We start from the raw sequence: 288,358 nt of genomic DNA on the forward strand, positions 1-288,358 counted from the left end.
TGCCTCTACCATCGTGTGCTGCTGCTTGCAGTCTGGCTTCAGCAGCCAGAGACTGTGGTCATATGTGTGTGAGTTGTATATGCTCGAGTATGTGTGCATATGTTGTCTATTTTTGATGAAGGCCTTGTTGCCTGAAAGCTTGCTTTCTGACAGTCTTTTTGTTGTGCCTATCTGCAACTCAGCATCGCTGCTATGTGGTAAGTAGCAGCTATCCTTTTCGTAATATTATTACATTACATTCTGGATTTTCCATTGTTTGATTTTGCCTGATGACTTTTCTTCTAACCGGTAATTTAGTGCTGTTTTGCTTTGTTAATATTTTCTGAAGCATTACTATACTCAGTGACTGTCCTTCTTTATCTCCTTTCATGTGTTTCTCTTGTTGCCTTGTAAACCACAATGCAGGCTCTACTTACAAGCCACACTATATCAACCATCTTGGTAGTGCACAGTAGACGGCTACAAGACCCCGCTGATTGTTGGTGCAGCATCTCGTGTCCCACATTACTCCTGCCAAAATCATTAATCTTACACCTTCAAATTGATCACTCTTCCTGCACCACTCTCACTTATTTTCATGTGTTATTTCCCATGCCTCCTGTGCCACACAAACTTGTATCTCATCTTGGAACCCACCCCCTTCACCCCCACCTTCCACCCCATTCCTGCTCTTCTCTATTCCAATTTGCATCTACTAACTTCACCTAACCTAGTCGCATCTGCCATCGCCCATCGCCCTTCTTCCGACTTATCCACCCCCAGAGTTGCGATCCACCTGACAGTCTTTTTATTTACTTTTTCTTTGATCTCAGTGTGTCTTCATTCCAATTTCAGGTGGTTTTTGCCTTTCACTATCGGCCTAGTCCCTCAGATTTCACCTTATTTCACCAGGATTCATCCGTTTTATTCTTTTTGTGATTTTTTTCCCCCATGTGTTTGGGTGTATTTTTGTGAATTCTTTTGGATGTAATTCTACATTATCTATGTATTTTTACATGTTTTATCCATCACCATATATCCTTGCTCCTTCCATCTGCATCAGTACAGAAAAGTTTCTTTATTCCTAGCAAGAATCCAGTCCCACATACTGTTCCTGTGTTGTATCTTGAAGCATGGAATCCCCCCAAATGGCCTTACCATCAAATTACCTATCTCAGACTGCCACCATTGCTTCCACAGTGACCTCCATCTGTTCAGATTATTCCAGTCCTTGATCCTCACCAACATAGTCCTCCAAAGTCATATTAATCAGGGCCCAAACCTCCTTGTAATACTTTCTTTCCATCTGCAAAATTCCCCTGCTATGCAATCCCAAATTCCCAGACCACACCCCTCTGTGGGTCCAGGGGTTAGAATAGGCCCGAGGTATTCCTGCCTGCCGTAATAGGCGACTAAAAGGAGTATCACACGTTTTGGCCCTATAAGTTCAGGTCCCATTTTATGGTTTAACCTGCCACTTTCCAAATTCTACAGAAGTGCAGCACATATGGGGAAGCACGCCTTACATGGTGCACAAGTTACCCATAGTCCCCTTAGTTTCGAACTCCTGAACCTCTTCTCGTCACGGGTTTGCATCTCCACCTGCAATTCAACTACAAGGGTTGGAACTTAAATAGTGGCAACTATTTATTCACAACCGATACAAAAGAGTTAAATGTTCGCAACTGTTACTGTCCTTCAAAGTAGTCACCAGCATTGTGTAGAACCCGTTACCAGCAATGTGGAAGGCGTAGTATACTGTTAGCAGAGCCTGTTCTGTTGATGGTGCGAATGGGGTGGTCTACTGCCTATCAGATCAAAGTCACAAGGACTTAAGTCTGAGGAGTATGGTGGATGATACAGTACTTCCCAGTCCCATCGACCGAACAGAGCAGCTACAGTGTGCACTGTATGTGCCCGTGCATGCAAAATGATGGGTGGGTTGTGCATAAAGTGTCGCTGCTTCTTTCACAAAGCTGGTCACAGGTGATGCTCCAAAAACAAACAGTAATATTGTGCATTGATGGTCTGCCATGGAGGAATGTAATGCATTAGGATAACATCACAGTCGTACATGAGAATCGCCATGACTTTCACCATACTAGGGCTCTGACGCACTTTCAACTTTTGCAGCAATCCATAGTGATGCCATTCATTGGATTAGCGTTTCAGTTTAGGTTCGTACAATGTGGCTCATGTCTCATTCAGTGTTATGATATGGCGTAAGAAAGCCTCTCCTTCGCGCTCATAGCGTGTCTGAGCAGCATCATAACGCATCCCTTTCTGCATTACCATCAAGTCGTGTGGAACCCATCATGATGCAATTTTTCGCACGCCCAGGTGCTCCTTCAAGATGCGAAGCACGGTTGTATGCGCTAATCCGGTTTCGTGGTTGAGCTCACAAATCGTATGGTGCCGATCACTGTCCACTAATGCAGCAACAGCATGTGCGTCTTCTTCAGAGATGCTAGGATGACCTGCCCGATGCATGTCTGCCACAGTTTGCCGAACTTCATTTAAGGCCGTTACCCAACGTGCCACTGTTCTGTATGCCAATGCCAGTTCCCCACACGCCTCTTGAAGACCTTGATGACACTGTTGTGCTGTACGACCTCTGGCACATTCAATCTTGATGTAACTCCATTGTTCCTGTTTCGAAAACACAGTGACACCGTTACATTAGACCGCTCACTCACAAGTGACTGTGTTTCCGTCTTTTGTGCGCGTGCTGGTGAAGTGAGCCGGGCGAGTCCATTTGCTCGGAGGTAAGGTAAGTATATCAAGGATGTGTTCTGTTAGCAACAATAGTAGATTCCATTGCATAGTGTCTCCATAGCAGTGTTGCCAGTTCCAACCCACATATTTGGGGAAGGACACTTTCCGGGGTACATCATCTTCTTCCATTATCTCCTGTCCTCTTTCACCCCTTGACATTATTGGATTTCTGTGTACCCAATATACAGCATGGTAGCCAGTCTCTTGTGGTGGGGCCATCATGTACCCATTTGGTGGTAGCCCCCTGACATCACAGGGACAACACCGCTGATGCCTGAGCTGTAAACTCCCCACATATGCCAAGGAGTAGATTCCTGTCTTCCTCAGGCATCAGGACTCTCCCGGCAATGGCCATCATGCTAGGTAGCCTTTGCTGTGGCTAAGTGGTGCCTGTGGGGAGAGCCCCTGATCAGAGTGTATGGCATCAGGGCGGATGACCCGCAATGAAGCGGACTAAGTCATCTTTTGCTGGGGACCAAATGGCCCCATCAATCTGTAAGGAAGGAAATGTTGATTTCAGTGCTAACAGGTATGACCCTAAAATGTTCCCTTCCCTATCAAGACCTTGAGAGGAACATAGGGCTTCAGAGAGACAGGATCTGTAATCGCCATGTTACTTAGTGTGCAGCAGAACTGATGGGTCCTCCTTTCTGGAAACTAAGCCTCTGTTTTTTGTTGAGCACCTGAAGGATAAGTTTGAGGAAGTGACAGTGCTGTCCAAAATGCGCAATGAGTCGGTTTTGATTCGGACAGCATCCACAATCCAGTCCCGAGCATTATTCGCCTGTGACAAGCTGGGTGATATTCTTGTTTTGGTCAGTCGCCACAAAAGCCTCAGTATGGTCCAGGGAATTATTTTCCATCATGACCTCCTATTACAGTCTGATGATGAGCTACAAGCCAATTTAGAACAGCGGGGTGTTCATTTTGTCCGGCGCGTTTACAGGGGAGCCACCAGTGCCTTCATCTTGGCCTATAAGGGAGATCCATTACCTGAAAAGGCCAAGGTGATGGTGTACCGATGTGATGTCAAACCCTGTGTCCCTCCCCCTATGTCATGCTTTAAGTGCTGGACATTCAGGCCCATGTCTTCCCGTTGCCATTCCAGCGCCACATGTAGAGACTGCGGACATTCACCACACCTGAAAATTCTATGTGCAGCTCCTCCCACATGTGTGAACTGTGAACAGCATCACTCCCTTTGCTTAGCGGACTGCCCAGTACTCCAAAAGGAGCACAAAATTATGGAGTACAAGACCCTGGACAGGTTGTCTTACTGCAAGGCTAAACTCAAATATGAAAGACTGTTCCCATGATTTCTTCTTACGCTGTCACCACAACAGCATCGCCATCGGTGATGCTGTTATGCCCATCATCTCAGGTTACTCCAGTGGGCCCTCAGGGCTGCCCATCTTCCTCATTGGTTGGGGGCACATCTTCTTCTGTTGCTCTCAAAGCTTCTACTTTGGGAGCATCGCCCCCCAAAATGCCGGGGGCATCAGTCCCCTCCCTCCCAGCCAGAGACGGAACGGCCGCCTCGGGCCCCTCTTATGCGGAAGGGGTCCGTTGGGACTCTACCTTCCATGGTCCCCCTTCCCCCATGGCCCCCAGTGGTCACCAGCTGGTGGTTGAAAGAGCCACTTGCTGCTGGTTGAAGGGCATCAAGGTCTTCCTCTGTCCCTGGGGCGACTTCCGAGAAGCCCTCCCAGCAAGCCCCTAAGGAGTAGCAAGAGGGCAAAATTTGAAAGAAACGAGAGCCTCCAGTGCCTCCAACACCAGCACTCCCACATGGCTCTGCGTCCGAGGACAAGGTGGAGATTATTCTGGCGTCCCCTGAGGACCTAGATCTTGCCGACACAGCAGATGCCATTGTACTGGGTGCCATCACTCAACCAGTGGCAACAGTTGATGCTGAGGCCTAATTTGCCTCCTGGGTCCCTCCATGCCACCCCAGACAATAGAAAGCGTAATTCTCCAGTGGGACTACGGCAGTTTTTTCTCCCACTTGGCTGTGTTACGTCAACTTGTAAGCAGTATCCCAGCTTTTCGCTTTGTCCTTCAAGAGACCTGCTTTCCCACAATGCAGATCCCCACCCTCCTTGACTATCAGGGGTACTACAAAAATTGTCCCGCCTGTGACAGACTGTAGGGTGGGGTATATATTTTCGTCCTTACCTCTGTCTGCAGTGAACCTGTGCCCCTTCAAACACCTTTAGAAGCTGTGGCTGAGGACAACACAGGAAATTACCGTCTGTAACGTCTACTTCCCTACAGATGGTGAATCACCACCCCATGTTTTGGGTGCACTCATTTCACAGCTTCCCCCACCTTTTCTCGTTCTGGGAGATTTTGACGCTAATAACCCTTTGTGGGGTGGAGCCAAGGTTAATGGCCGTGGCAAAGATGTTGAGGACCTACTCACTCACCTCGACCTTTGCCTCCTCAGTACAGGTGCTCCACACATTTCAGTGTGGCATATGGCACATATTCAGCCATTGATCTCTTGGTTTGCAGTCCTGGCCTTCTCCCATCTATCCACTGGAGAGCATGTGATGACTTGTGTCGTAGTGACCACTTTCCCATCTTCCTGTCACTCCCCTGTCATCATACCCATGGCCACCTACTCAGATGGGCTTTAGCCAAGGCAGATTGGGAAGCCTTCACCACTGCTGTCACCATTGAGTCTCCCCCACATGGTGCCATCAATGTGGCAGTTGAGCAGGTCACTGCAATGATCGTTTCTGCAGTGGAAATCACGATCCCTTGTTCCTTAGGGTGCCCCCAGTGAAAAAGACAGTACTGTGGTGGTCACGGGAAATTGCTAAGGCCATTAAAGAGATTAGGCAGTCTCTACAGTGACGTAAGAGGCACTCTTCCCTGAAGCATGTAATAGCTTTTAAACAGCTCTGTGCCCATGTTCACCAGCTTATAAAAAGACGGAAAAAGGAGTGTTGGGAGAGGTATGTCTTGACCATTGGGTGCCATACTTCACCTTCCCAAGTCTGGACAAAGATCAGGCGTGGTTTTGAGTACCAGACCCCAACAGGTGTCCCTGACATTGACATCAGTGGCGTGTTATCTACTGACGCAAATTCGATTGACAAGCACTTTGCTGAGCACTGTGCTCGAGCATCTGTGTTGGAGAATTATCCCCCAGCATTTCACACCTTCAAATGGCTGATGGAAAGGAAAGTCCTCTCGTTCAGTACATGCCACAGTAAACCATAAAACGCCCCATTTACAGAGTGGGAGCTCCTCAGTGGCCTTGCACATAGCCCCAACACAGCTCCCGGGCTGGGTTGGAACTACAGCCAGATGATTAAATATCTCTCGTCCGACTACAAGCGACACCTCCTCGTCACCTTCATCTGTATCTGGTGCGATGGTGCCTCTCCATTACAATAGAGGGAGAGCACCATCATTCCGGTGCTCAAACCTGGTAAAAACCCACTTGATGTGGATAACTATTGGCCCACCAGCCTCACCAGCATTCTTTGTAAGCTGCTGGAATGTATCGTATGTCGGTGGTTGTGTTGAGTCCTGGAATCACGTGTCCTACTGGCTCCGCGCCAAAGCGGTTCCCGCCAGGGTCGCTCTACCACTGATAATCTTGTGTCCCGCAAGTCTGCCATCCAAACAGCCTTTTCCAGACATCAACACCTGGTTGCCGTCTTTTTTGATTTACAGAAAGCTTACAACATGACCTGGCAATATCATACCCTTGCCTTATTATATGAGTGGGGTCTCCAGGGCCCACTTCAGAGTTTTATCCAAAATTTCCTATTGCTCCGTACTTTCTGTGTCCAAGTTGGTGCCTCCCATAGTTCCCCCCATATCCAGGAGAATGGGGGTTCTTCAGGGCACTCTATTGAGTTTATCTCTATTTTTAGTGGTCATTAATGATCTAGCAGCAGCTGTAGGGCTGTCTGTCTCACCTTCTCTGTATGCAGATGACTTATGCATCTCGTACTGCTCCACTAGTACTGGTGTTGCTGAGCGGCACTTACAGGGAGTCATCCACGAGGCGCAGTCATAGTCTCTGGCCCACAGCTTCCAGTTTTCAGCCGCAAAGTCGTGTGTCACATCACTTATGTCAGCATCGTACCATTCATCCGCAACCAGAACTTTTCCTTAATGACAATCCACTCACTGTAGTGGAGACATGCCAATTCTTAGGACTGGTTTTCGGTACCCGATTGACTTGGTTTCCTCACCTTTGTCAGCTTAAGCAGAAGTGCTGGCAGCATTTCAATGCCCTTCGCTGCCTGAGCAACACCAACTAGGGTGCATATTGCTCTACGCTGCTGCAGCTCTACGTAGCCCTTGTTCAATACCATCTTGACTCTGGGAGTCTGGTTTATGGTTCGGCGTCACCCTCAGCCCTGCATTTACCACGGTGGCGTTCAACTAGCGATGGGAGCTTTTAGGATGAGTTGGGTGACCAGTGTCCTGGTGGAGTCCCTCCATTGAAGGTTAGGCGTGCACAACTGCTGGCCAGTTACATTGCATCCGAATTACTGTCTCCTTTTCCCACCCACGGTGGTTCATGTCCCACATCAGTGATCCAGGTCAGTGCTTACAATCACAGTTCGTACCCGATCCCTCCTGTGTGAACTAGAGTCCTTTCCTTTACCACCTCCCCTCTGGGTCCATCCGCGTACACCTCCATGTTGTATACTGAGGCTGCAACTTTGTCTGAACCTTTCGCATGACCCTAAGGACACAGTTCCTCCCACTGCTCTCCACTTTCACTTCCTCTCGACTCTTGCCATGTCCCGGGCCTTTGAAGTAGTTTACACCAAGGGCTCGTTGACTGATGCTTATATTGGTTTTGCCTGTGTTCACAGCAGGTATGTTGAATAGCACTTCTTAGAGATGGCTGCAGTGTTTTCACTGAAGAACTGGTGGCCATATCTCATGCTCTTGAGCACATCCGCTCATGCCCTGGCAAGTTGTTTCTTCTCTGTACTGACTCCTTGAGCAGCCTCCTAGCTATCGACCAGTGCTACCCTCACCATCCCTTGGTAGCGACCTCCCAAGAGTCCCTATATGCCCTGGAATGGTCCAGTCATTCAGTGGTTTTTGTCTGGACCCCGGGACACTTCGGAATCTCGGGCAACAAACTTGCTGATAGGCTAGCAATTCAGGCTAAGTGGAAACCGTTTTTGGAGATGGGCATCTCTGAACCTGACCTGCTGTATTATGCTAAGGTTTTTCGGCTATGGGAGACGGAATGGCATAACAGTACATCCAACAAACTGCATGTCATTAAGGAAGCTACAAATGTGTGCGCCTCTCGCAGAGACTCTGTGGTTCTCTGCTAGTTCCGCATTGGCCATATGTGGCTAACACATGGTTAGCTCCTCCGTTGCTTGGACCCACCTCGGTGTCACTGTAGCTCCCCTATGACTGTTGTCCACATCTTGCTGGACTGCCCAATTTTAGCCACTCTGCGGCGGACTTTTAACCTCCCCAGCACCCTACCTTTGGTATTGGGTGACAGTGGCTCAACAGCAGATTTAGTTTTACGTTTTATTCGTGAGTTTTTTTTTATCATACCCTCTAAGGTGGGCATTTGGCCTTTACCCTCCCTCCATTTGAATCTGTCCCCCTTTCTTTACATTTATTTGTCTTGGTGTTCGTCTTGTCCCTTCAAGTGTTCACCTCTCCTTACCTTTTGAGGTGGACATTTTAGTGTCTTGTGGAGTGCCTGGCTCATCCTCTTTTATTCTTGTGATCAGCCAGCCCAGACCTTCTGCTCCATGGTTAATACTTTCTTCTACTTTTCTTTGTGGTGTACATTTCCCCATTTTTTGTTCGTTCCATTCGTTTTCTTTTTAGGTGTGGTTCCGCATTCCTTTTCCCCCCTTTTACTTTCCCAAACGTACTTTGGGTGTTGTTTTAACCCGAGCCTTGTTTATGTCAGGAGAAAGGGACTGATGACCCTGTAGTTTGGTCCTTTATACCCCAAACCCAAACCCTGGATCCCATATCACACATTGAAACTCTTGTCCTCCAGGAACTAGAGCAACTTGCACAGCACCACCTTGAAAAATTCTCCTCCCTGTTCACTTCCTACTCCGGCCTTGGGCTGCCACCCTCCACCACCTCTACAACCACCTCCAAACCAGCCCCCATGCCCCCCTCATAGCTGACAAACCCAATCTTGCAGACCTACTGCATTTACCCCATCCTCAGAAACTCCCTTCCACCTCCATACAGAATCCAGAACCCAAACAGACTCAAAGCACAGTCATGAACCTTTCCTCCAAGAGCCTTAGCCCTGCAGAAGTATCCGTTCTTTCCAAGGGTCTCACCTTTTGCCCCACACCCAGATTCAGTCATGCAGGATTTCTTAAAGAACTTCTCTCATTCAGTTTCTGCAGTGGAAATACATTTTTGCCACCAACCCTACCAATCAGACTCAACCAGAGACCAATGTTGAACCCTGCCTGACTCAGTTCACTCCTCCATCCAACTGTGATCCAGCCCCACTGCCCCCAAATCACCCCGTGTTAACTTTCTGGAATTTCTTAACCTCGAACGTTGCCATACAATCATTCCCCAAACCCCTCAATGTGCAAACTAACCTTACATCTGCAAAAAGAACTGCAATCCACCACCTAAAAACTGATCCTGACCTTATAATCCTACCTGCTGACAAAGTCTCCACCACTGTTGTTTTGAATCAGAAGGATCACGTGGCAGAAGGATTCTGCTAGCTGTCAGATTGTTCCACCAACAGACCCTGCCACAGTGACCCTATTTCAGAAATCCAATGTGATCTCCAGTCTCTCCTCAAATCCTTAGGCCCATCCCAGAACCTCTCACCAGTGTCCATCTCTCTCCTCACCCATGACACTACCTGCACTCCTACATTCTACATGCTTCCTAAAGTCCATGAACACAACCACTCAGTATGCCACATTTTGTGGCCAGTTACTGTGCCCCCACTGAGAGAATCTCTCCTCTCCTGGATCAACACCTTCAGCTAATTACCTGCAACCTACCCTCCTATGTAAAAGATACCAACCATTTCTTCACCAAATCTCCACAGTTGCTGTTGCTTTACCACATTGTGTACTGCTCATAATATCGATGCCATCTCCCTTTACACTAACATCCCTAATGCTCATGGCTTTACCACTATTGAACACTACGTTTCCCAATGACCAATGGATTCCAAACTAACAGCCTCATCCCTAGTCACCATGATCATCTATACACCTATATCCTCACCCAAAACTACATCTCTTTTGAAGGCATTACCTACAAACAAATCATGGGTGCGGCTGTGGGCACCCGCATGACACCATCCTATGCCAGCTTATACATTGGTCATCTAGAGGAATCCTTCCTTAACACCCAGAATCCCAAACCCCTCACCTGGTTCGTTTTCATTGATGACATCTTCGTGATCCCGATTGAGGGTGAGGAACACTATCCACATTCCTCCAGAACCTCACCGCCTTCTACCCCATTTGCTTCACCTGATCCTGCTCAACCCAGCAAGTCACCTTCCTTGTTGTTGACCACCACCTCAAATATGGCTACATCAGTACCTCTGCCCATATAAAACCCACCAACCACCAGCAATACCTCCACTTTGACAGCTGCCACCCATTAAATACCAAGAAGTCTCTTCTGTACAGCCTAGCCACACATGTCCATCGCATTTGTAGTGACAGGCCGTCTCTCTCGAAGTATACTGAGGGTCTCACTGAGGCCTTCACAGACCGTAATTACACTCCCAACCTTGTACAAAAACATATCTCCCATGCCTTATCTTTCCAGTCACGCACCACCACCCAAAGTCCCACAGTCTGGCATTCATGACTCAGTATCACTAAGGACTGGAGCAACTGAATCACATTTTTTGCCAGAATTTTGGCTACCACCCTTCGTGCCCTGAAATGATAAATATCCAACCCAATATCCTTCACACCCTTTCCACAGTGGTATTCTGCCACCCACTGAGCCTACACAATATCCTCATCCATCCCTACACAGTCCCTGCTCCCAACCCCTTGCCTCATGGCTCATATCCCTGCAATAGAGCTAGATGCAAGACCTGACATGTACATCCTCCTACCATCACCTATTCCAGCCCGGTCACAGGCATCACCTATCCCATCAAAGGCAGTGCTACCTATGAAACCAGTCATGTGGTGTACAAACCATGCTGCATTCTGCGTGAACGTGACAACCAAGGAGCTGTGTTCGCATGAATGGACACCAACAAACTGTGGCCAAGAAACAGCTGAGTATGCTGCCCGACATGACATTCTTAATTTCAATGTCTGCTTCATAACCTGTGCCATCTGTATCCATCCCACCAACACCAGCTTTTCCTAATTATGCAGGTGGGAACTCTCCCTGCAATATATCCTATGTTCCTGGCCTCAACCTTCATTAGTCATTGTCCTTACGTATCTAGCCCCTTCCCCCTTCCCATTCCCGCACTACACAGCCCTCTATTCCACCAGTACACCCTCAATCATTTTACTTCTCTCCTTTCTGTGGTCTAAGGATTGGTTTATTATAATGGGACAGGTGGCAGTGAAATGACGTAATACATACCCTCAATTGCAAACAGGAAATAGCAAAGAAAGTTCTTCTGGAAAAGAGAAACCTGTTAACTTTGAATATATATGTAAATGTTTTTTCTGATGTTACCAGTGAAAACCCCAACTTCCAATTTTTTAAAGAATGAAACACATGTCATATCTCCTGAACTGTATGCTGTACAGTGATACTATTTTTGTGAGTACATTCAGTAGTATCCTCATACTGTAGGCAAAATGCATTGAGATTAGAGTTAACAGTAGAGAAATAATAAATTAGAACATCGTGGCTGATGCTGCAGTTTTACTGCAAGAACAGTGAAAATATAGCAAATGATAAACTTTTACCCGTCCATCATTTTATGGAGTGTGACATTGAGAACAAGATTCAAGAAGGTGTGAAATTATGTGTAAAGTATGCTGGATGGTGCTAAATGCTCTCATTCTCAAATACAGAATAAATATAGTCTGGGTAATTTCTGTACAGTTAGTTACATACCCTCAAGACACGTACACAGTTTCTAACTGTAAATTTGACTCATAGAATTAAAGCTTTAACATAAGATTTTGACTCGTAATGGGCGGATTATGCTAGTATTTTAAATTTTTTAATTCACTCAGTAACTGTGTGAAAAAGAAAATAAAATCTTTATTATCTCTGGAGTCCAATAGATAGGCAACCTAGCAGTGGGATTGTGCCCAAGGTTAGCTGTTTACTAGTGTAAGGACTTGACCAGAATGTAGCCTTGAACACAAGTGAAATGTGAATAATAAACAGTTTAGATAAGAAGAGAATAGATTCTTTTGAAATGTGGTATTACAGAAGGGAGTTGAAAATTAAATGGGTAGTTTGGATAAGTGATGAGGTGGTACTGAATAAAATTGGAAAACAACTTTACCATAAAATTTGACTAGAAGAAGGGAACGGTTGATTGGACGCATACTGAGGCATAAAAGATTTGTCAGTTTGGTCATGGAGGGAATTGTGAGGCAAAAATTTCAGAGAGAGACCAAGAGTTGAACACAATAAGCAGGTTCAAATGCACGTATTGCAAGTTGCATTAGTTATGGAGAGATGAAGAGACTTGCATAGGATAGGCAAACATTTAAAATGAAACGTTTCTCATTATGACATAAACTGCTTATAAATTTAAGTTCAAAAATTGCAGTCTTTTCATTAACTTATGCAGATTGTTGCAAAAGAAATGTTTTGGAGCAAGAAAGAATTTTATAACAGTCGATACAGATCTTGATGAATTGGAGATGTCTGATGGACTATCACGTTATCACATCCTTTTCATTTGGTACAGATGCAGAAAGTATTGGATGATTCTCTTGGAAGATGTTGCATTCCTGCATAATTAGAAATAATGTTCTGACAACCAAAATTTTACAGAATTCCTCATTTGTTGATTGATTCTTCACTTCTGCTTCTCCACTGCAAAGCTTTTGAGCACAGACACACTGTGCCAGACTGAGCAAAAACACTCTAAAACTCTCCCATGTGGTCACAGCTGCAGCTACTTTCATGATCTTATAATAATCAAAGCAGTGTTTACTTACACTACTGGCCATTAAAATTGCTACATCATGAAGATGACGTGCTACAGACGCGAAATTTAACCGACAGGAAGAAGATGCTGTGATATGCAAATGATTAGCTTTACAGAGCATTCGCACATCGTTGGCGCCGGTGGCGACACCTACAACGCGCTGCCATGAGGAAAATTTCCAACCAATTTCTCATCACAAACAGCAGTTGACCGGCGTTGCCTGGTGAAACGTTGTTGTGATGCCTCGTGTAAGGAGGAGAAATGCGTACCATCATGTTTTTGACATCTATAAAGGTCGGATTGTAACCTATTGCGATTGTGGTTTATCTTATTGCGACATTGCTGCTCACATTGGTCGAGATCCAATGACTGTTAGCAGAATATGGAATCAGTGGGTTCAGGAGGGTAATATGGAACACCGTGCTGGATCCCAATGGCCTCGTATCACTAGCAATCGAGATGACAGGCATCTTATCTGCATGGCTGTAATGGATCGTGCAGCCATGTCTCGATCCCTGAGTCAACAGATGGGGACGTTTGCAAGACAACAACCATCTGCACGAACAGTCCAACAATGTTTGCAGCAGCATGGACTATCAGCTTGGACACCGTGGCTGCGGTTACCCTTGATGCTGCATCACAGACAGGAGTGCCTGCGATGGTGTACTCAACGACGAACTTGGGTGCACGAATGCACTCTGTCTTCAGGCCACAAGTGGCCCATTAGGACCATCCAACCGCCTCAGTGGAGGATGCGGATAGGATGGGCATGTGGTCAGCACACCGCTCTCCTGGTCGTTATGATGGTTTTCTTCGACCGGAGCCGCTACTATTCGGTCGAGTAGCTCCTCAGTTGGCATCACGAGGCTGAGTGCACCCCGAAAAATGGCAACAGCACATGGCGGCTGGATGGTCACCCATACAAGTGCCGGCCACGCCCGACAGCGCTTAACATCAGTGAACTCACGGGAACCGGTGTATCCACTGCGGCAAGGCCATTGCTGGGTGCACGAATGGCAAAACGTCATTTTTTCGGATGAATCCAGGTTCTGTTTACAGCATCATGATGGTCGCATCCGTGTTTGGCAACGTCGCAGTGAACGCACATTGGAAGCGTGTATTCGTCATCGCCATACTGGCGTATCACCCGGCGTGATGGTATGGGGTGCCATTGGTTACACGTCTCGGTCACCTCTTGTTTGCATTGACGGCACTTTGAACAGTGGACGTTACATTTCAGATGTGTTATGACCCGTGGCTCTACCCTTCATTCGATCCCTTCGAAACCCTACATTTCAGCAGGATAATGCACGACCGCATGTTGCAGGTCCTGTACAGGCCTTTCTGGATACAGAAAATGTTCGACTGCTGCCCTGACCAGCACATTCTCCAGATCTCTCACCAATTGAAAACGTCTGGTCAATGGTGGCCGAGCAACTGGCTCGTCACAATACGCCAGTCACTACTCGTGATGAACTGTGGTATGGTGTTGAAGCTGCATTGTGAGCTGTACCTGTACACACCATCCAAGCTCTGTTTGACTCAATGCCCAGGCGTATCAAGGCCGTTATTACTGCCAGAAGTGGTTGTTTTTGGTACTGATTTTTCAGGATCTATGCACCCAAATTGCGTGAAAATGTAATCACATGTCAGTTCTAGTATAATATATTTGTCCAATGAATACCCGTTTATCATCTGCATTTCTTCTTGGTGTAGCAATTTTAATGGCCAGTAGTGTATTTGTTAAGACTCACAGTATAATCCAAATCATTTCCTTACAGGATTCACATTACAATTTGCTTGGCATCTTAGACTAACCCAATTACATTGATTATTTTTATCGACATTTTCTTTTCTGATGAAATTTCCAGAATTATCACATTTAACTTAATTCAGTATTTTTTCTATTTCACTTTGGCGGTCAGCATTTGTCCAGAAGAATTAAAATGGTAATTAGTATGATCATCTTTCCAGTAAGTGTAATTCTTCAGAATCTTAAGTCTTTATGTGAATTATGTAATTTTCAGAATACAACATGTTATGTGTATCTATTGTTATTTGATTTGCAGTTATTTCATTTAAAACTGAATGTAAGTAAAAGAAAACTTATAGAGGGAGCTTATTCCGAATACCAGCAAACTGTGTTACCAAATGGCTAATGTGGAGCACACAGTCAGTTGCATTTTCCTATGTAGCTACCTGGTGCAAAAAAAAATTTGGTTTTCAGTATTTCATATAATTATCGACCAAACTTAAACTGCTGTCATTATTTTTTGTTAAACTTTTTTACTTTGTTAGAAACTGTGTAAGATATATACACGTAAGTAGCGTAGCTCACTGTGCACACATTGCCCAGATTATATTCATCCATTACTTAAGAATAAGACGACTTATGAGTTACAACAAATTTTACTCATGACTTCAAACCTTTTTTTCTCACTGACACACTGAACAAAATGATGGAAGGAGAAAGAAAAAAAAGTTTATCACTTATTACATTTTCTCCTGTTTGTGCAGTAAAACTTCAGCGTCAGGTATAATGTTTTAATTTATTAATTCTTCACTACTGATTGTATTCACAACACGTTTTGCAGACAGTATGCACATATGCCATTGAATGTACCTATGAAATTATATCCTTTTACAACACATATTTCTTGAGGTATGACATCATAATCATTAGGTACATCAAAAACTACTTTTTTCTTGGAAGGAATTGCAAATTACCCATTGTTTGATAATGAGAGCACTTAATACTTCCAACAAACTTTAACCGTGATTGTACTTTTTCATTAACCAAGGGGGGATAATCTGAAACTAATAAAACAATCATAATTAGGGTTTTGCATCTTCAGTGATAATGGTTTTACATGCTTAACATTAAATATTTAATACATTAATTCATTTGTAAAGTATTCAGATGTTTGAAGCTGTTTTATATGTGGAAGTTCGATTTCTTAAAGAATTATGGTTGGCATTTTACTGATGTAAACTATGAAATGAAATGCTATCAGAATTGAAAAATTAACTATGGAAAAAGAAATATCCAAGTATACTGTGATGTATGTTAGTTGCGGGTATCACAATGTTGGCTAAGTGAATCTGTCTGTTACATTAGAAGAGTTGCATCAAGCCAGTCTTCGGACAGAAGATGACAGTGGCAACAATGACGGCAAGAGTAATAACAATAACAACAAAATAAACAAACAAAACCAAATATTAGGGGATATAGGTTGTTAAGTGTTGACAGGTACACAGGAGTTTTATTTATCTGTTTGTATTCAGTCCATTAAAATAGAGACAGGGAGTTAAACTGCAGGTAAATTGTCTGGATACTGCGTAACTCTGTAAAGAGATGTTTACCTTCAACATGTTTCAGTAGAGCGAATGGTTCATTATAACTCTCTTATATGAATGGTATTTGAAGTCTGCCTTGACAGTTAATACTGTATTGCTGTCTTTTTATCCACTTTGCTGAAATGGGTACCACATACTGCAGATTTCATAAGTTATAGTTTTCCTGAAGAAGAAAATCAAACAGATTTGTGAATTACTGCACGCTGTCAAAGAGTGTTGCTCATGTAAAGTGTTGAAAAACAACAACACACATAGAAAACTTGGATATTTTGTCATGTGAGATGGTGCTGGATTCAATTACAAGAAAAGAATTCAAATTACCTTATGTCTGTACAAGTTTAGGTTTTCCAAGGTTTCCATAATTGCTGGGTGAACCTTGAAATAGGGCACACATGATTTTCTTAACTGTTTGTGTAACCATTCAAAGTTTGTAATTCATCTCCACTGATCTTGTTGGCAATGCTATTTTAAACCTTAATCTTCCTTCATTTTTACAAAATCCCTGAGATAAAAGATTATGTTTTATGTCATTGTAAATTAGACATTAGTTATTACTGTTGGTGAGTAAAACATCATTAACAAGTTTATCCTACAATTAATTATGTACAGATTCAATTTGTTTAAATAAAAATAATTCATATTTTTAGGTGCTCTGCCTCCGAACAGGATACAGAAGTGTTCCACTGAAAAATGGCTATAGTGAAGATCTTGAGCTAGCATCATTGCTAGTTCATATCAGTATAACAAATCCAATGGTAAGTCGAAAGCAGTTTTATGTGCTAACACATTAATTTCTCCTTCTTAGTATTTCAGGCATACGTCATGATGATTGTTGAAACTTTAATGTGCAAATATTTTTATTTTTTCTTCAGGGGATTAGGGAAGGTAGGAAACAGGAGAAAGAAAATGTAAGCTACAGAGTTTCAGATGGTGGAACATTATATGTTTTTGAGTGTGTAGAGATCGTAGGTCGACAAAGTGGGGTACAAGAAAGGCACAGAGCTTTAGTTTACAATTGTCAAAGCAAAAACAGTTGATGGAAGGCAAGTACTAGGGAAATTGCCCTGCTCAGTGCCAGTGATGTGTTTAGATGCTTTAATGCTGATGGTAGCTATGTGGTTCGTGTCAAACAAAAACCAAAAGCCTTTGGTGCTCTGGGAGAGGCATCAAGGGGGGAAACAACACATGATGAGCGAGGCTAGCCCTTTTGAGGAGATATCAACAAAACTAAAATCAAGTAGTGGGATGAACATGCTTAACAATGTCTTATTGTGAAATGAAAAGGGGGAAAGATACCACATTCTGTATACACAGTGGAGTAAAGATGATTGAAGGAACCTTTTAATTCAGTGAAGCAGCTCTATAATAGAGCCTTCCTTAAAGACAAAGCAACTGCAGATAAATCTAGTAGATTTTATGGCTAAAGCAATTTCTAAACTTCAAAATAAGAAGAAAACTTGTAAGGTCCCACCTTTTGAATTTGGCTGTCTCTTGCCAACAAGAGCAACCGTCAATCAGTTAAGGTGAACTGAGCAAATGCATGACCCTGAATTACAGTAGCTTGTTTGGTACATTGTACTGCTGTGTTGCAAGTGCTTACGTATGTGCCCTACGTCTGTTCAAGCTGAAAATAAAACAAGTTTTATGCATGATCATAGGGTTGAATAAGTGTTAAATCAGCCACATTTACAACTAATATATGCCTGTTAGCCAGGAAAATCAGTGATGGTAACCAATAAAAAAAATGTATTGAGCACTACAGCTGATTGACACTGATATCAATGATTTTTAAAGTTGTGGTTTCCAGTGATCATTGAAACTGTGTGATTGAAATTAAAAGTAAATATTTATTCATATAATTTGTATTAAAACTTGCAATTCATGGCATCACACTGTTTCAAATAACAGATGTGGGTCAAGTGGAGCGCTAGCAAACACTGCAAGTGCAGCAGACTTGCATATATGTGCTAGACAATTCCTCGAAACTACTATCTATCTATCTATCTATGTTAATGACACATTACTAGAAAGTTCTGACACACCTGTACTTTCACTGAAGTCAAACAGTTCATACATCAAAATACAGTTCAAAGTCTCATGGCATTAGCCTACTTTCTGCGTATGATGTTTGAAAGCATTTAAACTATGCCAGTGCCTATGACTGAAAGCCCACACACATTTCTATGTTCTGATGGCTGCTCAGTGACTATCACATGCAAAAACTTAAGTATCAGCTCATAACCAAATTCTCTCACCTAACAAGAGCTGAATAATTCAAAGTATTGAACGTATATCCAGACTGTGAATCAAAAATATATTAGAGTGTGAAACCAGATCCTACGTAGCCAAGGGAGAAAGTATGACATACAACAAGTGTTCTGTCACTCGGCCTTATATACTCTCGCATTACACCAGACCCCATCGTAACCATCAAAATCTAAGAAGATATCCCACAGTACAAATTTACAATAAATTATGCCTACTGTTAATGTATTGAAAGGTATGCCTCTCTTTGCTGGTCATTTTGTAATCCCACACATCATTCAAAGTCTGCTGGTTCATTAACAAACAATAATAAAATATATTTTGAACACACATGCTCATCATTTTTACAATAAATTTTTAAATATATCGAGTGCTTCTTTTGTTCTGTTCAATGGTGTGGTCAGAATTGATACTGGGGTACATTAGGAGAGTGGGATTGGTTTGCACTGCACAGTGCTTTATTCATACAAGGTGGGGCAGATAAAAGTAACCCGGAGAACAGAGTTCCTGGTTACAAAGAAACACAGTAAAGGGAAGGAAATACAGTACTAACCAGACTATAGCAGATGTTTAAAGTGACCACCATTCATCTCTTGGCATTTTTGGGCCCTGATCAGCAAGTTACTGAAGGCAGATTTCAAGCTGAACTGCTGGAATTGCTAGAATCTCATCTGAAATGTTCTGCTGCAGTTCTTGAAGACTATGACAGTAGTTGTGATACATCTTAGATTTATGGGCTCCCCACACAAAGTAATAAAACATTGACAGATCAGGTGACCTGGGTGGCCATCTAGGACCACAACCAGAGTGACCTCTGCTGACAGCTCTTTTCACGTGAGAAGATTGTGTAAATATGCTCAGAGGTTTGTGGCTATATGGCAAGTTGCCTCACCCTGTTGTAAGTAATTGTAGCTCTTCCTCCTTCATTAATACTGCTACAAATGGTTTCAAAATGTTGGCAATGTAATGCACCAAAGTCATCACGTAATGAAAGACGATGGAAACAATAATGCAACATGCAGACACTACACACCAAACCCTGACATAATCATGCAATGATTTTTCATGGTAGTGATATGAATTCTCTGCTGCCCAGAACCTTTGATTGTGTGAATTGACATAACCATTCAAGTGAAACCAGGTTTCGTCAGAATAAAAGAACAGATCCATGCACAAATCATTCATTTTTATCTCGGCAAACAGTCACTAGCAAAACTGGAGTCACTGAAGAGCATCTGCTGGTTTTAATTCATGAACAACAGACGCTCAGTAGAGATGCCTGTACAGGTCCAGGTGGAGTGTTCATTTGCACGATCAACGTGATATGCGAGTCTCTTGCGACAGGTGTCGAGTTGATTTGGTAAGACTTTGAAGCATTTTCTGGTGAACTGCATCCTTTTTTTTTTTCTGGTGTGTGGGCACATTTCGGAATGTTTTTTGACTTGTTCAAAACAGATCCTGTCTGACACCGTTTTTAGACTAAGCATTGCTTTTGTTGTCACGTAACTTTCCACAATGAACACAAACTGCTCCATCGTGAGTACCGTTGTCCCTTTTGCACTAGTCCACTCACACTGACACAGACCACACTATGCTCTGAACTGGTGTGGATCACGTGATGGGTGTACACATGGTGTATGCACATCACAGGTGTGGTTATATGCATACATTCACATCCAACTGTATCCACTCGTTCAGGCCACTTTTATTTTCTCTGTCCTGTATTACCTGTATGTATGAAGGATTCAGCATTCTGTCATATTTCCATAATTGGATTAATGAAAATGCACATCAATGTACACTGGTGTGCAAAACTTAAAAATGAAAGTAACTTACATTGAAATATAACTCTTAAATAACATAGCTCCATGAAACTTGGACTATACACAGAAAGAACTGCTATGGTCTTGTACGGAAAGTAACTGAAAGAAATACACACTGAGACAAACAGAAATTCAAAGGCAATTATTACACTGAAGTTGCTGTGATTTGTGGTGGTCCCATAGCCGTCAAAACCATGGGACATGGTTCATAATAGGGCATGTGTCAATACCGGTGAGATTTTAAACTGGAAAAAGGATGGTTTGGAGCTCCTAAAACAACTTAGTTCAGCCACATTTGCACTTCAAATATTCAGCAGACACAAATCAGTAAGCTGACATATTTTGCAAATTTTCATTCAGTAATATTTTATGCCATGGGAGACTTGTTTACGGACGTGGTCTGGGGGATAGTGCCTGTCTGTGAAGGCCTTGGTGAGAACCTCAGCATACTGAGCAAGGGAGTTTTTGTTGCTGCAGATAAGCCATCCCCAGGTAGACAGACCATATGGGAGATATTTTTTTGCTTGAAAGTGATTACAGCTGTCAAAATGCAGCTACTGTTAGTGGCTGGTGGGTTTAATGTGGACAGAGGTATGGATGGAGCCATCAGAGAGTATGAGGTCAATTTCTAGGAGGAGGACCAACTGAAGCGGATGGTAGAGAAGGTGTTGAGATTGTGAAAGAACGAAGATAGGGTGTCTTGGCCCTGAGTCCAGATCATGAAGATGCCATCAGTGAATCTGAACCTCTTTATCGCCCACAAAAAGGTTGGCATAAGAGGGTGCCATGCACGTGTCCATCAATGTCCGGCAGATTTTTTTATATACCTTCCCTTCAAATGAGAAGTAGTTGTGGTTTAGCATAAAGTAAGGTGCATGAGGAATGAAGTAGTGGTTTTGGAGCTGAAAATCAATTATGACATTGAAATAAACCATTTTAAAAGCCTTTGTGGTTGGTTGTGTTGTTCACCAACAATTTGCAAAATGTCATCCTATTTTAGCACACACACTTATTCTCTTGATCAAGGCGGCAGAAGCAAATAAGGGTTTCTTTTTATTGCCCCCCCCCCCCCCCTCCCGAATTTCCTACAAAAACGTCAAGCCACTATAGCACATTTCAATGTAAGTTCACTAGGAAAAACAGAAGGGCAACTGAAACTACGCAGTATTTCACAGCAAATTTGTTCTATTAAATCTCTTAAAATTTGAATTTCTGACACTATCCATGAAAACAGACTTTGGACATAAAGGCATACTTTGAGAAGAATATAGCAAACACTTAACTAATGTGTGAAGCAAAGGAGGAAGCCGTAGGAGGCAGGAGAGGAGGAAAGGGGGAGAATTGAGAAAGGGGTGGGCTGGGAGGGTGAGAGGGAGACAGAGAAGGAGATGGCGGAGGGGACAGAGAGGGAGAGGCGGAGGAGACACCGGGCGGAGGGGGGAGGAGACACCGGGCGGAGGGGGGGAGGAGAGCCTCTCTCCCCTCTGCCACTCCCCCCCCTCCGCCACTCCCCCCCCCTCCGCCACTCCCCCCCCCCTCCGCCACTCCCCCCCCCTCCGCCACTCCCCCCCCCCTCCGCCACTCCCCCCCCCCGCCACTCCCCCCCCCTCCGCCACCCCCCCCCCCCCCACCCCCCCACCCCCCACCCCCCCACCCCCCGCCACTCCCGCCACTCTCCCCCTCTCCTCTGCAACATATTGATTACATATACAGGTGCAATTTGTGGTCAAACACAACAGCGGTTCACCTGATTTGTTTCTTCGTTTGTTGTCATCAGTGTCAACATACTGCTTTGCTACACTGGCTGAAAAATGGGGTTTGTAATTCCGACACTCACTACTGTAAATAATGTAGACAACAGGCACACAGTTGCGTTTAACAGTTCTTTAATTTCACTGTTCGCAACCCCCCAATAATACACAGTTATTTTGCCAGTGCACTATTGTTTAACTGTCAATAAGCCTCATTAATAGTTTGCAGGCAGACCTCCACATACTGCTACGATAGTTTACTATTGAACATCTACGAGCAGTAAGAACCTAACCACAAAGTTCACAGTTCTTGAAGAATAGAAAGGTACGTTTGGAGCAGACACTGTCATTGTTTTAACACACGGCCTAATTATGTAACACTTATTTCACTGTTAAGTTGATACATTGTCATTCTAACCAACACACGTTCCTCATCTGAAACTCGGCCATGGACAGACTGTCTCGTGACCAAAAATCGGGCCCTTATATATCCTCACAATAGTAGGTACTGAAACTACACATTGCTTGGAGTGAAATTTATAGAAATTACTATTAAAACGTACTTCATTAAATTAACCGAATACATTGAAAGATTGGTTCTTTTTAACAGTTTCTTCCACTAAGGTGTTCGGCCGAATTATTTGTTTAAATCATGAAATTAACAGATATCATTATGCAAACAATACTCTTAAAATATTTGTTAATTATTTGGAATTAATTAAGGGGTGGTTTTGCTAACATGTTTCCGACTAGAGCCAAATAGATGCTTTAAGAATACTAGCATTTTGTCTTCCAAATATTTACAATTATTACAGAATTTATATTTCTTTATACTCATCCATCTATGTGAGCAAGGGTGTGAATGGGACATTCAAAGGAGCTACAACCATCTTGACACTGTTCCCCACAGATGGGTACATCATGATGTGTTTCTCCAAGAAGGTCATTCATCCATGGCATAATAGCCTCAAATATTTTAGTAAGCGTGGCTTTTCCAGCCTTGAAAGTTAAAATTTTGAAAATGAACCAGTGCTCTTTACCATAAGCTTTTATAGGGATGTAAATTAAATCTTGTTTCAACCTATTAGTAGACTTTCATCATTGTTTGTAGCATGACAATGGGTGTTTAGCACTGAAAGATAGTTGTAAACTTGACGGTGTGAACATTGGCACCAGAAAATTGCAAAAAAAGTCAGCTTTGGCACTGATACGAATGAAATGCAACATGCTATTTTACCCAGTTATATTTAGAATATTATTATTTGAAAAAAATCTTGCCTTTATTGTAGCCACATTTGAAGAAGACATGAAAGCTTTTTTTCCAAATAAAATACCCTGTTCTAGCTACTACATTACGTGGATTTTTAACAGGGATATTTTTGCTAGTCACCAATGTAACTGAATGCTCGATCTGTAGGTTTTCTGTATAAAAGGTCAGAGATTTGATTTCATGTCAGTTTGCAACAGTTTAAGATGAATGCCAACAAGAATCACTTGTGGAGGCGAGGTATGGTAAAATTGTCAGTAACATATTCTGTTACTCCATCCATAGAGAATGTGTCTGACTTTTGCAAAATGATGAGTTAATTCGATGCCAGTATAGTAGGAGGATGAATATTATCAAAAGCTCATTATCCAGCACTACAGCAGCACAAACATTGAGGTTTCTTTTGATTATATTGCTGAATGCTGATAGATTTAATTGTGCTCTGATACAGTGATGGACTACTCAAAAGTAACTCTTGTAAAAGGTTTGATATCAGAAGACCTCAGTTTTTGAAAAAAAATCGTTAATCATAATGTCTGCCATGTTGTATTATTGTTTAGGCCATCGCTTCCTGAACTTCATCTTGACAGTGCATTGCAATGCTGTAAAAGCATTTGAAACACACAATCTTCATCACCAAGCATATTGAATGAATGGCATGTTGTATTGTCGTTAGTTAAATGTATTATCCTGTAATTATTGCATGAAGTAAAACTGATCTACACTCTGTTCAGTACTTTTACCACCTAAAAAATAAACATAATATGGGGATTTGAACCCATGACATACTGGTCATTATCACTCCATCCACTCTCTTTATGAAAGTAGTAAAGTGCTCAACCATCATCACAGTTGCTTTCACTTTTTTTTTTACTAAGGCATAGTGACGTATAACCATTATGGACAGATGTAGAGAGACTGAACTTCTTCACTTCCTTTTGGGATCATCTTACCCAAATGGGAACATCATTCTGGAGTAAGTTATCATGTTGTACATTGCCCTGAATTTGGTGGCAGTATTCTGCTGCAACGACTGACAGTCTAACATGAAGAGTTATGGGTGTCATCACCCCATTTCTTCTATAACATCCGATAACAGTGCATGATTTGAGGTTAGATACCTCACCTGCATCAGTTAAGAGTTAATCCACTTTATTCGTTAGCCATGCCTTATCGTCAACAGGCTGTTCACAACAGTGTCGTTGCTCTTGTAGAGGAAGTGAGTTTGGCTATGTTGGAGGTTGGGACACAATATGGCATTTCTGAGCATGCTTGCACAACAATGTATAAAGCAATGTCAAGATGTTGGAGAATCCAGTAGGTACGTGACAACTGAGTGTTGGCTTGGAAAACCACCATTCCTGGTTAATGAGCTTGTAAACACATCAAGGTAAAATCCTTTTTTAAACACTGTGCATTTGAAACATACTGATCTGTTTCCCACTTCAGTTGACAGGTCGCGGCACCAACTTCAGAAGATTGGTCTATAAAGCAAACGTGTGGCCATCAAGAGGAAGCCTTGTGACGATCACTGATTCTACCAATTGCAGTTTGTTGGGGAAATAGTAATGATGACTGGTGGAACATATTTTTCACTGCAAATTATGGTCCAGTATGAATATATAGGCCCTATGGTGTCAGTTTTGACCTGTAACATATCCTCAAGTTACCTCTTCGTGGCTGGATACCTGTGGCAGTTTGGGGATGGATGTTTTCCTGTAGACTGGTGATGCTTCAAAGGATAGATGTTGACTTTGTGCTGCCTAATATACCCAAATTAGGGGTAATGTTATGTTCCCATCAGTGTGACAACTAGGGATTCAGCTGTTTCCAACAGGATCAGTATCCAATACATTATCAACTATGCTGCAGGAGAGGTGTGCAGAACAGAATGAGATTTCTCTTCTCAACTAGCCTTCTCCTGTACCTGACCTCAACCCTGTTGAAAACATGTGGGTACAGATGAAATGGGCCATACAATAAATGACCTGACCACAAGCTAGGAACATGCGTTGACCTATGGAATATTGTTGTAGATGCCTAGGAGGAGGTGGCAGAAAATGGAGATGTTTTAATTAGTTCACAGGGTGGGCAGAATACTGAGTGGTAAAAAAATTACATGCTGTGCCCTTTTTGCGGCAAAAAAAAAAAAAAAAAAAAAAAAAAAAGAAAAAAGAAAAAAAAAATTTTTAGAACTATTAACTGTTGTATATGTGGAAGAGACCTAGAGACATCAGGTGGTTTCAGATTTATTGTATCATGTTAAGACAGAGATTTAGAAACCAGGTTTTAAATTTTAAAACATTTCCAGGAGCAGATGTTGATTCTGACCATAATTTATTGTTCATGAACTGTAAATTAAAACTGAAGAAATTGAATATAAAGGTAGGAAATTAAGGAGATGGGACCTGTATAAGCTGAAAGAACCAGAGGTTGCTGAGAGTTTCAGAGAGGGCATTAGGCAATGGTTGACTAGAACAGGGGAAAAGAATATAGTAGAAAATGAATGGTTAGCTGCAAGAGATGAAATAGTGAAGGCAGCAGAGGATCAAATAGGTAAAAAGACGATATCTAGTAGGAATCTGTGGATAACACAAGAGATATTGAATTTAATTAATGAATGGAGAAAATATAAAAATGCAGCAAATGAAGCAGGTGAAAGTGAATACAGACGTTTAAAAAATGAAATTGACAGGAAGTGCAAAATAGCTAAGCAGAAATGGCTAAAGGACAAATGCAAGGATTTAGAAGCATATTTCTTTCTGGGAAAGATAGACACCGCCTACAGGAAAATTAAAGAGGCCTTTGCAGAAAGAAGCAGCTGTATGAATATCAAGAGCTGAGATGGGAAACTAGTCCTGAGCAAAGAAGGAAAAGCTGAACGGTGGAAGGAGTATATAGGGCGTATGTACAAGGGAGATAAACATGGAGGCAATATTATAGAAAGGGAAGTGAACATAGATGAAGATGAGATCGGACATATGATACTGCGAGAAGAATCTGACAGAGCTCTGAAAGACCTAAGTCTAAACAAGGCACTGGGAGTAGACGATATTCCATCAGAACTACAGATAGCCTTGGGGGAGTCAGCCATAACAAAAATCTTCCATCTGATATGCAAGATGTATGAGTCAGGCAAAATAACTTCAGACTTCAAGAAAAATGTACTAATCGCAATTCCGATTGCTGACCGGTGAAAATGACTGAACTATCAATTTAATAAGTAATGATTGCAAAATACACAGGTGTCTAAAATTAAAGCAGCAAACCACTGTTTCTCTGTCCTGTGTCTGATGTATGGTATAATTACACAAACCGTCAACAGATGTCCATACAAGCGTGTTCTGCATAGAAGATGGCATCCGATCAATGGGCAACAACTTCAATCCAATGATGACATCAGGTCACCTACCGAAGGGGGTAGTGTTTTCTGGACAGTCCTACAACCTCAATCACACAGTCACAGATGGTGCAGTATGGCACAGGGGAAACGCATAACAGATTCTGTGGTGGGTGGGGTGATAGGAAGAATGGAAGCAGGACAGTCACAAACACATGTGGCCCGATGGCGTAATGTCCCTCAGAAGTGGCGTCAGTTTATAGAGACCAAAACTCTATCCTGAAGATAGGAGCAGGGCTGATCATAGGAGCAGGGCTGACCATGTGTGAGATCAGAAAGAGAGGATCGTTTTTTGGCTGTCAGGGCATGACAGTACTGCTTTACTACTGCATGGCAACTGACATCTGACCTATCAGCATCCATTGGGCGTGTTTTATCAAGGCAAACAGTGTACAGAGGGCTTTGGCAGAGTGGCCTTTATTGTTGAAGACCTGCTGTAAATGTAATTCTGATGCATCTTCACTGAAACGAACATCTAAAGTGGACTTGTCAACATGCCATCTGGACGATCGAATGGTGGACCAATGTTCTTTTCACAGACAAGATCTGATTTGGTCTAGAGTGATTCTCAATGGATTCGCATCTGGAGGGAATGTGGAACACAATTTTGCAACCCAAACATTGTGGAAAGAGACGGAAATTGTGGAGAATCCCTAATGGTGTGGGCAGGAATTATGGTAAGCACTCGAACACCTCTACATGAAATTGTATGGGTGAATTGGCATGGTTTAACTGCTGTCGGGTATCGTGACAAGATCTCGGCACCTCATGTGTGGTTTTTGCTAGTGCTGTGGGCCCAGACTTTGTACTGATGGATGATAATGCTCGACCTTGTAGAACAAGAGTGGTTCATGTTTTCTTGCAAATGGAGGGTATTGCACGCATGGTGTGGCCTGCTCACTCTTTTGATTTGAATCCCACAGAACATGTCTGTGATTCACTAGGGAGACAAGGTGCATCATGTCAACATCCACCAAGCACTCTCCAAGACTTGTGAGCACATCTGCAGGAAGAATGGTCATTATTGCCTCAATATTATATTGATGACATCATTCACAGAATGCCCCACCGTTATCAGGCCTGTATTGGTGCAAGAGGTGGTCACACTCTGTACCAAGCACATTAACCAGTTGTTGGAATGTGTGGGCAAATCCTTTAAGTTGGGAAAAACAAATAACTTTTTTTTTACCATTATGTATGTTGCAGTTGTTTACATTCTGTATTCTTCACATTGTTTCTACTTTACTATCAACTGTGTATACTGTTTTGTGGCAGTATAAATGCAACCTTGCAAAATTTCCGTTTGTTGCTCTAATTTTGGACACCAATGTTCTAACACAAATTCTGTACAGAAGAAAGGGAAAACTGATAGAAACCGACCTTGGGGAAGATCAGTTTGGTTTCTGGAGAATCCAAGGAACAGTTGAGGCAATACTCACCCTCCAATTTATCTTAGAAGAAAGATTAAAGAAAGACAAAACTATGTTTATAGCATTTGTATACTTAGAGAAGGAATACTCTGTTTGAAATTCTGACTGTAGCAGAAGTAAAAAATCGTAGAGAAAAAGGCTGTTTACAACTTGTACAGAAACCGGATGGCAGTAATAAGAGTTGAGGGGCATGAAAGGGAAGCAGTGGTTGAGAAAGGAGTGAGATGGAGTTGTGGCTTATCCCCAATGTTATTCAATCCGTACACTGATCAAGCAGTAAAAGAAACCAAGAAAAATTTGTAGTAGGAATTAAAGTTCAGGGAAAAGAAATAAAAACTTTGAGGTTTCTTGATGATATTGTAAGTGCAGAGGCAGCAAAGGACTTGGAAGAGCAGTTGAATGGAATGGATATTGTCTTAAAAGGAGGGTACAAGATGAACATAAACAAAAGCAAAACAAGGATGATGGCATTTTGTGGAATTAAATCAGGTGATGCTAATGGAATTAGACTAGGAAATGAGACACTTAAATTAGTAGATGAGTTTTCATATTTGGCAGCAAAATAACTGATGATGGCCAAAGTAGAGGGGATATAAAATGTAGACTAGCAATGGCAAGAAAAGCATTTCTGATGAAGAGCAATTTGTTAACAACAGACATAGATTTAAGTGTTAGGAAGTCTTTTCTGAAAGTACACTCCTGGAAATGGAAAAAAGAACACATTGACACCGGTGTGTCAGACCCACCATACTTGCTCCGGACACTGCGAGAGGGCTTTACAAGCAATGATCACACGCACGGCACAGCGGACACACCAGGAACTGCGGTGTTGGCCGTCGAATGGCGCTAGCTGCGCAGCATTTGTGCACCGCCGCCGTCAGTGTCAGCCAGTTTGCCGTGGCATACGGAGCTCCATCGCAGTCTTTAACACTGGTAGCATGCCGCGACAGCGTGGACGTGAACCGTATGTGCAGTTGACGGACTTTGAGCGAGGGCGTATAGTGGGCATGCGGGAGGCCGGGTGGACATACCGCCGAATTGCTCAACACGTGGGGCGTGAGGTCTCCACAGTACATCGATGTTGTCGCCAGTGGTCGGCGGAAGGTGCACGTGCCCGTCGACCTGGGACCGGACCGCAGCGACGCACGGATGCACGCCAAGACCGTAGGATCCTACGCAGTGCCGTAGGGGACCGCACCGCCACTTCCCAGCAAATTAGGGACACTGTTGCTCCTGGGGTATCGGCGAGGACCATTCGCAACCGTCTCCATGAAGCTGGGCTACGGTCCCGCACACCATTAGGCCGTCTTCCGCTCACGCCCCAACATCGTGCAGCCCGCCTCCAGTGGTGTCGCGACAGGCGTGAATGGACGGACGAATGGAGACGTGTCGTCTTCAGCGATGAGGGTCGCTTCTGCCTTGGTGCCAACGATGGTCGTATGCGTATTTGGCGCCGTGCAGGTGAGCGCCACAATCAGGACTGCATACGACCGAGGCACACAGGGCCAACACCCGGCATCATGGTGTGGGGAGCGATCTCCTACACTGGCCGCACACCACTGGTGATCGTCGAGGGGACACTGAATAGTGCACGGTACATCCAAACCGTCATCGAACCCATCATTCTACCATTCCTAGACCGGCAAGGGAACTTGCTGTTCCAACAGGACAATGCACGTCCGCATGTATCCCGTGCCACCCAACGTGCTCTAGAAGGTGTAAGTCAACTACCCTGGCCAGCAAGATCTCCGGATCTGTCCCCCATTGAGCATGTTTGGGACTGGATGAAGCGTCGTCTCACGCGGTCTGCACGTCCAGCATGAACGCTGGTCCAACTGAGGCGCCAGGTGGAAATGGCATGGCAAGCCGTTCCACAGGACTACATCCAGCATCTCTACGATCGTCTCCATGGGAGAATAGCAGCCTGCATTGCTGCGAAAGGTGGATATACACTGTACTAGTGCCGACATTGTGCATGCTCTGTTGCCTGTGTCTATGTGCCTGTGGTTCTGTCAGTGTGATCATGTGATGTATCTGACCCCAGGAATGTGTCAATAAAGTTTCCCCTTCCTGGGACAATGAATTCACGGTGTTCTTATTTCAATTTCCAGGAGTGTATTTATCTGATGTGTGGTCATGTATGGAAGTGAAACATGATGATAAACAGTTTTATACAAAAGAGAATAAAGGCTTTCGAAATGTGGTGCTACAGAAGAATGTTGAAGATTAGATGGGTGGATCATGTAACTAATAATGAGGTACTGAACAGAACTGTGGAGACAAGAAATTTGTGGCAAAACTTGACCAAAAGAAGGGCCCAGTTGATAGGACATATGCTTCAGACATAAAGGGATCACCAGTTTAGTATGGAGGGAAATGTGGGGGTAAAAATCATAGAGGGAGACCAAGATATGAATACAGTAAGCAGATTCAAAAGGATGAATGTTGCAATAGTTATTGAGAGATGAAGAGGTTTGCACAGGATAGAATAGCATGGAGAGCTGCATCAATCCAGTCTTTGGACTGAAGACCACTACATCATGAACTGTTCATTCTGTTAATTTTGTATTTCCTATACATTAAAGAAATTAATGCAGTAAAATGAAAAATCATTGGTGAAAGTGGGGGTTTGATAAAAATCCTACTTCGTTCTAATGCTTAGCAGTCGGTCAACTATGCTATTGAACTATGAAACCAGTGTACTAAGAACAGTGATACTCAGGTATTTCTTACTCAATGTCACAACTTCATGTGATTTTTCTAAGCCTGAAATCCTAATAATGACATGGAGGAGATTTTCTTGTGTGGTTTTGGAAAGAGTTTGTTTTATGCTGATTGTCAATAAGCCATAACTCACTCTATTATAACTTCAGAAGAGTATCTGTGAACTTTGAAAAGTACATAGAAGTTGTGAATCGTGCCTGGCTAACTCAGTTGATAAGAGCATTGCCTATAAAAGATTATGTTGCCTGTTAGAGTCCCAGTCTGGCACACAATCTTAATCTACCAAGAAGCTTTACTCACCAACTTGTTTCCACCTATTATGTCTATTATGTTATTGACATAGATTTAAAATTGTTCATATAAATCCATTTTGTGATCTTCATTTTATGTCCATAGCCTTTAAAGTTGACCACTGTTTCTCATTTTGATTAATTTTGTGATAAGCATTGCTGTGCTCACTATAATGTTCAAGAAAAATCTATCCCTGTTTGGCCTACCTGTAGCACAAACAGTTTTATTTACACTTGATTATTTATCTTGTCATTGTTTTCTCTTCTGAAAGCAATGTTGATGTTGTGTGACCTGAGTGTTACTGCAGTTAGAGAGCTTTCAAAAAACTGTATGCAGACATTGCATTTATTTTCTGTGTTTTTTTTATTGCAAGTAGATTTTTATTGATTTCTTCCTGTATGAGGGTTTCCAAATGTGTCTGTGTGTAAATTGCTAGCCATTATTTGTTTGATTATGTTGTGTTCTGTGTGGTTCTCATTTCTACTAAGTGGTTCTATTTAGTTCTCTATATGGATCATGCTTGTGTGTTGTTAGGTAGCAAGACAAACAGTGTATTGTAGTACTCTTGTTGCTTTCTTGTAGAGTTTAAGATGTTCTTGTTGTTTCCTTTGCTAAATTTCAGTTCTAGCAAATTAATTCTAGTGTTGTCTTCATATTGTATGCAAAATATTATATTTTATCTTGTTTATTAAGCTTATGCAGCTTTTTGCTACTATTACTTACATTAACTTTACAAGAGGCCATGTATCTTGCTTGTAGGCAATTATTTTGCCTGCGTTTGACAGATTATTTTTAGTAATTAAAGGTGATAAATAGAAAATGTGTAGTTTTGTGGGAGAGATGTGGGGTGCCTTAAAATAGTAATCACATTTGTAGTCAGATTACTATTTATGGTTAAATTTCTTGCCAGTTTTCCTGCTTTTTAGAAAATAACCAGCTAACTAATGTTGATAAACCAATTTTATAAAAATACGTTGTTAGTCAAGTTTATGTTATAATGATGGTTCTCTAAGTTCATTGCAGTATGTTGTATTGTTTCATCTTTCAGGAAAGCAGGGAAGTGCTTCCAAGTACTGCCTTTTCTTGTGTAACTGCCGTAGGAGACAGTGAAGACTGAAATGCCAAGTTGATGTGGATTTTCTGCAATGAGAAGGTGAACAAAGGTGACTTTCTACAACTTGAGTGTGAAATAAGTGATTTGAAAACCAATGTGCATTTAATGAACAAAAGGATCATTCATAACTGAACTCTTATGATGTTGAATATTTGCAGATCTACTCTTTGTTAACTTTGGTGTTCATTTTTGTCATTGTTGTATTTCAGTATTGCACCTACTTGTAGGTCTGCTTTTTAAGAAATGTAATACCATACACAAAAGTTCGGGCAACTGTATGCAGAAGTTTGCTGTTTTAGAAAAAGGTAGTAGTTGTGGCCTTATTGATGGTTCATTGTATAGGTGTATTTGCTCATGTATTTATGAATGATACAGTTTACAACATTCTTCCAAAGTTTTTTCACAAACAACCTGCTGAAAAGGTGTTTCATTGTATCTGTACCTGACTAGTTCGTTTTATATGATACGGAATATGAAAGATTCTGTTACAAAAAGGATGATACTAGATGCCAATAAGGTTCAATGGAGAGCCTTCTTTTTAATCATAAAGTTATGTGCTTGTTTAATATTTTTCAAAAGCAGGATATGTTTTTATCTTTATTGTACAGTAATGTGTGCTTGTGTGCAAAATGTAACTGGTTCCTTAAGCTTTTAGAAGAGCCACATGTCAATAGTTAGTTTTAAATAATATGTGTCTGTATCATACACGCAACAGTATTTTTGTCAGGCCAATAACTTATAATAAATTGCATTCACTAATGAGTGGCTTAATTTTTAAATGATCTGATTATTATAGTAAAGGAATAAACATAGAGGGGAAAACCCTAGAGGAAGAAGAATATGACAGTTTTAAAAAATGCATGATCTAGTGGTTGACACACTAGTGTTTGTGTGCACAAGATGTGCCAAGTAATGATACGAACTGTAAGATGATTATTAGTGTGAAAGAAGGCAGGGGAATAACACTTTCATGGAAATATTAACTGATAAAGTGCTTTAGGTCTCATATTCATGGTCTAGTTTGTTAGATGAGAATCTCTTCCGGATTCATAATATGTATTTTGTTACGATGAAGTTAGCAACAATGTTTCTTCTCATGCTGTTTTTTATTTCTAAGTGTGCATTTGCAATACTTAATGTGTGCAGTTATTATTTGATCATATTTTATTCTGTAAGAGTTGATGCCATTTTTCCTAAGAAAAAGTGCTTAATTGAAATATTATGTGTTTCTTTTCATGCATTTCATGATAAGACTTGTTTTCTGTTAGTGAGAAGTGCTTGAATTCACTGTGTGTGTGTGTGTGTGTGTGTGTGTGTGTGTGTGTGTGTGTGTGTGTGTGTGTGAGAGAGAGAGAGGGGGGGGGGGGGTGAAGCAGTGCGTATGGTGGACCATTAAATCTTTATAGTTCGGAAGCATTGTTATGAGGCAATTTCTGTTGTCTTCATGCTAGAAAATAGTTGTTGGTGTTCCGGACTATTACTTCTTTGTCAGTTACACTATTATTGTGAATGAGGATTAACTGATACTCACCACCTAGAGGAGGCTGTTCAACAAACCTGCTCTAAGTGATGAATGGAATCTGTCCTCGTTTTCCATTGTTCAATTAAATTATTGTTGGCTTATAGTACACATAAATTTATTTATGTTAATTGATTAAATTTGTATAAATTATTGGAATGTGAATTGCATCTGCAAAAAAATTTATATTTATATCTTGACTTAAATATCAACAGTATGACAGGGCACTGCTATTTATTTGTAGAGGAGAACACTGACACAAAAAATTATCTGTGAAACTGCAGATATTGTTAATTTAATTATATGTCATACCACTTGTTATGAAAATGACACTACCTCATCACAAAATGTATCAAAGACAATCAAAGCATGGTATAATAAATGTGGAGACTGGACTACTTTCAATAGAACTAAAGACTACCAGACTTTCAATTGGAACATAATTGTGAACAGTACATGATTCTGATAATGTGTCAGTACAGTATGCTGTAATGTTGATGTTAAGAAATGTACATGCCTATGATTAGTAACTTATGAGTATCATGTGAAATGCTGATGTTTACACTGCCTCCTCTTTGGTTGGTGTAGTTACACTGTTCTATTGGTGTGTGTGAAGCAGGGCATTAGTTATAACGTTTATTATTAAGGCTGCAACAAGTCACAAGTATGGTTTACAAAATTTAACTTGACCGATTACCGTTGTGGATATATTATAAGGGGCGTTCAAAAAGAAACTAGCTGGAAGCATAATTACAGAAACCAGTACCTGTATGTTAGAAGTATTGACCCTGGCTGTTGACACTTGTCCCCCTGTGCCACAAGGCAGTGAATGGCTGTCTCATAAAATTCCCCGGGCTGCAATGTTAACCAGTTCACTGGATGTCGTCATCCAAAGTGAATCGTTTGCCTCTCAGAGCCTTTTTAAGGGGACCAAAAATGGTATAATTACAGGGAGAGAGGTCCGGACTGCAGGATTGCTGTGACTGTGTTGGCCGTATCAGTCTTTGCATTGTCGTGGAGTAGAATGACCCCACAGGTGAGATCGCCTGGTTGTTTTGATTTGATTGCTTTGTGAAGGGTGGTCAAGGTTTGCGAGTACTGCTGGGAATTCACTGTTGTGTCGTGCTGCAGGAAGTGAATCAGAAGGGGTCATCTTGGTGAAAGAAGAATGTCAGCATAACCTTTTCTGCACTCATGTGGATGATTGATACATGCTGCTGCTAGCTCTGTATAGTCATGTGACGTACACGCGTGCCCTCTAGCGAAGGGTTGTGAACTTCCACGCTCTGGTCAGAACCACACCTCGTTACACACACCACGATATTACCAGTTTGTGCATTCCAGACTCCAACTCATTTATTTTTGAACGCCCCTTATATAAGGCCATCTTTAGGTGTGGTGCACTAAGATAAATAGATTTCCATTCACATTTGGTAAATTTACAAGAGGTTCTTTCATTTTGACCTTCACAGAAAGAGTCATGAAATGATTTTTTTAAGTTAATAAGACATGAAACTGAGCAAACACTTGCACAGTGGATGTTTCTTTGCCACAAATATCATGTTTTATTACCTTAAAAATCATTTCTTGATGGTTCTGTGAAGGTCAAAATGAAAAATCTCTGATAAGCTTACAGTTGCGAACTAAAAACTCTGTTGATTGTAGCGCACCACACCAGTAACAAATGCATAACAAGAAAGCAAAGAAAGCTGTAACACCCATCTGAAGATAGATTTGTAATCAATCAGAAACCAGTAATATTGTTAAATGAACTATTTTAAACTATACTTGTGACTGGTTGCTGCTTAAATTACAAACCTTACGATTTTACTACAGCCATGTTTACATTCGATGCGATAGCAGCAAGGCATTAAGTATGCTAGGTTGTAGATATGACCCCCCCCCCACCGCATGCACACACACTCACAAAACCACACACATTCTCCATTCATAGCAGTTATGCCAAAATCCCAAAATTGAGAAATGGAAGTGAAATTGTTTGAAAGAAATAATATTGTATTTATGTACATACTGAGCATGGAAAGAAAAACTTTGTATTTATTTTTGTTAGTTTTTAGTTGTGGAGGAGGCAGCTCATAATTCCATTATGTGAGTATTTTGATTAAGAAGTTGTATGCAAAAGTAATGCAATAAAATCAGCAAAGTATCATTGGCAGTGCAGCATGAATTATAGTCATAAACAACAGAGAACTTAAAACTCTGCCTCATGTATTTTATTTTCAAACTGATTCATTGTATGTTGAATTCCATGCCATTCAGAATAGTAATATGGAGTGCCACAGATGTAGTCAAGGGAAATTCCATATTTTTATGACCAGTGAGTTAAGGCAGACTATAGAATTGAAATGTGATTCGTATGAAGTTTTGGAGAACCAGTGCTGTAAAATAAGCATGTTGTATGTTCATTGTTTTTATTTATTCGAGGTGCCTAAAAATGTAACATAATGATCCAGGTGACAAAGTAGAGTGTTGGAGACCTGTTAAATTTGCCAGTGTGAAAGAATTTTCTTCTTGTCATATCAACCATTGTTGCTAGTCAAAGTGCTCACCAAGTTTAACAGTGCAACAACTCAGAATGTAGACTCTGTTTAACTTCCTATCTGACTGTCTCATTTTACATTATGTCTCTCTCTAAATGATGTAAAGTGGATTGTTCTGATGTCTTTCTCCAAATGATATAAAGTGATTGTTCTAATAGTGCCTTAAAGAGAATTATCTCAGCCTTTGGTGATTTGAGACAAAGTTTCAGTCTCTAGTATTCATTTTTCAAAGGGAGGCTAAGCTATCCAAATTTGTATTTTAACGTCTCTGCGTGTAATGGATAAAGCTGCTGCCTTGTTCAGTTATTCCATTTGGTTATGTACAAGTTAATTTATGTACTCTTTCTTTTGTTAGTACTTTCTCATGTCATACCTTAATTTTCTCAACCTGTAGGTATATCTTTATCTTTTGATATGTTAGACTTTTGTTTCAAATATTATGTTGTGTTTCCCTGCCATTCTTTGGAGATAAATTATGTACTTGAATATGTAAAGAGTTAAATGATAACAGTGTTTGAATGTGGTCAAGAATATACTCAATATAGCTCCAGAAATTTTAAAATATTTTCTTTGCTATTTTTGTAAGCAGGAAAAATGTAAAATTAAATTACTGTAAAATATACATTTTAAAAAATACAGTACAATGGTGTTTCAGAAAGTAACCTCAGTAAAATAATTAAAATATGCTACTCAACCACAAATACAAAAAATAATATTTCACTTCTTAGGCTCTCATCTCACATCCTGCTTTCTTGATCAGGACACTTTCCATCTTGTTGATCAACATTTTGATTTCATAATGGAAAAAAAAGAAAGAAAATCTATGTAGTTATGTGCTGCTGCTCCTGATGTGTTCATCATATACTGTTCTTCGTTCTATTTAGATCATCAATGTCAAGCCCTGGTGACGGCCTCTCACTATTAGTTACTGCTTCTTCAGTAACGTACACTGTCAAGTGCTACATCTTGCTTCTTGTCATTCTTATAATGCTTCTAAAGTGATCCACCCCTGCTCAAAAGAGAAAGATAATTATAGGAAAATATTTGAGTCTAGCAGTAATATGTCACAATTCCTGCAGTTCTATTGCTAGGCTCTTCATGATAATACTTTTTTTATCAAAACATAATAAGGTATTGCTAAAACAAGGTAAAATTGACATATAAGTTATATTTATATAAACAGAATCCTACAAATTTGTTGTGAATACAGCCTGTGATGTTTGATAGCCTTTATGAAATATGTATATGTGGGTGTGAGACTGCATTTAGTACAAAGCTTCATCCATCTTCATGAATAATGGTATGTCATTGCTGGTACTTGAACACTGACAGAAAATTATTTCATCTGTCGACATTTACGTACTGTAAGCCCCCCATTGGCTTGTAGCATTCTCCCATACTTTTCTGCCTCTACAATAATTGCGTAACTTCAGCATCCTTGTATGAATTGTAACCTTTTAAAGCAGAAATAAGTATGTCTGCATAAATTTTATATTTGGTGCCCTCCTGAATGCATAGGCTGTCTTAATATTGAACTGTGCATCTGCTTTCCTTAAGAATATTTTTTTTTTTTCTGACAAAGCAGTTCATCAGTCCAGAATATTTGTTTTGTGAAGAACTGGAAAGCTGCAGTCACTTTCTGAAACATCCTTCAAATGTTTTCATGTCATTCATGCTGTATAAGATGACCCAGAATCATAATAATGTTAGCCAACATGGTCTATAGTGGAAAAGAATAAATCACAGTAATAAGTCATTAATGTGATATATCTGTGCATTTTAACTGTTGAAGTTTTCACTTTTACAAATTTTATTGCTGAGAAAGCCGAACAATGAACTATTGTACAGTTGCATTTAATCATAGTGTTCAGTGTATTGCTATGTTTTAAGTTGTAATTTACAATTTTATTGTGTATTATATACATATGCCACTATTTGAGGGTTCAGTTTTATAGGATTTTGATACTCAAGTCGGCATTCCCAGTCATCCATCTTTTTATTTTTTTATAAATGAATAAAGATGAATAGAAGGGTATGAGTAGCAAAATTTAGAGCTGTTCTCAAGCCTACAACAAGACTCAAAAGAATTTTTACTAGTTGCCTTTCATTCTTACAGTATAAGAGGTATTTCACTATAGCATGAGAATTTTAAACTCCATGTCTTCATTATCCTAGAATGACTGCTTGATGATACTTCAAAAGACCACTGACACTTGGCTTACAGCAGTTGGCAGCTATGGTTAGCTACCGGTTGCTGTAAGCATCTCAGGCATTGCTACGGACAAACTGCCATATTACATCGAAAGAATCTTGAACAATAGAAACTCAGCAGTAAACACACAACATAAAAAATAATAGTTTGCACCTAAATGCAAACTTACTTTTTTATTAGTAGTTGACATAATATTTCTTTTCTTTGCATTTCGTGTGTGGACATAATTCTGATGTTTATCGTTCCACCAACTCACAACTGTTTGTTTTTACGAAATAAGAATAAAGGAAAATGTCATCAAGGAATAATTAGATGGGGTTATTCATTGAGAAAACTGTATTAAGATAGTGACAGCAGCAGCCCAGCAGCTGTAGTGCAAAAATAATAAACTAAGCCCTGATAAACTTCTCACCTGTCTTGTTAGCTTTCCATATCTTCTGCGTTAATTTATTCAACTCTGCTGTAGCATCAAGTGTAGGATTTGTAATCTACAGAAATGTGCAACAGTGTCTAGTTTCTAAACACAATGCTGATCACATTGATGGGCATAGATTTTCACTAATGTTGAATGATACCCTTTCTATCTATCTTTCATTCATAATATAGATTTTGTTTTTGAATTTATTATTTTTATTTTTATTTATGTATTTATGGAATGTACACTATGAAGACTGTTGTGAAATAATATCTAAATTATAACATTGCATTATGTGATATAATGTGCAAAGATTGTTATTGTGTAAGATCTTTATTGAAACACACACACTTTTAATCTTCAAATATACTTTTATTGTCATGTCAGCTTAGACGCTATTGGTGTTCTTGCCTGCATGTCAAGGCATTCTTGATTTGCATTACAATAAAATTATGATCTGTGTTATTCATCTTCATTATGTCAGCCATATTCTCCATGTCATTGTGTTTTACTTGTAACTTCATGCAATCTGTGTATCCAGGCATACATTTTGTAAGTTAAATTTGTATATGTTGCAGTCAAATACAGGTGTGTTTTATACAATAGAATGTAAATGGTTTATAAATTGTTTCTTCATTACATTTATTTAGGAGGCGTGTAACTGCAGATTATTTTTTCCTGTTGTTGTCTTTATATTTTCACATTTCATATCCTTCTGTCTCTCAGATTCACATGTTAAAAGAAGGAACCATTTCAGTATAAGAAACTTTCATAGAAATTTACTACTCTTCCATTAAGATTCTTTGAGTGAGGCAGTGTAGAGCTTGATATGAACACAACTAGAATTTCTACCAGTTTGAAAGTTGCAATGTGGGCTCAACCACTCCGTTTACAGTGCAAAAATGCTAATTATTACATGTTTCAAGGCTAATTTTGTGTACATCATGAATAAGACAGAGTTGCTGATAATTTCTAGCCAGAATGTTAAATGCCCCAAAGATATTGTGAATTTAAACCTGACTACTATTTCTCATTATGGTATTTAAAAAGAATTCTTGACACTAATTACACTTAAGAAGTCTCATTATTCATACTGTGTTGGACTTTGACTGCTACAAGAGAGATAAACCATCTCATTGTGAGTAAAAAGTCTGGAATTTCTTTTAATGAAAATTCTCACTTAATGCCAACATTTTGTGTTTTTAATTTCCTCTAGCTTAATTTGCCCACCTTTATCAACTAATGCAACTCTTAAGGAACAGAACCGTTATTATTAAACTAGGTTCATGTATAAATAAAGGCAGAAAGTGCATAAAAGCTAGGGAAAGGTATACCTTCAAATTTCTGTTTTTGAAACATTGTATAGCACATCATGTGTACAGAGCTTAGTGTTCATACACAAAACCAAGCAGCATAAGTACTGATGCATGAAAATATGTTTGCAATAATTGTTAAAACTTTTGTTATTATTAATACCACCTCTTTGTTCACTTCAGAGGAGAAGAAATACAGAAGAAAAGCAAGCTTTAAGAGAAATGATGGACTCCTGAAACCACCTCTGAGACTTACAGTGATTGCTGTGTAACTGACCAAAAAGAATATAAAGTATAACTGAGTAATAGATTACTTTTTATCAGATAGCATTGCCACTGAGCACTAAAAGGCCTATAGCATACACCTAAGCTTTCAAAGTCTACCCCCCCCCCCCCCCCCACACACACACACACACACACACACACACAGGAATTGCAGGAACAAGAAGGAAAGACCAAAGTGCAAGAGAGACAGCTGTTAGACAAATGTAGAAGTAGAGAATAGTGAACTATCCTCATACATTTATTATATTCTATCTTGTCTATGATTTCACATTAATGGGTCTGATAGGCAAAGGTGCAAACAAGTCTGTCCATATCTCCTCAATCTGGGCTCCTTCTGAATAGCAGCTACTTCTCAGCAGTTGATTTCATCAGCTACTTTTTTCATCACCATCAATGAGCTTTCTGTGTCAATTGTTGCATACACATTGTCTGCTACTGTGATTACACAATTAATGTTAGTTCTCTCACATATCACTACATCTATCTTCACTGCTACTGGAAGTTGTGCTAACCACACATGCCGTAACATCACGTCAGAGATTTGAGTCATTTAATCCCCAAAATTTTTGCTATGCAATACGTGTTGTATGTCTTGTTCCAATGATTTGCACAGACAGCTGATTAGCATTTCTCTCAAGTGTAGATATTGTCATTCTTCAGGTGGCTTCAGTGTTATTGCGGACTTAGAGCAATCATTGGTAACATTGTTCTGTGTAAATGCCAAATTCAACACACAACTCTGGCTTCTCGAGAAGGAACTTCAGAATTTGTATCTCCATTCATGCACTAAGATTTATCTTGTCGTCTTCAGACAAATTGTTTGCCGAATTTGCAGAGTATTTTTTCACTCACAATGATAATTCCATATCTGTGTTTCAATTTTAGGTTGGACTTTGTCGATATTTTTCAAAAAATATTCTTACAGCTGTAACAGTTGCATCAGTTGCATTTTCTTCTGACAACTTGATGTGAAGTCACTGTATTTCCTTGCACATTCTCTTAGGTTTTTGCATTCTTTAGTATTCTTGGTTGCCAATTTTTAGGTACTTTCTGTTATGCCCTATATTACTGATGCAATGAAGCAACACTTTTGAATTTAGCACATTTTTACCAAGCACAATTAACTGACAAACACTCAGTAGTAAAAATTCATGGAACTGTCAAAACTACTCAGTCTACGAGTAAACAATATATGCTACGCATCTGCTGTCCAAAGCACAACCAAATAGACTTTGCACATTATTATGTCACGGGTACTTTCCACAACAATACTGAGCATCAATTGCTACCTCTCTGCTGCTTCTGGATAGCTGAATTTGCAACCACTTGATCAAGAAACCAGTTACTTTTGTTACCTAGGCTATTCCTGGAAAAAAATGAAATAAGATTATCCTAAAATAATTTGATGGTGTAACCTGGTGTTAATTCCTCCTTTCAAGAAGTTATCATCATTGAATGGCAGCATCTTGCAGCAATATTAGATCAGTTAAGAGGATTCAAGGTCTCTTTCAATAACCTGTTCCTAGTGCAGCATATCACGCTGGTGTCCAGTAGTTACAAAATCATGAAGAAAAAAAAAATCAAAATGTGAGCAATAATTCTAAATGAGTTTGCAAACTTATCCAAAAACCTGTATATGAAAGTAGTAGTTTCTACTTTGAATACACATAATTGTAATAATGAAAAACAATGCATTAGACCTACATATTGACACTTTTGTTGTAAAAATAGTGTGGTCTCTGCCTAAATTTTATGGCAATGCCAAATGGGTCTTGTTTTATTGGATAGAATCTTCAGAGGGCTTAAAATAAGTCGTACACAGAATGCAGTCTCGATAATGTTAAATGTGACACAAAATGGGGTTACCAGACTTTGGCAACGATTGTAAGACACAGGAATTGTCGGAGGTGATTACAAGATCAACCAAGAGCAATCACTAAATAAAAGAACCAATATAGAGTCATCATTACACAACAAAATTCAACAATGATCGCAAACTAAAGTTTGCAGAGTGTACTGTTGCCAAGGAAGTTACATTTTTCTACAAACTACAATCGCAGAACAAAATTGTGACACCAAAACATAATTAAAATAGAGTAATGAAATTTAGGTAATACATTTGTCTAGATAACATATATAAGTGATTAACATTGCAAGATCACAGGTTAATGTAAGTGCAAGATAAGCCATTCCAAATTTGAAATTTTGGTACATTAATAACTAGTGTAAACATCAGAACGTTGAATGCAAGCATTCAAATGTGCATGTATTGTATTGCACACGTGTTGGTTGTCAGTTTGTGAGCTGGAGTTCCATGCCTGTTCCACTTGGTCGGGCAATACAGAGTGGTTAATGCTGGTTGTGGATGACACGAGTTGTCATCCATTGATATCTCCTATGTGCTTGAATGGATACAGATCTGGTGATCAAGCAGGCTTATGCAACATGTCCACATTGTGGAGCATGTTGGGCGACAACAGCAGTATGTGGGTGAGCATTATCATGTTGGAAAACATCCTCTGAAATATTGTTCATAAATGGTAGCACAACAGATCGGATTACCAGACAGACATACAGATTTGCAGTCAGGGTGCATGGGATAACCATGAGTTTGTTCCTGCTGTCGTAAGAAATCCCGCCCCAGACCATAACTCCAGGTGTAGGTCTAGTGCAGGGCCGGCCAGAAATTCTGCACGCGTGCGGTGCTCCTGCACGCGTGCAACTTCTGGGTCGCAGCGTGCACGCCGCAGCCGTCAGCGTTCATGTAGTGCATGTTTCTATGCACAGATGTCTCTTTATCCACTTGCTGGGATACTCTGTACCGTCGCATTCTAGTGCTCTTTCCACAGCTTGCAAGCCAACCGTGGGAAGGTATTTCACGTATTAAACATTTAAAATACTGTCACAGTCTACCCATTGAGACGTCTACTTTTATGTTAACAGTTTAATCCAGTAAGACAAGTAATACAGGTAACAACCGTGGGTTTTTATTAAGGCAGCTTGACGGACGGCACGTAAATACGCATAATGTTTTTGATCTAGTATTTAAGAAAGAGAGCACTTAGCGACTTCCAATGAACCTTATTCATGATTTCAAATAACATTAAACTAATGAAAGGTTTCCTATAACTAATTCTCAGTGCCCTCAGTTACACCCACATAATTTAGGTCTCACTGACCTCTTAACAGAATAACCGCACACCTCTCGATGATCACCTGTTATTTCAATACCATTATTGCTATATTTTTCACCAGTTCCATCTGAAATCTGCATAATAACCGACAATTAGATGAATGTTATGTTTTATCGACTTCAGCTGAGCGTAGCCCTTCACACATTAAAAAAAAAAAAAAAAAAAAAAAAAAAAAAAACCCTAAATGTAAGTATACATTGAAAGAATTGGTTTAATGACCAACTTTCCTGATAATAAGGTAACATGGAGCAGAATGAGGCACTACTACACAGTTAGTAAACAATAATTTTTAATTATGAAAGGAATAAATCCAAACACGTTTATCACTGGTCATGAAAAATGATAATACAGTTGATGTGTCTCATCCATTTTTCTTAAGGACATTTAATTTTGCTTGCCGTTCTTCACTGTTGAGTAGACTACACTCGTCTTTGTGATGTGTATTGTAGTGTCTTTCAATTGAAAACTTACGCTGGCCACCTATTATTCGGCGGCACAGCAAACACTGTGAGTTTTCACAAACGGCTACAAAAAAGAATTGCAGTTCCCGCCCTTTGCTTTTTCACAGTACCTGCCGTTTCTCAGTACTTCTCTGTTAAGGTTACGGTTACCAAGGGTAAACGAGACTGGTTATGTTGCGCTCCAGCTTGTACCACATAAACAGGGAAGTTGAGCGGCCGCCGTTCATTTAGGACACACGTCTAATAACAGATGTCGCTGTCGCACACGTGCGCACATGTGCAGCACTTCCGCATGTCTGCACACTGTGCAGCGTTTGGCCGGCCCTGGTCTAGTGTGTCTAGCAAGCAGCCCTCAGTTGGCCGCCTCCTAAACAACACACAACCATCACTGGCAGCAAATCAGAACCAGCTTTCATTAGAAAACACAACAGACCTGCTCTCCAATCAGTTATCACTTGATACCACTGAAGTCACAATTGGCGATGGTGTGGGGTCAGTGGAATGCGTGCTACAGGGCGTCTTGCTCAGAGCTGTCCTTGAAGTAACCGATTTGTAACATTTTGTTGTGTGACTGTGGTGCCAGCTGCTGCTGCAGATGCAGTATGATGTGCCAGAGCCATGCCCTGAACACGATGGTCTTCCCTCTGGATAGTGTCACGTGGCCGTCTGGAGCCCGGTCTTCTTGCGACCGTACGCTGTTGTGATCACCAATGCCAGCAGTCGTGTACATTGGTTACATTCCTGCCTCTAAGGCATTCTTGACTAACGTCAGTCACTGCATCCAATCTGAAAGGTAACTAACACTCACAACCATTGCAGTGTGTATTTGAAGCAAACCTGATTTGCATCCTCATAGTGGTGCAACTAGTGTCAGTCGGCCAACAGTAAGAAATTTGGATAGATATCATTTTTCAGATGTAGGAACGTGGCTACCAATTTTTGTTTGTTTGCCACAACTCCTTCTTCGTGTTGGGATTTTTTTCTGTCAATATAGGTATCGGAGTCTCGCAGCTTTAAGTCTTTCTGTCTGGTATCTGACAGTGTGCATCTGGCTATGAGAGTGCAGAGTATAATGCAGTTGTGCAACATCGAGACTGGATCACGAAGAAGTGATGGATTGTGTTCTGCAAAGATGGCCCCTGCTCCAGTTTTCAGAATAGTTCTACTTGAAAGTGGTAGCCTTTAAAATCACTAAGAATATCACGGGAAGACCTGTGGTGCGATCCAGGTGTGAGAAGGCACAATATTGGATATGCCTACAAGGCTCCATCCCTCTGTTGGTGATTGGAGCAATACTGTTAATCCCCAGAGGTTCAAGATGAGCAACTGCAAGCACATCAGATATTCTTTCAAAATGCAGTCAGTTTATACTTGTTTCTCATGAACCATAATGCAACATCTGCCAGGTTGCTATAGTGGATGAGTTTATCGCAGATCAGGGTACTGACTTCAAAAGTGATGGTCTGGTCTCAAATTCCACCTTAGGGAATAGAATACACAAACAGTTAAAACACAATGGCATTCAGAACAAAGTTTACATGCTTCACAGAAAGATGATGCTCATGATTTCCCTCCTATAGATTAGCTTGGAGACTGTGTCATCAGGAACTTCAATAAAAACAAAATTTGTCAAATTCTGGAAAAACGGACTCTGTACTGGACAGGATAAACACCAGGGAAAATAAGTTATTCATTGCAAGGATCGACCAATGAAGTCTCTATTTATAACTTCTATTGAGTATTTAGATTATTATTATTACTACTACTACTACTACTACTACTACTACTAATCGTATGGCATATATTAAGAGTTTTTGAATCACAAAAACAGCTATGCTTACACAGAGATTACCAAACTATAACATATCAACACAGCTCTCCAACATAATATAACACAAATGACAATAGCTATAGGGAAATATCAAGGTCTCTTATTTAGTTATTACACCACTCATTACTGTCAGAAAATCTTCAGTTATTTCTGCTTTTGATCATAGCAGATATTTATGTCAAGTGCTCTTTAATACAAAAAGTCCTATCCAGCATGATTCCAAGATATTTTGGATGCATGTTATGAGGAAGTGTATGGACTAATTGGGAATATGAATTACAGGTTATCAGAGACAGTTAAGGACTCTTACACATCTCTGCACAGATCCATCAGGAATGGAATCTATTGCCAATAGAGCTCTTGAACTACCTCGTAGGAAACAGATAACATCATTGTCAATACTGTTTGGCACCTAGTGGTAACTGTATGCCACTGATTTCTTTGTTATTGAGCAAGAGACTTTCTGGTCTTTGTGTATTCCAAAATTTGTATTTTTTGCTTCAGAACTTTTTAAATTGCTCTGTTTGAAACTGATGTATGCTAAATGTGATGTTATTAAGTTTTTGATTATTCTATAACCTGCTCAAAAAACATGCTACCATTTCGTGATTATGTCTAGCTTTTGGGCATTGTGTGTATATTTATAAAAGTTTCTGATGAGGGAAAATACAGTATTTAATTAACTGAAGTCGAACTTCATTCCTGAGATAGTGCATCTCCGTAGTTGAATGGTCAGCATAGATGGCTACCATGTCGAGGTCCTGGGTTCAATTTCCAGTACTGCCAAGGATTTTTCCTTTGGGATCACTGGTATGGGTTGCACTCAGCCTCGTGATGCCAATTACAGAGTAATTAAGGACTAATGGTTCCATGATCTGGAAAGTCGTCAAAACAGCCAGGACAGCAGTGTGCTGACCACATGCCCCTTTCTGCATCTGCATGATGCCTCAAGGCAGATGATGACACGGCAGCCAATAGACATCCTTCGGGGCTTCATAGGGAGTTCATTTATTCTTAAGATAATTAGTATTGATAAATAGCTTGAGCAGTTAGTGGCAACAAGCACCCAAAAGTTGATAGTTGAGTAAGTAGTTTCTTTGATGATGGTTTAGCTGTCTGAAAAGCTAAACAGACACACTGTAAAAGCAAGTTTCAACATTGAAAGTGGACCCCACCCAGAAGGAACGAAGAATATAGGAAGAGACTGTTTCAGAAAAATCAAGCAGGTGAGCAAATGAGCCAAGAGAGTTGACAAAATACTTTGTGTTTGTACCACAGATGTCTTGGTGAGCAGACCACAAGGTGCACATTTCCATGCATGTACCCAAACGGTGTCAGTGGCCAGCAATAGCTGCAGCAAGCTGCAAAACTGTGCAAAATTACCAAATTCAGAAAGAAGAAAGCAACACAAGGTTTGAAAAAGTTAATAGTCATTGAAATAAGGTTCAGCAGGAGACCGTGTTCAAAATTGGTCCAGTAATCAACACCAACTGATCCACATGCACACCGAGCCAATCAAGCTTGCTTACAATGTCACAACAGCACTAAGAGGATCTAGAATAATGTTCAAAGTGTATTTGGTTGTGCTTTGGACAGCACACACACATTAGCATATATTGCTTACTCTTGGACTGAATAGTTTTCACAGTTCTGTAATTTTTCACTATTGAATAGTTGTCAGTTAACTGTTCTCAAAAATACATTGAATTCAAGGGTGTTGCTTCATTGTGTCAGTAATGTAGGGCATAATGGAAAATGCCTACACTCGCTAGCAAAAGACGCACAACTGCGGCTTAACGAGGTGAAACATTGAAATTATGTTAGTAGGGGCATGTGTGGTGGTGCTTTAGAATGATTTGAGAGAATAATGAAAATTATTGTGTTTCTATTAAAAAAATCTCCATGTAATCTCAAAACACATTCTGTTACTTGTAACTTCTTGTACATCCTCTCAAAACATCTTACAGTACTTTGAAGGCAGGCAGAGCTAATTCGAGAGAATCAAAATTATATTCACAGCACCTGCAAATTTTGAAGCTCCACGTATTTTTCTGTTGTTCAGCTGGCAACTGGGGACTGTTTAGAAAATGCAGACTTCATAAACTGAAGTTAGCGAATTGCAGTAGTTGTTAAACACTCGCGTTTTATACTCGGGAACAGAAGGTTTCAAATTGCCACATCTAATGTAAGTTTTGGGTTTTTGGTTTCTATTGATTACTTTGTTAATGCCAGAATGGTTCATCATTGCCAGATTTTCTCCATTGCTCCCCTGATATTTCTGGGACTGACCAGAAACACTGTCTTTGATGACCATAATGTCGTGTGACGAGGGCCTCCCGTCAGGTTGACCGTTCACCAGGTGTAAGCCTATTGATTTGACGCCACTTCGGCGACTTGCGCATCGATGGGGATGAAATGATGATGATTAGGACAACACAACACCCAGTACCTGAGCAGAGAAAATCTCCGACCCAGCCGGAAATCGAACCCGGGCCCTTAGGATTGACAGTCTGTCGCACTGACCACTCAGCTACCGGGTTTGATGACCATGATGATGATATATGGAGCTGAAAGTATAAGTGAGATAATGTACATGGAATTGATCACAAAAGAGGAGGTAAGGGAACCCAGTTTGTTATTCAGTTCTGTCAGCAACTGCAAATCCCACATGTTGGAATGTGAAAGCTGCATTTCCCATGGGTGATGTAACCTGAATGCATCAACCCAAATACATTAAGGGAGAGATGAGACAGGTATGATAACCATAAAAGAAGAATTCATGGTGTTCGAGGATAGGACTGACTACAGGATTCATATCACACTACTGCAAAACTATTAAGTGTTAGCAAAGCTAACAAAACACCTTTCAACTGTGAATTTACTGTAACAACATGGCAAACACATATGAACTTCAGTTTAGAAGGCAGAAAGTGTTAAATATAAACACAAGTGAAAACTCTCAGAACGTAAAGACATGGGACAACCATTTAAAAAATTTTCAGAATGTTCTATGAAGTTCTGTCTATTGTACTTGACAAAATTTGAATTCAAATGTCATTGAAACTATCATCAATAAGTCTATAAATGTGAAAAATTATGACTTCAGTTCTGCTACTAGCCATTTAGAATTATTTTAAACCGTATCCCTGACCCAGTTCTTAACATGTTGACAAATGTGCACTTAGTGATAGATGTTTCAGCTCCAGTCCATGCGAGGTATGTGGCGTTAGGCGTGTCATTCTTCTCTCTCTCTCTCTCTCTCTCTCTCTCTCTCTCTCTCTCTCTCTCTCACACACACACACACACACACACACACACACACACACACACACACACACACACACAGTATATGTTGTACTCAGTTAATTTCCAGGACTGCACCAACACCACAAAGCTCTCCCAGGCTTTCCTCCCCCACAACTACTCCGACATAGCTTACTCACAAACAAATCTCCCACAGTCTCCTCCTTCAACTTCTGTCTAATACGGCTCTCACTTCCAAAACAAACCGATGCGTCCGTTTGTCACCCACTATCACCCATGCCTTGAATGCTCCACCAGGGTATGACCTTCCCAACTCAAGCTCTGAATTGAGATCCATCTCTACCTGATATACTCCCCACAGTTCCCACTGTTGCTCTCCCAACCTGTAACATCCTCATCAAATCATAAAACATTCCTAGACAATTTCACTACACCAAGGATCCTACTCCTGAAATTGTTATTGCCAAAAGAGCTGCCCCGTGTACCCACCACTATCATATCAGAGGCAGAGAAACTAGCAAAACTTCAGCCTTGTTCACCATCTAACATGAGTTCCTACAGAACATGTAATATAGGAATGACCACCATTAAACAAGCTTAGTGCATGAATGGCGTAGGAGAACTGCCTACATTGAAGACACCCAGTACCTAGTTTGTGAACATGCTCTACAGCATGACTCATGGGACCCAAGCACCTGTTACACTACTCAGGGGAAGTTCAGCTTTTTCATTTTCTTCACCCCCCCCCCTCCTCCCCTCCCATTGTTTTTATCCCATTTCCTTTTCCTCCTAGTTCTTAAGTGCACTATTCATTTCGTTTCTCTTCACCTTGATCTATTTTTACTTCTCACTCTGTGCTCATTATCACTGGATGGAAGCTGGCACAATGCTTACCAGCGAAATGTCTTTGACTACTTACTCTGTGATGTCTGTTCTTTCATCTTTGTCTCCCCATTCTCATAAAAGATGGGTGCTCTCATCCTGAGTGACCTTTTCCAACCTATCTATCTTTCCTTGCTAAAGAAGGAACTAATAGTTCTGAAAGCTAGAATAGTTTCATCTGCTTTTATATCTGTCTGTTTAATTCTACATCTACATATGTACTCTGCAAGCCACCGTACAGTGCATGGTGGAGGATACCACATACCACTAATGTTCATTTCCTTTCCTGTTTCAATTGCAAATAGACTGTCTATAAGCCTCCGTCGAGCCTTAATTTCTCTTATCTTATATCATATTCATGATCCTTGCAATAACTGTTTGTTGGCGCCAGCAAAATCATTCTTTTTTTTTTTTTTTTTTTGTCCCAGTTCTGGAGTTATTTCTTTCTCTTTTCAGTCTTTATTTTTAAAATTTTAGTGCTATTTTTTGCCAATTTCTGTGTTACTTTTTTTTAAATTCAACATTTTTTCCAAGTTCTGTGTTATTTTTTTCCAAGCTTGGTTCTATTCTTTTTTCCAAATTTGGCGTTATTTTTTTGCCATGCTTGGTGTTAGTTTTTATCAGGTTCAGTGATTTCTTCCTCAGGTTTGGTGTTTTTTTCCAATTTTGGTGCTATTAATGACGTTACATTGTAGTTCATCAGTCATTTTAAGATTATGCATGAACCTCAGCTTTCAGAAAAAAAGGAGGCAAAATGCAATTTCAGTATTCAATAATTGCCAATTATGAATACTGGTAACATTTCACAATCAGATTTATAAAACTTTTATATGGAAATATGACAAATTTCATGCCATTCCATAAAAATCACCAATTTCTTGGTATTTCACTAAAAACTGCCAATTTCACTTTATTGTTTTTAATAAATGTTCCTGTCCCGACTCATCAAGCTACAGTATAGGCAGAAGAAAGACAGTTAGAGAGACTCTTTGATTTGGTTTGAGCTGTTTTCAAAAGCGATTATGCTGGCATTCATGAATTGGAGGCTCAAGTGTCCAACCAACAGAGCATTTGGTTGGACTGGAGCACATAAGCACCTTCAATGTTAGTCCCAGATATTTGACAACTGTTTTTATACAGAAGTGATACAGACCAAACACAATAATCTCGGGTAGAGCCACTTGCTCAGGAAACATTACTGTAGCTGGTTTTACTGTGGGTATGTTAAGCTTTTTGTAATCCATTGTTTAAGTATGAACATTACTGTAGTCATTTTTAAATTTTATTCTTCTAAAGGCAGACTGTCCACATAGACAAATAATCACCTGTTTTAGAACTTTCATCTTTTTCAGGAATATAAAATATATTGTAGATCTGCACCTTAAATGTTAAAGAAGAGGAGCAGTGAAACAGTACCCTGTGGCTACCCATTACTTGTTATTGTAAGTTCTAAATTATTACTAGAAGCAGCCAGTCAGAGAGAAAAGATAACAGACTTCCTGCAAAAATTATGGGGTATATTTTGTTCTTTATTGTTGTGGTTACCCCAAGACACACTGCTAGAATGTAGGAATTTCTGCTGGAACAGTTTTAGTCGCTGATTGGGTGGTCAAGACATCTCCAGTATAAGTCCTTTTCCAAAAATTTATTTGAATACTGGGGAAAAATTCACACCATTCAAACCAGTATTAACTGGTGTTTGATCAACTTGTAGTATTGTTATTCATTGATGTAATACCACTGTATCAGTTTTCTATCCTGTTCTAAGTTTAGGTTTAATCCTGTGTTTAGTATTATAATGTTATTGTTGTCCTTCATCTGGAAGAAGTGAAAGGATGTTGTAGTAGACATTGTCTGTACAAGAAGCTGCACTTCTACTAAAATTGAAACCTGTCTGTATGGTGAACATTGTGACTGGGTGTACAAGTGGGTGACTACTGTCAGGATGTGTCTTTCCTGTGTTTGGATGGTGACTGGGTGGTGCCCACTTTCTAGCATGTGTTCTATAATGAAAACCATAGGCAGTGTGTAGTAGTAGTTGCTGCTGCAGCAGTGAGACGTCAAGGTTTACTTGAATCTTTTCACTTTCTTCCATGCATTTGACACTGTAGTGTCCTTGGGTAAGCAATTTCAGAAGTTCTCCCTACTTAACTTACCTTGCTCTTCTTACTATCCATTTGTATGTTTTGTAAGTTTCTGTAGTTTTGTAGGGTGATATATTGATTATACACTGAAGTGACAAAAGTCACAGAATAGTGAGATGAAAATACACAGATGGCAGTAGTATTGCATACACAATGTATAAACGGCCAGTGTATTGATGGGGCTGTCATTTGTGCTTGAGAGATTCATGTGCAAAGATTTCCAACGTGATTATGGTCGCATAACAGGAATTAACAGACTGTGAATGCAGAATGGTAGTTGGAGCTAGACACATGGGAATTCCATTTTGGAAATCGTTAGGAGATTCAATATTCTGAGATTCACAGTGTCAAGAGACTGCTGAGAATACCAAATTTCAGACACTACCTCCCAACACTGACAATGCAGTTGTTGATAGCCTTCACTTAATGTCTGAGAGCAGCAGTATTTGTGTAGAGTTGTCAGTGCTAACAGACAAGCAAAAGTGCTTGAAATATCCACAGAAATCAGTGTAGGACATATGATGAATGTATCCGTTAGGACAGTCCAGCAAAATTTGGCATTAGTGGACTATGGTAGCAAATGACCAACACAGGTGTCTTTGCTAACAGCACATCACCTGCAGTGCTTCTCCTGGGCTCGTGACCATAGCAGTTGGAAACTAGATGACTGGAAAACCATGGCCTGGTCAGAGAGACTCAATTTCATTTGGTAAGTGCTGATGGTAGGATTCAAGTGTGTTGCAGACCCCACAAAGCCGTAGACGCAAGCTGCCAACGAGGCAATGTCCAGGCTGGTGGTGGCTCCATAATGGTGTGGGTTGTGTCTGCATGGAATGGACAGGGTCCTGCGGTCCAACTGAACTGATCATTTATTTGAAATGGTAATGTTCAGCTACTTGGAGACCATTTGGAGTCATTCATAGACTTCATGCTCCCAAACATGTCACCCGGTCACAACCAGGTCGAATGGTTTGAAGAACATTGTGGACACTTCGAGTGAATGATCTGGCCACCCACATCGCCCGACATGGATCCCATGAAACATTTATGGGACATAATTGATAGTTCAGTTCATGCACAAAATCCTGCATCAGCAATACTTTCACAATTATGGATAACTAGAGTGGCAGCATGTCTCAATATTTGTGCAGGGGACTTCCAAAAACTTGTTGAGTCACTGCCCTGTCGAACTGATGCACTGTGCCAAGCATAAGGAGGTCTGACATGATATTAGGAAGTATCGTATGACTTTTGTCATCTCAGGGTATCCCTAGAGTCTTTGAGGTATCCCATGAGTTTTATCATCTCAGTGTATCCTTAGAGTCTTTGAGGGTTCTGTGATATTCACTATCCCACCACATGGGACATTTATTTGTAATGCACATTTCTGTTCAAAAACTGCCTCTACAGTGTCTTCGGTACTGCATTGAATTAATTTGGACTAATTGGTTACCAGATCATCCAATTTCTTTTATGAAGGGAGACTCACTTTTAAACTGTCAAGATACTTGCTCTAGTTACCTTTCTTAATTTACCGTTTGTGCACTGGCGAGATCCAGAATTATTCTTCCACTAAACCAGGAAAATGAAAACAGTTAGGGGGTGATCAGTAACAGAGAGCTTTAATTTTACTTCCCAGTTGATTACTTGTGATAATTGTGGCCTCCCTGCAGGAGGGCTGCCATTCAGCAGAACAATGTTTCCACTTTCCAAGGTTGCTGTTAATAAGCACACTGGAAAAAAATGTTAGTCTCACCGAGGGGATATCACACTAAATACCATGTAACATTGTCTCTAGCCCCATTAACAGCCTCAGTTCAGTGATAAAGAGTATCCCCATGTTTCTCCAGGAATACAACACGCAGCTGAAGCCACTCATTTATGACTAGATCTCATAGAGCTAGCAAATTAATGGGATGTTGGCTGCTGTATTTCAGCCACTGTTCTAAACAGTCTTGGATATTTTTCACGGTTTAAGACTGGGTGATTTGTGGGCTATTCAAGGTGTCTGATTGTTCATCAAACTGTGAACATACGTGTACAGCCCTGTGAATACGGTTGTTGCCGCCTTGGAAGTCAAGAGTGCGCACAGCATACTCGTCATTATGACATAGAAGAAAGGCCTCCATTTGGTCACTGAGAATGTTGAAATAAACCACCTGGTTTATGTTCACAGCAACCTGAATGAGTAGGCTCATGTCATAATACAAAAAACACCCTCAAAGCACCAATGAACTACCCCCACCTGAACTACTCTCGGCACACACGGCCTGCTTAAATGCCTCACTGGGCTGCCAATACACTCGACACCTTGCATCACTGCAAAATTCTGACTCACCGAAGCACGGTACATGCCTCCTGTTAGCTACTGTCCAGTTTCTTCGCATTTTGGCCCTCTGAAGATGTGCAGCTTTATGTGTGGCTGTGAGCAATGGCCTGCTGAGAGATACCCAACTCCATATGTCTATTGCATGCAGTTTCCTTCACAGTATTTGTTTATAAACTGTTAAATTGGACATGCAATCACTGACAGTATTCCTGTTGGGTTTGAAACCAACTGTTGTTGGCGAGGGTTGACAGTCATTTCATGGGATTGGTAGTATAGCCAACCAATGGATAGTGTCATATCTACCAAAAGCATGCAGAAAGTTTGCGAAGTAATTCAACCAATATAGTCTGAAGATGTAATTTCTGACTGGAGAGAAACCATAAATGGAATTCCTCCAGGCTCAGTCTTAGGACCACTATTGTTCCTCACATATGTAAACAATTTTCTGTCGAATATACAAGTAGAATTGGTTCTTTTTGAGGATGACACTAGCATTGTAATCAACCAAGTATACACAGAGAAACAGGAGAAATGGTAAATTAAGTTCTTAAAAGAATCATTGACTGGTTTTTTGCGAATGGTCTCACCCTCAGTTTTAAAAAAGACACAACATATTCAGTTCTGCTTGTCTAGGGAGTGCTACACCAAAGATATGCGTAACACTTGATGAGGAAATAATAAATAGGGTGGAAACTTCAAAATTCTTAGGTATCCATATTGATGAGAATTTAAATTGGAAAAAGCACTTTTTGCGACTCCTAAAACAATTTAGTTCAGTTACATTTGCACTTAGAATCATAGCAAATCTTGGAGAGTTGACATATTTTCATTTAATAATGTCATATGGAATAATGTTCTGGGGTAATTCGACTTTAGGAAAGAAAATCTTCATTGCTCAAAACTGTGCTGTAAGGATAATACCGGGTGATCAAAAAGTCAGTATAAATTTGAAAACTTAATAAACCATGGAATAATGTAGATAGAGAGGTAAAAATTGACACACATTCTTGGAACGCTTAATAATGGTTCTTGAGTGGGCTCTCGAGAGCTAGCTGGCATGTATCTTCAAATGTCTACCAATTCATATTTTTCAGCATTCCTATGACACTGTCACATAAGTCAAACAACCATGTCAGCATTTGTGGTGCCTTCTTTGTATATCTTCAATATCCACTGTTAGACCCATTTGGTATGGATCCTGCAAACTATTCTAGTACATGTCACGTAAGAGTTTTGTAACTTTCCTCCTTTGTAGACTGACTGCATCTGTGATCATATAGGTTCATATCCCCACAAAATGTTAAACCCAAGTATACTGACCATCCAAAATATTATGACTACTGGCTTCATAGTATGCTGGTCCACCTTTGGACTGCAATTGAGCAGCAATTTTGTGTGGCATGGATTTGACAAGTCCTTGGTAGGTTTACAGAAGCATGTGGCATCAGACCTCGGGGTACAAGTCATGCCAATTCCCATAAATCACAGTTGCCTGATAGTGTCCCAGGTTCAGATCATGTGGAATTGGTGGTCAAGTTGTCAAAAGTGAGTTAACTATCATGCTCCTCAAACTACTGCAGCATGATTCTGGCCTTGTGACACAGACAGTTATGCTAGTGGAAGATGCCAGCACCATCAGGGAAGACATCGAGCATGTTATGGTGCATTTAATTACAATCACAGGATCCAAGCAGGCCATATGAATGCTCATGATAGCATTATACTACCTCCACTGTCCTGCATACAGGGTGCAGTGCACGTTTTGAGCAACTTCTTGGCTGGATTATCCTGTACACTGACATTAATGACAACCTGGTATAACAAGAAATTTGACTCATCTGACCAGGTGACAAATTTCCATCAATCCACAGTTCAATCTCAGTGATCCTATGCCCACTGCAGCTGTACGTAGCAATGCCATTGAGTCAACAGGTGAACACAGAGGGACCATCTGCTGTGGAGCCACACATTCAAATACATGCCCTGAATGGTATACTATGAAACACATGTGGCTGCACTGCCACCGTACCCTGTCAGCAGATCTGCCACAGAGCTCAACATATCCTGCTTTACAGAGATAGGAAGCCTCTGGCCTCCATGTTCCATAATGAGGCATGAACATCCAACACCTTGCCAGGTACTCATAGTTTCACTGTGTTTCAACCATATTCCATAGATGTTTATAACAGTAAAATTCGAAGGCCTGACTAGCTTGTCCATTCCTGAGGTGATCCTTTCCCAGGTATCAGACCATAACAACCTGCCCTTTGTCAAACTCACTTATATCTATGGATTTACCACTTGTCTCTGCTCTACTTACGAATTTTCCTTATTGCACTACGTGCCCAAAACATCACCAGGCAGCATTTAATCTAGTGGTGGGCAGTGGTCAAAATGTTTTGGCTCAACAGTGTATTGGCTTGAGCTGACTGATTCCATCTGTAAATCATTGATACTATATGAAAACGTATTTAATTGGATAGATCAAATATCTACTCACCAAGCAGTGGCAGAACACACATATAAAAGACTGTTGTGATTGGCAAGCTTTCAGAGCCAGTGGCTCCTTCTTCAGGCAGAAGGCTTGAAGGGAAAGGAAGAAGGGTGAAGGAAAAGGGCTGGAGAGATCTAGAGAGAGGGGCAGATTTCAGGAAAGTCACCCAGAACCGCAGGTCAGGGGAGACTTACCGTACGGGGTGAGAAGGAAAGACGGCATCGGATGAGATTTGAAAACCTGAGAGTTTGAAGGTGGAAGACAGGGTAATATGCGAGACAGAGATTACTACTAAAACATTGTGCACGGGTTAATAAGACTGAAAAGCTAAGTGCATTATTTGTAACAGAGATGGAAGGGGGGGGGGGGGGGGGTGAAAAATAGACTGGAAAGACAATGAAAGATGTAGAAAACTAAAATGGAGTGAAGGAAAGCTGAGATGGAAGAAATTAACATACATCCAGGCCAGGTGGGTGGTGAGAACCAACAACAAGTTGTAGTGCTAGTTCCCGCCTGCGGAGATATGAGAAACTGGTCTCTGGAGGAAGAATCCAGATGGCGCGTGTGGTAAAACACGTGACGAGGTCGCAAATGTCATGTTGTAGAGCATGTTCTGCAACAGGATACTGTGAGTTGCCAGTATACACCCTCTGCCTATGCCCCCATGCATCCTAATTGATAATTTGGTGGTAGTCATGCTGATGTAGAAGTCTGAACAGTGTTTCCATAATAACTGGTATATGGTGTGTCGTTTTGCAGGTGGCTCTCTCATTGATGGTAAATGTTTTGCCAGTTACAGTGCTATTACAGGTGGTGGTAGGAGGGTGCATAGGGGCAAATCTTGCAGTGAGGACAGTCACAGGGGTAGGAGCCATAGGGTAGGGAGATGAGTTAAGAAGGAGCATAGGGTCTGACAAGAATATTGCAGAGATTGGGAGGGTGATGGAAAGCTATTCTAGGTGTGGTGAGCAAAATTTAAGACAGAATGGATCTCATTTCAGAGCATGATTTTAGGAAGTCATGGCCCTTTTGAAGTAGCTGATTGACACATTCCAGACCAGGATAATACTGAGTCACCAATGGGATGCTCTGAAGCTGTTTTGTGGAGGGATCAGCAGTACCAGGATTGGATGTGATGGCCTGGGAAATCTGCTTTTTAACTAGGCTAGTGGGGTAATTACGTGCAGTGAAGGCTGAAATGAGAGTGATGGTGTATTGCTGTAAAGAGTCTGCATCCGAACAAATTCGTTTGCCTTGGATGCCAAGGCTGTATGGGAGGGAAGGTTTGACATGGAAAGGATGGCAACTGTCAAAATGTAGGTACTGTTGTTTGTTGGTAGGTTTAATATGGACAGAAGTGTGTAGCTGGCCTTCAGTTAGGATGAGATCAACATCAAGGAAAGTGGCATGGGATTCAGTATAGGACCATGTGAAATTTAACTGGGAGAAGGTATTCAGAGATTCCAGGAATTTTGGCAGGTCAGCCACACCATGAGTCCATATGGTAAAGATGTCATCAATGTATCGAAACCAAACAAGGGGCTGAAGACTTATTGATCCCAGGAAAGCCCCCTCCAAGTGAACCATGATAAGGTTGGCATAGGAAGGAGCCATCCTGGTTCCCATGGCAGTATCCTGCTCAGTTTGTATGTCTGCCCCTCAAAGGTGAAGTAGTTGTTGGTAAATATAAAATTGATTAAGGTGAGCAGGAAGGATGTCATAGGTTTGGAATCAGGTGGGCACTCTGGTGAAATGTTCAATGGCAGACAGACCCTGTATGTGGGGGATGTTGGTATAGAATCCTCATTTCTGGATGCAATCCTAGCCTACACCAGGCTTTTTTACAGTTTCAAATACAGTAATTTCTTGCTCTTACCCGTCTGCTCTGTGATCTATATGTCTCATCAGCAAATTTCCACTCTACCAGACTTCTCTCCTACAAAATCCTGCAGTTATCTTCCCTTCATGTTTCCTTGAATGGTAGCATCTGCCAAGCCAACTTCAAACTGCAACAACATGCCAAACTTCACCTCAAAAAGCTATCCCACCTTCTCTTAAACTACCTGAATAGTGGTATTTCCCTTCCTGTCCCTCTGCAGCTCCCTAAACAGCCACACCATCAGCCACCACTCCTCTCCTACAAACCAAGATTGGCCAACCTCCTTAACATCCCACAGCCTACACCACTGCCTCCCAGGTCAAGAATAACCCATAATCCCAAGAACTAGTCACAACAGTACAGTGTCCTTAACCTCTGAATTAACCTCTCAATGTCCTTAACCTCTGAATTATTTGTATTATCTAAGGGCCTCACTTTCAGCCCTAAACCTGCATTTGATATTGCTGCTTTGGTGAAGGACTCCCATTGGAAATATCACGTTGCAACCTAAACCCAAAACATTTCCAACAGCAAACCTGAAATTGAACATTGCCCTGAACAGTTCAGACCACTATCCCATGTTGATTCACCACCATTTCCTCAAGATCATCCCTTACAAGCCTTCCAAATAATTCCTCACATCCAGCATCGCTTCACAACCCTTCCTCAGTTCCCTACAGCATGACCTTAACCTGTCCTCTGCAGAACACCAGGCTCTACGTTCCCTGAAAGCCGATGACTCCATCATTATCCTCCCAGCAGACAAAGGATCTACCACTGTAGTACTTGACCGAAAGGGGTATGTTAGTGAAGGTCTACACCAGCTGTCCCACACCTCTACATACAGCATCTGCCATCAAGATCCCACCCCTGTGATTCAAACTGATCTGCAGTCCCTCCTTAAAACCTCAGGCCCCTCACAAGGACTAACACCTGAATCCATAGAACTTCTCACCCCACCCAAACCATGCACCCCCATCTTTTACCTCCTTCCTAAGATCCACAAACCCAATCCTCGTGGCCGCTCTATTGTTGCTGGCTTCAAAGCACCCAAGGAACACATATCTGCCTTAGTTGATCAACACCTGCAACCCATAGACTTTCCCGAAATCTACCACTTTTCCTAGACCTCTCCAGTCCTTTTCCTACACTCTTCTTACTTCCCCTTCAACCCTTCTGCCTGAAAAAGGAGCCACTGGCTCCGACAGCTTACCAACCACAATAGTGTCTTATGTGTGTTCTGCCACTGCTTGGTGTGTAGATTTTTTATCTATTCAATTAAATAATTTGAATATAATAGAGGGAAACATTCCACGTGGGAAAAATATATCTAAAAACAAAGAAGATGTGACTTACCAAACGAAAGCGCTGGCAGGTTGATAGACACACAAACAAACACAAACATACACACAAAATTCTAGCTTTCGCAACCAACGGCTGCTTCATCAGGAAAGAGGGAAGGAGAGGGAAAGACGAAAGGATGTGGGTTTTAAGGGAGAGGGTAAGGAGTCATCCCAATCCCGGGAGCAGGAAGACTTACCTTAGAGGGGAAAAAAGGACAGGTATACACTCGCATACACACACATATCCATCCGCACATACACAGACACAAGCAGACATTTGTAAAGGCAAAGAGTTGGTAAGTCACAATTAAATAATTTAGTGGATATGCTGAGTCACAGATAGGCACAACAGAAAGACTCACAATTAAAGCTTTTGGCCATTAAGGCCTTCATCAATAGACAACAGACAGTCAGACACACACACACATACACACACACACACACACACACACACACACACACACACACACACACCCGTGCGCGCGCGTGCGAATGCAACTTGCACACACAACTGAAGTCTCAGGCAGCTGAAGCCACACTGTGAACAGCAGCACCAGTACATGATAGGAGTGGCGACTGGGTGAGGGTAAGGAGGAGGCTGGGATGGGGAGGGGGAGGGATGTATGGGGGGGGGGGGGGAGGCAGACGGTGAAGTGCTGCAGGTTAGATGGATGACAGGGGAGAGATGGGGAGAAGGGGGGGGGGGGGTTAAGTAGCAGAAATGAAGAGAAATAAAAAGACTGGGTGTGATGGTGGAATGACAGCTGTGTAGTGCAGGAATGGGAACAGGGAAGCGGCTGGATGGGTGAAGACAGTGACTAACGTAGTCTGAGGCCAGGGGGGTTACGGGAACATAGGATGTATTGCAGGGAAAGTTCCCATCTGCACAGTTCAGAAAAGCTGGTGTTGGTGGGAAGGATCCATATGGTACAGGCTGTGAAGCAGTCACTGAAATGAAGGATATCATGTTTGGCAGCGTATTCAGCAACAGGATGATCCACTTGTTTCTTGGCCATAGTCTGTCGGTGGCCATTCATGCGGACAGGCAACTTCTTGGTTGTCATGCCTACATGGAATGCAGCACAGTGGTTGCAGCTTAGCTTGTAGATTACATGACTGGTTTCACAGGTAGCCCTGCTTTTGATGTTAGTGACCGGACTGGAGTAGGTGATGGTGGCAGGATGGGACAGATCTTGCATCTACGTCTATCACAGGGGTATGAGCCATGAGGTACGGGATTGGGAACAGGGGTTGTGTAAGGATGGCCGAGTATATTGTGTAGATTTGGTGGACAGTGGAATACCACTGTGCGAGGGGTGGGAAGGATAGTGGGCAGGACATTTCTCACTTCAGGGCACGATGAGAGGTAATCGTAACCCTGGCGGAGAATGTAATTCAGTTGCTCCAGTCTGGGGTGGTACTGAAATACGAGGAGAACGTTCCTCTGTGACCACACGGTGGGAGGTAGTGGGAGACTGGAAGGATAAGGCATGGGAGAATTGTTTTTGTAAAAGGTTGGGAGGATAATATTGTTACCTTCCATTCTGGATTTTCCACTCTTCAGTTAAATAATTTTATCAATGATTGATTGTTTTCATTGTTATATGTGAAAATGTAGATGTAAATGTAGAGATAGACCCCTTTTACCACATTTCTTGTAACAGATATTAATTATTAATACTTATTCAGCCTCAGCTTGGGTTCCAAACGAATCTCTTCAACAAACACACAACTTTTCAGATCACAAATCAGATTATATAAAATTTAAAACTGAAACATTGCCATTCACTATTTTCTATGACTTGTCAAAGCATTTGACTGTGCAGTTTACAATATTCTTCTAAAGAGGCTCAAATATTTACTATGATACAATGGATTTTGCTGTTAACTGGTTTTGCATTCTATTTAACTAAAATAATGCAGTAACAACACCATGGAAAGGATAGATTACTACTCACCATATAAGAAAGACATAAAAAAAATATTGCTGAAATATTAAATTTTTTGAACAAAGTCCTTCTTCTGCAGTAGAAAACACACAAAATCACAGCTCACATACAAGTGGCCACTCTCACAGATTACTAGATACTCAGCCAAAATTATGCAGTATGTCACATTAAGAAGGTCGCAGCATCATTACAGCATTACCCGACAGACATATAGGGAAGGGAATAGGAAAACTGGTATAACATTATGATCACTGCTTAAATCACCAGTGGTGTCTATGCTGAATTTAATGTACATTGTACCTGTACAGAATCATTTCAGATATATTTTCTTTCAACTTACAGCATTATTGGAGCTTGAAAATCTCTCATAATTTTGGTGACACAGAAGTTAATGAATCAGTAATACAGTTGTTATTAATTTAGTTATGATATTGATTAAGCTACCCATCTTTTGATGGTGTATTAACATTCATAAAAATGTACTCTTAAGTCACTTTCTGTATATGCTATAAATTGAATATCAGAAACATGTTATATATCCACAAGTACATACAGTATATGCAGTTTAGAATAAGCAATGTAATCTCACTATTTTTTTCTCTACCGATTGGGATGAAAACAGGAAGAAACACTATCAAACTAAATGCACAATTACTGCTTGAAACTGCTAAATGAATTTTGTACTATTAATGAACAAACAAGACCTCCATAGATCATGGAGATTTATAAAAACACACAAAAAATGTATTTTCTTTGGTATTATATCTCTGTTCCCCTTCTTCTCTGTTTCATATGCTCTCTGGTTGTCCATTCATTTGTTTTCAACTTTGTTTCCTAAGCTTTTCTGTGGCTGTTATCTATTCTGCAACATGTTCTTTATCTGTCCTCCTTTTACAGGTATCATTCAAATTTACGTAGGATTTTTTACAAGTGTATTGGTGTTGGTAAAATTAGAAAAAGGTCTGTTATTTTTCTTCGATAGAAACACATTTATTTCTAGTGGATAGCTAGCTTCACAATCTTATCATCAAGTCAATTGCAAATGTATTGCTCAATACTGTATTGTCTGAATTTTTGTGCAACTAATGCCTCATTCAAAGGCCAAAAACATGTTGAAACATTATAAGGATAAGTGAGGATTGTAAAGAGATGGTTCAAGAGGGACTTGTTGAAATCCCTGGAGCTGGTTAAACTTGCTGTATACAACCATACATTGTTATGTTGAAGAAGAATGTCAGCAATAAAAGAATGAAGATAATGTGATAACATCTTATTGACTAAAAAGTTGTTAGTGATATACTACGAACTTGGACTGGACAATGATGGGGAAGGAAATATCACTTGATTCCCCTTAACTGATTTTAGATACAGCATAGAAAACCTCAATCAGAATGGCCACATGAAATCTGAACCCCACTATTCCTCAATCCAAGTGCAGTGCCTTAATCATTGTACACCCTGGCTTGGAGAGGTGATAGTACCCTGTGACAGGCAGCTTTTGCATTAACCAATGGTATGAAATAGGTGGTAGCATTCATCACCCTTTAGTCTGGAATAAAATTACTGAGGAGAAGACCTTTCGCATCACCAAAGCCAGTCACTATTGCTGTAATGGCTAACAGATGAGCTAATACCATAACTGAAAACCTCTTTCTCTTTTTCCTCCAGTCCATATTCTCCGGCCTGTTTGCTGGGTACACTTCTTTTCTTAAACTATATTCTGTATTTTTTTAGTCAGATGATTATTTCTTTGTCTCTCACTGAGGAAGCATAAAACCTACTTAATTTACCTCATGCTGTGTGCTCTGAGAATGGTGCGAATACTCAAAATTTAAGCCCACCTCCTATGAGATCTTGACTGTTGTTAAGTATGGGTCATCTTTCACTGTAAGGTGGACTTTGTAAAGTACATTTTACACAAGCAATGCACAGAGCATAGAAACTCAAGCCAATCTCACCTTTCAACCACCACAACAACATCTGCAAACTGTGATTGGACCATAAGCGTCTGCAATATGCTCTGCAGGACTGTGACATATGAGCTCTGCACAGCATCACATGCAGTCACATAGCTATCAATTCTACAGTCCAGTGCAAAGTGATGTGCCACTGGGAAGATGAGGATTACCTTGGTGCAGTACTAGGCTGCTGAAAGTTGAATCTATCACAACCAATTCGAGAATGGTATAGGGAGATTTCCCACATGCATATACTGTATGTTGGTCCTGGGCTACAATTAACGTAACCTACTTAAAGAAAAGTAGCTTTCAAAACACATTTTATTCAGTTTCATTTAAGCCAGATGACATTAATAGAAATCATGAAAGTAATACAACAAATCTAGTAATGTGAATGGATGTGAAGTTTTATAAGAAAACAAAGTGTTTACTGACGGCATCGAACCTGAATAAGCCTCCTTTCAAGTTTTTTTCTCTATTTCAAAAGGTGTTAAATTGTCGTTTCTGTTGATATCTGCTTGAATTATCTGATTATTTTTCCCCTATTTCAGATTTTTAATTTCAGTTTTAGCTTAACATTAGGGGAGTATTAAGAAATTATTTTTGTATTTTCTAGCTTTATTTCATAACTCATTGGATGGCCTGGACTTAATCAAAGGAGGATGTAATTTAAGATCACTGAATCAAAAAGCTGGCATCCACATTCATGTTAAAGATGTATTTTGCATGTCCTGTTGAAATTTCTGGTACCAAAGTAATCTACTTCAAAAATACTAAGTAGATAACTATTAATCTTTTGAGATACAATAAGTTTTGTGCACATCTTCTCAAATTTAGTTCTTGAAGTGTGACACTTCAACAAGTCAGTTGTATCAATAACAACAATTTTGAATCTTGCTCACATCTTAAAAAATTCCTATGAACAGCCATTGTTTGGAGCACAACTCAAATCTATGTGGTTTTTGATATCTTCCTTCATGGGAAGAAGAAAAAAGTGCTGTTCACAATAGAGAGATGCAATTCCTGGTTGCTTATCATTACAACAAATGAAAGATGGTGCAACTGTTCCATCTTCTTACACACTCCTATATATCTTAATGTGAAACTTAGCTGGTGGCTTTTCTCCTCTCCACAGTAGAAATGTCCAGTTTGAATTTGAAATAATCTGACATTTTCTCTCCTACATGAAATATATCTTCTTTTTGTTATTCACTTAATTTGTTACTTACTACCTACAATCCAACCAATTTCACAAGCAATGTCAAGTCATCGTTGTTAGAGTGAAAGTTTTATTACAGTATGCTATTTCATGACAACAATCAAAATTTAATTTATTTTGGCACAGATCTATGGTACGTATAATAAATATTTACAAATGCAAATATTACTAAAATAGTTATTATATACTGATTATGAGCAATTAAAAAACTTTTAATATATGTGTGGAGAGGGGGGGGGGGGGGGAAGAGTAGAGGGGGAGGGGCAGCATGCACATGCTTGCTAAAGCTGAAAGCAGAGTGATAGCTAATGAAATTATCTGATCTTCAAGTATGCCTGTGTACCATACTCCTGCCATGTGGAAGGCTTTTTTTTTTTTTTGTTTAAATATGTAAGTTAATTTTTAAACATGTCATGCAGGTCAACTGGCCTTCTAAAATACTGTTCTAAAAGAATAACTTTTTTCTTCCCTATACTGTACTGGGAATCTTTCCAAGGAAGGAAATATAATGATGGTTTTCTCACTATATCTCCTTTCTTAAAACTCAGTTCTTTTGTATTCCAGGGCAACAAACCCTGAAATATTGTTTTATATACACAGTCCTTATTACTGTATATCCTTAATGCATATCTTGATATAAACGAATAAAGAACTACATTAAAAAGAAAATATGACACCAAGAAGATCATCATATCACTTTGGTCAAGGGTCAGTCCAAAATAGCTATCCTTAACTTCAGCAAACAAGAAGTCTGAGAAATAGTTAGCAGTAAGAAGCCCACAAAAAACTAACGGAGGACCTGTGCAAAGTCCCTGAGCTACTTTAACATAGTTGATCATTGGAGCACGATATATTAAAGTGTAATCACTTGATAACTTGTCTTGTTTTCGAATCTTTTCTTCGAGGTGAGGTGATGCCCATGTTTTCATACCCAGGCGTTGGTCAACACGATATACTGCATGTTCCAAAAGTGGTTCAGCACATATATATTCAGTTTGCAGTTTTCCAGTGCTTTTGCAGCTGGTTCTTACTGTGATGCAATGTCTGATACATAGTGTTTTTAACTGTAATCTAGAAAGTCTTGTGCCTAAATGTGACAGCATTATGATCTTCTTCCACACTGTACTGGCAACTGTAATAAAAAAAACCAGATAGATTATCCAGAGCAAGGAACAGTGTTAAATGGCTATTCCTTATTGTATGTTAACATATAACAGTCGCCATTACCACACCAGAATGAATTTTTAAATCTGCAGCACAATGAGCACTGTTTTGAAACTTCCCGATGTACTAAATTTGTTTTTTAAATTGTGGTTAATGATAATGTTGTGAAAACTGTGCTGGCACAAAGTTTTAGTCATTCTCTATGTTATATTAACAACAATCTACCCTTATATAAATTCACTGAAATACCATCAGACAAATTGGAACACCATAATTATATACCTTACAGAAAGTTGTTCTCACTTAACATATGCTAAACATGAGAACTGTTTACTTATGTAACTGTATTACAATTTTAAATGTATTGATCCAGATTTAGCACACAGCAAAAATTATACAAGTCACTGAACATGTCAAATGAGCATACAGCACTAGCAAAGAGCAAAAATATGTACATGTTGTTAAATCTATATTTAATTTATGTGTTTACATTTAAGGGACTGAAATTCTTGTAGAGTATATAAACAGTGTTTTGTTATAAATGTCTTTAATTTAATTTTAAATATTGCATCTGGAGCAAATATTATTTCTTTCGGCATCTTACAAAATAATACCTCATCAAACTGAAATATGATTTTTCTAGTACATTGATGTCCTGGAAATTGTTAGGTCAATATTTAACTTCCCTCCAGTATAGCACATACACATACCTTTGTTCTGCATTACTGCACTAGTCTTATGTTCCTATTGTACAAAATAGTTTCATGGATAAATGCACATGGAACATCAGCCTCGCTGAAGTGAGGGTTAAAAGACTTTTCTTTTATGATGAAAATAATCCTTCATGATATTTTTTTAATTCTAAATGCATTAATACTGTAAAATGTATTTTGCCAGACTGCATAGTAAAGTAATAAAGGGGATTATACTTCGCAACCAGCGATCATCAGCTATAGTTGACGTTTGGAAGGCTGGATGACATTGCTGGTAGAACAGGTTCAAAGAAAACCCATTCAGTCACACATTCGTTCATCATGGTTTATAGATCCTATCAAGGATCCCCCAGGATACCCACAGTTCTTTTGTGATTTGTGCATGGCACCTATGGGGCCCCAAGCTATTGCAGCCCATCCTTCCTTCCCGGGCTGCTTTTCCTTCCCTGTGCCCCTCCTTTCCCATCCCCGCTCCTTCCCCTCTCTCAGTGTTCTCACTTAAGTTGACCTGGTTATCCACCTGGTTTCCTATATTCCTTGTGGGTTTGTTCCCTTCACCTTTTCTTTTTCATCCTTCCTTTTTTGCATTTTTAGTTCCCCTTTGGGGTTGGATCTCCACTTCTAAATTTTCTCTCTGTAGTGTGAGCCATTTTGGGAAGAACGGACAACACGTGGGATACACTTCTGATACCTGAGCAGCTGTCTCCCCATGTATGCCTACGAGTGCTTGCTTGTCATTTTGGAGCATCGGAACTCCCAGCAATGGCCACTTTGCTAAATGGTCCTTGCTGTCGCTGGGTGTTGCCCACGGGGAGAGCTCCTGTTTGGATGGGTAGTATCAGGGTGGATGCTTTGCGTATGAAATGTATCAAGCTCCAAAAATCTGGCCATTCTCCTATGGCCATTTCTTTCGTTGGTAACGGATTATTGAATGCTGCTTCTCATGACCCTACAGCCTTCCCTAGCCTGGCAAGAGGGCCAGGCTTGCTGGCTTGGTGTGAAACACTTTCCTGACTACCTGGTCTGTACTAGGATGGATGGGGATACGTTCACAATCAAAAAGCTTTTATTTTTTGTGGAAAATAAAGACAAGTTTGGTGGAGTCTCTCAGTAAGATGTGGTCGTGTTCCCTGTTGATCAAAACTACTATTACTCCCCAATCTGCTGTGTGCTTGCTATCATCTTAGCAACGTTCCAGTGTCAATTATACGTCATCAATCTTTGAGTATAGTTGAGGGAGTAATTTTCATAGGGACCTCATCCTTCAAACTGATGTGGAACTTCCAGCCACACTGGAATGGTGGGATGTTCATTTTGTTCAGCATTGCAGAAAGGTAACAAGGACAATCACTCTGATACCAGTGCCTTTATTCCGGCTTTTGAGGGAGATATCCTTCCAGAGAAGGTCAAGGTTATGTATTATTGGTGTGTAATGAAGCTGTACATCTCGCCACGTATGCGGTGCTTTCGATGCTTGCGTTTCAGACACGTGTCTTCTCGATGTATGGCAGACCCTCTATGTGGTGAATGTGGACACCTGCTACATGAGGGAGCCCTTGTGTTCTGCCACTTGTGTGTGTTTATTGTAATGACTGTCACTCTCCATGCTTAGCAGACTGCCCAGCTTATGAAAAAGAAAAGAAGATACAAGAGTGTAAGTCCCTTGATCGTTTGTCTTACAACTGGGGCTCATCAGGAATATGACTGACTTTATCCTGTGTCAATGACTTCTACTTTTGCCTGTGTTATATCCTTTCCCCCTCCTCCTTCTTGCTTATCCCAGCCCCGTTGCACTGTCCTCTTCCTCTGCCCTGCAGTTCCCATGCCCTCCCTTCCAGTTGCCACTACCCCTTTCCATCCACAGAAGTGTCCCCCTTCTTTGGCACCAACCAGTGATGGGGCTCCCTTCCGGGACCCCTCTCCCCAGCGTCTCTGTGGCTGAATGCCTGCTTCACCTCGGCCACAGGACACACTGTCTGTGCACCCCAAGATCTTACGTTCACTTTCTGTTTCAGGTCTTGCAGAAGCTCTCTCTCCCTCCTTGCCCTGCCCTCCTCAATCTATGACAAAGAAGAAGAAGAAACATAAATACCAGGACAAGCACCAACCCACCCTCCATGTGCCCCTGGATGTGCTACCTACCCCCTCACAACCTGAATCTTACCTCTTATGAAACCCCATCCCCATTGATGACAGATGGTGAACTGGTGGCACGACTGTCTCCAACCCATTCGACTCCCATTCGGATACCCATTCCATGCTTATTCAGTGGAAATGTAATGGATACTACCATCACCTCACAGAGTTGCAATCCCTTATAGCCTTTTGCTCAGCATCTTGTGTCATTCTCAAGGAATCTCATTTTACTGAAGCTCACTCACCAACCCTTTGTGGGTTCTGTGCTTTCTGTTGGAACTGGGTCGGCCCTTTGAGGGCTTCCAGTGGCATCTGCACATTGGTCCATACATTGTCAGTACATGGATCCCGCTTTGCACCACACTGGAAGCAGTTGCCGTCCGGGTCCACTTGGACTCTGTGGTCATGGTTTGCAATCTCTATCTCCCTCCTGATAGGTCATCTACATCTGCTTCCCTAACTGCCCTCCTTCATCACCTCCTCCTTGGGGATTTTAATACCTATCACCCTTCATGGAGCAGTCCTTTTTCACCTAGTCAGGGGCTCCTAATTGACCAATTTCTTGCGGACTATGATCTGTGCCTTCTCAATGATGACTCCCCTACTTATTTTAGTGCCGCATATGGCACCTTCTCTGCCACTGATCTTCCACTCTCTTCCCCTCCCTTAGAATGGTCACTACACGATGACCACTGTGATAGTGACCACTCCTCATTGATTCTCGCATTCCCTTCCCACCTCCCAATGGCCAGGTTACCCCGCTGGGCTTTCCATCGTGCTGATTGGCCTCTATATAACTCCCAGGTCGTTTTTCCACCTTCTCTGTGAGGTTGCATTGATGAAGTTGTCCATGATCTGTCTGATACGATAATCCATGCTGCCTGCATTGCCATTCCCCAATGGTGGAACACGGCATCGTGCCTTGCAACATCTTGAGCTGCACCCACCCTCCACCAGTCTTATTAGCTTTAAACGTCTTCATGCCACAGCCCGCTACTTAATCGAACAGGGCAAATGGGTGTGTTGGGAATGCTTTGTCTCCTCTATAGTTCTTCTGTCCCTTCATCATGGTTGTGTGCTACACTCTGCACTCTCCAAGGTTTTCAGCTGCAGTCATCCATTCCACGCCTTGTCCTTCCAGGTGGCCTTTGTACAGATCCCTCAGTTCTCATGGAACACCTTGTCACCCATTTTGTAACAGCATTGGCATCAGCCTTTTCTTAAGCTACCTTCCTCCTCCAGAAACAGTGGGCTGAAGCTTCCTGCTTACGTTCTTCTCCTTTCCAGGTGGAATCCTACAATGAACCTTTTACTGAATGGGAGCTGCTTCTGGTCCTCTCTTCTTCTCATGATTCAGCTTCTGTCCTGATTCATAACCAATTTCTTCAACTCTCCAATCCTCCACAACGACAATATCTCCTCCAGATGTTTATCTGTATTTTTCTCCAAGGCAGCTTCCCTTCTCAGCAGAGAGACAGTATTGTTGTTACTGTCCTTAAGCCTGGCAAGAATCTGTTGTCCTTTGACAGTTACAAGCCAGCCAGCCTGACCAATATCACCTGCAAGTTACTAGAACAGACGGTGGCTTGTCGGCTCAACTGGGGGCCTTGAACCTCAGGACCTTTTATCTCCTTACCAGTGCGGCTTTTGGGAGGGATGGTCTCTCATCAATCATCTGCTTTAATTGGAAACCACAGTTCAGCAGACCTTTCCTCAGCGCCACCATCTTTTCACAGTTTTCTTTGATTTTTGTAAAGCCTACGACACAGCTTAGTGGCATTACATACTCCTCCTCCTTACACTCTTCAGGGCCCTTATGGTCTTCAGGGCCTTCTCCCGATTTCTTTTTTTTCACCAGTTCCTGTCCCACCAGTCATTCAGAGTCAAGGTTGGCACTGTTCTCAGCTCTCTGTGAATCTAGGAGAATGGCATTTCACAGGGTTCCTTATTAAGTGTCCTATAGTTCTTTTTCTCATCACTATTAAGGGACTTGTAGCTTCGGCCAGACCTTTGATAACCCCTGTTCTGCACATGAATGATTTTTTTTTTGCTTATACTAGCTCCCACTCGGTGGCCTCTGCGGAACAACAGCTTCAGGGTGCCATCAGATGCTCTTCCATGTGGACACTCTCACATGGTTCTCAATTCTTTCACCATAAGTTGTGGTTGGTGCACTTCTGTTGTCATACTACAATCCATCCTGGCCCAGAGCTCTACTTCAATGTCCAACACCTGACTGTGGTCCCTCAGTTCCATTTCTTGGGTCTTCTTTTTGACAACAAACTTACTTGGTTGCGCCATATCCATCACCTGAAGGGTGGCTGTTTTTGTAAACTCAATGTCCTTCACTTTCTTGCCCACACCTCTTGGGTCACAGATCGTTCAACCCTTCTCCACCTTTACCGGGCATTGGTTCTGTCTCACCTGGAATATGGTTGCCAAGTTTATGGATCAGCTGACCTTCCACGCAGCTCCTCTTGGACCTGGTTCACCATTGTGGTATCAGTTAAGCCACTGGTGCCTTCAGCACTAGCTCTGTCGATAGTTTTCTGGTTCATGGTAGGAGCCCTCCCCTTTTGATTTTGTGGCCCCAGCATTTTGTTTCCTATGCTGTCTCTACCCACTGTTCCCATGCTCACCCCTCCTATTCTATCTATTCTATTCTTTTCGCGTCTTCAGACTGTCGCCACCCGATGCCCGCCCTCCAGTGGGTTTATCGATTGGGCTCCGCCTCGCTTCTCTCTGCCATGGCTTCCATTTCCCCTCCTTTTTCTCTTCCCCATGTTCTCTCCCAACAACCCTCCCCCCTCTCCATCTTAAGTTAGTTCCTCAGCCTCAGATTCTGATGGATATTTCTGGGATTCGATAGCCTCCATTGCTCCACTGGTGTTCTGAACACTGTTACAAGAGTTTTGGAATTCCATTGTTTTTATACTGATGGCTCTACATCTTCCGATCATGTGGAATAAGGCTTCGTGTCTTCTGTTGGCACAGAACACTGTCTCTTGCCTGCCATGTGTGGGATGTTTACTGCAGAATTGGTGGCCATCTATCGGGCCCTCTGCTTCATTAAGCAGTCCCCAGCCACTGAGACTCAATGAATGGCTTTCAGGCTATCACTTGGATATTTTCCCTCTACCCTTTGTCTCTGCCATCCACAACCTTCTTGCTGATCTTGGTGCTTCTGCTTGTTTAGTTGATTTCCTTTGGATTCCTGTCCATGTTGCTATCCCAAACAATGAACTTGCTGACTGTCTGGTTTGGGGGAGGGGAGGGGGTGCCGCCGTCTAAGCACCCATTCTCCCTCTCCAGGGGAGGAGGGGGGAGGGCATTTGCAGCTTTACATCAGATCCCTTCCTGCTCAGTCATGGGCTGACTTTTGCAAGGCTACCCCCATCTAATAAACTTTGCACAATCAAAGAGACTCCCACCATGTGGTGTTCTTCTCTCTGCCTCTCCCAGCAGGGGTCTACCACCATCTACTGTCTTTATATTGGCCACACTAGGTTGACCCATGGTGGTTTTTTTACTTTGCAATATGCCCCTTCCTTTGTAGTTGTGGAGCTCCCCTCATGGTGACTCATATTTTGCTGGACTGCCCCTGCCTTTTGGCCCTTTCAACTAATTATGCTCTTCCACCTTCCACCCTCACATGGTTACATCTGTTCTCTGTTTTCTTCATGAACGTGGTTTGTCTTCTTAGGTTTAAGTGCTTGAATTTTCCTCTGGAATTTGGGTCCCTCAGTTAGTGTAGGTGTTGGTTAAGAAGGCCTTGATATTACCTACACATCAGCCAGGTTCTGCCAGCCTTTTCCCTTCATTTTGTCTGCTATGCTGTACAATTTTGTTTTCCCTTTTCTTGTGTCTTCTTCCCCTGGCATTGTTCCCGTTATATCATGATGATGGTATGGAGTGGGTTTTGGGACGGATCGGTGGCTGTGCTGGTGCCCCACTTGCAATATTTCTGGGGTGCCCCTGCTCTCTCTGTTTCCACCTATCCCACTTCTATTCTTTCCTTTCTGCTGCCCTGACACCCATTTTCCCTCTTTGGTTGCCTGTTACACCTTCCCCTTGATTGGACTGTACTCTTCGTGTTGTTCCTCCCATGATTTCTGCCATCTTAGATCATGGGATCTAAGATGACATCCTACCCCACCCCCCCTCTCCCCCTCCCAGTCAACCAACCAACCAACCATCCTACCACGGGGCAGAACCTGCCAGTATATGGAACAAGTTTCTTGCCTTTAAAAAGAAGCAAGGAAATTATAAAAACATAATCTGCATACTAAATTAACAATAAAATATCACTACACAGCTTAATGCTACTTCCACTTTTGCCCTATGAATTAAATCGAGTAAGGGGGCACCAATATATACCCTCATAAAGTGGTGTTCCATTGTCCACTCAGTCTATACAACTGTATGTTTTATCCCTATGCTGTTCCCACTCCCAACCCCTTGCCATAGGGGTTATATCCCAGTGGAAGATCCACATGCAAGACCTGCCCAGTTCACCCATCCGGCACATCATACTCCAATCCTGTCACAGGCTTATCCCATCCAATCAGAGGCTGGGCCACCTGTGACATACCAGTTCTCCTACAATTTCTGCACAGAGTTTTAGGTTGGCATGACACCAACCAGCTGGCCACCAGACTGAATGACCACTGATAAACAGCGACCAAGAACAGAGTTGACCACCCAGTGACACAAGATGCAGCAGAGCACAACACACTCAAGTTCAATGGCTGCTTCACAACCCAGGCTATCTGAGCCCTTCCCTCCAGCACCGGGTTTTCTGAACTACAAAGATGGGAGTTATCTTTGCAGCACATCCTTTGTTCCCATAATCCTCCTGGCCTCAATCTTCACTAACCCACTGTCTCCAACACCCTCTACCCTACAGTTTCCCCTCCCTGTGTTCTATCACCCCCTCCCAATCAACACCCTCATCTCTTATCCACTGTGTGCAGCACATCACCAGCTGTGGTACCCGTGCCGCAACCCCACCCGACACACCACCTGACCCCTCTCCCACTGCCTATCTGCAATTCCGGCATTGTGTGTACAAGCAGCACAATGTTAGGGATTCCCAATTCCTTGCTTTACATTAGATGGGATCTTGTTAAATACCTTACCAGAAGAGAATATAACTCTTCTTTGGAGCCTGGATATAGAGGCAAAGATTACATGAAAATAATTTTTATGTCTAGTATAGTGAATGTGTAAATCACAGTTCAGGTGAAATTGATTTTTATCAATGGCAACAAAAACCATTGCTGTTGAGCCATATGAAGCTCACTAGATGTCTCAGCAATGCATGAGTGGAGAAGGTCATTGGCTGCTCACATAACAAAGTTGGAAAGCCGAAGTTTGGAGTGTGCGGCAGATGTCATGCAGAAATCATACAGAAGGGTTTGACATTTAAAGATGAGATCACGATGCGTCTGTGGCTGCAAAGTAGCAGATGGTGGCGTATCATTAGCAGGAAGGGAGAACCAGGGTCAGAGCGCAGTTCAGGTCTGGCAGTAAACAGTAGTGCCTGAGGAAGTCAGCTCTTAAGAAGGGTTCCACCATTTCAGCCAAGAAGAACGTCCAGGGCATAGGTACATGGTTGCCGAGGTCGAGAGTGATGGGGGTAGTGCCAACCACTGGTATCACAGAGTCATTAGCTGTACACAATTCCATGTGTGAAAATGAAAGTGTAGTTGGAATTAGAGACAGTGGAATCGTGCTGACGTCACCTCCGGTGTTGACTAGAAGGTAAGAATTCAGCTGTGCATTATAAACAAGAGGTGAGAGCCATAGGGTTGTAGATGAGGTCTGTGGGCACTATCACGAAGTGCTGATCTGTGGTGACTTGAAGAAGATAAGTGACCTGGTGTGCCGGTATTAGGCCACCAGATCAGTTTGTGTATGAGCAAGCTTGTCTGCGACGTAGCACGTCGGAGCCGCAGTTAGTTTGGAACTTGCACATGCGATGCACACGGGCTGGTGTAGTGCCTGCTCGAGTCATGTTGTTTTCAAGTGCAGACACAGTTCAGTGACTGGGCAGAGTCACACTGGTGGTAGTCTGCACTGTAGGCATTTGTTTATGATCATTGTCCGGGAGACCACACAAAACAGTAGCAGGTGCCAGCTTGACGAGGTTCGGCAAGTCCCAGTGGACACTGGGTAGCTGGCATCTGCATACTAGGAGGCATGCAGTAGTGGCCAGGAGTGTGGGTGGGGTGTCAGATAGGCTCGGCCAGGGACTTGTGTTGTTGGCGATGTAGGTGAAAATGCTGTCAGTTGTAAAGCATGATTAATCAACGAGAGATGCTGTGTGAGCACTAGAAATCTGTCAGCCAAGCGTAGTTTGAAATCTAGTGGAACGTCCTCATATGCTAGCATCGCTGTTTGAATGCTCTCCAGCAGTTTTAATAGCCACAAAGTCCACAGGCTCATATTAATTTGCAGGCAAAGCTTGTGCCATTGCGCGTAAGGAATATTACGACCAAGTGAGGTTTCGCTTCTCAATAGATGAAGTAGTTGCTCTGGTAAGCAGTATGGTGTTGAAGCAGAGTGCCTTGACAATCTCATACTTGCTTGTTTGTGTGTGCACATTGAGCAGACAGCCACTAATGTGATCAGCGTTATCAGCAAGGTGGGTGAGAAGTACTGCAAAATTTTTCTTATCCTCAATGACACCTGCAGGCTGCATTATGCACTCACAAAGTGCGAACCACAATGCAGGTGAGCCAATGTTCAATAGAGGGAGTTTCAGCTCAGGATATGCAGAATGGAAAGGGCCATGGTTAAGTGAGGCTGGCACCATCATGAGATGGGTGTTGCCCGGCACGGTAGACGTGTCACAAACAGAGGCATCGCAGAGCGGCGCATTGTAAAGTGGTGAAGAGAGATGTGGCACAGTATGTGTGGCAGGTGCGGTAGTGTTGGGGAGCGGCGAGTCGTAAGGCAGTGAGGAGACATGCAACACAGAAGGTGCAGAAGTGTCAGGATGGAGTGTGTCATGATCAGACAAAAGGTATGTGTGGCACATTAGACACAAGCCGAGCATGAAGCTGGCCGTGACCGACAGTATGTCGTGCGTAGTGCCAGTCCATCGGTGCTGCCGGATACTGTAAGCACATGGTGTGCTCACAAGGTAATGAATCTGGTAAGGCAGTTGTGCTGAATCTGGGCATTACACATGCATGGAGGAGATGCAGTGAGTGTGTGTCGTGCATAGTGGTGGCAGCTGCAAGCAAATGTGGGACAGGTGGCGGAGACGTGATGTTGCTCAGGTGACTTGGTGGCAGAAATGATGTGGATGACAGGGGTGGATAATGACATAATCCAGTCAGATAGTTCGCTTTTATGTCAAGGAAGATCACTAGAATCCTATTGTCTGTCCGGGAGGCGGTAAATAGTTGAAAATGGTTTGAGGATCATTTAGCAAGGGCCATTATTGACCAACTATTGTGGCACTCTGTTGGGTGCCTGTATAGTTTTGAAAACACTTGGAATGTTGATGCATGTAGATTCACTGGCACTAAAGCAGTGTTCATGGGAATAAGTGTAATTATTTCCCATGTAGAAGCTTGGAGCACTATGTATACTGACAAATGGGGTGACTGGAAGCCATTGTTCACCCGGAATCACATTTGTTGTTGTAGTTGAACTGCTAGGCAAGTAGTCATCTGACATTGTTACAGTGCTGTCACTGGTAATGTCACACCAAGAATTCGGCCCACGTTGCTGGGCTGTTCGGTGTGAAGTGGTGCGAGTCTGGTGTGGTAGACGTGGAAACAATGGAAGCATTGTCATCGGTTCACAACACACTGCCAAATCGGACAATTCGCCCAGGTTTTGGCAAAGCTGTACCAAACTGAGGCATGGAAAGTTCATGGAATTCACAGGTGTTGAAGAAGAGGTGAGAATGACATCCCTTGGAGCAGAAAACGGTTGAGCTGGAGGTAGCTGCACGGTTGAAATTTCGGGAACACCAATGAAGGGAGTATGGCTCTCGGGACACATATAACAACAACTGACAGGTTGTATGATTCCATACAAATATATTTTATTGTCCTACAAGGTATAAAGCATATTGTCACAAGCATAGATCAGAGTGAACTAACTGCAGGTCCAGAGGGGTTAGTTGAGCTACCTCAGGGCAGTGATATTGTTCTGGGTGACTCCACAGAGTTATGTCCCCCCAGATCTTACAAAATCCAAAGAAATTCTGGTCATACATAAACTCTATTAGTGGCACCAAAGTTAGTATGCAGACACTCACAAACAAGACATAAATTGAAATTGAGGGTAAAAAAGCAAAATGGTAGAGGCCGAAGTCAGTTTGCAAATGTTCCTGTACAACAACAAAAAGTAAAATTCAGGAGTATTGCTCCAATTTAATTTTCATACCACTTCACAGATTAGTGAAACATACACTGGTGTCCAAAATTACAGCAGCAAAAGAAAGTTTTGAAAGGCTGCGTTTATTTTGCCACAACACAGTATAAACAGGTGATAGTAAAGTAGGAACAATGTAAATAATACAGAATGCAAACAATTGCAACATGCGTAGTGACAGACAAAAATGTTCTTCATTTTTTCCAACTTAACAGATTTGCACATACATTCTGACAAGTGGTTAATGTGCTCAGTATGGGGTGTGACCACATCTGGCAGTAATACAGGCCTGACGACAACAGGGTATGCTGTGAACCATGTCATCAGTCTTATGTCGAAGCAGTAATGCTCATTCTTCTTTCAGAGCTGCTTGTAGTCTTGAAGAGTGGTTAGTGTATGTTGACACGATGCAAGCCATCTCCCTAGTGCATCCCAGACATGCTCTATGGGATTCAAATCAGGAGAGTGAGTACACCATGCCATGTGTGCAATATCTTCCATTTCCAAGAAAACATCAACCACCGCACTCTATGAGATCGAGTACTATCGTCCAACAATATGACATCTGGGCCCACAGCACCTTGCAACAACTGTAGACAAGGTCCCAAGATCTTGTCACAATATCTGACACCAGTTAAACCTTGCCAGTTCACCAATACAATATCATGAAGAGGGGTTCGAGTAGTAAACATAATCCCTGCTCACACCATTAGGATCCTCCTCGATCTCAGTCTCTTTCCCTCCAGATGAGAATCCATTGAGAATCACTCTCCAGACTAAATCAGGACTCATATATGAAAACAACATTGGTCCACTGTTGGACTGTCCAGGTGGCATGTTGATGATTCCACTCTAAGATATTCCCTTCAGTGAAGACGCATCAGAGGTGCACATACAGGAGGCCTCTGACAGTAAAGGCCACTCTGTCGAAGCCTTCTGTACACTGTTTGCCTCAGTACAACACATCCACTGGATTCTGAGAGCTCACATGCCAGTTGCCGTGCAGTACTAAGACAGTAAAGTCGTGACCTTAGAGCCAAATAATGGTCCTCTCTTCTGAAATCACACGTGGTTAGTTCTGCCCTGTTCTTCAAGATGGAGTTTTGATGTCTATAAACCGTCACTACATCTGAGAAACAAGAACAATTCATATTATGCCATTGAGCCAAATCAGTTTGCGACAGTTCTGCTTCCTTTCTTTCTATGGCCATCCACCGCAGAAATTCTGGTAGGCATCTTCTCTGTACTATACTGCACCATCTGTGCCTGTGCACGCAACGATGGTGGATCTGGGGCTACCTGGCAAACACTACCTCGTTTCATAAGTGCCCTGACGTCGTCATAGGCATTCTTCTTCTTCGTTGATCTATTATGGATCGTGGGACGATGGCTGACATTAACTTCTTGATGCAATAATTTACCAACAGCCATATGTATTGTAGAAATTTATTTTATTTTATGAACTTCTATGTGCTACCAGTTTTGACATTACACTGATGCCATCGTCAGGCCCCACTCATCATAGTCATAAAATCGCTATACACAGAAGGAGCCATATAACTGGATCCGTGAACGAAATCGTCTGTGTCGCCTGGCCACCAAGAGCTGTTGCAGGACAGGTTCTGCTTCTTGATGGGAGCTACAGACCTCAATGAATGAATGGCTGAATGGGGCTTTCTTTAAGCCTACTTTATCAGCACCATTGTCCAGTCTTCCAAATGTCAACTACAAATCATGATCAGTGGTTGTGAAGCTACAAAACAATCATTCTCGGCACCAGTCTGTTGCAGAATATAGTCTGAATATGATACTGGATACAAGTTGATGCTTGAAGAATTGTTCCATGAAGAAGGGCTGCAAAATCTCCATTCAGACTGTTGACAGATATTTCGGCTCCCAATAGTGTCATATACTACCTCTACTGGAAACATCCATAAAATGCCATTTGCATGGAAAAAACTTTCATGAAATTTATTTCTGACATTACTGGAATCAAGTATGAAGATATTAGATATTAGTCATTAGGTATGAAGATATTACCTATTAATGACACATGAAAATTTGTACCAAACCAGGACCTGAACCCAGATTTCCCACTTGTCATGAGCAGTCGCCTTATCCATCTGGCTATCTGAGCACACTTCCAGGACCACCTGAACTTCCATATGTCTCATTGCAACTTTACTTGTATTCCTGCTACAGGGTTTCAAGGACCCAAACATATTCAACATCAGAAATTGTGATCAGCATATAGCCCATCGAAGCTTGTGATACTTATTTTTACCAGTGTCTGAAGAAATAGACATTGGTGATGATGTTGCAGCTGTGCTAGCAAAAGTGGTAGTGGTTACTGCTTGTGACACGTGGAAAATCCATGTTTGAGTCCCGGTTTGGAACAAATATTCATGTGTCACCAATAGGTTATGCCTTTGTACCTAATGGAGCTAATGTCAGAAAGATTTTGCAACTTAAAATAAATTTCATAAATTTAGTACAGCTGCCAGGTAGTCACCATGGTCTGTTTATTCAGGCACTGTTAAAAGTAAGAAAGAAAAGGAAAAAAAAAACTTTTATTGCTACTTCCAACTAAATAAGGTTGCCGCATATGGAGTCATATGTTCAAACCAAGATGAAAAATTGTTGTTTGAACCTCAAGTCAGGTCACAATTAAGCAACAGCTGATAGTTCGTTTAAAGGCTTTCCCTTATATACCTAGTGAAAACAATACTTTTGTAAATACCCTTAAATAAGCAGCCTTTTCTTGGTTTTAAAAAAGTTATTATAAGCACTTCTCTCTTCACTAGGAAGCTAAATAACAATCTTCTGCTATTCTTTTATTGAATAAATATAGTAAGAGTTATTTTAATTGTGTAATTAATAGATGTCACATGTCATATTGTATCACATCAGGTGCTGGAGCTGAGTCTCACAAACAACAAAAATGGAGACGTGGCAGTAACACACTCTCGTTACAGATGTTCAGGCTTACCAATTCAGTGAGTGCAATTTTAGAGATCTAAACCAGGAGAAGTCATCTGTGCAAATTCATGCAGAGCACATTGCATGTACGCACAGTACAGTGAGACTTTTGCTCAACAAACACCTCAGCTTCCTGAAATCCATCACCCCAATTCTTATTTGTTCACTGATGACATGAACCACTTGACAGATACTGCAAAATTCCCCAACACACTCCTTTTACTGTCATTGACACAAAGTCAAAGTTGTAGCTCCTGCCTTCTGAAGCACTGTAAGGTTTTCTTCTCTTGGACTATGCTTACACATTTGCAGTGCTGGGTTCCTGTCCCTGATTGCAGAGCACAACTGCTTGCTACATGGGGGATGCATTTTCTCCTATGATACTCAGATAACGCAAGTATTTACAAATCAGTAGCATAAGGGACTGTGTATGTGTTGTAATCCACTGAAATGTTTCTTCTTTCTTTTCCTAATTTCATGATAAGTGTTGATACGTAAAACAATTCTTTAGTCAATCTGCAGCATTTTTGTAGGTTAATTCTTCAAAGTACTTGAAATATATTTCTTGGTCATCATATCTTGTGCTGAAAGTGTCCTGGTAATCGGTGCACCTTTAACTGTGGATCGGCTCTTCTCAGTGGACTGCTTCTCCCTTTGTGTCAAAAGGAGCTGAATGTGATTTCTGTTGTTCCATGTATCAGCTGGAATAACACAAGGTAGTTTGAACTTGATGCACTGCCTACAATATACAACGCTGGATTACAACAGATTGACTACATCTGCATGTATTCCACTGAGAACGAGAAAGTCTGCTATCATAGTCCATCAAGCCAATAACAATTTTAAAAAATATATTTGAACATCATTTTGTCTCTTGCAAAGCATTTCTTTGACTTCATGGAGATCACATTCTCTCTGTGCCCTTCACCTGCAGCACCACAGAGCAGCTGACTTCACCCATCAGACCCACCTCACCAATAGCACAGGATCGATACAACTCCAATCCACACAGATCATAAAATACTTCCCAAAAGTGGGATGCTTTCTAACTACCTTAACTCATGAACATCTTTCATCCACCAAAGGAGAGCAGGGAAGTGGGACATCTCACTGAAAGAATGACGAGTAATACTTCACCACCAAGTTTTGAACACTACCATAACGTAAAAAAAACAGCCTGGCTGTGTACAATCCAGTTTTCACTGCTCATTAACCACCTATGTGGACTTCTACTGGGTATAATTCCCTCCAGTACATGGAACCAAGTGGAACAGTGCTCACTGGAATGTATATCACTGATTTTCTGCTGTGTAGTATCTAGAGTTGGCAAGCATAGGGAGAGATGTATGACAGAAATTGGCCCTGCAAGCCATTCTGAAGTCCATTATTTCTCCCATTTTTAGACTGAAAATGTTTTCTGACAGTGGCTGGATGCCTATGACTCATTTGACTCAGAATGCAGATGGTAAGGGGGCCCCACAGAACATTGTACAAATTTATCTCTCTGTGTAAAACAAAAGCATGTGGAATTATCTTGAGAGTCGGTAAGATGATTCTGAGGTGAATAGCATGCAGTAGAAGAAGAATAGGTAGCTTTGAGAGATGAAATAGTGAAGGTACTGAAAGACCTAACTCGAAACAAGGGCCTGGGACCAGACAACATTCCCAGCATTCCCTCAGAACTACTGATACCCTTGGGAGAGCCAGTCATGGCAAAACTCTTCCATCTGGTAAGCAAGATGTATGAGACAGGCGAAATACCCTGACTTCAAGAATATAATTCCAATCCCAAAGAGAGCAGGTGTTGACAGGTGTGAAAATTACCGGACTATCAGTTTAATAAGTCACAGTTGCAAAATACAGATGAATGGAAAAACTGGTAGAAGCCAACCTTGGGAAAGATCAGTTTGGATTCCATAGAAATACTGGAACACGTGAGGCAATACTGACCCTACGACTTATCTTAGAAGATAGGTTAAGGAAAGGCAAAGCTACGTTCTAGCACCTGTAGACTTAGAGAAAGCTTTTGGCAATGTTCACTGGAATACTCTCTTTCAGATTCTGAAGGTGACAGTGGTAAAATAGACATTGTGAAAGGCTATTTACCTTTTGTACAGAAACCAGATGGCAGTCATAAGAGACAAGGGGGCATGAAAGGGATGCAGTGGTTGAGAAGGGAGTGAGACAGGGTTGTAGCCTATCCCTGAAGTTATTCAATCTGTATCCTGAGCAAGCAGTAAAGGAAACAAAAGAAAAATTTGGAGTAGGAATTAAAATCCATGGTGAAGAAACAAACCTTTTGAGGTTAGGCGACGACATTGTGATTCCAGCAGAGACAGCAAAGGACCTGGAAGACCAGCTGAACAGAATGGACAGTGTCTTGAAAGGAGGATATAAGATGAACAACAACAAAAGCAAAATGAGGATAATGGAACATAGTCAAATTAAATCAGGTGATGCTGAGGGCATTAGGTTAGGAAATGAGACACTGAAAGTAGTAAATGAGTTTTATTATTTGGGAAGTAAAATAAATGATGATGGTCCTAGTACAGAGGATATAAAATGTACACTGGCAATGGCAAAGAAAGCATTTCTGGCAAAGAGAAATTTGTTAACATCAAGTATAGATTTAAGTGTCAAGGAGTCTTTTCTGAAAGTATTTGTATGGAATGTAGCCATGTACGGATGTGAAACATGGATGATAAACAGTTTGGCAAGAAGAGAATAAAAGCTTTCAAAATGTGGTGCTACAGAAAAATGCTCAATATTAGATAAGTAGATCGTGTAACTAATGAGGAGGTACTGAAAAGAACTGGGAAGAAGAGGAATTTGTGGCACAACCTGACAAGAAGAAGGGGTCAGTTGGTAGGACACGTTCTTAGGTACCAAGGGATCGTCAATTTAGTACTGGCGGGAAGCGTGGAGAGTGAAAATCATAGAGGGAGACCAAGAGATGAATACGCTAAGCAGATTCAGAAGGATGTAAGTTGCAGTAGTTATTCGGATATGAAGAGGCTTGCACAGGATAGAGTAGTATGGGGAGCTGCATCAAACCAGTTTATGGATTGAAGATCACAATAAACAACATGCAGAGGATATTGGTATTGAAAATGATACTTATACTACAGCAGCAACCACAGTACTGGCATAGTCATAAATTCACTTGCTAACCTAATCATTCCATCCTTTGCATACTCATCAATGGGACAGTTACACTGATGCAAAAAGAAATCGTGACACCAAGAGGGAGTTGTGTGACATAAACAAAATGTGGTATGAGTGTTCCTACCTCTGAACAATTATGTCAATTCAAATTTTGCACCAGTTGCACAATGTTAGCAACAATGACTTTCAGGTGACAAAGATGCCATTGTCTACATCTCAGTAAGTTTGGACAATTTCATGTAATAGGGCTATGAGAAGCTGGATGTTCCTTCTGTGACATTGCAGAAAGACTTCGCACAAATGCAGCCACTGTAGGTGACAGCTGGTGGCGGTGGTCACGAGAATGTATGGTTGCAAGAAGATCGGGCTCCAGATGGCCATGTGTCACTACCAAGAGAGAAGACCATTGTGTTTAGTGTATGGCTCTGATGCATCATCTGCATCTACAGCAGCAATTTGAGCAGCACTTGACACCACAGTAACAAAATGAACTATGTAACTAGTGTCTGTTCTGTCGGACATATTTCTGTGTTTGATCCTGCTGCCTTTCTCCTTTCTGAGCATGTTACAATTAGGTTACTTCAAGGACACCTATGAGCCTAACACTCTGTAGTGTTGTTTCCACTAACCTCAAACCACCGCCATCTGTGACATCAGTGGTATCAATCAAGAGCTCAATGGAAGACAGTGTGCAGGTCTATTGTGTTTTCTCATGAAAGCTGGTTCTACCATAGTACCAGTTGATTGTGCTGGACACACTGGACCTACATTCGGAGATGTGGTCTGAGTTACAATTTTTTGTGACAGTAGGAGCACTCTTGTGGTTATTCCATACACGCTGATGGCAAATTTGTATGTTAACCTGGTGATTTGACCAGTTGTGCACCATTTGTGAACAGCATTCCAGCAGGTATTTTCCAACAGGATAACACTCACTTCCATACCGCTGTTGTAACCCATCATGCTCTACAAAGTACTGACATGTCCCTTGCCCTGCTCGATCATCAGATCTTTCTCCAATCGAGGACATACGGGACATCATCGGACAACAACTCCAGCATCATCCACAAACAGCATTACCGTCCCTATATTGACCAACCAAGTGCAACTGGCACGGAACTCCATTTCACAAATTGACATCTGGCATGTCTATAACACAATTCACGCATGTTTGCATTCAACATGCTGGCAGTTACACTAGTTATCAATGTATCAGCATTTCACATTTGCAATGGCTTACATTAGTCTGCGATCTTGCAATGTTAAACACTTAAATACATTAACTAGAATCTGGTCTCAGTAGCCAGAGCAGTGGTCGTGTGTGTGTGTGTGTGTGAGAGTGAGAGAGAGAGAGAGAGAGAGAGAGAGAGAGAGAGAGATGTGTTTGCATGATTGCATGAATGGGTATGTGTATGTTGTCTAATTTGGAAGGAGGCCTTTTGGCCGAAAGCTTACTTGTTTAACATTCTGTTTGTTGTGCCCATCCGCAACTCAACATCTCCACCATATGGTGAATAGCCACCTATCCTGTCCATAATATTGTCATTATTCCATCCTGGGTATTCCATTGTTTGATTTTACCTAGACAAACGTATTCCAAAATTGCATTACTCTACATTCATTACTTTTTGGTGTTACAATTTCTTTCTGTCAATGTATTTCTGTGCATATAATATCTTCACAGCAGAGGTATCAGTATTTCTGAACTAAGTATCCTAGATATATGTACATATGAGCCTTCCTTCCACTAAGATCTTTAAAAGTCTTTGTATAATTTTAATCCATTCTGACTGTACTGAGAGATGGGAGCCTTGCTAAGAATGGGGTACTTCCCTGAACTTTTCACTCTGATGGGAGAAAGCAGATCAGCAAAGGGAGAGGGACTACATAGGCTTTCTAACAATACTACATTCTCTGTGGCAGAATCTTCTCTATCAAGATTAAAAGCAGCTTAGCAGTCATTGACTTATGAATTCATACATTTCTTTTTTTGTTTTGTGTCCACAGATTTCTCTATTATGATAGGAAGATGCTGAGAATGTGAGTGAAGATACCTTATTGTGGTTAGTCAGAATATTAACTTGGGCTCGTGAGTTTTTATTCAAGTCTCATTATCTGCCAATTCAGTTCACAGAAAACAGCGCCAGTGCAGGAGTATACCCTGCGGACACCTGTATTGATTAGTCCGATATGAAACCTGGGTTCATTACAGAAAACAATAAGAATGCCATAAGCTCTGATACCTGTACAGTCTTAAAAGTTTCCTGTTCCTCTGAGCAAGACCACAAGACTGCATTTCACACAGGCTGTCTTTTCCATCCAAAATGCTTAAAGAGTACAGCCTGCCACATTGAACATTTTGTTGGATTTCTGAGATATAGATGGATATTTGGGCTTCTAGAACCACCCAGAATGTAATGAACCATCATAAGTGCTTTGTAATGTTCATAGCTTACATCACTACTACATGCTACTATTCTTCCTGATGTTCTTCTGCATTTTCTTTAGAAGGTCATGGCTTGACATAACACACTTACTATAGGGAAGGACTTTGAGGATTTCGACAGTTATTGGACAAGTATCTTCAATACTTGACTGGATGTCATCATCTCAATCACTCTCGATATGATATAATATTTTATTCAACTTTCAGTATTTCTTTCATAATATTGGCTTCATTAAAGTTTGCAATGGGGGTCAAGTTTTATACAATGATCAGTTATACACAGAAAATAACTAGTTTATTTAAGAACTAAAAGATTTTCTTCACCACTTAGGAAAAACATAAATCATAATCATTAGTTTCTAGGAATTCTTTAGCCAAGTTTGTAAAATGTTCTAATATTTATGTAATGATTCTGTACAAGCTTATTGAAAAATTTTATGTTCAAGTGTTTGTAGTTATTATGGATTGTAGTAAATCTTGAGGAAGGCATATCGAACATGTGACTATTTCTGGTACTGTGTACATGCACATTACATCTCGTGGTTTCTGCGTGACTCTCTGGATGGTAATCCAACATCTGACTGTCATCTTCTGGCATCTGAAAAAATATTTAACTCCTGGGGAACTGCCCCAGAGCAGTATTCTATATGCAGATGGGAACAGATGAAAGCAAAATTTAACTGTAGTAACAACTGTTTGATCACACTGTTCCTTAATGTATCCAGTTTGCTGTGCAGATAATTAGGAAGTTCTTCTCAAAGACAAGTGTTGGTTCAATGAACAGTCCAAAGTAGTTTTACTGTTTTATTTTCATTTTAGTTATCTTTATATTAAAAATTATTTAACTTGTTTTTGTATGATTTATGCTCAGCTGATTTGACTAATACCAGTGACTAGTCATTTGCATAATTTCTCTATTGTTAGCTAGTAAATTCTGTAATTTCTCAACTGTGGTGATTAGTGTCATGTCATCAGCATACAGTATATTTTTACATCTACATAAGTCAGAAAGTCATTAATGTGGACAAAAAACAGGAAAGGCCCAACAACAAAGCCTTGTGGTACTTTTTATTAGGAGCATTGCTTATTTCTGCTTATTTGCATATGCAAGCTGTAACCTATTACTTAAATAAGATTTGAATAGTCTGAGTGTTTTATCTTCAATCCCACAATATTGTAGCTCTTTGATTACTATAAATATGTAAGGAAGGGATAGATTACTACTTAACATGACGACGACACATTAAAATGCAGAAAGGTACAGTTAAAAAGACACATACACATTAGCTTTTGGACACAGCCTCCATCAGAAAAAGAAACACACACTATTCATTCACATAAGCAAGTATGCCTCACACATGCTGCGGCAGCTTGTACCAGACTGTCACTCTAGTCAGAACTGCAGGAGTTGGTGGTAATGTGTGCGTGTGGTGTGCTTGCTTGTTCGAATGAATGGCATGTGTTTCTCTTTCTTTTTCTAGTGAAGGTTGTGGCCGAAAGCTAATCTGTAAGTGTCTTTTAACTACGCCTGCTGCAATTTAATGTGTCATCTTTACAGTAAGTAGCCATCTACCTTTCCCTTATGTTGTAGACATGGGAGTTTCCATTTTTTTATGATTATGTCGTGTAACACTGAATCAAATGCTTTGCTTAAATCAATGAGCATTCCAGACAGATAGCCTTCTTTCATACCCTTCATAAATATTATTCATCAAAGGTTCAATTGCTTTTACAGTTGATAGGTCCGACCTGAAGCTCAACTACTGTTGATTTAAAATTTTGTTGCTTCAAAAAACCTGTATATCTGTTGGTGCATACAATATTCTGTTACTCCGGATATGATTTGTACTACTGAAATAGGTCTGTAGTTATTTGGGAGATTTTGATCACCTCTCTATTCACATGTAATGAACCTGAACTTAAGATATTCTGTGAAAATTGCTTTAGTTAGTACTCAGACTGTGAGAGAACTGGCGTTTAGATATACTTTGCTATACTCTTTATGATGAAATTACCAAGTCGAAAATAGTCTTCTGTTTTGGAATTGCTTAGTTTATATATCGATTGTGAATGTCATTTAAAAGTGATTAGGGTACAAGCAAATTTCTCACTTGTTTTGCACGACTGAGCAGGGCTTCTGTGTTGGAGATGGAATTATTGAGTGGAGTTGTGATGCTGACACTATTATCAAAATATTCATTGAGCATATCACAGTCAACAGGTATACTGTTTTCTTTATTGATATTAATTTCACTTTTAATGACACTCCAGGCTGATTTAAATTTATTTTTTGAATTTAAAATAATCTCATCATTTCTATTCCACTTGGCATTTTTTTTTTAAATTTTGGATCTGTAGAGTTTCTCATATTTACATAGCTTTCTATGTTCCAGTCAAATTTATGATACTTGCCCTTTTGGACTGAGAAATATGCCTAGTATCCTGAGTTTCTTAAGTTTTGGAGTGTAGCAGTTGTTCATATGATGACGCATATCTGCTTCATTAGCACTATTTTTTGGTTACAGCAGGGCACATCTTTTCTACTCTCTACTTAAACTCTGTTAGGAAAACAGAAAAGCATTTACCAATCATTTTATTACCATCCATTATATGAGACCAATTCCTTTCCTTTAACTGATCTATCATATTGTTTACATTGTATTTTTGTAGAAGTCTAAGTGTCACTTGTCTTTCTGTAGTATTGAGAGCTGAATTTTCCATTTTAAGCCACATTCTTGCATCGTCTAGTATTCCTAATTCTGTAACATCAGTCTCTGCGTACATCACTAGTTATGTTATCAAGACATGTATTCAGTCTGGCGGCCTTTTTTTTTCAGACAGTAATAGTTCAATGGTTTCAGAGTATTAACTATATGAATCATGTTTTTTCTCTTTGCCCTTATATCTAAAATTAAATTTTATGCTGGCTATATTTGGAGAACTGCAATTTTAAAGTATTAATTTTTCCCATAAATACTATATCATCTGTGCCTAGAGTTCAATAAACTGAAACAATTACATGAAGCATTTATTACAAATCTGTCAAAGTTTCAGTGAATATATTTCGGCAAATAGTTTTGCACCAACTGGTTCATTCTCAAGCCTGACCTACTGAGACTGCACTGAAAGTACCTCATCTTAATGAAGACCATATAATGTAACTAATGCACGCATCACACATTGATGGCAGATAAATGTCACAATATAGCGATGTTCACTATAAAAGACCGAATCAGTTTGATTCTTTCATTGAAACCAAGCTGCAGTGGCAATACAATGTAGTCGAATCAGCAGGATGGGAGAACGTAGCTGTACCGCTCCATTACTCTGAAGGAGGGCTGTTATGAAAACTAGCAACATTTTCAGACTTGTTTATGTGTGTATTGATGAGTCAGCATCTCAACTACTCGGACCTTGTTACCTTTATTTCCTAAATTTAAACCTTTTTTTCACACTGATGCCCTAACAAATAAAAACTAATAAAAATATTTAAGCAAACACACTGACTAATTCAGATCAGGTATCTCAGTACGGACATAATTTATTTTCACCTGTACGACTTGAATCAAAAAACTGCTAGGGTCCCCTCCTCACACAAGACTATCTGAGCAGGAAGGGCAATTTGGCCACACGCTTATGTAGCAAGTATCTCGGATTACTGTAGGCCATCCAAACTGATAAGCCTTGGGTGGGAAGGCAGCCAAAGATTTCTTACAGTCATTCTTCGGAGTCTCTGGTTGGAAGCCTTCGAGACTCCTGTCAGTGATTTTTATTATCCATGGTAGGCAATGAGAAACTCAAAATTCCATTCTATTTAATTTTACAGGGCAAGCAAAAACGATTTCCTAAAAAATATATAGAGTGATAGAGATAATACTGCTTCATTTGTAACTACATGGTAGAAGTGACCGTAGGAGGATACAAGATGACTTGGACAGGATTTGTGATTGGTGTAAAGAATGGCAGCTAACTCTAAATATAGATAAATGTAAATTAATCAGATGAATAGGAAAAAGAATCCTGTAATGTTTGAATACTCCATTAGTAGTGTAGCGCTTGACACAGTCACGTCGATTAAATATTTGGGCGTAACATTGCAGAGTGATATGAAGTGGGACAAGCGTGTAATGGCAATTGTGGGGAAGGTGGATAGTCGTCTTCGGTTCATTGGTAGAATTTTGGGAAGATGTGGTTCATCTGTAAAGGAGACCACTTACAAAACACTAATACGACCTATTCTTGAGTACTGCTCGAGTGTTTGGGATCCCTACCAGGTTGGATTGAGGGTGGACATAGAAGAAATTCAGAGATAGGCTGCTAGATTTGTTACTGGTAGGTTTGATCATTGGCGTACCCAGCGAAGGGCAGGGGGGGCAGTTTTTTTTACTAGTTTACTGTTTTATTTAATAAGAAATGCTGCATGTTTTCTTGGATTGTACAAGTGCATTCTTGTATTTCAAATGTTTATTAAAAGCAGTTTTTCACTAGTTTACTGTTTTATTTAATATGAAGTGCTGTATGTTGTCTCGAGTCCTTGTTTCCTGAGACTAGTATGAGCTGCCCCCCCCCCCCCCCCCCCAGTTCAGATTCGCCCTTGGGTTTGATCATCATGCAAGTGTTACGGAAATGCTTCAGGAACTAGGGTGGGAGTCTCTGGAAGAAAGGAGGCGTTCTTTTCGTGAATCGCTACTGAGGAAATTTAGAGAACCAGCATTTGAGGCTGACTGCAGTACAATTTTACTGCCGCCAACTTACATTTCGCGGAAAGACCACAAAGGTAAGAGAGATTAGGGCTCGTACAATGGCATATAGGCAGTCATTTTTCCCTTGTTCTGTTTGGGAGTGGAACAGGGAGAGAAGATGCTAGTTGTGGTACGAGGTACCCTCCGCCACGCACCATATGGTGGATTGCGGAGTATGTACGTAGATGTAGAAGCCTAGTTATTGACAGACTAGAGAAATACCAGCACTTTCAAATCTCTCTTTGTTAATGGTGTTACTGGTTACTGAAATTACTTGACCATCTTTATGTCTTCCTTCCATTTCCTTTTCGCTCAACTCAACACATAACACATACGAAACCAGAAGCGACTTTCGACCCCCCCCCCCCCCCCCCGCTGCACCACCCCACGGAATAAAACTACAAAAAGTGCTTGAACACTTATTCAGTGTTAGCTATACTTACGGCCTGCTCACATGTTTAACAATTACTCTTGAACCGAACATTACGGTAACTTTATGGGAGTCGCCAGAAGAAAACCTATGAATGCACAAGAATCGCGGCATTATTCTGCGGCGACGAGCGCACAGGTGATCTGCTTTACTCTTTCATTTTTATTAGTATTCTTTGCATTGACTTGAGTTTTGAGTTGATTGGTGTTCGAGCTTGAGAAAAAATAAGAAGTTATTGCTTGATTACTACATTGCATCTCTTCAGCATACGAAGATAAGCTGTAGTTGACCAAAACTTTACTGCATATGTCTGCCAATAAATGTAAACACCATATCCAGTATAACGCAGAACGACAACTCTGAATAAAACGCTCGAAGGAGAAACAACCATTCGTGATGTTCTACATTTCTCAGCTGATTATCTGGCGTGTCTTAACTGAACGAATCAGGGCGCGGAGACTGGTTATGAGAAGCTCTTACTGACCTTAGAAGAAATGACAAATAGTCTAGCAGTGTAACGGAAAGCCAATATCAAAGGGAAAAAAAGACTACCAGAATAATGACAAGAATTGAGCGAGTAATGTAACCCACAACCTGAGACAGTTTGATAATGCTTCAGTCGCACACACACACCACCCCCATAGCATTCGATAATGCATTACAAGGACTTCGAAGGTATATATATATATATACACACACACACACACACGTGGTACATTAACTAATCTTTCACTAGCACGATAAGCTTCCTTTACGGAAATCCAATGTAAAACAAAGCAACGATTTCTCCTGAATTCCAGAGTCCTTCCACCACATTTTAAGAAACTAACACAGTATCGTAATACAAAATTTCTGTCGTTTTGTGCCAGTCTCGTTTTGTCGAGCAGTGTGATCAAACATGCTTATGTCACTGCAATCACGTCTTTATTCTTTCAAATTACAAATGTGAAACAACAGAACTTACTTCCACAGACGGTTCAAGTCATGGTCGTTCCTTCTTGCAAAACATGTCGACCATCTTTGAAGCAATTATTTTAACCATCGTTCCTATAGTTTATTGAGTTTCAGCGCGATTTATAAATAAATATTTGTGTTTAGGGACTTGAGATATGTGTATTCGCTTTTTGAATCGATAAGTAAATAAGCACACGGCTACATCGCTTCTGGAAAATAAAAAAAGTGTCGTAAAATGGACGAGCAACTGAAGACACATGAGTAAGCTCCGAATTACAAGCTTGTGCCAAGGGGTGGTCTGAGTTATTTGGAAAATGTTTATGCTATTGTCAGTGTATATTTCCTGTCGCCCTTCACATTTGAATACATTCCGGATCTGTGATTGTTGGCGAAGTTCATTAAGGCGTAATATGAGCCAACTACCTTAATTCAACTCCCTTCCCACTCTTGTCTTTCCTCACAGTGACAAGAGCTAAACCGACTGCCGGGGCCTGCTTGTTTGTCACATAGCGACAGATTTATCAAAATATGTTTCTTCTCAAAGAAAATATTACCAGCACCACTTAAGAGCGCATCTTAAGATCAATGTTTGAGAAACGTGACTTGGTAAATGTCAATTTAGATGCAGTGGTGTTTACAATGCAGCGACTTCCACAATAATTTCGAAAATGTGCGCAAAACCCGAACATTATTGCCTAAAGTGGAACAATTATCAAGATCATCTGGCAGAAGTGTTCTTACATTTACTGCAAGCTCAATCACTGGTTGATGTCACGTTGTGTGCTGAAGGGCAGAAGATATATGCACACAGGATTGTTCTTTCGGCCTGCAGCCCATATTTTCATGTAAGATATTAGCCCCTACATTAGGTCCACATATAAGTTCGTTGACCGTGAAAGCTCACTGAATTGTACTGTTTTTCATTAGGAGCTTCTCTCAGGAGTGGAAGATGCCCATCCGATCATAATCCTCAGCGAAATGTGTGTGGAAGACATCCAGTCAGTCATAGAATTCGTTTACAGAGGAGAATTAAGTGTGACTGCTGAGCGCTTCAGTTCAGTTTTGAAAGTAGCAGAAGAATTAAGAATTAGAGGGCTTATGGAAGTAAGTATGTTTATTTTATTCTGTATCCTGTTATTTATTATAAGATCTGTTTAAATTTACGCTCATTGTAACTTGTTTTATTTACTATACTGTACATCATAACAACATGTTTATTTCCGTTTATGAGGTTAAGTTTCAGATAATTCCAGGGGTGAATTACTTTAGGCAGAGTGGTTCCTCTGTTCATGTTAACTCATTCAAATCATTTAAACACATCCTTGTATGGTAGTAGCACTTCAGTTGACCAAAAACAGCACTATTTCTGCTGATGAGTCCACTGCAATGTAGCAGTTTCACTGGGTGCTGCAGGAAATAAAGGAATGGTTGAAAGTTAGGTGACTTATGGTTGTGGGCAGCATGGACTTCTTTTTAGTCACTGTCAACTCGAAACTGCAAAATCACAATGTATATAGCAGCTCTGTAGTGGCCTTTGGGAAGACTGTGTATACTGTGTTTTTTTATTTTACTTTATTTTAAAATGAGTAATGAAACTTCTTTCATGAGTTTTGCCTGTTTTTTTTAAAAAAAAAGCCTATGCTGGACCAGTATCAGGCGAAGTCTTCAGTGGCACACTGTGAATATTGTTAGGCCTATTTCATATGAGTAGTCTTTAAGACATACTACAAATAGTTGTATGTTCATATATGCCAATACATGCTTCATATTCTTACAAAAAATGGTGGCCCACTACATGAATGATCACAGGATAATGTTCGTAGATTTGGCCACCATTCATTTTGAACAACATGAAGCAATTGAAAGGGTGTGCCCTGAAGATAAAACCTTCCTTTGAACAGCACTGTGAAAAATAAAAACAATTATGATTACAATGTTTAATTTTTGTATAAAACGACCACATGGTTCTATTTCATAAACTGATGGATACGTAACGGTACAAGTGAGCAACAAATCAGTTGTCTCGTATGGTTTTGTAGCGTCAGCCAAACATAAAATTGGAGTAGACCCTACGTTAAAGGGAGTCAAGCGAAAGTTGTGATTCTATCCATCTGCGTTGACCCATGATTCAGTGTGTTGTGAAGTCATGGTGACACAGTGTTTCTGAGTCGGGTCGTATTTGTGGATGGTGTCTTGTAATGTGATGCATTCAAGTGGTGGATATTTAGGTTTGAACTTCTTTGTAAGGTAAATTAAGAGTGAGTTGGTTGGTTGATTTGGAGAGGGGGGGGGGGGGGGGTGACCCAAGAGTGAGGTCATTGGTCCCATTGGATTAGGGAAGGAGTCTGCCATGCCCTTTCAAAGAAACCATCCCAGAGAGGCTGAAGTGATTTAGAGAAATCATGGAAAACCAAAATCAGGATGGCCAGAAATGGGTTTGAACTGTCATCCTTCCGAATATGAGTCCAGTGTATATTAAGAGTCATGTGACATTGTGTGGTGACTGTGTCAGGGTATTTTTGTAAGAGTTTGTGGTGGTCTGTTAGTGAGTTACTTTGATTTTTTTTTTTTTTTGATGTGACAGAAATTTATAAGTAGGTTGTTGCACGTTGCAACAGGCAAACACATTTTCTACGATCAAGCTCCTACAGCTACTTGGACTGATAGTAGATTACATTGTTTTTGAGATTGTGTGTGGGAGTGTGTGTTGATCAGTCAAAATTTATGTGGCTTTTGTTTGGAAGTGGTTTTTTTTGTGGTTTTATTTGTTTTTATAGTAGCTATGTCATATGTGTGTTTATGTTTAGGCTATAGTTGTTGGTGAATATTGAAATTGGTGATGCAAATTTTCATGGATCTTGGGGTTTTCTTGTTAGTGTTTGGTAGTTGTGTTAGATTGTGGTTGGTAGCTGTCACAGATATTTGTTTACCATCATTGGGTAGGCTACGTTTTTGATGTTAGTTACATGAGTGAGTTTTGATTTGTTGAACTGTACACTTTGGTTTAGATGTAGAGGGTAACTGAAGGTTTGGACTATGGATTTGACTGTTTGAGTGTGTTGATTTTTGGTACAGCTAGTATCATTGTAGTTGCTGTATAGATCGAGCAAAAAGTTGTGATTTTGGATTTTTGAGTTGTGTATTGGTTTGTGATATTGGAGGCTTAGTAGGAGTTACATAGATAAAGAAATTTGCGGTACTGGTATTTTCAATTTGTGTGTGGGTTCCTCGTATCAAAAGCTTCATGTTAAGCTGTCTAAGTCAAAGGAAATTTATAATATTGAGTTTTCAAGCTGTGAGTGGATTCCTGGTTTTGAGGGGCTTATTTTAGCTATTTAGGTATAAAGGAAACTTTTCAGTACTGAGCTGGGTTTTCAAGTTGTGTGTGGGTTACTGGTATCATGGTCTCAGTTTGAGCTGTATAGGTCAAGTAAAATTTACAATACCAATGGTTTTCATTTTTATATTTTTTGGTTGTCTTGAATGTGAAGAATTTCATGTGCTTAGTTTTTGGATTAATGTTTGTTTTGGAGCAGTGTTGTTACTCTAATTGTCATCTAATTTGTCCCATTAGCTTCATTATATTGCTGTAGTTAAATAATTCACGTGTTACTCAATTTTTTCATGAGTGTAAAGGGTGATAGTGTGGTCATGAATATTCTATGACATCTGCATTTTGCATTAATTGCTGCTTGTCAATTACTATCCCAATCAGTATATTCCAAGCAGATAAGTTTAGTTTCTCACATAAAAAATTGTATCCTTATTTAAATTAGTTGTTTGAATTTCTCTTTGAACTATTTAAATTTGAACTTTAATAAATAAATAATATCCTATCCAATGTCTGTAGGTGAGCAACCATTTGCCCCAGTTTGATGATACATGCCCAGAAAATGAACAGGAAGTTATTGTATGTGATACAGGGGAAGCTTGTGCACCAGATTCAAGTGAGGCAGCAGTTCAGTCAGTGGTAAGCAGTCAAAATAAAATTTCTCCTCATTTAGTCTGCAAACCTTTGTCATTTATGCTGTTGATGAATAATGTGTTCCTGGAACTCCTGCGCACCCTCTCCCCCCTTTCCCCCCTCTCCCACCTCCCCCCTCACCCCCTCTCCCATCCTCTCCCCCTCTCCCCTCCTCTCCCCCTACCCCCCCTATCCCCCCTCTCCCCCTCCTCCCCATCTTGCCCCCACCCCCTCTCTCCCCCCTCTCCCCTCCTCCCCCTCTCCCCTCCTCTCTCCATCTCTCCCACTCTCCTCCTCCCCCCCCCCCCCCCTCTCTCTCTCTCTCTCTCTCTCTCTCTCTCTCTCTCTCTCTCTCTCACGTGTACATGTGCTCTGTGTGTGTGTGTGTGTGTGTGTGTGTGTGAGAGAGAGAGAGAGAGAGAGAGAGAGAGAGAGAGAGAGAGAGACTGACCGACCGACCGACCAACCGACCAACATTCGTATACACCATGAGAAGTGTAAAGTGCACCATAAAATCTTTAAAATCAAAGGTTATAATTGCTGGGATAAAATTTCAACAAAGCTAATTGAAGAGTATTCTTCTGTTTTTGTCAACATACCAAACTATGTGACTAACCAGTTCTAAGGGATGTCGGTCAGTGTGAGCAGGTATAGAAAAAGGAGGCAGACAGCGGTGTTGGATACAGTTTTTTGACTTTCTTTTAGACACACATAGTGATTGCGCACCCACAGGAGATGGGCATCAGACAGGGAGAAATGAGCATCTGTTCAGGGCGGACTCATGTAGCTGTGTCGGTGTCAGCACTTCTCACCCACATGGCTCTGCAGGGAGCAATCTCTCGCCCAATTGGCTCTGCATGGATCAACCTTGTTTAGCTGGACATTCCAACTGCCTCACAACACTGTGTCAGGTGATGGCCCCTCAGCTCTCATAAATGTGAGCAGAGTCAGCCGACCTCCAGTCAGTGGTAGCCAGTGGCTCCAGAACTGTTTACAAGGTGTAACATTGCATGACAGCAAGCACCTGGAATACAGCAACATATTTTTTTATCACTGGAAAATTTCACTGCTGGCTGAAATATGCTGAGGTTAAATCTCTGTATAAGAAAGGTAACAAAATAAATAAAAACTGTCAAACTTCCTTTCAGTTTCACCTTTGTCAATCTTCTTGACAATTTTAGAAAAGGTAATGTGCAAGTGGCTTCTTAACCTTCTCACTACAAATAATATTTTGAAAAACCCCAGTTTGGAAGTCTATGTGTTTCTAATGTTGGGAAGGATATTTACACTTACAGCAAGACAGTAAATTACTGGCTATTGGTATATTCTGTAAGCTGTCAAAATCACAATACCCTTTTACATGAATTAAGATGTCATGACGTAACAGGTAATCAGTGGCAAAGTGCCAGCCTATGATTCCAAAGGGCTCTGGTTCGGTCCTCCGCCAGTCCTAGGATTTTTATGTGTCATCTGAATAGTTTTAGGTATTGCATGAAAGAATTAATGTCAAAGTGTGTAAATGCTAGATTACAATTTTGCGCATCTATAACTATTTAATTTTTCACCTTTGGCTGTGTTGTTGATGAATCTGTGGTTGTACGAAACAAGAAATATATTTAGTCTAATGTATAGGACTTATAAATTTTATACTATGTTTACAGTCTTCATAGTTTTTTACTATCTGCACTAGTGGTAAATGTGCATTTATAGTGTCAGTGGCTGTTGCGTTGCATACCAATCTAAGAGGACTGTTCAGATTATCTCCTAAATCATTTATGTAGATTAGTAACAGCAGAGGGCCTAAACAGTCCCTTGGGGAACATTGGATATCACTTCTGTTTTACTCGATTTTCCATCGATTACTATGACCTTTCTGAGAGAAAATCTCAGATCCAGTCGCATAGCTGAAGTGATACTCCATAGGCATGCAATTTGATTAGAAATCTCTAGTGAGAAATGGTTTAAAAACCCTTTTGGATATCTAGAAACATGGCGTCAATTCGAGATACCCTGTCAATAACACTCATTACTTCATGCGAATAATGAACTAGTTGTGTCTCACAAGAATGACACTTTCTGAATCCGTGATGTCTGTGTGCCAATAGACTGTTACCTTCGAGATAATTCATAATGTTCCGACTCAGTATATGTTCCAAAATCCGACTGCTAATGAATGTTAGTGCTATGGGCCTGCAATTCAGCAAATTTCTCACCTTGCTTGGGTACTGGTATGACCTGTGCGACTTTCCAGTATTTCGGTATGGATCTTTTGTGAAATGAGTGGTCATATATATTTGCTAAGTGTGGGGCTATTGTATCAACAAATCCTGAAGGAACCTTTTTGGTATTTAATATGGACTGGAAGACTTGCTTTTATTAAGTGCTTTAGGCTGTTTCGCTACACCTAAGATATCTACTTCTTAGTTTTCATGTTATTAAACAGATATTTTGCATTTACTTTTGGTGGATTTGGATGTTGCAGTATTAAGTCTTGCTACAATGACCTTGTGGTCAGGTCACTAACTCCTTTGTCTGTCATGATGCTCCCTATTTGATCAGGATTATTTGTTGCTAAGAGGTCAAGTATGTTTTCACAACCATTTACTCTTCAAGTGGGCTCCTGAGCAAATTGCTCAAATTCATTTTTGCAGAAAGTATTTAGTACAATTTCTGATGATGTTTTATATCTACCACAGGCTTTGAATGTGTATTTTCACCAACTACTCAAGGATATATTGAGGTCACCACCAGCTATATTCATATGAGTAGCGGTACCAGTTTGTGATGAGACTCAAGTTGTCTTTGAACTGTTCAGCAGCTGTGTCATCTGAGTTTGGGAGGGGGGGGGGGGGGGTTGATAAAGGAAACCATTCATAGATTATTCTGGCTGTCAAGTATAGCCTCTGCCCACACTAACCCATACATCAATTTCGCTATGAGATAACCTACTTCTAACAGCAACAAAGATGTGCCACAACACTGTTAGGTCCTTTGTAAAAATTTTGGCTTAACTTAATGTCCGACTTTTGCCAGTTTTGATACATATAACGATTTGAATGTCAGTGCTTTCTGTTAGCACTAGGAACTCAGGTTCTTTTACAACACAGCTACAACAGTGAACAGCTACAACACTGATTGTTACCATGTGTACCCTCTTCATGTGTTCATCCTGCACCCTTCAAAACTGAACCACTTTCTGCACTTTCCCAAGACCGTGTAATCTAAAAAACTGTGCAGCCCATTCCACACGACCCCTGCTACCCATGTAGCCACCTCCTGTGTGTAGTGGACACCTGCCCTATTAATCGGAACATGAAACTCCACCACACTATGGTGCAATTTGAGAAATCTGCAACTTACACGGTGGCAGAACCATCTAAGCCTATGATTCAGACCCTCCATTCGACTTTGTACCAAAGGTCCACAGTCGGTCAGTGAGATCAGCTTTTGTGTGACAGTCTGTACCACTTCAGCTAGCCACCTAAAACCAGAGAGAATCTCATCTGAAACAAAGTGACACACATTGTTAGTACTAACATGTGCCACCACCTGCCGTTGGCTGTACCCTGTGGACTTCATGGCATCTGGAAGCTCTCATTCTACTTCTGGAATGACTCCTACCAGTGTACACACTTCTATCCCTCCTTGGCAGCCATATTCCTAAAAGCCCCCATTATGTGCCTGACGTTGGAGCTCCCAAGTACCATTAAACCCACCCACTGTGAATGCCGAGATCTTTTGAATTGAGAGGTTTCCTCCAAAACAGGAGAGCAACTGCATCTGCCTCAGGGTCTCTTGTCAGACAGAGATAGTGCCTGAAACTTGCTTGTTGGATAAACCTGGAGGCACTTCGATCAGCCTCCCGGAAAATCTTTAACTGCCTCCCACACCTTGAAACAACCTCTCACTCGACTACAGGTGAAGGATTATCCTCAATGCGAGCAGTGCTCAGGGTGGTCACACTAGTGGACTGGTTTGGGGACATGAGGGTCGCGCTGGACATACCTCACATCCCCATGTCCAGCCCACCACAGCGGTGCCCATTGGTAACATCCTCAAGTGGCACGAGCAAAATCGGCACCGCCTAGAGCTACAGCTAAAGGGTCGCCAACTCAGCTTGTATCTGAACGTGCAATCATAGTCACTATCTATACCAACGTCACAGAAACAATAGAATAAACTGTGATTTAAAACTTGGAACTCAGAAATGAAACACTGTGCTCTGAAGGGCTGCTCCCTGTATGAGAGCTGCTGACTGATGCAAAACAAATGGCAGAAATATATGATACTCAGTAATTAAATGCAAAACTGTGGCTAGCAAAGACAAAGCACTCAAGAAATTTAAGATTTTAATCTGAAATGCACACAGTAAATAAAACTATAATTTGTTTCTTGTTAGTAGAAGTCCGTTACAACTCACAAGCGGAACGCTGTACTCTGAACTGTTTCTGCCTGCGTGTAAGGTGCTGACCATGTATTATAATATGTATCAGTCTGTTCCATTTCAATGGGGAGGGAGGCTCTTGTATGTAACCTTGGCTCCTGACTACTGTTGACAGCAACACACTATTTTAACTGAAATATATGTTTAAGCAACAATAAACTGGATGTTATGGTTGCGCTTGACACATGACAATGACTTTAAAAAGGAAACACCTGATGTTCTGTAAAATGTTATTTATTTGATCATAAACCAGCATTTGGCTTCTTAAGCCCGTGTCAGGTGACAAGTGTATGTTGTAACCACAGGTAAATGATTTGTTGCTTACACAAGCATTACTTACAAAAGATATCTAAAATGATGGGTCAAAGTGTGATTGTAAACCTAAATATTACTTTTTTATTGTTGTTCATAAATTCAACAAATTAATGAAAAGTCAAGTTCTTGTATTGTGTGGTAATCATTACATTTAACAAAAGATGAAAAATAAAGTTGAGTTTGCTATTTTAATCTAACACTTGCATATCTGAAACATAATTTAAGAGAAGGAAATTGTGTTTGGTCATTTAAGGTGCTGACCATGTATTATGTACTATAATATGTCACATGTGTATTGGGTCCAAGTATTTCCAGTAGTGTCGTATTTCTGCCTTTCTTATCAGTATGTAAAACAGTCTACATTGCATGGATGTTTATCTGTTGAAACAGCTTCCACATTGTTGACTCTGTCTTTCCTAGTTTCCAGCTTCTCTCATATTCTGATAACGTGACTGACATAGCTCTGCCTGACTGAGCAACATATACTTCTCCACAATGCATGCAAGTACACGTAAATGTCATAATTGGTCCTCATCTGTGTTGCCCTCTCTGTTGCATACCTACCAAGCAGGAAGACAAAGAGAGCTCATCCAATTCAGCTATAAACACTGAATTTACAACAAATGATCAAAAGAAATTATACGCCTCAGAGAGTGCACTCCTCAAGAGGCTACACATGAAAACTACCATTTTCATCTTCTAACAGAGAGAAAGTACACATCTATGGTAAACTGTTTGTACACTGTCATTTAGTTTATCAACTCTGATGAGATCTGTGTTTCAATTCAAGAAAATAGATACACCAGAAAACAGTCATACTCTAATAGGTCACAACAGATGGTTCTTTATTCGTCTTTTCACTGTTTCATTTCTGTCAAAGTAATATGCTGTTTGTAGCCAACCAAATTCAGTGCATTAGTTCGTGATATGTTGCTAACAGTGCAATGATTTCTGCCACTCTGAGGGAGAACTTATTGAATTTGATGGCAAATGATTTCAACATGTTATCATTTTGTTTCATGGTGATCGCCTGGGAATTCAGTTTCATTTGCTCACTGGTTACATTGACTTAGTGTTTAATGTTTTTCTGTTTTGTTTTACTTTAATTGTCTATCATTTTATTTTTTGTATGAAGTATTTTTTTTCCATTGACAGGCAGGATAATTTTAAAGGTGGTAGCTTACTTTCATCTCTTGATTTCTGCCTATCATCTAAATTACATAGAACAGTCATTTCAAGAAGCATCCAGCCGATTTTTTGCACTAATTTGTTACTGTGGGTGACACTTGGGTTCACATCTGTGTGTCAAAAAAGGTGTTGATATAAATTGTATTGAAGATGGAGGCTGTGTACCAGAAGAAGTTATTAGGTCAGTTTCACTTGTCATTATTGTTTGGGAAGCAGGTAGGTTTCTCAGTGCTGTTTATGCTGTAACAAGTGAAACAATTACTAGTGAATATGGTGCAGATCTTCTGTTCCAACAGAGTAAAAAAAAAAAAGTTTTGTGTATTTTGTCCATACATAAAAGTTTACAGTGATATTAGATATATCATATATATATTACAAGTTTTTTTTTTACAGAATAAACAAAATAGCATACAAATTTATCTTTGATACAGAAAACAACATTTTTCAGTAATAATAATGCTAACATATAATTGGTAGCAACAAGATGTTGTAGATGCAGCCAAAACACAGAGAAACAAAATTGTTTCAGTGATATGTAATACCGTATTTACTCGAATCTAAGCCTCACTTTTTTTCCGGTTTTTGTAATCCAAAAAACCGCCTGCGGCTTAGAATCGAGTGCAAAGCAAGCGGAAGTTCTGAAAAATGTTGGTAGGTGCCGCCACAACTAACTTCTGCCATCGAATATATGTAGCGCTACCAACGAGTTAAAATTTCATAGAGTGGCTATAGGTCCGCCATGTTTGAAGCAAATTGAAGTTCTGGCCGCCATGTTTTCTTTAGTCAAGGCATTCGTCTGCTGTGTCCCGCCCCCTTGTAACTGCGTTTGACTTACTTGAAATAGCCCATACTAGCTTTATTTTTTCTAAAACAAGCAATAGACAGCAGTGATTTCAGTGTACACTGACAGCAAAAAGGGATGTTTTTGTCGAAATATGGCTAAACTTTTCGATGTAGATAACACTACAAGACAACTCAAATAAGTCTGTCCATCCACTATAACGTTACTTGTTGCCCATAAATTAATGCAATTAGAGCAGGTACCACCAGAATATTACGGTGAAACTTCTAAACATGCTGTGGTTAACTATTAGAAACAGTAACGGGCGCAGAAATGCGATTTTTTGTCGCTATTTCAAAGTAAACAGTCAAAGCCTCAAAAACCAGTACACTGTGAACGAGAATTTATTTGAAATATGTGTTACAAGTAGTTAACACAAGCATAGTAATTCAATAACAAAGTCGAAGCGTTCTTGGGTGGGGTAATTTCACAAATTTTCGTAAGTAGCTGTATGCCTTGGCAGAATAAAAGTGTAAGGTCAGGGCAAATTTCCTTATTTGCTGAGAATAATGGCATACTTTAGAACTGCACTGAAGTTCCAATAGTTCCTTCAACAAACCAACTACATGTTCACTGTTTAACATATCAGAAACTGAACTACATAGCCTTCTTCTCAAACCAGCAACTAAAGTCTGTAACTGCACTATTCTTCTTTTGTGTCGTACACTAAGTTGCTTCATTTGCTTTATCCACTTCTTTAGTCGCACATTCTCTGCTTGTACTCTGTTATATTGTGTTTTCAACTTCTTAGGGCTTGGTAGACAGTAATTGTGGTCAGCAGAAACAGATGTGGGTCCGACAGGCACTGAAAGAATGTAGTTACATCATAAGTTTATAACAGAGTTACACCATAAGATTATAATAGAAAGTATGTAATTCAAAGTAATAAGAACACGGAGTAAAATTAAATTACTGACTTACTTTGTGCTAATGATGTCACTGTAATAGCACTATCTTGCAAATTGTCGAAATATCGCTTTCTGGGTTGTGGTCGTAATACTTTATCTTGCTTTTGTAAATGTGGTGGAAAGTTAAAGACAGTAGGTACTGGTTTTGACAAAAGGCGCCTCTGGACATTTGTGTGGTACATATATTTCTCTTCAAAATGAGCTGAACAGAGGGAACTAGCTGTAGTAGGAAACCAATTTTCTCGCTTCATATTTATAACCCATCTTTTTGTAATTTCCTTATCTTTTAAAGGAAATCTGTAATCAACGATAAATAAATTACTTCCTGCATTTGTCTTAAGCATAATTACAGTTCCAATGCAAATGACTCTTTAATAAACATTAAATAACGTGTGTCGTATTTCGGTACTAATATACTTACTTATAATATGAAATATTTGTTGTTTTATCGCTGCGATTTGTGCAGTTGAACGCTGAACACACTGCAGGCATGTTGACTTTATATTTTGTAGCAAAAAAGTCAACTAGAAAAGTTAAATATTGCAGTAATATCACAACAGCTGACAAACTTTCAACACAAACAACAGTAACGCTTTCCTAATGTTTTGACTAAGGAGAACATGGCGGCCGAGTTAGCGTTGGTTGCCGCTAGGAGCGCTGTAACTAGTATCTCAGCCACTCTATGAAATTTTACCTCGTTGAGCGCTACACAGGCATGCTTTATAGGCAACGAGATAAATACTGGCGCCAAAACCTCTGCGTCAGTAAATAAATTAAAAAAAAAGGTGGAACACGAGCTTTATTTTTTTTCTCAGCCCCGAGTTTCGACCACTGCATTTTCATACATTATCCAACGAAGTAAATACAAATTCCGTATTATTCATCTTCGAAAGTAGCAGAATTTCAATGTACTACGAAAATTCGACTGGCAAGACTGTTGCTAATAGGAACCTGATGAAATGTGAATCACATGCAGTATTCTCTTCACCATAAGAATAATACGAATATAAACATTTTGCCATGTATTCTTTCGTGTTTGTTGCTATCTCATTTAAATCCTGTCTGCCTAATAAACTACGAAACTAGAGTGAGACAGCAGCAAACGCGGAAGAAAATACGTATCGTGTACTGTTTATACTCGTATTATTTTTATGCCTAATAGTAATACAGTCAGAAATGAAGCACGGCAACTGACTAGATTTTTAAATCTAAAATGGCTAATTTCTGTGTACTAAAGAAGCGGCCGCAAAGATTTTCAAACGGAGAAAAATTTTCGCCTAACTCTCTTTCAGAACATGTTCTATCATACGCAGTCTATTATTTGGTTCTTGTTGATCATTATCAAAGAAAGCTGCAGTGTAAGTAACAACAAGTAGCAGTCGCTTGCCATTGTTTCGCTAATGAGACAATTCCTCTTTTTTTAATCGTAAGCGGCGGTAGCGCGCACAAAAGCAAGCCATGCCGCGGGCGGCGACAGGCCGTAAACACGCACTATCAGAATGCGACAAACAATGCATGACGCAGTACAGTAATGCATTTTCAGCTTAGAGTGACGTAAACACCTATAACAAAGAAAACGGCACTTATCAGATCAAAGCAAAATAAGAAATCGATTCAAACCAGACGAAGCACGTGAAAAAGGAAGGGTACCCGTATAAATACGGACGGAGCGCCTGACGCATAGCAATGGCTACCTGGTAAAGCTTAACTGCTAAGCTTACGACTCGAACCAAACTATTGTAGCTGTATCGTCTTTCATTCGACCTAAATTGTGTCTCATATTACAATGGACCAACTTTGTTTCGATTTGAAGGTGTGGCCTAAAACTTTTCTCTCCCCTTGAATTTCGAGTCTCAAATTTCAGGTGCGGCTTAGATTCGGGAATTTTTTTTTCCTTGATTTCGAGTCTCATTTTTCAGGTGCGGCTTAGATTCGAGTGCGGCTTATATTCGAGTAAATACGGTAATGATAAACACTAACAGTCCCCATTAATTTATACACAATCTTGAAGGCATAAGGAAAGAAGGCAATCTATATGTCATACTGCAGAAAAATACTAAGATGTTTATACTACCTGATGAAAATAAGTTTTAAATCATATTTGCACTAATAAACACATTTGCTAACACTGTTTCCCACTTAGTTTATAAATTCTCTACCTCTGTGTTTTCAGCATTACACCTGGTGGTCTTCCTTCGTTTCCTCCTCAGGAAGTTGATAACCACATGAAGAAAAAGTGCTTAACAGTTCCCAATTTTAAATTTGCTTTTTTTTTTTCTATGAATTTGCCTGCAAGTATTTGTACATCTTGTACCGACATCCAGAGATGATATGTTCTGTCAGTTTTCTTTTGAAGGTGCTCAGCTCGTTTATGCTAACTGGCAGTAAGTTATAAAATAAGCTCACAGCCTTACTATAGTCTCTCTCTCTCACTTTCAGCATTTTGGTGCAGATATGATAATTTTCTCTAGTTACTGTTTCATGGTCATGAAAATCTCTGTTTAGAAGTGCTGTACAATTTACTATTAAAAGAAGTATCATCTCATATGTGTACAAATTTGGTACTGTTAATATTTGAAATTCATTAGATTTGTTTTTCCAGGATTCCAGTAGTGTTAAGTTCACTATTTATATGATAACTTTCTTTTGAAGATTTGAAATTCTCTGAATATGAACATCTGCTGCACCTCCACGTGTTGGTATACAGTACAATATACGAGATATGTCCAAAAAATTCTGGAACTTTGTCCATGAAATTGTTATTATTGTCTTTTACTTGTTGTGCATGATTTCCTTGAAATACTCTCCTCCACAATTGATACACCGCTCCCAACACCATTTGCGGCTTGTGGAAGGAGTCTTGGTACACCTTTTGCTGGATCATGCAAAGCACTGTCTTCAAATTTTGTTTTATCTTGTCTGTCATTGCAAATCTTCATCCTTTCAACAGGGTTTTCAACTTTGGAAATAAAAAGTAAGTCTGCAGGGGCCATGTCTGGAGAGTACAGAGGATGAGGCAACACAGAAATTTTGTTTCTTGTGCTCTACTCACGCACCAACAGGGATGAATGTGCAGGTGCATTATCATGATGCAAGAGCCATGAATTGTCTCGCCACATTTCAGGCTGTTTCCTTATCACATTTTCTCGCAGGTGTCGCAACACGTCCCGATAATACCATCAATCAACATTTGTCTCTGTGGCACGAATTCATGATGAACTAATCCTTCAAAGTCAGAGAAAACTATCAGCATGGCTTTGACATTTGAACTGACCTGTCAAGCTTCTTTTGGTCTTGGAGAACCTTCCCCAACCCATTGTGAAGATTGATTGCTAGTAATGATTCTCTCAAGGAATATCTCATTCTCATTTGGTGATCCAAATGCTCTTCACAGATTGTGAGATCATGGTCTTTCTGGTCTTGACTCATGAACAGTAGGACGAACTTGGCAGCAACTTGATGTATTCCAAGATGTTGTGTCAGGATTTCATGACATGCTCCAACTCAAATGTTACATATTTCTGCAATCTCTGGGACAGCAGTCTTTGGTTTGGCACGCACAATTTTGTTTACATTCATGACAGGAGTGCCATCAGTAAATATTCAAGGGTGTACTGAATGAGGGTCATCTTGAGTGAACCATTCGTAGCACTGAGTGGAGCTTATGCACTCATCACCGTAGGATTCCAGAATCAGTTGATGTGTTTCTGTAAAGGTTTTCTTGAGTTTCACCCAAAACTCAATGCAGATGCGTTGCTCCTCTAACTCTGCTAACTCAAAATTCGCAAACTGTGTGACACTACATTCTACTCAATACAACACTGAACAATAACTAACAGACATAAAACAATGACACTTCCAGCAGTTACACATTAAACATAGGCATGTGCAGGGATGCCAACTTCATTTCACTCCAACACACCGTTGGTGCCAAATTATGAATGTTCGGGAATTTTTTGAACAGATCTCATATGTAGAAAGATAAGTCCATAGCACATTTTTAGCAGGGTTTCTGTAACCACTGCACAGGAGATTTTCTTCACTATAAATATATTTCTACTTCTTTTTAAACAGATCTTATCGAGGTAGTTCTCCAACGGCACTAATTTCTCCACCTATATTCCCAGAAACTTATTACTGTCCAATTCTTCTAGGTCTTCATCTCCAACAAACAGAATAAAATCATTTGAGTTGCAAGTTCGGATTGTTTGAAATTTTGTAGATTTTTTAGATAATCAATAGATTATTTTCTCTAAAATATCATCCTGCCATTAGCATGTTCTCATTGGGTCTCTTTTCCTAAATCCTTTACTGTGTCGGCATGCATAACAACTTCCTCATTAGCTGCAATTGGAATGTCATTTACATACAAGATAAAGAGCAGACGTCCTAGTACTGAACTCTGAGCTATTCCATATTTTCTGCAGAAAATCAGAATAGACATTTTTCTCTGTATTACCGGATTTATGTTTTATTTCAACACACTGTTGCCTGTTTTCAACAAAGGTTGTATAATATACACAGCTTTTCCTCTTATGTCATAGCAGCACAGTTTCTCTATAAGAATTCTATGACAAACCCAATTAAAAGCTGCGGAAAACTGTGGCAAGAAGATCGGATTACAAAAGAAAAATGAAATCCATCTTTAATTGGGACAATGTACCTACCTTCAAAGGTTCTTTGATAATGCAAAAACTAAGGGATTGTTAAGCATGAAGCATAGGAATACATACTGTATTCATTTTGATGCTCTACTGTGATTACCACCCATTCCCATATGTAAGGATATCTGTGTATGGAGTATATTTTGATACCGTTGTAGTCGAAAATGGCATTGCTCTTAAAAGCACATTGCTCGTATTGTAACCTCATTTTAAGTTCAGTAAGCATTTGTTGAACAAGTATTAGCATTCTCTAACAAGAGATTAAGTTGTCCTTACTAATGAACAATAGTACCTGATTGAAATTAAGATGAAGTGTGACTACTTCATTTTGCAAGTGTATCACAATTGTTGGTTAAGCACAGTTCCAAATAGGTCTTAGGTTAGTCGAAATCACACACTCATCAAACAGAAGCACTATAAAGAAACATACCAGCTTGTGGAGTGCAGCTAACAGGCCCGTCACTTTAATCGTGCAGTAAATTTGAAAGCATGACAATCACTATCCAAACACAAGTCCACTCTAGACCACATGAAGAGCAGCAGCACTCTTGCTCACTTCAGAGAGACAGAGTCAGACAGTAGTGCTGTGAACTGTGCTGTATGCACCGTAGCATAGTGGTTTGTCACTGCATGGTTTGCTGCAGGTTGCCAGTTCAACCCTTATGGGCAGGAATTTTTTGGTAGGTAGTATCATTTCTGAAAAGTTCTTTAAATATTGTACATGTGTAATGTTTGTATATTGTGGAATATTTAGTATTCATATAAATACCAGCATTCTGGAATATTCAATGTTTGTATAAATAGCTGCACACTGTTTATTTCACTGACAACTAGCTTTCAGATTTGGATTAGTGTGCGGAGGTGCTGGATACTTCAAAATATCTACATCACCTTGGGTCCCCGTAGGCAAAGTAAAAGCTAGAGCATACATGGACAGGAACCACAATACAAGTAGTACATCGTTACTGAGACCTTTATATTCAGGAGACAGTTGGTATACACAACAGCAGAGTGTCAGCTGCGTATTAGGGTATGCGTCAGTATTTTCCAGAGACGCTGGTCAGGACCTGACAAAATGGCTAAAAGTATTTGACTCAGTCTCCAAATGCAAGTAGGAGGCCATGGCAACCATTTACTTTTTCTTGAATGTCACAGCCCAGCAGTAGTTTGAGAACAACAAATAGGAACTCAACAGCTAGGACATATACTGAGCTGAACGGGGAAAAAAAAACAGAAGTTTGTCAAAAATCTGCAGCAAGTCTGTTTAGTGGAAGAAAAGCTGAAGAACAAAGCCCAAGATCACAGTGTTACATAAAGAATACAGATACTGCAGTGTTTGGCAGCCAGAAACATTGTACTGAGTATACAAGAGATAGCAGCCATGAATGTCAACCCTATGTCAGGATGTAATAGAGAATGTTGAAGAAAAGTTGTATTGATCTTTAACATCAATCTCTGCTACCAGCCAAACATACCATGAAGAATGGACTGGCCAGCCCGGTCATGTTTGCAATCATCAAATGACAGCCAAGCATCCAACCAATGCAGATAAAACCGACCCCTCTGTAAAGTACAGTGCCCTGCAGAAGAGCAGACATTTATAGGATGGAAAACAACACACCAGTATGCTTTCACTGTGGAAGTCCTGGACATACTGTTTGGTATTATTATGCCACAAGATCTCAAGCATTACAACAATCATATTGATGCCAGTCAGCTGCAGGTAATTATTGCCAACCTGTGGGATGAAGTCCATTGTTATATCCTGGATGAGGTCGATCCCCAATTTGCTGTAGCCGTTAATTGGTAGCTGTGCAGAGGTGCCAGACACTCTTCTAGCTGTACACCTCAGAAAACTGGAGGTGAGGCTGCCACAGATACAAATCCTCCATGGACGGTAGTCACCAAGGTGACTGTAAATCGGTGGCCAACCTGCCCAGGCATTAGTTGACTCTTTCCTGTTTTTAGTGTCGAATGCTTATTTTCGTCAGCCAAAGAAGACTATTTCCATGATACGCAAGCAATTGTACTGAAGGTCACAAATGGGAAATATATCCAGCTGACAGGAACATGTATTGCAAGAATTACTATTAGTGAAAGAACACAAATTTTAACAAATGTAGTCATAATGGTATTCTCAGGTGGGACTTCTTGCAGGCATCACAAGAAGTCATTGACTGTGGAAGATCAGAGCTTGAGATAGATGAAGCTATTGCAACAAACGCACATGATAAAGATTGCTCTGGGAGTTTGTTTGCCATTGTAGACGTTATTGTCCTTCCATCACCAACAAGAGGAGTTCCAGTCATCACTGTAGATGCAAAGTTAAAATATAAAGCTTTTGTTGACAGGGAAGAGCTACTCAGGCTTACAAAAGAAGTTTGCCTATCAGTGACGATCATAAGCATTGCAGGTGGTCAAGGAGGACTTTGGATCGCTAATTGTCATGAGCAAGCACAACTCATCCCTAAACTTATATACATAGGGAAAGCTGAACCAGTCCAGGAAGGGCAGAATAATGCCATTGATGAAGAACCGTGCTCCACTACCACTACAGACAATGCGAGGGAGGAAGATACCATCAAACTGCCAGTAGGCTCTGGCTTGACTGAGAAATAATGTCAGCAAGTGACAGCCATTCTGCTTCAGTTTTTGGATGCTTGCAAATCTGGAGTGAAGAAAAGGCAGAGAAATAGCTCGTTGTAAAATACTGTGCCAACACTGTCAATCATCCACCAGTTAGCAAGTGCTCATACAGAATGTCACTGGCTGAACAATGGATTATCCAGGAGAAAGTGGAGAGTCTTTGGCTCTTTCTTCTTGCCCTTTTGAAGCAGAAAGGTGACATGGCGCATGGTATTTCTGCATCAACAACTAATGACTGCAAAAATTCATGTAGAAAGATGTTTATCCATTACCGCACATCAATGACACCGTAGACTGCTTGAAAGGAGCAAAGTGTGTCTCAACTATGGAAATGTGGACGGGCTACTGGCAAATTGAGGCTGACAAGGCTAACTGGGAAAAGACTGTCTTCATAACTCCTGATGGCCTGTATGAGTTGAAAGTTATGGCGCTTGGACAGTGTAATGTTCAAGTGACCTTCGAACATATGATGGTCAGCCTGCTTCAACACGTTAAATGGATGATGTACCTTTGCCAACTGGACAACATCGTTGAGTTTTGAATACCTTTGGAAAACATCTAAGCTGCTGACAACCATTTGGAAGCGTGTTCAGGCTGCAGGTCTCTGCCTGTTTGAAAAACTGACTCTTTAACATCCAGTAAATAAAAATTTTGTGGCTCCTAGTGAATGGTGATGGAGTCTGTTCTGATCCATAAAACGTAAAAGGAGTTGTAATTTTCCAACTTTGCGGTATGGTTGTGATGAAAGGATTTTCGTGGAATGTGCTTGTATTTCCAGCGATTCATAAACGCCTACTGTACCAAGGCATGTCCCTTGTAAGTATTACTCCAGGGAGATGCCAAATTTTCCTGGAATGAGGTGTGAGAAAATTTTTCTTTGTACTTATGTGGGTGCTACATCTTCTCCAGTTTTGGAATTGTATGTTGAGACTGCGGAACAGAACTTCATATCAACACTAGTGATTTTAGAATAGGGGCAGTTCTAGTACAAATTCAGGAAGTTGCTGAAGAAGTGATAGCTTATACTTCCAAAGTACTCTCCAAATCGGAGATGAACTACACTACAGCCAACGTTCTTTATACTGGCTTACTGACTTGAAGGATCCAACTGATAAGATGGGCAGTGAGGCTTCAGGAGTACGGTGTCACTCTGGTATACAAAAGTGAACACAAACACAAGGGCACCAGCTGCCGTTCTATGAATCTGTGGATGATATCTCAGTCATTGCAGCATTAAGTGACATTAATGCTGAACAGATGGAAGATCCACCACTGCTGAAAATTATAAAAGACCTCAAGGATGAGGAACTGACCAAAGGAGAATTTCAATAAATAAATATAGCACTGTGTAAGGAAACTGAGATCCAACAGGGCAGAAATGGTTGCTCGTTATGCCAGCTCATCCACAGCCAGCTGTTATGAAGTATTCGCTTGACATTCCAACATCTGGTCATCTGGGATTCTTGAAGATGCCGGACAGTATCGGAGGCAGATAACACTGACCATGACTCTACCATTCCATTGGACACTAGGTCAGCCATTGTAAGGAATGCCAATGATGGAATCACATACTGCAATTATCTCTGGGCTTCTGTAATGGATCCAGTGAGAACTTCTGAAACAGTTGGTCGCTCTTTCTCAAGGAGAGGAAGCAATGCTGTGAGCTGTGGTGTATGTGGCATGGTAAGTGGTTAGCATTGCTGGATGGCATGCTGCAGGTTGCCTTTTCAGACGTGATCAGTACCAGTTATTTTTTATTTAGTATTTAACATTTCTGAAAAGTTCTTGAAATATCTAATTTTTGCAATGTTTGTATATTCTGGAATGTTTGATGTTTGTATAAATAGCTGTGCTCTCTGTCCCGGAAGTCAGTTCTGTTACATCTGTACATTTTTTTTCATACATGGTTGCCACAGGTCCTGGAAATCAGGGAATATCAGGGAAATTCAAAGATGCCAGGGAAATCAGGGACATATCAGGAAATTTTGGAAAAAAAAGAAAAAAGAAACACTGGAAAAATCTCATTTTTGTCCCAGTAGATGAAATGGTTTGTTTACTGAGGTGTCATGCATCGTCACTGGGTGGGTGCAGCTTAGTGTGTGTGCCACTTGCCTATTCCCTCATTCCTACTGCTTCTCCCCTTCCTACCACTCTCCTCAGCTTGCAGTCAGTGCTGCCACCACTTCTTGCGAGCTGCCGACGAGAGGCAATGAAGCATGAGGAGCTGTTTTGTTTTGATCTGATTCTCGGAGACTGTAGACGCAGTGGCCGGAGACGGCAGTCGTGTGTGCATGAGTTATGTCTGAGTGTGTGAATGTGTGTGTGCTCCCATTTACTGACAAAAGCTGTGGCTGAAAATTTAGTTGTGAGTGTGATTGTCATTTCTACATTTCTGTCTGCAGCTTAGCAATCATCTTTGCAATGAGTTGCTACCTATCCTCATTATTATTGATTTTCAAAGTGTTTGAACAAGTCATCTGTTGCATGGATTGATCACTGTGGTATTAGTTCATCAACATGCTGTCTGTAGCTCATGAATAGCTGGCCACGCGAGTGGATTTCCATGATGGGCCATTTCTGCGGGTATCTGTAATGGATCGGGCCTGCCGATCTGAAGCTGTTTGGTTCCCACTTATGTGCAGGCTCTGCCTGTGAGATCTGGTCTCATCAATTTGCCTGCAGGCCGGGTGTGTTTGTGTGTGGTGTAATGCAGCGGATTTTCATGGTTTACCCATGAACCAAGAACTGCGGTCCTCCTCAGCATGCCAGAGACCATGGACGACAGATTTCAGGAATTGCGACTGTCTCGCTGCAACCACATTGTATAGTGTGACATTTTATAGGAATTTTATTTGTTCTAGTACATTTTGACACTTCAAAAGTAGTTCATATGTTAGAAATCATGGACAATAAGACGAAGAAAATTGTGTCTGTCGCTGGTGGTTTGTACATTAAGAACTCATATATTTCTCAAAAGTAAAATCACATAATACCTGTAAAATAATAGATATAACACAGTGGTTAATAACTGACAATAACGAACGTAGTAGAACCAACATTTTATCGCTGGTCACCTACAGTGTTGGTTCACACAATTCTTGCCCGCTTTATACACTTCTTTTAAGAGACGTACTTTTTTCTGAGGCTATTTCTGAAATCAGCGAAGGTGTTTCAAATATGTCTTGCGACTCCAAGGAAATGCGTACTTTTGTCAGCAAATGTGCTTAATTTTATTAAAATAAAGTAACTTCAGTGGTCTTGATGAAACACACATGCCATTTGGCTTGCTTTCTCCATCTAAAAGAGATTTTTGCTCAAATCAGGAAATGCCATCTGCTTGCAAGTTTATTTTAGATATTTTCTCATTTGCACTATTGTTTCGTGTACCATAGTTGCAAAGACAAATTGTCAACTCACATCTTAACTTACCCTTGAGATCTCAAAATTTGTCAGGGAAAAATGCTAAAACTTTCTGGAAATCAGTGAAATAACAGGGAATTTCACTTGGGGAAACTTGGAGCAGCCTTGTCATAAAAAACTTGCTTTCAGTGGTAAATGTTGTAATTCAGTAATGATCCTACTTTCAGATTCGGAACTGATTGTGGTTACAATGTTACAGTAGTAGCTAGTGAAGGACAGTAGTAACTAGTGAAGCAACAGCCAGGTGACCTTATATTGTCCCACTATAAATTTCACATGACCAATCTGCAGTACTGGAGATGTCCACACCAGAAGCACCTTCGTCTTTCAGGGGCAGTGTTATGAATATTAATATGTCTGTATCTTCCATTTTCATGTCCAGGAGTGTTACTAAAGCCCTCTTACTACTATTTATGTGGACAACTCTTGCACAATAAAACATAAAGAGTTCTTGTCCTTTATGTGATTTTGCTCCATCCATTGTTTTAAAAGAAGTGTGTAGGTATTAACCTACCCCATTTCTCTCTCCTAAACTTAACTTTATCGTGAATTAACATGTTCTCCATATTTAAATGGAAAACAGTGTAATGAAATTAAAATAACAAGTTTGGTCTTTTTTCAGCCAGCAGAAGAAAGTCCACAGCAAAATACTTCAACAGAGAAAAAACAGGAGGAAGAGTGTAGGAAAAGAAAACGGAGAAAAGAGAGCAGCAAAAAAGACTACAGGTACCATTGACTTAGCTGACAAGTTTGTTAAGTACATCAGTCTTTAAAAGTGAAGTAATCCACTCAGGAACTTGTCACTGCAGTGCCTAATCCAAATATGCAGAACATGTAATTGTTAACTAAATTCATAAGTGAGTGATATTGCAGTTTTGCAAGTCAGGTCCATCGTCATTCATTACATGTGTAGAAGAGCTACACCTTTTTCAATCAACTGGGAGGTATTATTTCTTGAGAAAGATCCCTTTAATTATGGAAGTTAGTTCTATAAAAGGGAAATGTGTACCAGAAGACTCAGTAAGCTTATTTCATCAAAGTATTAGGGGCATTAGGAATGCAACAGATTAACTGCCAGTAGCTCATGACTCTGATATTATCCCACAGCATTATTTTCACAGTGAAGAAGTATGAATGCTTCAGTTTGTGGTATAAATCTTACCTGATTTCTATCTAAAGAGTTCATTGCAGGTGAGACGTGTGGCCATTTATGCCAAATTTAATGCTCCAATCAAAATAGTTGGCATACCAAAATATTTGAAGTTTGTACAAGAGAATTTAAAATTTCAAGGAAAGACCTTTAATCACACGTCTATACGGACCCCACCATTCAGGCTCCAAGGTTACCCTCTCTAGATATGAAACAGTGCTACACTCAGTCCTCACAAAAGACATGAAGTTAATTTGGTATGTGGATTCCAACACAAGTTTTCTGACTCATTCTCCAGAGAAAAGGATGTTAATGGATTTACTCGATTCTTACAACCTGGTGTAAACAGTTTACTTTCCAGCTATAGTTCAGGAAACAGCACCACAGTCATAGACAATATCTTCAAAGATTGTTCCCAGTTGATGGGCACAACGTAAGAAAAATTATTAATGACCTGTCAGATCATGATGCATAGATAGATAGGGACTGTTCCCAGTTGATGGGCGCAGCGTAAGAAAAATTATTAATGGCCTATCAGATCATGATGCACAGATAGATAAGGACTGTTCCCAGTTAATGGGCACAGCGTAAGAAAAATTATTAATGATGCGCAGATAGATAAGGACTTCGGAAAGTAATTTACATGTGTTCTCCCATGCAAAGACCATTGCAAAACAAGAGTGGCGCATTATCAGAAGAGAATTCACCACAGTGCATGAATGAAATGATATAGAACTTGAAATTTACTCCAAAACTGAAGTATGTAGAACAGTATGATTATTGTGGCCAAAATGTCTAAACTGCACACAGATTCACCATGAAATTCTGGCAATATATGGACCAGATGCAGTGTTGTGTATAGCTGTGGTAAAATGGTGCCAACAATATGACCAAGGCTACACTGATGCCAATTGTTATGGATGGCCATTAATATAGACCACAGATGGCAGTGTCCAGGCAATCAAGGAACTACAAATTCTGTATTTGTGGGGATCCACAGCCTCCAGAAGCTTAATAAATGTAAACATGGTCACTGTCACTGTCAAGCACATTTGAAACATCAGTATTTCATGTCATTTTCAAATCACTCTAATTACAAATAATAAGTGGCCATATTCCATCATTTCACAACAGGATCCACATTACAGTGACATCTTTGAAGATCATATTCTGAACTTTCTTGGGTGTACAACAACATGTTTACCATGTTGTTGTACATAGAGCAAAGTTCAGAATATGATCTTGAAAGGCGTCACTGTTGTGTGGATCCTTTCATAAAATGACAGAATATGGTTACTTTTTACTTGTAGTTAAGAGTGATTTGAAAATGACATGAAATAAAGATTTTACAAATGGGCTTGACAGTGACACATAGTCAAAATTAGCTAATCACGTGATTAAATAAACATCACATTGCTGCCTACTACAGACCATGTTTATGTTTATTAATCAAGGAACTGATTCGCAGCAACTGAAGGGTAAACAGATTTTCTAATGATAAGAAAATTCACACAACATTTCTCAGATGGCTCCATAACCAAAAATGTGATTTCTGTCGTCAAGGAATGAAGAACTTTTAGAACATTCTGACTGCAATCTACAGAAGCTTGGTGACTGTGTTGAAAAATAGTCTTATGTACCTGTTTAGCTTTGAAGTGTAGTGCAGCATTCAATTAAAGTTACTTACCTTGCCACAGTAACATGTAACTTGCTTTTTGAAGCCCCATGTAATAATACTGAAAGGAATCAAGGCAAAGTTGTATCCCAAAGCAGTAAACGAAAGATTTAGAACTTTAATTCCACTTGCAGTGAAGACATTTGAAGACAGTCTTGAAGTGCAAACTTGACAAGAAGTTGTGGAGAGGACCCAGTTGAGGATGCTGATGATGTAATAATTGTAACAACAAATACAGACTACATACATTATATTCCTTGGTAGCAATACATAAGGATGCATGTGAATACAACAAAACCTCAGCATGAACTGTTTGCAAAGATAGTGCTGCTGCAGATAGCTCCACCGCTGGCAGAGAGTTTTCTTATATTCACCAATGTTATCACAGATGTGTTGCCATGTGGTGCCTTCCCCCCTCCCCCACCTCCAAGGAATGCAGAGCACAGGGGAGGAGCACTGCTCTTCATGCAGGCACATGTGACCAACCACACTGTGACTGGCTGCCTAAGTAGGCCATGGTTGGACTGTTTCTTGATGCTCAGGAGGATGGAGAGAAACATGATTCCTGCTGTTCAGTAGAGATGGTACTGTGCGAGGTGAGGGGGAAGTTGGTGTGGTCATTCATAACGAGATTGCCGATCATCATTGAAATGTGGTGGAGCCTTAAATAATAGAGGCAGTGAAACCATAGCTATGGGTTTATCCTTCTACGTTTGCGAGTGCAGGCACTGTGGTTGTTTCTCAGGGCTGTGATAGTGAAGGTTCCGTCCACTGACAACCGAGAAGTAATAGTGTCTGGGTTGATACGCCGTGGAAGTCTGTAATGATGCGAGAATATTCCAGGAGGTGCCCCTTTGTTGCCCTGCCTTCACTGAGCTGTCCTTCCAGAACAAGAAGGTTGTCAATGAGTTAAACTGAGATCTCTTCTGATTGAAATTTTTGTGTGTCTACTTCCACTACAAGTAAATCATTGTCCAGATTGATACAAGTACTGTCATCCATGCGGTCGATGCTATTTACTGTCACGTCATACGTATTCTGTAGGATCCAAGCAGGCTTGAGTATGTTGACATGATAGTTGTCAGTTTCCCAGGAAGTAAGATGTCAAATGTGTTATTGCCTCATATAATCAGTCTGTGTGGGTCTGAGTATGATGGTAGCAATGGCAGGCGGACAATGTCTTTCATCTACATCTACGCGATTACCATGCTATTCACAATAAAGTGCCTGGCGGAGGGTTCAATGAACCAGGAGGAAACCGAAACTTCATCATTGTATGAAGGATAGTCAAAGCCAGGCTACAGATATGCACTACAGACAGATTGCAATGTGCTGCAGAATATCATCAGACGGGCTAACATAACACATTACACTAAGAGAACGGAAAGCTCTCAGAACTTTATTTTCAGTTGTCTAAGAGCTATCTGGGTAAAATGTGGGTGTCCAACATATTACACATCTTTTGTGTCAGAATGAGTAATTCTATTACCTCCCAAACAGATATACGTTGAAGCAACTCTGTGCTCTCTCGAAGAACATTTGTATAGCAGAAAAGAGCAGTCACGCACTTGTGGCGTCAGTTCCCTGTACATATACTCCTTCATAGGATTTTTTGTCAGTAATATTGGAAATTGGAAGGTTTCCTTGTGGCACAGGAGTCCTTACAATAGTTGAGAACTTATCTCTGTATTCTGTTATTTATTCTTATACTCTCTCACATTTTTATCGAATTGTTTAGTTATTTTGTTTATCAATTTTTCAATCAGTATTCTGTGAACTACGTGATGACTTGTTCCATGACCAAGTAGCTTGGGTTCCTGCAACCTCATAAATAAATAACAAACACCAGGTAAATGTATGCTTCTTCATGAAGAGCTGACTGCATAATGAATGGTATATCTTTATTTGAATGCATGTGTAAACCTTTTGAGGCACTAGTGGCAGTTTAATGGTTTGACACTGTTTATTTTCTAAAGTTCTAGTAGAATTGTCAGTTATGATGTGCATTACATCACCTTTCAATGTCACCAGTTGACTTACATTTTTGCTGTCATACAGCTTCTGTAGTAAGGGCTCTGGGGCTAAACCTCAAACTCTGAAACACATACTGACACCTGGGGACAGACTTTCTAGTTGATCGTCATTATTTCTTATCCCTGCCCAATTAAAGATTCCTGTTTAATCTGACAGTAGTTTCTAAAGCAATTGTACAGTGAAAGCTCCTACTTCATGAGACAACCAAAGAAAGCTTGGCCTCTGTACTTTGTTGAAAGCATCTAGATTATCTAATATCACTGCTATAACATACATCGTTTGATGTCTGTTAGAACGGAGACCGCACAGTCGAAAGTCCAGGATGGAATAACAACAGTATTATGAAGAGAGTAGATGGCTACTCAAAATGTAGAGGAGACATTGGGTTGCAGGCATGCACAACGAAAAGACTGCTATACATTTAAGCTTTTGACCAAAAGGCCTTCTTCTGAAGTAGAAAACTTAAATGAGTAGCAGTCTTTTCGTTTTGCCAATGTGCAATTTAGTGGCTCCTTTATATGGTGAGCAGCACAATCTATCCTTTTCATAATATTGTTGGAACAGAAATCAACGTGCTTATTGCAGTCTCTGTTGATTTGCTCCTCATAGATCTGTATTAGTCAGGACTCATACCGTGCAGTATTGGAACTCTTATGATCTAGCACCCTTCTGCATAATTGTTTCTAAAATATCTTAGCACTTTGCTTAATTAATTTCATTACTCATTTACTACAGAATGACTTTTCAATTTCTCTCTTAACAAATACTTATATTCACTTTATGTCCTTGGAGGTTTCTTTCATGATGTACTCAACATAACACAACAAAAGAATGAATGAATGCCCTTTTACATAGCTCCAGCAAAGTGTCCAGTTTAATTTATCATTGTGATTTTGGCTGTTGCAAATACACACAATGACAAGATACAGTAAACATTTCTCCATTAAAACTGAAGGATGGCTTCCCCTCCCCAGACACCACTGATCCCAATCTCTCCCTCTCCCTCAGCTTGTATAACAATGTTCTTAGTATCTTTTCCATCTCATCATATCTCCAACTTAACAGTTACCCTGTCTTCAGAAGTGTTTTATTGAGTTATCAGATCTTAAAATCTTCTTGCTGCCATACTCTGACAATTCTTCCTTACTGTGGTTTATGAGTAAACCTTTCTCTACTGTGACATCTTGTACATCTGCTGTCGTCTCTAGTTTACATAAAAGAAAAAAAAACAGGCAGCATAGAAAACTACTCTCCCACAGTTTTTTAATCCTTTTCTTCAGTTTTCATTTTTCTGAAACTTCATTTTGTGCTATTTGTTTTCTGGTGTTGTATTTGTAAATTAGTTTGTCTGTTATACAAATTATACTTGTGGGAACAGAGACAATAACCCAGTGATTGTGTGCTACAAGTTATTGTCTTATAAATATTACGTGCTAAAGAATAAATATACCAGAAAAAGAGATGCAAGAGTGAAAGAAATGAGACTTCATGCAAGACATAGTTATTGAAAAGACTTTTTGTTGTTGCAGTATTCAGTCTGAAGACCGTTTTGACGCGGCTCCCCATGTTACTCTATCTTGTGCAAACCTCTTCATCTCCAAATAACTATTGCGTCCTACATTCATTTGAACTAGCGTACTGTATTCATATTTTTCTCCCCTTCTACAATTTTTACCTCTCACACCAGCCTCCAGTACTAAATAGATGGTTCCTTGATGTCTCAGAATGTGTCCTATCTACCAGTCTTTGCTTTTAGTCAAGTTATGGCACAAATTTCTTTTCTCCCCAATATTCTATTTAGTGCTTCCTCATTAGTTATGCATTTACTCATCTAATCTTTGGCATTCATCTATAGCACCGCATTTCCAAGGGTACTATTCTCTTGTCTGAACTCTTCATCATCCATATTTCAGATTTATACAAGGCTGCACTCCAGGAAAATATATCCTGAAAAGACTTCCTAACACTTAATTACATTTGACGTTAACAAATTGCTCTTCTTCAAAAACGCTTTTCTTGCCATTGTCCATCTACATACCGTATCCTCTCTACTTTGGCCATAATCAGTTATTTTAAAAATTCATATACTACTTTTAGTGCCTCATTTCCTAATCTGATTCCCTCAGCATAGCCTGATTTAATTTTATGGCATTCCATTAACCCCCTTTTTTTGCTGTTCATCTTATAACCTCCTTTCAAGACATTGTCTATTTTGTTTTACTGCTCTCCCACATTCAGTGGTATATCTGACAGAATTATGACATCATTGGTAGATCTCAAAGTTTTTATTTTGTCTTCCTGAATTTTAATTCCTTCTCCAAATTTTTCTTTGGTTTCCTTTACTGCTTGCTTGTTTACAAATTGAATGACGTTGGGAATAAACTACAATCCTTTCTCACCCACTTCTCAGGCCTTTCATGCCTTATCACTCTTACGACTACCATCCAGTTTCTGTACAAGTTGTAAATAGCCTTTCACTCCCTGTATTTTACCCCTGCTACCTTCACAATTTTAAAGAGTGTATGGCAGCCAATATTGTCAAAAGCTTTCTCTAATTCTACAGCAGAGATGTGAGTTATATGAAATACATGCATTTGAAATGCAAATAGAAAATGCAAAATATCTATTTTTATTTTGCACTTGAAAGCTTGTGAAACCTATTTAGAAGCCACTGGAAAATCTGCTACTTATCTATGTCCAGCATGATGGAATCCATACTATAATTCTATTCATGATCTGCTCACAGTCAAGGATACTTTAAATGAGATTTTAAGGAAACTCTGATTAGCATCTTTTAAAGAAACTGAAATAAAATTTGTTAATGAATGATCTCACAAAAGCATTTAACACAACGAACTGTGACTCGCTTATCTTCAAATAAGTCAAATACAGAATTAAGGACAATGCTCTAAATTGGCTCACATCATACTTACACAACAGAAAACAAAGGATAACTATCACTTCATATGCAGTGAATTATTATTCAAAATGGAGTACAGTGGCAGAAGGAATATCTCAAGGCTCCATTTTGGGGCCAATGCTATTCCTATTCTATGTAAATGACTTACCCATAAATAAAAATTCCCCATTGTAACGAAACTGAACTTTTTACTGGTGGGGTGAGATACTGTGATTGTTGCAATAATTGCGACATTAAAAGAGATTATTTGGTTTAGACAAGAAATCTCAAAAAGTTTATTGTTACAATAGTCTTCCATAGACATCAAGAATGCGTGATCATGGGAGTATCTTTTGATCACTTTGGCCTCCACCACTCAAAGATAACGTTGAGACAAATGCCAATGATTACTGCTACAACAGTTTCCAAACATTACATGTTAGTAATTACTTCTGCAGTGGCACATATTTAGTTCAGTTCACTGTTCATACATATCTTAGTTCGGTGTAACTCGGAGTAATCTGCTTGCTGCTGGAGCCGTCGTTTTCCACGTGCATTTCATCTGCTAACTGGATCAAGTTACGTGAATTCCATGAAATAATCCAGGTACCAAGTAGTTTGATAGTGGTTTATTTATGGCAAACTGCACCACTTCTTCTTAGTGGGAGCCCACTCCACATAACAGGCTACATAGTCACAATACTATATAACAACAATTAAACTATTGCACAGACATGTGATACTGTGGTTACATCTCAAAACTGTCTCCAGCTGACTGCTTCTGTGCCTTGAGCTCCTCCTATTTATACATTTTTAACAATGAAGACAGCAGAACTACAGTCCAAGTTTATAAAATTAACAATTAAAAGTGTAATATTAATGTGAGTAACTATCCACAAAACCTTGCTTATTTTATGCTGAAACTGGTGAATACAATAAAAAAGATTTTTACGTGTGATATACATCATATTTTATAAAATACTGAAACACAACAATGCTAACCTAATTATTCTTAATTATGGTTTCATTACCGAAAGCAAAATATTGCAGACATATATTTGACAAACATTACACACAAATTTTATGAGATATAATATATTACGCAAAATCAGTTATTATACACAATTGGAATTACGGAACTTTCAGTGAACTGTCTCTTCAGAGAGTATTTCGTTAGAATATTGAAACAGGAATGTAAACATGGGGTTGTTTTATTTCAATAACCCCTGGAGAGGTTTGGGTATGTGTGAGAACCAAAGCTCTTATTTAGAAATAAAAAGGTTTGCCTTCAAACAAGAGTGTTTCAGGCATCGCTTTGACCTGAAAGTTCCCATCTGCATCATCTTCCAAACTATTGGTAGATAAAACATATACACCAAAAAACATACACATATGAAAAGATAAAATGTCATAAAAATATTAGAAATTACATAATTGGATTAACATTTTAAGTAATTATTTTATAATATTCATAAGATTAGTTTCTTTATCATGTATCAGTCATACTCATTGGGATAATTTGTTTTTTGCAAAAATGGTGACAATTTGTTTTAATCCAAAGTTTATAAATGCTATGACTTTCACTGTAAGTTATGTGCCAGACACTGTTTTAATCTAACACAAAATAATCAAGATCCTTCCTCTTAGACAACATTAAGATAAAATCTGACAGCATTAGTGCAAATTAGATACTCCAATGACAAACCTGACAGCTTTTGATAAGAACTGACACCACATATGCAAATTAACTCCAACTTCAGAAAAATCTTTCATTATTATTCTCGTAGCAAAACCCTATTTGAGGTCCTACTACGTCTCATAGAAAATCTTTGAAGCAAATGCAAGCAATTTCATGTCATTGAAACAAAATCATGTCAGTGGATTCAATTATTTCATAACTTATTTCCTTTCTCTTCCATACATGTGGCTACATTTTAGCAACCTCTCATCATCAAGTGTCAGAATCTTGTATACCTCATGGAAAACTGTGTGTAAAAGTCATATATGTGTAAAACAACAATATATGTTAATTTACTCAAATTCCCGTCATCATAGTATAGTAAATTGTATTCAAGAAGCTTATTCTGTAACTCTGAGACTCAGTACACAAAATTCAATGTATTAGCTTTTCAAATCTGCTCACATTCATATAATGTAATTCAGAATGTGATACTCGTGTTTTTAAAAAAAAAGATAGTTATCTTCAATTATTGATAGATATGTAATTAAGCTGTGTATGTGGAATGTGACACTGGTGTGTTACTATTAAGTAAATGTCACATTAGCCGGGGCACCTTGCGTATATCACACGCGTGGTACATAAAGTATGCGTGTAACCCCTTGAGGATTGCAGTTATTGAAAATGTGGTTTCAGCTGAATAATATTTCTTAATCCAAACAATTTCTTTGACCTGGGATATATCAAACGGTAAGCATTAGGATGAGGTATCTACAATTTCAAATGGTCCAATGTAAATATAAAAAAATGTCTTTATCTCCTTATTGAGCGCTTTAGATTTTTCATAACTTTTGGCTAATACCAGATCCCCTACCTCATATTGAATGACTTTAAGTTTCTTACGGCGTTTTTGTTTCCTTTTGTTGTGGCATGATTCCATATTGTCCCTAACAATTTTGTTTCTTTTATTTGCAATGATTTCAGTATGAACAGGACAATCAACTAATTTATTTAAAATGTTCTCTGGCTTTTTGTCAGACTGTATTTCAAATGGTGTGAAACTTGTGGTAGTGTGTTGTGAACTATTCAGTATATCTTCAAATTGATTAAGGTACCGAGACCAGGTTGTGTGATCTCTTGCACAGTATGTCCTGCAAAGCCTACCTATTTCACACATATACCTCTCTGTTGGATTACACGATGGTGAATAAATGGATAGTAAAATATGTTTTATGTTTTCATAGTTAATATATTCTTCCCATATAGCTGAAGTGAACTGACTGCCATTATCTGATAAGATTGCTTGTGGCTTACCCACTTTCAGGAAATAATCTTTAGTAGAACACTGAATAATTTTCTTACTGGTTGCTTTCCTCAATTGATACAATTTTATAAATTTTGAAAACAGATCTACTGCAACTAAAATATTACAATAACCATATTTGGAGTGAGGTAGTTTTCCAAATAAATCAATGCCAATTATTTCGGACTTATCTTTTGGGAATATACTTTGCATAAAACCCTGATGCTTTTGATTGGAGACTTTAACTCTCTGACATCGGTCACAAGTTAATGGACAATTCCTGGATCTCCTGGAGATATTACATTGTTCGACATGGGTTCTATTTCTGATATTAAAGTATGTGCTTCTAGACCATTTTACCGTGGGAAATTCTAATATGTAAACAAAATATCGTTGTCAGGGATACTTTTTATGTAATATGTATATATATGTATATTCACAATTCATGGCAAACACAAAGACGCTATAGAGAAATACGGGTATGTTGCCGCATCCAGTAGTGATATAACGTGATAATTTCTTGTGCAAGAGCAGGTGGGAAGAATCAGACATCATTAGGTTATCCCCCGCCACACCTATGTCATTAAGACCACCTGAAACATCTCATTAACTCGAACGGCGACAGCCGGTCGCTGCCTCAGTAGTAAAGCTTCACGCCTCCTAGGGGCAGGTGCATCGAGTTTACAACAGTGGTGTTAGGCGCAATTTGTGTCAATCTTAACGAGTGGGTGTTTTGGCCGACAAGTAACTGTCTGTCATATTTCCGAGCACGGTTGAATTTTTTAGTTCCTGTGTGTAAATTGATTGAGCCTGGTGCTGAAGGTAAAACGACTGCTTGTTTTTACACATCAGCGTTCCTCTAATTCCCTACTATTAATTTAATACAGGTGTATTACCAAAGTGGTATTTTTAAATTTGCAGAAATGCCACGTCATCGTGGATGTCGATATAAGCCGGAAAACTTCTGCTACATCTGTGGGAAGTTCACTTTTGCCAGAAATAGGAAGAAAATTTCTTCAGTCATAAAGAAAGCATACAAACATTACTTTGGAGCAGAGGTAGGAGACCAAGATAAAGAATGGGCACCACATTTCTGTTGTGCTAAATGTTACTGCAAACTAATTCAGTGGTGGAAAGGTAAAGAGAATGTGGTATTGTTTGCTGTTCCCATGGTGTGGAGGGAGCCTAAGGACCATCCCGCGTCCGGCCATCCTGATTTAGGTTTTCCGTGATTTCCCTAAATCGCTCCAGGCAAATGCCGGGATGGTTCCTTTCAAAGGGCACGGCCGACTTCCTTCCCCGTCCTTCCCTAATCCGATGAGACCGATGACCTCGCTGTCTGGTCTCCTTCCCCAAACCAACCAACCAACCTAAGGACCATGTTACTGATTGTTATTTCTGTCTAACAGAAATTCAGGGTTTTACAAACAAAAAGTCGGAGAAGCACATTGTTTACCGAGATCTGCCTTCAGCGAGGATGCCAGTGCAGCATTCCGACAACCTTCCAGTACCTTCAAGAGCTCAAGGTCAAATTCCAAGTGACAGTGAAAGTACTGAAGAAATCACAGATGATGATTCTTTATATCACTGCACAAGTGAATCATCGCCACATTTGTTAACACAGGCATATTTAAATGATTTAGTACTTGATCTAGGACTAAGTAAACAAAAGGCGCAGCTGCTTGGTTCAAGATTACAAGAGTATAATCTACTGCACCAAAGTACTAAAATCTGTGTGTTCAGGCACAGAGAACATGCCTTTATTTCTTATTTTTCAACTGACGAAGCACTGACATTTTGCAATGACGTTGCTGGCGTGATGAAAGTCCTGAACTTCACTTATATTTCACAGGAGTGGAGACTTTTCATAGATGTATCGAAAACAAGTCTGAAGGGTGTTTTGCTCCATAATGGAAATAAAATACCCTCTGTTCCAGTAGCTTACACTAGTTTGATAAAAGAGAATTACGAATTCGTACAAAGGATGCTAAATTCATTAAAATACAATGAACACAAATGGAAGATATGTGCAGATTTCAAGGTAATTGCTATGGTACTGGGAATGCAACAAGGCTACACAAAGTATGCCTGTTTTCTTTGCGAGTGAGATAGTCGAGATCGAAATTCTAAACTACGTGAAAAAGAAATGGCCTAGGTGAAGATGGAAAGTTGGCGAAAAGAATGTACAACGTGAAAGTCTGGTAGCTCCTGAATATATACTACTTCCACCGCTTCACATCAAACTTGGCCTGATGAAACAATTCGTGAAGGCCCTGGATTCAACAGGCTGTGGGTTTGCATATCTAGCTACCAAATTCCCCCATCTTTCAGCTGCAAAAATAAATTACGGTGTATTTGTGGGCCCACAAATCAGGGAGCTGCAGAAAGATGCAAATTTTGAAGCATGTTTAACTGATAAAGAAAAAACCGCATGGAACTGTTTCAAGATGGTGTCGGAACACTTCCTCGGAAGAAGAAGAAGAGCTACTAACTACAAAGCAATGGTGAATGATATGATCAAAGCATATCAGGATTTGGGGTGCAATATGTCTTTGAAGGTACATATGATGGACCCTCATCTGGACTACTTCACAGAGAGTTGTAGTGACATATCGGATGAACGTGGGGAAAGATTCCATAAAGACATTTCTACCATAGAAAGGCACTATGAAGGGAAGTGGCTACCTTCTATGTTAGCAGATTATTGCTGGAATATCATTCCAGAGAAGAAAGATCCACAATACAAGAGAAAAAAGGGATGTGCATTACAAGGCAGTGGCTCATTGTTTGTCAATTTTCTGTAATTTCTCATGTCAAATAAATGCTTCAAAGTGTATACACAAAGGTTACTGTGTTATATGTTAGATCCCACCCTCCATTAATGTGATGAACTTATAACATCATAAAGACGTGCATTTGTTTGTCGAATTTCACCTCATGTTTGCTGCACTATATCAGAAATTGAAAAGAGAAATAAAATTGTGATTACTCATAAACTATCCCTGACAGAAAAAAACCAAAAACAGTTTTCAATTCAGCACTCAAAATACAACTAGGATCACAATATTTTTTTATCAGAAATAGAAAAAAGGTTTTTTTTTTTTTTTTTGTAGAACAGTGTTATTGAAAGATACATTTTCCTTCAGTTTTTTACACATTTCATCATGCCACAGTGTCCATAACTTAGTTGTATCTATTTAATTAATGTATCTTTGTGTTGTTTGGGCCAACATGTTTTCCAGTTACCTGAGTCGGGACTACTTCTTCGAAATAAAATCTCTTTAAAAACCTGATCATATAATTTCACTTTTTCATACCCCTTTTTATCCATATAATTCTTTATTAGTTTCCATTCTTCATCTTGATTTTGGTTATGCTTTAATTGGTTACAGATATTCACAATTTCCTTTTCCCCTTTTAACCCCTGAAGGTACATGATCTGAAAATTTTTGTTCTGTAAGTTTTCATTTTCTTGTTCAACCCACACTGGTAATCTAGACAGTGTGTCTGCTATCACATTTTGGTCTCCTTTTATGTAATGTATTGTATAGTCAAATTGTTGTAGGAAAATAGCCCACTTGGTAATTCTGTCATGAAAAAGTTTGCATTCGTGTACATAGCTCAAAGCTTTGTGGTCAGAGAAAACTATTGTTTTATGACCAGCTAGGTAGCTCTTAAACTTTTTAAATCCCCAGACAATAGCCAGAAGTTCTTTTTCTGTGACAGTATAATTTCTCTCGTGTTTCTGTAACCTCTACGAGCAACACTGCTTGAAAAGTGTTCTATAACCCCATTCATTTCTTTCTATATAAAAAGGTGTGCTCCAAGCTCATAATCACTTCCATCAGTCATAAGACAGAATGGTAATGCCCAATCAGGCCTATGAATGAATGATTGTACTGTTGCAAAGTTGCTTCTTAATTTCATTCAGTGCCTCTTGATATTTAGTTGTCCATTCCCAAATTGAAATTTTCTTAAGAAGTTCTCTGAGACATGGTGCATTAAGTGTCTGTGTACAGACATAATTTTGGTAAAAGTTTGCCAAACCATAAAATGATCTAATTTGCTTTTTATTTTTGGGTATCGGAAATTCCTTTATGGCCATGAGTTTATCATTGTCAGGCAGAACCCCCTTTTTCACTAATAGTGTGGCCTAAAAATTTTAATTCTGTCACCCCAAATTTACATTTCTCTAATTTCCAAGTCATACCCCCCCTGTCTAAACTTTTTTTTCCAATTTACCTTAAAGTTTCAATATGTTCTTCCCATGTGTTACTAGTCACTAAAATACCATCCACATAAATTACCAATTTGGACAATAATTCCCTGCCTAAGACATAATCTAAAGCACGGATAAATTCAGCAACTGAAAAGTTAAGTGCAAATGGCACCACAAATATTGACAGCTTTTTCCATTATATAAAAATGCAGTATACTGTCTTGAATTTGGTTCTAAAACAATTTGGCGAAACCCTAATGGTCAAATCTAGACTGGAAAAATATTTTGTGTTACGAAATTTATTCAATAATTCCTCCATGGATTCAGGATGGTCAGTTTCCGGTTCAAGGAATTTATTCAAATGGCGAGAATCTAAAGCAAGCCTAACACTTCCATCTTTATAAGAAACAACAACCAGTGGGTTATTCTACTGGCTGCTGCTCCTTTCCACTATCCTCCATTTTAGCATCTTCTGTAATTCTCTCTCCACTAATTTTCTTTTGCAAATTGGGACCCCATATGGTTTGATAAAAAATGGATAATGCTGTTTCATTTTTAATTTGTTGTTGTGGTCTTCAGTCCTGAGACTGGTTTGATGCAGCTCTCCATGCTACTCTATCCTGTGCAAGCTTCTTCATCTCCCAGTACCTACTGCAACCTACATCCTTCTGAATCTGCTTAGTGTATTGATCTCTTGGTCTCCCTCTACGATTTTTACCCTCCACGCTGCCCTCCAATACTAAGTTGGTGATCCCTTGATGCCTCAGAAGATGTCCTACCAACTGATCCCTTCTTCTGGTCAAGTTGTGCCACAAATTTCTCTTCTCCCCAATCCTATTCAATACTTCCTCATTAGTTATGTGATCTACCCATCTAATCTTCAGCATTCTTCTGTAGCACCACATTTTCAAAGCTTCTATTCTGTTCTTGTCTAAACTATTTATCGTCCATGTTTCACTTCCATACGTGGCTACACTCCATACAAATAACTTTCAGAAATGACTTCCTAACACTTAAATCTATACTCGAAGTTAACAAATTTCTCTTCTTCAGAAACGCTTTCCTTGCCATTGCCAGTCTACATTTTATATCCTCTCTACTTCGACCATCATCAGTTATTTTGCTCCCCAAATAGCAAAACTCATTCACTACTTTAAGTGTCTCATTTCCTAATCTAATTCCCTCAGCATCACCCGACTTAATCCGACTACATTCCATTATCCTCGTTTTGCTTTTGTTGATGTTCATCTTATATCCTCCTTTCAAGACACTGTCCATTCCATTCAACTGCTCTTCCAAATCCTTTGCTGTCTCTGACAGAATTACAATGTCATCGGCGAACCTCAAAAGTTTTTATTTCTTCTCCATGGACTTTAATACCCACTCCAAATTTTTCTTTTGTTTCCTTTACTGCTTGCTCAATATACAGATTGAATAACATCGGGGACAGGCTACAACCCTGTCTCACTCCCTTCCTAATCACTGCTTCCCTTTCATGCCCCTCGATTCTTATAACTGCCATCTGGTTTCTGTACAAATTGTAAATAGCCTTTCGCTCCCTGTATTTTACCCATGCCACCTTTCGCTCCCTGTATTTTACCCATGCCACCTTTAGAATTTGAAAGAGAGTATTCCAGTCAACATTGTCAAAAGCTTTCTCTAAGTCTACAAATGCTAGAAACATAGGTTTGCCTTTCCTTAATCTTTCTTCTAAGATAGGTCGTAAGGTCAGTATTACCTCACGTGTTCCAGTATTTCTACGGAATCCAAACTGATCTTCCCCAAGGTCAGCTTCTACTAGTTTTTCCATTCGTCTGTAAGAATTCGTGTTAGTATTTTGCAGCTGTGGCTTATTAAACTGATTGTTCGATAATTTTCACATCTGTCAACACCTGCTTTCTTTGGGATTGGAATTATTATATTCTTCTTGAAGTCTGAGGGTATTTCGCCTGTTTCATACATCTTGCTCACCAGATGGTAGAGTTTTGTCAAGACTGGCTCTCCCAAGGCTATCAGTAGTTCTAATGAAATGTTGTCTACTCCCGGGGTCTTGTTTCGACTCAGGTCTTTCAGTGCTCTGTCAAACTCTTCACGCAGTATTGTATCTCCCATTTCAACTTCATCTACATCCTCTTCCATTTCCATAATATTGTCCTCAAGTACATGGACCTTGTATAGACCCTCTATATACTCCTTCCACCTTCCTGCTTTCCCGTCTTTGCTTAGAACTGGATTTCCATCTGAGCTCTTGATGTTCATACAAGTGGTTCTGTTATCTCCAAAGGTCTCTTTAATTTTCCTGTAGGCAGTATCTATTTTACCCCTCGTGAGATAAGCCTCTACATCCTTACATTTGTCCTCTAGCCATCCCTGCTTAGCCATTTTGCACTTCCTGTCGATATCATTTTTGAGACGTTTGTATTCCTTTTTGCCTGCTTCATTTACTGCATTTTAATATTTTCTCCTTTCAACTAGCCCTCATCTTTTTACCTACTTGATCCTCTGCTGCCTTCACTACTTCATCCCTCAAAGCTACCCATTCTTCTTCTACTGTATTCCTTTCCCCCATTCCTGTCAATTTTTAATTTACAGACATAATTATAAACTCTTCCTGGCTTATTACAAAAAACATCACAATACTCCCACAGAAACTGATCTAACTCTTCTCTCTCAGAATTAGATAAGTCATCTGCAATATTTACTTTATGTCAACAGAAAATTCAATTTCTCTTATCTGATTACTGCAATTTTCTGTACACTTTAAATGTAATTTGGCCTCACCAGAACTACCAGATGCCGGTTCTGTGAAACATATTTTTAAGTTTTCCCAATCAAAAATTGCATTTTCTTTTATTATCCAATTCATGCCCAACAGAATATCTTCATTTTAGGTCTACCGCCACAAAACATCCTTGTTCAAACAATAAACGCCAATTAAAAATGAAATCAAAGCCTGTTTGGAAATTGGCTTTCTGCACTTACCTGTAGCTCCCTTAATCTTAACACATGTTACAAGAAATTCTATGTATGAAGCACTGTTTTTCAACCTTTCTCTTAATTTAACCAGATATACAACAAATAGGACTACCTGTGTCTATTAGATGCATGCCTGTCTAATTCTCATTTGTTATTTCAAAATATGGACTACCAAATACTTCTTGTTTATCAACTTTCACTTCCTCCGTTAATAAATAATTTTCTATTTCTATAAAATCTAAATTAATGCATGACTGTTGCTTGTTCACTGAAGCTGTTTGTAAATTACACAAAGACTTATCACTATTAGACTGAGTTTCCTCTGGATCTGATAAACTACTGCTTTCTGAGTAAGAAGACTCACTAATTATACCTTGCTGACTGCTTGAGTTATCACTTACCTCATTGTTTATTTGTGTGTGTTCCACGACTTCATTATTCTCAAATTTCAAATAATAATCATCACCACTACATTTCACTTCACTGATTTCTTTCTTATTTAAAACCTCTAAAACATTTTAACCTATCTGCTCAGTTTGTTCATTCTTATTATTACTCATAGCCAAAATCTCCCTGACATCAATAGAAAACCACTGACTTCCATGTACCTTATCATCACTCATCAAATCATCAATACCTACTGACTGACTTCATATCCCAATACTTCTACAAAAATGATCCCATCAAGCTCCTCTTTAAACAAAATATCATCATCATCATCTGAGTCGTATGCATCTGCATGAATCTCAGCTACAACATCAAATCTCTCTACTGCTACATCATCATCATCTGAATCAGCTACTCAAGCATCAGTATTTTTGGGTACTAGGTTATCATTTTGGCTTATGAATAAATTAGACAAAACTGGATCATCATCATCATTAACAAGTAAACCAGCAATCCCATACCGGTAATTGTCATCATAACTATCCTTGGGTACATGCTTGTTGTCAAATAAATTTGTCAGGTCCTCATCACTAAGCTTATAACTATTTTGTGTATTTGAGACATTATTACTCATTTCTTTTAACATATAGTTCCAAAATTCATAATGCTTATTTACATTATTACCTTGGTAGTTCCTACTGTTATCTGTGTGATGTTAGTGATGTGACCTATGTCTGTTTCTACTGCTCTTAGCCTGGTTACGAGTTTTTCTCCTCACCTCAAACTGACAGGCCCCCAATGAGGTGGTTAATTGTTTTCCTCCCTGTACTGTCTGTTCCGATTGGAGTTGGTGTTTTGTCTGTAATTGTTGCTATTTTGACCACTGTTCCTGTTACCATAGTTATTTTGTCTGTTACTGTTATGATAATTTTGATTTTGAGAGAACGCACCACACTGGTGTTGGTACCCTCCCCTACTTGATTTTGTTTGACCTGTCACGACTTTGCCATGCATATTCTAGCTTATCCACATACTTCAAAAATTCTTCATTTGAGTCATCTGACACATAATCTAGGCCCCACTGAACTCGGTTTGGTAGATGTCGTTTCAGTGCATCAATCTGAATTAACTCATCTAAAGGTTTGTCTAGGTACGTCAGTTTTCTTAGCTGTATTTCACAAAACTTGTGCATGCTTAATTTCCATTCTCTATATTTGCTGTCATTCAAAAATTCAGCTTTTATCCTAGCTTGTCTGCTTTCCAACCAGAATTTATTCAAAAATAATGTTTCAAACTGATCAAAAGTCATATCGGGGCTTACATTCTCATTTGCCCAGGATAAAGCTTCACCATCCAGAAAACGCTTAGCTGCTTTCACTTTTACCTGGCATACCAGGTGTGAAACTGTCTTTGCATTGATATAAGAAATCTACAGGATGCCACTTGACATCTCCAGGGAAAGTTTTTAGCAATACATTTTTACAAGGGGTAGCAAGCTGACTGTTGTTATTGTAACAATTAGCAACAAGGTTATTTTCTAAATTTAACTTTGAGGCAAATGCCAATGTTTACTACTATAACAGCTTCCAAACATTACACGTTAGTAATTAGTTCTGCAGTGACACACATATAGTTCAGTTCATTGTTCATATGTATCTTAGTTCAGTGTAACTCGGATTAATCTGCCTTCTGCTGCTGCTGCTGCTGGAGCCGTCATTGTCCAGGACCATTTCATCTGCTAACTGAATCAAGTTACATGAATTCCATGAAATAATCCAGGTACCAAGTCATTTGATAGTGGTTTATTTATGACAAACAGCACCACTTCTTCTTAGTGGGAGCCCACTCCACATAACAGGCTACATAGTCACAATACTATATTACAACAATTAGATTATTGCACAGATGTGTGATACAATGGTTGCATCTCGAAACTGTCTCCAACTGACCTCTTCTGAGCCTTGTGCTGCTCCTATTTATACTTGTTTAACAGTGGAGACAACAAAACTACAGTCCAAGTTTATAAAATTAACAGTTGAAAGTTTAACATTAATATGAGTAACTATCCACAAACCCTTGCTCATTTTGTGCTGAAACTGGCATATACAATAAAAAAGATTTTTACATAGGATATAAATCATATTTTATAAAATACTGAAAAACAACAATGCTAACCTAATTTTTCTTAATTATGGCTTCATTACTGAAAGCAAAATATTGCGAACATATATTTGACAAACATTACACACAATTAAACAAATGAAATAATAAATTTTATGAGATTAATGTATTACGTGAAATCACTTATTAGATACAATTGGAATTACGGAACTTTCAGTGAATTGTCTCTTCGGAGAGTATTTCGTTAGAGTACTGAAACAGGAATGTAAACATGGGGTTGTTTTATTTCACCGTCAGTTCTGTTAGCTGAAGATACTTCTGTTTTAATTGCAGATGGTGATCCAGAAAAAATTCTGAGCTCCATTGTAAGCACACTGAATACCATAGAAAACTGGTTCCAGTTAAATGGGTTGAAACTGAACAATGCAAAAACCCATATGGTACATTTCAAAACCAAACATTCAAAATGTGTGGAACTTAAAATACAACATAACAATCAACTTATGACAGATGTTGACACAGTCAGATTCCTGGGACTAAATTTGGGCAATAAATTACACTGGAGAATACACATATTGACTTCCTATTAAACTAACTATGCAGTTTTGCATTTGCAATACAAATGCTAGCAAATTTCCCTGACTTGACTACATGAAAAATTGTGTATCATAGTTGTTTTGTTGTTTTTAATCTGTTATTAAATATGAGAATATTTTCTGGGGAATTTCAAGTAGTGTATCTCGAATACTGAAATTGCAAAAGAAAATTGTCAAATACATGTGTACTGCACAGCGAACAGAATCTTCCCACCCATAATTGTGGAAACTACAAATCCTAACTGTTCACTCTATATACATTCATGAAATTATCGTCTTCCTACACAACTGACAAAAATTTTATGCTATCCGTACACCAGTTGAAATTATATGCAGAGACTCCACAATATGTGGGGATGGTAATATATAACAAGTTAATGGGTAAAAACATATCAAATGTGAAGCCAGAAATTTTGAAAACGAGGCTACAGCAGATTCTGTGGGAGCAATGCTACTATTCAATAGAAGAATTAATAGAGTATTTCTAATTAAGTGATAGGTTTTATTATATGTATACATAACAAAATTGTATTATTTGTTAACATCAGCTGTTTGGTGTTTATGGTGAAATTTTACCACAAATGTTGACATGTCTCCTGTACCTGAAACAAATGAGTTAGATTATGTACATTGTGAGAAAATAAACCAATTTACATCAGCTGTTCCAAACCTATTGCTGACAGCATCAGAAGTTTAGAAGGGGACAAAGATATGGATGTCTGGAACTAATGAGAATGCAAAGAATGCTAAGCAGCTTGCAAATGGATAATCCTACCTACTATGATGTGATGAAGAAAGTATATGTGAAAGTCTTTATAGGCCTTTAGAGTGATTCTGTAAATTGGGGGAATCGAAAGCAAAGGATGACATATTAGCATTCATATCTTATCCTTTTTTCAAATTGAAATGGATGAAATTTACAAAGCAATACATTAAAGAACGGTTTGTTCGAGAAGTGTGGAAGATGAACCAAGAAGAAGAAGAGAAAAAGAAAAGGTTGAATCTTACTATACAATAGGTCTGGAAATGGTAGAGTATTTAAAAAATAATTGCAACAGGTTAAATTCATTGAATAGGTATCCAGCTGTTAAAAAGCTATTGCTTAAAAAGGTTACTTGTTTATCAATTTCTGCCCCTGCTGAATGGTTATTTTCCCTTTGTGGAATGATAATGAGGTCACATAGACGGAACACAAAAAATGAAAGATTTGAGCAATTATTGATGTTAAAATTCGTACTAAATGGCATGTTAAATGATCACTAACTAGAGGTATTTTATTTGAAGAAAGATATTCTGAAAATACATATTTTGTATTTAAATACTTTCATTTTAAAATCTTTTGTATTTACATCTGAAGTGGAAAAAATAACCAAGTATTTGCATTTTGAATTAAAAAAGAAAAACTTTTAATAAACTATTTTGCAGATCTCTTTTGTACGGAAACTATAAATGTGGGTTTGTGTTTGTTTAACCTATCATCCAAGATACGTTGTAATGTCAGTATTGCCTCAGGTAATCTTCCATTCCTCCGAAACCCAAATTGATCTTCCTGAGGTTGTCTTCTACCAGTTTTTCCATTCAGCTGTTGATAATTTATGTCAGTATTTTGCAATCATGACTTATTAATACTAGAATGCCCTGCTTCAAACTATCTGCTACAATGCCCATTGGAGGTCAGTTGACCTATAAGGTGTTTATTACATTTTAAACTTTCTTTTTTGTTAAATGTAACTATATTTCATGCTTATTGTCTTTAATACTGCTTTTGCAATTTTTTCACGTATAATAATTCCATGGGTATATTTTTATTTGAAACTGTCAAATTTGATTTTTATGTCACAGTATACAAAAGTAAATGACACTGTATTGAAGGTGCATAAAATTGCATAAATTTTCAGTGTTTGAGGTTTACATCATACAACAGTAGGAGACAAATGTTAATATCATAGATTTGCTTAGGTGGCCCCTAATTATATTTTTATCCTGTAACAAAGAAGTAATGTTTTACTTGACCTATCTATATGGAGAACTCTGTGATTCAGAGAATCTTAATTGCACATTTTACATATCCTTTTTCTTAAACACGATCTGCATGCAGTTTTTTTACATGTTAAACAATAATCTCTAGTTTTGTTTTTCTTACGCAATCCAACTTGGTAAATTTTTCATTTACCTCCTGTAGATAATGTTTCTTCTCTGTTGGCAGTCAAAATTGATTGAGTCTGGAGTTGCTGAGGATGAGAATTCGTAATTGGTACCACTAATCCTTCTATAGCTTTTATTATAAACGTATATTGAGAGATGATAGAGCCAATTATCAACTTGTATAAGGTGTGGGCATTTATCATAGCACGATTTAGAATCTTACAGCATAATAGTTCTCCCAGGCTACAGAACATATCTAACTTTAGCACCTTGAGTAGCCAATACTTTATTCCACCTTTATCAGGTTTGAAACTCGTGCTGAGCATAAGGTCATTGGCATTTTGTCATATATAACTTCTTTGTAAGAGGCACTCCAGTTATCTATAACATGTACCAGGTTTCAGATGGCAAACAAAACATTCTCTGCTCCTTTACCTCGCTGACGGGTATCTCTGATGTCAAAGCAAAGAAATCACATGATTTCTAAAAATATGTTTCTTGCCATTGTTTGAAAGGAAAAGGCAGGACCACACTCACGACTCCACAGATGTCTCATACACAGACTCCACGCAATATGTGCCTCTCGAGTGTACAGTATCATTATAAATGCTGCCAGCTTCTCCAAACTCAAGTTCCACAAATTATCATTGAGTATAATGCATGCTTCTGTTTCAGTACATTTTTTCCCACCAGGTGCAACATGTTTTCACTAATGAATAAGTGACAGGCACTAGCTGGGGATTCTGATCTAATAGTACTTTTGCATGCCCTGTAGATCTAGCAGTCTCTCAAATAAACATTTGCTGAGGCTCTCTTCTTGCTAAGTACACTGTGTGTCCATGCTGTTCCATCAGTCCTGAGCTATTGGTGCCAATATCCGCTCTCCTTTCAACATATTGTACTGTAGCAACTGCAAAATTTAGATATTGTGAGAAAAATCAATGTAAATAATATAAAAATAAATCTTATACTTTACAATTGTACTAATTTTAATATTTAACATACCTCTTCCTGTCCTATGATGAATACCAATACTTGCAGTTCACAAACGAATAACAGATCTGTCTACAATAAAACTAAATCTTATACTTTACAATTGTACTAATTTTAATATTTAATATACCTCTTCCTCCCCTTCTGTGACGAATACCAATACTTGAAGTTGACAAACCAATAACAGATCTATCTACAAAAGTTACACCATCATTTGGCTTGGAAACAAACATCTTGGTTGATCATTATCATCACTGCTTTCTGGTGAATCACTACTTGACTGCTCTGGCGGATTATTTTATTATTTTCATTGCTTGATGGGCAACTTTCATTGTGCTTTCTCTGAAACTCCTCTACTTTATGTTGAGTTGGAGATATCTGAAGAGCTTCTGTAATTTAAGATTCAGAAAGGTCATGACTGCGATAGTGATCCATTACATTTACCAGTCAAACTATTAGTGACAGCAAACAGATGCACAAAAACAGTTGTGTGAAACATTGTATGGAGTTCATCATTGTTGGCTAACAAATGCGTATCTGAGAGAAGCGGTCAGTTGGCCGTCATTGAGAACCAGTGATAAATGTGTGATTACCTTGAAGTTTGTAGTTCCAAAGCAGACTAATGAAGGCAAATTGAACTCTCTCTACAACAATTTTAAGTCAAATCACAGGAACAGACTATTTTAAACACTGAAGAAATACGAGGGTAATCCCAAAAGTAAGGTCTCCTATTTTTTTATAAGTACATAGACCTGTTTATTTCTACAATGATTTACATCAGTTTACAGCTTGAACATTTAGCTATTTTTCGACATAATCACTATTTCTGTTGATGCATTTTTGTAGAGGCTGTGGCAGTTTTTGTTTGCTCATGTCATACCAGCTTGCCGCCATGCTGTTCAGAAAGTTATGAACCTCTTCTTTCACCTTGTCATTGGAGCTGAATTGCTTGCCGGCCAAATGTTCTTTTAACTTAGGGAACAGGTGATAGTCACTGGGTGCCAAGTCAGGACTATTGGTGGGTGGGTGATTGTGTTCCACTGAAATTGTTGCAGGAGAGCAACAGTTTGTCAAGTGATGTATGGGCGAACGTTGTCATGGAGAATGTGTATGCCCTTGCTCAACATTCCTTTTCTCCAGTTTTGAATTGCCTGTTTGAGTTTTTTCAGGGTCTTACAGTACCTGTCAGCGTTAATTGTGGTCCCAGTGGGCATAAAGTCGACCAACAGTACCCCTTTCCGATCCCAAAAAACGGTTGTCATGACTTTACCAACAGACTTTGTTTGTTTGAATTTCTGCGGTTTTGGCGAAGAGGGATGCCACCACTGATGTGATCATTGCTTGGTCTCAGGTGTAAAGTGGTATGCTCAGATTTCGTCACCCATGACAACTGAGTCCAGAAAGTTGTCCTGCTCGGCTGCAAGGCAGTGAAGACATGCGTGGGAAGCATCAACTCCTTGGTGCTTGTGGTCCTCAGTCGGCATACGTGGTACCCATCTTGCACACACCTTCCAGTAGTTAGTGTTTCCGTTAAAGTTCTGTGAGCGGTGCTTTGGGAAACCTCGGGAGCCAACATGCAGAGATCCTACAGGGTGATCCACCGATCTTCATGCATGCTTTGCTCAACCTTCAACACTGTCTCCTCAGAAACTGACGGTCTCCCGCTCCTTTGTTTGTCATGAATTTCGGTCCAAGCAACTGCAAACTCTCTACACCACTTACGAACATTTTTGACATCCATGCACAACTTACCATACACTTCCATCAATATTGGCGATGGATTTCAATCGGTGCAGTGCCCTTTGTGTTCAAAAACTGAATAACTGCACGCAATTCATACTCGGCAGTAACATTCAACGCGAGCTCTATTCTCAATGGCTGCCAAGCCAAGACTGAGCCCCTCAGCGCGGCGTGCGCATGTTCACACACAGAACGTGAAGCACTCTTCATAACAGTGTGACCAACTGCCACACAGACAGAGTTCTGTTCTTATAAAAAAATAGGAGACCTTACTTTTGGGATTACCCTCGTACCTGTCGTAAAATAAATGGTCAATTGACCACCTCTAGGCAGTCTAGTGTTAAACTGAAAATTTGGTAATATTTACACCCATCAGCACCTAGAATGCTCCAAGGACATCAGTATCTCTGAGAACATATGGTCTACTTGAGGGCCTTGTTTCGATTTACGTCTCTCAGTGCTCTGTGAAATTCTAATAACAAGTTCATGTCTTCTATCTCACTTTGATCTACTTTTCCTCCCTTTCTATAATATTGCCTTAAAGTTCATTTCTCTTGTTTAGCCCGTCTACATATTCCTTCCAGCCTGATTTCTCATCTGAGCTCTTGATATTCACACAGCTGCTTCTCTTTTCTCCAAAGGCCTCTTTAATGCTCCTGTAGGCAGTATATCTATCTTCCCCCAGTGACATATGATTTTAAATCCTTACATTTGTTCTCCAGCTGCTTAGCCATTTTGCACTTTATTTCAATCTCATTTTTTAGATATTTGTTTCCTCATTTGCTACATTTTTATATTTTCTCTTTTCATTAATCAAACTCAATATCTCTTGTATATCTAAAAACAAAGATGATGAGACTTACCAAACAAAAGCGCTGGCAGGTCGATAGACACACAAACAAACACAAACATACACACAAAATTCAAGCTTTCGCAACAAACGATTGCTGCATCAGGAAATAGGGAAGGAGAGGGAAAGACGAAAGGATGTGGGTTTTAAGGGAGAGGGTAAGGAGTCATTCCAGTCCCGGGAGCGGAAAGACTTACCTTAGAGGGAAAAAAGGACAGGTATACACTCGCGGGCACACACACACACACACACACACACACACACACACACACACACACACACACATCCATCCGCACATACACAGACACAAGCAGACATTTCTGTGTATGTGCGGATGGATGTGTGTGTGTGTGTGTGTGTGTGTGTGTGTGTGTGTGTGTGTGTGTGTGTGTGTGTGCCGCGCGCGCGCGCGCGAATGTGTACCTGTCCTTTTTTCCCTCTAAGGTAAGTCTTTTCGCTCCCGGGATTGGAATGACTCCTTACCCTCTCCCTTAAAACCCACATCCTTTCGTCTTTCCCTCTCCTTCCCTCTTTCCTGATGAAGCAATCGTTTGTTGTGAAAGCTTGAATTTTGTGTGTATGTTTGTGTTTGTTTGTGTGTCTATCGACCTGCCAGCGCTTTTGTTTGGTAAGTCTCATCATCTTTGTTTTTAGATATATTTTTCCCACGTGGAATGTTTCCCTCTATTATATTCAATCTCTCTTGTGATATCTAAGGATTGTTACTGGTCTATATCTTTTAACATTATTGATACTCTGCTGCCTTCACTATTTCATCCCTCAAAGCTACCCATTTGTCTTCTGTTGTATTCCTTTCCCCTGTTTCAGTCAATCAGCGCCCAATGCTCCCTTTGGAAGTCTCAACAACCTATAGTTCTTTTAACTTATGTATGTCACATGTCCTTAATTTCCTATATTTCTGCAATTTTTCCATTTTCAATCTATAGTTCATTACCAATAAACTATGGCGAGACTCCACATCTTCCCCTGGAAATGTCTTACAGGTTAAAATCTTGTTCCAAAATCTTTGTCTTACTACTGGTATTATATGGTCAGTCTGAAACCTTTCAGTGTTTCCAGGTCTCTTCCACGTATACATCTTTTTTTGTAATTGTTAAAATAAATATTAGTGATGATTAAATTGTGCTACGTACAAAATCCTACCAGGTACCTTCATCTTTCACTCCTTTCCACCAGTCCGTGTTCTCCCTTTATTTTTGCTTCTCTTCTTTTTCCTACTATTGAATTCCAGTCCCCAATCACAACTAAGTTCTTTTGTGCCTTAACAACCTGAGTAATTTATTTTATCTCGTAATACTTTATTCTGCTTCCTTCATCATCTGCAGAGTTAGTTGGCATTTAAACTTGCAGTACTGTTGTGGATGTTGGACTCATGTCCGTCTTGGCTAAGTAATGCCTTCATTATGCTGTTCATACTAACTTAATAACATTCCTCTTTTCTTATTCATTATTAGACATACTCCAGTATGACCCCATTTGTTTTTGTATTTATATCCTGTACTCACTTAGCAGGAAGTCCTGTTTGTCCTGCTACCACACTTCAGAAATTTCCGCTATATCTTACTTTAACCTACCCATTTTCTCACTTACCTACACAGTGAAGGGATCTAAAATTAGATGCTTTGATCTGTATAAAGCCAGTTTCGTTTTTCCTGATGATCACGTCATCCTGAGTAGTCCAAATGGAGGACTAAATTTACCTTCAGAATATTTCACCCCAGATGGTGCCGTCGTCATTTAACCATACCATAGAGCTGTGTGCCCTTGGGAAAAGTGATGGTTATAGTTTACCCTTGCTTCCAGCTGTTTGCTGTACCAGCACAGTAAGTCCATATTGGCTGATGTTAAAAGGCCACGTCAGTCAATCATTCAGACTGTTGGTCATGCAAATACTGAAAAGACCACTGCCTCTCTTAATGAACCATGTGCTTCTCTGGTGTCTCCACAGATACCTCTCTGCTGTGGTTCCACCTACGGTGCTGTTATCTGTATCATTGATGGATGCAAGCCACCCCATCTTGGCAAGATCCATGTTTTGATTGAAAGGGGCAGGGAGGTGGGTGGGGGATGACATACGAGTAGTGCAAAGTTATTGCCCAATAGTTTCAATATAGTTGGGGCATTACAATGTTTTTGTTACATATAGAAAATGAAAGGTCATAAAGTAAATAGAAGGAAGGTCTGTCTAGTACTCACAATTGCCTCACAATTTAAATAATGTGTGCATAACATGACTGATTCATAAGTCATTAGTCTTCCTCCAGCACATTGTATACTACCTGCTGCTACAACTTTTCATAAGAGAGAATTTTGGTCTGCTCCACTGTCTTCCAACATGTACTGATTGTATAACAAGAGGGGTTACAGGGGTGGGAGGGAGGGACATGAAGTTTGAATACATTTTTGTTGAAAAGTATACAGATAGAATTGACCATACTGTGTACCATTACTTCCGTGTATCATTGTCTTCTTCAGTTAAGTTTTTTTTAAGTTAAGTTTTTTTCTATTTTACAATTTCTTAACCAGTGATGAAAGCATGGAGGCAGCATTGGCAGAAATTCGAGATGGACGCCCTCTTGTTGAGACCGCTGCTGCACACCGCATACCACGCTCAACTCTGTATGTACGAGCATGCGCCAAAGGAATAGTTCCTACCATGACGAGGCGTGAACATTCCGGAGAAAATGTACAGGCTGCTGTTCGAGCTGTTACAGGTTTGTTTTGTAACAGTAATATATATTTTTACATTCAAGGCTTGCAACACAAACCAGATTCTGTAACAGTATTTGTCATCATTAATTGTTCACTGTGGAATAGCCCAGAAGCTGAAGAAGCACTCATAATTACAATGTCTTAATAAAATATGATATTATATATAAAAACAAAGATGAGGTGACTTACCGAACAAAAGCGCTGGCAGGTCGATAGATACACAAACAAACACAAACATACACACAAAATTCAAGCTTTCGCAACAAACTGTTGCCTCATCAGGAAAGAGGGAAGGAGAGGGGAAGACGAAAGGAAGTGGGTTTTAAGGGAGAGGGTAAGGAGTCATTCCAATCCCGGGAGCGGAAAGACTTACCTTAGGGGGAAAAAAGGACAGGTATACACTAGCACACACGCACATATCCATCCACACATACAGACACAAGCCTTGTGTCTGTATGTGTGGATGGATATGTACGTGTGTGCTAGTGTATACCTGTCCTTTTTTCCCCCTAAGGTAAGTCTTTCCGCTCCCGGGATTGGAATGACTCCTTACCCTCTCCCTTAAAACCCACTTCCTTTCGTCTTCCCCTCTCCTTCCCTCTTTCCTGATGAGGCAACAGTTTGTTGCGAAAGCTTGAATTTTGTGTGTATGTTTGTGTTTGTTTGTGTATCTATCGACCTGCCAGCGCTTTTGTTCGGTAAGTCACCTCATCTTTGTTTTTATATATAATTTTTCCCACGTGGAATGTTTCCTTCCATTATATAAAATATGATATTATTGCAGATGGCCATTATTACTGATCATGGGTGTCACATTGTAACATTTTGCTGTTTCCCTATGCACTTTGCCTTATAATGACAGTAACTACACATATGAATTGTACTCCAGTGATCAATATGCTTCATTATATATTAAAGTGAGTTATCGTGGCTTATCCTCATAATATGGCGCTTTTAAACCAAAACAATTAATATGGTTCAGACAATATTTTATGATACTTTTTTCTTAAAAGATGTGTCTGTGATCAGGTATGGTATTAATTCCAAAATCAAGTAACTCGTAGGACAGTTGATAAGCAGTAGTAGAAATTCTTTTAGGTATATTAAGGACTATAATATTGTACATGTCACACTGAAATTTTTCACTTCAAATATAAATTAAATGGCTGAATAAATTTTTTGGCTTTAATTTTGTACTCACAGAATTTCATTATATCACATAGAAAAATAAGCTTTCTTTGATGTTTTCCCATTAAAAGTTTCATAGTACTGTAACTGATTTTTATAGTTCACTAGTTTGTTTTAGAACTATTGTGTATTACACTACTGGCCATTAAAATTGCTACACCACGAAGATGACATGCTACAAACCCGAAATTTAACCGACAGGAAGAAGATGCTGTGATATGCAAATGATTAGCTTTTCAGAGCATTCACACAAGGTTGGCGCCGGTGGCGACACCTACAATGTGCTGACATGAGGAAAGTTTCCAACTGATTTCTCATACACAAACAGCAAAACTGGTGTTGCCTGGTGAAACGTTGTTGTGACGCCTCGTTTAAGGGGGAGAAATGCATACCATCACGTTTCCGACTTTGATAAAGGTCAGATTGTAGCCTATTGTGATTGCGGTTTATCATATTGCGAAATTGCTGCTCGCGTTGGTCGAGATCCAATGACTGTTAGCAGAGTATGGAATCAGAGGGTTCAGGAGGGTAATACGGAATGCCGTGCTGGATCCCAACAGCCTCGTATCACTAGCAGTCGAGATGACAGGCATATTAGCCGCATGGCTGTAACGGATCATGCAGCTACGTCTCGATCCCTGAGTCAACAGATGGGGGCATTTGCAAGACAACAACCATCTGCACAAACAGTTGGACAACGTTGGCAGCAGCATGGACTATCAGCTCAGAGACCATGGCTGTGGTTACCCTTGACACTGCATCACAGACAGGAGTGTCTGCGATGGTGTACTCAGTGACAAACCTGGGTGCACGAATGGCAAAACGTTATTGTTTCGGATGAATCCAGGTTTTGTTTACAGCATCATGATGGTCGCATCCGTGTTTGGTGACTTTGCGGTGAACGCACATTGGAAGCATGTATTCGTCATTGCCATACTTGTGTATCACCTGGCGTGATGGTACGGGGTGGCAATTAATTACACATCTCGGTCACCTCTTGTTCGCATTGGCGGCACTTTGATCAGTGGACGTTACATTTCAGATGTGTTATGACCCTTGGCTCTACCCTTCATTTGATCCCTGCGAAAGCCTACATTTCAGCAGGATAATGCACAACCGCATGTTGCAGGTCCTGTACAGGCCTTTCTGGGTACAGAAAATGTTTGACAGCTGCCCTGGCCAGCACATTCTCCAGATCTCTCACTAATTGAAAACGTCTGGTCAATGGTGGCTGAGCAACTGGCTCGTCACAATACACCAGTCACTACTCTTGATGAACTGTGGTATCGTGTTGAAGCTGCATGGGCAGCTGTGCCTGTACACGCCATCCAAGCTCTGTTTGACTCAATGCCCAGGCATATCAAGGCCGTTATTACGGCCAGAGGTGGTTGTTCTGGTTACTGATTTCTCAGGATCTATGCACCCAAATTGCGTGAAAATGTAATCACATGTCAGTTCTAGTATAATATATTTGTCCAATGAATACATGTTTATCATCTGCATTTCTTCTTGGTGTAGCAATTTTAATGGCCAGTAATGTATTAATCATGGATGTAGCTTTCCTTCTAAGTGCATGATGAAGCTTGTTTGGAATTGCTATTTCTGATTGTACCATTATTGCTAAAAGTAATTGTATGAAAATTTTCTTTTTGTTTGAGTGCATTAATCCAGTCTTACAAGTGTAAAAAAACATATGTGTTTACTTTTATTTTATTGTCTTTTTTAATACAACAGAGCAAGTAATAAAGTCTAATATTCTTGAGATATACTAAATCTTAAGACAATGGAAAATCCATGGTAGAATGTAACAATATAATAAAAAGCACAGTTGCTACTCACCATATAGTGGAGATGCTGAGTTGCAGGAAGGCACTAAAGGCACTACAAAAAGACTGTCAGAATGTTAGCTTTCAGCGAAAAAGGCCTTTGTCAAAAGTAGACAACATGCACACACATAAACGCAACTCACTCACTTGACCACAGTCTCTGGCAGCTGAGCCAGACTGTGAGCAGCAGGGTATTATGGGAGAGGCAACTGTGTGGAGGTAAGGAGGATGTTGGGGTGGGTGATGTAAAGTGCTCTTGTGAGTGTGGAGGGATGAGGTGGAGAGTGGGGCAGCTAGGTGCAGTCGGGAGGTTAGATAGAGGGCAGGGGAGAGAGGGGGAGGTTAGCGGAAAAGGAGGGCAGTAAAAAGACTGGGTGTGTTGGTGGAATAGTGGGCTGTGTAGTTCTGGAGTGACAAGGAAGGGGCTAGATGGGTTAGGACAATGACGAACGAAGGGTTGAGGCCAGAAAATTTATGGGAACATAGGATATAGTGCAAGGAGAGTTCCCACATGCACATTTCAGAAAAGCTGGTGTTGGCAGGAAGGATCCAGATGGCACAGACTGTGAAGCAGTCACTGAAATGAAGGATGTTGTGTTGGGCGGAGTGCTCAGCAACAGGGTGGTCCAGTTGTTTCTTGGCCACAGTTTGTCAGTGGCCATTCTTGCAGACAGAGAGCTTGTTGGTTGTCATGCCCATGTAGAAACAGCACAGTGGATGCAGCTTAGCTTGTAGATCATGTGACTGGTTTCACAGGTAGCTCTGCCTGTGATGGGATAGGTAATGCTTGTAACTAGACTGGAGTAGGTGGTGGTGGGATGACGTATGGGACAGGTCTTGCATTTAGGTCTGTTACAGGGATATAAACCATGAGGCAAGGGGTTGGGAGCAGGGCTTGTGTAGGAATGGAGTACGCTGTGAGAGGAGTGGCAAGGATAGTGGATAGGACATATCTCATTTCAGGGCGTGACAAGAGGTAGTCGAAATCCTGGCAGAGAATGTAATTCAGTTGCTCCAGTCCTGGGTGATACTGAGTCATGAGGGGAATGCTCGTTTGTGGCCAGGCGGTGGTGCTTTGGGAGGTGGTGGGTGACTTAAAAGATAAGGCACGGGAGATCTGTTTTTGTACAAGGGTGGGAGGGTAACTACAATCTGTAAAGCCCTCAGTGAGACCCGCAGTATATTTTGAGAGTTACCACTTGTCAATACAGATGTGATGGCCATGGATGGCTGGGCCTTATGGAAGGAACTTGTTGGTATGGAATGGTTGGGAGCTGTCGAGGTGGAGATATTGTTGATGGTTGGTAGGCTCGATATGGACAGAGTGTCTGATATAGCCATCTTTGAGGTGGAAGTCAACATTGAGGAAGGTGCCTTGATAGGTTGAGCAGGTCTTATGGGGGAGGGGGGGGAGAAGGTGTTGAGGTTCTGGAGGAGTTTGGATAGGGTGTCCTCACAGTTGATCCAAATCACGAAGATGTCATCACTGAATCTGAACCAGGTGAGGGGTTCGAGATTCTGAGTGTTTAGGAAGGATTCCTCTAGGTGGTCCATGAATAAGTTGGCATGTGGGTGCCCATAGCTGTATCCCAGATTTGTTTGTGGGCAATGACTTCAAAGGAGAAGTAATTGTGGGTGAGAATATAGTTGATCTTGGTGACTCGGAAGTAGGAGGTTGGTTTGGAATCTGTCATGCGTTGGGAAGGGTTGTGTTCGATAATGATAAGGCCATGGGCATTAGGGATGTTAGTGTAAAGGGAGGTGGCATCAATAGTGACAAGCAGGGCACCATGTGTTAAAGGAATAGGAACTCTGGAGAGTCGATGAAGAAAATGATTGGTATCTTTTACATAGTGGGATATATTTTGGGTAATAGGCTGAAGGTGGTGTTCTACAAGAGCTGAGATTCTTTCTGTGGGGGCACAGTAACCGGCCACAGTGGGGTATCCTGGATGGTTGGATTTATGGACTTTAGGAAGCATGTAGAAAGTAGGATTGTGGGGAATGTTAGGGTAGAGGAGAGAGATGGGCTTTGGCGAGAGGTTCTGGGATAGACTGGAGATCATACTAGATATCTGGAATGGGATTCACTGTGGTAGGGTTTGTAAGTGGATGAATCTGACTGGTAATCCTTTCGGTTCAAAACAACAGTAGTGGGGCACATAGAGACAAGTTCATTTCATTGACACATTGTAAGTTTATTTCAATAAAATATACAGGACATATGAAACTGAGCTTTTAGCCAAATTGACCTTTCACCTGTCTCAATAAACCTTTCCCTCCATTTTAAAAAGAAATGAAACATACATGCTGAGCCCTTCCAACTTGCATACTAACCAAAAATAAAGATTTCAATTTCAGGTGCAAGATCCTAACTACTATCTTTCCCTGAAAGACTAAGTTTTCTCAGTTAACATTGGTCAAATTTAGAATTGAAAATGACATTAGTTACTTTGTTGTTTATTACATATGCACAACTGTTTCCAGTTACATATTGATTTACTCACTCACTTATTAGTCAGCCCCTTTTGTTACCTGCATCCATTTCTCTCTGTCCATTGCTTTTCTTATCAAATTCATAATTCCCACAGCTTTGAGCTCCTTTTCCGTATCTTCAAGTCACCATTTCCTGGTTCTTCCGTTTCTCCTTCTCACCTTGAGCTTTCCTATAGTCACTTTCTTAACACACTGATTTTCATTCTCTGTACATGACCAGCCCATGTTATCCTTCCTTGCTTGAGTTTCATTATTTACTAAAAAGTGTCTACAGTTCTGCATTTGTCCTTATTCTCCTGATTTCTTCCTCTCTCACTGCCCCAAATATCTTTCAGTATCATTCTTTCCCATCTTTACAACAGCCTTTTTCCTTTGTAGTCATTACCCAGCATTCTGATCCATACAGTACTATAGATCTTAATACAGTGAAATATATTTTGATTTTTGTATTCCTACTAAAATTTCTGGAGTTCGAGATATTCTGCAAGGAATAATAGCATCAGTTTCCACTTGCTATCCCTTTTTGAATTCTGCTGCTGTCCTATTGTTATCAAACTCTTTGATATTCTTTCCCATTTATTTCTGTTGAAGTCTCTCCTATATCCTTACCAAAACCTCCCATCACCATGTACTTTGTTTTGTTTTTATTCTCTTCCTTCCACACTGCTCCTTCAATGCAGCTTAATTATCCTTCAAATGTCTGATATTCCTTGCAATTAATGCCACATCATCAGTGTATACCATCACCTAGACCTTCTGGTTAAAAATTGTTCCCTTGTGGGTTTATTGGCATTTACCACAGTGCCTTCTCTATTGCTAAGTAGAAGAGTACACCAGAGATCACATCACCCTGCCACAGCCACCTCTCTACATGAATCTCTTCTGACAACTCTTTCTATTCTGACCTTGCAATCCATTTCTTCCAACTTAATTCTGAAATCTTTAATAATTTGCAGAACCTTGTTCACATCTAGAGCACCATATGTTTATTATTTAAAGTCAATGTACAGATGATGAATTTTTTTGTCATATTCATAAAATTTCTCTAGCACTTTCTTCAAGAAAAGTATCTGGTCCATTGGAGATCTATTGCTCCTAAATCCAGCCTTATAATCTCCAGGTATCCTTTCCACACGGCATTCTAATCCAGAGGGTAAAATCTTTCTGAACAACTTATATGTTGTACTTAAGAGACTGAACTTGTGGTAACTGCTGCACTCTAGCGTAACAACTTTCTTATATAAAGGGCAGATCATTCTCACGAGTCAATTCTTAGGCATTTTTTCTTTTATGCATATTTTGTTAGATTCATTAACATTTCATTACCACTAGTCCCATCATCTTTCCCTTAAATTTTAATGTGTGCCATCTTCTCCTGTTGCCTTGTGATCCATTGAGTTTTTAATTGCATTCTTCACCTCTTCTAAGTCTAGTGGTTCGTCTTTCTGCTCCTCTGCTTGTAATTCTAAATTCAATTCCAAATCCGGTTGCGCCTCCTCATTCAAGACTTCTTCTCTGCTACCTCCTCTCTTTCCATTGAGTAACTCAGTAAAATACTCTTGCCATCTTCCAAAAGTTTTGCTTTTATCTCCAATTATATTTTCATCTTTATCCGTATAGAAGACAGCTCTTGGCTGGAATGCTGTCCTCACTTCACTGGGTCTTTCATAGAACTTTCGTATCTCATTATCATTCTTCATTTGACGCAACTACAATGTCTTCTTCTTTCATACTTCCTTTTCTTTGCCTTTGCATAACTTATCTGCTCTTTCCCTCTTCTCTCTATACTTTTCCATTGCTAGTCTAGTTTTCTGTTGCAGCATTCTTTGCCTCACTTCACTTCTCTTTTGGATACCAGTAAGCACTCCCATTAAACCATTTAAATGTTCTTTTATGTTCTACCCTCCCCAGTATTTCCTCTGCTGTTACACTGATGCTTGTTGTCAGTATTTCTCATTTAGTTTCCACATCCCCTTCTTTCCATGTGTTGCTTCTTGCCTTAAAAATCTCTTTTAATATCTTTTTGTAATTGTGTTGCATTTCTTTAATTTGTAGTCCTTGCATATTGTGTTCCACTTTTCTCCTACCCTTTTTCTTACCAGGTGTATCTTCTGTCTGCATCTGACTCACACTAGTTAATGGTCAGTGTCTCCATCTTCCCTTCTCCAGCTACTAATTTCCATAATGACTGTTGCATGCTATTTCACTATAATTACCTTGGTGTTTCATTTCTTGTAACTCTGTCTGGCAATACCCAAATGCACTTCTTACCCTCTTTCCTTAGATGCCATCCCAGTGGCAGAGTGTATCAACCATAGTTCATTATCATTACTGACTTTGTGCAGGTGCTCTTTCCCTGGTATGTTTCTGTACACTTTGTCTTTCCCATTTTTGCATTGAGACTGTAAGGCCTCTTTTTCCCATCACACCTTTGGACTTCACTGATTTACTCCTCCAGTTTGGAGTAAAATGCATCCTTTTCCTCATCATCTGCATCCTTTGTGGGGGTGTAGGCACACATCATCATAACATTAAAAAATTTTACCCTAAATCTCAAAGAAAAAAACCTATCACTAAGTGCTGTGAAACTACATTTACCCTCATTGACCTGTGTATTATGAATCCAGTACCGTGATGGCATATATCCCCTCTACTATAGATCAGCATGTGTTACCCTGATGCTATTGTTCCCTGTCCTTTTCAACAAATTTCTTGTAGTGCCGCTATTTTTACTGTATACGTATCCATTTCTTGCAGTCTACCAGGTCTCCTAAGTGTCTTCATATTCCAGGTGGCTATCATAATATCCATTTTCCTTTTTGTTGACCTTTTTCCTTGCTGGATTGACATCCTATAATCAGTATCCTTCCAAGGCCAATGTATAGTATCTGCAACAATTCCACTGTATGGGTTGGGGTTTTTACCCCCAGGCCCAACCCCAGTCTAGAGGACCAGGATATTCCCTTGGGGTTTACTCCCTTGAGAGATATGGCTTCCCTATGCCTACAGAGCCCCCCCCCCCCCCCCTCCCAATCTCCTCCTCCCTCCACCATGTGAGATACAGTTCCTCTGGCTGTTGAGACTTATCCGTCTGAAATGACCCTACCAGTAGCTTAGCTATGCTACTGCCAGTATAGCCTTTGATTTCGTTGGAGCAAGAAAACCATCCTGCCCGGCACTGAATGTGCCTTTGGTATGGCTGAGTCTCATGGGAGGAAGCCAGTTATGTCTCTCAACACAAAAACATCTTTCGGCTTGGTACTACTATTAAAAAAATTAATAAAAGACAAATAATATTGATTTCTCTTGTGCACATTATAATCTATATCTACATATATGTATATATTCTGCAGATGTCTGCAAAGTGCATGGCAGAGGGTACTGAGGATTGTACAACATGTTACGATTTCTTCCTGTTCCAGTCACATATGGAGTGTGTGAAGAATGACTACTTAAATGCCTTCATGGACACTGCAGACAGTTTAATCTTGACTTAACAGCCCATCTGGGAGGAATATGTAGGATGCTGAAGAATATCTCCAACTTGTTCATTGCCGGTATTTATAAGCAGTCTCTTTCATGGACTGAAATCGTCATTAACAAAGCACAAATTTTCATTCAGGTCTTGATAGGATTTCAGACTGGTGCAAAGATGGCAACTTCCTTTAAATGGTCAGAAACGAAAAACAGTGCGCTTCACAATATCATGTGAGCTACAATTTAAATCAGTCAAGTCATACAAATACCCTGGTATTATAATTTGTAGGGCTATGAAATGGAACAAGCAGTGGGTTGTCAACTCTGTTCGTGGCAACAGTTTAGCGGTGGCTATTCCTCATGCTGGACAGCTGGTTAGTAGCCACACCAGCATAAAAAGCTGTGTGGTGCTTGCAGCAGAATTGGTATATGACATAGCTGCTTTCAGGCCCAGTCTCCAGTATAATCCTGGACTGAAACAGCTATCCCATACTGAAACAACTATTCCATACTGAAATAAATATTTCATATCCTTCATCAGGGTTTTGATTCTCTCTCATCATGTCCTAAAATTAGGGACATCCTAGCCAAGTTCCTTCCCAACCTTCCTAAATTGGTGTTCCACTGCCCACCCAACACACACGATATTCTAGTCCATCCCTGTGCTACTCCCACTCCTAACCCCTCACCCTGCAGTTCCTAGTCCAGTACTACCTCTGCAGAAGCCAGGACATCTGTGAAAGCAGCCATGCCATATACCAACTGCTACAAACACAGCTTTTTATGTTTGTATTGCTATCAACCAACTGTCCATCAGGATTAATTGACATTGTCAAACTATTACCAAGAACAAAGTTCACCATCTTTTGGCACAATATGCAGTTGAGCACAGATGCTCGATTTCAGTGGCTGTTTCACAACCTGGGCCATCTGAATCCTTTCCTCTACCACCAACTTCTCTGAACTTCACAGATAAAAATTAGCCTTACAACACATCCTTTACTGTCTCCATACCCATCACTCAACGATTTCTCAATCCTCCAATAGTCACTCTCTCCCAGTTCATGTCCCTATATGACCTTCAGCATGTGCCACTCCTCACTGGCTCCGACAACAATGCCTCACATGCTGAGCCTGTTTACTTGCCATCGCTGCATCTCCGAACTGCTAGACAGCAAAGCAGCTGCTTCTCTGTGAGCTGCTAGGAAACCATCCTCAGTCCCTCAATCTGCTTCGCTATCCTTCTACCTGCCCCGCCTGACACAACCCTGAATAAAACCCTGTCCACCTGCCAAAATGCTGCACTGTCACTGTATGTCCACCCAGCACCATGTAAGGGCGTAGGCGTGCGTGTGTTTGCTTATGAGTGTGCGCGCATGTTTGCGTGAAAGCTAGCAAGTTTTCTTTCTTTGGGTGTGGACCTATCGAAAACTGAATGGTACTGTTTTTCAATGAGTGGTCTCCTATAAGCCAGAAGTGTGAGTTTTAGGTCAAGGGAAAGGGATTTAGATATGTAAATGTAACTATAAAGAGGATAAGCTCTCTCCCTCACCAATATGATGCTCCTATTTTTCATAGCTTGACTTTAATTGAGTTTCTCAGTCATACTTTTTCTGAGTTATTTGAAGAACTTAGTCTTCCATATTAATGATTGAAACGTTTTATTATTTAGATGTTTTTATTTAAAAAAGGTCTGGTGACATGTGTTTTAAGATACAGTAGTCCAGCAGAATAAAAATTAAAAAAAAAATGTTATTACTTTAAAACTTCACATTGCTTGAACTAGTTTGGACAAAAAGTATTTTGTTCAGTCATAAACCACAAGCAATCGAAAAATGGAATAGTTGCCAATAAATTCATCTTTATTTCCTGTTTACTCATGCTTTCTTTCCTTTTACTTTTCATTTGATTTAATTTTATTACATTTTTGTCCATTATTCTGCACAAACCTTTTAATATGCAGAAATACACCCACCACCAATTACTGTTTTTTTGTCAGATGCTACTCGTAGTTCCCTATTCTGCATTATAGTGGTTGTGTGGTGGTAGGTGTTGTGGTTGTGAGGTATAATTGTTTGACATGGTCGCCATCACAACATGGTGGTAATTCTGTCTCTCTTGCATCAGGATGTTCTGCAAGGGATAAAAAATTCAAGATGGTTCTATAATGTTCTTGAGCTTTTACAAATATTCCCGAATGTTCTATGATACAACTTGGAAATGCCACATACTACTTTGATCTGCACTCCGATTAGATCATCTCAACTGATGAGTCGTGCAACATAGCAAAAACGGAGTGACAACTTGTCTGAAAAGTGTATCTATCTGTAGAGAGAAACTGTGTAAACAGAAAATGATTGTGTGAGCCAACAATTTTAGTAACAAAAATGATGTAGTTGAACAAACAAATAAGTGAATATGATGCCAGGGGAGGAAAACACATTTAAATCCATTGATATAATGATGAAGCAACACACAAATTTAAACTACCCAACACATGTCCTAAAATCCATCAATGTTCCTGGTTTGTTCTTGCAAAAAAAGCTTCTAAACAATCCTATGGAAGTGGAAAAATTAACTGTAAAAACAAAATATAAGTTGATATTCGTACCACAAATTCCACTAATTTCAACTATCTTACCATTCAACTGTACAAGGCTGCAAATTCCAGTAAGATTGGTGTGTAGTACGACTATCAGAAAATCAAAATGGCAAACATTCCAAAGTTTTAGAGTGAATTTAGAAGAACCTGGTTTCTTTTGTGGATAACAAATCAGTGTGGTCACTTGTTAGACAGCCACAAAACATTTTCTTTTTTGTACCTGAAAGAAAAACACCAAATGTTGTTTATAAGTTAGGTGCCACACAAATTAGATGGTTAATTGATTTTTTTTTTTTTTTTCGAATGCAGAAAGCAAATGAAAAAAAGACATAATGAAGCGTGTCCTGTTCAGCTAGTCATTTACTGTCTAATCTGTTGGCATAAGGTGGAGCAAGCCTGCAACAGGCTGCTGAGCAGTACAAAATACCAAAGACAGTGCTGTGGCGGCGTGTCCACAAGGAAGGTGCAGGTGTGGTGCTGAGCAGGCGGTCCAAGCTCCACCAGGGCCTGAGTCGGGAGAGGCGGCAGGCAGCCATACAGGCCCTGGAGCGTGGAGAGAACCTCAACGCTGTGTCCTCTGACTTGCAGGTGAGGCCTCAGGCTGTGACGCTATAATGTTAATGTTATTTCCCCATCAGATTCTGTGTGATCATCAGAGATAACTCTATTCAGTCAGGGGACAGGCCAATGTTTCCTGTGAATGTGGCTAGTCCATTTTGCCCTGAAAGTATATAAAGACAATCGCATAATGTTTCTGAATTGCAGTTGCAATAAGGCCATAATTTTTTATGCTTCTTTCCCAATTTTATGCCAATGTTTGTTTTGACCAATAAAATTTGCAAAGATAAAAATGCATCTTGACAAATAACATGGGATTTTCCCACAATTGCCCAATACCTATGTAATCACAACATGACAGTCTTCTTCCTTGTGGAGCAGGTGTTCAGTTGTGATTAGAAACTAGTACACTGAAGCAGAAAAGAAACTGGTATAGGCATGCATAATCAAATACAGAAATATGTAAACAGGCAGAATACGGTGCTGCAGTCGGCAACACCTATATAAGACAGCAACTGTCTGGCACAGTTGTCAGATTGGTTACTGCTGCTACAATGGCATGTTATCAAGATTTAAGTGAGTTTCAACATGGTGTTATAGTGGGTGCATGAGCAATGGGACACAGCATCTCTGAGGTAGTGATGAAGTGGGGATTTTCCGTATCACCATTTCACGAGTGTACTGTAATATCAGGAATCCAGTAAAACATCAAATCTCCTGCTTTGCCGTGGCCGGATAAAATCCTACAAGAATTGGACCAACGATGACTGAAGAGAATCATTCAACACGACAGAAGTGTAACCCTTCGGCAAATTGCTGCAGATTCCAATGCTGGGCCATCATCAAATGTCAGCATGCGTAACATTCAACGAAACATCATTGATATGGGCTTTCAGAGGTGAAGGCCCACTCGTTTACCCTTGATGACCACTTGACACAAAGCTTTATACCTCGCCTGAGCCTGTCAACACCAACATTGGACTGTTGATGACTGGAAACATTTTGTCTTCTCAGATGAGTCTTGTTTCAAATTGTATCGAGCAGATGGATGTGTAAGGGTATGGAAACAATCTCATGAATCCATCTACATCTACATCCATACTCCGCAAGCCACCTGACGGTGTATGGTGGAGGCTACTTTGAGTACCTCTATCGGTTCTCCCTTCTATTCCAGTCTCCACGGAGCCTGTATGTCAGCAGGGGACTGTTCAAGCTGGTGGAGGCTCTGTAATGGTGTGGGGCATGTGCAGGTGGGGTGACATGGGACCCCTGATACATCTAGATACAACTCTGACAGGTAACATGTACGTAAACATCCTGTCGATCAGTTATCAGTTGCAACCATTCATGTCTGTTATGCATACCAACAGACTTGGACAATTCCAGGACAGTGCAACATCCAACGTGTCCGGAATTGCTACAGAGTGGCTCCAGTACCACTCTTCTGAGTGTAAACACCTCTGCTCTCCGCCAAACTCCCCAGACATGAACATTATTGAGCTTATCTGAAATGCTTTGCAATATGCTGTCCATAAGAGATCTCCACCCCTTTGTACTCTTAGGATTTATGGACAGCCCTGAAGGATTCACGGTGTCAGTTCCCTCCAGCACTACTTCAGACATTAACCGAGTCCGTGCCACATCGTGTTGTGCACTTCTGCATGCTCGCAGGAACCCGACACGGTATTAGGCAGTTGTACCAGTTTCTTTGGCTCTTGAGAGTAGTACCAACTTTTCCATTTGAACTGATTGTAAGAAAGACAAGAACACTGTAAAGGCTGAGACTGGCATTTGTTTCTAAGCATTGTTGCGGTAGTGGTGCTGCAGAAGATTTTTTCATAGTAGAGTTGCAAAGAATGGACTATTGATATGTGTGGTAGTTACTGGTGATTTATCCAACAAGTGCATTGAGAACTAAATCTTAACCTTAATACTCTTGAAGTAATGGTAAACCTAATAGACAGTCCGCATGCAAAATCTGTAGTGTAAACAAGGATGAGCTGGGTTGTATACAGATACCTGACGTTCTCGATGAGTGTGGATGAGGGGTGGGAATGAGGAGTGAATCTTCTGATATTTGTTGCGGCTGAAATTGATTTCAGTGCTGGTCAGCTGATCATATCCAGCTGTGACTTTGATCACAGGTACAACAGTCTGTGGTGTGCTTAATCACAGTGTTGATTCTAGGTGGATAAATGTAATGTGTGCCTTCATTCTGGTCATCCTCCAGTGCAAGGCATGAAGGATACAGAAGCAGAATGTTTCTGACATAATAACCAGACATCCTTCTTCCTCTTCCTTTTCTCCTCCTCCTCCTTTGAGTCTGTACTTCCCAGAAGGTGCTCTGTCCATTCCTGCTTACCTGATGACATAACCTTGTTGCTGACACTCCATGAACAGTTACTGGTGCAATGTTCCTGCTCACATATAAGACCTAAACTTAAATTTTGTTTCAGACAGTGTGCTCTGTTCTGTATGTAAAAAAGTTATCTGAAAAGATAGGAAAATAGTTCTTTGTGTAGGGAACGATACACTATTGGTTTGATTCTTATCTGGTTTTATACTTATCTTAATTTATTGGGGTGTCCAAGATTATTGATCAAATTCTTGTATTATTCTGCTTCACTGAAGTAGTCCAACAGTTGTATATTTTCTGTTTCCACTGGACACATATGAAAATTTAGGTTTTTACTCTTTGAGATAAAAAGTGTCCAACATATGTGTCATGATGTTTTACATAATTTTTTTTTTCATTGCATCTTCTTACAGCCACCACTCACCACAAAAACTCAACAATTCCCCTGATTGGCCTAACACTGACCCTTATACAGAATCTTGACACTGTGTCATGTTTTCAGTATTATTTCAATAAAAATTTGTGTAGTTTACAATGAACAGAAACTTGGACATTTTTTTCCGACAGCATGGTCTGCAGAAAACTTAGATACATGTCACATAAATAGTTTCATAACATGCAGAGCTTTCCAGTGCTAAATTTTGTAAGATGAATATTTTTAACAATTAATATTATGTTATGCAAGTTTTTATTAAAAATAAATTAATATTTTACTTGCTAAGAATAGTGGTGACTCTAATGCTGCAGTTTTTTTAAAATTTTATACAAAACACACTATTCCAGCTCATGCTGGAAGCTAATAAACCGAAAGCCATTTACACTATGAGCAATTTGTTTCATCAATAAATAGAATTCCATTTATTTACTTTCTTTTATGAATTAATTGTCATACACAAAGATCAGTGTTAGTTGAAAGATTACAGCATGATCGTATGTATATGTTTACACAGTGAAATTATTGTGTATCGTGATGTGTGTTAGTTGTGTATTGTATTATTCACTTGGTAAATCTCAGTCTGTTATAGCACACTGGGAAGTCATCTATGTTTTGGTGTGCATTGTTGTTTAAGGTGAAATGAAGGGTTTCTTCTGATCATTTTCTGCACTGGACCTCAGAAGTGCCTGCAGCAAGGAATCTTCATTTGCATCATGCATGGTCAGCCAATGGTGTACGTTTTAATTGTAACCACTCTAGTGCAGCCCCCCCAACAGTGGAGTCACTGTGCCAGCGAACAGGTGTTTGTGGCCTGTGATTGATGAAATTGGTTTCATTGAAGTATACACAAAATGTTTTCACCCTGTAAAGAATTGTTGGGGTTATCAACACCAAATTAAATATAGGTAATTCAGGAGTAGGTATATGTCTTCTAGCTCCAGAGATGATGTAGAGGTTGAAAGAATGTATGAATGAGGGAAAAGATATTATTAAGGTAGTTTAGGGAGATGAAAATTTCATCATAGGAAAGGACTAATATAAAACAGGAGAAAAAGGGAGACAAGGAAAAAGAGTAGGAGAACATGGATTGCGGTAGACGAATGAAATGGGAAGCTGGCATGTAATCGTACTTCATTTAAGAATCACAGAAGGAGGTTGTATACGTAGAAGAGACCTGGAGGCACTGTAAGGCTGTAGGAATGTTACACAATGGTAAGACAGAGATGTCAGAGCCAGATTTTAAACTGCAAAAAGTTTTCAGGGGCTGGTGTGGACTCTGACCATAATATATTATATACGAACTTCAGTTTATTACAGAAGAACTTACAGAAATGTATGGAATTAAGCAGGTATGAGCCAAATAAATTGCAAGAAACAGATGGTTGTTGAGAGTTTCAAAGGGAGCCGAAGGCAGTGAATAATTCAAATGCGGGAAAATAATACAATAGAAAAAGAATGGGTACCTGTGACAGATGAAGTAGTATAGGAGGAAACAGACAATCAAATAGGGCTAAGGACAAGACCAAAAAGAAATCCTTGGATAACACAAGAGATATCAAATTTAATTGAAGAAAGCATGAGGCACCAAGGTATTGTCAATTTGTTAATGGAAGGAGGATGTGTGTGTGTGTGTGTGTGTGTGTGTGTGTGTGTGTGTGTGTGTGTGTGTGTGTGTGTGTGTGTGTGTGTGTGTAGGGGGGGGGAGGGGTTAAAAATTGTGGAGGGAGACCAAGGCTGTAATGCAGTAAGCATGTTCAAAGGGTGTAGGGCTGTAGGTAGCAGTAGATATGTAGAGATGAAGAAGCTTGCTTGCATAGGACAGACTAGTGTGGAAGGTGCATCAGCCAAATCTTTGAACTATAAAACAAAACATTTACTATTATTAATACCTCTTTCTCAATCTTTTAATAGTTACAGCGAGCCACAGTGAAAGTTCTTACTGTTCCATCACTTCACTTCCTTGCTATCAGTGTGCTTGTGCACCAACATGGCCCCTATTCTGCATTGTGATATGTTGCCTGCCAGAGTGAGATGTTTGTCTAGCATGAGTATCACTATGGACCACAACTTAAAAACACGTATTTTTCAATTTCAGCAAGGCTTGGTGGCATACCTCGGACCACTCACATTTGTCACTTTTAGTGTGAAGTTACTTTAGTGGATAAGCATTGTGGACCACATGGGGTACAAATTCACCCCAATAGTTAACTTTATCCAGAAATGACTCTTTTAAATTTTATGTCAGTGGCAGTTTATCAATGGCGTTCACATATTACTCTTTTCAAAATATGCCCTAGATATTTATGCTCAGCACACAGAACCTACATTTGCCATGTTGGCCATACAACTCGTCTTCTTGTAGGCAGACAAACAATGCTTCTAGACTAGCCATATGTTGTTTTTGAGTAGTCCTACTATAGTTACATCTTAAAGGTAGGCAGCACAGTTTGGAATGTTTGAGATTTCTCTGATAAATTGTGGAATACTGGCCATGCCATACAGTGACCAATTGTAGTGATACATACTGAGAGGCATGTTAAACACCAGTATTTGCCTTGTTTTGCACCTATGGGAAGCTGCAAATACACATTGGTGAGATTTGTTTACTAAAATCACTTTTGCAAGTAATGCTTCAGGTTAAGGAATCTGTTACCTGAGCATTATGGTCATTAAAACTCTGCATATTGTAATAGACCCACTGGATATTTGGTTATGAGAATTTGTGATGTTTATTGATTGTTGAAAATGATCATGCAATCTATCTGTCGTGGATTTAACTGTGCCCTGTATTGCAAATGATTGTGGAAAATGCTCTGTAAAAATGTGGCTTTGTGGATCATTTAAGTGAAATATGCACTTGAAAATTTTTTGTGCAACCTAGTCCAGGTCTAAACAATTGCTGATAATCCACCCAATAATATTAGTTGACACCAACAAACAAATTACAAGAAGTATTAATATTGTAGCTACATTTCTGTAGCTTGCTTTGACATTGATCTGACTCCATAATGGTATCAGCTGAGCACTGTAGGTGACTTTCTGTTGCTAAAGTTGCAGCAGCGGCAGGGAGCGTATGCACTGGTGTATGTCTCAAGTGAATCAGCAGCGCAGCTGCTCCTTTGTCGACTTGGAACATCTCGTGGCTAATATTGAACAGCCCCATTGATTGCTGGTGTTACTGTAATATCATGTACAAGTATGTTGTGCAAATTTTTAACATCTAATGGTTGAGGTACAACCTGACAAGGTGGTCATACTTATGACAGCTGACAGACACTGTGTCGCAGTTCTCTTGTGTTTGTTGTAGCACCTGGGATATGATTTTGATAACTTATGAGTACTCTAATGGGTTAACACTGTGGGGGAATGGCTTTTATGAGTCACTTTATCTGAAGACCAATGATGAACTATACGTTCTTGTCCCTGAGGATCTGGCAAAATTTTGAAAGTGATGATTTACTCTTTAATCCTTCTCATTGTGATGCTGCATACCAGTAGGCTTGTGACAGTAGACAATATTGACAATGAAGAGAAGTCACATGTCCTCAGCTGACCTGCAACATAACTACAAGACAGTGTATCAGTACCAACAATATTATCAAAAGACTGGTGAGCAGAAACAACAGTTTCAAATGCTTGGGTTGTTTCTAACACTTCACTGAGAGGTGGTTGTGTTCCCAGAACTTTAATATTTACCGGGGACTATCAAACTATCGCAAAATGAATAAGAGACTGTGCATATTACACGTTGCATGATTCACATGAAATGTTGCACTGTGCAGACAGATCTTGAAGTTCAGAGACTCGTGCCACCTAAAACAGCTAGTTGTGTGGTATACTGATTAAATTTCAGCATTGTGACTATGATGTAAGTTTGTTGACTACAATGATTAGATACCAAATCACTAATTTCAAAAAAAGTCTCAGCCACTGCAGTCAGCTGTCAGCCATAACTTTTGAACTAATTTATATAGCTTACTATGTCAAAAAGTAAAGTAGCAATAAGATGATTCGAGTTGGAAATACTACTTCCCTTCCGATGAATCTGTGGAGTAAATTTTCCATATTTTTTCTGCTTCATTGAAACTGACAGAAGGCACTAGCTGTGGTGGTGCTGTTCCTGACACTCATGTTGTATCAGCAGCTCCTGATTCTGCTCGCCGGCCGGAGTGGCCGTGCGGTTCTAGGCGCATAGTGCTCAGAGGCATTTGAACCATTTGATTCTGCTCTTTGGTTGACAAGGTGCTGTTGCTGCAACTACAGTTACTGCTGACATTGCTCTTGCTTTTTGGCTGATTGCAGCTGCAGCATCTGTGTCTGTCACTATTGCTGTTTCAACTACTGTTTCCACAAATACAGAACTTGTTGATCCACATTGAAGTAATCACTGCACTGCAGGAAGGTAGGTTGTCGTTATTTTTCTATCAAACTTAATGGTAAGAAAGTTAGGAACACTGTTGTACCATACCATAAGACACAAACAACAGCATGGCCACAATGAACCAAAGTTCGTTCTTCTTCTGCATACAAGCGAACAGCAGTTAAGAACATAGACACAAACTTAGAAACAATTCAGGTACATATACAGCAGTTGCTGACAAATAATATGAACATGATATGAGGGCGAGTGCCTGCTGCACTGCTCTTATAAAGAGCAGAGCTCCAATAAATGGTGCGGCGGGTGCCGTGTCATGTGCACAAGTCATGTAGCCCACCACAGGCAGCCTCTGGTGGCTAGTCCACACAGATGCCATTGGTGGAACATTTGAAGTGTAGTGTGCCAGCAACCTGGTACTGTGGCACCTATCTAAGTATAGGCTCCTTCCCCTCTTGGGGAAACAATGCTCCGGCGATGTGAGCGTCAGGGCAACTGTTGAAGCATCAGTGGCCTCTGCAGCATGTACCACAGGCGGTGATGGCAGTGGCAGAAGGAGACTCCAGGCTGGAACCGATGAGTAGGGGTAAAAGTGGTGTGGCCTTGGTCATGCGTGGTGGCCGCTCTCCTGCAAAATTCTATAAGAGAGTACCAGTGACAAGGGTGCAAGCTGCTTGGCCAAGAATGCCTGTTTTGAACGACCTGAAGGCACTGGTCCATCTGGCGATGGAATTGATGGTGGCAGTGAAGCATCGTGGGAAGGCCGGGCAACAAGTGCTGGGGAACTGGACCCAGTGAGAGAGGTAGGAGGTCATGTCTGTCCCCACAGCAGGGACACCCTGTGAGGCCAGCACAGTGCTGATGGCAAAGGTGGCTTCAGTGGACCCACAATCCTCACCATGGCGCGAGGACACAGCAGGTCATGGTAGCACACCACCAGTCCATTACAGGTGCACACCATACAGAGGCGGCAGCCTTGGACCATGGCATGTGTTCACTTTGGTGGCCACACCACCAAGATCAGACTGCTGAGCCAGGAGCGAACTACGATGAGGGCCGCACCAATGGACATTGTTGGGGCGGCATGAGCAGATAGAGGAGGATGCAGGGCTGACAACTGTGGAGCATCTCAGTTAGGATCTGACCCCACACTGGTGTAAAACAATGGGAGCTCAAGAAGCATGTAAGGTGTCATCCATGGAGGAATCTGTGATGTACTTCTTCATTCGAACATTGAATGTGCTCGTGAGATGTTCTGCTTCACCATTAGATTATGAGTGAATACAAGGAGCAGTCACGTGGCGAATGCCTGGACATGAGTGTAAATCATGGATGGCCTGAGACACAAACTATGTCACAAGCATATAGGGCACTCTTCCAATAGGAAAAAAATTGAGAGAGATCCTGATTCATAGCCATGGCTGACGTCAAAGGGGAGTGGATAACATATGGAAATTTAGAGAAAGCATTGACAACCAACAACCAGTAAGTATTTAGAAAGGGCCCCACGAAATCAACATCGACGTGTTCCCACGTACACTGCGGCAGAGGCCACGGAATGAGTTTCAACCGCAGCACCATCTATTTGGCAGCAAACTGACAGCAGGCTACAACAAGATGCACCATGTCAACATCAATGTCAGGCCAAAACATGTGCTGATGGGCCAATAACTTCGTATGTGAGACCCTTCATGTCCTTGATGTAGGAGCTGAAGCACATCTTGCCATATGGTGACCAGGATCACGAACCTAGCTGACAGCCTGTCTGTAGGTGATAGAATGACACCATCAAATACCAAAAGGCGATGAAAGAGGACAAAATAGTTGTGCAAAGAATCAGAAGCCCTCCCTGGACGCCTATCTGGCCAACCATGGTGAATGAGTTAAACAACATGATGCAAAACCGAATCGGCAGTGGCAGCATCTGTGATCCTGGGGCCCATAATAGGAAACCCTTCTAGTAAGACAGAAACAAAGCCCAACGCTGGAGGCAATGTGCTGCTTTGTTGGGCAGTGAAGCAAAAGGGTTAAACAATGAAACCAAGGGCTTGTGGTCAGTTATGAAGTGTAACTTAGGCCCATATAAGAATGCGGGAAACTTTTTGAGGACATAGGCATACGAGGTGTGGCTAGAAAAAAACCGGACTAGTACTGGTGAAACAATAAAACGAATGCAATAAGGCTGGAAGTCGCGTGGCCTGTCACGTGACTCTCGCTCCGCCTACTGCTCGAGTTTCATCTGCCTCCTGCACTTAGTCTGCCCGTGGCGTCTGTTTTAAGTAGTTGACGTTTTGTCTGTGCGTCGGAAAATGTTGAGTGTACAGAAAGAACAGCGTGTTAACATCAAATTTTGTTTCAAACTAGGAAAATCTGCAAGTGAAACGTTTGTAATGTTACAACAAGTGTACGGCGATGATTGTTTATCGCGAACACAAGTGTTTGAGTGGTTTAAACGATTTAAAGATGGCCACGAAGACACCAAGACACCAGTGATGACACTCGCACTGGCAGACCATTGTCAGCAAAAACTGATGCAAACATTGAAAAAATCGGTAAACTTGTTCGACAAGATCGCCGTTTAACAATCAGAGCAGTGTCTGAGTTAACAGGAGTTGACAAGGAAAGTGTTAGGCAGATTCTTCATGAAAGTTTCAACATGAACAAAGTGTGTTCAAAAATGGTTCCAAAGTGTCTCACAATTGAACAGAAGGAACGCCGAAGAATGATTTGTTCTGACATCCTGGAAAACATTGAAAGTGATCCCACCTTCTTACAAAATGTTATTAATTGCGATGAATCGTGGTTTTTTACTTACGATCCCGAAACTAAACGCCAATCGATGCATTGGAAAACTCCTGGTTCTCCACGACAAAAAAAAGCACGAATGTCAAAATCGAAATTCAAGGCAATGATGATTGTTTTTTTTTTTTTGACATCAAAGGGATTGTGCACATTGATTGGGTACCAGAGGGACAAACAGTGAATCAGCATTACTACATTAGCGTCCTGGCTACCCTACGTGAGCGAGTACGGAGAAAACGGAACGATTTGTGGAGAAAAAAGTCATGGATCCTTCACCAAGACAATGCCTCAGCTCACAGTGCGTTGTCAGTGAAGACGTTTTTGGCAAAACACAACATTCCCATCTTAGATCATCCACCCTACTCACATGATTTGGCCCCCTGTGACTTTTTTTCTTTTCCCTAAAGTCAAGTCAGCTTTGAAAGTAACTGGATTTGAGACTGTTGAAGCAGTAAAAGAAAAAGCGACGGAAGTAATGTATGGACTTACCGAAAATGATCTGCAGCATTGCTATGAACAGTGGAAATTTCGTATGGAGCGGTGTAGAGACCGAGAAGGAGAGTACATTGAAGGAGATAACATGAAATTGTAAATAATTGTAAATAAATGTTTTTTCCAGCATCAGTCCGGTTTTTTTCTAGCCGCACCTCGTAGCTAGCACTTCTTTTCGACATGGGAGTGGTGCTGCTGAGCAGAGTTGAGTGTTTTTGACACATAAGTTAGCAGACATTTGTAACCCTCCTCCTATCAATATACAAGAAGTGCCCTAAATCAATACTGAGAGGTGTCCATAGTGAAAACCAAGTGGTAGCCAGCATGGAAAGTAGCCAAACAAGGATCAAACTGTAATTTAGACTTCAGAAACATGAATTCTTGTGGAGCAAATCGGGGGGGGGGGGGGGGGGGGGGGGAAGGATGACATGGCTGCACCTGGAATGAATTTATGATAGTAAGTAATTTTACTTAAAAATGATTAGAGTTCTTTGACATTTCTAGGGTGAGGCAGAGCTGTTACCATGACAGCATGATGACGTAAAGACTTCACACCATCTTGAAAACCCCCAAACCCCAAATACACAATGCTTGATTGAAAAAAGTGTGACTTGGCCAAGTTGCATTTCAACCCTGCAGTATGTAAGACTGAGAACAAAGAGAATATGTTATATTAATGATCTTTCACAATGATGTCATCAAGATTGTTGGTGCACCCCGGAACAGACATCGTCAGTTGTTCCAAAAAATATTGTAATCTTAAGGCCTATAGCCACACCAAAAGGGAGGCATTGATATTGGAACAACCCAAAGTGCATGTTACTGAAAAGGACCCATTTAAAATCCTCATCCAATGGAACCTGTAAATAGGCTTCAGATAAATCAATTTTGGAGACAAACTGACTCCTGATGAATTCTGCCAGTAACTCATCCGGATGGGGCAAAGGGTAGACGTCAGTGATAGATTGAGCATTAGCTGAAACTTTAAAGTCACTGCAACTGATCAGTCAGTTTTTTAACAAACACGGAGAGGAGTAGACTAGTCACCGGATGTAATAGGCTGTGAAACCCCAGATGACATCAGCCTGTTCAATTCCGATTTCAGTTGATTGTGCAGAACCACTGGAATAGGCCACACGTGGTAAAAGTGTGCCCATGCTGTGAGTAATGTGGGCCGCAAAATTAGTGCCACAGCCTAATCCAGCTGAGAAAAGAGACGAGAACTCAGAACACAGAGAATCTTACTGCTGGTAAGGGACCTGGAAATGAGGTACACCATATCTGAAATGGTAAAACCAAAAGCATTGAAAGTATCCAGACCAAAAAAATTTGTGGTGCCAGTATCATCCACTACCAAAAAAGTCAGAGAAAGAACCAAAGATTTATATTTAGTGGAAGACATAAACTGCCCCAAAATTGGAATATTGTGCTTGTTGTATCTCATCAGATGTTGAGTAACCAGAGACAACCCTAGAGATCCCAAATTCATGTAAGTGTGGGAGTTCAGTAAAGTAACTGCTGCACCTGTGTCTGCTTGTAGTCTGAGCTTACACACACTTGAAAAAGGATTGCACTGGTGGCCGAACTTAACATTCATGTTCATGTCTGCAGGATTGGGCTGAGAAAGACACACAGATGCCGTATGTAGTTTTTTCGTAAAGTTGTTGCAAGGCACCCAGCACAGGGGATGTGGCCTGGCCATGTTGCATGAAACAGTATAAGCAACATGAGAGCATGGAGTGCTGCTATCGGTGTCGTGGTTGTTGTTTGACAACCTACTGTCCAGTGTGGCGTGGAGGCTGTGTTTGTATGGCTGCCACGTTGACCTCTCCCCAAGAACATCATGATAAGGGGGAAAGGGCAGTGGTTATGCCAATTGCGTGGAAGCCTGTGTGATTACAAGTTCATGATAGGAACTGTAAGATCCTCCTGCTGCTGCTTGAGGAGAGATTGAAGCACTGCCTCCATGGACAGAAGAACTTTAGGAACAACCAAATAGACTGAGAATGTGGAGCTGATTACCATACTTGTTGCCAGGTGTATCATGGTGTAAGACACAAACAACAGCGCAGCAGCCACAATGAGCCACAGTTAATTCTTTGTCCACATAAAAGAGAATAACATTGAGAACATAGAAATAATTCAGGTACTGATACAACAGTTGGTGACAAATAGTATGAACACAATATGAGGGTGAGTGCCTGCAGCACTGTGCTTATAAAGAGGAGGGCTCCCGTAGGTGATGTGGCAGATGCCATGCCATGTGTAGAAGTCATGTGCCCCACTGCAGGTGGCCTCTGTTGGGTGGCCTTTGCAGATGTCGTTGCTGGAATGTTTGAAGTGTAGGGTGCCAGCGGCCTGATGCCGCAGCACATATCCAAGTATTACATACACGTGTTTAGCAACTGTGAAGGCAGTGAAATGGAATATGAATGTGAAAACTTGAAACTGTAGCACAGCTTCATGGGTGTGGTTTCGAGCAGTAGAGCTATGGAGAACAGGGCAATAATGGTAATGACTAATGAAATATTTGTAAGGTGAAATCAGAAAACAGAGTAGATGTAAAGTAGAAGTAGTGATAAGACAAATTGAGAATCCCCTACCAAAATCCATAGTGTAGACAAATAAGAGGCACATTTTATACAGGAATCTGAGTATAATTTACTCATGATGATTTCATACACAAATACTGGAGTGCATATTGGATCACTGTGGCAGTTTCCTTCTTGTGCCTGGCACATTTCAGGCTTGGCCTGTTGCTCTGTTGTGCACCTCACACAAGAGCCTACAAAAGTCAACTCGGAGACTTGAAGCCCATCTTAAGAGATTAAACCAGTGAAAGAATGCACACTTGCATTAAATATACTAATTTTATTTTTTACATTACACATATGGCACAATATGTCACTTGTGTGATACATTTTTATTTATAATACATTACTGGTTGCCAATTAAAATGTATGAAGCCCATACATTTTCATTTTAAGAAAACACAAAAGACTTTGTTTTGTGAAGTAAGTACAAAAATACAGTCATAGCAGATACTTATAAAAATATGAATATAAATTTTTTCTTTTCTCTCCACGTGGTTCTAGGATATCTTTTCTAGTGCAGGGATGTCTATCAGCCCTGATAAACTGAACAGAATTTTTATTGGTTAAAAGAAACTTTATTCAGCTTTATGTTACTTACAAGTTATATGATAAGTGATAAGCATGTAAACAAACCATAGACTTTGAATGACTTGCCATGCACTTTTTAAGAGTTGCAGCTATCTTCTTCTTTACTTTCAACTTTTTGAAGAAGAAATGCATAGTTAGAGGTCTAGTGATATTAAATTCAATGTGTTTATTTTATGAAAAATGACACTGTCATACTTTGATAATGCAGAGCTTTTTTGTATCTGGACTTATTGTGAAATGTAGTTTTCATGTTCTCTCTCACTACATAGTTCATTTGAATATTTAACGTGGAGCAGTTGGATTGTACCTAACAGATACCCAAGAAAACGCTGTATCGTGAGAAGGCCCGCCTGGTTGAAGCAGGTCGCTTACCATCAAATTGCATACGCAAGCGCTCTGGGACATCGGATGCATGTAAGCAGTTGAGGTTAAACGAAGCGGTAGCAGCATGCCAACAGGGGAAAATGTCTCAGGCAGCAGCATCAGTTGCTTACCAGGTACGGCTCATACTCTTTAACAATTTTTCCACCATATTTTTCTGACTTGTCTTCTGGCATTTCCTGAATAATCTGTGATATCCTTCTAAAATTGGGATTTCAGAGGAATGGCTAGCAGGAATGGTAACATTTCATGTATTAGAAAGGAAGTTACCGGGGGCCTAAGTAAAAGAAGGCACAGTAATATAAGGTAAGATGGAAATTAAATTACATGTCAGAAACAGAGAGTACTTAAAACTTTTTTTTGCTGAAGAAGGCCAGGGTTGTTAATCAAAATATTAAAATGTTGAAACTAGAAATGAAGAAAATATTATGGTTTAGCTTCCCGCTTGATAACAAGATCTTAACAGAGAGAGAGAGAGAGAGAGAGAGAGAGAGAGAGAGAGAGAGCGCACAGTCTCTGATTATGTGTAAGAGAGGAAAGAAAATCGGGTAAGTCCTCAAGGGAACCATTCCAGCATTTGCCTTCTGAAATTTAGGGAAATCATGGAAAGTCTGAACCTTTATGGCTGGACATGGATTTGAAGCACTGTCCTCCCAAATGTAATTCCAGTGTGCAAAGTGCAAATAGCTGCATTACTCACTAGATTAAAAACTGGAAGGAAGGGGTGCGGTGGGGAGGGGAGAGAGAGAGAGAATGATGAGAATAGATGAAGTTAATGTAGAAGACGGAAGTAAAAAATGAAAATGGGAAAGTGAAAAGGAGAAGGTATAGTCCAAAGGATAATGGCACAAACAACATGGGAGCAGGGAAGAATTTTTACCTTCAGGAGGCATAACTGCCAGTACAGGGACAAAAAACAAAACATGACTGTACTCACACCTTTCAGAATCGTATATGCCTTCTTTGGAGCAAAAAGTGGGAACAACATTTTTCTTCACCTCTGCCTGCCTTACTCTTCAGACATGACAGATCCCACTGAAGCTGAGTAGCAAGTGATCAAGTGATTCCCCCTACACACACACACACACACACACACACACACACATACGCAAACACACACACACACACACACGCAAACACACACACACCTGCCCCCTCCTTCACAATTCCCTGCCCTGAAGAAGGAAACTGGCCAGATCATCTGTTTCTAAGTGGATTTAGTAATTCATGTATACGATTTTCCTTTGTATAGTTAACTGCCTGCTTGGTATGCAATGACCTTTCCTTTAACCCCAGAGATGAGAGTTAAGAGTTTTGAAGTTTGGGGATAATGAGGGCCATTCAGTATTGCCCAATGCATTGGTTAGTCAACTTGTATGTTTAACTAGTTATGTATCAACAATGGCATGGTTGATAGAATCCGTCGTATTGTAAACAATTGGAGAAAATTGCTATCCTGACCATTTTGTCCAACATCTCCAGAGGCATGTTGCCGTACTTTTACCATGAGTGTAGATAAGTCTGTCTCCCCACAAACTGCAAGTTGCATTTTCGAATCTTCATGCCAGTGGATATTACATCTACTTGACACTGCATATATTGATTATGTTAAAGCAATTTATCAAGCACAAAAAAATACTAACATGAATACAATCATTTGCCTCATAATCACTGTGCCCATTTATAAAATTCTGTTTTTCTGTCAAACTTCTCTTTGATCAATTTTTGCATAAGTTGCACTTTAAATTGATTTCAGTTATATGTTTGTGTTGCGCCACTGCTTGAAGATAAGAACTGACAGTCCTAGTACAATAAATAAATAATAAATCTTAATTAAAATATATTTATACTGTAAGACGCTTAATTTGCGAGGAAGATACAGCCCATGAGTGGGCCTTTACATCTGTACACTGTACAAAGGATGTAGTGTCCAATCAGTTATAACAGCTCAGTAATATGAAGACTCCTGTGTGGAGTAGGTGGCCAGTACTGAGTCTGCTGTAGGTTGTTGACACACTGTAGCACACTCTACATCTACATCTACATTTATACTCCGCAAGCCACCCAACGGTGTGTGGCGGAGGGCACTATACGTGCCACTGTCATTACCTCCCTTTTCTGTTCCAGTCGCGTATGGTTCGCAGGAAGAACGACTGTCTGAAAGCCTCCGCGCGCACTCGAATCTCTCTAATTTTACATTCGTGATCTCCTCGGGAGGTATAAGTAGGGGGAAGCAATATATTCGATACCTCATCCAGAAATGCACCCTCTCGAAACCTGGCGAGCAAGCTACACCACGATGCAGAGCACCTCTCTTGCAGAGTCTGCCACTTGAGTTTGCTAAACGTCTCCGTAACGCTATCACGGTTACCAAATAACCCTGTGACGAAACGCGCCGCTCTTCTTTGGATCTTCTCTATCTCCTCCAGCTACCTAATCTGGTACGGATCCCACACTGATGAGCAATACTCAAGTATAGGTCGAACGAGTGTTTTGTAAGCCACCTCCTTTGTTGATGGACTACATTTTCTAAGGACTCTCCCAATGAATCTCAACGTGGTACCCGCCTTACCAACAATTAATTTTATATGATCATTCCACTTCAAATTTCTCCGCACACATACTCCCAGATATTTTACAGAAGTGACTGCTACCAGTGTTTGTTCCGCTATCATATAATCATACAATAAAGGATCCTTCTTTCTATGTATTCGCAATATATTACATTTGTCTATGTTAAGGGTCAGTTGCCACTCCCTGCACCAAGTGCCTATCCGCTGCAGATCTTCCTGCATTTCGCTACAATTTTCTAATGCTGCAACTTCTTTGTATACTACAGCATCATCCGCGAAAAGCCGCATGGAACTTCCGACACTATCTACTAGGTCATTTATATATATTGTGAAAAGCAATGGTCCCATAACACTCCCCTGTGGCACGCCAGAGGTTACTTTAACATCTGTAGACGTCTCTCCATTGATAACAACATGCTGTGTTCTGTTTGCTAAAAACTCTTCAATCCAGCCACACAGCTGGTCTGATATTCTGTAGGCTCTTACTTTGTTTATCAGGCGACAGTGCGGAACTGTATCGAACGCCTTCCGGAAGTCAAGGAAAATAGCATCTACCTGGGAGCCTGTATCTAATATTTTCTGGGTCTCATGAACAAATAAAGTAAGTTGGGTCTCACACGATCGCTGTTTCCGGAATCCATGTTGACTCCTACAGAGTAGATTCTGGGTTCCCAAAAACGACATGATACTCGAGCAAAAAACATGTTCCAGAATTCTACAACAGATCGACGTCAGAGATATAGGTCTATAGTTTTGCGCATCTGCTCGACGACCCTTCTTGAAGACTGGGACTACCTGTCCTCTTTTCCAATCATTTGGAACCTTTCGTTCCTCTAGAGACTTGCGGTACACAGCTGTTAGAAGGGGGGCAAGCTCTTCCGTGTACTCTGTGTAGAATCGAACTGGTATCCCGTCAGGTCCAGTGGACTTTCCTCTGTTGAGTAATTCCAGTTGCTTTACTATTCCTTGGACACTTATTTCGATGTCAGCCATTTTTTCGTTTGTGCGAGGATTTAGAGAAGGAACTGCAGTGCGTTCTTCCTCTATGAAACAGCTATGTAAAAAGGTGTTTAGTATTTTGGCTTTACGCGTGTCATCCTCTCTTTCAATGCCATCATCATCCCGGAGTGTCTGGATATGCTGTTTCAAGCCACTTACTGATTTAATGTAAGACCAGAACTTCCTAGGATTTTCTGTCAAGTCGGTACATAGAATGTTACTTCCGAATTCACTGAACGCTTCACGCATAGCCCTCCTTACGCTAACTTTGACATCGTTTAGCTTCTGTTTGTCTGAGAGGTTTTGGCTGCGTTTAAACTTGGAGTGAAGCTCTCTTTGCTTTCGCAGTAGTTTCCTAACTTTGTTGTTGAACCACGGTGGGTTTTTCCCGTCCCTCACAGTTTTACTTGGCACGTACCTGTCTAAAACGCATTTTACAATTGCCTTGAACTTTTTCCATAAACACTCAAGATTGTCAGTGTCGGAACAGAAATTTTTGTTTTGATCTGTTAGGTAGTCTGAAATCTGCCTTCTATTACTCTTGCTAAACAGATAAACCTTCCTCCCTTTTTTATATTCTTATTAACTTCCACATTCAGGGATGCTGCAACGGCTTTATGATCACTGATTCCCTGTTCTGCACTTACACAGTCGAAAAGTTCGGGTCTGTTTGTTATGAGTAGGTCCCAAGATGTTATCTCCACGAGTTGGTTCTCTGTTTAATTGCCCGAGGTAATTTTTGGGTAGTGCGCTCAGTATAATGTCACTTGATGCTCTGTCCCTACCACCCATCCTAAACATCTGAGTGTCCCAGTCTATATCTGGTAAACTGAAATCTGCATCTAAGACTATAACATGCTGAGAAAATTTATGTGAAATGTATTCCAAATTTTCTCTCAGTTGTTCTGCCACTAATGCTGCAGAGTCGGGAGGTCGGTAAAAGGAGCCAATTATTAACCTAGCTCGGTTGTTGAGTGTAACGTCCACCCATAATAATTCACAGGAACTATCCACTTCTATTTCACTACAGGATAAACTACTACTAACAGCGACAAACACGCCACCACCGGTTGCATGCAATCTATCCTTTCTAAACACCGTCTGTGCCTTTGTAAAAATTTCGGCAGAATTTATCTCTGGCTTCAGCCAGCTTTCTGTACCTATAATGATTTCAGCTTCGGTGCTTTCTATCAGCGCTTGAAGTTCCGGTACTTTACCAATGCAGCTTCGACAGTTTGCAATTACAATACCGATTGCTGCTTGGTCCCCGCATGTCCTGACTTTGCCCCGCACTCTTTGAGGCTGTTGCTCTGCAGTAATCGGACTTGAAGCTAAACATAGACTGGCTGCTCAGCTCTGTGAATGGAAGTAACTACTTGCCAGCAACAGGAGTGCACTGATGCTTCCTTCAAGGCATGGCCATAGGGCACGTAATGGTTGGTTGCTCCAGCAGGACAACTGTGCTCCCAGTTGTGTCAATGTTGGTGCCAACAATGAGACTTGTGCTTTAATACGTCAATGACACAACATTCCTCTCCTCCAAACCTTTGCACCATCGTCATGTATGGCTGATTCCTGGACCAGCGCCATGGGGAAGGTATGAATGCACACATCTCAGATGGAACAGGGTCTGTATCTGTTGCTGATGCCAGACCTCGTCTGCATCCCAGTATAAACTGCTGCGAGTGGCAGAGAACACTGGCTGAAAAACCACCCAACAGGGCCCACGCCCACATCCAGGGATGCTGATGCTATGGATGGGACATCAACAACAGCTGCAGGATACCCTGGGGTATCATGTGGGATGCCCAGAGGCAGTGCCTCCATAGGCATCAGCTCAGACTGCGGGATCAGGGGGCCACTGGAGATGGCTGCTGCACGTCAATCTTCTTTGGTGTCAAGACGAGAGCTGCCACGACCGAACTGGGCAAAGTGGTAGAGGTGATGACTGCTGCCACAGAACTCTGTGGAATTCTGGGTCTGTGAATAAAAACTGTGTGGCAGAATCACAAATTCAAGACTGCGGCAGCTGGTTCTGATGCTGCCAGCACAGCCCTGTTGAACTCGGAATGGTGTGTAAATGATTTTCCTACAACTTCTATCATTACATCCTGTTCTCAGAGGCTACCCATGCCAAACACTCTGAAAGTGTCCTGGGCCCAAAACCTTGTAGGGCTGGACATACGGCTTCTGCAGTGGCTGCAAGAGATGGAGAAGAGTACTGTGACATTGACTGTGTAAGAGTTCTGCGAGCAACTGTCACAAGACAAAAAGTGATAGGAGAACAAAAATGTCATGCGGGCCTGGTCCTGTGTGTGGGATGAGCACAGCTTCTCCATTTGCATCTTTAAAGTGCATATAAACCATTTGGCTTCATCATTTGACTGTGGATGAAATGCAAGTGCATATAAACCATTTGGCTTCATCATTTGACTGTGGATGAAATGCACTATTGTGATATTCTGGATGCCATTAACGTGAAAAAATTGTCGAAAGTTGTCTGACATAATTTGAGGTCCATTGTCAGAAATGATGATCTCTGTAAATACTTCAGTACAAATAATGGAGGTGAGGGCTGACAGTTGTGGTGGAATGCATTGGGACTTCAAAGAGAAACTTGATATAAACATCTACCACCATTCCAATAGGGTCCTAACAAATCCACAAGTAACCATTGCCATGGTCCTGTTGGGCATAGCCACTTGAGAAACCATTGTGGTGGAGCAGACTGGTGTTCCACACAGACAATGGGGAGGTCGATCATTCAATTTGGGCATACGTGACAGTCACATACAATGACAATGAGCTAGCTGCTTAGTGCATACCACTCTGCAATGAACGTGGTGCAACAGTTTCAACATTTCTTGCTGGAGGGATTGAGGCATCGCAACATCAGCATCATCATTCTCAGTATGAAAAAGGATATGCAGTGCACAGAAAGTGAGTGCTGATGTGCAGTCTATCAAGGGGTGGTGGATTTCTATTAAGCTGAAGTACCACCCATTGTAAACATATTGGAAAATCACTTGAAGAGCTGGGTCGGAAATGGATTTGTGTGCAATATGATGGTAGTCCACTGGAGACCCATGAAGATCCTTTGAATCAATCTGGAACCACCAGTCTTCAAATGAATCAAATGCAGAAACAGTACCAACTGGCAACTGTGGTAACTAGTCAGTACTTAAGTGGTGAGCCATTGGCTTGTGCAACAAGTTATGCTGGTAGTTCGACAACAACAGGGTCCTGTATTGCAATTTTTGTGCGGTATGTGGCGGGACAGACTTGGAGGGGCTGAACAAAGTTGTGATTGATCTGTGATCCATGAGGAGATAGAACATCATCTGTACAAATACTGGTGAAATTTTGTGACTCCATAAATAATGGTGAATGCCTCTTTTTTTCAGCTGGCTGTAATTACTCTGTGCCTTATTTAAAATTTTGGAAGTCAATGCAGTGAGCCTGACAGAGGAACTAGTCCTGTGGGAGAGCACCAATCCAGTCCCATAGGATGACGCATCAACTGTTAAGACAGCTGACTTTTGTGGGTCAAAGTGGGCCAAAGAATGATCACTGAGGAGAACATCCTTAAGTCACGGAAATGCATCCTGACAGTGTTCGGCACATGAAGTGAACATCTTTCCAGCGAAGCTGGGTCTTTTGAGCAGCAATTTATGGTACATGAGGAATAAACTTGATGTGGTACATCAGTTTACTTGTTGCTGCCTGTAACTTGTTAATGTTACGAAGTACCGACAAATCCCTGTTCAATGACAAGTGTGATTGTGCTGGATGGATGCCCTGTGCATTACCCAGGTATTCAACTTTCATGTGGAAAAACAAGCATTTTGCTTTATTGCACTTTAGTCCCATGTCAGAAAGAACTTGGAACAAACACTCTTAAGTTGGCTAAATGTTCTGCTATTGTCTGACTAGACACAACTATATCATTTTAATAGTTCGCACATTAAGAAACTTTCACTGTTAAGTACTCCAAAAACCATTGGAAAACGGCGGGCAGTGTTCCACTGTTGAGAGGGAGACTCTGATACTAGTATAAACCCAAGTACATGTTAAGGACAAAGAACCATTTGGACTGCTCATTGAAGAGTAACTGTAAGTACATCTATTGCAAGTAAATATTTTGAGAAGAAGTGACGCTGGCCCAATCTGTCCATCAATTTTTTGGGCCGAGGCAGGGGAATAGAGGTCAACAGTGTATGCAGGTTCACAATGGATTTAACATCCTGTTATAATCGTAAACTGCCTGATGGCTTTTTAATAACTACTAGGGGAGATGCCCACTTATTTGCTGAAATTGGTTCAATAACACCACTGTCTTGCCACAATTTCAGTTCTTAAGTGACCTGATCATGAATGCGTTGGGTACATAGTTCCGCGTAGTCAGCACGTACACAACTTTCCCACTAGAGCGCGCCCCGCTAAGCACAACAGCGCAGGCGCAGCACTCATCTGTCTCCGCACTACGAGATGGTGCTGCCTTAGAGATGGACCAAATTCTGCTTCCGCCGATCCACATATTAATATGTCACGCAGCCAATGAGATTGCTGCTAACGTAGAACCTTTTCTCCTCGTGGATCACACTCGCGCAGTGATACATGAACGCGCGAGGTATTATAATGAGTGTACAGACCTCCGATTACTCAGTCTGCATTTGTCTGTACCAGTCTGCATTAGTCTGTACCAGTCTATAGCCAAGTTTCAGTCTGTGCCTAATAAGATTACCATATTCCTGTACATAGCCATGAAGAGAAATGTATAGAGACTTTGTCAAGTATCAGAGATATGTGAGAATAAGATTAACGTACCAAGACCAAAGGAACTTCAGATTGTCAATTGTAAATAGCATCCAGAATAAAGTTACATAGGGTTTATGCTTTTTATTATTTTAATAAATGTGTGTGAAAATTAATCAAGTTCTGTTTAAAGTTGGTCACCGTCAGTCTGCTACTGTAAGCGTGCAAGTGGCATTTCTATCGTGTGACCTAACGGCAGAAGATAAACACGCCACGATAAGACCACGAGACATATTGCTGACACTTGCCTACTTCGTTAGAGTGACAAGTCAAATAATCTGATGGTGTGTGTACCGAAGGTCTTAAGTACGCCTACCACAGAATGGCATAGGGACAGGTCATGCAAAATGAAAATGTGGCTGTGTGTCATCTTTTAAAGTCATGTGCACTTCAAAATCTGTAGTTTTCCCAGACCTTCATGAAATAGATCACTATACTTTGCACACAAATCATTAACACAGTCTTGAGGCACAGCAGTATTTATTTGCAACACATTGTACTGAATGTCTAGGTCAAGCAAGTCAAATGAATCCAGACTAAAAATGTTAGGGCTGTCCCTAGAACACAAGACATGAAATAACAGTTTAAGTAACATTGCAAATTGTTGTTGGTAGGCTGCACAAGACCAGTGCTGGAATATTGTGACCATTGTATGCTGATAGAGTGGAATTAGACTGCTGCAGCTGTTGGCTGCCTAACAGTTTATAAGTGTTTCTGTGCAGCAGAGTTATGGAAGCCCCTGTATCTAATTGTAGTTTCAGATAATTCCGCACCACACACAAATGTATACAGGATGAGTCACCTAACGTTACCGCTGGATATATTTCGTAAACCAAATCAAATACTGATGAACCGATTCCACAGACCGAACGTGAGGAGAAGGGCTAATGTAATTGTTTAATACAAACCATACAAAAATGCACGGAAGTATGTTTTTTAACACAAACCTACGTTTTTTTAAATGGAACCACGTTAGTTTTGTTAGCACATCTGAACATATAATCAAATACGTAATCAGTGCCGTTTGTTGCATTGTCAAATGTTAATTACATCCAGAGATATTGTAACCTAAAGTTGATGCTTGAAACCTCCGACGTTCAGTTGCGTGTTGTAACAAACACGGGCCACGGTCGGCGAGCAGCATCAGCAGGGACATGTTTACGATGACGACCGTGTTTACGAGTGTGGCTGTAGTGCAATGTTGTGGTTTGGTCTAGCTGTCGCAGTGTCCGCATTTAGCGCTTGCTGCTATTGTTATTCTGCATTCGTCTCCGCATGCAGACCAACTGTAGTACACCTTGTTACCAGATGTCTGTGATAGTGTAGTGTTGTAGGAACTGTGACCATGGTATATTTGAACTCTGAAAAGGCAGAGATGATACTTATCTATGGCAAGTGTTGACTAAATGCAGCTGAAGCCTGTAGGGTGTATGCAGAACGGTACCCGGACAGAGAGCATCCAATGTGCCGCACATTGCAAAACTTCTACCGCCAACTGTATGCAACAGATATGGTCGTAGCACGCAAACGGGTCCGTAACAGGCCCATCACAGGAGAAGCGGCTGCAGTTGGTGTGTTAGCTGCTGTTGCCATGAACCCACACATTAGTACACGGGACATTGCGAGAGCTGGTGGACTGTGTCAACGTAGTGTCATGCGCATACTGCATCGTCACCGCTTTCACCCATTTCATGTGTCACTACATCAGCAATTACATGGTGATGACTTTAATCATCGAGTGCAATTCTGTCAATGGGCATTAACAGAGAATGCGTTGCAGTTCTACCTGTTTACCGATGAAGCGGGTTTCACAAACCACGGGGCAGTGAGTCTACGGAACATGCATTACTGGTCCGTGGACAATCCTCGCTGGCTCAGAGAGGTAGAGCAACAGCGACGGTGGACTGTAAATGTATGGTGCTGAATCATTGGTGACCACCTCATTGGTCCTCACTTCATTGCAGGGGCCCAAACAGCTGCAACATACATCGCGTTTCTACAGAATGATCTGCCAACGTTGCTCGAAAATGTCCCACTGGAAACGCATCGACGTATGTGGTATCAGCATGATGGTGCACCTGCACATTCCACAATTAACACTAGGCTGACCCTTGACAGGATGTTCGACGGGCGTTTCATAGGATGTGGAGGACGCATAAATTGGCCAGCCCGTTCTCCTGATCTTACACCTCTGGACTTCTTTCTGTGGGGTATGTTAAAGGAGAATGTGTACCGTGATGTGCCTACAACCCCAGAGGATATGAAACAATGTATTGTGGCAGCCTGCGGTGACATTAAACCAGATGTACTGCGGCGTGTACAACATTCATTACGCCAGAGATTGCAGTTGTGTGCAGCAAATGATGGCCACCACATTGAACATCTATTGGCCTGACATATAGCGACACACTCTATTCCACTCCGTAATTGAAAACGGAATCCACGTGTGTACGTGTACCTCACCCCTCATGGTAATGTACATGTGCATCAGTGAAAAAGACCAATAAAAAGGTGTTAGCATGTGGACGTAATGTGCTGTTCCAGTCTCTTCTGTACCTAAGGTCCATCACCGTTACCTTTGGATCCCTACATAATTCGGTACTCTCTGATACACACGATCGAACAGCGGAGGAGTGGTACTCAAGTGTCAACTTTAGGTTACAATATCTCCGGATGTAATTAACATTTTACAATGCAACAAACGGCACTGATTACGTATTTGTTTATATGTTCAGATGTGCTAACAAAACTAACAGGGTTCGATTTAAAAAAATCATAGATTTGTGTTAAAAAACATACTTTCATGCATTTTTTTATGGTTTGTATTAACCAATTACTCAAACCCCTCTCCTCACGTTCGGTCTGTGGAATCAATTCGTCAGTATTTGATGTGGTTTACGAAATATATCCAGCGGTAATGTTAGGTGACTCACCCTGTATATACATAGTTTATTACTCGGGTGTTGGATCACTTGTGAACGTTTCTGTTTATTTGAAGGCTGAGCCTCTGATTGTGCCTCTTGTTCAGCTCAGCTGATACTACATTTACTTCTATTGAGGAACATTGTGAAGTAGAGTCTGACTGTTACTTGGCACAATAGTTTCGCAAACACACGGTTTCGATGTGGCTGCGCTTACCACAAGCAGAGCACTTCGCTCCTGCATGCACGCTATATATGGGCATGTGCTGTGTAGCACTGCAGGCACAAGTTCTTGTATTAGACTGCCAAGTGGCGTATGTACAGTGTGACTGACTGTTGTTAACACTTGACTTTGCATGCTGCTAGACTTCTGATTAGATAACAGTGTGTGTTGTGCCCTTTGAACTACAGAAATGTCTCGAGCCTGTAGATCTATCTCTACTATATCTACAGTGTTCTGAGTCTCATTGATAGAAAAAACAGTTTCTAAATCGGAATTTGGTGTCTTCAAAATAACAATCCTCATTCACACATCCGTTACATTTTAGGTAATTGCACCACTGAGCAAGAGCCAAAAAAAATTTTATCTGGCAGCTGTTACATGCACCTCAGTGTTTATGTACTCATCTAACTTCTGAAGTAATGACTCATAACCAACATCCTCCAGATGAGAGTACAGAGACAGTTTGAAGCACTACCAAAACACTTCAGCACCCACATTTGAAAGGAAATAAGCCTTGCGCCGTATTCCAGTTGTCATAGACAGAGAAATTCACTTTAAGTTGGGCGCAATATTTGGCCTAGTCCTCTTGCTGGCCATAAAATTCTCGGAATTTGGTTGTAGCTGTAGTTCATTGAGGTACAGCTTTTGTTGCAAGTACTTGGATGATTTGAATGACACTCTGCACCAGTTGTCGAATGCATGGCCCTTGCAACTGAGCCACATCTATCAGAAAAAGTTCTTGTGCTGGCACAGACATGATAATTCACTAAAGCAAACACACAATAAATGAAAAATGTCACTTTTGATGGTGGAAGAACACAACACTGTAAGGTCACTTTTCTTGTTGACAATGTTTTGTCATTGCTCAGAGGTAGAAATGCACAGTCCTAAAATAGTAAATAATGGTGATACAATCTTAACCAAAACATATTTATTCTGCAAGAGACTGAACTTGCAACGAGGGTGGAGCCCGATATTGGGTCTTCACATCAGTACGCTGTACAAAGTACACAGTGTCCAGGTCACTGATAACTGTTGAGTAATAAATAAAGTCCTTCTGCAAGGAGTAGGTAGCCGGCACTGTGTTCACTGCAGCTTGTTGACACCATACCATGCTCAATATGCTACATAGTAATCAGACTTGAGGCCCGATACAGACTGGCTGTTCAGCTCTGCAGATGGAAGTAAATATTCTTTTGCAGCAGTAACTTCTTTGAAGGTGTGACCATAGACCGCATATTGGTTGGTTGCTCTGGCAGGCAGTGAATTTCCTACTAGTGGTGTCAGTGATGGTGCCAACTGTGAGACTTAAGCTTTGATATGTCGATGACGACACAGTTTTCCTGATGAAGTAAACTGAACTTTTATTTATCCCATATTTGACTTCCAGTTAAATGAAGCATTTCTTCCTTAGTTCCTCATCATTTTCCCCAATACAATCCTCATTGTTTTTGCATCGGGAATGATAGGAGATCTTGCATCCATCTGCACATTGGCACACCTTGCCTATTGAAATTTGGTTAGCTACTTAGCAGCTGGGTTCCTGACAGGAAGATACTTTGCATTGAACACCTCTACTGTATACCACTGTCAGACAAAAAAAATAATAATTTCCGTGTAGACTTTGCTTCCTTGTCCAGGGTTCAGAATGGAGCTACATACTCTGGTTGTAAGTTACTCAACAACTCTCACCAAACATAAAACAGGGAATTGGGAGTTCCTACCAATTCAAAAGAAAATGAAAAAGATACCTCATTAGCAACGCATTCACAAAAATCTGATCATTTAGATTCATGGATTCAAAAGTTATGTTAGCTACATGGCAAATAGCAGCTTTTGTTATAGAGCTGCATGACAAGTAATAATATTCAATAAGTGGGGGTGTTTATATATGTAAAGATATTTACCTGGAAAATACCATTGTAATCAAGTAAATACTGGGTGTCTCTGAATGAGTATCAAGGTTTTAAAGCTTTGTAGCATTTACTACATTCAGCTTACACTTAAAAGTAATACATCTAATGAAAGAATAAGTTAGACAGTTTTTCTTACAAGTGTTCAACACGAGTACCATTCGTCATACATTGAGTTGATAGGTGAGTTCTTACCAAAGCTCGACCAGTGAGTCTAGAGTAATTGTTGCAACAACTGCTTCAATCCTGTTTCTTAAGTCGGGTAGCAGAAGAATGTATAAAAACTGCATGGTGTCAGATTGGGTCAACATGGAGGCCAAGCTCTGTCATGCGGCCTCTTATGGCCAATCAAGCAGTCAAGTACAACATAGTTAACCAATCGCATACTGAATTACACCAGTGAGGTTCTGTGCCATCCTGCTACTAAATAAAGTTCTGTGGTTCAGCTTCTTTGAATTGAGAAAAGAGCCATAGTTCAAGCACATCAAGATAAGGAACAACAGTTATAGTTGCTTCACCAAAGAAAAAAGGCCCATAAACTTTTCACTGGGATATGGCACCAAAAAAAAGTTCAGTTTAGGGAAGTCTCATTGCAATTGTACCATGTCGTGGGGATTTACTGAACTGCAGATGTGCACATAGTGTGTGTTCGCATTATTTCCACATAGGTTAAATGTCAATTTGTCATTCAATGCAATGTGATTTAGAAAATCTTCATTGTCATGCAGCAATTTTTTTGCAAAGTTAGACATAAACCATAGTCTGGAGACTGTAGAGCTTTTAATAACTGCAAACCATAAGGACATAGTTGTAAGTGTCTCCTTAAAAGGCTCCACACAGACATAAATGAGATTGCTAATTTGTGACTTGTCTGCCAAACTGATTTCTTGTGTCTGCTCATGAAAGACTCTCTCATTTGTTCAGCATGTTATTCCGTCACTCTTGGTCATCCCGCAGTGAAGACAGCTGGTACCTTCAAAGTGATAATATTTGGAACTTAATATGAATAGCACATTGCACTGTAACAACAGATTCAGGCCATGCAAAATGTAAAACACAGAAAGCCTTCTGTTTACTAATTGCCATCTTTGCTGCTAACGTTTTCTAATGAAAGAGACAGGAATCAATGCATATGCATACATATACAAACGGAAATGTCTGAGTTGCTATTTCATTCAGTGTATTACTTATGATTGTACGTTGAATGCAATAAATCTACAAAATCTGAAAACCATAATATTAATTTTGAGACACCCAGTATTAAGGTCCTGATAGAAGGTAAACAGCGGATATGTAGTTGCAGGAATAATAAATCCAGCAATAGACTGTAGTGTGGTATGCATTACCATTGGTACATAAGTTTGTATCTGAAGTTCTCTCAGTGTTGAGTCTTCCTATGTCGATTACGAATGTGTATTCCTATACTTAGATATAAAAAGTAATTCTGCGTACTTCAGTGGTGTGCACATTATTTTATATGGTGTGCAAGTATATCCTTAATGCACATGTCAGTTGCCATCAATGACAAGGCTAAAGAAATTCTCCATGAAATCTGCAAACACAGAAAGAGAACTCAGTGCAGTGCAAAGAACTAAACACGAAAACCGTGCAAACCTCTACTGGTATAACAAATGCAGACAACAGTGCTGACTACACTCCACCATGCTTTTGGGATTTCCATGCCATGGGCCATGCCGTGCCATGGGATCTTGTTAACCTAGATGTTGACAGTGCTGGTGAATTCTTCCTCATTGTGACCACACTCAAGAGCAATAAACTGGCAGCCCTATGGCTTGAGTGGTTCTTCCGCATTGTTTCCAGTTACAGGCCCCCTGTTATGAAAAATATTTTTGTTCACAAAAAAATTACCAATGATCTTTAACAATTTACGCTAGTGATCAGAAATTTGCACCAGCAAGAGATAGTGTTCATTAATAGTGTGCTTTAGGGTGTTCTGCTGAGTTGTTCCCATTTTCTGCACAATTTTTCAGCAACTGGCCTAGCCTTCTTCTTCACGTGCTGGAAGTTTTGTTGTTATGTGTACTCACTGCCTGGACTTGAACTACACTATGAACTGATCCCACGCCGCTATTTATAGTCAAGTTTGGTCCCTGTTGCTCACTACACTCTGTGATGCTCTTTTGTTTCTCAGAGCTCATACTGATATTCCGTGAAACACAAATTCTCCCAGTGTTTTGCAACTCTAATGGATGTGAGGGGCAGCGAGATTTTAATAAATTGAGTGTGAACCCCAAGCATTGTTTAGACGGAAGCCTCCATCCCTGTTTACTACTTTATTTGAATCTCTCAAATAATGGAAACTCCAGGTAGAAATATCAGCAATGTAAAAAGAGACAGGTTGCTACTTACCTTAAAGAAGACATGTCAAGTTGCAGACAGGTACAACTAAAAGACACTTACAAGCTTTCGGCCGCAGCCTTCATTATTAAAAGAGACACACACACCCTTCACACATGCATGCGCCCCTTCCCCCCCCCCCCTCCCCCCCCACCCTTCACACACGCATGTGCCCCCCCCCCCCCCCCCCCCACACACACACACACACACACACCCACCTCACGCACACATGACTGCCAACTCCAGTATTTTCATCTGGAATGTAACTATCACGTGGGATGCAAGCAGCAATTTGGAGGGGCCAGGCAAGGGGAAGGAATAGTTGTGTATGGGTGGGAAGAAGGGCAAACACTGTCCGGCTGAGTGTGGAGGGACTAGACTGTCAACAGGTGCAGCATTAGGAGGTAGTGGGGCAGGGGAGGTGGGGCATAAAGGAGTAAAAAGGAGAGGAATGGAGAAAGACAGGCAGATGTGTTGGCAAAGGGCTGCAGATAGACAGGGTGGGAGGTGAGATAACAGGACAGAAGGGTGGAAACTGTAGGGTGGAGGTTGTGGGTACAGTATGTTATGGTAGAGTTTAAATGTTCCAGGAACTCTTGAAGATTTTCTGCTCCACATGGTCACCCCACAAACTTGAGGTCCACTTACCAATAGAAACATGTTTGTTTCAACTTGGCAGATTCTAGTGCATTTTCTTGAAAGAGTTTCATGTATAGAAGAGGTGACCAAGAACTCCACTCATGAGCCAAACCCTGGTTCACGTGCAATAATGCTCACTGCACATCCCCCCCCCCCCCTCGTCCCCGGCCACACAACACTATGTGAACGGGAAGAGGGGGAAACTGTGAACATGCCATATTTAGATGGCAATTTAGTCACACTACATATGGCTTGGTTTCATATTTCACATGTATCAACAACATAGATCACAAACAAAATAAATTTTCAACAAAAACAATCAATTAGTGATAAAATTATTTAATTGGATAGATAAAAAATCTACTCACCAAGTGACAGCAGAACACAAACATAGAAGACTGTTGTGATTGGCAAGCTTTCAGAACCGGTGGCTCCTTCTTCAGGCAGAAGGGTTGCAGGGGAAGGAAGAAGGGTAAAAGTAACAGTCTGCAGAGGTCTAGGAAACGGGATAGATTTTTGGAAAGTCACCCAGAACTGCGGGTCATGGGAGACTTATCATACGAAATGAGAAGGAAAGACTGATTGTTGGGGCCTGCATAAGATGAGATTTGAAAACCTGAGAGCTTAAAAGTGGAAGACAGGGTAATATGCAAGACAGAGATTACTATTAAAACATGTATGAGTTAATAAGCTTGAGGAGCTAAGTGCACTGTATGTAACAGAGATGGGAGGGAGCGGTGAAAAATAAACACGAAAGACAATGAAAGATGTAGAAATCTAAAATGGAGAGAAGCAAAGAGTAGTAACAATGAAGAAAACCTGAGACAGAAGAAATTAACATATATTAAGGCCAGGTGGGTGGCGAGAACTGAGGACATGTTGTTGTGCTAGTTCGCACCTGTGGAGTTCTGAGAAATTTGTGTCCGGGGGAAGAATCCAGATGGAACGTGTGGTTGAAACAGGTGCTAAAGTCACGAATGTCATGTTGTAGAGCATGTTCTGCAACAGCATACTGTGAGTTGCCAGTATACACCCTCTGCCTAAGCCCATTCACCAGAACTGATAATTTGGTGGTAGTCATGCCAATGTAAAAGACCAAATAGTGTTTACATAACAGCTGGCATATGATTTGTCATTTCACAGATGGCTCTCCCTTTGATGGTATATGTTTTGCCAGTTACAGGGCTATTATAGGTGGTGGTAGGAGGACGCATAGGGCAAGTCTTGAAGTGGGGACAGTCACAGGGGCAGGAGCCTTAGGGTAGGGAGATGGGTGCAAAAGGAGCATAGGGCTTGACAAGAATATTGCAGAGATTGGGAGGGTGACGGAAAGCTGTTCCAGGTGTGATGGGCAAAATTTCAGACAGAATGGATCTCAGTTCAGGGTAAATGAGATCCATTCTGTTTGAAATTTTACCATTTACGTTAATTTCTTCTGTCTCAGCTTTTCTTCACTGTTGACTACTCTTTGCTTCACTCCGTTTTATTTTCCTACATCTTTCATTGTCTTTTGACTCTATTTTTCACTGCACCCTCCCACCTTTGTTATGTACAATGCACTTGGCTTCTCCTGCTTATTAACCCATACACGATGTTTTAGTAGTAATCTCTGTCTTTCATATTACCCTTTCTTCCACCTTGAAGCTCTCAGGTTTTCAAATCTCATCCGATGCAGTCCCCCAATAATCAATCTTTCCTTCCCATCCTGTACGGTAAGTCTCCTCTGACCCACAGTTCTGGGCGACTTTCCCAAAATCTACCCCTTTTCCTAGACCTCTCCAGCCCTTTTCCTTCGCCTTTCTTCGTTCCCCTTCAACCTTTCTGCCTGAAGAAGGAGCCACTGGCTCCGAAAACTTGCCAATCACAACAGTCTTCTATGTGTGTGTTCTGCCGCCACTTGGTGAGTGAATTTTTTATCTATCCAATTAAATAAAACAAATTTTCAGTATTATTTAATTATTTTTGGTGTGCTGAAGAAATAATATAATTTTTATCTGGTACTAATTTTTGGCATACGGGCAGATGCAAACAGTTTCACAGATTTTTGACTCATGTTGCCACATAAGCATGACTTATTTGCTTTCATAATCAAAAAATGGTCTTCAGCACACATATGTTGATTGAATTGTTTCAGCACTTTTGCAACGTCATTATGGAGGTGTGGAAACTCTCCCTGAGGAAAACAGTGTAGGGTCATTCCATGTCAAATGGACCAGAAAAATGCAAAGTGCAACCCACTAGCTTGGATTTTCATGAAATTTGGTACACATGGTTTGTTCAGATATATGATGACCAGTTTAAAATTTCAGACCTCTATCTGAAGCCAATAAAGAGGTAGAAAAGCCCGATTTTTCAGCCTAAAATACTAAAACAATTCATGCGCAGCTGTTGCAAATTCAGTTAGTAGTTTTAAATTTATTAAATTTCTACTAAAATTGAAGTAGAAAAGATCTGAAAATTTCTGCACTTGTGTAAAATTTTCTGCAGAATACAAATATTGTATCAGATTTGTTGTAATCACATTATGAAGGGTCATTTGAGCCTTTAAAATAGAAATACAACTTTTTTAAATACGTCCATAACTTAAATTACATATTACTGTGTGCAGACTGTAGTTACAGTGTCCCAATATTCTAGTTGATATCATTGGAAAGAGATGAAAATTTCCTTTGATACAGACATAAATTACCTTCGGAGAAATGACAGCTACGTTAGTAGTAATAAAAAACAATATTGGGGCTTATTAACAAATTATTCCTCTTTTTACACACAGAAACAAAAATTTATTCAACTGATTATCCAAAAATACAGTTTAGACTACAAAGTGTTCTAAAAAATAAATTGGCTACAAATTACTCCATGTTTCATGTATCAGTTTTTGATACTGTGTGCCTGCCATTGTTGTTGGTTGTTCTATAGTACTTAATATTTTGAAATGGGATCCAACAAATATCAACCCTATCTGGCCAGTAAAAAGATACTGTTGGACCTGCTGGATGCATAAATCTAGTTCTGGCATCACTCTGATCTAAATTTATAATTTCAATAAGACTATACCAATATTTTTATGAGTCATCAGTCTTCTGACTGGTTTGATGCATCGCAGCCCACCATGAATTCCTCTCCTGTGCCAACCTCTTCATCTCAGAGTAGCACTTACAATCTATGTCCTCAATTATTTGCTGGATGTATTCCAATCTCCACCTTACTCTACAGTTTTTGCCCTCTGCAGCTCCCTGTAGTACTACGGAAGTCATTCCCTGATCTCTTAACAGATGTCCTATCATCCTGTCCCTCCTTCTTGTCTGTGTTTACCACATATTCCTTTCTGTGCAGAACCTCCTCATTCCTTACCTTATCAGTGCACTGAATTTTCAGCATTTGTCTGTAACATAACATCTCAATAGCTTTGATTCCCTTCTGTTTTGGTTTTCCCACAGTCCATGTTTTTCTACCATGCAACGCTGCACTCCAGACGTACATTCTCAGAAATTTCTTCATCAAATTAAGGCCCATGTTTGATACTAGTAGACTTAATTTGAGGAAGTAATCTCTGAGAATGAATGCCTGGAGTGCAGTATTGCATGGTAGTGAAACATGGACAGTGGGGAAAACTCTAACAGAAGAGAAACGAAGCGTTTGAGATGCATAAGGCGAATGTTGAAAATTAGGTGGACTGATAAGATAAGGAAGGGAGGTTCTGTGGAGGATTGGAGAGGAAAAGAATATGTGGACAACACTGATATGGAGAAGGGACAGGATGATAGGACATCTGTTAAGACATTGGGGAATGACTTCCATGGTTCTAGGGGGAACTGTAGAGAACAAAAACTGCAGAGGAAGACAGGGATTGGGGCACATTCACCAAATAATTGAGGATGTAGGTTGCAAGTGCTACTCTGGGACGAAGAGGTTGGCACAGGAGAGGAATTCGTGGCGGGCCGTATCAAACAAGTTGGAAGACTGATGACTCGGGAGGGGGGGGGGGGGGGGGGGACTTCTCTTGGCCAGAAATGTCCTTTTTGCCAGTGCTAGTCCGCTTTTGATGTCCTCCTTGCTCCATACATCATGGGTTATTTTGCTGCGTAGGTAGTAGAATTCCTTAACTTCATCTACTTAGTCACCATTAATCCTGATGTTAAATTTCCCACTGTTCTCATTGCTACTACTTCTCATTACTTTCGTCTTTCTTCAATTTACTCTCAGTCCATATTCTGTACTCATTAGACTGTTCATTCCTTTCAGCAGATCCTGTGATTCTTCTTCACTTTCACTCAGGATAGCAATATCATCAGTGAATCGTATCATTGATATCCTTACAGCTTGAATTTTAACCCCACTTCTGAATCTTTCTTTTATTTCCATCATTGCCTGTTTGATATGCAGATTGAACAGTATGGGTGAAAGATTACATCTCTGTCTTACACTCTTTTTAATCTGAGCATCTCATTCTTGGTCGTCCACTCTTATTATTCCCTCTTGGCTCTTGTACATATCGTATATTACCCGTCTCTCCCTATAGCTTACTGCTGTTTTTCTCAGAATTTCAAACATCTTGCACCATTTTACCTTGTCGAATGCTTTTTACATTAACAGATCCTATGAATGTGTCTTGATTTTTCTTTAGTCTTGCTTCCATTATTAACCACAATGTCAGAATTGCTTCTCTGGTGCCTTTACCTTTCCTAAAGCAAAGCTGATCACCATGTAGCACATCCTCAATTTTCCTCTTCATTGTTGTGTATATTATCTTTGTCAGCTAGTTGGAGCATGAGCTGTTAAGCGGATTGTGCAACAGTTCTCACACTTCTCAGCTCTTCCAGTCTTCAGAATCGTGTGGATGAAATTTTTCCAGAAGTTGGATGGTATGTTGCAAGACTCATACATTCTACACACCAATGTGAATAGTCATTTTGTTGCCATTTCCCCCAATGATTTTAGATATTCAGATGGAATGTTATCTATATTTATCTATCTGTTCTGCCTTATTTGATCTTAAATCATCCAAAGCTGTTTTAAATCCTGATTCTAATACAGGACCCACCATCACTTCTAGATCGACTCCTGTTTCTTCGTCTATCACATCAGACAAATCGTCGTCCTCATAGAGGCCTTCAGTGTACTGTTACCACCCATCTGCTCTCTCCTCTGCATTTAACAGTAGAATTCCCATTGCACTCTTAATATTACCACCCTTGCTTTTAATTTCACTGAAGGTTGTTTTGACTTTCCTATAAACTGAGTCAGTCCTTCTGAGAAATATTTCTTTTTCGATTTCTTCACATTTTTCATGCAGCCGTTTTGTCTTAGTTTCCTTGTGTGACGGTTTGCCTACTTTGTTTCTTCGTTTGTTGTCCTCGGTGTTGACGTACTGTGTTGCTACACTATCTGGAAAATGGGGTTTGTAATTTGGACACGTGACTACTGTAAATAATGTAGCCGGCAGATGCACAGTTGCATTTCACAGTGTTTTACTTTCACTGTTCACAACCCCTTATATTACATAGTTACATGGCCAGTGCACTATTCATTAACCTACGATAGCCTCATTAATAGGTTTCAGGCAAACCTCCACATACTGCTACAATAGTTTACTGTTGAACATCTATGAGCAGTAAAAGCCTAACCACACAGTTCACAGTCTTTCAAATAAATTGACCAGTCACTGTCATTGTTTTAACACATGACCAATTGGTGTAACACTTATTTCACTGTTAAGTTGATGCATTGTTGTCATTCTAACCAACACAGGTTCCTCGTCTGAAACTCGGCCATGGACTGACTGTCTCGTGACCAAAAAGATCGGGCCCTTATATATCCTCACAATAATAGGTGCTGAAAACACACATTGTTCTTACATAAATTACAATTAAAACTTAACTCATCAAATTAACTGAATACATTGAAAAATTTGTTCCTTTTAACAGTTTCTTCTACTACAAGGTTTAGACTGAATTATTTGTTTAAATTGTGGAATTAACAGATATCATTACGCAAACAATATTTTTGATAAAATTGTTAATTACTTTGTAATCAATGAAGGGCTGGCTTTTCAAACATGTTTTCAAATAGAGCTAAATAGATACTCTAAGAATACTATTAGTTCGTCTTCCAAATGTTTATAATCAGTATATAATTTATTATTTGTTTATAAGTCAACAATAGAATTTAAGTTACGAAAGAATTACTGATTTTGCCCTGTAATGAAAGATACTAACTAGTAATAGTCAAAATAAATTAGAAAATCTATTTCATATGTAAACTAAGCACAAAATTAGATCTGGTGTTATATTCTTTAAAACTGAGGGCCAACCTTTCTCTTTCATGAAAATGCAGATTACACTCACATATGTTAATGTTAATTTGATAAAAAATGGAAAAGCGAATTTAAGGAGGCAGGTGGCAAAACAAGAAGGGGAGTAAAAGTATCCCAGCTAGCTTCGTCACATCTGTGCTTCCTGTTTATTTCATTCCTCAGCGACTTGTATTTCTGTATTCCTGAGTTTCCTGGACCATTTTTGTTCTTCCTCCTTTCATCGATCAATTGAAGTATTTCTTCTCTAACCCATGGTTTCTTCACAGTTACCTTCTTTGTACCTTTGTCTTCCTTCCCAACTTCGGTAACTGCTTGTTTTAGAGATGTCCATTCCTCTTCAACTGTACTGCCTACTGAGCTTTCGCTTATTGCTGTAGCCACAACTTTAGAGAACTTCAAGCATATCTCATCATTCCTTACTACTTCTTTGCATATTGATTCTTCCTGACTAATAACTAAAACTTCACCCTACTCTTCATCACTACTACATTGTGATCTCAGTCTTTATCTGCTCCTGAGTATGTCTTACAATCCAGTAGCTGATTTCGGAATCTCTGTCTGACCATGATGTAATATAACTGAAATCTTCCCGTATCACCCAGTCTTTTCCAAGTATACCTCCTCCTCCTCCTCTTCTGGTTCTTGAACAGAGTATTCGCTATCATTAGCTGAAGTTTATTACAGAACTCAATTAGTCTTTCTCCTCTCTCATTCCTTGTCCCGAGCTCATATTCTTCTGTTACCAGTTCTTCTTCTCCTTCCCCTACAACTGCATTCCAGTCTCCCATGACTATTAGATTTTCATCTTCTCTTACTTATTGTATTACTCTTTCAATACCTTCATATACTTTCTCTATCTGTTTATCTTCAGCTTGCGACATCGGCTTGTATACTTGAACTATCGTTGTTGCTGTCGATTCTGATAAGAACAACCCTATCACTGAACTGTTCACAGTAAGACACTCTCTGCCCTACCTTCCTATTCATAATGAATGCTACTCCTGTTATACCATTTTCTTCTGCTGTTGATATTACCCTATGCTCATCTGACCAGAAATCCCTGTCTTTTTAAATGGAAAACTCATTACAGGCATGCCCTTTGACTTAACCAATGTATATGCTCCACACTCCTTGTTACGTTCCACTGAAAACTGTTGCAACTGACTACAGAATAATGCATGCAATGTCAGAAAGTTTAATGTCTGTAGCACCAATTTCTTCATGTGTTCCACGCCTGCAAATTTATCAGTAGATGTACAGAACAGTGAATCCTGCCTCTCAATGATTAAAATTTGTTGCTCTTCCATTATCAACTAAATCTTTAAATAGTTTCTGCATGGTATAGTAATGTCATTTCAGAGCAGATTCATAGTAACCATTACTTATGCGACTCCATGATAGATATTAACAATTCTCATCACTCTCTTCTGTCGTTCTCTTTCATTTTTAAAGGCTTTCCCCAAACAGCACTGGACCTGTAAATGTCCTTCGTATCACAAACGGAATGTGAAAGGTAAACAACACTGACAGTGCCACACTACAATACTAAATTAAATGCCGCGGTATGTCAGGTATTTCCAAGGACGAAGCAAAGTTGCCTCAGCCCACATATCCAGCTCGTGTGCAGTTTGACATGCCTTGGCTGGCCCTGATGTATAGTTTCACCAGGACAGGCAATAATGGACTATGCATTGCCACGCCATTTGTTTGTAATAATTTCTGCCAAACAGGTAAGGAGCAGATGTCAGAACATGTCTAAAAAAATTCCTGGAAACAATTGTCGAACTTTCTTGTGATTAATTCCAAAGAATCAGATAATCTAACTCGTAAAGAGGGAGACTGCATCAAGACTGACCATAATATCCATATCCTGAAGCCATAACTGACTGAGATGATGTACAAAAGCAGTGGACTTGTGAATGTGGCGTTCGCACTTCCCCACATATTCAGTGAGAATGCGTTTAAGATATTTTGCCAGCTGGCATGTAGGTGTACCTGTATTACTAACAATGGGTCTTAGACTAATCCATTCTCGTGCACCTTAGGAAAGCCATGTAATCATGGTGGCATGCCACTTGTGTCTTAAGACCTCTAATGTTGTTATGTAACAAGTCTCATTAAGAAGTACTGTATCCTGCTACTAGGGCTCGTCAGTGTGCTGATTAGTTGCGCCCCCACCTGCCGCCGGAAGCTGCCAGTCCATGGGTGTGGTAGTCCCCGTCTGCACATCCCATCCCACCAGCCTCTATTGTCACCCGTTTTGGAGGCAACCCCATTCCATTGCCTCCTCCATGTGTGGCACCCAGAGGTATCGTCTTCTGCTTGATGGTCCATCTCCAGCATCTGGTCCGTTGCCGCAGCCTGCTGTTCCGGTCAGGCCACCTCCACTGGCCCCCTCGCTATCATCACCTCAGTCATTGTCACCAGTGGGTCCAGTCCCATCTTCTCTGTACTGAGGACCTGCCTGTTGATGATGACAAAGAGATGATGGTGGCACCCTCCTCCCCAGTGCTGTCATAAGTCACCGCACGGTTCCACTGCCCTTGGACATGCCCATGTCTCTGTGTGTTCTGGCCCTATGCTCCAGCGCTCATTGTCCCACCATCGCCATCAGCACCAGCTGCTGCTGCTCCAGATCCAACTGATATGTCTCCCGTCAGGTCTCCAGTGTCTCTTCTATCGCCTGGGCACTCTCTTCTCATGAGGGAGAGTTGTGCTGTGTCTGCTACTAGTGCATTTTGGTGTGAGTGTGCTTAGTGTAGTGTTACCACGTGTGTGTATGTAAATCAACTGCCGACTGAAGAAAGCATGCACATGGCATGGTCTCCACTGCACTGTCTATCAGCGACTCGCCCCCTATATGTACGGAGGAGTGCTGATTCACTCTCGCTATGTCCTTTTTGTTTGTACTGCTCACATCAGTTGTTCTGTGTATCGCTTATGATGCACCTTTTGCATGATTATTTTGTGTTTTTGTGTGTGGAGTCAAGAGAGGTTTATTTCCATTATTGTTCAGAGGCTTAAGAATAAAGCCACATTTATGTTACTTGGATCAGTTTCATGTATTACTTGGTTACTAAAAGACGAGTTATCATCTTCCTCTTGGTTTTAACTGTAAGAACAACAATTATCTCTGTGTCTGGAATGTCATTGAAAAGATTGAAAAACATCTTATTGTAATCTACATGTGACATTAGAACCCCTGTGATGCTCTTATCAACTGGCAAAATTACAGTTTCCTTGTCCTCCCACGGATATCTCAATGCTACTCGCTCTTCAGTGGATATGATCTTAGTGTTGGTACCTTGGCAAGTGCTCTACAGGTTTCGTGATGAACCTGTTCTGCTGCTTCCTTGGGCGATAAGCTACAAAGTGTTCCATGAAGCTAATGTAATATGCTATTGGTAGTATTTTAGGAGTCGATGCCAAATTTAGTCCTTTAGCAAAGATCTCCACTGTATCTTCATCCTCCCTGCATCATATGTCAGCTTTTAATGCAACCAATTGAATTTTGCTTTTGGCATTGATTCTACTTGTGTCCATGTCATATAGACAGCCCAGTCCCAAGACCTGCAGAGAGTTTTGCTAACGTGTGTACATGGAGATGAAACAGGTCTTCTGAAGTGAAATCTAGCATTTTTTATGTGTCACAAATGCTCTATCGTGGTATAGCCATGCTTGCACAGTGGTGAATCCTATTTTCTGCTGGCATGTTAATGTGATGTTTGGTTTTAGCAAATCTAGGTACAACTCTTTCTTCTCAACATCTTGTTAGGAAGAAGGATGCACTGAGAAGTGACCTTCCTTTTGGCAGAGCTTATCCAACTTGAGTACATTATAAAACACCTCCTCGTAGAGCAAAGTGTTGTGATCTCTCATTCTTTCTCAGTGCAGTTGATCAGTAGTGTTCTGTGCTCTGGGTGTTCAGCCAAGTTGTCGTTCCCATTTTCTGCATAATATCTTCATGGCCTGTGAGTTTTACTGTTGTGTGTACTCACTGCCTGGACTCCAACTAAACTGTGAACATTTGTTAGTCTCACGCTGCTCTTTATAGCCAGGTTCAGTTCATGATACCCACTTCCATGATGCTCTTTTGTTTTCAGAGCTCGCACTGATATTCTGTGAAACACAAATTCTCTCGGTGTTTTCCACCTCTAAGGGATGTGACAGCTAGTGAGATTTTAATAAATTGAGTGCTGAAACCTCTGTCCCTGTTTATTATGTTTTATGAAATCCTTATTTCAAAGACTCCTTAATTAATCTGTCCTGGAACTCAACATTTTCACTGAGGTATGGTTCTCATCATATTTCATTTCATGACTGTATTCAAGGCAGTGCTCAATGACAGCTGATTTCCTTGTTCTTCTTGTCGCATGTGTTGCTGATGTTCCTTGCATCTAACCTTGACTGTTCTATAGACTGCCCCATGTAAGACAAGCCACAGTCACGTGGAATGTGATACACACGTAGCATTCAGAGGTATAGATCTTTGCAAAGAGTTCTTTTCATCTTAATTGAAAGAAGCAAAAGACACTGGGTGCCATGTTTCCTTAGGAGTCTACACATCTTTCCAGATATTGGGGAGCATAAGGTAAATAAGGGATTTTTGGCTTCTCTTCCTCGGTCTCTGTCTGAATCTCTTTCTCAGGCATTCTTGATTTTGATGATCTGAGTACCCATCCCTCAGAACAATATTCATAGATGTTGAAATTCTCTGGTGAAGATCTCCTTGGGGGAGAAATGGAAACAGCAATTTGGCAGAACACCAGCAAGCACAGAAACACACTGTTAATCAGTCATGCTGAAAAGCCCTGAGAGAGATCACACTATGTCACTCTATGGAGAGGAGATGTTCCACAACATATAAAAGTTGGATTAGATCCATCAAAGGAGAGATCGACTTCTCAGTCCACTGATCTTCCTAATGAGGTATTGAGATGAACAAGTTTAACCTATCTTTGCTAAAATCAAGTACCACATTAACACATCATCGACAAGTAGGATTGTGCACTGTGCAGACCTGGCTCTAGTATATGAGAGAATTCATGGCACCTGACAAATACTAGATGTCACTTCAAAAGAGCATCTTCAACTCCATCTATACATGTCAGCTAAACTGTCTGCAGTTGCTTAGGAATGAATTGACAATACTACATGGACACAAGCAAAATCAATGCAATTGAAAATGTCAATGTTTGGATGAGGATACAGTTACTGCCAAATTTGGTGTCCACTCGAAAATTGCTCCTGTCAGCTCTTTGGAGCATGTCACAGATTTTCTTCCATGGGAAGTAGAAAACATGCACATATTCATGCAAGCACAACTCACACACACACTCAGATGTGCACTGTCTCTGACCACTGAGACTGGACTGTGAGCAACTGTGCCTGATGGGAGAAGCAATCTGTGGGTTGTGAGGGTAGAGAGGAGGCTGGTGCGTTTGGGGCACAGACAGCAGGGTAGGGGAGGGGGGAGGGGAGGGGGGGGGGGGTGTAGTGCTACTTGTGGGAAAATGCAGGGATGTGGTGGGGATGGGATAACTTTGTGCTGGGCAGCATGTTCAGGAACTGGGTGATTCAACTGTCTCTTAGGCACAGTTCATTGGTAGTCATTCATGAGGACAGACAGCTTGTTGGTTATCACACACCCATAGAACACAGTGGTTGCCGCTTAGTTTGTAGGTCACATGACTGCTTTCACAGGTTGTCTTGTCATTGATGGGATAGATGATGCCTGTGACTGAAATGGAGATAGATGGCAGTGAGAGAATGTATGGGACAATCTTGCATCTAAATCTGTTACAAGGAAATGAGCCATGAGGGAATGGTTTGGGAACAGGGGTAGAGTAGCAATGGAAAAGAATATTATGAAGGTTCAGTGGGCAGTGGAATATCACTGCAGGAGGGATGAGAAGAATAGTGGGTAGGATATTCCTCATTTCAGGAATGATGAGGGGTAGTCGGAACACTCGTGCAGAATGTGATTCAGTTGCTGCAATAGTGGATGATACTGAATTACAAGGGGAGTGCTCCTTAATGGCCATATGATGGGAATGTGGTAGGTGGCAAGAGAGACAAGACACAGGAGATCTGCTCATGTATAAGTTTAGGGGAGTAATTTTGGTCTGTGAAAGCCTCAGTGAGACCCTTGGTGTATTTGGAGAGGGACTGCTTGTCACTGCAGATGTGACAACCGTGCTTGGCTAAGTTGTATGGAAGGGACTTCTTGGTATGAAATGAAATGGCTGACAGCTGATGAAGTGCAGGTATTGCTTGATATGGACAGAGGTACTGATGTAGCCATCTGTGAAGTGGAGGTCAGTATCGAGGAAGGTGGCTTGCTGGGTTGAGAAGGACCAGGTGAAGCGAATGGGGTAGAAGGTGTTGAGGTTCGAGATGAATGTGGATAGGATGTCCTCACCATCTGTCTGGATCACAAACGTGTCATCAATAAATCTGACCCAGGTGAGGGGTTTGGAATTCTGGTTGGTGAGGAAGGATTCCTCTAGATGGCTCATGAGTAAGTTGGCATAGGATGGTGCCATGTGGGGGCACATTGCTGTACCACGGATTTCTAGGAAGGAGATTATAGATTTGGCATCAGTCGGGCATTGAAAAGAGTAGTGTTCAGTTGTGGCAAGGACAAGCATGGGTATTGGGGATGTTAGTGTACATGGAGGTGGCATTATCAGTGATCAGCAGGGCACCATGTGGCAAAGAAACAGGAACTGTGGAGAGTTCGAGGAGGAAATGGTAAGTGTCTTTTATATAGGAGGGTAGGTTACAAGTGATAGGCTGAAAGTATTAACAAGAGGAGAGATTCTCTCAACAGGGACACAGTAACTAGCCACAATGGAGCATCCTAGGTAGCTGGACTTTAGGAAGTATGTAGAAGGTAGGAGTGTCGGGAGCGGTAGTGGTGAGGACAGAGGCAGACTCTGAGAAGAGATTCTGGGATGGGCCTAATGATTTGAGGAGAGACTGGAGATCCTGCTGGATGTCTGGAATGGGGTCACTGTGGCAGGGTGTGTTGGTGGACGAATCTGACAGCTAGCAGAATCCTTCCACCAGGTAATCCCTGTGGTTCAAAACAACAGTGGTGGAGCCTTGTCGACAGGTAGGATTATAAGGTCAGGATCAGCTTTTAGGTGGTGAATTGCAGTCCTTTCTGCAGGTGTCACACTAGCTTCCATGGTGAGGTATTTGGGAAATGATGGTGAGGCAAGGCTTGAGGTTAAGAAATTCCGGAATGGTAACAGGGTGGTTTGGGGGCAGGGAGGGTGGATCGCAGTTGGGTGGAGGGGTGAACTGAGTCAGGCTGCTTTTGGTGACTGAGACTGAACCTCTGGCTATGGCTGTGCATTTGCGTAAATACTGTTGGTGCAGAGCAATTTGGCATGGCCTACTTGCAGGCACTTGATCTGGCAGAATGCAAGTAGTGCCATGATTTGTCGTGCGATGAGAACACCACCTGTTGGTGGAACAGGCGTCACTGTTTGCAGTTGCTGCTGCCATAGTTTCCTGCGACAACAACCCATTAGTGTTGTTGTTCTGAACTGTTGTGTTTGGTTCTCAATGATACAATGCTGCCAGTCCTGCATTGTGGCTGTTGTCATCTAGACTTATGTTTTTGTTCCTCAATGGAATGATGTCAACAGGCCCGTAATTTGGCAAACCACTGAAACGATCTGTATTGCTGGCAGACCATGTATCTGGATTTTCTCGTACATAAAAGGGAGAACAGTTTAAAATGTTGAATGTGTGTTTTCCGTTTGTATTATTTGGTCATTTCCTTTAGTTATTTAATCATCCTTGGCCGGACAGACACCCCAGTTTCCCCCTTTACCATCTCAGATAGTTTTTTAAAAAAATATTCTTTGGATAATTAATTTTGAATATAACATCAAAATTATATATAATATATATCAGTAATTCATCTTAAACAGAAATTTTTATAATGTGAAAGCAGTTGCAGATCCCTGAATCTCACAAATATTTTCTATAGCTCCCTGTTTTTTAATTCCTATTGTTATCAAAGAATTTTCCATCTACCTTTAATTCATCATTATACACTCTAAGATGGAGACATAGAGAGAGAGGGAGAGAGAGAGAGAGAGAGAGAGAGAGAGAGAGACGTGCACCATGAAGGAATTATTCAAATGGGATGGAAATCGATGGATGTGATGTACATGAACAGATGAACAATTATAATTTCAGGAAAACTGGATGCTTTATTCAACAGAAAAAGCTTCACAAATTGAACAAGTCATTAACATTTTGCTTCACCTCTGGATCTTATGCAAGCAGTTATTTGGATTGCCATTGATTGATGGAGTCGTTGGGTGTCCTACTAATGGATATTGTTCGCAAATTATGTCCAATTTGCATGTTATATTATCAAAATTCTGAACTGGTTGGAGGATTCTGCCCATAATTCTGCAAATGTTCTCAACTGGAGAGAGACCTGGTAACATTTGTTGGCCAAGGTAGGGATTGGCAAGCATGAACACAAGCAGTAAAAACTCTTGCCGTGTGCAGGCGGGCATTATCTTGCTGAAATGTAAGTCCAGGATGGCTTGTCGTGAAGGGCGACAAAATGGGGCATATAATATTGCTGATGTACTGATGTGCTGTAAGAGTGCCCCAAATGACAACTAAAGGGGTCCTACTATGAAAAAAATGGCAACCCAGACTATGGCTCTTGGTTGTTGGACCATATGGTAGTGTATTCCACTCTATTTTAATTTTTTTTAGTACTGGCTGTATAATGAATTACGAGTTTGTTGAACTGGAAATGTTTTATGACTTTTGACTGTGAAGTCATGAATGAAAATTAATGAAATGCTTTTACGATTGGCTGCAGAAGACACACCATCAGGCATACCTGAAATAAACTTTCTAGGAAATTTAATAGTAAATGTTCTTGGTTGTATTTTCTTCTCAATGGGAAATTTTACCTCTTCTTTCTGCTGCGATGGTTGTCTTGAATACAGCCACTATAGAAGTTGCTAATTGTTGACTGTGTCGTCTAATGAAGGGAACTCATATTTCAATGTGGTAAGATGAAAAATTTGTCAAATAAATAGACAGGCACTGTAATTTACTCCACTTTATTTATTTATGTTGACCCAAAATCCAATATTATTAACAAAACTGTTACAACACAAATAGTTATAAAATGTTCACAGCCTCTCTTCATCAAGACACACCACAGCCTTCTCCTTTTTTGCTGACTTAAAAAAAAGTGACAGTCACATCTCTCTCATATATGAGAGTTGTACCAAAAGTAAGGTTCCCAGTGAGCTACAGCCTCGAGGGAAGGTGCTAGGCTAAATCCGACAACAGTGCCATCCGTAGTTATTCCCCCACTCTTGATCCCGCTGTCTGCGACTCACTACGTCACTCACTGTTGGCATGGCAGCCGTCAGAGGTGGAAATGTTGATGTCTGCTCCCACCAAGTGTTCAAGCAGTACTCCAGTTTCTCCACACAAGGAAGTTACCGCCCGTGGAGATTCATCGGCAGCTGACTGAGGTTTATGGTGGAGAGTGCATGCCTGTTCAGCATGTCCGCAAATGGTGCAGGGCTTTTGCTGAAGGTCGCATCCCCCGTACAGCCTGGACTTAGCCACCAGAGATTATCACCTCTTCTGCAAGCTAAATGAACTCTTAGATGGCAAACACTTCAAGAGTGATGATGAAGTACGACCAGAGGTCACACGCTTCCTCGGTTGGTGGGAGACTTCTTCGACATAGGAATACAAAAGCTGGAGCACCGTCTTCAAAAGTGTGTCCAAAAAAAAAAAGGGTGGTTATGTTGAAAAATAGACAAAAATGTAAGCTTTTTAACTATGTATAAATTAACAGCAAAAAGCAGTGTCTTCTATTTGTAAAAAATATGGGAACCTTACTTTTAGTACAACCCTTGTAATAGCATCTCTGCTACAATGCATCACTTCCTTTTTTATCTTATGTATATCTCTTTGGAAGCATCTAGCAAATGCCATTACTCCTGCTCCTACTGTGGACTGTGGATTTATATACATAGCACACAGTAAAGAATTTCCTTTTCTTATCAATTTATACAAAGTTGTACATTTTCCATTTTTACCCAGAGCGACAAGGTGCATTCAGTCATCTGCTTTCATGGCCAAAGGGGTTAGAAACCTTTATTTTGGGTGTTCAAATGTTGGTATATTTGTCCATTATTCTTTAATATACTGTTTGACTAATATGTGTCAGCTATGTTGGAACCTAGTTTTTACCAAATTCTCTATATGTCATATATTTTAGCAAAAATTTTCGTACACTATATTAAAATTACAAACAAAACGATTACTTCACACATATAAGGAAAATATTACAAATTTGTTTCATATTATCACACGTATTCAATTAAATATTTATCTTTATTTATTTATATGTATGACAATTCCATGTCTCTCCTTTAGTTTGCAATAAAAATTTGCATTTTTTTTCGGTCCTTTGTTTTTCTGTCATCGTTGAGTAGTTGGCATGAGCTGGCGCCATTGTTTGAAGTTCGTCGCGGCTGTTGTTTTCCACATCATGCAGAGCATTATTTGCCTGTGTGTTGGAGTGTGAACAGTTGACACTGTCCACTTAGGTAATTATTTTACACCTGCCTGTGGATTCCGTAAACTACAAGAGTCTCCACTGCGTCGTAAGGCTGAAAAACCCTGCTGGATCAGTTATATCTAGATGAAATCATCGTTGACATTTTGGTGAGTTGTTCACCTTTCCATTAGCACACATGTGCCACTGTTCCACTCTTTCAGCTCAGCACTGCAGATTCACAGGTTTACAAACTATACATGAACATATTTACAAAGATATAAAACAAATAAAATTCACACAAGTACAATTACAAGAAAATCCTATCTATATTGTAATTCAAGGTTCCTCATAAAGAATTTTAGCAGACACCTTTATTTTTAGCTCTAAGAAAATTTTCTCATTTGTATTGCTTTCAGTGTATGGAGAATTTACTTCTCAAAATATTTACATCTCCCGTAACAGCATGAAAACTGATCTTATCATCAACACAATCAAGTGCAATTTCACTGCTACATGATGAAAAAAAGGCATAGGAATTACATCAAGCAACTTCTGTTTAAGAAGTTGGGTGACGCATGATCTTGTTTGAAACTGTATCAGTGAAGTGTTTGGTCCTTCGGTGAAAAAATACTTGCTTGGAATGAATCTGTCACTCTATGCCTTGCTTGTTATGGAAAATGCTCCTGCCCATTCTCCAAGCCTACAAGACCACCTCCTTGACAAATTTCAACTCATCAGGATCCAATTTGTGCCTCCCAACACCACCCCATTACTCCAGCCTAGGGACCAGCAGATTATTTCTAACTTTAAGAAGCTCTACACTAAATCACTCTTCGAGCAAAGTTGACTGAAGTACCAATCTCTCTCTCTGAGAGTATTGGAAATATCACATCAACATCATTGCCTGTGTCAAAATGATGGAAAAGGCAGGGGAAGGGGTTACCAAGGGAACTCTTACTTCTGCTTGGAAAAAGCTTTGGCTGGAGTGCATTGTCAAATGTGACTCTGAGGTATAGGTATTTGAATCAGTACCTGTGGAACCTGTAGTCAACAAGATTGTGTCTTTGGCCAAGAGCATGGGACTAGAATTGGATAACAATGATATCAATAAGCTTGAGGAAGATCACATCCACGAAATGACCACCAAAGAGCTTAAAGAGCTGCAGTGTGTTTCAGAGCAGGAAGTTGTGGAGAAGTTCTTCAGAGGAGGAGGTGGTGGTGGTAACAACAAAGCAGCAATCTTCTGGCACAGTAAAAGAAATACTGAAAGCTTTTGAATCAGTTTCATTGTACATTGAAAATCAACGCCCCAATACAGCATCGGCTGTGCGCTCTACAAATCTATTTGACGATAATGCTGTGTCGCGTTTTCACCAAGTGTTGAAGTGTCAGCAGAAACAAATGAGTACAGATAGCTTCCTAGTAAACAATAATTACTTATGTATAGTGAATAATAAAGTCCGTAATACTGTATGTATAAATTTCTTTGAATAAATGGCATTAATAAGATAAAATTTCTAGTAATTTTTCTGCATGGAATGCATTGTTGTATTTTACATTCATTTATATGGAATAAATTGTTTCACTCAATGAGTGTTTCACACTGTGAGTAAGATTCTGGAACGAATTGTGCTCACCATGTGAGGTTTCACTGTACGTGTTTCATTGGACATAGGACTCAAAGGTTTATGTAATCGCTTCACACACAGGGTGAGTTAATGTGAAACACACTGTACTCGTTGTCACTCTTCAGTTGACAGAGCTACACCTGTGCTTAGTTGTTTCAACGTACTGAACATAAATGTACTAACTTATTCTCATTTCCATAAATTCATGCACAATCACAATTATACATAGCTTATAAACTGATATGAGGGGGGGGGGGGGATGGGGGGTCTTTTTGTGGTACCTTGGACCTCCAATTCAGTCCTTCTGCCAAGCAGGATGATCTACTTTGCATCATTCCCTACAAAATCTTATCACTACATAACTTCTTAATTATGTATAACTGCCCGTAGGTCATTCACTGTATTCATTCACACATACATGCACATGAAGTACAAATCGGTACATTTCATACTTTTGTTAGTAACATTCATCTTCATTCCTCTAAAGGGTCATGCTTATCAATATTTCATACTTCCTTATGCAGTCTTTGACAGTGATTTACGTGCTGCACTGTGATTGTGTAAAAAATGTTTATTTGCGTTGATGAATCTTAACTTATCTTGAGGCTTGTAATCGCTACCTATGCAAAGTTTTTGCCATTTTAATTATATGAACCTAATTTCATTTTCTTCTTAATTCTTTTTATTCCTCCCTATACAGTACATTAGGTTTTTTTTATATTCACTTTAATGTAGAGGTGGTTTTCAGTAGAGTGTAAAGTATTGTATAACGATCATAGCTTCATCAGTTGTAGTTTTATATAAACAGCATAGTTCGTTGTTATCGTAAATAGCTATAGATAGTGTAATACACTTAATTTTAGTACCGTCGCTATATTCATTAGCCTGTTCCTCTTTGTAGCTTACTCATTAACATTTGTTGTATTTATTACTTTAGTATAATTATAACCTTTCTGTAAATAGTTCTTCCTCGCATGTGACTGTAGCTCTTTCTGTGTAAATAATTTCTTTTCTTTCTTTTGTATATTGCTCCTTACTCTGATCTGTCGTTCTTCTTGTACGTAGTCCTAAGTCTACATAAGGTCTTATCCGTGCTGTTGGTTTTGAAGTTTGTCACATAATGAAGTGGTAAAATGGATATGTCAATAGATAAAATATTTCATACTAGCAAAATCTATATAGAAACTACAAAGTCTGCAGTAATAATACTCGTTATATATGTTTATTCTTATGCTTAATACAATGGCTAGCAATATGGGTCATCAAGTATACTCATTGTTCCTATAACTAAACTAGTTGTATACATAACATGGAGAATTTGCTACTTCACCTGTTCGAATTTCCTGTAATTTGGTCATATAGTTATATATGTCAGTGTCAACTTCATGCAGTTTATTCATTGTATTTCCTTTGCACAATTAAGTCTTATTTTCACTCACATGCACATGCCTGTCTTCCTACATTGTACTCAGTTGACTACCAGCTGGCTGTAGGGAGACAGGTGTGTGTGTGTGTGTGTGTGTGTGTGTGTGTGTGTGTGTGTGTGCGCGCACGCACTTGAGCATGTTTCTCCTACAAGCTTGAATAAGGAAGTTCATTCCAAAAGCTGGTGAGGCTCTGTACCTTTTGTTTGTGTACCTATCGACAATGCAGCACTTCTGCTTCCAGTGAGTCATCTCCTTTATTCCTAAATAATCCATAATTCTCAACCAGCACTTTCTGTACATTATTAAGTCTTATTTTGTCACTTTCACTAGCTAATGTTTGAGTGAGGCGCTCTCTCTCTTACATTGAGTCATTGTTAAGCAGCGTGCTAGGTACAGCATGCACGCACAAATATGGTCACTGCAGGTAATGTCAAAAGTGAGAAGAGGAGAAGGGGAAATGGCTACCACCCACAGCTCAGCTAACTCCTCCCCTTGCGCTGCGCCAAGTGCAGGCTACACGATTGTATTGTTATCGTCCATATTCACTGTTTCCAAAAATGTGTGTAATGTACAGTTTCATATTATCTCAAAGAATCTTCATACTTAACTTGGATTATACTTAGTCTAACATTAATTATGATAATCTCAAATTTGTTTCAAAAGTAAAATGGATATTTTGCCTGTAATTGAGTGAAAAATGTGTATTGTGTCACATCTTAGAAGTTTTTGCATTTTTTACTATCAGATAGAATCTCCAAATTTCTATGAAGATTATAAATTCTTGTATTTTCCGTAATGGCTGTAGGCACTGAAATAGTTGAGGTGCATGGACCTTATCTTTATAAGGATATAATACATGTAGTTTCCATGTTTCTGGGTTGGTGTAAAGCCTGTTGATGAGTGTGACAAATTATTTACAGTTTGCTGAGAGAGCATCACATATTCATTCCACTTAGTGTATTTGTGTGGTGTATATGTTCTGATAAACCTGTTAAACTCATGAAATACCTGTTCTATTGGGCTGGTCTTGGGATGACATTTGATTACATAAACATGTTTTGTTGTATGACTTGACAAATTCTTTCCATTTTGCACTTGTGAAGTTAGTTCTATTGTCAGTCTGAATAGCTTTTGCTTCACCCACTCTCAAAAAATATTCTGTCATGATTTGCTTGATTACAGGCCTTGCTATTTGAGTTTTAGTGGCATACATCTGCAGATATTTAGTAAACACATCATACAAGGCTTTGTTTTCGTTAAATCAGTTGAAATTACATTATCGTCTGGGTGAAGATAATGTGTGCCATTACCTAAGTCAATTTTTACTAGAGTTCGCAGCTCGTGGTCTAGTGGCTAGCGTTGCTGCCTCTGGATCACGGGGTCCTGGGCTCGAGTCCCGGCTGGGTTAGGAGTTTCTCTACCCGGGGAAAGGGTGTTTGTGTTGTCCTCATCATTTCATCATTTGTGACAGTGGGTAAATTGGGATTGTGTGAAAATTGGACTGTGAAAAAATTGGGACTTTGTACAGGCACTGATGATGACATAGTTGTTCGCCCTACAAGCCAAACATCATCATCATCATCACTTTTCACTTGATATTGCCTGAAAAAAATCCATTCTTGGCGACAGTTAACTATCAGCTTATGTACCACTAGGAATGTACAAGTAATTGTGGTTCCAGCTTAAGTTATTGGAATATAGGTTTGTAACTTGATGCCTTTTGACATTTCCCATACCTGTTAAAACATGACAGTTCTGCATAGGTACAATAGGTAGGTTTTGTTTCCTTTTTATTTCATTGAACAAGCTGTACGAAACAAGATTCGTAGCTGCTCCTGTGTCTAGTATCAAATGTACATTTGTTCCTATTTTGGCATCAACCTTTGTCTGTACTTCATTGTTTATTCCTTTTATATCACTTGTCTTATCTGTATATGGGTCATCTCGCGTATCAATTTCTTTGTCATACCTTAATAAATAATTATTTATAAGCGTCATTCCCCCCTCCCGTTTTCGGTCAGCGGTGGGGGTCTCGGCCGACTGATCGCTATTTACCCTCTGGAGAGGCATATACAATGTGATCAGTATTTTGCCATGTTCTATTATGCATATAATCGTGGGTGGCATTTTGTTGATTTTCGTTTATATCGCTCCCATAGCCATTGTTTTGATAATTATTATTTATGCGTGGATGTTCGGTTATTTCTTGATGGTGAACCACGGTACTTGAATTGTAATTTCTATTATTTCTCTCCTGGAAAACATCTGTTCAACAATTTCAGAATCCTCCGTTACTGTTATATTCATGGGTGCCATTCCTACTGCGCGTTGCCATGCTGACTTCTGTTACTACTGCATTTGTTGTTGATTCGAAATACCGGTGCAGTCTGCTGACTTCTGTTACTACTGCATTTGTTGTTGATTCGAAATACCGGTGCAGTCTGCCTTGTATTACGTTAAATGGCCCTGGTTCAAAAACTTTCATTCTTAAGTCTTTCATGAATTCCCTGTGACTAGTATTTCTCTGGAAAAGATTGTTCAAATTCTTCATATGTTTGACAATGATCTGCCTCTTAAGCTGCCTACAACCTCCCATCACCTTGGGTGAAACCAACAATGAACTGAATCTTGTGGATTTTATATCAGTGTTGAGGTAAAACATTTCTAAAAGCTCTTACAAAGACAACTGGTTGTATGTTCTTGAAGTCCGGTGAGAAGACTGGGAATTGTCTTTGTTTTATTAGTCCCTCAGCTATTATAACTGACAATAGAGCTGGCATTAATCACCCATTGCGACGCCGTCCTATGCCTTTTTGGAGTCGGCAGTGTTGCATATGTTGAAACTGTCGTGTATGTTTGATTGTTTGCAAACTGTCCTCCTCCGCTTTTGTCCTAAGTTTGGAATGAATCATACCTTCTATTGCTTTCATAGGCATTATAGCAGGGACTTTATGTTCTCTTTTGTTTATGATGTCTTTAACCGTGTCAGCATGAGTTCTTTTGTTCCCTGGCGCACTTTTCAACTAGGGTAGAATCGCTTTCAAAGGCACCGGCCTCAGCTCTCTCATCATCCAGTACATCGCAATTGGACTTTATTTCAGACAAGTGTGTTTGAATTGTTGTTAGCACTTGAGCGAAGTTTTCCTGTGCGCTGCTGCGAGGTCCTCTACATAATGTGCACTTTGACCGTGATCTCCATTCATACTAGAAAGTTTCATGTCTAGCTGATTTTACGTATTAGTAAATTTTGAATCTCATTTATTGGTTGCATCTGTCAACTGTGTCTTCAAGTTAGTACGCATATTTTCGAAGTCCTTCAAAAGTATTGTGACTTTTTGGTCTAAGCTACTGAGACTTTGATCTAAATTGCTGATAAATTTTGCATGCAGGCTTCATTTCAGATAAACGTGTTTGAATTGTTGGTACCTCTTCAGTTAAGATTTCATGTGCACTTTGTAAACTACTGCGCCACTGCTATACTGACGTGCACTTTTGACCTTTATCTTCACTCATAGTAGAAAGTTTTTTGTATTGCTAATTGTACATATTAGTAAATTTTATATCTAATTTATTGGCTGCATTTGTTAACTGTCTCTTCAAGCTAGTATGCAAATTTTTGAAGTCGTTCGAAAGTGTTGTGACTTTTTGGTCTAAGGTACTGAGACTGATCTAAATTGCCTAGACCAGTGGACAGACAAGTTTGTGATTTTTGTAGTCAAGTCTGTACTTCACTCAGCGTTCATTTTATTAATTTCTATTTTCTATGGTTGATACCTGCGAATGATTGTATAATATGCGTATAGCCTGAGTATGTGTGTGCCCATTCGATTCACTCGATATCACGCTCGAAAAATTTGCTACGTCTGTTGCATTGTTTCTATCCAAATTACTTTGAAAACAGACATGTCCTATTGAGGATTGTGAATTAACATCGTCAGCTGTTAGCCATGTGATATAATTTGATCTAACATTATGTCCATTCACTGCAGTTGAGTTCAGTTGTACTACATGTGCAAACAAAGTTGAAACTCGGCGCTGTGGCTGATGGGAGTCGCTCCAGTCAGCCAGCGCGCTGAGTGTCAACTTTGGTGTGGGAATAATAAATTGTTTTTGCGATGGCCATATTGCCATTCTGTTGCAGTGCATTGTCATTTTCATTATCTAATACATTAGATTCTGATTCAGTATTTTCGTAAGCACTACTGTTAGTATTAATTTTCTCATCGACATTTGATTCCATTTTTACTGACAGTAAAAGGTATAACTGTAACTGAATTTTTAAATATAACAGAAACTCAATAGTTGTGGAAAATTTCACTCATACGTTCGCACCAAGATGGCGTCTCATTATCGTCACTGTTACACATATGAAACATGTTTTTTATTGTAATGAAAAACCAACCCTACCACAAATATTGTTGCTTGCAAAAAGGGTTTAAGCAGGTTAAGGATCAGAATAATGTAGCAAAATTGCTGTTGCGTCCCATAATCAGTGGAATATTCTTGATCCTACCTTTTGTTGATATCCTTCTGTTCACATTCACTAAAGTTCAATTACTTGTCTCTGGAGGAAATTTTCTTTAGTGTCCATAATGTTATTAAAATATTAAGTTACAAGTTCTCTCTACCGGTTGGTAGGACATGTTCTGAGGCATCAAGGGATCACAAATTTAGCATTGGAGGGCAGCATGGAGGGTAAAAATCGTATAGGGAGACCAAGAGATGAATACATTAAGCAGATTCAGAAGGATGTAGGTTGCAGTAAGTACTGGGAGATGAAGCAGCTTGCACAGGATAGAGTAGCATGGAGAGCTGCACCAAACCAGTCTCAGGACTGAAGACCACAACAACAACAGTTCTCACGTAATGCATTATTAACTAAACTCTGCCCAAACAGTCCTTGGAGGCCCAACAGTACTGACCGACTTCCGTATCATCCTCAGCTCCAAGGCGTCACTGGATGCAGATATGGAGAGGCATGTGGTCAGCACACCTCTCCTGGTCATTGTCAGTTTTTGTGACAGGAGCCCCTACTTCCCCATCAAGTATCTCCTCAATTGGCCTGACAAGGGCTGAGTGCACCCCACTTGCCAACAGCACTTGGCAGACTGGACAGTCACCCATCCAATTGCTAGCCAAGCCCAACAGCACTTCACTTCAATGATCTGACAGGAACTCGTGTTACCGTTGTCGTGAGGCTGTTGGCGCATAATAGATTGCACCTCTCACAGATTAGCTGAGTATTAATCGCCATCTTAATGTGCAGGATCAGGAGAAATATTCGATACAAACCGTTGGCTTTGGCCAGTGACATAATGTTCATTGCTGATGTCATGTCACCTTTTGGTGCATATATTCACAGTATTGTTGTTAGTTGGCGAAGCCAGTGAATGTAATGTTAAAAACGACCAGACTGTGGTGACAGACTGATCTGTAGCTTCACCTGAGGTCTGTTAGTTTGGAAAGTGATATTGGTTGTGAGTGGTGATGTCAAAAAATGTGATATTAAAGAAATCTGGTTGTGCTCACATACTGATGTGTAGCTGAGCCAAGTTAAAAAATAAATGAATAAAACAATTGTCAGTAACATCATGTTATAGTCGCACTTTGCTTACTGCATTTGTCGCATGTTTCAAATGTCACTGGTCAATGCCAGTGACCTGAATTGAATATTCCTCTACATCAGCACTGCATTTCATGAGCATATACAGAGCTTCAGAAAGACTGAGTGTCACAGGGTTTTAACTTACAGAGATGATTACAGTGAGTAGGGAATGCTATTTAGTATCCATTTGAAAAAGACTACTTCAGCACCACTTCGATGGAAGCTTATTCCTTGTGTCAGAAGCTTATTCCTTGTGTCTCATGATACATTGTGTGTTGAGTATGAATAACACCTAAGGAAAAAATGCCAGGTGGGGCAATCAAAACTACCCACAATGGACATAGTTTTTAACCCATGACATAATTAAGCAGTGGCATATGACATACATTCACAAACAGAAGGAACAAAATACATGAAGAGCATTTAATCTGTGACTATTACAAGGATATATCTATTCATGCTGTATGTGCAGGGCATCAATACAAAATATAAATAATTGAAATAAAATTGCTGGGATGAAGAATATTCAACACTGCAGTATTTTAAAATATTTAAAGGCACACAAATCATCATTGGGACATTTGGGTCAGAATTTAATTTGAATTACTCTCAGCCAGAAATTAAATTACAAATTAGCATAAACAATCTCTAAAGAAACAAAAGCTACAGCCTCCTAACATGCACCTATTACAAAGTGCAAAAAAACATGAATATTTCATCTACATTACATTCTTGCATGGTTGGTGGGGGGAAGGGAGGTGGCTGTTGGCAGTCACTATCACACTCTTTGTTGTAGACTCCCCCTGCAAATTTTGTAACAAATATGTACATAATATGCATCAAAATACTGGCCTATGTCAGTTATCTAATGTAGATTCTCAGAATTTACCTTGCAATTTCAGTTTTTATGGTGAAAGGTTCGTCAAAAAAAAAACATTAAATACAGTGCAAATGTAAACATTAGGTAATGCCATAGGTCAGCCTATTGCCACAACTTTTAACTCACAACCACAGTATCATCTTAAACCTAACAAAGAACGTGGGCTATGCCATAGATCAGTTGCCACAGTCAAGAATTCAGGGTGTGGTGGGGTCCAATATCACCCACTAGCTCCTTTTAATTCACTACAATTTTGTGTAAATCAACATCTTCCTTTTGGCAACAGCATTCATTTACAGTTGCGAGCTTTCTGAGTGAGCACTAAATCATGACGACTTCTCAACAGAAACATCTGTCATGTTGCTCGGTAGTTCAGCTCTCCATTGCAAAGGATCACGGTAGTGAGACCGTAGAGACATCTATCGGTTTGCTGTCCTTTGCAAAGGATCATGGTATTGAGACCATAGAGACATCTATGGGTTTGCGCAGTGATTGAGCATCCCCATACCAGAAAGCCCTAAATGCCTATCAGCACGTTGCTTCCTTGTTTATCATCTTACATATACCTCCGTGAAATCATAAAGCAAGTGCCATTACACCAGATGAAAGTCAGGTTGGTATTCCACCACTGTCCAGAGCTCTCCAGATACGTCTTCAGCCTGACTAAAGCAGAATTATCTTCAATAATGAGGCCTGCTTCAGAGTGAACCCCGGTTTACCAGTGAAAATGTGTATGGGGACGGTCCGGACTTTGGTGTGCCAAGCTATCACCAGACGTATGACACAACAACAAGGAGTGATGGTCTGGGGTGCCATTTCTTTTCATAGCAGATCCATTTGGTTGCCATATTCTAAGCCTTATTTTGTCGCCTTTCATGGAAAGCACTCCTGGGCTTACATTTCAGCAAGATAATGCCTGCTCACACAAGGTGAGAGTTTCTACTGCTTGTCTTCATGTTTGCCAAACTCTACCTTAGCCAGCAATGTCACCAGATCTCTCCCCAATCGAGAACGTTTGGAGCATTATGGACAGGGCTCTCCAACCAGATAAGGATTTTGATGGTCTAAGGTGCCAGTTGGACAGAATTTGGCACGATATCCCTCAGTAGGACATCCAACAACTATGTCATTCAGTACCAAGTTGACCAGCTGCCTGCACAAGGGCCAGAGGTTAACAGAGTGTTGTTCTCTGTGCTAATTCTATTGCTCTTTGGTTTTTCAGGTTCCGAAAACTGCCATCTGGAGAAGGTTGCAAGAAGCACAGAAAATGCCATCAAAGAACCATGAGCAAGCTGCTGAGACTGGAGTTAACACAGCAATGGAATCAATACAAGAGCAACCAGAATTTTCTTTTCATGATGTAGGTCACATATATATATATGAGGAATAAAGTTTAATTATCACCTCCAAAAAATAAAATCATTTAATTAAATTTTAGTTTATTGGCAGTTACATGTATGTGGTCCTGTTACATGCCTGTAGCGGTGTAGGTACTATGGCACAAGGATTTTAACGTTTACCTTGACTGCAAACAAATACCTTTAAGCAATTAGCCTACATAGCTTTATTTCATGAAGGTGGTAATCTCATATAATATCATGGATAATTTAATCAGAAATGTAGATATATCATACTACAGGCTTGTGGCTTCAAAATTATGCAGAAGTGAATCCGCAAGTCATACACAATTCATAATGCGTTTTACAACAGCCGATATAAAAATTACAAAATATGGTGACTGCACAACTTGCCAAAGAGTCTGTAGGTACTGAAACACAGTCGAAGATAATTTTGTTTAGTAAATTTCATGTTGCTAGTATTCTGTTGCAACATATTTATTCCTTGTAGCAGTAAGTATTAAAAAATTAAGTAAAATGTTTGAAAACATTACTGGGCTCATTTCAAAGGTGTTCACTATTTTACAACAATGATAATTCCAGGGTGGGAACTACAAAGAGAAATGAAGAAAGGCATCACCTCTTTTATTGATAATTGATATATGGCCTTTATCACACAAAACTAATTAACTTTAAACTCTCTATTCTTTTTTAGTGTAAGTAAACACACACACACAGAGAGAAGAGAGAGAGAGAGAGAGAGAGAGAGAGAGAGAGAGAGAGAGAGAGAGAGTCATTGTTTTTGCTGTTGTGGACCTCAGTGCGAAGACTGGTTTGATGTTCCTCTTCAAGACAGTGTATCATGTGCAGGCCCCTTCATACCTGCATAACTACTGAAACCTACGCCCATTTTAACATGCTTACTGTAGTCAAACCTTGATCTCCTACCCGTGTCTGGCTATCCAGATTTACGCATCCGGCCATCCAGATTCAGGTTTTCTGTGATTTTCCTAAATTGCTACAGGCAAATGCCAGGGTGATTCCTTTGATAAGACATGGCCAATTTCCTTCCCCTTGACACAATCTGAGCAAGTTCTCCCTTGCAAATGACCTCGATGTCGAAGGGACATTAACCACAATCTTCCTTCCTTCCTTGCTCTCCCTCTACAATGTTTAACCCTACACACTTACCTCCAATACTAAACTGATAATTCCAAGATGCTTCAGGATGTATCCTATCAGCGAATCTTTGCTTTTTCTGTGATCGTAGTGGTAACATAGTCCAAATTATATTGTTTCTTAGGTTGAAAATCAGTTGGAAATTTCTTTCCCTCAAAGTTATTTATTAATTAGTACATGAGCTACAAGTAAATGCTTTTTTTTCTTTTCTTAGGTTTCAACACAGATACCTGTGACATACATTGATGAATCAGATTTCCATGAAACATCCCTCATTATACTAACCACTGACATGGACAATGGTGTAGAATTACAAGAGCAAAATAATCTGCTGATGGAAAGGTAATGAGCTACAGTGAAACAGGTGCTGTAGTATAAGTTTTAATTAGTTAAAGAAACTCTTAATGTGAGAACAACAAAATGTATCAAAAGACACCTTTCAACTTTTATTTTCACATAACAAATTCAGTTTTTAACATTTTTTCCACTAAGGTTCATAATTCTTTATTTCTTCTACTTTTAACAATGATGTATAGCAGTTTTCATGGAAATTTTATAATATACCTGTATATATATGTAGAACAGCAGGAGGGGTCAATTAATCCTGATAATTTATAAAGTATTTCTCTTTCGTAATTATAAAAGTACTTGCATTGCATTTTGCTTTTGTCAACAGAACACTGCCTGATGATGTACGCTTTGTGCACAAGGTCAACATGCCGGTCTTCGTCACATTGCTTGACAGCTGTGTTTCGTGTATTGGTGTTATTACTCTCCCCATCAGTTAGTGTTGTATTTTCTTTTTTTTCTGTAAAGGGGTTTTTCAGATGAGGTGGTAGAGCAGTTTTACTAATGAAGAGGTTTTTCAAATACTGAATCAGACTTACTGGGTTCAGATGGTGATTTTCTGACAGAGACAGTGGATGATAAAAGATAATGAGACTGAGGAGGAGTCACTGTCTTCAGAAGTCTCTCCATGTCAGTTCTCCCTGTTGCAGTTTGAGAGTCAAGTGCCACAACAACAGTGAAGATGGCAGCAAGAAATAGAATGGAATGGGAGTTTGTTAGCACACTGTTGTGTGTAAGAAGGGCTGATTTTCAATGTCTTGAAGGAGGCACAAGGGTCCATTACATATGCATGCTACCAAGTAGATAACTCCATCATCAGTGCCTTCTACTTTTTTCATTGATGCTGTATATTCTTAAAGAAACCACACAGATTCAAATGCTCAGAATGAAATGAAAACATCCTTTGACTGTGTCATTTAAAGAATTGGAGGCAGTCACTGCTATTGTATATGCTAGAGGCGTTTCCTTCGATCTTCTTTGGTCGCACTCCTCCGCTTTGATGCGAAGTCATCATAAGCTCAAATAAATAAATAAATGTCAAAATAGAATGTATAAAGGTAACAATACCATTGACGTCTGTGAGAAACAAAAACACCATCTGTGGAAAATGAATACAAAAATGCTTGGAAACAAACAAGTAAAATAAAGAATAAGTATTGGAACCTTTTGAAATAGGTCACATTGCTGAATAGAGGAAAAGCAACATTTTTGTACCCACAACAGTAAGCTAAAGGTGTTAGAACTTTGAGCGAAAGATTTGATTGAAATGTGTACACACTGCATAAATGAAAGGAACAAATATTGATCTTATCCTCACCCTTTCAGATATGAATTTTTTTCTGGATGAAGAAAAATTATTCTTTATGTGGTCATACTCCTAGGTGATTTTTTAATATTTTATATGCAAGATTTATGGAAAAATATACACCCATTTTCAAAACATACTTTGTACACGTGGCTTGGTTTTGTGGACTAAAATAACTAATCATGAAATATTCTCTGTGGCAGTAAATAGTAGAATGATCATTCAGTAATTGCCCTGCAAAAACAACAACAATTTTCGATTATACAGTGGAATATAGCAAAACAACCACATCTGTGTATTCTAGTGGTCGTGAGCTGCTACACACTGCTACACTGACTTGCTGATATTTTCATACTAATGCCCAAGAGTTGGCAGCACTTGTGCATAATGGAAAGGTGGAACATTCAGAAATGTGTGCATCAGGTTTCCATTGGGAAAAATACTTTTGTTGCAGCTAAGACACAGTAAAAATTAATGTGTACAATTGTAGCCAGAGAGTCTGAATGGGTTAACTGAGTTATAGATTTTTAATATGAATCTCATTATGGTTTAGATAGCCACTTCCAACTGTTTTCGGGCTATTCAGTTCATCTGTTTTGTAATGTTAAACATGAGTTATTGATATCAATTTAACAGCGGTCAGAAAGGATAGGTTGCTACTCACCACATAGAGGAGTCACAAACAGGCACAATGAAAAAGAATGCTAGACACAATTCAGCTATCAGACTAAGTACTTCATGTAATGTAGACAACAAAAAGCTCACACATAAAGTGCAACCTACACACAAATAGTGTAGCTGAATTCTTTTTCATTGTGCCTGTTTGCCACACCACACTCCCGTTGTTGTTATTCCAGCCTGTATATTCCATTGTGTGAAATGAATTTAAGTAACTTGTCCATGGATTATTGACAAAACATCATAATTATTTCAGAAGAAGCAAAGTTTTTTTATGTATCTTGAACTTCTACTGCACCTGACCTAGTTTTCAAGTTCCAAGCCCATTTTCTAGTTTTACACCATTGCAAAGATGTTATTAATGCACAGCATTTTTTAACTGTTCTTGCATCATTCACAGCTCATGAGTATTTATAATAAGTGTATAAAAGAGAAGTGGGGATAGTAACTGAATAAATGGAGAGGATGGGAAATCAGTCGGCTTTTTCTTTAATAATTTTGGTAGTACTAAGGAATGAACAAACTTGGTTTAATCAATTCAAGAGGAGTTGGGAATGGTTCTTCAAGTTTTTTTTTAAGTAATCAGTTATTTCAAGACCTCCAAGTATTTGTGTTTTAACCCAAACAGAGGACTGCAATATCTTTTAAAATTAATATCTTCTTTACACTGGACTCAGTTTTGTACAATTTTGAGCATCTGTAGAGCTCTTTCAATCTATTGCAGACTCAACACCTTGTTTTTCCTTTGAAGTAGGAGCCACACTCCACTTTTATTCCTCTGAGACAGCTTGGTTCAGAAGAATAGTTCATCACTGCATATTTTGTTGGTTTCCAAACATACATATTCTGATAGATTAGCTGTCAAAAAACAACATATCATTTTTTGGCTATCCTTTGGGATACTGCTGTATGGAGTACGAGAGCCTTTCTTTTCTTGGTTTTGTTGTAGATTACAGAATATTTGGCCCATAAAGCTACAATTTTGTAAAAGAAAAAAAGAAAATGTTCATTTTACCACCTGGTAAATAGACTTTTTCTTCTAAATTTGGTATTTTAATTTTTAGTAATTTTCCTTTGTAGGTGTTTGTTTGTTCTTTGTAATAATATTGCTGTTATTTCTCATACCAAAACCAATGGCTGAATGCAGTTTAGCTAGCCTGAAAACATCAAATTTCACCACCTGAAGATGAGAATGTAATTGTCCAATTGCATCTCATCAGAAAAAAAATCCATTGTCCTAAATGAGCTATTTTCCATGTGCACATAAAAAGAAAAACAACAGTAAACAAAGGTTGAAAGAAAAGTTTAAATCTGTATTACTAAAACACTATCTAGGAAACCGGCACCAGTTGCAGTGTAAGGACAGCATAAATTCAATTTTCAATATTTCGCGTAGTTATTGACTGAATGTAAAAAATTTAAAGCACTGCTATAATCTACTCATTAAGAGGTATAATGTGAATGTTAAAAGTTTAACACAATAAGATACGTACTAATGTTAGAACCTGTGTGTGTTTGTCTTGAGGCAGTGTAACTGATGACATGCAAACACCCAGATATCATTCGTTCAGTATCTGAGAATGGGAGCTCTTACTGACTTCCAACAAAATTTACCCATAATTTCGAACATTTACTCAGTGGCACCTCCCACAAAATGATAAAATGGATAAAAAATTATTGATTACTACATTTTCACTGGTCATACAGTAAAATGGCATCATCAGGCATGACAATTTAATTTATTACTACTTTGCTACTAACTTAATTCACAGCACAGTTTTCAGACAGTATCCACATATTCCACGGCATATATCTGCAAAATTATGTCATTGTACGACACATACTTCAGGTGTTACAATGTCACAAACATTTAGATTTGCTTAAAGTGCCATGCAGAAAATGTGATACAGACCGATGACCTCAGCAGTTTGGTCCCATAGGAACTTAAAAAAAAAAGAAAGGTCAACACACTTTACAGACAGTATCTATGTACATTACTGAAAGTACCTACAAAATTATATCTTTGGATGGCACACAGCTCAGAAGATATGATGATGTAAACATTCAGGTGTATGAAACACTAGTTTTGTTTGAAATGGGGCTCACATTTCAGGCCTACATTCATACTGTGTTTCATAATGAGGTGGCAGTGTCTTACAACAGACTTCAAGCATAATTTCAAATCTTTCTTAAACTTGTCCTCTATTATATGCATAAAGGCATAGTAATCAGAGAAGGTGTATTATATACAGGAGTTCAGATTCTTTAAAGATTCAGGGGTTTGCTGGTTTCATACTAATGGTGCCCCCAAAAATGCTTAAGGCCAAGCACCTAAGTCTAAAAACAAAATCACAAGTACTTGCAATCTCACAAAATTTTGTACCAAACTGATGTTTACCCTCATATGCCTTTCATACATAAACAATGAAAACTTTGGGAATATTTGCACTACATTATTCTTATATGTTATCTTTATTAACTTTGAAAATCTTTTTTTTAAGTTATTATACCTCTATCCTCTTGTTGTCTCAATTATTTTTGGAATTCCTGGTTATATGTTTACCTCATTAAGCTTTAATTTATTGCAGGGTATCTTAATGCCTTGTAATATGTCATTAGTAAAATTTTATGGAGGAGCAAAGCTTAAGATCGGACTTCCAAATGTAGATTTGTTTTGTTCCTGAAAACAGCTCAAAACAAAACTTATTCTTGGGTTCTGTGAAAATGATGCCCATGATTTGTCTCTAATGATATTTTTGTTAACAGGCCACAAAATTCACATCTTCCTTCTTATCAGCAACTTTATCACTGTACTAGATTGTTTCTGAGTCATTTAGACAGTTTGTGAATCTGTCAGTGATTCTTCTCTGACTATTAATAAGAATGGTAAAATTACAGGGAAATAGAATGGCTGGCTGTTAGAAACGTCAAGCAGGTGAAATTACTATTACTGCATATAGAAGTATACAAATAGTAATCTCAGTTTTCGGAATTGTATGTTCTTTCTTCAAGAAAGAAAGGGGGTCAGTCAGGAAGGATAGGAAAGGGTGTGGAAGGGGGGAACCTGCTGTAAGAATAAAGGTAGGCAAAGGTGGAAGTGAAGGTATCTCAGAGAGTACAAGGTCAAAGATAATACAGTAGTCAACACAATGGAAAATTCACTTAAGAGATAATAAAAAGGTGAGATTAAGAAGGTAGGTTACAAGAGAAAGAGAAATGAAAAGTGGGTAGAATAATGAAATTAATAAATACGAAGAAAAAATTAGATGGGAAAATGAGAAAATACATTAGGAAGTAATTGAGTAAATAATGCATTTGTGTCAAAGAAAAATTCAGTCAAGAAAACTAATAAATTATTAGACAGAATTGCTGGAGGTGAAATATGTAGTACTGCCAGTAGACTTGTGTAAAAAAAAGTGACACACTACACAGCCTTTTGGAATTACTAGTTCAGGAATGAAAGGCATATAAGTTGGGGAAGGTTAAAAAGGAAGGGCAAGTCACTCAGACCCCAGGAGACAAGAGAGAGACACCTGTGGTGAGGATGAGAGTAAGCCAGATATGAGTAGTTAATGTAGGCTATACCCAAAAGGGGGCAGAATGAATAACGGGATGTGCTGGAGAATGTGTTCCCATTTCTGGAGTTAATGGAAACTGGTACTGGGTAGGAGAATTCAGATGGTACTTGTGATATGATAGGCACTCTGGTCTTTTCAGTCATGCTGTTGAGTGTCCTCAGCAACTGGGTACCGCATGTCTCCAAGATGGACAGTAGTTAATAACTAATAGTTTAAGTCTTTATCTCACAAAGGCTTTTATTGTGCGATTTCAAAGAAGCAAAAATGATGTGTTGCCTTCAGTAGTAGACACTAGTGGCCACATAATAAATGAAAACCCCCGGTATAAAATTTCTTAGAGTACATTGGTTAACACTTTAAAACACAGTAATGCCTGCACAGCTGATTGAGAATATCAGTTCAGTGTATTTTCTTTTAACAGACTTTCTTGATTACTACCCTAATTACACCCCAGACTTTCTTGATTAAGACCCTAATTACACTTATTTTTTCCAGTTGTTCCCCATATTCTGCCAAATGGAGGAACCCAGAAAGTAATGCAGAGAAAACGTTATGTTTGTGCCTATTCTGTTTCCACATGGTGAGAGGAACTGTTTCTTTGGTTCCAATTTGTATACTGTTATAGCTTTATTTTACAGAGCAAATACTGGCTATAACTCATTATCTGGAATATCCTTTCTTTGTGCTTGTGCAGCAAGGTAGGCAGGGAGCTTCAGGTGCCTGGAAAATAGGAGGTAGATTCTGACAGACCGAGAAAGTAGGTGGTCCGTGGCTGGAGAGGTCAGTTGTAAGTTGCACTTCGCATGAAAGCAACACTTCCAGATTTGAGTCCCAGTCTGGCAACAAGAGAATTTTCACATTCATTTTCAGGGGACATCTGCATGGAAGAGTCATCTCAAATGACACATTTCAATGGCCTATCCATTTATGAAGTTAACTGAAAATTTTACACAAAATAAAGTAATAAAGGACAGGCAACCACTCACCTATAGCTAACTGAAGTGTTGTGCGCAAAAATGAACAACAGTAAACAGAATTTACATTAGTTTTCGAGCTCTTGATCTTTCTCCAGTAGAAGTCAACACACACACACACACACACACACACACACACACACACACACACACACACACACACAGAGCTGTAGTGAGACTGACTCTGTAACTCAAGTCTTTCAATCATGCCAATAATGCACCAAAAAAATGTTATTCTTTACTCTGTTTTTTCTCTGTTTTAGGCAACAGGAAGAGGGGTGTGCCAAGAAATAGGTATAGAAGTCTGAGTTAACCATGAAGAACAGAAGCTGTTGTCTTTTTATTAATGTCTACACAGAGAAATGTGTGACTTTAGGAATATTTGTATAGCTTTGAGGTGATGACTGAGTAAATACAAATTTTCTAATAATATTTTATGACACAAAAATATGTATTTTTCAGCATTGAAGATGCAGTTTTCCTTTGTCCTAACGTTTGTTAGATCTGTGTCATTTTAAACAATGGAATGTAAAAACCTCTACACACAGTTTATTTCATTTATTCACGTAGTACCCATTTTCTCACATTCATGATACAATGGATAATATATTCGCCTATTTTTTGTCAGTATTCACAAGATGACATTGTATATTAAGGAAAAGTATCCCCTTATTCTCACAGCCGGTGGGACCCCCTCTCAATGTAGAGTCTGAGTAACCTGACCTTACTTCTTCAACTAATCCCTTTTACTTCCTTTTTCTAAAAGCTATATATAGTATTTTCTTTTGTTTTTAACTAGATGAAACACTTTTTTGTCTTCTTTTACAAAACTTTTTTAGTTTGTGTGACATAGGTTTTGAGTTGCTGGCCCATTTTCCGATACGCAGATTCCAAAGATGGCATCCAAGCAAAGATAAAAACATGTCAACCTCTTAAGTCATTAGTTCTGAACGTAACTGTAAAAGTTATCTATGTTGACTATTTTGGAGTAGTTACACTTATATTGTCCTACCTTTTGACATTTATTGTTGTTGTTGTTGTAGTCTTCAGTCCTGAGACTGGTTTGATGCAGCTCTCCATGCTACTCTATCCTGTGCAAGCTTCTTCATCTCCCAGTACCTACTGCAACCTACATCCTTCTGAATCTGCTTAGTGTATTTATCTCTTGGTCTCCCTCTACGATTTCTACCCTCCACGCTGCCCTCCAATGCTAAATTTGTGATCCCTTGATGCCTCAAAACTGTCCTACCAACCGATCCCTTCTTCTAGTCAAGTTGTGCCACAAACTTCTCTTCTCCCCAATCCTATTCAATACCTCCTCATTAGTTACGTGATCTACCCACCTTATCTTCAGCATTCTTCTGTAGCACCACATTTCGAAAGCTTCTATTCTCTTCTTGTCCAAACTGGTTATCGTCCATGTTTCACTTCCATACATGGCTACACTCCATACAAATACTTTCAGAAATTACTTCCTGACACTTAAATCTATACTCGATGTTAACAAATTTCTCTTCTTCAGAAACGATTTCCTTGCCATTGCCAGTCTACATTTTATATCCTCTCTACTTCGACCATCATCAGTTATTTTACTCCCTAAATAGCAAAACTCCTTTACTACTTTAAGTGCCTCATTTCCTAATCTAATCCCCTCAGCATCACCCGATTTAATTTGACTACATTCCATTATCCTCGTTTTGCTTTTGTTGGTGTTCATCTTATATCCTCCTTTCAAGACACTGTCCATTCCGTTCAACTGCTCTTCCAAGTCCATTGCTGTCTCTGACAGAATTACAATGTCATCGGCGAACCTCAAAGTTTTTACTTCTTCTCCATGAATTTTAATACCTACTCCGAATTTTTCTTTTGTTTCCTTTGCTGCTTGCTCAATATACAGATTGAATAACATTGGGGAGAGGCTACAACCCTGTCTCACTCCTTTCCCAACCACTGCTTCCCCTTCAGGCCCCTCGACTCTTATAACTGCCATCTGGCCTCTGTACAAATTGTAAATAGCCTTTCGCTCCCTGTATTTTACCCCTGCCACCTTCAGAATTTGAAAGAGAGTATTCCAGTTAACGTTGTCAGAAGCTTTCTCTAAGTCTACAAATGCTAGAAACGTAGGTTTGCCTTTTCTTAATCTTTCTTCTAAGATAGGTCGTAAGGTTAGTATTGCCTCACGTGTTCCAACATTTCTATGGAATCCCAACTGATCTTCCCCGAGGTCCACTTCTACCAGTTTTTCCATTCATCTGTAAAGAATTCGCGTTAGTATTTTGCAGCTGTGACTTATTAAACTGATAGTTCGGTAATTTTCACATCTGTCAACACCTGCTTTCTTTGGGATTGGAATTATTGTATTCTTCTTGAAGTCTGTGGGTATTTCGCCTGTCTCATACATCTTGCTCACCAGATGGTAGAGTTTTGTCATGACTGGTTCTCCCAAGACCATCAGTAGTTCTAATGGAATGTTGTCTACTCCCGGGGCCTTGTTTTGGCTCAGGTCTTTCAGTGCTCTGTCAAACTCTTCACGCAGTATCTTATCTCCCATTTCATCTTCATCTACTTCCTCTTCCATTTCCATAATATTGTCCTCAAGTACATCGCCCTTGTATAAACCCTCTATATACTCCTTCCACCTTTCTGCCTTCCCTTCTTTGCTTAGAACTGGGTTGCCATCTGAGCTCTTGATATTCATACAAGTGGTTCTCTTTTCTCCAAAGGTCTCTTTAATTTTCCTGTAGGCAGTATCTATCTTACCCCTAGTGAGACAAGCCTCTACATCCTTACATTTGTCCTCTAGCCATCCCTGCTTAGCCATTTTGCACTTCCTGTCGATCTCATTTTTGAGACGTTTGTATTCCTTTTTGCCTGCTTCATTTACTGCCTTTTTTATATTTTCTCCTTTCATCAATTAAATTCAATATTTCTTCTGTTAACCAAGGATTTCTATTAGCCCTCATCTTTTTACCTACTTGATCCTCTGCTGCCTTCACTACTTCGTCCCTCAGAGCTACCCATTCTTCTTCTACTGTATTTCTTTCCCCAATTCCTGTCAATTGTTCCCTTATGCTCTCCCTGAAACTCTGTATAACCTCTGGTTCTTTCAGTTTATCCAGGTCCCATCTCCGTAAATTCCCACCTTTTTGCAGTTTCTTCAGTTTCAATCTGCAGTTCATAACCAATAGATTGTGGTTCCTAAATCTCTGTCTTACCATTATATAATCTATCTGATACCTTGTAGTATCTCCAGGATTCTTCCAGGTATACAACCTTCTTTTATGATTCTTGAACCAAGTGTTAGCTATGATTAAGTTATGCTCTGTGCAAAATTCTACAAGGCGGCTTCCTCTTTCATTTCTTAGCCCCAATCCATATTCACCTACTATGTTTCCTTCTCTCCCTTTTCCTACTGACGAATTCCAGTCACCCATGACTATTAAATTTTCGTCTCCCTTCACTACCTGAATAATTTCTTTTATCTCGTCATACATTTCATCAATTTCTTCATCATCTGCAGAGCTAGTTGGCATATAAACTTGTACTGCTGTGGTACGTGTGGGCATTTTATCTATCTTGGCCACAATAACGTGTTCACTATGCTGTTTGTAGTAGCTTACTTGCATTCCTATTTTTTTTATTCATTATTAAACCTACTCCTGCATTACCCCTATTTGATTCTGTATTTATAACCCTGTATTCACCTGACCAGAAGTCTTGTTCCTCCTGCCACCGAACTTCACTAATTCCCACTATATCTAACTTTAACCTATCCATTTCCCTTTTTAAATTTTCTAACCTACCTGCCCGATTAAGGGATCTGACATTCCACGCTCCAATCCGTAGAACGCCAGTTTTCTTTCTCCTGATAACGACGTCCTCTTGAGTAGTCCCCGCCCGGAGATCCGAATGGGGGACTATTTTACCTCCGGAATATTTTACCCAAGAGGACGCCATCATCTTTTAATCATACAGTAAAGCTGCATGTCCTCGGGAAAATTTACGGCTGTAGTTTCCCCTTGCTTTCAGCCGTTCGCAGTACCAGCACAGCAAGGCCGTTTTGGTTAATGTTACAAGGCCAGATCAGTCAATCATCCAGACTGTTGCCCCTGCAACTACTGAAAAGGCTGCTGCCCCTCTTCAGGAACCACATGTTTGTCTGGCCTCTCAACAGATACCCCTCTGTTGTGGTTGCACCTACGGTACGGCCATGTGTATCGCTGAGGCACGCAAGCCTCCCCACCAACGGCAAGGTCCATGGTTCATGGGGGGGTGACATTTATTAGGACAACATTTAATATAACTATGAATAAACATACACTGGAATAGAGCTAAGAGAACAGAGATGGGTACTTGTGTTTTTAGCTGTTTGTGAATGAAGGCACCAAGGTTCCCCTTTTATGCTGAAGTTGCAACATTGTCTTACAGAGGTGAGTAACTGAATTGAGTCTGCTCATTCAGTTTTCTGCTCTTAAGTGTATCTATCAATAATTTGCCTCCCGAAGGTGAGCGCTGACCTGCCAATGTGTTGCTTTGTAATATTAAAGGAAAAAGGAACTATCACTTTAATATAATTTATTCATTGGCCCCAGGGAAACACAGTGACCATTTCGTAGAACTTTCCATTTTGCTATATTTTCACACATATGGTATAATTATGTGTTTCAACTTATTACAGTATTATCTTTGAAAATGCTACATAATAACTTATCAGTTAATGAGTTAATGTATAACATTTCCAAATGTCTAATGGTGACTCGGTAAGAAGTCCAGACTGGTGGTGATACCCAGTTGAGTGATTTGAGGCTGAAATGTATAATAATAATAATAATAATAATAATAATAATCATGATATTCCCTATGTCATTTATTCATTTACAAGTTAACTCACCAGATTTTACAAGTATTAAATAATAAAATAGCACCAATTGGTATTTTCTGTGACCTATCTAAGGCGCTTGACTATGTAGATCACAGTGTTCTCCTAAATAAATTGAAGTTTTATGGGAGTGATGGTATAGGCACCCAATGGATAATGACGTACTTAACCAAATACTGTCTGTTATTGTGCTTCTCAATCTTAGTGCTATTTGGTTAGGTTTGACATTATCCATTGGTTGGCCATACCGTCAATCCCACAATGTGGCCACGGCTCAAAAGGAGTGGTTAAAAGTAACCAGCCAGGAAAATTATCATCCCATCAGACTTCAAGAAGAATATAATAATTCCAATCCCAAAGAAAGGAGGTGGTGACAGATGTGAAAATTACTGAACTATCAGTTTAATAAGTCACGGCTGCAAAATACTAACGCGAATTCTTTACAGATGAATGGACAAACTAGTAGAAGCCGACCTCGGGGATGTTGGAACACGTGAGGCAATACTGACCCTACGACTTATCTCAGAAAATAGATTAAGGAAAGGCCAATCTACGTTTCTAGCATTTGTAGCCTATCCCCGATGTTATTCATTCAGTATATTGAGCAAGCATTAATGGAAACAAAAGAAAAATTTGGAGTAGGAATTAAAATCCATGGAGAAGAAATAAAAACTTTGAGGTTCGCCGATGACATTGTAATTCTGTCAGAGACAGCAAAGGACTTGGAAGAGCAGTTGAACGGAATGGACAGTGTCATGAAAGGAGGGTATGAGATGAACATCAACAAAAGGAAAACGAGGATAATGGAATGTAGTCGGATTAAGTCGGGTGATGCTGAGAGAATTAGATTAGGAAATGAGACACTTAAAGTAGTAAAGGAGTTTTGCTATTTGGGGAACAAAATAACTGATGATGGTCGAAGTAGAGAGGATATAAAATGTAGACTGGCAATGGCAAGGAAAGTGTTTCTGAAGAAGAGAAATTTGTTAATAATGATTATAGATTTAAGTGTCAGGAAGTCATTTCTGAAAGTATTTGTATGGAGTGTAGCATTGTATGGAAGTGAAACATGGACGATAGGTAGGACATGTTCTGAGGTATCAAGGGATCACCAATTTAGTTTTGGAGGGCAGCATGGAGAGTAAAAACCGTAGAGGGAGACCAAGAGATGAATACACTAAACAGATTCAGAAGGATGTTGGTTGCAGTAGGTACTGGGAGATGAAGAAGCTAGCACAGGATAGAATAGCATGGAGAGCTGCATCAAACCAGTCTCAGGACTGAAGACCACAGCAACAACAAGAGAAAATTTTACACCCTCCTCCACCAAAATGTCTTAGGTCTCATTGCCCTATCTGGAGAGACACCGATTTGGAGGACAACTGACACATTATTGCCATATGTATGAGCATATTGCTACCAATAAAGAAAATACGAACTTGGATATTATCTCACAAGCAGCAGACAGAAGTCCAGTAATGGATCTACCCTGTCAAATATGGAGTGGCGGAACTGGTTTAGAGTAGGTATTGGTAGATGTCGAGACATGTCCAAATGAGGGGTGGAAAGCTCAACAGAGAGCAATTGCAGAGCACTGAATCAGACCATGGGGCACATACTAAATGAGTGCCCTGGCAGATCATTCCCAAGGGGCATCATGGAACTGCATTCTGCCTCTCCAGCAGCAGTCACTTGGCTCTCTGATCTGGGCATAACTGTTTAGGTTTTTTGCTTACTGTATTTTAATGTTTGTTTTCTTACTGCACTTTTTCAGACTAGGTATATTTCATACCAAAATGTGTACATTTTAATTGTCGTAACTGAGTATATTGTATTTCTATACCTGTTTGTTTTAATTGTCATATGTTTATGTAATATCTATGTATTTAACATGCACCTGCTTGGTGCTAGTCATTGTTATGTAATGTTTTGTGTGTTGTAATTTTTTGTGTTTCTCATATGACATCTAACCGAAAAAATGCAGAAAGATGTGCTTAGTACTTCTACCAATATAGTCCAGGGATATCCTGAATAGGGAGAAATCATGAATGGAGTTCCCTAAAGCTCAGTCTTAGGCCCACAATTGTTCCTCATGTATGTAAACTATCTTCCTCCTAATATACATGCAGAATTAGTTCCTTTTGTAGATAACAGTAGTATTGTAATCAGTCGAAGCATACATACAGAAACATAAAAAATGGCAAACAGAGTTCTTAAAAGTATTGACAGATCCTTTACAAATGGTCTCTCCCTCAAATTTAAAAAGACACAACAGATTTAGTTATGCACATCTGGGGTTACTACACCTATGATAAGTGTAACAGATGGTCAGGAAATGATAAATAGAGTGTAAACGCCAAAATTCTTAGGGGTCCACATTGATGAGACTTTAAATTGGGAAAAGCATTGTTTGGGACTCTGAAAAAGCTTAGTTCAGCACATTTTGCACTTAGAATCATTGCAAATATTTGGGAGAGAAAAATCAGTAATCTGGCATATTTTGCACATTTTCATTCAAAAATGTCAATAATGTTCTTTAAGAAAGAATATATTCATAAATGTGTTGTATAATATGTGGTGCTCACCTTGTAGATATCTGGTTCCTTTCAGAGTATGCTGATGCAATATTTCCATACTTAATTATCATATACAATTGCTCGCTTGATGAAAGATCTGTACCCCACAGACTGGAAAGTTGCACCATTCACACCAATATTCGAGAAAGGTAATAGGAGTAATCCACTAAATTACACAACCATATCATTAACATCAAGATGCAGCTGGATTTTGGAACATATATTGTCTTTGAACATTGTGAATTACCTCAAAGAGAATGACACACAGTCAACATAGATTTAGAAAACATAGTTCTTGTGAAACACAGCTAGCTCTTTGAACAAAGTGCTGAGTGCTATCAACAAGGGATTTCAAATTGATTCCCTATTTCTAGATTTCCAGAAGGCTTTTGACACCATACCTCACAAGTGGCTTGTAATCAAATTGCATGCTTATGGAATATCATCTCAGTTATGCGATTGGATTTGTGATTTCCTGTGAAAGAGATCACTGTTCATAGTAATTGATGGAAAGTTGTAGAGTTGTTCCTTATCTATATCAACAATTTAGGAGACAATCTGAGCAACTATCTTAGATAAGATATCTGTATGGTGCAAAAATTGGCAATTCATCCTAAATAACGAAAAATGTGATGTCATCCACAGGAGTGCTAAACGGAATCCATTAAACTGTGGCTGTATGATGTATCAGTCAAATCTAAAGACCACAAATGCGACTAAATGCCTAGGAATTAAATTACAAACAACTTAAATTGGAAAGAACACAAAGAAAATGTTGTGGGGAAGATGAACCAAAGACTGCATTTGTTGGCAGAACAGTTAGAATATGCAAGAGGTCTGTTAATGAGTGTTGTGTCGGCAGAAGATCCAACACCGTGTTACTAGTTTAGGCCGAAATGCACGCGTTTTAGCTCATGCAGGCTGGCGTGAGTAGGGAAGAACTATACTGACGTGAGGTCTGGAACATGACAAGGAATTAGAATTCAGAAAGCGGACGTAATTAGTTTGATACTTAAATTTATTCCATTAATGATGAACGTTGCTCTTGACGGTACGTGATTCACAATATTATCAGTTCAAAATACATTCTTGAAGAATATGGCGCCTTGCTAGGTCGTAGCAAATGACGTAGCTGAAGGCTATGCTAAACTGTCGTCTCGGCAAATGAGAGAGTATGTAGACAGTGAACCATCGCTAGCAAAGTCGGCTGTACAACTGGGGCGAGTGCTAGGAAGTCTCCCTAGACTAGACCTGCCATGTGGCGGCGCTCGGTCTGCAATCACTGATAGTGGCGACACACGGGTCTGATGTATACTAACGGACTGCGGCCGATTTAAAGGCTACCACCTAGCAAGTGTGGTGTCTGGCGGTGACACCACAATGCTACTGCCTACACTACGCTTGATCGTCCTCCTTTGGAATACTGCTGCACGGTGTGGAATCCTTACCAGATAGGATTAACAGAGTACATTGAGAAAGTTCTAAGATGTTTTGTATTATCTGGAAATAGGGGGGAGAGTGTCGCATACATTATACAGGATATGCCGTGGACATCTCTAAAACAGAGGCGTTTCGTGTTGGGATTGGATCTTCTCATGAGATTTCAATCAACAACTTTTCCTTTGGATGTAGAAATATTTTGTTGATGCTGACCTACATAGGGAGAAATGATAATCATAATAAAATAACGGAAATCAGAGCTCACACGGAAAGATATAGGTGTTCGTGTTTTCCTGCACGCTATTCAAGAATGGAATAACAGAGGATAATTGTGAAGGTGGTTTGGTGAACTCTCTGCCTCGTTCCCTGACTACTGCTTCACAGTATGTTTATTCCCCTCATGAAATTTGTTGTATTAGGTCTGTTCAAAAATATACAGAACTTTCTCCACAAAATTTTTGTACTCTTACCTTTCATTTATTTTGCTTGGTCTCCTTCGAAATATTTTCCTCCGCAATTGATATGCCACTCCCAACGCTGTTTCCACTCCCGGATTTTCTTGCTGGCTTCGCAACATGTCCTGATCGTCCCATCGATTAACAGTTTGTCTTTGTGGCATGAAATCATGAGGAACTAATCCTTCCAAGTCAAAGAAAGCATAGCTTTGACATTTGACTGGACCTGATGAGCTTTTTTTGGTTTTGGAGAACTTTTCACGACCCATTGTGAAAATTAAACCTTAGCCTCAAGATCATAGCCATTATCCCAGTCTGACCACCAGTTTGATTCTCTTAAGGAACAGGTCCTTCTCATGTGCAAAATCCAAAAGCTCTTCACACATTGCTCGCAAGGTCTTTCTGGTCTTGAAGAACTTGGTGACAACACAGTGTATTCCAAGATTTCATCACATGATCCATCTGAAATATTAGATTCTTCTGCAATATCTCAGACAGTCAGTCTTTGATTGGCAGGCATAATTTCGTTGACATTCACGACATGCATTGTCAGTGGATGTTGATGGATGTCGTGAAAGAGTCATCTTTAACTTCTGTCTGGCCATTTTTAAACTGTGGGAACCATTTGTAATACCAAGCACAGCTTAAGCCCCCATCAGCGTAGTCTTCCTGCATCATTTGGTAAGTCTCTGTAAAGATTTTCTTGAGTTTCACACAAAATTCTGTGCAGACGCATTGCTCCTCTGACTATGCCATCTCAAAATTCACAAACTGTGCGACACAACATTCTACTCCCAATACGGCACTACTGAACAATGACTAACAGACAAACAACAGTGAAACTTTGAGCAGTTACAGATTAAACATAAGCATGTATGGGGATGCCAACTGTACTTTGCTCCAACACACCATGGTCCTAAATTATGAATGTTCCAGAATTTTTTGAACTAACCTTGTAAATAATCCACTACAATTTAGAAGGAAAAATGATGTTCATGATTATGGCACCGGAAGGAAAAATGGCATTCATTGCTACACATTAAGGCTATCTTTAGCATAAAAATGGGTACACAATGCTGCGAAAAAAATTTTGGTCACTTACACAGTGAGATAAAATGTCTGACAGACAGCAAAGTAAAATTTGAAAACAAACTAGGAAGTTTCTCCCTCTGCTCTGCAAAATTATTTCTGTTAATGTGTATAAGTAATGGGTAGTGAATTACTAACTCTGTATATATTTTTTCTTTTTGTATTTAAAAAGCTTAGAAATGTAGAGATCTATTTGTAATGTGAATGTAAAATGACTCATTCCACATCGTTATGATCTATCGTACAAAATGATCCATGGAACGTGTAACTATCTAACTAACATACTAGACCTCTTCCAGTGTATATGCATCATAATGGTGAAATATAAGGTTTCACATGTGAGATAGTCGACATGTTTTCTAGGATGACTTCTTTTATTACCTTTCACTTTCCACTTGGAATTTCTGATAAATAAGAGACAATAAATTAAGTACTGTCATCTCCCTGAACCAATTGTATTCTTCTTTCATGCCATGTTGAGTTGTATTCTACACTTTTTAAGATAAAAATATTTGTGGAAGAGCCAGTGTGATTGCTAAAGAGTCTACCTCTAAATATAACTGTAATCACTTCTGATGTATATGGCTCCCCTGTGTCAGCATGAACTATACACAAAAGGAATTTAGCTTGAAACTGTATTTTAGTTACCAATACAAATTATTGACTGTTGTATTTCAGATGTGGTGCAGTTTCTACTGGCCCAAGGAATTAAAGATCAGTTCTTATAACTTAAGTTTATATGTAATTGTTTCACATTTGTGGTTTAATGTGTTGGTACTGGAATGTCATTGATCATAAAAGTATGTAAGCATAAAATCTTTCATAAAAATTCAGATAATGTGTCAAGTTGATTAATAGGTAGAACCTCTCAAAGTGTTATGAGAAGCATTGAGACTTCATACTTTTCTAAAAAAGTACCTCTACTTCTGTTTCAAATTTGATACATGGTATATTCACTCAAACTTGGAGAAGATTACATGGTATGTCTTTTTGAGGGAGTGTTTGAGATGCTGTATATGCGAAAACAACTGTTTATGAAGTCTTAGAAATGATGAGTATGCACAGTTTCTTAAAGATTTGGGAAGAGAAAAACAAGTTATATGGGGCCAGATCTAGAATCTGAGCTGCATGTGTCTAGTTTGGAAATTCTATGTTTAGATCACCATGTAAGCAAACATAATATTTTGATGGAGCAAGATTCTGTACAGACTCACCCTTGGCCACATTTTGGTTCTTTTCCCACCAATCTGCAGTCATCATCCAACTTTTTTCAAATGTCGTTGTACCAATTGCAACACCCCTTCTGCATCCTAATTCTTTTATGATATTTAAGGTAATTGTCTTTTGCACAATACTTGACTGACTTAAAAATATAAACTTATTGTTACATATATTCAAATTAAATTAAACAAATCCCCCTGACCAGTGATTATCTAACTAAAAAGTAAAATCAGACAATGGAAAGGATACATTGTTGCTCCCGCCAGGGTTTCGACTACTTCTCATATTGCCCTGAAATGAGGAATGTCCTACCGACTATCCTCCCCACTCCTCCCACCGTGGTATTCTGCTGCTCACTGAACCTACACAATATCCTCTTCCATCCCTATACAACCCTTGGTCCCAACCCCTTGCCTCACGGCTCATATTCCTGTAATAGATTAAGTGCAAGACCTGTCCCATACATCCACCTATCACCACCTCCTCCAATCCAGTCACGAGCATAACCTATCCCATCAAAGACAGGGTCATGTGATCTACAAGCTAAGCTGCCATGACAGTGCTGCATTGCACGTGGGCATGACAACGAACAAACTGTCTGTCCACCATGAATGGCTGAATGGCCACTGACAAACTGGCCAAGAAACAGCTGGACCACCCCATTGCTGAGCACACCACCCAACAAGATGTTCCTCGTTTCAATGACGGTTTCACAGCCTGTGTGTTCTGCATCCTTCCCACCAACACCAGCTTTTCTTAATTATGCAGGTGTGAACTCTCCCTGAAATATCCCACATTCCCCCCCCCCCCACCCCCCCCCCACCCCCCTTCTGGCCTCAACCTTAGTTAGTCGACAGCCTTATCCAGCTAACCTCTTTCATGTTCTCATTCCAGCATTACACAGCCCTCTATTCCACTAATGCATCCAGTCTTTTTACTTCTCTCCTATTTCTTTACCCCCCTTCCCCTGCCCTCCATCTAACCTTACGACTTCACCTAGCCGCCCTATCCTCTCTCTACCTCATCGCTGCTCACTCCAACAAGCAGAACTACCATCCCCCACCCCTACCCTGCTACCCTCCCTCTCTCCACACAGTTGCCTTTCCCATCACAAGCTGCTGCTTGCACTCTATCTTCAGTCTGTGGTCATGTGTGTGTAAGTTGTATTTGTGATATCAATATAATGGAAGGAAACATTCCACGTGGGAAAAATTATATATAAAAACAAAGATGAGGTGACTTACCGAACAAAAGCGCTGGCAGGTCGATAGACACACAAACAAACACAAACATACACACAAAATTCAAGCTTTCGCAACAAACTGTTGCCTCATCAGGAAAGAGGGAAGGAGAGGGGAAGACGAAAGGAAGTGGGTTTTAAAGGAGAGGGTAAGGAGTCATTCCAATCCCGGGAGCGGAAAGACTTACCTTAGGGGGAATAAAGGACAGGTATACACTCGCACACACGCACATATCCATCCACACATACAGACACAAGCAGACAAGGTCTTTAAATATGTCTGCTTGTGTCTGTATGTGTGGGTGGATATGTGCGTGTGTGCGAGTGTATACCTGTCCTTTTTTCCCCCTAAGGTAAGTCTTTCCGCTCCCGGGATTGGAATGACTCCTTACCCTCTCCTTTAAAACCCACTTCCTTTCGTCTTCCCCTCTCCTTCCCTCTTTCCTGATGAGGCAACAGTTTGTGGCGAAAGCTTGAATTTTGTGTGTATGTTTGTGTTTGTTTGTGTGTCTATCGACCTGCCAGCGCTTTTGTTCGGTAAGTCACCTCATCTTTGTTTTTATATATAAGTTGTATTTGTGTGTGAGTTGTGTTTACGTGAGTTGTGTGTGTGTGTGTGTGTGTGTGTGTGTGTGTGTGTGTGTGTGTGTGTGTGTGTGTGTGTGTGCGTGTGCGTGTTTTTTCCAACGAAGGCCTTGTTGGCTGAAAGCTCACTTTCTAAAAGTCATTTTTTTGTGCCTATCTGTGACTCAGCATCTACGCTATATGATGAGAAACCTATTCTTTTCATAATATTGTTACATTCCATCCTGGATTTTCCATTGTTTGATTTTTGCCTTTTAGTTTTCTTATCTCTGGCGGCTTCTGACTTATCTGCTCCTCAAATCTAATTATGAAGGTGAAGATGAGCCTCCAGAGATATGGACCAGTCAAGTTATATGTTAACAAGCACAAGCAGCCACTACAGGCAACTTCTGTAAAGTACACTACCAAGAAATTGCGATTAGTGCTAATGAACTCACTCTGGTAATTATAGGAATGACTTCTATATTATTTTTTATGTGTGTGGGCATATTACCACCAAAATATATAAGTTCATACATTTGCTAATCACTTTTTTCTCAATAAAAAGCCAATTAGTAAAACTTCCGATATATTTATCCACATCACAAACACAGTGTCTAATTTACAAGGTTTGTGAACATTCTAAACTGAAACTGAAGTTTAAAACAAGTCACACAGTTATTTCATAAAATGGCAACAATATCTTGAGTTTTATATCCCCTTAAAGTGCATCATTTTCTTCGAGGCCACAATACCCTAGTGTGCATCATTTTCTTTGAGGCCACAGTACCCTAGTGGATTGTGACTGCCAGTGTAATAGGGTACACTCTGCCCCCATAGCCTAATTGCCTACAGTAGCTGCACCTCGCTAATCAGGTTTTGTTGTATCTTAAACAGAATAAAATATTTAAGTATGTTATTATAACAGAGGCTTATTCATTCATATTTAAAAAAGAAAAAGAGAAAGAAAAGAAAATAAATTTGTATATGTGCATAAGACAAAATGATCATTTCACATCTATAAAATCACAAATTTGAAATTTATTCACATGGTGTGTGTTGTAATACCATTTACTATGTACAAAAGTTAAAACACTTCCACAATAGAACATAAACAATTTGTAACATAATTAAAGAATATATAAACAGTTATACAACTGTGACTGAATAACCTAAAATTAGCTTTGGCAGAAATTGGAACACACAAAAATTATTGCCCACTAAATTCAGTGATTACTTCTTCTTGAATTTACTTTGGCAGGCACTGCATGAAACACCAGCAGATATTAATTTCAAAACAAGTCATTACAGAGATCACAAAATTCAGAAGGTCAGTAAAAAGTGAAATTCAGCTGACTAGGGTGGTGTTTATGGGCAGTATTAAAATCTTGTGCTACCTTGACAGTTCAAATAGTTTCATATCTTTGTAATCAATTAATGACCCAGAACATGTATTGTCAATTAAATATCCCATTGTGACACCCATCTATAAAACAGGACATAATGACACCACCTCTAAACCTCTAATTACAGACCTATTTCATTCCTTCTTATCTTTACACAAGCTTTTGAGAAACTGGCATATCATGAAATAAGGACTTATTTTTACTGATGCCAAGGGTGCATTTTGCAGCGTTCATTGTGAAAGGGCAATACATTCTAATAGTGTAAGTTGGGGTAACGTGTTCGAACGTATATAAATCCATGCGTAGTTTGTAACATTTTATTGATAACCTGGTGCAGAGGCTTTATGTTTAAGATTCTCAACCTTTCTATAAGTTATTTGTTTTAAGATAAAACTGCACAGGTCTTTTATCTTTGGCAGTCATGGTCTCAGTTAGACATGTGCAATGTTCCCCGCCATTTTGATTTGCAGCGCGTTATCTAGTCGTACTTAGTTTCACGTGAACTCGCGAGGCCCACCGCATGGCGTCCATGGAGGCGAGGCGCATGCCAGAGCTTAAGTTAAGGGGCTCCGGAAAGGCTCAAAATCATGAAAAGTTCAATTTTTACTTTTTTGCCTTTTCTGAATCTGCGGACTATTACCTTTTAATAGATATATAATTTATTCAATTCCGAAGACTACAACTATTTTTAAATTTTTTTTTGAAATGTGTTCTACATGGGCGTGACCCACTGTGGCGCTGTTAAACTGCTGTCAAATGGTGTTATTATTAACGTCCGTGTTCATCAGGTACATTTTAGTGATGTGAGATAAAGTATGTGTTGTGGCTAACCTGTGATGGTTCAATATATATCGCTGGTGTGATTGTCGATTGTTTCATGTTTATTTACTCTGTCGTTATCTCGAAAATATTCGTAATTAATTCTGTTTCTTGAGTCTCTGTTTTGTTGAAGTATAATAGTGAGTAAAAGTAAAGTTATTAGAAATCCTCTGAAGGCTTTTAAGAAAAGGAGAAATGTTGGAAAGCCAAAGGTATGTGTTATTACTGTAAACAATAAAGACGATAACCAAGTGAGTGAACCTAACCTCTCAAGTACACCTGCCCATAGCAGTCAAAGTGGGAAAGAAAATACTTCGCAGAAGAAGCTTGGTTCAATGAGTGAAAACTATGAATGTTTTATGGGCGAATCGGAGGTGAATGAAATATTTGATATGTCAGTTCTCAAAGGAATTTTTTCAAACTGTGTAAGATGTATTCATTGTAGTGAAGTTGGTCTGGAACTCTCCATAATAAAGCACGTAGGACTTGCTAGTGAAATACAACTGAAATGTGAAATGTGATAAGTGTTCATACATGACCACCTTTTGGAACAGTGTTGCAGTAACTGCAACTGAAGAAAATGGTAGCAAAATCTACGAACACAACAACGAGCGATGCTTGCTTTAGACAAGGAACGCCTTTTGTTACACAGTACCTTCTGCATAATTTAACACAGCCTTTTTCCAAAAAACTGTATATTTTTGAATATATAAATAAAAAATTGCAAAAAAATGTTGTGAATTTTCATTACAATTAAAAAAAAAATCATCTTTAATAACTGAACTAAAATTTTGTAAAATCCCTGTGTTAAGTTGTAGCCCATATTCCAATAAATAATCTGTAAAAAGTTCAACTTCCTACCTCAAATACTTTGTGAGGAAAGATGTAAGTTATAAGCGTTATTTTGACATTGCAAGTATAGGGCGTTCCGGAGGCCCTTAAGTCTTGGTGTTAACTTAGTACATATGTACCGCATTTTTAAAATGTGAGTACACCTATTCGGGTTGTCTTAGTTTTATTTTTAGACCATGCCCTCTTAGACAAATTATAGATTCAGGTATATCTTCTGAAGAAGGCTCAATTAGTTGGGCTGAAACGTAGGTAAAGGCTGGTTTCATTACCGCAATTGAGGCTGATAGTTTCTTATATAAATGGAAAAATATCCTGTTGGTATATTCTGTTACTTATTCAAGGCCATTGATGGTATTGATCACAAAATTCTACTGGACAAATTAAAATATGTGACATCAGTGACATGCCTCTTGCATGGACAGACCTTCAGAACATGAAACAGAGACTGTGCCAGAGGAATAAAACTAAACTCAGAATGGAAGTGACGTAATATTTAGGATCCCTCAAGGTTGCGTACTGAGTCCACTCCTATTCTTAACCTTGATCAATGATCTTCCAGTGATTTTCAAGGATGGTTGACATACTTTAAACTAAATTCAGACATACCAACACCACTGAGATGATAGGTACACAACCCTAAGTAAAGTTAATCTCATAGCTAATCCCACAAACAAAACAAAAATAACTTGCTAGTATCAGAAGTAGATACCAATGGCCATACACAAAATGAAACGTGTGAATAACAACTTAAAATAGAGTCAACATACAGAATAACTAATCAAGAAACTCAATTTGGCATTTTTACACTTATTATTTATTTATTCTTTGCCAGTGGAGTCCAGCTAAGAATTTCCAGCTGATAATAATGGGTGTCTCATACAGTTTTATCAGTAGATGATCAAACAAATGTAACATCTGTGCACTGATTACATTTACCATTTTACATTATATAAAGGATTAATTAAAACACAGTGTTTCACATAAACAATGAGTGGACTTACTGACTTTGTTTTGATAGTTTGAACGTTTCCACAAATTATCAAGGTTCAAAGACTTCAAAAACTTCTTAGCAGCATGATAGCTACTGAAGTTCATAATAAAGTTGCATGAGAAGTAGGGGTTTCTACGATTTATCAGAATACTTGGACTCACGAACACAATTCCACATAACTCTGATATTTGTACTAGACAGATCCAGTATATAAACTGCTGATAGTTCATAAAGTTACATAAACTCTTTTTAAAGGCATGTTTGTGGCCATAAGACATAAATATGGAGCTTGGTTCTGGAATTATCCAAACATAACAACAGGGGCAATTCTAACGTTAGTGTATGCACCCAAAAAGGGCCCAACAGTTTTTCACATGGTCTCGAGGCTACAGGTTATGCCCCCAGCGGAGTATGAACTGGGCAGTGTTGCTCATCCATGGCAGCATATAAACATGATACAAACCAGTTATGAGCAGTTTTTATTGTACTATAATATTAAGTAGGAATTACTTCCTAATGTTCTTCAAAATTGTATTTATTTTGTCACAAACCGACTTTCAGATTGATAACCAATCTGATTTTTGTGCGTGCTGCTTCATTGCCTCTTCAGTAGCCCCCCAATCTGTAACCATAAAGCTAAGAACCTTAAGGAATAGTGGATGGTATTTATTTAATAAAGTATATCACATCACAATTTTGGATTCACTTTTTTACATATTTAGTAGACTTTATGTCTTATTGTTGGGATGATGACCAGTTTTTTAACTTTCTTAACACAAGTAGTGCTTAAATCAGGTTAGCTCTCGCATCCAACAATAGTCCAAAGGCAGAACTTATAAAATTAATTATAGTTGTAAAACAGTTTTTAAAAACTGTACAGAAATCAGTAGTTGCTCTAAAAGTTCCAGAATAAAATTATTGAGTGTGTCACAGAACACAGTTCACTTTCATCACAGTAAACACAGCATCTTGTAGAAATTCGTCTAGCAAAATTACGCATAGATATTTCATTTGGTTCAGTCCTTAACAGAGGTCGCAATGAACAACAATCAATCATTCCAATGAAAATGGTGGCCCCTCTTTCCTAGCCAATTTTTTAAGATACAATTTAATCAAAACATTTGCAAGCTTGAATTAGAGACTTCGCTAGTGGGTTCTAGGCACTGGTAAAAAGTTTTTGTGGGTGCTGATCCACATGCTTTCATAGAGATGGTAGCATACTGAATTACTTCCACAGACTTTTACGGCTAGGTTGCACATAGATGTTACATGAGTGATTACTGGGAATGTACTCAGGATTTTAGGTGGTGTCCAGCTACTTAAAGAGGGGAGTATGAAAGAATTGTTATTTTGGAAACTACATAATCCTTTGTAAAACAGGTAGGTTAGCTTTTGTTTCTCTGGTTGGACTATAAATATGAACAATAATTAACAGAAATTAGAAAAGTTTATGAAACCATTTTATGCATCTGTTTTGGGAATACCCTACTTACAGATACAAGCACCCTATTAACAAAAATTATGATGAGTTATGCAAAAATCTTAATTAATGGCTTAATCAATCAGTAAAATATGCCACCTTGTGCATAAAATTCAGGTCAACAGAAGTATAATGGCAAAGGTCAGAATCTAACAAGCACAGAGGCAAAATCTGCAATGGAAAATGTGGGTACTTCTGAACTTTATTCTTAATCACTCAGTAAATTAATTGTTTTTTCAGAAAATGAAATATGTTACTGAAAAGTTAGAATGCCAGTCTCGCTAAAGGATGTTGTCAAGTATGATCAGATATGCTGATTAGCTCACTAGAAATTTACTCTTGTGTGTTGCATTAAGAAGTTCAGTTATCTATATCTTTTAATTAGAATAACTTTAAAGAAAACTACACACACTAGAAGAATCAGCGCACCAATAATAATAAGCTGAACAATGAATTGAGTCTAGATAACGTTTTGAAATATTTATGTACATGCCACATACAAATTACATAGGTAATTTTATGAAGGTATAACGAAGATCAGAAAAAAATAGTTATTATCAGGAGTTGTAATCATAACATATGAAGTAATTCCAACTTGCTGTGCCTCAAGCATCTTCAGCCATCGTCAGCCTAAGAAGCCGAAAGACAGTTTGTGATCAAGTAAATTTAATTTTGCAGAACATTAGGAATTGTTTCTTATTTAATATTTTTAGCATGCTCTTGCCAGGTGCCGAAGGGAAATTCTGTTAATGTTATTACACTCTGTATCAAGTAAATATATTGATGGCTTCTATAACATTCATTCACTCACACATCATGTTCCACAAATCCAATCATGTAGGAGAACTTTCAGGAATGTGTCAAGTTATGATAACAATTACGTGAGTGAGACGGAAGAAGATGCAAAGACACAACCCGACAACTTAAGTAAGGTAGCCAGAAAGGTGGGACTGAGGATCGCCTATAACAAGACGAAGACATTAAATACCACAGCAGACTGGAAAACACCGGAAGGCACTGTGCAAATGGTGGACAAATTTAAATATCTGGGAGAATTTATAACAGGAAGGAACAGGAGCAAGGAGGGAATAACAGAGAGGATAAAGAAGATGAGGTCAGCCTTCTGCATAACGAGAGACATATACAATAAAAATACTATATCTACAGAGGCAAAGATATGCCACTACAAGGCAACGGTGAGTAATGCAGTATTATAAGCTGCTGAGATGATGACACTAGGAAGAAATGTGGCAGAACAACTAGAGAAAGAAGAGAGAAAAATACTAGGTCCCAAGAGGGTGGAGAGAGGTGGATGCGAAGACCTAGGGAAGAATTGTACCGGAACATGAGAACAATATCCGGGGAAATCAGACTCAAAAGGGCAAGGTTTGCTGGACATGTAGTTAGCATGAGTATGGACAGAATGACGAAGAGAGTGTGGGAAACAACAGGGAGGACAAAGGGAAGGACAGGAACCAAGTGGGTTGTTGAACTTCAGAAGGACTGGTTGGAATTGGTGATCAAGGTCGAAGGAAAGGAAGATTGGAGCAACAAATATACACTGACCAATATGCTGGAGATCAATGACAGAGAAGAATACAGGAAAAGATTAGAGTGTTACCAGTGGAGCCGACAGGAGAAATGGAAACTGAAAATCTCGGAAGAAGAGAAAGAATGAAGAGGTTCTGGGAGAAGTAGTTGTTGTTGTTGTTGTTGTTGTTGTTGTTGTTGTTGTTGTTGTTGTTGTTCTTCTTCTTCATTTTCAAGGAGTGGGTATTTGTCTATTCCGAAACCAAAAGAATTTAAGACAAATGTCATCTCCATCTCTTCATTGGCTGTCCTATGTACTGTCTTCCAGTTTGGTTAAAATGTAATGCTTGCCAAGGTAGACACTCAGGTGGTATTCTTTTGATGTGTCCATATCATGTTTTTGGCAGTGCTTAATCTCATATACCACCATTGTTTTCACGTCTAGTTGCTGTCCAAGTAAGTTTAACTTCTCAAACCCCTATGAAGATATTTCATAGAGGAATGTATTGTTCACTCCATCGACTTCTCTAAGATAAAGAATCAAGAACCTGTCTGAAGATACCATAGGCCATACCTTACCACACAAAACTTAAGAAAGGCTATCCAAGTCGAACTTCCTTCATAGCTTGTGTCCAGTGAAAGAATTGAATGATATCCTGTGGACAACACTGACACATAGCTTAACTGTGACAAAATACGGTGCAAACAATTTCCGACATGCAGTTCATGTCGAGGCTGTGTTTTATTATCATGCATTGTTCAGATGATTTGTGAGTTCAAATACTTTAAATTCCTACAACTGAAGACAAACAGGAATTTCTTTTGGTAAACTCATTTTCAAGATATTTCACAGAAACTTAGTACTAAACTATTCTTCACCATAAAGGTTATTCTCCTTGCTTGGTTGGAATCCTGTTCTCGGTCTGCATAAATGATTTACCCAGGGCACTGGAGGAATTTTCAGAAACTTAATGTTTACTGATGATACAAGCCTGTTGATAAAGGGACCAAACATATTCATGTCAGACAATGGAGAATAATGGAACAGGCTTACGCCTGGTTCACAGCCAACAGTGCAACCCTTAATCTTATCTTGAGGGGGATGGCTAGGAACTGGCAGTTGGTAGGAGGGCTGTTAATGGGAGGGCACGTTCCAACAGTTTTGTTGCAGCTACCAGCAACAGCTTTCGGCTGCCACACTTGTGGGAAGAGGAGCCTCAAGAGGATGTAGGAGTATAATATATGCAAAAATTCTGCCTGTAATTAGGAAAGTTAGGAATAACACTAATGTTAGGAAGAAGAGAGTACCATTGCTAGGTAGCAGTCATGACAGAGGCATAGCCCTTTATTACAGGAGAAGTTAAGGGAGGACTATCTGGTCAACAGTACTTTCAGGCCGAATGCTGGGCTGGATCAGGTGATTGAGGGTTTAGGGCCTTCATGAAAGATGATCAGGTGGTGATAGTGGGTGGGGCAGGGAACAGCCTGGACAGGAACAGGACATACAAAACAGGTGGTGACCTGAATAGAATAGCTTCCCCATCTGGTGGCACCAGTGGGAGCATGGTAGGGCTGTTCCAGCAGTTTGATTAGCCTCATCTTAGCAGTGCTGCAAGGTGTGTCAGTGTGGAGCTGGTGATGGTGCTGATGGCTGCTAGCCAGGTGCGCATAAACAGTGGTGCTGGTGGGGACTACTGGGAGATGGGGCTACACTAGGCATGGTCTGCGCCTCAGCAGGTTTGGGAAGGGGAGGTTGGTGGAGTTGATTAGTTGAGAACTAGGCCTTTTTTAGGATAAACCATGATAATAGGCTCCTGTCTCTTAAAAGTATCTCAACCACCTTAAAGACTTCTGCACTGTGTATGTGGGAAACAGAATGTACAACACTGTAGTGTACAACACCATGGAAATTTGCTCACAAGCATGTATTATTAAACACGGCATGCCAGCCATTAAAAATAAAGTACACTAGCTTGGAGCTGAATTACAGTCTTTGAGTAGCAAAGTAGTTTGCATTACAAATGGCAAACACTGCTACGAGAGTTTTGAAAAGTTCATCTTCAACCTTAGATCATGTACTTACAGACATTGACAGGGAAAATTGTAACGTATTTGTAGGAGAACTTGGTATTCTGGAACATTACTGTCAGATAATAAAGCTAAAAACAGGCTCACTGAAACCTGCAAAACCGCATGTCTACAACAGGAATTTCTCAGGTCATAAGATACAAACCCACCCCCATGAACCATGGACCTTGCCGTTGGCGGGGAGGCTTGCGTGCCTCAGCAATACAGATAGTCGTACCATAGGTGCATCCATGACAGAGGGGTATCTGTTGAGAGGCCAGACAAACGTGTGGTTCCTGAAGAAGGGCAACAGCCTTTTCAGTACTTGCAGGGGCAACAGTCTGGATGATTGACTGATCTGGCCTTGCTGTGCTGGTACTGCGAATGGCTGAAAGCAAGGGGAAACTACAGGCGTAATTTTTCCCGAGGGCATGCAGCTTTACTGTATGGTTAAATGATGATGGCGTCCTCTTGGGTAAAATATTCCGGAGGTAAAATAGTCCCCCATTCGGATCTCTGGGTGGGGACTACTCAGGAGGACGTTGTTATCAGGAGAAAGAAAACTGGCATTCTATGGGTCGCAGTGTGGAATGTCAGATCCCTTAATCGTGCAGGTAGGTTAGAAAATTTAAAAAGGGAAAGGGATAGGTTAAAGTTAGATATAGTGGGAATTAGTGAAGTTTGGTGGCAGGAGGAACAAGACTTCTGGTCAGGTGAATACAGGGTTATAAATACAGAATCAAATAGGGGTAATGCAGGAGTAGGTTTAATAATGAATAAAAAAAATAGGAATGCAAGTAAGCTACTACAAACAGCATAGTGAACATGTTATTGTGGCCAAGATAGATAAAATGCCCACACGTACCACAGCAGTACAAGTTTATGTGCCAACTAGCTCTGCAGATGACGAAGAGATTGATGAAATGTATGATGAGATAAAAGAAATTATTCAGATAGTGAAGGGAGACGAAAATTTAATAGTCATGGGTGACTGGAATTCAATGGTAGGAAAAGGAAGAGAAGGAAACGTAGTAGCTGAATATGGAATGGGGGTAAGGAATGAAAGAGGAAGCAGCCTGGTAGAATTTTGCACACAGCATAACTTAATCATAGCTAATACTTGGTTCAAGAATCATGAAAGAAGGTTGTATACATGGAAGAAGCCTGGAGATACTGGAAGGTTTCAGATAGATTATATAATGGTAAGACAGAGATTTAGGAACCAGGTTTTAAATTGTAAGACATTTCCAGGGGAAGATGTGGACTCTGACCACAATCTGTTGGTTATAAACTGTAGATTAAAACTGAAGAAACTGCAAAAGGGTGGGAATTTAAGGAGATGGGACATGGATAAACTTACAGAACCAGTGGTTGTAGATAGTTTCAGGGAGAGTATTAGGGAACGATTGACAAGAATGGGGGAAAGAAATACAGTAGAAGAAGAATGGGTAGGTTTGAGAGATGAAATAGTGAAGGCAGCAGAGGATCAAGTAGGTAAAAAGACAAGGGCTAATAGAAATCCTTGGGTAACAGAAGAGATACTGAATTTAATTGATGAAAGAAGAAAACACAAAAATGCAGTAAATGAAGCAGGCAAAAAGGAATACAAACGTCTCAAAAATGAGATTGACAGGAAGTGCAAAATGGCTAAGCAGGGATGGCTAGAGGACGAATGTTAAGGATGTAGAGGTGTATATCACTAGATGTAAGATAGATACTGCCTACAGGAAAATTAAAGAGACCTTTGGAGAAAAGAGAACCACTTGTATGAATATCAAGATCTCAGATGGAAACCCAGTTCTAAGCAAAGAAGGGAAAGAAGAAAGTTGGAAGAAGTATATAGAGGGTCTATACAAGGGCAATTTTCTTAAGGACAATGTCATGGAAGTGGAAGAGGATGTAGGTGAAGATGAAATGGGAGATATGATACTGCGTGAAGCGTTTGACAGAGCACTGAAAGACCTAAGTCGCAACAAGGCCCCGGGAGTAGACAACATTCCATTTGAACTAGTGATAGCCTTGGGAGAGCCAGCCCTGACAAAACTCTACCATCTGGTGAGCAAGATGTATGAGACAGGCAAAATACCCTCAGGCTTCAAGAAGAATATAATAATTCCAATCCCAAAGAGAGCAGGGGTTGATAGACGTGAACTTTACCGAACTGTCAGTTTAATAAGCCACAGCTGCAAAATACTAACACTAATTCTTGACAGATGAATGGAAAAACTGGTAAAAGCCAAACTCAAGAAATATCAGTTTGGATTCCATAGAAATGTTGGAACATGTGAGGCAATATTGACCCTACGACAATCTTAGAAAATAGATTAAGGAAAGGCAAATCTACGTTTCTAGCATTTGTAGACTTAGAGAAAGCCTTTGACAGTGTTGAATGGACTACTCTCTTTCAAATCTGAAGGTGGCAGGGGTAAAATCTAGGGAGGGAAAGACTATTTACAATTTGTACAGAAACCAAATGGCAGTTATAAGAGTCAAGGGGCAGGAAAAGAAAGCAGTGGTTGGGAAGGGAGTGAGATAGGGTTGTAGCCTATCCCCGATGTTATTCAGTCTGTATATTGAGCAAGCAATAAAGGAAACAAAAGAAAAATTTGGAGTAGGAATTAAAATCCATGGAGAAGAAATAAAAACTTTGAGGTTCGCTGATGACATTGTAATTCTGTCAGAGACAGCAAAGGACCTGGAAGAGCAGCTGAATGGAATGGACAGTGTCTTGAAAGGAGGATATAAAATGAACATCAACAAAAACAAAATGAGGATAATGGAATGTAGTCGAAGTAAATCGGGTGATGCTGTGGGAATTTGATTAGGATATGAGACAATTAAAGTAGTAGATGAGTTTTGCTATTTTGGGAACAAAATAACTGATGAAGGTCAAAGTAGAGAGGATATAAAATGTAGACTGGCAATGGCAAGGAAAGCGTTTCTGAAGAAGAGAAATTTGTTAACATCGAGTATAGATTTAAGTATCAGGAAGTTGTTTCTGAAAGTATTAGTATGGAAGTGAAATATGGACGATAAATAGTTTGGACAAGAAGAGAACAGAAGCTTTGAAAATGTGGTGCTACAGAAGAATACTGAAGATTAGAAGGGTAGATCATATAAATAATGAGAAGGTATTGAATAGAATTGGGAAGAAGAGAAATTTGTGGCACAACTTGACTAGAAGAAGGGATTGGTTGGTAGGACATATTCTGAGGCACCAAGGGATCACCAATGTAGTATTGGAGGGCAGCGTGGAGGGTAAAAATCGTAGAGGGAGACCAAGAGATGAATACACTAAACACATCAGAAGGATGCAGGTTGCAGTAGGTACTGGGAAATGAAGAAGCTTGCACAGGATAGAGTAGCATGGAGAGCTGTATCAAACCAGTCTCTGGACTGAAGACCACAACAACAACAAGATACAAACTATTTCTAGGGCATTGACAAATCAAAGCTGGGGTGAATTATGTATGGAAAGCGATTTAGATGCTAAGTTCTCTAAGTTTTGCACGTTGTTTAAATCAATTATTGAGGCAACATTTCCAAAATTAGCCGTTTCTATAGCTGCAGCTAAGGAAAATGATGGATAACTCCAGGTATTAGAAAGTCATCACAGACTCTTAAATTATCAGTTCTTTACAAAAGTGCTGCACTGATCCACAGATTATTGAGTACTGTCACAGGTATAAAAAAATATACAGGAGGGTACAGCTTGCGGCAAAAAATCATTCAATGGCAATATATAGTGCAGAAAATAAAAGCAAAGTGGTGTGGGGTGTTATAGAGGGTGAGGCAAATAAAAGTGGCCCAGAGAACAGAGTTCCCGGGTGCAAAGAAACCCAACAGTATTAACCTGACTATAGCAAATGCTGAAAGTGACCATCAACCATCTCTTGGCACTTTTGGCTCCTGGTCAGCAAGTTGCAGAAGGCAGATGAAAGCTGGTCTGCTGAAATTAGTGCAGTTTCATCCAAAATGTTCTGCTCCAGGTCTTGAAGATACGAGGGTTGTTGTGATATACATTAGACCTGAGGGCTCCCCACACAAAGTAATTGCATTCTCACAGATCAGGGGACCTGGTTAGCAAGCTAGGGCCATGACCAGACTGACCACCACTACCAGCTCTGTCAGGTATGAAGATTGTATTAACGTGTTCCAAGGTTTGACCGGCTGTGTGGGCAGTTGCTCCATCCTATTTAAAGTAACTGTAGATCCTTTGCTCCTCTGTTGATGCTACCACAAATGGTATCAAAATGGTGGCAATGTAATGCACAGAAGTCAGCATCTGATGAAAGAAGTGGGACAAATAATGCAGCGTGCAGATACTGCATACCATACCCCAACCTTCTGATCATGCAGTGGTGTATCGTGGAAGTTACGCAGATGCTCCACTGCCCTGAAACTATGATTTTGTGAGTTGATGTAACCATTCAGTTGAAACAAGGCTTCATGAAACATAAAGATCAGATCCATGTTCAAGACAATCACTGTTATATCAGTGAACAGACACTGACAAAACTGGAGGCACTGCGGAATATCTCCTAATGAACAACAGACTCTCAGAAGGTATGTGTATGCATGTCCTGGTGGAGTATTTGTCCACATAAATGACATGATTTGCCAGTCTCTTGTGACAGGCATTAAGTTGATTTGGTAGGCCTCTGAAGCATGGCAATGCAGAAATACTGAAAACTATAGATCCATTTCATTGCTGTCTTCATTCTCAATTGAAGCAATTATGAAGGAGAGACTGGTGGATACACAAGTAAATTCAGCTGCTTTAACTAAGCACAATTTGGTTTCAGAAGTGGAAGAAATACAATATTGGCCACTGCAGAGTTCACAAAAGTGGTGCTCGAAGCTCTTGAAAGGGTGAGAAAGCTACAAGTGCTATGGCCAAGAGAAACAGCAAATGAGAGATTTCAGTCTTACTTGGAAAAAGTATGCAAAAGGTGGATATTCGTCTCATGTCTACTGATGATAAATTTTTACTGAAACGGTTGTCAGACAAAATATATAAACATAGGCAGTTTTTCTGGGTAGTGTATTGGGTCCAGTTCTGGTCTCTCTCTCTCTCTCTCTCTCTCTCTCTCTCTCTCTCTCTCTCTATATATATATATATATATATATATATATATATATATATATATATATATATATCAGAGGCTTCCCAGACAGTGTAAGACATGGAGAAAAAAATCTCTTTGCCGATGACAGCAAAACTATGTTTTGTATTGTAAGTTACCTGAAGTATTTTGTATGTAAATGAAGGAACGTTATGCAATAGATACTTACCGACAGAGGCAGTGCAGCTGTTAAGACACTGACCTCATATTTGGAAGGATGGAGCTTCTCTGTCCAGCCATTCTGATATGTGTTTTCCTTGGTTTTCCTGAATCATTAAAGCAAATGCCAGGATGGTTTCTTAATCAAGGCCACAGATGACCACCTCTCCTATCCCCATAGGCTACCTGTCCTGTCCTCTTAAACATATTATTTATGCTTTGTGTTTTATTTTGGCCTATTGATTGACACTGTATTGCCCTGGCAAATCCTCTATCATTATGAGATGATCCTTGGATGATTAAAGATAGATAAATAACTCATATCATGCAAATCCAAACAAATAAAAATTACTTATAGGAGTAGAGGAGACCACTCACCAAATAGCGGAAGCATTGAGTATTGACAGACACATAAAACAGAACAAAAACTTTGCTAGCTTTCAGAAGAAATCCTTTAATGACCTAGACTACAAATACACACACAGAGGCTGGTCCTTGACAGACACATAAAACAGAACAAAAACTTTGCTAGCTTTCAGAAGAAATCCTTTAATGACCTAGACTACAAATACACACACAGAGGCTGGTCCTCCTATAAAAGCAGCTGTGTTATATACCAGCTCTGCTGCAATTTATGCATAGTGTTTTATATGAGAGACCACCAGCAAACAGTGGCCAGAAACAAAGTCTCTCCCTCCATCACTAGGTTTCTGAACTATATAGGTGGGAAGTATCCTTGTAGCACATCCTATGATCCTACAAACCTCCTGGCCTCAATCTCGACTAATTCACTCTCCTCATGCCCCTCTACACAACAGTTTCACCTCTCTTTGTCCTGTCACCCCCTCCCAATCCACATCTTCACATCATCTTCATCCTGAGCCACACCTCAGTGGCTATGATACCTGTGCATCAGATGCCTAGACCATGCACTTGCCACCCCTGCCTCCCCAAATTCCTATCCTGCACAGCTGCTGCCTCCCTCTGGGCCTCTAGCTACTCATCCCCAACCCCTTCCCCTACTTCCCAACTCTTTCTACTTCTACACACCCCACCCGATGATACCCGCACCACAGTCCACTTGCTGAACTGCAGTACTAGCATTGTGTGCCTAGTCAGCACAATGTGGATGCATAGATTGGATGAGGTTCCATGTGAGAAGTTCGTAGGCACCCAAACGGATAATAAATAAGGTGACAGTAGCAAGTGGGCAAATTAAGTTCTGGTTGCTTTGCATTCCAAAATCCCTTTCATTGCATTGACCTGCAGACAGGATTGCTAGAATACTTTCAGTCATACAAATACATGAGTGTAATGATTTGTAGGGTTATGAAATGAATTGATCACACAGCTTCAGTCATACGTTTAGCAGGTGGCAGACAGCAATTCAGTGGTAGATTTTAAGTGGATGCATTCTGTCCGCAAAGGAGATAGCGCACAAAATTCTCATATGACTCACACTGGAATTGCTCAAGTGTGTGGGACCCGTACCAAACAGAACTAACAGGAGATACTGAGTGAAAACAAAGAAGGGCAGTACAAATTGTCTCAAGTTTGCTCAACCCATGGGAGGGTATCATGAAGTTGCTCAAAGAACAGAACTGAGAGACACTTGAAGAAAAATGCAAACTATCGTATGAAATCTACTTAGAAAGTTTCTCCAGCAAACTTTAAGTAACAAATCTAGGAATAAATGAAAATACCCTACATGTTACTGCTGTAGGGACCAAGAAGAAAAGAGTAGACTAATGACAGCATGCACAGACGCATTTAAGCAGTCATTCTTCCCATAATTCAAAAGTGAATGCAATGGGAGAAAGCCCTCATAATTGGTACAATGGGATGTATCCTCTGTCAAGCACTTCACAGTGGTTTGCAGAGCATAGCCGTAGAAGTAGGAGTAATGTGGGGCATTGCAGCTAAGGTGGAAAAATTATTTATTCTACAGAAAAAAAAAATCGAAATGTCTTCCAGTTCAAAATATAATTTAAAATGTACCTTACTAACCACCCTGTCTAATGCAGAACAGTGAAAAGTTGTGATAGCTACACATCACACATTCATTGTAATGTTGCATGACAAGTAGTAATGTACTGTGCATAAGTCTTAATATCTACATAAGTAGGTACATGTTTTATTTAAAATAAAGCACTGTAATCAAGTAAATATTAATCAATTAATATCAGATACACAACATGTATATTGTAACTGAGGAGGCTTTTTTCAGAGTAGAAGCTTCTTTACTGATTCACTCTATTAAACTTAGATGGCATAAGTGTGAATAGGATTAATCAGTATAGCTATTTGGTATAATGTTAATACATCATACAGAAAGAGTGTCTACAGTAACTTTGTCTTAATGTTAATGTATATTTTGACTCATTCCATAACCCTGAAGGCTCTTCTTCATAATGGGATTCATGAAACACAACATGACAATGAATTCCAAAACACACATGTATGTTTAGTTCACTTTATCTTCATTGTATTATACTCTATGCTACCAAATTCAAGAGTGTTTACTTTCTCAGATTCATATTCCATAAAATGGCAACCTGAGTGATATATTCCACACACGTGATATATGTGAAAAGAAATAAAGAAATATTTATATTTCATTAAATTTCATAAAACAGTTTTAGTGCATTACACTCACACGGAAGGGAATTAGTTGTAGAGTAAAAGAAACTATGCTGTGCTCTGTGATACAGACAAACTAATGAAGCTGCAAAACTCTAAGTAAATGAAATAATACAGTCACAGTGATAAGGGCTGTATGTAAAGATGTAGGATGTATTAATTGTAATACATCAAATGATTTTTGAATAAATACAAATGAATAAATTAATTTCAGTTTCAGCTAAATTTTCAATTTTTGCATTCTATTACCTAAAGTACATACTCATGTACCCCATATACATTTCAGATTATGTAGAATAAAAATATAAATATCTAACAAGTACTTTAAAATGTGCACACAATTAACACAGGTAAATTCTTTAATATCTACACATATACTGTTTGCTAATAAACTGAAGCAGCACTGTTCAAAAAAATTTAACTTTTTGCAGGGTCTGAAACTTGCAAAGGTTGCATTTCGGAAGGTGGACTAGGTCAGGGTGGGGATTGTGTCGGGTGGGTTGAGTAGAGGTAGAGAGGTTGGGGGCGAGTGGTTAACCGCTCAGAGGGAGGCAGCGGGTTTGCAGGCTAGGAATGGGGGACAGAGGGGTGGCAGAGATATAGGCTAGGCATGTGATGCATGGGAATGAGAGCTGGTGAAGAGCAACACACGATGAAGGTGATATGGTGCCATGAATTGGGAGAGGGTGATAGGATGGAGGAATGGAAAACTGTTGGGTGGACGGTGTGGGGACACTGTAGTAGTGGAGATGGAGGCCACAATGATTATGGGAGTGAAGGATGTGGTGCAAAGATAATGCCCATCTGCATAATATATAGAAGCTAATGGTGGAAGAAAGGATCGATATAGCCCAGTTGTGAAGCAGTTATTGAAACTGAGCGTGTTGTGTTCAGCTGCATATGTGTGTGTGTGTGTGTGTGTGTGTGTGCGCGCGTGTGTGTGTGTGTGTGTGTGTGTGTGTGTGTGTGTGTGTGTGTGTGTGTGTGTGTGTGTGTCTGGTCAACTTTGTTCATGGCAACAGCTTTGTGACGACCATTCATCCTGGTAGATAGCTGGTACATAGTCGTTTCAATGTAAAATGCAGTGCAGTGTTTGCACTAGGGTTGATACATGATATGGTGGCCTGGACTCAGATGGGGTAGGATAAGCCTGTGACAGGACTGGAACAGAAAGTGCTGGGTGGCTGGAGTGGGTAGGACTTACATCTTGGGTCTTCCTTATGTATATGATGCCTATGGGAAGGGCTTGGGTATGGAAGTGGCACAGAGATGGACTAGGATGTTGTATAGGTGGGATGGGTGATGGAACACCACTTTGGGAGGGGTGGGAGGGACCTTGGGTAGGATTGTCCCTCATTTCAGGACATGGTGATATATAAGCAAGGCCAAGACAAAGGATATGGTTCACAAGTTGTGACATAGTTACGGAAAAATTTCCGTGGATGGAGGAAAGTATTGGCTGTATTATAATTCCAGTTTTCGATCACAATGTTTATTTGTAATCATGGTATTCATTTCAGTTGTTAATGACCATCTTCAGATCTACCTGTATGTACATATGTTTTCTAGGTCTGAAAATGGTTATTACTGACCAGAATTAATAAACTGATTACAAATAATTACTGTGATACAGTACTGTATAAAGGGGATGTGGTTCAATTGTTCCAGTCCAAGGAGCTATAGGCTGAAGAGGGGGGGGCACTCCTTTGTAGTTGTTTCTTTGGCTTGGTGGAAGGATTGGGGTTGTGTGAGGATATGGCATGGGAAATCTGTTTGCAGACTAGTTTGGAGGCTAGTGCTTGTCATTGAAAGCCTTCAGCATACTGGGCAAGGGAGTTCTCATCACTGCAGATACGTCATCCATGGTTGGCCAAGATTTGTGGGAGGGAGGAATTTTTTGGTGTGGAAGGGATGCAGCTGTCAAAACGCAGGTACGTTTGTGGTTAGTGGGTTCAGTGTAGACAGAAGTGTGGATGGAGCTTTCAGAGAGGTGGAGCTTAACATCCAGGAATGTGGCATGTTGGGCTTAAAAGGAGTAGGTGCAGTGAATGGGAGAGAAGGTGTTGAGGTTGTGGAGGAATGAGGATGGGGTGCCTTGGCCCTCATCATTAGTCCAGTTGATGAAGATATCATCAATGAATCCAAACCAGACTAAGGGTTTGTCATTTTGGGAGGCTAGGAAGGCCTCTTCTAAATGGCCCATAAACAGGTTGACATAGGAGGGGGCCAGAATGAGATATTCACTCTGCAGCGGAGTGTGCCCTGATCTGCCAGGAAGTTTCATAGGAGGGGGCCGTTGATTTGTTCACACACCTTCCCTTCAAAGACGAGTAGTTGTGAATTAGGATAATTTAGTAAGGTATATACAAGGAAGAGATAGTGGGTCTGGAATCTGAAGGACAATGGGAAGAGTAATGTTCAATAGCAGCAAGACCATAGGCATGAAGGATATTGGTGTATAGGGAAGTGGTGTCAACAGTGGGTAACAGGGACTCAGGAGATCAAAGGATGTGGATGGTGGAGAGCCATTGAAGGAGCTGATTGGCAACTTTGACATGGGAGGCTGGATCTTGGCAACTGGTTGGAGGTAGCTCAATAACCAGCTACTATGGGGCATCCAGAGCTGTTGGATTTGTGGATTTTGAGAAGCATTTGGAAGGTGGGTGTGCAAGATGTAATAGGAGTGAGGAGGGAAATACATTCAGGGGAGAGGTTCTGAGAAGGGCATATGGCTTTAAGCAGAAATTAAGAGGTTATGTTGGACTTCTAGGATGGGATCACTATGGCAGAGCTTGTTGATGGAATAGTCATACAGTTGGTGGAGGCCTCTACTAGGTGGTCATTGTGATTCATCATGACAGTGGTGGATGCTTTGCTTGCAGGGAGGTTGATTACATCAGGATCTGATATGTTTTAAGATTGTGCATGGCCGCCGTTCCTTGTGCTGAAAGGTTAATGTTCTGGGAAGGCTGCTGAGGCCGAGTTGGAGGTAAGGAATTCACGGAAGGTGACCAGGCTGTGGTTAGGTGGGGTGGGAGAAAGTCACAATTGAATGATGGTATGAACCAGAAGAGGCCAGGTTTAGTGTTGCAACCATCTCGCTCTCAATCTCCACTTACTCACTGTCCCCATGCCTTTCACACAACAATTTCCACTTCCTCCATCCTATCACCCCCTCCTGGTTCATGTCCCCACATCACTTTCAGCATGCATTGTCCCCCACTGGCTTCAACACCAGAACATCACATGCCAAGCCTGTGCACCTGCCAGTCCTCCATCCCGCACTCCTAGCCAGTGAACTGGCTGCCTCGCTCTGAGATGCTAGTCACCCACCCACGATCCATCTTCCTGCCTCTTGCCTTCCTCCCTCTCTATCCACCTGACACAACCCTCACTCTGACATAGTCCACCTGCTGAAATGACATTGTGCATCCAACAAGCACCATGCAGGTGCATAGGCATGTCTAAGCACATGTGTGTTTTCTGTGTGTATTTGTACTCTAGCTTGAGAAAGTTTTCTTTCTTGTGTGTGTGTGTGTGTGTGTGTGTGTGTACCTTCTGACAACTCAATGGTTCTGCTTTCTGGTGAGTGGTCTCCTTTACTCCTAAAGTGTTTACATTGAACCAGAAATTTTTAACATTATGCTGATGTCTTCACTGACAAACTATATCTGCTGAATGTGGAATTTTTGCTGTGTGTTTTATTCACAGAAAGATTTTTTGTAGAAATTAGAGTTTGTTGAAGTAACATGTAACCTTATTCTGTAATATTGTGTTCATTTGTTTATTCTGCATGGAAATCTCTTGATTGCCACATGTTATTCTGCATGAGCTTGATGTACACATGAGTCACCTGTAATTTGCATTACTACTTTAAAGATACGAATAACTCTTCAAATGTATCTACTGACTTGTTCTAAATAATGTTGCTGTGGCTCAGTTTTTCCTCTAGAACGTAGGAAAATGTAAAAAATGCTATGAAAAGTAAAAAAATGGCTTTAGGAGTCATATGCATCCCATGCCATTGCATAGACAGTCTTCATGGTTATTAAGAAAATAAACAGCAGTACTGTTTAAGACCCATAATCGTCTTTGAAACTCCTCATTGTATAGTGGAGTATTTCCAGAAAAACTGTAAATGATGAATGTAGGGAAGACAAGACAAATGAGAAAAAGTACAGATCAATACCTCTGCTGTCAGGTTTTATTAAAATACTGTATTGGAAAAAGTATTTTATTACAGAAGACGCATTACATTCATAGAGAAAAGTATTTTTTTTTATCTAGTATCCAACAGGGATTCAGAAAACACAAGTCAATAGAACTGCAATTTTTGATTTTGTGATTGAAGTCTTGACTGCAGCAGACCAGAAGGAACATGTATCAGCAATATTTCAATATTTTCGGCCCTCACAAAAGCCTTTGATATGATGGATCACAATTTATTGCTTGTAAAATTTGAACATGTAGGAATTGAGGGGGTTGATAGGTAAACAGAGAAATCATACCCGGGGGGGGGGGGGGGGGGGGGGGGGGGGAAGAAGAAGAAGAAGAAAAAAGAAAAAAAAAACCTAATAGAAATCAAACACCAGGAAGAGAACATTATGCATACTTTTTTTTTACATGACCATGACCTAGAATAATTTAGTAGTTCCAACACATTCATAAAATTTTGACACAAATGCTCAGATAAAGGCACAACTGCTGCAGAACTACAATATCAAACATGAAATTGTGCTTCACACATTACAGAGTTGTTAAGCACTAAAGCCTTCTTTTTAAAACAGAGAAAACTGTTGCAACACATCTTCAAACCACACAAAACAAACATCAGTTAATCCCACTATAGATTTATTTAATTAGAAAATGGAAACTCCACAAAATTTAATGGAATATTGGTTCAGAAAAACCTGAAATGGGACACATACATCAGCTACATGTACATTAACAAGAAGCTAAGCAAAACATGCTTTGGCCTAATAATGCACTATGTATACTACAAGGAAAAAATTAAAAAGTGTATACTATGGCCAAGCAGAGTCTCTGCTGCTATAGAGGATAAATTTTTGTGGCAGTTTGCCAATTACCAAATGTTGCTTCAGAGCACAAAAAAGGATCACAAGGACAATTGACAATGTAGCCGCCAGAAACTCTTGGAAACCCCTATTTAAAACATCCCAGTTACTACAATGGCCATAGCTTTACATACTTGTGGTAGCTACTTACATAAAGAAAAATTTCAGAGGCTAAACAACTTAGTCTATACAAATCAAGCAGTCCATGTATATGACACATGGGAAAAATTTTATTTTTACAGTGATTATACAAATACATTTTTCACACAAAATGGACTACTGCAACTTGGGAATAAACAATACAATAAACTTCCCTATCACATCATGATCATAAAAGTAACAAAAATTACAAATAGTTCTGAAAATTCATTTTCAAGTTAGATGTAACTATATAATATGCGAATATATGCTAAAATAAATTTAAATTATTTTCTACTTCATTTCATGTATCTAAAATTGATTTTGTCATATATTGTACTATATATCAGATTGTATTTTTCTTGTAATGTATTCTATTGCACTGTGTTACATGCTTAAAATTGTATATGGTGTTGAAGTAGTTTTATATGAAGTTAATTAGTTTCATGTTCCACGGATCATTTTATTTCACATGACAAATCATAATGATGTGGAACAAAACAGCAGAGAGGAGACAGCAAGATTTCTAGGTAACTACTTCCATTACTTTTTTGGAGGAGGTTGGTGTTGTTTTGGGAAGGAGACCAGACAGCGAGGTCATCGGTCTCATTGGATAAGGGAAGGACTGGGAAGGAAGTCGGCCGTGCCCTTTCAAAGGAACCATCCCGGCATTTGCCTGGAGCGATTTAGGGAAATCACGGAAAACCTAAATCAGGATGGCCGGACGCGGGATTGAACCGTCGTCCTCCCGAATGCTAGTCCAGTGTTTAACCACTACGCCACCTCGCTCGGTTTTGGAGGAGGTATTTTCATGGGAGGTATAAAAATAAACTTGATATAAAATGTCTGTAATAGTTATCTAAGTTATTGTACAAGATCTCTTAGCACTTTGAAACTAGGATCATTACTTTACAGTACATTACATTAATACTTGTTCCATAGATCATGAATACGACATTTCGCAATTATATGGAACGTGCCCGTTTAACATAAGTTTTCATTATACAGTTTTTTTCACTTACAACTTCATATCTAGAAATTCATCTATTGAGTAGAAGTAGTTGTCATTCAGACAGTCTTTTAATTTGTTTTAAATTTTCAAGCTTCGAAACGCCCGCGGTTGACTAGTTCTGCCTGCATTGCAGAGAGAGCGCTGATGTCAGAACAGGCGATGACGTACCATGACGTCATACCAATTCATATCCGTATATACGTTTCCGGTAAAGAATTGAGCTTAGAAGGTTTTGTGCGTCGTAGAAATTGTCGTGCTTGCATATCAGACTAGTATTTTGCACTTTGCAGGTGTATATTTCACAGTTGCATACTTTGTTTGTCGTATGTCCATCCAGAATCTTAACACATTCGGTAAGTATATAAATCCAGCGTTCAATTTTAATTGTGGTGTAAGTGATAGAATTTTCTACAACAAAATGGCAGATCGTGAGATCGCTATTAAGTTGTGCAATGCAGCTAAATTCATGAGAAGATTCTGCTGACTTTAGCTTTGATTTTTAAGTAAAGCTCGTATTTAGCTAATAAAATTGTAAAAGAGATCCTGAACAGTATTATAGGTCGCATGGTTGTGTAACATTATTTGATGATTCACTCCTTTATCAGCAGTATATACGCATAATCATAATCGTTAAAAATGGAAAAATTATAAGGGTTTTTATTCCTTTCAGACCCCTTTGCTGATGCAATCAAGGGTTCAGATGATGATGTCCAAGACGGTCTCGTGCATATAAGAATTCAGCAAAGGAATGGTCGTAAGACGTTAACTACTGTCCAAGGACTTTCATCGGAGTATGACTTGAAGAAGATTGTCCGAGCATGTAAAAAGGTTAGTAACATTATTAAATGCTCTGTAATGTGTGTTTTATGCTGTTCAATAATGGTATTGTCGGTAGCACATGTATGCACCTTAAAAACACAACAACGAAAATGCACTCATTAGAGCCCGATTATACGAATTTTGTATTATCAGGTGTCGGAACAGTGCAAAAATAAAAGTAATGCCTGCGAAACTTTCATTTTATAATGAAAGCTGCAGGGAATACTGACAGATTGCTTCACGTGTCCTTGTTTGAAAGTAGGTCAATGCTGTGACCTAGTTGTGATGTGTTTTGTTGCCTACCAACTTGTCAGTTGAGATTTTGAATTAAAAGCAATAATTCTTGTTGCAGGAGTTTGCCTGTAATGGCACAGTAATTGAACATCCGGAGTACGGCGAAGTACTTCAGCTTCAGGGTGACCAGCGAGAAAATATTTGCCAGTGGTTGACAAAAGCAGGGCTTGCCAAGCCTGAACAGCTTAAAGTTCACGGGTTTTAAACAAAAGGAAATTAAAAACTGTAATCCAAATGATCCTCCTATAAAAATTTTAATTGGTTTGGGAATCTCAGGAGTGGGGATCACCTGTGAAATCATAGTCAGTAGTTGCTAATTTTGGCACGACTTCATTACTCTTTATCAACCTGTAGCAGACGTTAACTTTCTTAGCTTCAATTCTTTCCTTATGCTCTTTAGGTAAGGTTCCCTCTGTATAGGAAATTATCTTTCATATTGAACATTCAAGGAAAGGAAATAATGTGTTTTGCCTTTATGAGGTAGTATGTATCTTGGCACCATTGATGACTTTCGAGAATGTATCATCTGTTTAGGAAGAGTGTGTGATTGAATGGAAAAATCTAATGGGCAATTTTGCTTTAACAATTATATGTATTTTTGTATAGGAAAAATTAACTGTGCTTAACATTTCTTTGTGCAGAATGCCTTATTTGTTTTTTATCTGTCACAAGATGGCATGTGTGATTGCAACCTCTTACTCCATCAGTGCCTTTTGTGGGGGCAATCATACGATACAGAAATTGTAGCTTGCAAATTTTTATAGTACACTTTTTATTAACAAATGTGAAGGGAGCCTTTAGATTACTTAAAATATATTGACATTGTATCCCCACTTTTCATTAAAAATTAATGATCTAAAGCATTAGAAAATGACCATAAGTATGGTATGTAACATTTGAATTGTTTCAATAAATTTATTAATGGAGTAATTTCATTTGTATGTTCTCATTTTCCTTTGCATTTGTTACAAAATGTTGAATAACATAGTGTGTAAACACGCACTTATTAAAAAGTACGTGTAATTTGAATATTCACTACTACAAGAAGTAGTAAATATTTTTAAAGACATGGAAGAGTGAACAAATGTCCACTAAATTAGAATGCTATAGTGGCTTAAGTAGTGTTGCAGCTTTATTGTTATCACATGCCTCACAAAGTGAAGATTGGTGTAATCATGACATAAGTGTACCTTACTGTGTAATTTGTTACTGGAAATACTGACTACAGTGGGACTGTCAGAAGTTTCAGCACTGTCCAGTTGGGGGTTATTACACATAAATGTATACTTTTTATTGTGTTTAGCTGTTGTAAAAATCATTAATTATTGTTAAGAAATAGTTCCAGTGACATGCTCAAGGATACTGAATACAAAACCTTCAGTTCTAGTCCTGAAGAAAACTGCAGACAATGTTAGGCCCTAAAAGTGTATTTGTAGTACATAAAAATGTTGATTATGTAGTATTGTTGGAAGATGAGATGCATGATTGAGATAGCTTGCAGATGTTGATGGTGGTCTTGGTACATGTTATTTATGGAATACAGACTGAAGAAGTTTTATTTCAAACGTGATTGTATGGTTGTACCAGTAGTGTTAAAATAACTGACAGTAGCAAGGTAAAAAAACCACTGAAATGTGTGTAGTGGATGGTAGGTACACGCAGACACTTAAACCTTATATGATAACTTCTTTCCCTGTTGAATAAAATGAACATGGTCAGAATGCAGTGATACAAATTTGAGTGAAAGCAGCTTCTGCAGTCATGTTATATAGAATAATTAGATTAATGTTCCTCAGCTGGAAGTTTGTGTGGTCATTTCTTAGCTTTTACAGGGGTTCCAAATAAAAATTAATTTGTAAGAAACAGATTGCTTAAAAACATTGTATTCAGTTCACAGAATGCACTGTATTTTCACAAGGTGTGTACCAGCTCTCATGGTTTAGAGCTGACAGTTATGTAGGTTATAAGTGTCCAAAGCACTATTGAGCTGAAGATGCCAAGATAAATATTGCCTGTGTGCTTTCTGGCTAATTCTTAACAATGAAGAGAAAAGTTCAGTTATTCATTCTATCCAGTTGAATGCCAAGAATGGTTTAGATGTAAGCATGTACATTGTAGAGCTTTGTGTTTTGATAATCTGAAAAAGGCAATTGGAACAGTCTTACCCTATACTGTACCTCACAGAGATGGTATTGCTTTAATGTTATGTCACTGAAGTCTGACCACCTCTGAAGGAAAACTATTAACGGAATATTGATAATTTTTACTTACGGACTGTCTGACAGCAACTGAATAAAACACAATTTTGGTGCCATACGCATTTCGCCTTTATTTTCTGCAAGGCATCATCAGTGGCAGGTTGCATGGACAATTTCTTACATATTACGCTCCTGTTGCATTTTTGGTGGTGGTGTTCTTATGAAATGCAGCAGGAGTGTAATATGTAAGAAATTGTCCACACAACCTGCCACTGATGATGCCTTGCAGAAAATAAATGCGAAACGCGTATGGCACCAAAATTGTGTTTTATTCAGTTGTCAGATGGTCCATAAGTAAAAATTATCAATATACCATAATATTACACACAACTGAGGAAGACAGGACTACAAAAGTTGAAAACTATTAACATTTAAATTTGTTAAAGTGAAGAGGTAAGGTAATGAATTCAGTACTTAGTTTGCTTCATACTTCTTGGTGACTTAGTACTTCATTATAAAAAGTGTGTAAAATTGTAAGCAATTCCCAATGAAAATTTAGGGATTTGTCCGGATAGTGCACTTCATTATAAAAAGTGTGATAATGGGAAACCAGACTGTCTGTTTCTGAAAAATAGTAAGAGTTAGTGTTTAGGGTAAATATGAAGCAGTCATTGAATCAAGTGATCTTACATCAGCTGACAAATTATTGTGTAATGCACCCAGGAAGTGTTTGGGTGGCGTCTATTCAACTTACTTCAGGTGCGGTAAGTGAAGTTCATCTTTTGTTCCTAATTATTCTGTATACCCTCTTGGCTAAGAGAATAATGTGGAATGTAGAAGTTATGCTCTTTTGTTATTACTTTACGTGGTCACACTATATTTCACACAATAATGTTATCACTTAGAAATAACTGAAAAAACTGTGACTGGGGTTGATTCTTCTAATTGGACCATTTTGTCTACTGGGATGAAAAGGGGACAGACGTAGCAAAAGAACTAGGAAAGTGATCCAAGGGTGGAAGAACCCACTGTGAAGTACAGACTGAATTGATTGTCAAGAGAATGCTGGAAGGTATGTGAAAATAAGCCACGAATGTGCTAGATTTCATAGTTTGCAGCAAAGTTGTGCGTGTAGTTTTCCATTTTTTCTAAAAAAAAAATTTTTTTTCTCACTGTATTTGATGAATCACAAGGGCGGGCTTTGTTTATTTTTTTCTTCATGTTTTTGACTGCTTCTGTAGCTGACATACTCAGGTCCCAAGAAAAGATCATGGTCATTTGTTGTTTGGAATTCAATCAAACTGTGGACAGGCTAAAAAAAAAAAAAAAAGCAATGTTTCCCACTACTTAAAATAGTGTTGTGTTGCCGTTCCACACCTGAGACATTCCTTGTGGCAGACTGATTTTATTTCTGATGTGACATAGTCTAATTAATTGCCATATCTCATGCTTTACTTAAACTACAATCTTGGGCCTTCTGATTAAATCGTTCAGTGGTAATATTGATCCCCAGCCCAGTTACACTTACCCAAGTAGTTTGGGCCCTGTGCCATTTCATTTCTTACTCAAAGGTGGGGTAGACATTTGAGTGCTGATTTCGTTGGTTATTGTGGTCAGGTGTGACACTGGCATTCTACAATACATATACTTTGTCCAGTTGCCAGTATGTCATGCTGGTATGTTGTATACTGCCCTACCCAATTTTTAGAGCTCCAGATCAGCTTCTACACAGCATAGCAGTCTTCAAATTTATTTCTTTTATGTAGCTCTTCTATATATTCCTTCTAATCTTTGCTTAGTAGTGATCAGCCACCTGAGCTCTTGATGTTCACACATATGTTTCTCATTTCTTCAAGGAAATCTTTGGAGAAAAGAAATGCAGCTGTCTGAATAACAAGAGCTCAAGATGTCAAGCCAGTTTTTTTGCAAAAGAAATAGGGGGAGGGAGGGGGAAGCTGAAGGTAAAGAAACTTGAAGGCAGTATTGTGGAAAGGGAAGAGGAAGCTGTGAAAATGAGATGAAGCTGTGGTCCTGTGAAGTGTGGCTTATCGCCCAGACGGTAGCCAGGTGTGTGTCCATTATTGTTGTGTGAATATGTGCCTGTGAGAAGAATTTGCCAAAGCACTGAAGGACCTAACTTGTAAGCTCTCAGACTAGGCCACAACTCTCAGAAGTATTAAGATCTTTTGACAAAACAGTTATGATAAAACTGTTGTACTTGGTAGGCAAGATATGTGAGATGGGTGAAACATCCTCACTCTTTGTGACAAATTTAATGCCGTAAGACCGATCCCAAAGCAGGTTAGTGAAAGAAACATCAAACCATCAGTTTAAACAAGTCATGAATACAAAAACCAACACATGTGGTAATGGTAATAGCTTGCCTTGGATAGATCGTGTAGCTAATTGTGGGTGTAAAAATTGCAGAAACATACCAAGGCTCGACTACAGAAAACAAGTTCCTGTGGATGTTGATTTCAGTAGTTATGCATACATGAAGGAACTTGCAGAGGACAGGATAGTGTGAAGATATGCCTCAAACTCATCTTCAGACAAGATCACAACAGCAGTAGCAGTCTTCAGTTTTGTTGGAAGGTTTTATATGCAGTGGGGGTTATATTTTCCGTGTATTCTGATCTTTCCACTAAATTGCTCTACTGTAGGGAAAGTAATTGAATGATTCCGTATTTCCCTAGCATGTATTTTTTCTACAGGTATTGCAAACGTAGTGCAAGTGTGATTTGTTCTTATAAGCAGCCATCCATTATTTATTTTATTTATCAAAAAATTAAAGCATTAGTGTTCCGTTTACTCTTTCTAGAGTCTCTATGTTGATATGGTTGGTAGATGCACATGTAGAGACTTTATTTAAGAAAAGACAACATTTTCTGCCTGGACTTTCATTTAATTCACTGTGATTGTTATTTCAGCCTATTGCATCATTTTTTAAGTGACAATGCCAGTTGTTCCTCTTAAGGTGACACTGTCTTCATGTCAATGGAACATGTGAACACGGCTGACACAAGGACAGTAAAGGAAGAAGATTATAGTGTTCAACATCCTTTCAACATAAAGGTCATTAGAGACGGAGCAGAAAGTTGTATTAAGGAAGGTTGGGAAAGGAAATCGGCTGCGCTCTTTCAAAGGATCCATCCTGACATTTGCCTTAAGTGACTGATGGAAATTGTGGAAGACGTAAATCGGGATGGCCAGATGTGGTTCCGTTGTGCTCCAGAAAGCAAGTCATTTACCTCGCCCATTACGAGGACAGTGTCTTCTGAAAAGGATCAATTGACACACTTAATAGTGAGATGCAACTTGAAAGTAACATAATAGACTGAATCAACAGTCATGGTGAACAAATCTATTTAAAGCAGTTCAGGTGGAAAATGTTGACATATCTACAATATTGCAGGACACAAGTAGCAGAAAACAATGAAGACTTAGTGTTCAACAGTTTCATGAAAATTAAAGGAGTGTAAAGTGTACTTGGATTTCTGCTGTTCAGCTTATAGAAATTATATGTTATGTGAATGTAACTGAAGAAATGGTCTGTGGCAATTGAAAGACGGTGCAACAAGTTGTTAACAAAATTGGACATTCAAATCGTGTGTCTGTCAACTGACATAAGTCTTGATGGAGGTATAATTGTCCAAAACATGTTGCTGGAAGAACAATAAATTTGATTTGTTTCAGTAATTTGTATTTTGGATTGGCAATGTGCACTTGTTGAATGGCTGAGGCATTAGACATCCTCCGCATAGAACTGGGAAACTGCAAATGTGTTAATTTCATAACTGCTTGATACCAGTAGCACATACTCCTCATTTCAGAAGAAAGTCCTTAATTTTACCAATACCTACCTTGGCCCATGTGAATGACCACAATGTGGACTAGTCCATAGTTCCCCCTAAAAGACAAACTCCTTGTCATTTCATTCATTAAATATGGTCTGGCATTTGTTTGATCAGCACAGAAATCACTTGAATTTAAATAGCAGAACAATATTAACACTGCTGGAGTACAGAAAGCATTCTATCACTTCCTTGATTTTCTGTGTTAACAAACAGATACTGAATCATGGTGATTAAGCTTTCTGCATCACCATTGCGCCATAGTACTATTGTCGGTAACTTAATTTTTCTAGTGTAGCTCTGTTACTGGCCTGTTTCTTAGGAAGATCCTGGTCTGTAGCACAACTGGGATTCAGCAGATAAGGGTTTTATTGAATTTGCACACTGCTGGCCATTTAAATTGCAATACCATTAAGACAGTGTGCGAAAAACATGGAACTGGCATAAAGTGTACTTCCTCTTGGATATGCAAACGGTTGGTCAGGTAACAATAACTCCATCTACATTCTGCATGTAAGCAAAGTTTATGTAGTGGATTTTACATTTCTTACTTGAATTTTCGTTGTTAATGAGAAGTTCATGTTAGGTACAGTTCATGTGAGAACTGAGCAAAATTTATTTATTTACACGTCAAGTTCCTTAGGACCAAACTGAGGAGCAAATCCCCAAGGTCATGGAACGTGTCAGTACATGAAATTACAACATAAAAGCAATAACAGATAAAAAGTTTATGAACCCGAAAAAAGTGAGTCCATTAGTTTTAAGTAAATGCAATCAACAATACAACAAGCATCAGCTTAATTTTTCGAAAGCACTGGCAGGTCGATAGACACACAAACATACACACAAAATTCAAGCTTTCGCAACAAACTGTTGCCTCATCAGGAAAGGGGGAAGGAGAGGGAAAGACGGAAGGAAGTGGGTTTTAAGGGTGAGGGTAAGGAGTCATTCCAATCCCAGGAGCGGAAAGACTTACCTTAGGGGGAAAAAAGGACAGGTATACACTCGCGCACACACACACATATCCATCCACACATACAGACACAAGCAGACATATTGGTCTTTAAATATGTCTGCTTGTGTCTGTATGTGTGGATGGATATGTGTGTGTGTGCGCGAGTGTATACCTGTCCTTTTTTCCCCCTAAGGTTAGTTCTTCCGCTCCCGGGATTGGAATGACTCCTTACCCTCACCCTTAAAACCCACTTCCTTCCGTCTTTCCCTCTCCTTCCCCCTTTCCTGATGAGGCAACAGTTTGTTGCGAAAGCTTGAATTTTGTGTGTATGTTTGTGTGTCTATCGACCTGCCAGCGCTTTCGTTTGGTAAGTCACCTCATCTTTGTTTTTATATATAATTTTTCCCATATATATATATATATATATATGGGAAAAATTATATATAAAAACAAAGATGAGGTGACTTACCAAAAAACTTGTTGCCTGAAACACCCATTTCTGAGCCAGAGGTATCCTTTTAGAATGGGAAGAGTTACCCCAAAATATAACACCATATCACATAAGCAAATGAAAATAAACGAAGTAGACTAATTTTCGTGTTGAACGATCACTCACTCCAGATACCGGTTGAATAGTAAAAATTGCAGTATTAAGTCTTTGAACAAGATCCTGAATGTGGGCTTTCCACAACAGCTTACTATCCATCAGGACACCTAGAAATTTGAACTGTTCAGTTTCACTAATCATATGCCCAATCTGCGAAATCAAAACGTCAGGTTTCATTGAGTTGTGTGTTAGAAACTGTAAAAAACTGAGTCTTACTATGATTTAGCGTTAGTTTATTTTCTACAAGCCATGAACTTAGGTCATGTACTGCACTATTTGAAACTGAGTCAATGTTGCACACAACATCCTTTACTACCAAGCTAGTGTCATCAGCAAACAGAAATATTTTGGAGTTACCCGGAATACTAGAGGGCATATCATTTATATAAATAAGGAACAGGAGTGGCCCCAACACTGATCCCTGGGGCACCCCCACTTGACTGTACCCCATTCAGACCCCACATCACAGCCATTATCAACGTTGTGAATAATGATCTTTTGCTGCCTGTTGCTAAAGTAAGAGGTGAACCAATTGTGAGCTACTCCCCAAATTCCGTAATGGTCCAACTTCTGGAGCAATATTTTGTGATCAACACAATCAAATGCCTTAGTTAAATCAAAAAATATGCCAAGCATTATAAACCTTTTGTTTAACCCATCCAGTACCTCACAGAGAATAGAGAATATAGTATTTTCAGTTCCCAGAATGAGATTTCCACTCTGCAGCGGAGTGTGCGCTGACATGAAACTTTCTGGCAGATTAAAACTGTGTGCCGGACCGAGACTCGAACTTGGGACCTTTGACTTTCGCGGGCAAGTGCTCTACCAACTGAGCTACCCAAGCACGACTCACGCCCCCTCCTTACAGCTTTACTTCTGCCAGTATCTCGTCTCCTACCTTCCAAAGTTTACAGAAGCTCTCCTGCGAACCCTGAAGAACCAGCACTCCTGAAAGAATGGATATTGCGGAGACATGGCTTAGCCACAGCCTGGGGGATGTTTCCAGAATGAGATTTTCACTCTGCAGTGGAGTGTGCACTGACAAGAAACTTCCTGGCAGATTAAAACTGTGTGCCGGACCGAGACTCGAACTCGGGACCTTTGCTGTGAGGACGCGGCGTGAGTCGTGCTTGGGTAGCTCAGTTGGTAGAGCACTTGCCCGTGGAAGGCAAAGGTCCCAAGTTCGAGTCTCGGTCCGGCACACAGTTTTAATCTGCCAGGAAGTTTTGTTTTATTTTCAGTTGTTAAACAACTTCTAAAGCCGTACTGTACCTTTGATAGCAAATTGTGTGATATAAAATTATCAATTATCCTTACATACACAGCCTTTTCAATAACTTTTGCAAACACTGATGGCGTAGAAATAGGTCTAAAATTATCTACATTATCCCTTTCTCCCTTTTTATAATGCGGCTTTACTACTGAGTTCTTTAATCATTCACGGAACTGACCATTCCTAAAGGAAAAATTACAAATATGGCTACATACAGGGCTAACATGTGCAGCATAGTACTTTAATATTCTGCTAAACACTCCATCATAACCATGAGAGTCCTTAGTCTTCAGTGATTTTATTATTGACTCAATCTCCCTTTTGTCTGTATCATAGAGGAATATTTCAGACATCAATCTCGGAAAGGCATTTGCCAAGAAAGTTATATGATTCCCTGTAGAAACTAAATTTTTATTTAATTCACCGGCAATGCTCAGAAAATGATTATTAAATACTGAACATATATCTGATTTAACAGTAACAGAAATATTTTTACTGACTTTATATCGTCGGCCTTGTGCTGCTGACCAGACACTTCCTTCACAACTGACCATATGGTTTTAATTTTATCCTGTGAATTAGTTATTCTATTTGCATACTACATACTCTTTGCCTTCCTAATAACATTTTTAAACACCTTACAATACTGTTTGTAGTGGGCTACTGTAGCTTGATTGTGACTACTTCTAACATTTTGATATAATTCCCGCTTTGTTCTACAAGATATCCTTATCCCACTAGTCAGCCACCCGAGCTGCCTAAACTGCTAGTACCCTGTTTAGAACATTCTAATGGAAAGCAACTCTCAAAGAGCATGAGAAATGTGTTATGGAAAGCATTATATTTATCATCTATGCTATCAGCACTATAAACATCCTGTCACTCTTGTTCTTTGACAAGGTTTAAAAAACTCTCTATTGTTGTTGGATTAATTTTCCTACATAGTTTGTAATTAAATATGACGTTTGTTTGAGTAATAAAGCCTTTTAGTGTTAAAATTTGTGCATCATGGTCTGAAAGGCCATTCAACCCTTTTACTGACAGAGTGCCCATCTAGTACTGAAGAATGAATAAAAGTATTGTCTATGGCTGTGCTACTTTCCCCTGCACCCTAATTGCAAAAAACACAGTCTGCATCAGATCATATGAATTTATGAGATCTACCAACGTCCTTTTTCTTGCACCATCATATACAAAATTTATATTGAAGTCACCACATATAACTAATTTCTGGTACTTCCTACAAAGTGAATCAAGAACACTCTCTAGCTTGAGAAGAAATGCTTTGAAGTCCGAGTTAGGGGACCTATAGACAACAACAATTGGAAGTTTAGTTTCACCAAATTCAACAGCCCCTGCGCAACATTCAAATATCTGCTCAGTGCAGTATCATGAGACATCTATGGACTCAAATGGAATACTGTTTTTTACGTACGTAGCCACTCCCCCAATCCACAAGGAGCTCCTTGAAAAACAGTCAGCTAATCTGTATCCTGGTAAAGGAAGGCTCTAAACTATCAAATTATTTAAGTGGTGCTCTAATATACCAATAATTTTAGAGTCAACATTTATAAGCAGTTCACTAACTTTTATCTCTAATACCTCTTATATTCTGATGAAATATGCTCTACTTGGAAACATTACATCCTCAGAAGGTGAGCCCTTAGTTAGAGGGACTTCCTTTAAGCAGGTATACCTATCAACTGATTTCAATCTAAAAAAGGTGCAACTCTAACACCAACTACTACAGGAATTTTTCCATGAGTGATCCCACCACCACCCACTACACTGTCACCTATAAGCTTTGCCAGCCTCCCCTTCCCATACCTATGAGGTGCAGGCCATGCTAGTGAATACCGATCTACTGATAGACTGAACTGGCACCACTGAGATGTGACCTGTGCTCTCAACCATCAGCGCCCTCCTCAACCTCATGTTAACACACGTAACAGCAGCATTAAGGTGACGCCGATCATGACGCTGAAACAGTTGCACGAAATGCAAATGCACATTAGTGCCACCAGTATCAGCAGCTATCTTTACCAGGTCACCACCGACATCATATTCCCTATCCCTATCAACACTGTTCCCTGCTCCACCCACTATCACTACCTGATCCTCCTTCGCAAAATTCCTACATAACTCCCCTATGCTGTCAGTCACTTGAGCCATCCCCCCACTAGGCCTCACAACGCTGGTGACCTGGTACTCACTCCCCAACACTTCCTGCAACTGCTGGGCCACACCTCTACCGTGAGAACTACCTAGCAGCATTCTACCAGAATGTGTTGGAATTCAACAGTGGCAGTATCTTGGTCTCTGAAGACTGCTGTTTCTCATACTGTGGTGTTGCTGCTCATTTTCGCCCTTGTCCCACTGTTATGAACAAACCTAACCTCCATGTCTGTAGCAGTAAACATTTATATCTATCATACAATCTTCATTAATTAAGCAATGGAAACTCCAGGGTGGAATATAACAATATTGTGAGAAGGAAAGTTGCTACTCACCATATAGCGGAGATGCTGAGTCGCAGATAGGCACAACAAAAAGATTTTCACACTTAAAGCTTTCGGCCAATGGCCTTTGTCAACAAAATAGACACACACACACATTCACACAAACACAACTGACAAAGGTCATTGGCCAAAAGCTTTAAGTGTGAAAATCTTTTTGTTGTGCCTATCTGTGACTCAGCATCTTTGGTATATGGTGAGTAGTAACTTTCCTTCTCATAATATTGTTACAAACTTCATTAATTGACACAAAAAATCAAATAACCTTTTATAAACAATTTTAATTCAGTTTTGTAAAGTTTCTTTCATTACACAAAGTCTGTATCTTAAAGGCTGCATTTAAACTGTTTTTCAAACCATTTTATGACTTACATGTTATCTGTCTTTGGAAAAACCTTTGTAACTGAAAACTTTGATTGTTGTAATGGACAAGTGTGAAAACTGCTACAAAATCATCAGGAATTAGTGTGAGAAATGTCACTTATATTGAAGTTAGGATGTTGTAATGTGACTTACATGAGGAAAGGATGCTGTCTACTTCTTGAGATGCAATGATTGTCACTACCACTATACAATACTGGAACAGGAGCAGCTTATCTTGAAGCGTAAAGACAGTTTGGCTGTAACGGAAGAAGAGTAAGCAGTTTTGTCAGCTGCATTAGTAGTATGGCTATATCAGAAGACTGGATTACAGTCACACTTTGCAAATCACTGAAAAGATCCAGATGTTGCAAGTCTGATAGCTCCAGTCTAGTTGTGTCCAATAGCTTCAAATGCTCTGGATACAGAGATGAAAAGGATTCAGACAACCAAAAGAATTTGGAAGCAGTGCTGTGTGCAAGGGCAAGTTATGTGTAGGAAAAGTTTAGAAGACCAAAATGGTATTTTTGTGTGGTAGTAGTCATGGGAGAGGAATCTAAGAACTGGTCCTTATTTCTGTAATGTGACTACCAGGTAACTACTATTTTAAGCCAAGTGCAGGGCTCGGTGGTGTCACCTGTGATTTAAGCTCTTTGGGGACAGGTCCTAGAAAGGATGGTCATATAATAATTGTAGGGGATGCAGGTAACAGATTGGACTGTAACCTAAGTTATACAACTGAGGAGGGCATCAGGTACATTGATTAGCATGCTCCTCAGAATAGTGTGAAGATCATGTCACTCTTTAAGTGATACAGTAAACCCTAGACAAAGCATTCTGTGCGACATATTAATTCAGAGCTTGGAAAACCAATAAGGGGAGAAAGATGGTCACATGTGAGTGTGGCTGATAAATCAGCCCAACTTGTTGTCTCATACACATCTTGGTTTGCATCTGTATCCTACTCATAATAGGCTACTCACTTAGCTAAAGGCCAGAAGCACTTGCTATGAATGCATCAGTATCTGTTTCATCCCAGTGGTTTCCAGTGTGATCACTAGACCTTCTTTAGGTTAAATTCATATTTTTTCCCTGCAAGGATTGTTGGACATCATGCAACAGTTATTGACAATTTGTTTATAAACCCAACAGCCTGGAGTGATTTAGCTGTAAAATGAATAGCCAATGATTTAGCTAATAGAACAGAAGTATTATATCACAGAATTATAAATAATGATTTGATTACAGTGTTTAGGGAGAAATTAAGTGAAAAATGCTGGACAGAAATTTATCAGACAGTGTTAATGTAAGAACATTTCTATTTCTTAAACACTTTACTACACCACTTTGAGTCAAGTGTTCCCCCAAAACAAATAAGATCATAGTCAAACAGAAGCAAGGATAATAGATGGGTAATTCTTTGCATTGAAGTATCTGGTGATTGGAAGAGAGAGCCAACCAAATTCAGAGAACAAGCTGTAGCCCATAATCGAGAAAACATCTAAGCTGTCATTAAAAAAGCAAAACTGATGTAACTTGCTCAAAAAATAAAGCATTCCAAAACAACAAGCAAAAACCATTTGGAAAATTATCAAACAAATAACAAACAACGTTAGTCATCCAAATGAAATCCAGCTTCCTAGGAGATAGCTCAGGTTGAGTCGTTTGCCACCAAATTCAATGATGCCGTCTTCATGGTGGCAGAAAACAATATACCCTCTAATAAACAACCAAATAAAGACACTGCATTAATCACCAACAGGTATTGGTTTAAAAAATATAATGCATAAGGAGATTACAAAATTCATAAGGTCACTAAAAATTAGCAATTTTGCTAGCTGTGGGGTGTATCTAGCAGAATAATTAAATATTCTGCTGATATAATAGGATTATCCTTAAGCTATCTTCATGATCAACAAATGACTCAAGGTGTATTTCCTGACAGACTGAAATATGCTGTGGTAAATCAATATAAAAAATTAGATATAAGCAAACTACCTTTAATTATGGACTTATTAAATTCCTTCCAGCCTTTTCAAAAGTGTTTGAGAAGCTGGGCTATGATTGAGCTCCTCCCATTTCATTCACCTAAGGACAAGAGTGCTGGTTTATTTTGCATATTTCCTGTTGTCTTATGCAGAAATGCCAATGACTGGTAAACAGTTGCTATATGAGGTATTACCCAGAATATCTGAGAATTTCTTTATAAAAGTCAGAAAACTACACTTATGATCTAAGTCCTCCTTCACCTTGAAAGTAGTCACCTTGGGCATGTTTTCAACAATCCCAGCCTTGTTCTCATTGTTGAAAACACTTGAGGAAGCCCACAGGGTGATGGGTATTCAGGACCTGTTGTGGTTTCACTTGGGGGTCTTCAGTCGAATTAAAATACCACCCTTTCAACATAATTTTCATCTTCGAGAACAGATAGAAATCACACAGGGTTAGATCTGGCAAGTATGGAAGGTGTACTGTTGCCATGTTGTTTTTTGCCAAGAATTCCTTCACAAGATGCAAAGTGTGTGCGGGTGCCTTGTCATGGTGCACCAACCAGTCTTTTGTTTTCTACAACTCTGGCCATTTGTGCTGAACATTTTCTCTCAGTCTACTCAAAACCTCACAGTAAAACTGCCCATTGATGATGTGGCCAAGTGGAAAAAGTTTCTTATGCACTATTCCTGAATGTTGAAAAAAATGATCAGCATTGACTCCATGTTGCTGCAAACTTTTTTCGGCCTTAGAGAAGATGGTGTTTTCCATTGTGATAACTGCTGCTTCATTACAGGGTCATAACCCTAGGTCCAAGATTCATCAACTGTTATGACTCTGGATAAGAATTTTGGACACTCTCGAGCTCTTTATTGCACCTTAGTGCATGTTTTGAATTCTGAGGTTTCATTGGTTGATGCTGAGAAGGCAGGGGGCAAACTTTGCTGCAATTCATCTCATGTTCAGTTCATCAGCTAGAATTCATTGACATGTATCATACAACAGCCAAGTCTGTTGCAGCATCATGAATTATCTGCTTTTGGTCTTTGTGAATGACGTCACACACTTTCAGTATCATTTCTGGTAATGTGCATGCTGACAGTCAACCAGAACGTTTGTCATCTGCCACAGATTCTCAACTTTCCTTGAAACACTTGAACTACTGAGATATTCATGCTTGACTCAGTATACTCTCATCAGATGCCTCCATCAGCACATATTGGGTTTCAGCTGCAGTTTTCTTCAACTTGAAAGAGAATTTGATGCAAATACATTGCTCCTTGAAATACCCATTTAAAAATTTCACAGAAACACTGAAACATATTCTGACATGCACCACTACAACTCACAGCTGCATGCACCAAAGATGATACAGCATTGTGCTGCAGTAGCTAAGAAGTGTACATCAAGACCAGTACAGTGATATTCTCAGATATTTTGAGTAGCACCTTGTATAGTATAACCACAGTCTATGGTAAATAATGCAACCTTTTAACAGCTGTAGAGATGCTATCATTCCAAATAGCTGGCACGTAGTAACAGAAGAATGGCATCCTATCAGCTGAAAAATTTATATTTTTAATGCCATTACTTTCATACTTCACAGTCACTAAACAGGACAGTGATTTTTCTAATATGAATAGGAAAATGTTATTAAATTAATAGCCCACCTCCTGCTAATGTTACTACTACTACTACCACCACTACCACTACCACTACGTGATCAGGCCCAGTGGACTGCACACATTTACAAGTTTCCTCCTCCACTGTATTCTGTCCATTGCTGCTATCCGCCATCCGTTCACATCTATTGACACTTGGTTTAAATCTTCATGGAGTCCATCCCTCCAACGCTTCTTGGGTCTCCCTGGTGGTCTCTTTCCTGTAGGTGTGAAATCCAGGGGCTTCCAAGGCCATCTGTGATCCTCCATCCGGGCCACATGGCCGGCCCACTGCATTCATTTGGCTTTGACAGTTTCTGCTATGTTGGTCTGCTGGTACAGTTCCTCAAGCTCTTGGTTGTATCTGCTCCTCCATTTCCCTGTATCTGCATCCAGAACCGGACCAAAGGGCTTCCGAAGCACATTTCTCTAAAAAACAAGGAGCTTATGGAAGTCCTGTTTCCGGATACTCCATGTCTCACAGCCATATAGAACAACAGGCTGGATCAGGGTTTTGTACAGTCGAATCTTGAACTGTCTGGAGAGATATTTGGACTGAAGCAGTTGTGCTAGGCTGTGGTAAGATTGGTTTCCTGCTTGTATTCTGGCATTGTTAACATGTAATAATAAATTCTGAATGCCATGTAATATTAATGGTTGAAAATAGCAGAGTTGTAATCATATCATCAAAAATCTCTTGAAGTTTCTCTTTCCTGGCTGCTACAATTTACAACACCGCAGTAAGTTCCAAAATAAGAACTCATCTGCATTTTGAATGTGCTTCTCCGTTCCATATACACAATACACGATCATTGTGACAGAAACCATTTTATATCCCAGGCAACTGCAGCTGTTGAAAGGCATGACGTTGGGAAGAACACCGCTTACAGCCGTAAAAGTTCTTCCTAACATCATGACAATCATTGTGCAGTGTGTTTATACTTGCCAGCCATTTGTTGTTGCAGCAGTAGTGAAATTGCACAACAACTGTGGGAATTTCATTGTATTGGAGTCTGGTATAGCCAAAGAGGTACCAACTTTTTTCAAAGTACCAGTCTTTAACATAAAATACTAGCTCTCAGTTTAGCTTTCATAAGCTTGAATAGCATTATTCAAATAGTAACAATATGAATAGGATATACTGCTACTCATCATATAGATGAGGTGTTGTGCTGGAGACAGGCACAATGAAAAAGGCCATCTAAAATATTAAAAATTTCAAAGTTCTCCTTCTGCAGTGGGAAACACGCACAAGCACAACTCACACACACATGCCCACTATCTCAGGGTGATGGAGCCCAACTTCCAGTGTTCTCAGCCAGGGGCCATGTGACTGTGAGTTTTGTTTGTGTGAATGTGTGTGTTTTCTGTTGTAGAAAAGCTTTTCTGTTTTAGCAGATTTTTTTCCATTGTGCCTGTCTGTGACTCAATACTGTTTCTGTGTTGTGAGTAGCAGTCTATCCTCTCAATATTGTTATTATACCATCCTGGACTTTCCTTTGCTTGATTATTCACAATAGTGATAGTTTACTGTTAATACAATTTGCAGATTATGTTTTTATGATTTCCTTGCTAGTCATTAATGTTTACCTTGAATCTTTCCACATCCTGAAAGGTTCACCTTATTGATAAGATCTGAACAGGATGAATGACTGAATGTCAAGTGAATATGGAATCTGATGTCTAGTGCCCGAGAGAACAGACATATTGCTCACTTAGCCATTCAGGATTGTATGGCCATATCATGTGCTTCGACTGAGGAAATGGGCTTGTTCACAGCAAGATAAGAAACCACACAGACAGTGTGATGATATCTTGAGCACCACAGTCTGTCAAGATTGCAACAATTGTTGTGGCTTCCCTTGACGTGCTGGCAGAGAGAGGTGCACTAATAGTCATGTGCCCAATGACAACACTGGACACATGAGTGACTCCATTTGTCTTTTTACATGGGTTCTGGTTCTGTGTACAGCATCTGTGTGCGGGTGCTCCGAGGACAATGAACATTACCAGACTGCAATGGTCATTCCCATATGGGCGTTCACAATATGATTAAATTTGGCCCACATAATTGGAAATTAGAAGACCGGGCACTACATTACTTGTGTCTTAAGGCCAGTGGCTGTGCCTTAAGTTTGAGGTCTCTAGTGATGTTATCAGTCAGTAAGATAAAATAAGGCCATATATTGCCTGTGCTGTCCTGGTCTACCTCAATACAGGGGGTGTTTGACTGTTACCCTGGTCCTCATGTTCTCCATATCTTTGACCTTCTGAGAACATCTGATCACAGGTTGTCAAAAGACTGGCATGCCACCACTCACTAACTACTATGATTGGTGAACTGTGTGTGGGTTGCAGCATGAATTGAAAAACCCATTATCTGTTAACCAAGCTCATTTCAACTCAATGCCTAGCCAGATTGCAGCCATTGTTCTCAGGGGTGACAGTTCTGTGTGCTAAAGCTTACATTCATTATACCCCCAAACCAACTGCCCCCAGTAGCTGCGTGGTCAGCGTGACAGAATGTCAATCCTAAGAGCCTGAGTTCGATTCCCGGCTAGGTTGGAGATTTTCTCCGCTCAGGGACTGGGTGTTGTGTTGTCCTAATCATCATTTCATCCCCATCGATGTGCAAATCGCTGAAGTGGCATCAAATTGAAATACTTGCACCTGGCCAACGGTCTACCCAATGGGAGGCCCTAGACACACAACATTTATTTTACCCTCAAATCACCAACAACTTTAATCAAAGCTTGATATTGTGTGTCACTGAAAGATGATGATAATTTCATAATAATGGAGCACAGAATCAGTCTTCCTTTCCTTTCAGGCTGTATTAAAGCAAATCTAGTTTTCGACTAGTAACTAGGCATTATCAATGTAGTATTTCAGAGTTTTAATACATGATCTAGTACGTCAATCCCCTGTTGTTCAGGGTCCTGTCACAGTTCATTCAAGACTTCAGTTATTAGTTACTAGCCAAAATCTAGATCTGCTTTAATAAAGCCTGAAAGGAAAGGATGACTGATTGTGTGCTCCATAATTCTGAAATCATATCACCATCGTTGGTACATTTCACATTCCTAATGGAAGGTAACTTCATGATGATAACTGTCACAAAAAATGTTTTGGTAAAGTTCAAGATTCACTGTACTGTCCTCCTTTGTGGTAATTAGAGATGAATTCTATGTATAAAGAGCTGAAAAATGATGTTAATGAATTTTAAGTGTTGTTGTTGTGGTCTTCAGTCCAGAGACTGGTTTGATGCAGCTCTCTATCCTACTCTATCCTGTGCAAACATCTTCATCTCCCGGTACCTACTGCAACTTACATCCTCTGAATCTGTTTAGTGTATTCATCTCTTGGTCTCCCTCTACGATTTTTACCCTCCACGCTGCCCTCCAATACTGAATTGATGATCCCTTGATGCCTCAGAATATGCTCTACTAACCGATCCCTTCTTCTAGTCAAGTTGTGCCATAAATTTCTCTTCTCTCCAATTCTATTCAATACCTCCTCATTAGTTATGTGATTTACCCATCTAATCTTCAGCATTCTTCTGTAGCACCACATTTCAAAAGTTTGTATTCTCTTCTTGTCCAAACTATTTATTGTCCACATTTCACTCCCATACATGGCTACACTCTATACAAATACTTTCAGAAACAACTTCCTTACATTTCAATCTATACTCGATGTGAACAAATTTCTCTTCTTCAGAATCCCTTTCCTTGCCATTGTCAGTCTACATTTTATATCCTCTCTACTTCGACCATCATCAGTTATTTTGCTCCCCAAATAGAAAAACTAATTTACTACTTTAAGCCTCTTATTTCCTAATGTAATTCCCACAGCATCACCTGATTTAATTTGACTACATTCCATTGTCCTCGTTTTGCTTCTGTTGATGTTCATCTTATATCCTCCTTTCAAGATACTGTCTGTTCCATTCAGCTGCTCTTTTGGGTCCTTTGCTGTCTCTGACAGAATTACAATGTCATTGGCGAACCTCAAAGTTTTTATTTCTTCTCCGTGGATTTTAATTCCTACTCCGAATTTTTCTTTTGTTTCCTTTAATGCTTGCTCAATATACAGAATGAATAACATCGGGGAGAGGCTACAGCCCTGTCTCACTCCCTTCCCAACCACTGCTTCCCTTTCATGCCCCTCGACTCTTATAATTGCCATCTGGTTTCTGTACAAATTGTAAATAGCCTTTCGCTCCCTGTATTTTACCCCTGCCACCTTCAGAATTTGAAAGAGAGTATTCCAGTCAACATTGTCAAAAGCTTTCTCTAAGTCCATAAATGCTAGAAACATAGGTTTGCCTTTCCTTAATGTATTTTCTTAATGTTTGGGAAAACAAAATTTTGGACATGAAGAAACTGTACAAGATGATGAATGGAAAGTTGCTAACAAGACAAACTTATCACAATTCTAAATATATTTTCCAGATGTCAGCAGTCAAGTGATATAAAACAAAATGCTTCAGCAGTCTTAATATTTCAATTTTATCAGATCCTCTACAATGGCACATTTCATTTCAGTAACAGCAAAAACAGTTCATATTACGTTATAGACAGTGCTGCTCATCTTTAATTATGTTCTTGCTCAAAGAACAATTGTGATATACCTCTGTTAATACTATTTATTAATGAATTTGTATTTAAATGGAATGGAATCAATAATAATCATTGATGACTGCGCAACTGTTCACATGGTTCATGGAAATGAATTTCTGAATTTGCTCCTGTGCCAGTTATTGGTAAGGCGTTATCAGTAATATATTCAGAGGACCTATTATTTTGAAGGAATGAGTGGGAGAACACGTCTACTTGCATTTAAAAGAAAATATACTTATTGAACAACAATAATGGGTATTCCTGGATGGAGCAATATGTAAAATAAGGGAAAGGCACCAACTCACTTACAGCGGACTGTTGCATGGAGCACAGAGGCACACACATATCCATGTGCATTCTTTTACTAGGAAAAGAGAAAGAGCTCAAAAGCTAATATGAATGCTGTTTCCTGTTGTGTGTCCCTGAACTCCACACATTGGTTCATTATAGGTTAGTGGTTGCTTTCCCCTTACTTCATGTAAAACTAGTTGAACAACTAAAGGTCTTTCTAATGGCTGCACAGAAAGCAATGTACGTTCTTGCATATGTATTGTATTGTATTGTATATTTACTGGTCCTGTGAATCATACACTGTACAGGGGTACATAATGATATAGGACAAGTCAAATAATTTGCAATAAAATTTAACAGAAAAACTGTTGTATGGTTTTCAGTATATAGCAATATAACTCTAACACGTGGGAATAACGTTTCACAAATACACAAATAAATTTTTCACTCACACATTTCATACTTTTGGCCTTGATTATACAGACGCACACACATATATTACAATGAAATGAACACCCTTAGCTGCCTACAGGCGTTGACATACATCAACGGGGACAGATGAAAATATGTGCCCCGACCGGGACTCGAACCCGGGATCTCCTGCTTACATGACAGATGCTCTATCCATCTGAGCCACCAAGGACACAGAGGATAGTGCAAGATGCAGGGATTTATCTCTGGCACACCTCCTGCGAAACCCACATTCTCAACGTATTGTCCTGCACTACATTCGTAGTGGCCCTGCCCATTATACTCGCGGCGCGTTGCCGATTTCTGTAAGAGTTCGGGCACTGTTTGTGCAGTCACACAGATGAAAAAGATGGTCAAGTGGCCTGTGAGCCTTAAATATATATATACTAAGATGGTATCTGTTCTTTCGGACATGTCCAAAAGAACAGACCATGCAGCTCGTTAGAATGAAATTGCAATGAAATGAACACCGTTAGCTGCTTACAAGCGTTGACATACGTCTACGGGGACAGATGAAAATGTGTGCCCCAACCAGGACTCGAGCCCGGGATCTCCTGCTTACATGGCAGATGCGCTATCCATCTGAGCCACCAAGGACACAGAGGATAGTGCAACTGCAGGGATTTATCTCTGGCACACCTCCAGCGAAACCCAGTACGTATATAGTTAAGGCTCACTGGCCACTTGACCATCTTCTTCTTCTGTGCGAATGCACAAACAGTGCCCAAACTCTTACAGGAATGAGTAATGAGTATAATGTGCGGGGGCACTACGAATGTAGTGCGGGACAATACGTTGAGAATGTGGGTTTCGCGGGAGGCATGCCAGAGATAAATCCCTGCAGTCATGCTATCCTCTGTGTCCTTGGTGGCTCAGATGGATAGAGCGTCTGCCATGTAAGCAGGAGATCCCGGGTTCGAGTCCCGGTCAGGGCACACATTTTCATCTGTCCCCGTTGATGTATGTCAAGGGTGTTCATTTCATTGTAATTTCGTTCTAACGAGCTGCATGGTCACTGATGGTATCTGTTCTTTCGGACATGTCCGAAAGAACAGATATCATCTTAGTATACACACATAAATGTAATAGACCACATATAATACACAGATAAATCTATGTGTACAAATTTCTTATTTTGCCCTTAATTGTGTAAACTATTTAAATTTTTCACATATTTACATTGTAGATAAAAATTCATCAACACTATAGTAGCAATTCTGTAGCAAGTAGTCACTCACTGCAGTTTTGAATTTATGTGTGCCAGTTATTGCCTTAATTTTTTTAGGTAGTGTGTTATACAGTTTTTTTCCTGCTTGCAAGGGTCATTTTTGTTTTAGTGTTGTGTATGAAAACTGCATATGTAAATCTTGATTATTCCTTGTGTTGTATGAATGGATATTTTGTTTTTTTGGAGCAATCTTGCTGTTTTCATCTATGATTTTCCTTATAAACATTTTTCTTTCTAGGATATATAGGCATGGTAATGGGAGAATATGAAGCTTTTTAAATGAGGGTTTGCATGAAGATCGAGGTGCTGAGCCTTCCATGGCTCTTATAATTCTTTTTTGTGCAACAAAACAGCTTTTGCTGGGTGGCGAATTTCCCCAGCAAATTAAACCATATCTTAGTAGTGATTCTGCTTGGGCATAGTAGACATTTTTTATGGCTTGCATTGATGTGCATCCAGCAAGAATTTTTATACTATAACAAATGGTATTTAATTTACTACATAGGTGTTGTGTGTGTTTCTGCCATCTTAGGTCATCTTGGATCCAAACTCCCAAAAATTTCGTGCTGTTTACTAATTCAAGTCTTTTTCCTAACGGTTCTATGGTTGCAGTTAAAGGCTGTTTATTCCGCACTGTGTGTAGATGCATAGTGTTTGTTTTATGTGTGTTTATTATTAAGTTGTTCATTGCGAACCATTCTGATACATGTGAAGTGCTCTTTTTAATTTCATTTTGGAGCTCTTCTGGGGTCTTTCCTTTGATAAGTATATTTGTATCATCAGCATATTTAATGTACTTATAGTTAGGGCTGGATGGTTCCAGGTCATTTACAAACAGCAAGAACAAGATTGGTCCCAGTAGGGAACCCTGCGGCACACCATATTTAACACACCGTTCTTCTGATTGATAGGAAGTTAATTTTTTCTGTTTTGTAGATATGACTTTACCCACTCATGAGCTGGGCCTCTGACACCAACATTTTCTAGCTTTCTAAGCAATAGACCATGGTTAATGATGTCAAATGCTTTTGAAAGATCTAGGAATATTGCTGCTATGTGTTTTTTTTTATCTAATGCATTTAAAGCTTCATTTAAGAAATCAATAATAGCTGTCTCAGTGGATTTACATTTTCGGAAACCATGCTGTGTAGCTGAGAAAAGTTTTTTTTTTTTCAGTGAAATCTACGACTCTTTTATAAAAGATGTTTTCAATTATTTTAGAAGAAACAGATAGTAGAGAGACTGGCCTATAATTTGTTATATCTGTTTTTTCACCCTTTTAGTACAATGGCTTCACTTTAGTTATTTTTAACCTTTCTGGGAAGATTCCCTGAGAAAGTGAACTATTTTATATGTCTACCATGGGTGTAACTACTAAGGGTGCACATTTTTTAATGATATGGTCTGGTATGTTGTCAGTATCAGAGGAAATTTTGATTTTAGCTCCCCTATTGTTTTAGCATTTCCTGTTCATCTGCTGGGTATAGGAGGAGAGACTTGTTACTAGGGATAGTTTTAATCTGATTTGCAGTGACAGCATATTGAAAGTCTTGCTTCACCAGAATCTCAGCTGCCTCAGAGAAATATAAGTTAAATCATTTGCTATCTGCTGGGGATCATATATCACAGAAGTGTTTTCATTCAGTTTGATATTATGGTATTCTCTCCGTTTTGCTCCTGTTTCATGCCTTACAATGTCCCATATGGCTTTCATTTTATTTTGTGCATTTGCTATGAAGGAACTATTTGCCATTCTTTTTGCTTCTTTTATGACTTTAATTAAAATCTTTTTGCAATTCTTAAAATAGGATTCAATTTCTGGGGATGTTCTAGATATTTCATGAAGTAATCTCTTATTCTTCACAGATATTTGTATCCATGTTGTGACCCATTTTAATTTCAGATCCTTTTTTGTGACTGTCTTTTTATAGAGTGGAAAGCAAAGTTCAAAATAATAGCTAAAACTATTTAGGAATTTGTTGAACTTATCATTTGTACTTTTACAGTCATAGATGTCTTCCCAAGTTTATATACATACATAGTTTAGGAAATGTTGTATATTCTGGTCATTATACTTTCTAGATGTAGTAGTTAGACATTCAGTTGAGCTAAACGGTTTTCCTAATCTTATACTAATTTCTTGGGCTCTAAATGTAATAATAAAGTTTGACAGAATAAAGTCTATCTCATTTTTGACACTGAAATTTGGGCTCCTCCAAGTCCATTTTCGGTCAGGGTGCTTCTTAAAGAACGTGTTCATGATGGACATACTGGTGTACTCAGCGAACTGGACTAATCTCTCACCTCTATCGTTTCGGTCGTCAATCCCATAGTTGCCCACCACTGTGTCGCCTTGTTTCTTGGTGCCAACTTTTGCATTGAAATTGCCAATGACCATCTGGAAGTGACAATCGCTACCTTTTTTACAGGTGCTATCCAGACTTTCATAAAAGATTCAATTTCTTCGTCAGGGTGGCTTGAGGTGGGAGCGTACACCTGAACAATCTGTATTTTGTACCTATTCGACACCTTCAGGACTATTTGAGCTGTCCTGCTGGAAGTTCCTTCTAAGACAGATACTCTATCGGCAATATTCTTGTTGATTAAGAACCCAACTCCATTGAGTTTTCCTTCTGGGTCGCCACAAAAGTAAAACAAGTTGCCAGACTGCAAACAGAGACAGTCTTCCCATTTTCGGCGTACTTCGCTTAAACCAACAATACTCCAGTTGATTTTTGAAAGCTCTTTCTCGATCTCTTCTAGTCTGTCATTGCCTATTAGAGAGTGACAGTTATATGTACAGACTTGAAGAGTCTGTATCTTCTTCTCAGCACCACTTGGTGTTTGGGACATCAAAGATAGACTTTATTCTGTCAAACATTCCGCAGATTGTAAAAGAAGTATCAGTGCTAAATCAGTTCAACACTAGCAGTGTTTGTGAGAGCAAGGGTCAAACTCAATGTAAGAAATGAAAGGAATAAACTTATGAAAGGGAAGAGAAGGGTAATCAACCTCAAAAATCTGGAAGAACGTTCCTCAAAATTCCAAGAAGTCCTCCAAATCAAGTTCCACATAACTAAAGATGGTGATTTGGCGGAAATGACTGTTTCAAGTGCACAAGAAATCGGTGGCCTATGCCAAAAAAATAAACAACCAAAGAAATTCAGTGCCAAAACTGAAACCCTTTTACAACAGAGGAGAGAAATGAAAATCCAAACCGATCGTGACATGGTAGCGTATTCTGAACTATGTAAGGCAGTGTGAAGAGAAATGAAAACTGACATACAGAAATTCACTGAAGACACCTTACGAGCAAGCTTGGAGAACAAGACAAGTTTAAAGTCAGCCAAACGCAAACTCACAATCGGTAAAAAGCAGATTATCGCACTCGATGGAAATGACAGTCAAATCACTGAAAAGGAGGAAGTTTTGAAGTTCATCAGAGACTTTTATAGCAATTTGTATAGCAATCCAAGGGAAAATTTGAGTGTATCTAAATTAAATGATGTACCTAGTGTTCCAGATATACTCCCATCGGAAGTCAAGTGTGCTCTAGATACCATGAAGGAGGGAACAGTGCCGGGTGATGATGAGCTCAGCGTTGACATCCTCAAACTGGCAGGAGAGGTAACAATAAATCACTTGGCAAAAGTATTTACTTCCTGCCTGCACTATGCTTCAATCCCATTATCGTGGAACAAGGCTAAGATTATATTGATACACAAGAGAGGAAGTATTCACAATATTAAAAACTACCATCCTATCAGCTTGCTCTCAATTTTGTACAAAATGTTCACAAAGATCTTGTTAAACCGAATTAGTTCCACCCTAGACTCAGCCCAACCTATAGAAGAAGCAGGATTCTGAAACAATTTTAGCACTATTGACCACATTCTGACCGTTAGTGAAGTGATAAGCAGAGCGAATGAATACCAACTGCCTCTCTGCATTGCCTTCGTTGACTTTGAAAAGGCATTTGACTCCGTTAGCCATGTAGCTGTCCTCCAAGCTTTGAGTGAGCAAGGAGCGAGAGCAGCATACACTGAAGTGCTCAGGAAAATCTACGAGAACTCTTCAGCTTATGTTAACATCAGCGAAACAACTAAAGAATTCCATATCATGAGGGGTGTCAAGCAAGGCGATCCCATCTCTCCAAAACTGTTCTCTGCTGTATTGGAAATGGCTATGTCAAAGCTGAGCTGGGAAGGTAAGGGAATTAGAGTTAGTGGAAGAAGGCTTACCAACTTGAGATTTGCTGATGATATTGCCTTACTGGCCAAAGACTTCGCAGAGCTCCAAAACTTAGTTACAGATCTTGCATCGGAATGTCAGCTGGTTGGCTTGAACATGAACCTTTCCAAAACAAAAGTAATGTCCAACAAATGGGTCCCAGCTGGAGATGTGAAAGTGAAGGACAGTCTACTAGAAGAGGTCAGTGAATATGTCTACCTTGGCCAGATTATAAATATGAAGGGAGACATAAGGCCAGAAATCTATCGACGCATCAAGCTTGGCTGGCAAGCATTTGGGAAGAATTCGAAAGTATTCAGATCGAAAATGCAAGTAAATCTGAAGAAAGCAGTATTTGATCAATGCATTCTTCCTGTGATGGTGTATGGCTGCGAGACATGGACACTGAACTCATTTACAAAAGGGAAACTTAGGACAGCACAGAGAGCCATGGAGAGATCAATGCTGAGCTATACAAGAAAGGACAGGAAAAGGGCAGATGACATCCGGTCTGTGACAAAGGTTAATGCCATCTTAGAGACAGTAGGTTCCTTGAAATGGCAGTGGGCTGGCCACGTCGCAAGAAGAGAAGACAGATGGACGAAGCTAGTACTGGAGTGGAGTCCGAGAGAGCACCGGAGGCCTAGAGGAAGACCACTAGACAGATGGGACAAAGACATCAAGAAGATCGCTGGTAACACCTGGCAGAAAACTGCCCAAGACCATCCCACTTGGAGAAGACTGCTGAAAGCCTACCTGAATCCACGACTCGAAGAGGCCACATCATTTAATGATTGAATTGGCTGATGATGATGATGATGATGATGATGAAATGTAATAATAACCATATGAAAAGGAACTTCAATGAAAAAAATTCAACTACATTTAGTAAGAGAGGTTGAATGACCTTATGATAGCTGTATTTCAAGTAATAGTAACTTTGAAAAATTTTTAAGTAGCTTTCTTGAAATGTTTACTGCAACTTTTCCACAAAATGACTAGCAAATTTAAATGGATAACTCAGGTACTAAAATTTCTAGTGCCAGGAAGAGGCAATTAAACAATGAACTGAAATATAATAAAAACAGACATTTTACAAAGGATGTTAAACATTATAAAGCTACATTTTAAAAAACTGTAACGGTAACCAAACAAATGACAAACAATAAGTTCATTTTACAATATAAAAGTTAGAAAATGGCTGTGTGGTCCATTGTCAAATCAGAGTTAAGC

The 288,358-nt window shown here is 39.8% G+C and overlaps 3 protein-coding genes, 1 long non-coding RNA gene and 1 other non-coding gene across 7 annotated transcripts in view; 4 read left to right on the forward strand and 1 right to left on the reverse strand.

The window, feature by feature from the left end:
• Nucleotides 1–40,616, forward strand: part of LOC124796433 (1-phosphatidylinositol 4,5-bisphosphate phosphodiesterase gamma-1) — a 248,485-nt gene extending 207,869 nt beyond the window's left edge. The window contains exons 21-23 of the mRNA XM_047260620.1: nucleotides 16,876–16,983; nucleotides 32,228–32,342; nucleotides 40,497–40,616. Of these exons, the coding sequence (XP_047116576.1) occupies nucleotides 16,876–16,983; nucleotides 32,228–32,296 (177 nt within the window). The 3' untranslated portion in view covers nucleotides 32,297–32,342; nucleotides 40,497–40,616. The remainder of the gene's footprint in view (nucleotides 1–16,875; nucleotides 16,984–32,227; nucleotides 32,343–40,496) is intronic.
• A 26,048-nt stretch (nucleotides 40,617–66,664) lies between these two features.
• LOC124795187 lies at nucleotides 66,665–92,701 on the reverse strand. Its single transcript, XR_007016658.1, has 3 exons — nucleotides 92,679–92,701; nucleotides 85,552–85,677; nucleotides 66,665–66,677 (listed from the first exon to the last, which is right to left on the reverse strand). It is a non-coding gene; the product is annotated as an uncharacterized LOC124795187 (long non-coding RNA).
• Nucleotides 91,775–223,539, forward strand: LOC124795186 (protein bric-a-brac 2-like). 3 transcript variants are annotated; one of them, XM_047259087.1, is made up of 10 exons: nucleotides 91,775–91,852; nucleotides 93,596–93,772; nucleotides 96,519–96,638; nucleotides 115,681–115,784; nucleotides 144,372–144,559; nucleotides 156,532–156,734; nucleotides 170,662–170,844; nucleotides 214,821–214,958; nucleotides 216,329–216,456; nucleotides 223,262–223,539. In XM_047259087.1, exons 1-10 carry the CDS (start codon nucleotides 91,781–91,783, stop codon nucleotides 223,290–223,292), a joined length of 1,344 nt encoding a protein of 447 aa, XP_047115043.1. In that variant the 5' UTR covers nucleotides 91,775–91,780; the 3' UTR covers nucleotides 223,293–223,539. The 3 variants fall into 3 exon arrangements, with proteins under 3 accessions (XP_047115043.1, XP_047115044.1, XP_047115042.1); XM_047259088.1 differs by lacking the exon at nucleotides 91,775–91,852 and adding an exon at nucleotides 92,279–92,389; XM_047259086.1 differs by lacking the exon at nucleotides 91,775–91,852 and adding an exon at nucleotides 92,466–93,513.
• A 36,409-nt stretch (nucleotides 223,540–259,948) lies between these two features.
• LOC124795137 (eukaryotic translation initiation factor eIF1) lies at nucleotides 259,949–261,800 on the forward strand. The gene is made up of 3 exons (XM_047259015.1): nucleotides 259,949–260,110; nucleotides 260,428–260,585; nucleotides 260,929–261,800. Exons 1-3 carry the CDS (start codon nucleotides 260,083–260,085, stop codon nucleotides 261,073–261,075), a joined length of 333 nt encoding a protein of 110 aa, XP_047114971.1. The 5' UTR covers nucleotides 259,949–260,082; the 3' UTR covers nucleotides 261,076–261,800.
• Nucleotides 261,801–282,528: 20,728 nt separating this feature from the next.
• Trnat-ugu lies at nucleotides 282,529–282,602 on the forward strand. The gene has a single exon. It is a non-coding gene; the product is annotated as a tRNA-Thr (tRNA).
• The last annotated feature ends 5,756 nt before the right edge of the window (nucleotides 282,603–288,358 follow it).

This window comes from Schistocerca piceifrons, chromosome 4, assembly GCF_021461385.2.
Source record: "Schistocerca piceifrons isolate TAMUIC-IGC-003096 chromosome 4, iqSchPice1.1, whole genome shotgun sequence".
Taxonomy (NCBI): Eukaryota; Metazoa; Arthropoda; class Insecta; order Orthoptera; family Acrididae; genus Schistocerca; species Schistocerca piceifrons.

Excerpts from the sequence above, each read along its gene's own strand:
- LOC124795186 (XM_047259086.1), top strand. The coding sequence starts at position 93,337 with ATGTGCGCAAAACCCGAACATTATTGCCTAAAGTGGAACAATTATCAA. Across the intron at positions 170,845-214,820 it reads CAGCATCAGTTGCTTACCAG|GTTCCGAAAACTGCCATCTG; the intron begins GTACGGCTCATA and ends TTGGTTTTTCAG. Across the intron at positions 216,457-223,261 it reads AATAATCTGCTGATGGAAAG|GCAACAGGAAGAGGGGTGTG; the intron begins GTAATGAGCTAC and ends TCTCTGTTTTAG.
- LOC124795137 (XM_047259015.1), top strand. The coding sequence starts at position 260,083 with ATGTCCATCCAGAATCTTAACACATTCG. Across the intron at positions 260,111-260,427 it reads CCAGAATCTTAACACATTCG|ACCCCTTTGCTGATGCAATC; the intron begins GTAAGTATATAA and ends TATTCCTTTCAG. Across the intron at positions 260,586-260,928 it reads TTGTCCGAGCATGTAAAAAG|GAGTTTGCCTGTAATGGCAC; the intron begins GTTAGTAACATT and ends TTCTTGTTGCAG.